The sequence below is a fragment of the Pinus tabuliformis genome, chromosome 3_2, assembly GCF_031772625.1.
Source record: "Pinus tabuliformis cultivar Carrire ecotype Pingquan chromosome 3_2, CPIR1, whole genome shotgun sequence".
Lineage (NCBI taxonomy): Eukaryota > Viridiplantae > Streptophyta > Pinopsida > Pinales > Pinaceae > Pinus > Pinus tabuliformis.
In genome coordinates, this window is record NC_142302.1 from 571,633,438 (window position 1) to 571,896,286 (window position 262,849).

Below are 262,849 nucleotides of genomic sequence, written 5' to 3' on the forward strand. Positions count from 1 at the left end.
CCCTTGTCATCATCATTTCATAAAACCCTAAGCATGCCTCTTTCATTCCCAAGAGTTTCTACATCATCTAAGCCAGTTTTAGGACCAACGCACCCTGGCCCCTTGCTAGACAGCATTCACCTAGAGGTTTCTCCACTATGTCCTGTGTTGATCACCCATAGGTTACCATCCTTTCCACCTGTGTTGGTTCTAGAAATTCAAGAAAAAGAGAGAATCTTGAAGCCTCCATTTCCATAAGATTCCAGGATTTTTTGTAACCATTTACCTCAAAAAAAACTTTCGAATCCTATCTTATATTACCTTGTATTTTCCATCCCTTATCCTTAGATCTCATCCTCCCATCAAGAGTGGATATCAATCCTAATATTGGTAAAATGATAAGAACTCCCGACTTAACTCACTCCTCTTTAGATTTACATCCTTTCATATGCAAGGGTTTGGTTTTTGGAGAATGATTCTACCCTTATTTTTTTTCTATGAGAGTTATCCTTTCATGCATTTGGGGTGATTGGAGGTGAAATTTATGACAAAGGAAGGACAATTCAACAACTTGGAGGAGCTCTTCTACAAGATCAACACCTATTTATGGTTGTACTTCGCTTCATTTATATCAATACAAAGAGTTATTTTGTTTTGCTATATGTGATGTTGTTATTTCATGTACTTCAATACCATGTTGATCTATTGAATAAAGTAGATAGATGATGCTACATAGATCTCGTAGTTTCTTGGCTTGTATTGTCTATTTGTGTGGGTTCTAATTTTGGTAGTTGGAGCTCAGATTGGAGCATTCAATCCAAAGGAGTGAAACATACGACAGATAACAAGTAGCTTTCATCCCTTCATCTACTTACTTTAAGTAAAACATTGGGTCCTTTGTCTTTTTGTTGTTCTAGGTCAATCCACCAAACCTAGGGGAGATATTTTTGTCCGCAGTCATAAATCCCGCATAACACCCTTTCTACTTCCTCTTGCTTCCTTTTAATTTGCATAGTATCCTTTTGCAGGCTAAACTTCTGATACATTTCACTCTTAAAATCATCCAACATACTTCCTATCTCATGTTTTATGATTGTTGTAGAGGGAGATGAATTGATCAGGCCTTGGCTAGACCTAACCTCTTTCCTAGAAGCCCTAAAGTGATTCTTGAACACAGTTTGATTTCATCATAAGGAAATTGGTGGATATCTCCTCTAGACAAAATGTTGAGGGTTTCCATTACATCATCCTGAATCCCTTAGAGAAGAGATAGTTTGAGTGATTCAAGGTCAAGGGTACAATTATTCCTCCTATAATTGAGTTGGAATATTTCCTCATAGTCCTTTAAGGATTCATCTGGTCCTAAGGTCATCCTAAAGGTTTATTCCTTTGTTTCTTTAGACCTATATTAATCCCTGTACTTGTCATTGAAATCTTGTTGCATTTGGGCCCATGTAGTTATGTTACCTCCAAGTAAACTCATCCATGGTTTGGGTAGGTGAGATAGGTTCTTCTTCCCCTATGGGTTCCTCAAAAATTTCAAGTTGCTTTAATTCCTAGAGGATCTTCTAACTCCCTTGTAGTCAGAGAGGGTAGTTCACAGTCATCAAAGAAGAATGGAGGTTGATTGCTTGAAGGGTGGGGAGTTTTTGGTAAGAATTTCCCTTAACTATCTATACTCCTATGAGGCATGAAAGAACTAGCTTTTTTTTTAATTATTTTTCTCTCTTTTTTTAAGCTTTCAAATCAATAAGACTGATGCAAAACAAAAACAAGTAACTCCTAAGTATAAACAACACCTACTTGAACACCTCCCTGGAAATGGTGCCAAAAAGTGACGATCCCTTGTATTGCACCAAGGATGTTGCAACACAAAAATCTTCTCAAATTAAATTATCTATAGAAAAACTTGTAGATTCATAATCTCATGCAGTGTACTAAAGCACAGGACAAGAATCTACTTCTACTTTCGACTAGCAGAAGCCAATAAATCGATGAAAACAATATGAAAAAGAAGAAGATAAATCAATGGCACATAAGACAAGATGTATCTGGGGAAATCCACTACTCAAAACCCTGCTATCTGTATTGCATAATTCAGAAATATCAGTGAAGATACAAAGCTTCTTCTCACTAGAATAGTCACAAGTATGCTCAACTCTCTTAGCTCACAAGCTCGCTCAAGCCAAATCCTTAGCCTATTCAGCAGCTCTCCAATCCCCTAATCTCTTGTGTAATTCCTAGGATGAATAGCATGTATTTAAAGGGAATTCATGCTTCCAAAAATGTGCAATCCAAACATAGGTCCTTCTTTGATTGCATTCATGATATTTACAACTCAGTAAGTTACACAACTGGTAGTACATTGTCCCTGCACTCTAGTCTCAACTGTGTCTTTCTCAAAATCGACATGCATGAGTTTCTGATGAGGGAATATTTAGTTGACTAGAGTGACACTTGTGGATGGACTAGTGGACCAAATAACTATTAACTCTCTATTAGTTCCACAATCAATTTGGAACTAATTTAACTAAGCATAACTCAATAAAATTAGTGATCTAATTAGAACTCACAATTAAACTCATCCTTGACCCCTAAAACTTAGGAAGAACATATACATGACTTCAGAAAGACTTCCAACTTGGAATTACTAATCTAATTAAGTTAATTAGACTTAATTAACTATTTACAAGTTTCTAAGAGAATAGAATTCGATTTTAATTCTCGGTTTAATTCAAAGACAAATTAAATTGGGATTTCTTGTTGCCATTTCTCAACACTCCCTCTCAACAAGAAATGGATTATCCGCTACGTCGATCCTATCTCTATGAAACTTGAATTTACATCTTAACAATGCCTTTGTCAAAATATCAGCATCTTGCTCCTCCGTGGGAATGTACTCTAACAACATGATCTGCCTCAATACACAATCTTTCAGAGAGTTTGATACAACTATGATTATCACAGTAAATCATAGTTGGATCCATCTGATGACCAAACAAACCAACCAGGATCTTCCTCATCTAGATGGCCTCACATGTTGCCTGACTTGCAACCATGTGCTCTGCCTCTGCTGCATTGAGTGCAACCGATATTTATTTCCTGTTGTACCAAGAAACTACCGCTGACCCAATATTGAAGATTCCTCCTTATGTGCTCTTCAAGTTGAATGGACTCCCTACCTAATCTGCATCGGTGAAGCCTTTAAGCTTCACTCCCTTTGTCCATATGTACCATAATCCATACTGAGAAGTGCCCTTGAGGTATCTCAACACATGCTTTGTTGCCTTCCAATACAGCTTGGTAGGCCTAACCATTGCTTGACTAAGATTGTTAATTGTGTATCACATATCTGGTCATGTGTTCACCAAGTACATGAGTGAACCCACAAGCTGCCTATAAACAATAGCTTCCACTACTTCCCCTAAAGTAGCATCCTCCTTCCTCCAATTACCTGCTAGAGGAGTCTCCATGGGTTTGTTGCTCTCCATGTGGAATCTCCTGAGTATCTCGTTGGCATACTTGCCCTGAGACACAAAAAAATCCCCATCTCCCTGCCATACCTCCATGCCAAGAAAGTAATGCATGAGCCCCATTTCCTTCATCTCAAACTCTCTTGCAAGGTCCTCCTTGTAAGATTTGATCAGTTGATCATCACCTGTCAATATGAGATCATCAACATAAAGTATAATGATCAACAGTTTACCTTCCACCACTATGTGGTACAGGTTCGTATCTGCTTCACTCTTCAAGAAGCCCAACCTGGTGAAGTAGCTATCTATCCTGGTGTACCAAGCACGGGGTGTTTGCTTCAACCCATACAATGCTCCTTTGAGCCGGTACACATGCAACTCACGGTAAAAGGTCTCAAAACCTTTAGGATTCTCTATGTACACCTCTTCCTCAATCATGTCATTAAGGAAGGTTGCCTTCACATCCATCTATGTATCTTCCAACCCATCTATGCTTATAGTTCCAATATAGATTTGATTGACATGTACCTTGCAATAGGAGCAAAGGTCTCATCATAGTCAATCCCCTCTACCTATGAAAAGCCATGGGCCACAAATTTAGCCTTATGCTTCTCCACACTACCATCTGCATCTTGATTTACCTGGTAAATCCAACAGGAGCTCACCACTAACTTGTCCTCTGGTCTCGAGACCACATCCCAAACACTATTATGAACTATGGAGGCATACTCCTCCATCATGGCATCAACCCAAACCAGTTGTGGAACTGCTTCCTTAAAGGAAGATGGCTTTGTCACAACACATTCGCCCATAAGAGTCATGTATCTAGTGTACCTCTCAAGTGACCTCCTCTACCTATGATGAGAAGTGGGTTCTCCCACATTCTCCCGTGCATCATCCAACAATCTGTCAGCCTCTCTGGTGCGCTTTATTCCCTCTATGGAATACTTTTCCTGAGTGGATGTCTCCACTCCCGGTTCCTCTGCATTTGGTTGCTCCACATCAATCTGAGGCTCCTCAACCTTAGGAGCTAAAACTCCTCATCCGCATGTAGCTTAATAACCCTCTCAAGGGAAACTCGCATGGCCTTCTCCTCGTCGAATCTAATCCCTACGAACCACTTTCATCCTGTTGGTCGGCAAGTACACCTGATAGTTGTGAGGTGTATCATTATACCCCACAAATATCCCACACTCTGATGTAAGCTTAATATTCTTCTGTACATATTTAGTCACATGGAAATTTACGGATGACCCAAAAATCCTGGAGTGACCAACATCTGGCCTCTTACTGGAATAATCCTCCTCTGGTGTCTTCATCTAAAGTATTTTATGTGGGCTACGGTTCTGAACATAAACCGTTGTGTTCCATGCCTCATCCCACAAGTGTATTGGTAGGCTCTGATAATGCAACATCGCCCTCACTGCCCCTACTATTCTTTTTTTCTTCCTCTCATCCACCCCATTTAGCTGAGGGTTATGGGGTGCCGTCAACTCCCGTTTAATCCCTTCTGTTGCACAGAAGTTCTTAAAATCATTTGATACATACTCACCACCGTTATCACTCCATAGATCTTTAACTCTCTTGCTCGACTCTTTCTCCACCAATGATTTAAACACACAAAACTTTGTGAAGGTTTGATCCTTTTTCTACATGAAAAATATCCAGCATTTTCGAGAAAAGCCATCAAAAAATATAACATAATACATTTGTTTGGTCATGGATGTTGTCAAGAATGGTCCACACACATCTGAATGGACTCACTCTAAAATAGCCTCTGCTCGACTATCTCTATTGTGAAAGGAAGACTTGGAGTATTTTCCCAACGTAAACCCCTTGCATGTATCAACTTGCTCAAGCGTACCTTTAGGAATATCAGTAAAGATCTATTGCAATATCTTCAAAGCCCCATGATGCAAGTGGCCCAATCGCCTGTGCCACAACTCGCCAATGTCTCGTCTTTGCACCAGGCTTTCTGCTTTTGTGCTCAAAGTAGCACACTCCTCTACCTCCATCTTACAAATATTCTTCACCTGAATCACTATATTCTTTACTTTACCGATGGCTATGTGTCAAAGGAACGCCTTTCCTTTCAAGAAGATCACATCATAGCCTCTATCCTCAAGTATGGAAACGGATACCAAGTTCTTCTTCAGCTTGGGAACATACATAACATTCTTCAAGGTGAGGGAAACCCCATGCTCCCTCTGAAAGGTAATCGTGCCCAATTCACTAACATTATACTTCTCGTCGTCACCCATCTCGATATGCATCTGGATATCTTTCTCCTCCGGGTCACCGAATAACTCTTTGTCGCCAATCATGTGGAATGAACCTCCATTATCTAAGTACCATACACTTCCCATCATTTACGACACCATGCATGCAATGAGGGAAAATTCCAATTCGAATTGAGAGGTCAAAGCCTCACTTGTCACTCCTCCTGAGGACTTCTTCTTGGACTTCTTAAGTGGACAATTTGTAGCAAAATGGCTCAGCTCATGACAATGAAACCACTTAACTTTCATCATGTCTTTCTTCTTACCTCCATGATAAGAATCCGATTTAGAATGGGAAGCTTTCCCTTTCCACTTCTTCGCCTTAATCACTAAGGCATAGTTCTCTTCATCATCAGTCTTTGATAAAGAGCCATCCCTGGTGTTTCTCCTGATCTCCTCCTTCATCAAATCCAACCACAATCATTCCCAATCTGGAAGCTTCTCCGAACCATTGGCAGAGTCCTGATAACTATGCCAACTCTTTGGGAGTCCTAGAAGAGAAAGACTCACCATATCATCCTTGATAACCGTGATTCCAACACTTCCAATTTCATCACAACACTGAGTGAACATGGTCATGTATTTTGGAATCATCTCGCCTTTCTCCTTTATTATTTTTCAAAGTTTTTCCTTTAGTGCTAATTTCCTTTCATCATTATTGTTCTGATAAAATTCCATCAATGTTTCGACATAGCATACGTAGTTTCCTTGTCATGGAGACTTGAGACAATGTGGTCTCGAACTCCCTCAAGGATTTTCTTCCTCGCCTCCGCCACACACTTCTTCCATTCGGCCAAATTTTGTGCATCTAATGTTGTTGCCTTAGGAATTTCTTGATCAAAGAATTCCTTCAAACCATTATCCTCTAACACATCCTTCATTTTGTCCTTCCAGACTATAAAACTTGAGTTGACTTCCAAGGCATACTCGAGCCACAAATCATAGAACGTCATCTGTCGATCCTGAAGTATGTATTGCAAATTCAAATTTCACCTATAACCCATAACTCAGAACTTCAAAATCTCCTCTATTATATTGTTCTCAACTCTAATACCATGTAGAAAAACTTGTAGATTCACAGGCTCATGCAATGTACTAAAGCACAGAACAAGAATCTACTTCTACTTGCAACTAGTGGAAGCCAATAGATCTATGAAAACAATATGAACAAGAAGAAGATAAATCAATGGCACATAACACAAGATGTACCTAGGGAAATCCACTACTCAAAACCTCACTATATGTATTGCATATATCATAAATATGAGTGAATATACAAAGATTGTTCTCACTAGAATAATTCCGCACAAGTATGCTCAACTCTCTTAGTTCACAATCTAGCTCAAGCCAAATCCTTATCCTATTCAGCAGCTCTCCAAGTCCCTAATCTCTTGTGCAATTTCTAGGATGAATAGCTCGTATTTAAAGGGAATTCATGCTTCCAAAACTGCACAATCCAAACATAGTCCTTCTCTGATTATATGCATGACATTGACAACTCAGTAAATCACACAACTGATAGTACATTGTCCCTGCACTCTAGTCTCAACTAAGTCTTTCTCAAAATCGACATGCATGAGTTTCTGATGAGGGAATCTTCAGTTAACTAGAGTGACACTTGTGGATGCACTAGTGCACCAACTAGTTGTTAACTCTCTATTATTTCCACAAACAGTTTGGAATCAATTTAGCAGAACATAACTCAATAAATTGAGTGATCTAATTACAACTCACAATTAAACTCATCTTGGACCCCTAAAACTTAGGGAGAAAATACACATGACTTCAGAAAGACTTCCAACTCGAAATCCCTAAGCTAATTAAGTTAATTAAACTTAATTAACTATTTACAAGTTTCTACGAGAATAGAATTCAGTTTTAATTCTCAGTTTAATTCAGGGACAAATTAAACTAAAATTTCTTGTTGCCATTTATCAACATTATCAACTCGGGTTTTCATGCAAAGTTAGAGGTGACAGTGCTATATGCATAGTAGGTTAGGTTCTACTCATGTCACATTGAGTCATTAGCTCATATCGAGGTATTCAGAGACCAATCCTTCAACTAACTAAAAAGAGAATTTCTTATGAAATCATATCATGATTGCAAGGAGATGAACATGATTCTAACTATAGAAATAAAAATTCCATTCTTTAAATGTAAATTCTAATTGAAATTGCATGAAGGGAAGAGGCTAGTCTAGTTGGAAAAGTAAACCATTCTAATATAGTTGCACACTTAATTAAAACAATAGCCTACTTTCATGAATCATTTATCTATTTTCAACTTGCTTAAAATTGAGGAATTCAATTTTCAACACAACTATGAAAAAAATGTTAAGATTAATTCTACTTGTTGTCTTGTGTTTGCAGTGAGGAAAGGATGGGGTTGGAGTGGTATAAGATCCTTTCTTAATCATGAAATAAAATCTTGTGGCGAGTTACTCAAATTCAAAGTGCAAGAGTTAAAGTCTGGACTGAATCTAGTTGAAGTAAGCAATGCTACAAGATAGCTACAAGAAGTGCTACAAGAGGCCCTATTTTTCTATAGGAGGGGGTCCGAGAGATTATTGAGGACAAGAATGGTGTCTTGAACGTTAAGGAATGTGGATGAAGGTGAATGGAGGTGATTGAAGGGTGTGGGAGCCCCTTAGCCAATCTTAGTACCTCTCAGAGGCCTATCTTGCACCAAAGTTTATGCACACGGTGTCCTTCATTTTCCCTGGAAGAGTGATCTTGGTGGTAGAATTTGGAAGCAATGTGAAGTATCGAAGAGAGAGATGGAATGGTCTAGGTGGATGTGGAAGAGTCTGACCACCTTTGCAAGTCAAAAATAATCCATGTATATCAATCAATCACATTTATTAGATGATCAATATTACAACAAAATAAATTAACATGGAAAGGATGACTTAAATTTTATTAAAATCTACTCCACCCTAAAATACAACTCTAATTGCCAAATCAATGCTACCAACTTCTAAGTTGCAGAAACCAAGCATGCAGAAGGATTACAATCCAACACTTAACAATTTCCAAGAATCATAAACACATGTTTTTGGGTTGTTGTTGTAGATCTCCCAACCACTCTTCCCACAAGAGAGGTGATAGGAAAACCTGGAACTACAAGTTTTGTGATGTAATTCATACTTAAACAAGAAAATAATTGCAATGACTTGAACAAAAGCATTGAAAAAATACAAGAGAGGGACTAAAGCTTCTAGGTTGGGCCCAAACCCAAGGGTTTCAACCCTCCAAAACTAACTCAGATGCAGGCCAATAGTGAACTTCTCATTGACAGAAAATAAGAGTCACATACACCATATTAAAGATGAAAATAATAGTATCAAGCAAGAGGCTCTCTGTATATACTCCTATCTTGAAAAAAAAAATGAATTCTAATGATCCTTTAGGCTTGTTTATTTATACAAAAAGTAGTTGAGGGTAGCTCCCTTGAAGAGAGGAGTGATTCCCTCCAAAATATTGAGATTGGTGGATCTAGTTCCCTTGTATCTTCACATGCACTTGAGTTCCTCAGCTGCTAGTGAATTCGAGTTGTTAGCTAGTAATCTTTGATCTCAAGCCAAGTTCAAGAGTTAATGCAGTGGGCAAGCACCCCCTATATTCTCTCTATATGTCTCCAATCAGCCTCTGCATAGTAAATATCTCCAAAATTCTTATTTTGCCTACATATTAATCACATTATGCCATGAAATATGACAAGCACCCTTTAGTCTTCCTACTAAGCATATTATGGTTAAAAAAATACAAATTAATGTGAGAAAAGGAGAGTTTTAAGGGTTGGAGGATAGTAAAATGGGCTTCAAAATATGCCTATTGATGGGACCCACGAGTAATCATGCAATATAAAGAACTTCTATATTCCCAAGAACCACACCTATGTATCTTCTGCTTTCTTTAATTCTCCATCAAAGGTAAGGTGTTTTTTTCATGAATTCTAGTGTGGGAATCCTCCTACTCTTCCTTTGATGATAATGTCTCCTATTGGCATAGTCTAATGATCTATCAAGGCTGCTTGATTCTCTTTTTGGTGTGTTAAGAAGAATTATTCCTCCCTCTACATATTTATTCCTCTTTCTTCATTGGATGCCTTATGCCTTCTTGTTATTAAACTCATGCTTTTGGATCTCCAGTGAGTTATCCTTAGGCTTATACCCATCCTGATAGATGGTATCAATCCCTTGTTGTCTTTGTCTTTGCAAGTCTGACAGACTCTGCAATAATATGGCATTCACTTATGCTTGCTCTCTAACAATATTTTTGTTATCTGCCTTACAACTTCTTATCTTAGCTCTTAGGCTTCTAAGAGTGTCCATCAATTCAATATTGTCCTCTTCTTTCATCTTCCAAACTGACTGAGTCTTCTTTAGGGCCTTATTGGGTTATGTTCACACCACACTGTTCAAATATGTTCCTCATTCTTTCTCTCTCTTACTATATCTTAATGCATGTCAATCTACTTTTACACACACATAGATGTTAGGTACCCAAAAAATAAAATCAAAAGAACATAGATTATCATCACCTTGGTCTATATTGATCTGAAACACCAAATTTCAGTTAGCACATAAATAATCTTCCATCAATATTTCCTTGAAATCGTGCATTTCAACAATTTTCACTTTCAACACCATCACACATCTTTCAACATTAAGGAAATCTAGTAGATCAAGCATATCAAGCATTCATCTAGAGTATGCATGTGAACCTTTTCAAGTCTAGTGCTTGAACCTAGAGCTCTGATACCACTTTGTAACATACCCCCATAGCCCCTAGTAAGGTAGGAAAGAGGGAAATTACTAAGTTGAGCCGACCTCCAAGGTTCTAGTTATGGAAATGGGGTCTAAATTTTCAAACTTTTCCAAACTCTTACAAATTTAAAATGGACAACACCTTCATGATCATATCATTAAGACCTTTCTTATAGTGTAAATTTTATCTCGATTCGGCCTTTAGATCAAAAGATAGAAGACTTCAAAGATTCTGTCAATAGCCATATGCCACATTGTCAAGACTGTCCATGTGGCTCCTACATGGTCCCCACATGGAGCTCGCATGGCCCTCCAATTCACAACATTATTCATTATGTTGAAAATAGCAACAAGAAATGATAAAAATAGAATCTAAAAATTCCAATTTTAATTTGTCCTTGAATTAAAATTGTGAGTTAAATTCGAATTTAGTCTCACCAGCTGCTTGGAATTAATTAATTAATTCATTATGGATTAATTAGTTGGAGAAATTCAAGTTAGAATTTTTTCTTAAGTCATGCAAGAGTTATCCCTTAAATTAAGGAGATTATCCCTTAATTAAGGAGATAAGATTGAGTTATATTTGAGTTGTAATTAGTTAGCTCAGTTTATTGAGTTAAGTCTAGTTAAATTAGTTCCAAACTATTTGAGGAACTAATTGTGAGTTATCAGTCAGTTGATGCATGCATGCACTCAACCAGTGTACTCCAGATAATTGAAGATTCCCTCATTAGAAACTCATGCATGTCTATTCTGAGAAAGACCCAGTTGAGCTAAATGTCAAGGACAGTGTACTATCAGTTTCATGTGTTTTCCTATAAAGGAAACTCATGCATGCAGTCAAGGGAAGGTTCCTTGAGGATTGCGCAGTTCTGACATGGTGTAGGATCAGTGTGAGTGATCAGCCTTCCACTTGGCAATAGGAGGATCACCTAGAGAAACTACACAAGGAAATAGGAGCTTGGAGGGTAGAGGAGAAGGCTTGTGAGAAGCTTTGATTGCCTATGAGCATCCAGGAGGATTGTACTGAGAGATGGCTAGTTGTGAGAGCTAAGGCTTTGTGTAATTTTGATGTATTTCCACCTTGTATGATAATACAGATAGTAGGGTTTTTAGTTGAGGCTTTCCCCTAAGTATTTTTTTTGTTTCATGTGCATTGATTATTCTTCTTATAGTTATACGTGTTCAGCTCCGATTCATCTTGATCTTTAAGCTTCCGCAAGTTTGATATTAGAAGTAGATTATAGTATTTTGCTTTGGTATATTGCATTATTGAGTTAATCTACACTCAGATTTTCTACATAGATCTCAGAGGTAGATTTGTAGAGGATTTGCAGGAAATTCTACACATTGTTGAATCATTCATGCCCTTTCCATACTCATGGGACCCCCTTTTTCCAAATTCTACACATTGTTGAATTATTCATGCCCTTTCCATACTCATGGGACCCCCTTTTTCCATGGTCCACTTCATATATATATATATATATATATATATATATATATATATATATATATATATATATATATATATATATATATATATATATATATAACCCCTTGGTCTAAACCTCATTAAATACTATGATAAGTTGAGCAGAGCCCTCAAGGCCACATCATCCAGGGGATAAAATATTCAGAGACTCCCATACAAAAGTCTTGGATTTCTTCTATTGAAATCATTGGGGTGATGGATATTGCCCTATCCACGTGTACCCGTGATACAGTGCCTCATGGATTTTCGCCATTTTTATCAGATTGCGCCCAAACATTTGGAGGGGTCATTCCTGCCACATGATCCCGTGGATAAAATCTCAGTGGGATTGCACTAACCACTACAGGAAATCGATGGGGTATGAGGCAATGGGGTGACATCATGGGTTTTGTAGATCATGGTGACATCACAATATCCAATCGTCAAGGTGACGTGGGGTTCCTATGCATCAAGTTCTTTATTTCATTGCAATGGGTTCATGAATGAACAAGCCCACATTCCATGTTATCACAAGAATTAAATCTTGGAAGTTTCAAGTGAAGTATCCCTTTGAAACCTTTGAGGTTCATCCAACAGCGAAGATTCCCCAATACATCCAATGGCTCAGATTCCCTTCGGGACATAGGTTTTAAACCCTTGGATGTTGTCAAAATTGAACTTATATATTTATGTATAAATAGTCCTTTCCCATGCCTCTAGAGCGATAACATATGTGGTTATGTGTGTGGCTCTTTCGAGCTATCCCTCCTGAGATTTTACTCTGCCTCACCTCATCTCGGCCTTCATTCGTTGTGAATAAAAGGGCTTGTGCCTCAGCATATGTGCAAATATATATATAAACAGGGCTATCCCTCTTGAGCTTGTAGACTATAAAATAAGGTATGATGGCCAAATTGTTTTCATATAGACTTTCAATGTCTTTTTATCAAAGATTGACTTTATTTTTCTTTACCACACACATGCATTTAGACAATATGTGGGCTCATAGTGAACACAAGAATGGAATTAGCCTCTCATTTCTACAAAAGAAAGAAGCATTCCATGTTATGATTGGGAGCCATTAAACCCAAAATGCACTCCATAATCAGTAAATAGAAAACTTCAGACGTTTAGCCCTTAGATATATGAAAGAAGTTGATAAAAAGAAACACAATCACGTGTACATTACATTCAAAAAGTTCATGCACTAGCATTACAAAACAATGCAACATCATTCAGAGCTATATATCAATTTCCACAAATAAATTATTTAATTTCACAGCTCTCAACTTAGAACATCCTATTTACAATATAGAAAAAGCACAAATTGAAGGTGGGACTTCAATTTTCCACCCAGCCACAGACCCGTTATAACCAAAATCACTTATAGTAGTCACCCTTGAGCTAGATCCATGATCTATGGGGAAATTATTTTCAGCAGATTTAGCAAGAAGCCATATTCAGTCCATAGAGAATAGGAAATACATATAGAATTGGGTGTGTTATCAGTTATTCAAGTGCAACATATAACACAACATTAGGTAGTTTATTAATTGTGTCAAGAACTCTGAGAGTGTTTTATCAGCCCACAACAAGCACCCTAGGTGGTTTATCATCTATCTCAGAAAACACCCATATGCATGCAGTTTATCATCCCTATCAAGCACCATGAATGGTTTCTCAGTAAGTCCTTGGAAAGCATTCATTTCCATTTCCTCTTGATCCTCTTACACTTTTGGTCACAATTTCCTCTTTCATGGGATTCCATTTTCTCTTGATCCTCTTGCACTTTTTGTCACAATTTCCTCTTTCAGGGAATCCCATTCCCTCAGCTCATAGTTCTTTTGAGAATTCCTCATGTTCTTCACAAACAAGAGGTCAAACCCCCACTTTGTTGTGAATTTGTCTTTTTATTATTTCCTTAGGGTGTCTTTTGAACATGGAAAGATGATCTTACTTACATGTTGCCCTTTTGGATGTGCTTATGAATTTGATGTTTTATTTCTTCATTCTCCAAATGGGAGCATTTTTATGTTGGTTTTAAGTCCATATAATAATAGTGTATCCCCCTTATTGTTATTTTTTTCCCATGTATCCCCCATATTGTTATTGTTGTGCCCCATAGAAGCCCACTATTGTTATTATTGTACCCTTACATTATTATTGTTACGCAAGCTCTGATTATATTGTGACCCATTAAACTCATATATATACAAAGGAGGTATTTTCATTTGTATCATGCAAGAATTGTTCATTTATGTAATGTGAAGGAGGTTTCCCCTCGAAGAGGATAATTTTTAAGTCATTCATCTATATTTTTTGTGAGTTGGTTTCATAACATTTGGTATCAAATCTTTGGATCTAGGGTTTCACTTCTTCAAAAAGGTCATCTTGATATTTTTTCTATAACTTTTTTCTAAGACGCTTCAGAAGCTAAAATTTCAACCACGTAGAGCCAAAATCATGGAACTTCGTGTAAAAAATTCAGAGCTTTGTTCACTATATTTTCGGAGATATGATCCGAGGGAGTTAGGGTTTTGGCAAGCTCCATAATTCAATCTCAAACAAGTGACCTAGGTGAAATCATCATAACTTTCATTTCAGGAAACAGATTTGAATTTTGTAAAAAGTGGTTGAAATTTCACAAACTTTAGTTTTTCATGTATCAATTTCAAGGTTGAAGGTTGAAACAGTAACACGTGGCATCCCGTACAACTTCAATTTACTGAACCAGTCCATAATCAAGATATCGTGGGAGATTTGGCATAACTCTTTCGTGAAGAATCCAATCTCGATCAAACTTATGGGGATATAAAGAAGACTCGGAAAGATACTAAGGAATAACTTTCATAACTTGGAGATTCGAAATTATAGATTTAAATTGTTCCAAGATCGAGCTCCTAAAAGCAAGAAGAAGGTGTGTATTTTTTTTTAATTGCATAACTTTTGTTTGTAAAATTAGTTTGAAGTGATTCCAAGGGAATATTGAAGCATAGATATCATTATTGGGTTATAAAATTCCTCCTAAGCAAAATAATTCTACACCCATTAATCACTCAGAAATCTCTACTATGACGCATAAAGAGGAAGAATTGCATCATGATATATCAAAATTGCGGGACCAAGTGTAATAAATTTCACTCTCACAAAGAGCAACCAATGATGAACTAAAAGGTTGCATGGATGGTTTAAAAGGTGACATGGATGGTTTAAAAGCATACATGGAAGTTTTGAAGGAATATTTGACAAAGTTGTTGCAAGAAAGGCTTACCGGTGGTGACAAGGTAATCCATGATGAGGACACAAGGAATATGAATTACAATTTTAGAGACTCCAATGTGGGGTTTAAGAACCACCACGTTCCAAATATATATATGAGGAAGTTTGATGGCAAGTGTCTGGGAACATGGATACTACAGATGGAGAAATATTTTGATCTACAAGATCTGCAACCCTCACAAAAGGTACGTATTGCATCTTTATATTTAAAACCCAATCAGTTTGTATGGTATATATGGATTTGTTCTCTTAAACCATAGCACATTATGAAGATACAAAGAGCAACACCTTATTTAGCCAATTGATAAATCTCAAACAAAAGGGTTCAATAGAGGAGCACATTGAAGACTTCCAAAAATTAAATATTAGGGTAACCGATATTCCATATGAGCATAGGATTGATGTCTTCATAGAGAATTTAATAGATAACATCTAACATGAAGTTATCCTTTAGGAACCTGATTCATTGGACATTCTTTAGAGTCTATTTCTTTTTCAGTATCTGCTATATTTATTCAACCTGAACCTATAACTACATTACCACCTCTACACACTCCATTTACTCCTCAGTCAGGTTCCACATCTACTGGTAATCAAGGCTCAATAAATTCAGGAGAAAATATGGCAGCACCTGCATTTTTTATAAATAGGTATGCACCTATTCAATTGCCACAACAGTGGAATCAAATACCACAAGAATACTTGAAGGTTCTTCCTTGTTTCACAGGGGAGGATGAACAAACAACAAAGAATCTTATATCAGTATTCTGTAATTTCGCAAAAAACCTAAATTTTGAACACCTGGATGTTGTTCTAAGACTTTTTGTCCAATCCTTGGATGGAGAAGCAAGAAAATGGTTTAAAGGGCTTCCTAATAACTCTATTACAACATGGGAATATATGGAGCACCTGTTTAATCAGAGATGGGGAGAGAAAAGAGACCATGGGTATTCACTCATAGAGTTTGATGCTATCAAGAAGAAGTATGATGAAAGTGTTGTTGAATTCATCAAAAGGTTTAATAAATTGTACAATAGTCTTCCAATAGAGATTAATACCCCTCCTACTGGTCCAAAAATAACTTTTGCATGGGCTTTTGAGTCAAATTTTGGAGTTACATTGAGGGAGAGAAGATCTGAAACCCTTAATGCATTAGAGATAGAAGAAAATCTGGTGGTTGCAGGTAAAACACCAGAGATGCAACCTAGCCAAGATAAGGGAAAGGATAAAGTAGAGTCCTCCCCAAGTCAAACATTAGAGGATATGAGTAATGTAATTAAAACTTTGTCAAATAAATTTATTAAATTAGAGTTGGAGCGTAAGAATTCTCAGAGGAAAGCACAACAGAACAGAAATTTTAATCCTCAATATAGAAGACAACCTCTGCAAATTTTGCAGAAGGAGAGAAAAGATCAAGATTAGATTCAAGTACCACTGTATATAGAAGCAGATCCTAATGAAATACCAGAGCATTCCAGGGACCATGATGATCATATTTCCACATTGTATGCAGTAGATGAAGATAAAATAGGTGTTGAGGGAGAAGAATATGAATATGCTGAAATAGATGCCATTTATGATGAGAATGAAATTGATGAGTATTGGAAGCAGTTTTATGATTTTATGAAGGCAGAACTCATAAGAAATATGACTTGAGATTAAGGAAAAGGTCTAGAAATCAAGAAGATGAAGGTCAGCAACAAGTTCCAGCTCCCTTACAGAAGGCAACTCCATAAGAACCACAACCTGCAAAACAATTGAATAAAGGAAAGCAGCAACAGAATACAAGTAGCAAGACTCAAATGCTTCAAGGTGAGTCTTCTCAAGGCAAAAGTAAAAGATTCCTTTAGAAAAACTTGTTTCCATTCCACAAGAGATTTCATCCATGAAGAGAGGTGAAGATGAAAATGAAAGGAATACTAAACAGGTTCATGTGTCTAGTCTAACTAAAGAATTAGAGAAAATCGGAATTCAAGTGCCCCTGACAAAGTTGGTCAAAACACCAATTTATCAGAGAGAGATTGTTGAGTTTATCAATCTAAGAGAGAATTTGAATGTAAATGACACTGTGAATCTACAAGAAGATAAACCAGTAGTGGTTTTGGTCCACATGTGGAGGATGTGGATTCTTCAACCCCTCCTTTCTACATTTCTCTATTGATTCATGATTTCCTCTTGCACAATTGTATGTTTGATTCAGGAGCTTCACATAACCTTATGTCGTTATCAGTGATGAAACAGCTAAACCTACAAGTTACTAAACCTTATAGAGACTTGTATTCTTTTGATTCAAATAAAGTCAAGTGTCTGGAGGTCATTAAATATATGGTGGTGTCACTAGCCCAAATCCCAGCTAGAAGCTTGGTAATGGATGTAGTGGTAGCAGATATCCCTGTTAGGTTTGGAATGTTGCTATCTAGGTCATGGGGAGCCAAATTGGGTGGTGTTTTGAAACTAGATTTTACATATGCTGTTATACCAATTTTTGGTGGAGAAGAAAGGAGGTTGTATAGAGAAACCAGATTTGTAAAAACAATCACAAAAAATGGGGCAAGTAATTCACCTGTATATAGTCAAGACAAAGACGATTTTTCTTGCTTCGTGGTGCATGATAATGCAAAATTGGTTGAAGATAACCAGAGGCAACTTGCTTCAGCCAGTGTAAATACAGAGCTGAAAACCGAAGGGGTGTGGAAGTCCTTCTTTGATGGAGCCTATTATAATGAAGGAATTGGTATTGGTTTCCTTCTAATTGCACCTGGAGGTAATATGTTCCCTTTTTATTTTAAATTGGAGTTCGAAGCATCAAACAATGTGGTAAAATATGAGTCCTTGATCATTGCTCTGCAAACAGTAAAACAAATGGGAGTCAATTCAATTTTTGTCTTTGGAGATTCAGAGCTAATTATAAATCAAATAAAGAACCATTGTCAGACAAAACACCCTAGGCTTAGGGCATACAGAAACGAAGTGTGGGATTTGGTTGAGAACTTCTTTGAAGCTTTCAACATTCAGTTCATTCCAAGAGATGGAAACAGATTAGCAGATTCTTTGGCTGTGGTTGCTAGTACTTTTAGGCCTCCTATTAATCCGAAGCTAAGATATGAGGTTGAAATGAGGCACAGGCCTTCTGTTCCTGATAATATAAAGCACTGGCAGATTTTTGAAGATGATCAGCAGATTAAGGAATTCTTGACTATGATTGAAGATTTTCAGGGCACAGAGATTGATCAAGATGAAGATGAAGCAACAGAAGGTGCAGAGGTAAGTGGTTTGAAAAATTCTATAGTTGATCAAAAGATTATTCAATTAAAAGATAATACTCTACCAAGGGGACTTGTCCCTCTTGAAAGACTTTTTAACTCCAATGATGTAGCTGTTAGTTCACAGAAAATTCCACAGGATGAGCAGATTCAAGATTACAATATTGGAACCCAAGAGGAGCCCAGGTTAGTCAAATTATTCAATGGAGTTCCACCTAATTATAAGGAGAGATATATTAAACTTTTCAAGGACTATGTTGATGTTTTTTCTTGGTCCTATGAGGATCTTAAAACATATGATGTAAGTATTATTCAGCACAAGATTCCCTTGAAAAATGGGATTAAACCATTTAAGAAGAAGCTGAGGCAGATAAACCCTCTACTTTTACCATTGATCTAGAAAGAAGTCAAAAATTTGTTTGATGCCAAGATTATAGTTCCACTCAGGGACTCTGACTAGGTGGCCAATTTAGTGCCTGTAAGGAAGAAGAATGGAGAGATAAGCCTATATGTAGACTTTAGAAATCTCAACAGGGCTTCCTTGAAAGATAACTATCCGTTACCTAAAATGGATCATGTGTTGCAGAAGGTAACAGGATCATTCAGGATATCAATGCTGGATGGGTTTTATGGGTATAACCAGGTGGTTGTGGATAAAGAATATCAGAAGAAGACTGCATTCACATCTCCTTGGGGAACCTTTATGTATGCTAGAATTCCTTTTGGGTTGGCAAATGCAAGTGCTACATTTTAGAGGGCTATGGACATTGCTTTTGTGGGAGATATATTTGTAGTGATATACTTGGATGACATCATTGTTTTCTCTAAGTCTGATGAGGAGCATCTGGACCATTTAAAAAGACTTTTGAGAAATGTAGAAGATTTGGGCTTTCCTTGAATCCTAAGAAGTCCATCTTTTCTCTGGAGGAGGGAAAACTGTTGGGGCACATTGTTTCTAGAGATGGAGTGAAGATAGATCCAACAAAGGTGCAAGATGTGTATAAAATACCTTTGCCCAAGAGTAAGAAGGACATTCATAAATTTCTGGGAAAAATAAACTTTTTAAGGATATTTGTGTCCAATTATGCAAGAATTGTAAAAGAAATTACTAATATGTTGAAGAAAGAGAATGAAGTGCATTGGACCAAGGAAGCCAGAGAGTCATTCTCCAGGATTAAAGAAGCATTGCAAGCTGCTCCAGTCCTAATAAGCCCTGATTATCAAAAACCTTTCCAAGTTTTTTCATTTGCATCACCTAATTCAATAGTTGTTGTCTTGTTGCAGAAAAATGATGAAGAAAAGGAGTAGCCAGTTGCTTTCTTTAGCAAGATTCTCAGAGATGTTGAACTAAAGTATAATATTCTTGAAAAACAGGTATATGCTTTGGTAAAATCCCTAAAGGCCTTCAAGACTTATGTATTGCAGTCACAGATCATTGCTTATGTGCCAAATGTTGTAGTAAAGGATGTCTTAGTTTAGAGTGATGTAGAAGGAAAAAGAGGAAAATGGATAGCCAAGATCCAAGAGTATGACTTGGACATAAAGCTCACAAAGCTGGTGAACGGGCAAGGATTGGTGAAGATGTTGATAGAGTCAAACTTTCAGGCATTGGGAATCAACTTGTTGTCACTTGTGAATGAAGAAATAATTGAAGAAGGTGAAGAAAAATCAGACTCAGGTATGAAGATCAGGTATAAGTTTTTATGTTCAAAATGGTACAAGCACATAGTTTGTTATTTGTGTTTCCTCTCTTGTCCTCAATCTTTGGATAGAAAAAAGTATAGAGCATTAAAGATCAAATCCCAGCCATATGTGATTGTTGAGGGCAGATTGTCTTGGAAGGATCTTGTAGGAATTTTGTTGTTATGTTTAACAGAGGATGAATTTATAGAGACCATTAAAGATTGTCATGAGAAGTTATGTAGAGGACATTATATTTGGAAGGCTACTGCACACAAAATCCTCCAGACAGGGTTTTATTGGCCTACTCTATTTGGTGATACATATAATTTTGTCAAAAGTTTTCAGAAGTGTCAGCTTTTTGCTGAGAAGAAGAGGTTAGCTCCCTTACCTCTGATCCCAGTCTTCATAGAAGAACCATTCAGACAATGGGGATTGGACTTTGTTGGAGAGATTAACCCACCTTCAAGTGAACAACACAAGTGGGTTCTCACAGCTACTGATTATTTCACCAAGTGGGTAGAAGCTATACCTACTAAAAGGGAAAATGACCAGGTGGTGATGAAGTTCTTAGAGGAGAATATTTTCAGTAGATTTGGATGCCTTGTCAAAATCATAATAGACAATGCTCAAGTCTTCAATCCAAGTAATTTTATTGCTTTTTGTCCAAAGCATAATGTTATTTTATCACATTCAACAGCTTATCATCCACAAGGAAATGGATTAGGTGAATCCACTAACAAGACTTTGATGAAGATCCTTAAGAAAACTACTGCAGAGAACCATAAAGACTAGGATTCTAAGTTAAATTTTTCTCTATGGGCTGCTAGAGTGACTACAAGAAGGTCCATAGGCAAATCACCTTTTGAGTTAGTGTATGGAACTCAAGCTCTATTCCAAAGTCAACTTGTGAAGCCTGTGATTGCAATGATTCAGGAGGCAAAAGAAGAGCCCAATGCTCTGATAAGAAGAATGAATAAGGTAGTGGAGTTGAGTGAAAGCAGGGATAAAGAGTATTTTTGACAGAAAAGCTAGAGAGATTGATTTTAAAGTTGGAGACCTGGTATTAAGGTGGGATACTAGAAGAGAAGATAAGGGTAAACATGGAAATTTCTATCCTCTCTAGTATGGTCCATTCAGAATTATAGAAGCAAGGACAAATAATACATTATTCCTGGATAATCTTGATGGTGAATCTTTGCAGTTGTCTATCAATGGGCAGTACGTCAAACATTACTTCCAGTTCTAAAGCATAAGCATCCTATCATTATAGATACCGGAGTAAATCCATTGTATAAATTCCATAGAATTTTAATTGGCTAAGAAATATGTGACTCCATGCCCGAGGTGAACGCACCGATCTACGGTTCTTAGTGCTTTTGTGGAAAAATCACTATCCCTAGGTGGAGCCAAATGTTGTAGTATCTATTGTCCTTTTAATGTTATTTTCAGTTTTATTACAAAAATTAAAAAAATTCAAATATTGTGGTATGGCGAAATAAGGGGAAAAGTGGAAATTTAAAACAAATAGCTTATTTTATTTTATTGACGTCTTTTGAATGTGAGAAACCCACGAGAAGATCTGAGTGATTCGCTTGCAAGGCAACAGATCCGACGGCAATCGCGTGGGTAACTAGAACGAAGTTTATTTCAGAAATTGAATGTGATGGTGTATGAAATGCAATTTAATCCATTGAAGTCTGGATCAATCGTAGTCATCCATCGAAAGGGACGACATCCAACGGATATCGCGTCAAAAAGTAATCGGGTTTTATTTTTAAAATCGAACCTGATAAATCTTTAACTAGCAGTTTTATTTCTTATCGGGTCCGTGTGCGAGTCAAAGGTTTGCTGAAAAATGGACGCGAAAAGGTTTTGTTCAAGAGGTTTAAAGTTTCATTGAATTCCAAAGGATCAGACCTTCCATTGACTAGGTGATCGAACGGTGATGACGCACAGCTCAGGTGGATGTGATAAGTTTATGAACTAGAGTCTAAATCCTTTTCAATTCCATGATTTTCCATATTTTGCGTAAATCAACCGATTTTGTTGTTTTAGCAAAATAACCAAAGTTAGAGACAAACAAATAAAATTCCAAAGGAAACGGTAATTGGTCAGGTTTCTTTGTGTTTCCACCAACCGGAACACTCCCGATACATATGTGGGCCCAAGTCCATGCACGAAGTTTTGTTAAAATGCAGTTTGTTGTGTTAAAACTGTTTAACTATTATCAAAACATCTACAGAGAAACTTCATCAGTAGCCAAGTCACTGATCTGAATAGCGAACAACCATTCTAAATTCTATTACTTCTTGTTATTTTATTTTCTTGAGAATGAGGTGTCTTTTACCCTCTAATGTAATATTCTGTAATGATTTTTACTTTAGAGGGTCAGTAGATAGTTAAGCAGTATGACAGTTTTGATGATTACCAACTGTCTCATAATGTATAAAAAGAGGAAAATTTGCAGAGAAAGGGTTCGAACTTTGGAGAACCTGGAGACTAGGCCACTGTATTCTTGATAAAATTGTTGATTAATGAAAGAATAAGAAGTTTTCCACACATTGTTGGGTATAATTTTGTGACTTCTCTGTTATGTGTCATCATATGTTTTCTTCCTTTAAGTATGGTAATGAAGCTACAGGTCTTTATTTTCTTATGTAAATGAAGTTAAGATCCCTTAAAAAAGCGCTCCTATACTTGAAGTTCCTACCTCTGCAATTCTTCTAAGTTACAGATGGTACTTTCTGTGTAAGACAGCATATTATCTTTAACTTCTCCAAGTGTCATAGATAGTAGATTCTATGTAAAACAGCATATTGTCTCTGACTTCTACAAGCTTTCTTCATTCATCATTTATATTCAGCAATCAAATGGCATTCTGAGATTTTCATGTCACCTAAGTATTAAGGGTTAAAACCAAGTCTTTCAGGTCCTTCATTTAAGAATACAACATACAATTAAATGACAAACAAGTGAAAATAATTATAAACATTAATGTCTTAAGCATAATTTCTACACATCCAAGAAATTAGTTTCTTAAGGGACAATAGTACCCATAATTTTATTCATTGTAAGATAGCCAAGGAATTGAATTCCTTCCTATATCCAACACCAGGGTGTCAACTGATGGTTGAAAACGAAGTAGCTATAAATTTCTCTAGAAAGTGCCATAATATCGAGCTAACCATGGGGAAATATGTATTTAATATTCCAAATATTTCCATTCCAATGGGTGGTGCTAATGTTGTAATAGGGGTCCAATGGTTACAATCTTTGGGGACGATAGCTTTTAAATTCAAGAACGTTTCTTGAATTTTTTTGTGAAGGAAAGGAAGTTGAATTAAGGGGTATCGTAGGGAAGCAATGAAAGATAATCAGCTCTAATGGAATGAAAATTCTTCTAAAGATATAATAATGGGGTGTAATTGCACAATTATGCTCAATAGGAGTTCAAACATCGAAATCATCTATTTCTTCAGATCTCCAAAAAGTATTGGACAATCATTCCAAGATGTTTGAGACTCCCAGAGGCCTCCCACCTGTTCATGACCGTGATAATGTGATTCACTTGATTCCAGGAAGTGTTCCTCTAAACATTGGGCCTTACAGATATCCTTATACTTAAAAGAGTGAAATTTAACATTTGGTTGCAGAAATGCTAGAGGCTAGTATAATTCAACCTAGTCAAAGTTCTTTCTCTGATCTAGTAGTATTGGTGCACAAGGATGGATCATGGCATATGTGTCCAGATTATAGGGATCTCAACAAGCTCACTATTAAAGATAAATTTATCATTCCTGTCATCGATGAATTGTTGGATGAATTACATGGAGAAATTTTCTTCACCAAGCAAGATCTTTGTTCAGGATATCATCAAATTAGAATGGAGACTAAAGACATTCTGAAAACAACATTCAGAACTCATGAGGGTCATTATGAATTTTTGGTCATGCCTCTTGGCCTTACTAAAGCACCTTCCATGTTTCAAGGTTTGATGAATTCCATTTTCAAACTTTTAGAAAATTTGTGTTAGTATTTTTTGATGATATACTAATCTACAGGAAGTCTTGGAAGGATCACGTTCAACATGTTGATAGGGTGCTCAAACTATTGGAGGAGAAACAATTATATGAAAAAACCTCCAAATTTTTCTTCGGAGTACAAGAGGTAGAATATTTGGATCATATTGTATCTCATGAGGGTGATACGGTAGACCATAACAAAATTAAATCCATTAAGGAATGGAAAATCCCCACAACCATAAAGCATCTTCGAGGATTTCTCAGGTTGACAGGGTACTGTTGTAAGTTTGTTAAGAAATATGGGATAATAGAAACACCTCTAGCATCATTATTGAAGAAAGATGCATTTTCTTAGACTACAGAAGCAATGAAGGCCTTTCAACATCTTAAAGAGCCAATGTTCCAATCACCACTCTTAGCTATTCCATACTTCACAAAAACTTTTATTGTGGATTGTGATGCTTCAAAAAATGGAATTGGTGTTGTTTTAATGCAATAAGGAAGACCCATTTCTTTTGAAAGCCGTCCAATCAAAGGAAAATATTTACACGAACCTATTTATGAGAAGAAATGTTGGAAATACTACATTCACTAAAAAAATGGTGACCTTACCTAATGGGAAGACACTTCAAGGTAAAAACATATCATGTGATCCGGATTTAAATAGGAATGCAACAAATTACAGAGATAACCATAAACACAGAGATGCGGCGGAAATAATACTTCACTTCATTAATGTAAAATACTGAAATATGCTTACAAACAATAATGGAAATAAGCCAGCTAGGGCGATGGTAGCTTATCTCTGAGAAGAGATGTGGTGGCTACATGCCTCTAAACTGTGTTACAATGAGGCTCGAAGGCATTTTTATTGTTGAGAAACAATAGAAAACCCTAAACATCCAAAAACCTAACCCGAGAAGATGAAACACCAAACTGTGGGCCCCGTTTGGGTAAATTGGTACATCAACTTCCCGAGGTCGTAACTTTGGCATATGATCTCTGTTTGACGCGCACAATATCTCGTTAGAAAGATCTATTTGAGAACTACAACTTTGGAAGAGCAACATTGGTCCATGGACCCATGTTGCTCCCAGTTTTCCCAAAAAACGTCGTTTAGGGCCTCAAAACGGCTCCAGAAGTTCAAGACCCAAAAAACTACTAAAAATAGTAAGTTATGATACAATTAAGGAAACTGAAAAAAGCTGAGAGAAACAATGATGGGGGTCCAAGTGGACTTGGCAGGTGGCCACCAATATCCACCTGGATCATTCCTCCCCCCTTAGGAAGCAATGGTCCCCATTGCGTTGAGTTCCTCCATGAGATGAGGAAACTTCTGCTGAACTTGGTCCCTGGTGAGCCACTTGCCCTAGTGAAGGAGTTGGCCTGCTTTGGCAACTCGATACAGTTTGATATTTTATTTGCGAGTGTGCTTGATCTGTGTGTCCATGATCCGATCAGTTGCAGCTTGTCCCATGCAATCTGGATTTAATTATGTGGGTGTGAGTTATTCTGCAATATTGGATGTGTCTAGTAATGGTGGAAAGTACGGCCGAAGGCAGTCTACATTGAACATTGGGTACAGGCCAAGGAAGGATCCACTACCTTTCATCAAAAGAGGATGAAAGGTATTACTTCTTGTTATTTTATTTCTTGAGAATGAGGTGTCTTTTACCCTCTAATGTAATATTATGTAGTGATTTTTACTTTAGACGGTTAGTAGATAGTTAAGCAGTTTGACAGTTTTGGTGATTACCAACTGTCTCATAATGTATAAAAAGAGGCAAATTTACAGAGAAAGGGTTCGAACTTTAGAAAACCTGGAGACTAGGCCACTGTATTCTTGATAAAACTATTGATTAATGAAAGAATCAGAAGTTTTCCACACATTGTTGTGTATGATTTTGTGACTTCTTTGTTATGTGGCACCATATGTTTTCTTCCTTTAAGTATGGTAATGAAGTTGCAGGTCTTTATTTGCTTATGTAAATGAAGTTAAAATCCCTTAAAAGAGTGCTCCTATACTTGAAGTTCCTACCTCTGCAATTTTAAGTAACAAATAGTATTTTCTATGTAAGACAACATATTATCTTTAACTTCTCCAAGTGTCATAGATAGTAGATTCTGTGTAAAACAGATTATTTATGACTTCTTCAAGCTTTCTTCATTCATCATTTATATTTAGCAATCAAATGGAATTCTAAGATTTTCATGTCACCTAAGTATTAAGGGTTAAAAACAAATTCTTTCAGGTCCTTCATTTGAGAATACAACATACAATTAAGTGACAAACAAGTGACAATAATTATAAACGTTAATGCCTTAAGAATAATTTCTACATAGCCAGGAAATTGGTTTCTTAAGGGACAACATTAATTGGCGTCATTTCCAGGGAGAGAAGACAAGAACACTTTTCCCTGGGTTTTCAATATTTTTCGCTGGTTGTTTAGTGAGGAGGAAATATTTGGCTGTATTGAACAAACAATAATAACTCTGGCTCCGAAGAGACCCCATACAAGGTTAGATACCTCATAGCAGAAATTTCAAGCCCTTTCAGATCCTGAGAGGCTAGTTTCCAAGAGGGTTGGAAGGCCTAAAACTCCACTTACACCAAGTCCTACACTGTCTGCACCAGGCAACAATTCATCACATCTTTCACATTCATCTTTTATTGACCGAGAGTCACCTTTTACATCCAATTCATTTCAAGAACACAACTGTCAAGAACATTCTTTAGAGTCTATTTCTTTTTCAGTATCTGCTATATTTATTCAACCTGAACCTATAACTACATTACCACCTCTACACACTCCATTTACTCCTCAGTCAAGTTCCACATCTACTGGTAATCAAGGCTCAATAAATTCAGAAGAAAATATGGCAGCACCTGCATTTTTTATAAATAGGTATGCACCTATTCAATTGCCACAACAGTGGAATCAAATACCACAAGAATACTTGAAGGTTCTTCCTTGTTTCACAGGGGAGGATGAACAAACAACAAAGAATCTTATATCAGTATTCTGTAATTTCGCAAAAAACCTAAATGTTGAACACCTGGATGTTGTTCTAAGACATTTTGTCCAATCCTTAGATGGAGAAGCAAGAAAATGGTTTAAAGGGCTTCCTAATAACTCTATTACAACATGGGAATATATGGAGCACCTGTTTGATCAGAGATGGGGAGAGAAAAGAGACCATGGGTATTCACTCATAGAGTTTGATGCTATCAAGAAGAAGTATGATGAAAGTGTTGTTGAATTCATCAAAAGGTTTAATAAATTGTACAATAGTCTTCCAATAGAGATTAACCCCTCCTACTGGTCCAAAAATAACTTTTGCATGGGCTTTTGAGTCAAATTTTGGAGTTACATTGAGGGAGAGAAGATCTGAAACCCTTAATGAATTAGAGATAGAAGAAAATCTGGTGGTTGCAGGTAAAACACCAGAGACGCAACCTAGCCAAGATAAGGGAAAGGCTAAAGTAGAGTCCTCCCCAAGTCAAACATTAGAGGATATGAGTAATGTAATTAAAACTTTGTCAAATAAATTTATTAAATTAGACTTGGAGCGTAAGAATTCTCAGAGGAAAGCACAACAGAACAGAAATTTTAATCCTCAATATAGAAGACAACCTCTGCAAATTTTGTAGAAGGAGAGAAAAGATCAAGATTAGATTCAAGTACCACTGTATATAGAAGCAGATCCTAATGAAATACCAGAGCATTCCAGGGACCATGATGATCATATTTCCACATTGTATGCAGTAGATGAAGATAAAATAGGTGTTGAGGGAGAAGAATATGAATATGCTGAAATAGATGCCATTTATGATGAGAATGAAATTGATGAGTATTGGAAGCAGTTTTATGATTTTATGCAGGCAGAACTCATAAGAAATATGACTTGAGATTAAGGAAAAGGTCTAGAAATCAAGAAGATGAAGGTCAGCAACAAGTTCCAGCTCCATTACAGAAGGCAACTCCATAAGAACCACAGCCTGCAAAACAATTGAATAAAGGAAAGCAGCAACAGAATACAAGTAGCAAGACTCAAATGCTTCAAGGTGAGTCTTCTCAAGGAAAAAGTAAAAGATTCCTTTAGAAAAACTTGTTTCCATTCCACAAGAGATTTCATCCATGAAGAGAGGTGAAGATGAAAATGAAAGGAATACTAAACAGGTTCATGTGTCTAGTCTAACTAAAGAATTAGAGAAAATCGGAATTCAAGTGCCCCTGACAAAGTTGGTCAAAACACCAATTTATCAGAGAGAGATTGTTGAGTTTATCAATCTAAGAGAGAATGTGAATGTAAATGACACTGTGAATCTACAAGAAGATAAACCAGTAGTGGTTTTGGTCCACATGTGGAGGATGTGGATTCTTCAACCCCTCCTTTCTACATTTCTCTATTGATTCATGATTTCCTCTTGCACAATTGTATGTTTGATTCAGGAGCTTCACATAACCTTATGATGTTATCAGTGATGAAACAGCTAAACCTACAAGTTACTAAACCTTATAGAGACTTGTATTCTTTTGATTCAAATAAAGTCAAGTGTCTGGAGGTCATTAAATATATGGTGGTGTCACTAGCCCAAATCCCAGCTAGAAGCTTGGTAATGGATGTAGTGGTAGCAGATATCCTTGTTAGGTTTGGAATGTTGCTATCTAGGTCATGGGGAGCCAAATTGGGTGGTGTTTTGAAACTAGATTTTACATATGCTGTTATACCAATTTTTGGTGGAGAAGAAAGGAGGTTGTATAGAGAAACCAGATTTGTAAAAACAATCACAAAAAATGGGGCAAGTAATTCACCTGTATATAGTCAAGAGAAAGATGATTTTTCTTGCTTCGTGCTGCATGATAATGCAGAATTGGTTGAAGATAACCAGAGGCAACTTGCTTCAGCCAGTGTAAATACAGAGCTGCAAACCGAAGGGGTGTGGAAGTCCTTCTTTGATGGAGCCTATTATAATGAAGGAATTGGTGTTGGTTTCCTTCTAATTGCACCTGGAGGTAATATGTTCCCTTTTTATTTTAAATTGGAGTTCGAAGCAACAAACAATGTGGTAAAATATGAGTCCTTGATCATTGCTTTGCAAACAGTAAAACAAATGGGAGTCAATTCAATTTTTGTCTTTGGAGATTCAGAGCTAATTATAAATCAAATAAAGAACCATTGTCAGACAAAACACCCTAGGCTTAGGGCATACAGAAACGAAGTGTGGGATTTGGTTGAGAACTTCTTTGAAGCTTTCAACATTCAATTCATTCCAAGAGATGGAAACAGATTAGCAGATTCTTTGGCTGTGGTTGTTAGTACTTTTAGGCCTCCAATTAATCCGAAGCTAAGATATGAGGTTGAAATGAGGCACGGGCCTTCTGTTCCTGATAATATAAAGCACTGGCAGATTTTTGAAGATGATCAGCAGATTAAGGAATTCTTGACTATGATTGAAGATTTTCAGGGCACAGAGATTGATCAAGATGAAGATGAAGCAACAGAAGGTGCAGAGGTAAGTGGTTTGAAAAATTATGTAGTTGATCAAAAGATTATTCAATTAAAAGAAAATACTCTACCAAGGGGACTTGTCCCTCTTGAAAGACTTTTAACTCCAATGATGTAGCTGTTAGCTCACAGAAAATTCCACAGGATGAGCAGATTCAAGATTACAATATCGGAACCCAGGAGGAGCCCAGGTTAGTCAAATTATTCAATGGAGTTCCACCTAATTATAAGGAGAGATATATTAAACTTTTCAAGGACTATGTTGATGTTTTTTCTTGTTCCTATGAGGATCTTAAAACATATTATGTAAGTATTATTCAGCACAAGATTCCCTTGAAAAATGGGATTAAACCATTTAAGCAGAAGCTGAGGCAGATAAACCCTCTACTTTTACCATTGATCTAGAAAGAAGTCAAAAAGTGTTTTGATGCCAAGATTATAGTTCCACTCAGGGACTCCGACTGGGTGGCCAATTTAGTGCCTGTAAGGAAGAAGAATGGAGAGATAAGGCTATATGTAGACTTTAGAAATCTCAATAGGGCTTCCTTGAAAGATAACTATCCGTTACCTAAAATGGATCATGTGTTGCAGAAGGTAACAGGATCATTCAGGATGTCAATGCTGGATGGGTTTTATGGGTATAACCAGGTGGTTGTGGATAAAGAATATCAGAAGAAGACTGCATTCACAACTCCTTGGGGAACCTTTATGTATGCTAGAATTCCTTTTGGGTTGACGAATGCAAGTGCTACATTTTAGAGGGCTATGGACATTGCTTTTGTGGGAGATATATTTGTAGTGATATACTTGGATGACATCATTGTTTTCTCTAAGTCTGATGAGGAGCATCTGGACCATTTAAAAATACTTTTGAGAAATGTAGAAGATTTGGGCTTTCCTTGAATCCTAAGAAGTCCATTTTTTCTCTGGAGGAGGGAAAACTATTGGGGCACATTGTTTCTAGAGATGGAGTGAAGATAGATCCAACAAAGGTGCAAGATGTGTATAAAATACCTTTTCCCAAGAATAAGAAGGACATTCAGAAATTTCTGGGAAAAATAAACTTTTTAAGGATATTTGTGTCCAATTATGCAGGAATTGTAAAAGAAATTACTAATATGTTGAAGAAAGAGAATGAAGCGCATTGGAACAAGGAAGCCAGAGAGTCATTCTCCAGGATTAAAGAAGCATTGCAAGCTGCTCCAGTCGTAATAAGCCCTGATTATCAAAAACCTTTACAAGTTTTTTCATTTGCATCACCTAATTCAATAGTTGTTGTCTTGTTGCAGAAAAATGATGAAGAAAAGGAGCAGCCAGTTGCTTTCTTTAGCAAGATTCTCAGAGATGTTGAACTAAATTATAATATTCTTGAAAAACAGGTATATGCTTTGGTAAAATCCCTAAAGGCCTTCAAGACTTATGTACTACAGTCACAGATCATTGCTTATGTGCCAAATGTTGCAGTAAAGGATGTCTTAGTTTAGAGTGATGTAGAAGGAAAAAGAGGAAAATGGATAGCCAAGATCCAAGAGTATGACTTGGACATAAATCTCACAAAGCTGGTGAACGGGCAAGGATTGGTGAAGATGTTGATAGAGTCAAACTTTCAGGCATTGGGAATCAACTTGTTGTCACTTGTGAATGAAGAAATAATTGAAGAAGGTGAAGGAAAATCAGACTCAGGTATGAAGATCAGGTATAAGTTTTTATGTTCAAAATGGTACAAGCACATAGTTCGTTATTTGTGTTTCCTCTCTTGTCCTCAATCTTTGGATAGAAAAAAGTATAGAGCATTAAAGATCAAATCCCAGCCATATGTGATTGTTGAGGGCAGATTGTATTTGAAGGATCTTGTAGGAATTTTGTTGTTATGTTTAACAGAGGATGAATTTATAGAGACCATTAAAGATTATCATGAGAAGTTATGTGGAGGAAATTATATTTGGAAGGCTACTGCACACAAAATCCTCCAGACAGGGTTTTATTGGCCTACTCTATTTGGTGATACATATAATTTTGTCAAAAGTTTTCAGAAGTGTCAGCTTTTTGCTGAGAAGAAGAGGTTAGCTCCCTTACCTCTGATCCCAGTCTTCATAGAAGAACCATTCAGACAATGGGGATTGGACTTTGTTGGAGAGATTAACCCACCTTCAAGTGAACAACACAAGTGGGTTCTCACAGCTACTGATTATTTCACCAAGTGGGTAGAAGCTATACCTACTAAAAGGGAAAATGACCAGGTGGTGATGAAGTTCTTAGAGGAGAATATTTTCAGTAGATTTGGATGCCTTGTCAAAATCATAATAGACAATGCTCAAGTCTTCAATCCAAGTAATTTTATTGCTTTTTTTCCAAAGCATAATGTTATTTTATCACATTCAACAGCTTATCATCCACAAGGAAATGGATTAGGTGAATCCACTAACAAGACTTTGATGAAGATCCTTAAGAAAACTACTGCAGAGAACCATAAAGAATAGGATTCTAAGTTAAATTTTTCTCTATGGGCTGCTAGAGTGACTACAAGAAGGTCCACGGGCAAATCACCTTTTGAGTTAGTGTATGGAACTCAAGCTCTATTTCAAAGTCAACTTGTGAAGCCTGTGATTGCAATGATTCAGGAGGCAAAAGAAGAGCCCAATCCTCTGATAAGAAGAATGAATAAGGTAGTGGAGTTGAGTGAAAGCAGGGATAAGGTAAGAGACAACTTGATTACGTATCAATAAAAAATGAAGAGTATTTTTGACAGAAAAACTAGAGAGATTGATTTTAAAGTTGGAGACCTGGTATTAAGGTGGGAGACTAGAAGAGAAGATAAGGGTAAACATGGAAATTTATACTCTCTCTAGTATGGTCCATTCAGAATTATAGAAGCAAGGACAAATAATACATTCTTCCTGGATAATCTTGATGGTGAATCTTTGCAGTTGCCTATCAATGGGCAGTACCTCAAACATTACTTTCAGTTCTAAAGCATAAGCATCCTATCATTATAGATATCGGAGTAAATCCATTGTATAAATTCCATAGAATTTTAATTGGCTAAGAAATATGTGACTCCATGCCCGAGGTGAACGCACTGATCTACGGTTCTTAGTGCTTTTGTGGAAAATTCACTATCCCCAGGTGGAGCCAAATGTTGTAGTATCCATTGTCCTTTTAATGTTATTTTCAGTTTTATTACAAAAATTAAAAAAATTCAAATATTGTGGTATGGCAAAATAAGGGGAAAAGTGGAAATTTAAAACAAATAGCTTATTTTATTTTATTGACGTCTTTTGAATGTGAGAAACCCACGAGAAGATCTGAGCGATTCGCTTGCAAGGCAACAGATCCGACGGCAATCGCGTGGGTAACTAGAACGAAGTTTATTTCAGAAATCGAATGTGATGGTGTATGAAATGCAGTTTAATCCATTGAAGTCTGGATCAATCGTAGTCGTCCATCGAAAGGGACGAGATCCAACGGATATCGCGTCAAAAAGTAATCGGGTTTTATTTTTAAAATCGAACCTGATAAATCTTTAACTAGCAGTTTTATTTCTTATCGGGTCCATGTGCGAGTCAAAGGTTTGCTGAAAAATGGACGCGATAAGGTTTTGTTCAAGAGGTTTAAAGTTTCATTGAATTCCAAAGGATCAGACCTTCCATTGACTAGGTGATCGAACGGTGATGACGCACAGCTCAGGTGGATGTGATAAGTTTATGAACTAGAGCCTAAATCCTTTTCAATTCCATGATTTTCCATATTTTGCGTAAATCAACCGATTTTGTTGTTTTAGCAAAATAACCAAAGTTAGAGACGAACAACTAAAATTCCAAAGGCAACGGTAATTGGTCGGGTTTCTTTGTGTTTCCACCAACCGGAACACTCCCGATACATATGTGGGCCCAAGTCCACGCACGAAGTTTTGTTAAAATGCAGTTTGTTGTGTTAAAACAGTTTAACTATTATCAAAACATCTACAGAGAAACTTCATCAGTAGCCAAGTCACTGATCTGAATAGCGAACAACCATTCTAAATTCTATTACTTCTTGTTATTTTATTTTCTTGAGAATGAGGTGTCTTTTACCCTCTAATGTAATATTCTATAATGATTTTTACTTTAGAGGGTCAGTAGATAGTTAAGCAGTATGATAGTTTTGATGATTACCAACTGTCTCATAATGTATAAAAAGAGGAAAATTTACAGAGAAAGGGTTCGAACTTTGGAGAACCTGGAGACTAGGCCACTGTATTCTTGATAAAATTGTTGATTAATGAAAGAATCAGAAGTTTTCCACACATTGTTGGGTATGATTTTGTGACTTCTCTGTTATGTGTCATCATATGTTTTCTTCCTTTAAGTATGGTAATGAAGCTACAGGTCTTTATTTTCTTATGTAAATGAAGTTAAAATCCCTTAAAAAAGCGCTCCTATACTTGAAGTTCCTACCTCTGCAATTCTTCTAAGTTACAGATAGTACTTTCTGTGTAAGACAGCATATTATCTTTAACTTCTCCAAGTGTCATAGATAGTAGATTCTATGTAAAACAGCATATTGTCTCTGACTTCTACAAGCTTTCTTCATTCATCATTTATATTCAGCAATCAAATGGCATTCTAAGATTTTCATGTCACCTAAGTATTAAGGGTTAAAACCAAGTCTTTCAGGTCCTTCATTTAAGAATACAACATATAATTAAATGACAAACAAGTGAAAATAATTATAAACATTAATGTCTTAAGAATAATTTCTACACATCCAAGAAATTGGTTTCTTAGGGGACAATAGTACCCATAATTTGATTCATTGTAAGATAGCCAAGGAATTGAATTCCTTCCTATATCCAACACCAGGGTGTCAACTGATGGTTGAAAACGAAGTAGCTATAAATTTCTCTAGAAAGTGCCATAATATCGAGCTAACCATGGGGAAATATGTATTTAATATTCCAAATATTTCCATTCCAATGGGTGGTGCTAATGTTGTAATAGGGGTCCAATGGTTACAATCTTTGGGGACGATAGCTTTTAAATTCAAGAATGTTTCTTGAATTTTTTTGTGAAGGAAAGGAAGTTGAATTAAGGGGTATCGTAGGGAAGCAATGAAAGATAATCAGCTCTAATGGAATGAAAATTCTTCTAAAGATATAATAATGGGGTGTAATTGCACAATTATGCTCACTAGGAGTTCAAACATCGAAATCATCTATTTCTTCAGATCTCCAAAAAGTATTGGACAATCATTCCAAGATGTTTGAGACTCCCAGAGGCCTCCCACCTGTTCATGACCGTGATAATGTGATTCACTTGATTCCAGGAAGTGTTCCTCTAAACATTGGGCCTTACAGATATCCTTATACTCAAAAGAGTGAAATTTAACATTTGGCTGCAGAAATGCTAGATGCTAGTATAATTCAACCTAGTCAAAGTTCTTTCTCTGATCTAGTAGTATTGGTGCACAAGGATGGATCATGGCATATGTGTCCAGATTATAGGGATCTCAACAAGCTCACTATTAAAGATAAATTTATCATTCCTGTCATCGATGAATTGTTTGATGAATTACATGGAGAAATTTACTTCACCAAGCAAGATCTTTGTTCAGGATATCATCAAATTAGAATGGAGACTAAAGACATTCTGAAAACAACATTCAAAACTCATGAGGGTCATTATGAATTTTTGGTCATGCCTCTTGGCCTTACTAATGCACCTTCCATGTTTCAAGGTTTGATGAATTCCATTTTCAAACTTTTAGAAAATTTGTGTTAGTATTTTTTGATGATATACTAATCTACAGAAAGTCTTGGAAGGATCATGTTCAACATGTTGATAGGGTGCTCAAACTATTGGAGGAGAAACAATTATATGAAAAAACCTCCAAATTTTTCTTCGGAGTACAAGAGGTAGAATATTTGGGTCATATTGTATCTCATGAGGGTGATACGGTAGACCATAACAAAATTAAATCCATTAAGGAATGGAAAATCCCCACAACCATAAAGCATCTTCGAGGATTTCTCAGGTTGACAGGGTATTGTCGTAAGTTTGTTAAGAAATATGGGATAATAGAAACACCTCTAGCATCATTATTGAAGAAAGATGCATTTTCTTAGACTACAGAAGCAATGAAGGCCTTTCAACATCTTAAAGAGCCAATGTTCCAATCACCACTCTTAGCTATTCCATACTTCACAAAAACTTTTATTGTGGATTGTGATGCTTCAAAAAATGGAATTGGTGTTGTTTTAATGCAATAAGGAAGACCCATTTCTTTTGAAAGTCGTCCAATCAAAGGAAAATATTTACACGAACCTATTTATGAGAAGAAATGTTGGAAATACTACATTCACTAAAAAAATGGTGACCTTACCTAATGGGAAGACACTTCAAGGTAAAAACATATCATGTGATCCGATTTAAATAGGAATGCAACAAATTACAGAGATAACCATAAACACAAAGATGCGGCGGAAATAATACTTCACTTCATTAATGTAAAATACTGAAATATGCTTACAAACAATAATGGAAATAAGCTAGCTAGGGCGATGGTAGCTTATCTCTGAGAAGAGATGTGGTGGCTACATGCCTCTAAACTGTGTTACAATGAGGCTCGAAGGCCTTTTTATTGTTGAGAAACAATATAAAACCCTAAACATCCAAAAACCTAACCCTAGAAGATGAAACACCAAACTATGGGCCCCGTTTGGGTAAATTGGTACATCAACTTCCCGGGGTCGTAACTTTGGCATATGATCTCTGTTTGACGCGCACAATATCTCGTTAGAAAGATCTATTTGAGAACTACAACTTTGGAAGAGAAACATCGGTCCATGGACCCATTTTGCTCCCAGGTTTCCCAAAAAACATCGTTTAGGGCCTCAAAACGGCTCCAGAAGTTCAAGACCCAAAAAACTACTAAAAATAGTAAGTTATGATACAATTAAGGAAACTGAAAAAAACTGAGAGAAACAATGATGGGGGTCCAAGTGGACTTGGCAGGTGGCCACCAATATCCACCTGGATCATTCCTCCCCCCTTAGGAAGCAATGGTCCCCATTGCGTTGAGTTCCTCCATGAGATGAGGAAACTTCTGCTGAACTTGGTCCCTGGTGAGCCACTTGCCCTGGTGAAGGAGTTGGCCTGCTTTGGCAACTCGATACAGTTTGATATTTTGTTTGCGAGTGTGCTTGATCTGTGTGTCCATGATCCGATCAGTTGCAGCTTGTTCCATGCAATCTGGATTTAATTATGTGGGTGTGAGTTATTCTGCAATATTGGATGTGTCTAGTAATGGTGGAAAGTACGGCCGAAGGCAGTCTACATTGAACATTGGGTACAGGCCAAGGAATGGGGGAATGCTGAGCTCAAATGCATTGTCTCCCATAGCCTTAGTAATGGTATAAGGACCATAGCGGAGTGGTCTCAGTTTCCAATAGCTCCAGTAAGGCGTTCCTTTTGCAAATGCAACCAGACTTTGTCGCCCACCTGAAACTTGTGTGGCACCCGATGTTGATCATGTCGTTGCTTGTACTTGGCATTTTATTTCTCCAGAATGTCATGGACCTGCTGGCGAATATGTTGGATGTGCTCAATGAAGCTGGTTGCCTTATCTGTTTCAGACTGGACATGAGCCGAATCTGTGTGAGTAGCTGCAAATGGCATGGCCACATCAATGGGACATAGTGGCTAGAATCCCAAGCCCACCTGAAAGGGGTTGTGTCCAGTCGAGCTATGTAGAGCTCAGTTGTAGCTATGCTAAACATAGGGGAGGATCTCGTCCCATGTGTGTGGATTCTTTGAGTTGTACATGCGCAGAATGTGTACAATCATCCTGTTGACAACCTCCGTCTGGCCATCAGTTTGATTATGGAAGGCTGTGGACTTAGTGAGTTTGGTGTCCAGCATGAACCAAAGACTGGACCAAAATGTATTGAGGAACCGATTATCCCGATCTGAGATGATAGACTGTGGGATCCCAAAGTGCACCCACACTCGTTCAAAGAAGAGTTTAGCAGTGGCTTCTGTTGTGATATTCTTCTTGCAGGCCGCCATAATGGCCATCTTCGAGAACCTGTCGACGACCACAAAAACACAGTCATTTCCATGCTTAGTGGAAGGAAGGCCTGACATGTAATCCATGGAGATGGATTCCCAAGGTTGACTAGGGGTAGGCAGCGGGGTATAGAGGCCTTGCTTCTTGATGGTCAGTTTGGCAATGGCGCAGGTAGTGCATGATTTGATGTACTTCCCGACATCCTGTTGAAGATTTGGCCAATAGAAATACTTTTGCAGTACTACCACCATTTTCTCGACCCCGAAATGCCCAGCAGCCCGACTGTAGTGTGCTTCCCAGATTATCTTGGAACGCTCGCTTGAAGGAACACAAAGGTGACCTAGGTGGCATAACAGGGCATCCTGGAGGTGAAAATCTGGAACATGCCGACCCTCCAAGAGTGTCTGGTATGTGCGGCTGAATTCTGAGTCGCTTTTGTAGAGAAGTGGCCAATTAGAAGTCTCATGCCCACAAGAGTTGAGCACGGTGGTTAACGCAATGATCGGTGGTCGATTGAGGCAATCTGCAACATTATTAGTGTTGTCCTTCTTATTCTTGATATCCAAATGGAATTGTTGCAGATATGTAGACCACTTTTGATGGCGATCATTCTGCAATTTCCCTTGGGTTTGTATGAACTGCAGGGGTCGGTGGTTTGTGTGGATGACCGTTTCCTTCCCCAAAATGTAATGCTTCCATTGTCGACAGGCTTGCACAATGGAATACATCTCTTTGTCATAAGTGGGATACTTTCAAACTGTGTCTGAAAGTGTCTCACTGTGATATGCCACTGGATGCCCATGTTGAGTAAGGATTGCCCCAATAGCATAGTCAGAGGCATCTGTCTCGACCTCAAATGGTTGTTGCAAATCTGGTAATGCGAGAACTGGTGCCGTGTAGAGGAAATCTTTCAACTCTGTGAATGCCTTCTGTTGAGATTCAGACCAAAAGAATTTTTCTTTCGCTCCTCCCTTGGTGACTTGACTCAAGGGCCAAGTGATATCAGAAAACCCCAACACGAACCTGCGGTAGAAGTTGGCAAGACCTAGAAAGTTGCGGAGCTCTGTCGGAGTGGTTGGAGATGGCCAATCCCGAATGACTTGGATCTTGGTTGGTTCCACATGCACCCCCTGTTCATCAATAATGTATCCCAGATACTGAACCTGGGTCATGCCAAAAGTGCATGTCTCCAAATTGGCACATAGCTTGAGTTGGCACAGTGTTTGGAGAACCTATCGGATGTGGTGGAGGTGCTCTCCCCAACTCTGGCTGAAGATCAAGATGTCATCCAAGTATACCACTACAAATGAGTTGGTGAATGGCTACAAGATGTCATCCATTAGCCTCATGAAGGTTTCAAGAGCATTCGTCAATTCAAAAGGCATAACCAATCATTCGAAAAGGCCCTCCTTGGCTTTGAAGGCAGTCTTCCACACATCGAAGGGTTCGATTGGTACCTGGTGATATCCTGACTTTAAAACGATCTTTCTAAAATATTTTTCCCCCTTCAGTTGGTCCAGGAGGTCATCAATCCGTGGATTGGGTACCTATTACGGACAATGATCTTGTTTAGTGCCCGATAGTCAATATAGAGCCTCCAACAACCATCCTTCTTCTGTACCAACACGATAAGGCTCCCACAAGGCAATGAACTCGGACGAATGTGACCTTTCTACAACAGCTCCTGAATCTGCCACTTGATTTCATCGTTCTCCAGAACATAGCGTTGATAGATTGGTCCATTGGGCAGCGACACACCTGGGGTTAGATCGATGGAGTGGTTGACCTGACAATGCAGAGGAACCCCTGCGGGGGAGGTGAAGATGTCCTCGTACTCCTCCACGACCTTGTCCATCTGTAGTTGTCATGCGGAGGGGCCCTGTCTAGAGGTCGTGGCCACCGTCTTCTTCTTTCCTTGAGGGCGTATCATCAGGAAAACAAATTTCTCGGTTTTGGAAATGAGCTTACTGCATTTTTTTGCAGTAACCAAAGAGATAGTGGTAGGTGATGCTACCTCCAGTATCCTGTACAACTTATTTCCCAAAGTAATAATAACAGCACGGGGCCTTGATTCATACACAGCATGTCGCTTCCACAAGTATGGTTGTCCCAATAATACATCACAAACTTCAAGGGGAGCAATGTCACACAATACCTCATCCGTGAAGGGCTTGATGTTGTATGGAAGGTGACACTACTGGCTCACGCGAAGATCTCGTCCTTGGTGAAGCCACCTGATGGTGTATGGTTGTGGATGTGTTGTGGTCGATAAGCCCAACCGCTTCACAAACTCTGCCGAAATGAGGTTGTTTTGGCTCCCGCTGTCAATAATGAATTATAGCGGGGATCCCTTTACCCACATCTGGGAGTGGAAGAGACACTCCTCCTCCTTTGGATCTTTAGGTTCCTCCTTCTGGATCTTCGTGGTGGCAATGGTGGCGTTGGGCTCCGCATTGATAATCTGCTTCCCTTTGTCATTCCCCTTATCAGGTTTTGACTCAGAGTCGGAACATGCATCTGATTCTGAAACCTTTAGCTCATCCACCAGTGACTGCTTCGCCCGACACTCACTTGTGTTGTGAGTGGAGCTCTTATGGAACTCACACTATTTTCCCGTGTCCTTTTTCGGCTTCGCGGCATTGTTCTTTGCTTGCAGCTTTGGTGGGTTGTCTTGGGCTGCCCCGCCTTGGATTTTTCCTTTGTTCTACGATTTGGGGCCACCTTTCCCTTGCTTCGGATTCGCAGATCCAAAGTCTCGCTTCTTTTGTTTAAACTTCTGCTCGACCTTGACAGCATATCGGTATGATGTGCCGAGCGAGGAGATGTTCAGGAATTCTATTTCTTCCTGGATGTACTTGTGCAGGCAGCCACGATATTTGAGTATCAAATACTTCTCTGAATCCTTGATACCCAACTTTGTGCGAAGGGTATGGAAAAGATTGGTGAACTCCAGCACATCTTGGTTCCTTCCCTGCCACAGTGTGGTCCACTTTATGTATAGATCCTCATAGCTTCTGACAGGGTAGTACTGCTCCTTGATGGCATCCTGAAATGAATTCTAAGTGGGTGCGACTGAAAATAGTGAGTTGGTACTTTCATCCTTCTGCTCGCAGTAGGTTTCCCACCAGTCCTTGACGTGGGGGTTGCTTTGAGAAGAGCGAAAACAATCTTTTCCCGACTCGAAAATTCATGAACAGAAAAATAACCCTCTAGCAGATTTAACCATTTATCTACAGCATCTGCGTCTATCTGACCCTCGAATATGGGGATCTCAAAATTAACTTGTACCTTGAAGGGCGTGGCGTTTCCAGAGTAGTTGCTGGAAGCCGATGCGTCGCCTTTGGGTAGCCGCTGAAGGATCCGGGCAAAGTTGTCCATCATCGCGTTCCTTTGTCACTCAAGGGCTTCTTCAAGCAATATTTTGATAGAATCACCTGCCCCCTCGTCTTTCTTCTCATCTGCTATGGGAGGTTGTCGGGATTTGTGAGGCTGGTCTTGCAAAGGTTCGACCAGTTCAATCCCTAACCCCTTATATCCCGACCTCGTTGGGGACATGCAATGAAAAACAGAGAAAAAGCAAACCGCTCTGAGAACACTGATCCGGATTTAAATAGGAACGCAACAAATTACAGAGATAACCATAAACACAGAGATGTAGTGGAAATAATACTTCACTTCATTAATGTAAAATACTGAAATATGCTTACAAATAGTAATGGAAATAAGCCAGCTAGGGCGATGGTAGCTTATCTATGAGAAGAGATGTGGCGGCTACATGCCTCTGAACTGTGTTACAATGAGGCTCGAAGGTTTTTTTATTGTTGAGAAACAATGGAAAACCCTAAACATCCAAAAACCTAACCCAGAAGATGAAACGCCAAACTGTGGGCCCCGTTTGGGTAAATTGGTACATCAACTTCCCGAGGTCGTAACTTTGGCATATGATCTTTGTTTGACGCGCACAATATCTAGTTAGAAAGATCTATCCGAGAACTACAACTTTGGGAAGAGAAACATTGGTCCACAAATCCATGTTGCTCCCAGTTTTGCCAAAAAACGTCGTTTAGGGCCTCAAAACAGCTCCGGAAGTTCAAGACCCGAAAAACTACTAAAAATAGTAATTTATGATACAATTAAGGAAACTGAAAAAAGCTGAGAGAAACAATGGTGGGGGTCCAAGTGGACTTGGCAGGCGGCCACCAATATCCACCTAGACCATCATGATAGCCTTAAATACTTTTTAGAACAAATATTATCTTTGGAAGAGTAGAAAAAATGGGTGACAAAGATGTTGGGTTATGACTTTGAAATCATCTACAAAAAAGGGCATAAAAATGTTGTTGAATATGCACACTCAAGAAAGGATGAGGATGTGGAACCATTTCTTTGTGCCATTTCTATTATCCAACCTGAGAGGATAATCAAAGCAAGGGATGAATGGAAGAATGATGAAGAGGTGTGGTCACTCATTCAAAAGTTGCAACAAAATTCCAGTACATCTGATACATTTAACTGGAAAATGATTCATTATAGTACAAAGATTGCTTATACCTTTATAAAAATTCCCAACTCAAACAAAATATTCTTTTGGAATTGCACACCTCTCCCTTAGGAAGAAACTCAGGATTTTTAAAAACTTACCATAGGGTCACAAAGGAATTTTTTTTGGGATGGCCTTAAATCTGATATTCAGAAGTTTGTGGCAAAATGTTTGGTTTTCCAACAAAATAAAGTTGAGACAATTTATACCCCAAGTCTGTTACAACCTTTATCCACTCCAAGTCAGCATTGGGACGAGGTCTCAATGGATTTTATCACAGGTTTACCCAAGTCTGAATGAAAGAGTGTCATCATGGTGATAGTTGATAGACTTACCAAGTATGCACACTTTTGTGCATTATCTAATCATATTAAAGCCAGTATAGTTTCTATTTCATTTATGGAAACAATTCAAAAGATTCATGGAAATTGATCTGTAAACTGTCGTGGATATTCCACTGGATAGTTTGTCACAACAAATCTGATTATATTATATTAAAAATCTGAGATTCTACACTATTACAGTTTAATTAAACTTTAATATCTGTAGATTTAACTGTAATTAGTGCATGCATGCGAATAAAATTTTTGTATAAAAGTAGAGAACGAAAAAACAAGCTCACACACACATAAGACACAAGATATGCTCTCTAGGAAACCCTTTCAGGAGAAAATCCAGCTGGAAGGTGAGGTCGCTTCACTCTCTTTCTATGTCTGGAAATATGGTTGCAAGTACAAAGACGTAATGTTTGTGGCCCATGGGATGCTATAGTGCACAAATCCTCTCTGTGTGCTCTACCTCCTATCTCTCCTAGCTATCTTTTCTCTACTATGGAACAAAAAATATCTTGAATGAATGGAATGCCTCTTCCTCCTAGTGGCCCGGTTATAACACAACCCAATAGCCTACGAGTGGTTAATTTTGACTACATAAACTCTTAACTAGAGTTACAAAATGGACTCTTCTAAAGTATTTTACATCACAAACACGTGGCTAGCCCCTTTTCCATGAATAATGGGGGCTGACACAGCATCCTCTCAGACTATAGGTGTGAAAACAATAGGTCAACTTCTGGGTGGCATAACTTTTGCATACGGACTTCGATTAACGTGATTCTTACATCGCTGGAAATCTCTCTATGTGTATAATAGCATGAAAAGTTGCTCAATTGGGGTGTAAACTTTTACCCCCAAAAAACATCATTTGAAATCTCAAAATGCTCCTGGAAGGTTTTGGACCCCGTTTTTCCAAACTGGGTCCCGCCAGTAAAAACGGTCCCATGAGATAATTCCTCCAATTTTTCTACTCCAAATGCATCTAGATGGATGGAAAATAATATAATTATCCAATCTAGATCACCCCTCCCTATTTTGGGAGGATTTTGGTTCCCAAACGCTTTTGCTGAATGAGGTGAGGAAATTTTTCCTACACCTTCTCTCTGGTGTACCATTTAGCTTTGCCTGGAATATGTCCCTTCAACCCAATCTTCCAAAGGTCCTGTTGCCCATGTCTTGTATTTCTCAACCTCTTCTACAAAACGGTATCTTTTGTCAACTCTTCTTGAGCATCTAGTGCTAAATCCTCCACAAATGGTAGGACTTGTTCCTCTTCCCTGATCTAGCATGGAAGGCTCATAGAGTTTCAAATTATCCACATTCACAACCAAGTAAATGCACATATATGGTGGTAAATTGAGTCGATAGCAATTATAACCCACCTTTTCCAGTATCTCAAAGGGACCATATCTGAGATCCTTGATTTAATTACTAGGCCCATGCAACCTCTCCTTGTTCAATTGTAGCCATACTTTTGTCTCCCACCTTGAATTTTTTCTCTATTCTGTGTTGATCATGCCTGGCCTTATACTTCTCCTGCAACTTCTGCAGTATTTCTTGTACCTGTAGACGGATTTTCTTGATCTTCTCTATAAATTTTTCAGCCCTCAAAATATCTCCTGTAATATCTTCCTTCATTCCTCCTTGCTTCGCATATGCAATATCCAAAGGTGAAGGTGGAAAATATCCAAAACAAGTTTCAAATGGGGACTTTCCTGTAGAAGTCTAGACTGCTTTTTTATATGAATGTTGTGTATATACCATATTTTCATCCGAGATCTTCAGATGCTTCTGGTTGTAACCCCTCAAAATTTGCACCAAATTCATTTTGACTACTTCTGTTTGTCCATCTATATGTGGATGGAATGTTGTAGATCTCTTCAACTTCATGTCCATATTCTCCCACAATGTAGTCCAGAATGCACTGAGAGATATTTTATCCCTGTCTAAAATGATGCTCCTTGGTATCCCAAAGTGCACCCAAACATGTCCAAAGAACAAGTGGGTTGCTTCTTGTCCACTGATGTTCTTTTTACAAGGCATCAAAACGCACATCTTGTTGAACCTGTCAACTACCATGAACAAGTAGTCATGTCCCTTCCTGGTTGTCGATAACCCTCCCACAAATTCCACGGAAATTCTTTCCCAAGGACGAGTAGGTACATGAAATGGATGATATAGACCCTATTTCCTATTTCTAGGCTTGTTGGTACAACAAATCATGCATCCTCTTATGAACCTAGCTACCTTCTCTTGCATCTTGGGCCAATATGCATACCTTTGCAAGTTAGCCATGGTCTTCCCTACACCAAAGTGCCCTGCAACCTCGGAGGTGTGAGCCTCTCTAATCAGCTGCAATTCCTCACCTCTAGGAACACATAACTTATCCAACCTTTAGAATAACCCATCCTGGAGATGGCAGTCAAAAATGTTGTCACCATCGTGCACATGACTCTAACTCTGCAACTATTGATACACCTCCCTGAAGTCCTCATCCTCTGAATATGCCTCTATGTATGCATCATGGGTGAATGGCTCCATGTGCATAAGAGTACCCAAAGTTGTAATCTTTGATGTGGGTGACCTTGACAACATGTCATCCAACTTGTTTATTATTCCCTTCTTATACTTGATCACCAAATGAAATTGTTGTAAAAACCCCATCCACTTGTAGCGCCTAGTCTGTTGTAGCATATTCTAGGCTTGCACGTACTGTAATGGTTGGTGATCTATGTGGATTAATGTCTCCATTCCCATCAAATAGTGCTTGCACTTCTTCACATATTTCACCATGGCATAGCGATTATTATCATAGGTAGGGTAGTTAAGAAATGCCCCATGAAATACTTTAGAATGGTAGCAAACGGGCCTTCCTCCTTGCATCAAGACAGGTCCCATAACATACCCACTCACATCTGTCTCCACCTCAAAGGGCCGCTGCAAGTCTGGTAATGTCAGAACTGGTGCTTCACTGATCTTCTTCTTTAACTCATCGAAAGTCGTCTGTTGACCTTTTTCCCACTGGAAACTCTTAACACTTGTTGTTATGGCGTGGAGTGGTGTTGCCACTACTGAAAACGAGGCTATGAATTTTCTCAGGTATTGTGTTGCCCCAATGAAACTCCTAACCTCAGTAACATTAGTAGACACTGGCCATTTCATGATGGCCTCCATCTTGGAAGGATCTATCTTCAATTCTCCTCCAACAATCGCATATCCCAAATACACCAAGAACTGTTGCAAAAACTCGCACTTCTTGATATTTGCTAGTAGTTGGTGCTTCTTCAATGTTTCTAGTACCTACGTCAAATGTGAAATATTTTCCTTCCAGGTAGCACTATGTACTAATATATCATCCAAGTATACAATAACAAATGAATCTATAAAAGGGCGCAGTACATCATTCATTAATCTCATAAATGTAGTTGGTGCCTTACATAGGCCAAATGGTGTAACTAACCACTCATACAAACCTTGCCTAATTTTAAAGGTGGTCTTCCATGTATCTTCTTCTTTGACTCAAACCTGGTGATATCCAGACTTCAAGTCTAGCTTGGTGAAATACTTTTCTTGTTGCAACTGATCTAGCATATCGTCTATCCTGGGTAGGGGGTATCTATTCCTGAGCGTGATTTTATTCAACACCCTGTAATCGATACACATCCACCAAGTCCCATCCTTATTTGGCACAATGATGATGGGTGACCCACATGGTGATGTACTTGGTCGAATGACACCCTGTTCCAGTAGTTGTTGGAACTGTTTCTTCAACTCACTTGCTTCGATGACAGACTGTCTGTACAGCCCAATATTTGGCAATGGGGATTCTGGTAATAGTTGGATCTCATGCTACATTTCGCTCTTAGGGGGTAACCCTTTATGCTCTTAGAAAACGTCCTTATATTCTTGTAAAAACTCCTCCATTTTTTTTTGTTTCTTATTACACTCCTCTAGGGATGTCTTACCTCTTATTGACTCCTCTACATAATGACTTTCTCTTAAAAACAATCAAACATACTTCTTGCTGGTACTGATCAATTTCCTGGCTTGGTTGGAACTTACCAGTTGAATTTTTGACTTGACTTTGTGTGCATTGATGATGAACGATTTTCCATCCTTGATGAGCTGGTGTTGATTAGCTCTCCTCATGAATATTGCATCACGCATGTACATGTATGGACTCCCAAACACGACTCCACATACATCAAGAGGAACCACATCCAAATCAACTTCATCAATAAAATCAACACTGATAGCAAATCTAATTTTACATTTTTTTGTTACCTTCAGCTCGGCGTCCTTATGTACCCATCCCATTGGATATGGGTTTGTATGATCACAAACTTATAGCCCCAACTTCTTGAATAGATATGTTGCAATGAGATTTGCATGTGATCCTAAGTTAAATAGAGCATCAATCTTTGTCTTCTTGACCTATATCTTTACATGGAAGAGTTTGCTCATTTCTTTCTCTTCCTGTTGTTGAAGGCTACTCAAATTCACCTCCTTCTGCACTGATATATAGACGATCTTCTCATCCACGTCTGAGTTGCTTTCAACTTGGTTGGTTGAATCAATGGCCATGAGATTCTTCTTCTTATTATCTTTCTTCTTGTTCTTCGGGTTTATCTCTGGATGCAACTTCTAGCACTTGTCCTCTATATGGCCATCAATGTTACAGTGGTTGCTAGGATCTTTGCACAGGTTTGTTGTGGCTTCTGTCTTCTTATCTTTCCCCCTTTTTGCTTCTTCTTCTCCTCCTTAGAAGCGTCTTGTTGCTCCTTTTACTTCGATCCACTTGATTGTGATCTTTTCAAGCCTATGTTCTCCAAGTATTGTGCCTGTACACAGGCCTTGTCCACCGTTTTGGGCTTGAACAACATCACTTTCTCATGTAGATGGTGGTGCAAACCCCCCAAATACTTGAGGAGTGCATCTGGGTTCTTTGGAGATATGCCCAGCATTATAGCCATCTTCTGAAATTTTGTGGTGTACTCTTGCACGCTTTGGCTCGACGTTTGCCTGAATTAATGCCATTGGATCCACTGGTCTTCCACGTACCCAATGGGATAAAACTGTGACTTAATGAGGGTTTTGAAATCCTCCCACTTAGTCACTGGAGGTTCTCCCTCCAACCTTAGGTTTTTCGTGTGGCTTTCCTACCAAGTTAGTGCATGGCCCTCCAATTTCAGTTGTGCAAATGAGATATTTTGCCCTTCCTCAATCTGATGGACACTAAAACAAAATTACAATTGCTACAACCAATGGTTCAGCATCATGGCATCGATCTCGCCATGGTACAGCTTGATATCAACGTTTTCTTCCACTTTAAATAGAGACTATGATTTATTCACAACACTCAAACTGGGTTGATCTTTTTCATGCTCTTTCTTCGCTTCGTTCTCCGTTTCTCCCCGATATTCTATTCCCTGTTCTAATTTTCCCTCTGCATTCAAACCCCCGTCTTCTCCAAATATCCCCAACTTATCACTTAGGGTCGCCATCAGGAGGTTTACATTGCAGTTTATACCCGCGACTTGTTGTTCGAGCCGTGAAAGCCTCACATTCGCAAGATCACGAGGTTTGTTTACAAATTTGTCGCCTATGATTAGGGTTTTATGATTTTTTACCCCACCGACCTAGCTCCCTGCAATCTCCACAAAATTCCCAAAGAAATTTGCTCTGATACCAAATGATCCGTAAACTACCATGGATATTCCGCTAGGCATTTCATCACAACATATCTGATAATATTATATTAAAAATTTGAGATTCTACACTATTACAGTTTACTTAAACTTTAAGATTTGTAGATTTAACTGTAATTAGTGCATGGATGTGAATATAAATTTCACAGAAAATTAGAGAATGAAAAAGCAAACTCACACGCCCATAAGACACAAGATATGCTCTCTGGGAAACCCTTTCAGGAGAAAATTTTGCTGGAAGGTGAGGTTGCTTCGCTCTCTTTCTCTATCTGGAAATATGGTTGTAAGTACATAATTAATGCATATGGCCCATGGGCTGTTATAGTGCACAAATCCTCTATGTGTTCTCTACCTCCTATCTCTCTTTTCTATCTTTTCTCTGCTATGGAAAAAAATTCTCTCAAAAGAATGGAGTGCCTCTTCCTCCTAGTGGCCCAATTATAACACAACTTGATAGCCTACTAGTGGTTCATTTTGACTACATCAACTCTTAACTAGAGTTACAAAATGGACTCTTCTAGAGTATTTTACATCAAAAATGTGTGGCTAGCCCCTTTTCCATGAATAATGGGGGTTGATGTGGCATGCTTCCGAACTATAGGTGTGAAAACAGGAAGGTCAACTTCTGAGTGGCGTAAATTTTGCATACGGACTCTGATTGACATGATTCTTACTTCGTTGGAAAGGTCTCTGTGTGTATAATAGCGTGAAAAGGTGCTCCACCATGGGGAAAACTTTTACCCCAAAAAACACCGTTTAAAGCCTCAAAACGCTCCCGAAAGGTTTCAGACCTCATTTTGCCAAATTGGGTCCTACTAGTAAAAATGGTCCCATGAGCTAATTCCTCCACTTTTTCTACTCCACATGCATCAAGATGGATGAAAAATAATATAATGATCCAATCTGGATCAGATCCAAAGATTATAGTAAGTGACAAAGATCTCATTTTCACTGGAAATTTTTGGACAGAATTATTTTCTTGTCTTGGTACTCAATTAGCTCATAGGTCATCTTATCATCCCTAATCTTATGGGAAAACTTAGATAGTGAAAAAATGTTTGGAGGTATATTTGTTTCTTTGTATATGATAAACAAACATAATGGCTCAAGTGGTTACCTCTAGCTGAATGGTGGTATAACACTTCCTTCCATACTATAGCAAAATTAACCCCATTTATGGCACTTTATGGATATCATCCACCATCCATCACATCATATTTATGAGAAAAAACTAAGGTTCAAGTATGGGAATATCACATTGAGCATCAACAAGAAGTTCTCCAACCCTTAAAGGATAACCTCACTTTGGCACAGAATCGAATGAAACAAAAGGAAGAGCAGCAACGCGGTGAAAGAAGTTTTGATGTAGGCGACTAGTTATTTTTACAACTACAACAATACAAACAAATGTCTCTCAAGCAAGATAAGAAGGATAATAAATTATCACCCAAGTACTATGGTCCTTACAAGGTGTTGCAAAAGATTGGTATTATGGCATACAAATTGGAGTTGCATGCATCTTCTCGAGTACACCCAATTTTCCATGTTTCATGCTTAAAGAAGGTTATCGGTGACAAACTTCTAGTTCAAATAGTGTTGCCAGAACTTGACAAAGAAGGAAAAATCATATTTGAGCCTGAATTAGTCATTGAAACAATAACCTGACAACTACGGAATCGATCAATTTCAGAGTATCTCATTAAGTGGAAGAACTTACCCGCTATTGTAGCCCCCATATTGTTATTGTTGTGCCCCATAGAAGCCCACTATTGTTATTGTTGTGCCCTTACATTATTATTGTTATGTAGACTCTGATTATATTGTGACCCCTTAGACTCCTATATATACAAACGAGGTCTTGCCATTTGTATCATCTAAGAATTGTTCATTTATGTGATGTAAAGGAGGTTTCCCCCTCGAAGAGGATAATTTTTAAGTCGTTGACCTATCTTTTATGTGAGTTGGTTACATAATAGTTGGTCCATTAGGTTTCTTTAAATCTTTTAGTTGGATGTTAGTGGTTGTAATAGTAGCATTGTGTTATGTATTAATAGTCTAGTTTCCAATCTAGGGTCTGATTATTTTCCTTTTAGCTTGTCCAACAATGATTATTTTGAGTAGCATGCAATAATGTTGTACTAGGGGCTTTTGATTTCCTATTATCGTTATTTCCATTTGGGTTGGATTCGTTGTCCTGAGGTTGGCTATACTTTATCTTTGTTAAGTTTATTAGGGCCACATTTACCATGATTTTGTTGCAATCGATTTGTAGACCTAAACTCCCACTTATTCCTTTGTTTAAATTTTGTTCAATTTTGACATCATATGGATAAGTGGTTCCTCGTGAGAAAATATCTATGCAAGCCATTATAATACTTCAAAACCAAGTGTCGCTCAAAGCCTTTGATACCTAACTTTGAGTAGAAAGTATGGAAGATGTTGTTATACTCCAGCACTATCTAGTCTCTCTCCTATGATAGAGTTGTCCATCTTGTGTATTCATCAAAATAGTTTCCAATAGGTTAGAATTCTTCCCTTAGGGAATTAACAAAATTCACCCAAGTCAGTTTCTCCCTAAATATCGTAGACTCTCTATTTGTGAAAATAAGTTCTTATGACTAGGGTTAAAAGTCATAATAAAGTGAAAAGATAAAGTACACTACAAACCTAGAATAGTCACAAACATGTTTATTATTATAGCTACTTATATGGTTATAAAGAGTTACCTGGAATTCCATTGGTTAAATAAGATCCCTTAGATGATCCTTCTCACTCCAAATCTCTGCTCCAACACTTTCCTTGAAGTCATGCACACCAAAGAAATAATAAATAAGTGGAAGTAGTGTAAATGTGAAACCCTGATTGTTATAATTACTTGGAACCAAACAAGTAAACACCACCAATTCTTAGCAATTGAGTAAATGAAAGAAAAGGTAATACATAAAACTTGGGGAGGAATGAAATGAGTTCTCTATAAATAAATTGAACAACAATGCAATGGTAAATACAACCTAGTTCTTTGCTACCAACACCATGTAGAAACACCCTCTGGATCTATCCACCCTAGACTACTAAAGCTCTGCTTCATCATGATATCAATGTATCAATACAAGGAGATGAAAGAGAAAGAGTCTCTTTGTAATGCAAGAATATTAAGGGATTGATTAATAAATAAGGGGTTTCTAATTGAAAGATAAAAATTAAAAACTCATGGAAATTTTAGACTTGTGGAATGGAAATCAATTTGCCAATCAATTTGCCAACATAAGGGAGCTTCCTCACCCTAACCCCCTGCCCTCCACCATAGGAGTAACTAAATATTTGCTCCAATTTAGTTATGTCATTGGGAATGGGGTTATAGGAAAATAACTCTCAGTAAAACCCATAAACCTTGCCTAGAAACATGTTATTATACACATTTTTTTTTGGTGCAAAATGGAGATATATGTGAGATGCTAAAGGGGAACAAGCATATGTATGCATTTTTCCTTTGTAAGAATAGTGTATATACATGTTATATCTTTCGAGGAGTCATATATATGAACTCAAAACTTGTTTTTTTGAACATCTCAAGGGACGAAGAATGTATGCCAAAGTAAGAGGATGATCAAGTTATGCCATAGCATGTATTAATGTTAAATTATTCTATAACATGATCTCCCTAATGTCTGATGTCAAAAGGGAATCTAAATGTTAGTAGACTCATTATGTTATTATGACATTATGAATATGTTATTATGACTCTTTATGGGCCAAATCTATTACTTTAGTATGTTTCTTATGTGTATGCTATAGATCTATTGGGAATTTAATATTAGTATAAGTTCGCCAAGCATATAATATGTGCTCGTTATTTCACAAGGGATCATTGACATCCCATAAATGTTATATTTTCTGCTACAAAAATTCCTCTACAAAAGGGGTGTTAGCCTCAACTAGCCTCAATTTGACTAACTTGGAGATCTTTTTTAAAATTCTAATGAATCTTTCTCAAGTAGACTCTACTCAAATTTTGCTTTGTTCTTTTATGTCTAAATACTTATTGTGTTGATTACTAGAATCATATTGACTAGATGTATGTTCGAACATCATATTTTCTAATATGGATTTGACTAGTGACATGCTTGAAAGTGTTAGTTAGCCTTTTGAATGTTATTAAATCTCTTCCTTGTCATCAAATGGATCACAGACAAATTTCAAGTAGGATTAATATGTTTGCAATAGACATCAATGGACCCTTTCTCAAGGATTAAATTAGTCAATGTTTGCAAATCATGTTGATGTTAATAAACACAATGAAATTCTATATAATAGAGATCTAAGTTGAGGAAATGGAATTCCATTTTGGCGAAGCATCATCTTAAATGGGACCTAGACTTCAACTAAAAATTCCCTTGTGTGTAGATTGGGATCTTAGTTGAAATGATATTGATCTATAGAGATAGCTTCTTGTATTTTTTTTGTGGGTGGGAAAGTGGGGTGTTGGGGGTGGTTGTGAACTTAATGCAATTGATCAATTTTGAAGCCAGGTTCGATAGGTATGAAAGCACATGATTGATTTTTTAAGGTCAACAAGAAAGATTGAATTTCATTAGTTGTGAAGGCTATGAAGATGATTTTTCTAAGGATGTGTGATTGCTCTTTTGAAATTCATGTGTGCCCTCTACATTTTATTTATGAACATATGAGGTAATATAAGGTTCAATTCTTTTTAGGCATATGGATTTGGAGTCATATGACACTTATATTACCTCATAGAGATTATATATTACCTCATTTGAATGTGTAGCATTTTATTTATCAACATATATTTTATACAACCTTTCAAAGAATTTTACTACAAAGGTGTTGCTCCTTATATTGAATATTATCCCATCATAGCTAAAATTTTGTTTATTAATTTCAACCCCACAACATGCATGTTAATTAAACCCCATTGCTATAAATGATAGCTAAAATAGTTGGACCCCGAAAGAAAATATGTAACATTAACAAGTAACGTCAAGATTATGTCAATTTTCGAGGTATTGCATCCACTTTAAGAACCAAACACTTTTATCAAATAACCCTAATTGAACCTAATGATATGGATTTTAATAATCCTCAAAGTTCTGAATGCATAAATGAAAAATAATATATATATATATATATATATATATATATATATATATATATATATATATATATATATATATTGATTGCACTATCTCTATTAAACCAACATATAGAGACATTCATATAGGAATATAAAATGATTTTTCAAAAGTTGTATATATTGAATGATCCATTTAGGTTGGCTCTACTGATTTTGCCAAAAAAATTATGATAGTATATCAATTACACAACTACAATTCTTTATATCAATTAAATAGTCAACAGAAAATGTTGGCTATTCTTTCTAATTGGCTCTTTTGACTATATTATATAAAATGAAAATACAAAATGTTTTTTTTATTAAGATAAATAAATGCCACGACGAACCAAAATCATTAGATGTTTATGTGAATTTGAAAATATATTTTTAATAATAATGTAAATTTTAATTGTTTAAATGTGTTTTGAATATAAAAATAAATTTTACTCTATAAAATTATCAAAATACTTAAATTTTGTAAAGTAAATAATTAGAATTTAAGATTTCTTAAATATTTTATTAAAATTTGAACAAAGTTAATTCTAAAAAATAACGAAAACATCTATTAAAATTTAATAATTAAACTGAACTAAAAGTAAATGAATAAAATATTTTATTGAAAAAAAAATTATTATAAGTAATTAGAATCAGGGGCCACGAGTGCAATTGCAATTAATTAAAACATATATGGGAAGCCAAACTTGAATCTACCTAAGCATGTGAAGATCTTATCATCTTCGAGTTTATGACCAGCTTGATCCTTCATTTAATGGTGTAAGGACAATACACAATTGTAAAACGTGTTACAATATAGGATCTAGTTGCACCAATTTTTTGGTGATAAACCATTGGGTAATGAGCACTAACATTTGTCAATATAAACAGAGACAAACAGTTGGGTCCCAATAGTCATGTAAGCATGTTGAAGGAATCTACAATCAGGATAACTATTGCCCTAAAAAACACCTTCAATGTTAAAAAATTATTCCATGTGATATTGGAAAGTCCTCAATATTTTAGGGAGTAGATGGGGCTCTAGTCAAATATGCCAACTCTAGATGTTGAACATATCAAAACAACATTCAAAGCCATTTAACTCCCGATAAAAGTGGCACCAATGTGCCTTATGTTTTGTTTCGTGTTGATTGGGTTGTATGCCTAGAGCTATAATTATTAGGAAATAATTAGATCATTTAATTTCTTATCTATAACAATCACCTTATTAATTAATTATGAATTCAAAAAATATCTTAATTAATTATGAATTCAATGTTTATTCCAATATAGGCTCATTAGTAGTTTCACTGAGGTGAATCATATGATTATTTTAAAGTGTGGAAGTAAAAGAAAAAATAGTAATATTTCTCAACCCTTATGGATTTTACATTGTGCACCTAAATCAACCACAATTTAATCGTTGTACGATGCACCAAAATCAACCTATTATGAATAAAAATATACGTAGAAATAATAATAAAAAATATATATTCTAGTTATAAATAATGATCAATTAATTAGTAATTAGTAATAAACAGGCATGTCTCATAAGACATGATCATTCATGAAAGGGCATCTACCTAGGTATATAAGCGGGCCCTCATTTTGTAACAACCATATTATTCATTCTATTATATTATATTAATACATATGTTACTTACAATACAATATTTGTGTACAAATACATTCTAATTACAAACAGCTACACAGCTTGTTGCTTCAGTGGTATCAAAGCCATTCAACTCTGGACGTTAACTGCTACACAATCTGTCCATTAAGCTTTGATTCTGAAATCATGTGAACATCTTCCAAAATAATATTGTATGACCGTAAAATTAATCAAGAATTGCTATTGGAAATGAGAAATACTTGTAAACTCGATATAAATTCTTGAAATACTTAACTCAAGACATACAATAGAAGTTAAAGGTGAGGCTGCTAGCAAGAAAATTGTTGAAAAAATGAGCCTGCTAATTGGGGAATTATTAAAGAAGACAATAGAATTGATGTTGCAAGCCAAGAAATTGTGGATTATAATTTAGTTAAATCTATATCCAATATAGTTGATTTGCAACAAATAAGGGAGGAAAATATAATGCATATCTTGTCTAACAATAGTTGTCAAGATGCATGTCACTTTAAATATTTTGAGAATATAGAGGGTCCTATGGATTATTCTTATCAGAATGACACAAGCACAGCCTCTGCTGCGGCGGCTATGCTCCCCAAGCTACAGCCACCACCACCATCAAATTTACTGCCAGAAGGCATGGTGTCTCCTCAAACAAACACACCCTTGATTGGGGCAAACACCATAATCCCCACGCCGTCCACCACTAACAATACTGCATGCAACAATTACAATAGTGTGCCAGTGGAAGCACCCAAGTGTGTCAAAGGCCTCAACAAACTCAAATATTTAGAATGTGGCAATGTCATTTGTTCCAAGTATCCATTCCAAGCATGCAAGAGTTGTTGTGTGAAAGTTAGAAATCCATGCCATATACATGTCCCGAAGCAAAGTGTTAGCCATATAGAAAAGGTGCCTTCTCATAGCTCTCCCATGTTTGATCATCGATGAATGAATGCCTTGTCAAAAAAGTTTGCACCTTTATCGAGGCCATATCCTAACCCAATTTTGCATCATACTCGTCCTTACATGTCACGATCACAGAAGAGTGAAGAGACTTTGGTGAAGGAAGGAAATTGTAGCAATAAAAAATTGGAGGTTTGTGAAGTCAAAAGAATACTCCGACGGTAAAATCAAAGTTGAAGATGCAGCATTTAGACGGTACATGCAAAATGTATCATTACTTGAGGATGTCTTTTCCTCGCCTTCGAGACCCTTAGAAGGGCTTTATGAAGATGGCAACGTTACATTGGAAAGCAAATTAACAAAATAGGCCAATAGTGTATCTGAAGATGATAGTGATGAAATGCTTGTGGAAGGATTGAAAGTACAATTGGAATCAAACACTGAAAGGTCAAAGAAAGAATTGGAGTATATTACTCCTCTACAGAGACAAGTTTTGGATTTCAACTACAAGAAATTCACATCTAAGCATGGCATATGATAGGAAAAGCACTCCTAAATTCAAGGGATCATTAGCTGCTCATAATGAGATCACATTTATGAGACAATCCTTGGCCGAGTTACATGAACGAGAAAAAACTGCAAAACAAAATATGCATATGATTAAAAAATGCTAGGAAGCAACAGAAAGGGAAAACCAAGCTTTAAATAAATCAATTGCAAAATTCAGTGGTTTGTTCAAAGGCCTAGAGAGGACTATGACAAATAGATTGTGGCATGCTAGGTTGCACGATGAGAGATTTATGAATATTGGATGAAATACAAAAAAAAAGTGATATTCCATAAAATAGCACCAGGGTTCCTCAAGAAAATCTATCATGGTTGAACAATGGTGCAAACCAACACTTCATGTGCAAAGATTTTGTTGGGAGACATAGATAGTGCGATGGAAATAGAAACACAAGGGGTGGATGAAAACACAGATGGTGAGACGGTCACATAAACAAAAATAGGAAAATTGGAGTCTATCAAAGCGTTGTACGAACACAATCATATGAATCTGTCATTAGTCATAAAGTATAAATAAACATAAATAAAGAAATTTAAAATTTTACCTATAAAAATTGTTTAGGTTAATTTATAAAATTATAACGTTATTTTATAAAGTTACCTGATAATATTTTTATAAAGTTACTTCTTTAAAATAATAATAATAATAATAAATAATTTATATATATATATATATATACAATAACTAATATTTTAAAGCAAAATCGATTTTAAGATGGTATTATTGGTGAATTACACATGTCAAGTGATGTGCGCAATAAGAGAGCATCTTGCTCAATAAGCTTTGAGGACAAAGTTTTTCGAATAGGGAAGCAATGTTATGAACGAAAATAAATATTATAGTTATAAATAATGATCAATTAATTAGTAATTAGTAATGAAAAGGCATGTCTCACGGGACATAACCATTCATGAAATGACACCTATCTTGCTCAATAAGCTTTGAGTTTTTCAAAGAGGCAAGCAATCTCATGAACAAAAATAAATATTATAGTTATAAATAATTATCAATTAATTAGTAATTAGTAATGAAGAGGTATGTCTAACTGGACATGACCATTCGTGAAAGGGCACCTACCTAGGTATATAAGTAGACCCTCATTTTGTAACAATTATACTATTCATTATATTCTATTCTATTAATACATGTACTGCTTATAATACAATATTTGTGTGAAAATACGTTCTGATTACAAATAGCTACAGAATTTGTTGCTTCACAACTACTTTTTGTTCTTTGTACAATAGACCCAAACCAGCCAAGTTTGAACTTTGAAATTAAGCTTAATATCTAGGGACATGACAATCATGCCTTAGTGGAAAATATTGTTCATTGAAGCCTAAAAGCCTGGGTAATACTTTGTAAGCATCAAAAGAGGCTTAGATTTAGTCCCTTGTGATGACAAATCCATCCCGTATATCTTGGGAACCCAAAATGCACCATCATGTAATCGTTGGACTTCGATTAGCCTATTATCCATAGAATCGGAGAAGAAACTAACCTTGTGCAATTGACTCTCAAAGGGACCATTAGACACTGCAGCAACAATCTCTACTTGTAAATTGATGAAGTCTTTCTTTGTGCTTTGGTTGAGCTAAAAGGGTTGTTTTGATTACGTGAACCATGGATTCATAGGTTTAATCTATTTCTTTAGGATAGTCGTATAATGTCCAACAGTTGTTTCAGGATTGGGTTGTGAAAGATGCCCACACCACATTATGTCCTTCAACATGGAGGTTTCTTTGCAAGATGCAAGCCTATCTATTGCTAGGAGAAGATTCGTTCGGAGGAAGTTGTGAGAAAATTTATTTAAAACATATTTCAATTGCAATTTATGTGAATGTTTTTATATGTACTATGGATATTTATCTTTAATCCTGTTCAAATTATGTAAAAGTTAATATCTGTTTATCTGGTTTACATATGCAACGATGATTTATTAGCTCTTATATTTATGATCTTGTTTATGAAGATGAGCTATGTATTCTATCTATGTATTCTAATCCTTCCATGTCTAGGTCTACAAACGCATGCCAGCTTTATGGACCTTAAAAAAATTCTACAATGTTTTTAATGTTGTTAGCTCAATTTCCTGGTGAATGAACTTGATTGTGTTTTTATGTTCTCTGCTTTTTAATGGATCAATGGATCATATCACACTGTTAAAATCTTGATAAGAGCCCATGAGGATTGAATATCAGAGATGAGCACTGTGGATTGAGGCCACTTGGAAACTATTATGTTCTCTGCTTTTTAATGGATCATATCACACTGTTAAAATCTTGATAAGAGCCTATGAGGATTGCATATCAGAGATGAGCACTGTGGATTGAGGCCACTTGGTACCATATCCTCAGGAGCTGGGTCTGAATACATAATAGAGTTGAATCAAATCATAGTAAAGCTTAATGTGCCGTGTTTCTTTGATGGTGCAAAAGAGACAGAAGTGCCTGGTTTACTTGGTGCAAAGGAGGGCACCCAGTATGTGACAATACTGTGCCATGAACTATAGTAAATCAACATTTTCACAACATAATTGCAGAAAAACCTGCACAGCTAAAAGGAAACTCCCCTTTCACTCATTAAAACCATTTCTTTCACATAGTGGTGGCTAACTAGACAATTTTCATCGTTAAAACTTAAGACATTGTATTCTAGATCTGGAAACTGTAAACATCTCAACATTCAATGCAAAAAATGACCTTTAACAGCTCAGTTGTTGCAATGAGATGAGCTCCCGCAAAATTTTGAGCACAAATCCATCAACTTAGAGTACAATGAAAGCTTGGCTTTCACCTTTGATTCAAGCATCAATTTTCTATAGAAGCCGGAGCATTCATTAATTGACTTATTAGCAAACAGAAGCACAAACTGATTTGTCGAACACCATCTCTGAACCACAATTGGATTGCACAAATGGCAACTAAAATGAAATGTCGCTCAACCACCCTAGCATGCCCTTCAAACATGGCCATATAGCATTGAGGGCTCAATTTATTTACCCTTCAAAAGGGCAAGGCCTAATCCACCAATGTAAGGCCCTCCAAGAACATGAGTGTAGTTCATGTCTTGATTTTTCAGACGTGGGTAGCAATTTTTTAGAGTTGAGACCCTATATTATTTATGCAATTGTTCAAACTCCAAAATCAAGTGAAAGGTGCCTATGGAACTCAATCAGCCATTGAGACAAAGTGTCTAGTATAGTCATTAGAGTTTCACCACATGATGGTACGGTAGAAACAATATTACAATCAAACCTGCTACAACAAATGTAGAAATATGGTCAACAACATGATAAGACATTCTCATTTCTGAGCGGGATCCATAAACAAGATCTACGCAACTAGCAAGACTAATACCCTTCTATTGACCTTCCCATCTTTGTTTTTGGTCAATTTAAATAAATGTTCAAGTTGGATAGCTGGAAACCCTCGACCAAGGCACCACTGAAGGATCTATGGAATCAGCATCACCACGCTTCGGAACCTGTCAACAAATAGTTGGGGAAAAGAGGAAAAATAATTGCAACATATTTTGAATTGAAGTATGAGAGTCAATTAAAAACATATTTTCACTTAAATTATAAGAGTCAATTTATCTACTTGCTTAAGGATTGAACTTGCGGTCAAATCTGAGTTCCTAATCAATGCTATCTTAATATCAAAATCAACATACAGACGGATGCTTCATGTGATCTTATCATGCATATGCTGTATATATTGCCTCAATATAAATATTAAAGCTTTTCTTTCTGAAAAAAAAAATCAAAATCAACATATTTTAAATTTAAAACTAAGAGTCAATTTATCTACTTGTTTTAATTGAACTTTAAGTGACATTTGAATTCCTAATCAATACAATCTCAAGATCAAGATCACTGGAAAATTACTCTATAGATATTTAATCTCCTTAATACATGCATCACGAATATATTAATGAATTCTTAATCATTCAAAATATTGATTTCTATATTTACATCTTACCGAAACTCCAGAATAAAGATCTTCAAAACTGGGTTCATATACTCATTAATTCCACACGGTTGCCTTTCCCGAGTTGCTTTTACTTCCGACTTTAGAAAGAGTTGCATATGGAAAGTAAAAACGATCTCCGTAGCGGCTCTGTTCCCATCAACATAGAGCGAAAAATTGTTTCGTTCAAATACAGTATTGTGTCCTTGACTCCAGATATCGTGCTACCATGTTAGTTGAGGTATGCCAACTATATAACTAAAGGGGGATATAACCATAATTATTTAAACTACAATGCCGCCGCAGCACTAGACAAATCAATTCAAGTTTATTTAGCGAACTCGACTCTTTAATGAATTTCGGTTACTGATGACAGCAGATCAGTATAAAAACTGCATATGCTGACATGTATGACCTCAGTTCACATTCAAATTAGTAATTATCTGCCCACCCTGCCCAAATTGCTGATAGTTAGCCTGCACCCTTAAAAATGAATCCCCAATGAGAACAGCTCATTGGTCTCTCCTGTGTTTCTGTAACTGGAAAAAGCATACTAATTAAAGCTGCTTAAAAAAACTATAATATTTTGTAATTTTTTCATCTTAATATGTGGACATCCTCATATTATTTCCAATATAATCAGCAATGCAAACACTATGTAAATGCCCAGCTGGTGATTTATTAGCTTCCAAAGAGGCTGCCTCGATACATCCAACATATGAAAAGCAAAACATATATGATCCATGGAGAACAAAGATTATATCGCCCCATAGTAGAAGGGAAGGAAAATCTTAGCTGCTCTTACTGTAGATTGATTAGCTTCATACAGAAGAAAACCACTGAGATATGTTGCCAACTTCTAAACAATTTGGCTTTTTAGCTGATGATCATATTAATTTCTCGAGGCATGATCAATGGAAACCAATGGACCAATTTTCGTTTTATGCTAGCATCTTGCACAGGCAATGCACTTGGAGTTAGTGACCTAGGTGTAAGAACCCCATGCCCATCCAGGTTCAAATCTCATTGAGACTACATACAACAGGATAGAGCACAGGAATTCCCTTCCATCAAGGCCATTAATTGTAAGTGCATATACCGAGGTTAGCAAGGCACCAGCAATCTCACTGTTGCTTAACAGTGGAGGATCGAACAAGAGTGTTTCCAGCATTCTTTTAATATCCCAGCGGGTTAGCTCAATCAATTTGAACAGACTGTTTAAAGCCAGCATTCCCCATGAGATCTCCAGTTCTAGTTCAGCTGAGACTCGAGTCTGATTTGCCAGCTGCTATTGTCGATGGTGGTTGAGTGTCCCTTAATCCAGATATTCCAGAGGAGGAGGGTCCCATGAGGTTTTCTTTGAAAATAAATATCTTGGGCAAGCAACACAATAGATTTTGAAATCCAATGATGTAAATAAATGAATTTGAATGATTATAAAGAGAAAAGTTGAAGCCTCTGAAATCAGATAATCTGCTATATCCTGACAATGCTGTTAATCTATTGCACATTCATGCACCAAATAAACACACGTCCTATGACCAATACAACACAGGAAATACAACTTTGTTCAAAATCAGTGATACTTAATTACTGGTCTAAGCCTGCCCCACTGGTAATAGAGATGGGTGTAAGCAAAGACAGTTAAAGACAACTTTATGGGTCGCATAGCTCTGTCATAAATACATTCTTAGTATGCTAGCAATGTTTGCCAGATGAATTGGTCAGACTAAATGCATATTAAGCATGGGTGATAATAAATCAACAATTTAAAATGGTGTTTTCTCCACTGCTGTCTTAGAGCACAAGAGACCAGTAAAATGCAGAGTTAACGAAATGTAGCACTGCGATTGCCTGAAGCTGGGAAAACTTGGCGTCTTTTGCCTGGTTGAAGATCTCCACCAGCTTCACTTGCTCCCAAGTTCATGGGATCATATCCTGAACCTTTCCCTTTTTTACCGAAAAGATTTTTGCTTCCACTGCGGTCTTTGACATCTCTTGCACGTTCTTCACTTATTCCAAAACTCATTGATCTTCTAGCTGCTGCATAATCAAAAGGCTTGAAGCTACCGTCAGTTTCCCGTGGTGTGAAAGACTTATTGGAATCACGGGTTGCTGGCAAATTCTTTTTCCTCTTCTTTCCATCATGATACTCATTAAAATGGGAAGGAGCTTCCGATCTAGTATTCTGTTGAAACTCAAAACTAGACTGTCGTTTACCTTGTTGCCAAGACCTGCGGCGTAACTCAGAAAGTGAAGGAGGTAACTCCCCATCATCTATTTGTCTTATTGAAGACTTCTTTCCATCTGCCTTGACTTGCAATGGAGGCCACCATGCCCTATATTTCCTTCCTTCCTCACTAACAATTCCAGCTGATATTTTGAGCGCCTGCATATTATTTTCAATCTCAGCATTTGAACATGCAACTTCAGTACCCACAAGCTTGCCAACCTCTACCTGTGATTCTTCATTACTGGGAACTTCTTTTGAATTAAGAGGATGCTGAATGGAAACCATTTCCCGAGTTCCCAAAAGTGAGTGAAATGGAAGAGCTACCGATGCCTTGATTTGCTCCACTTTGCTTCTTATGCTATCCTGTCAAGACAATAAGGATCAATGTGATGAAATCTACATCCATGTTTCTCTCTTTACAGCCGAGCTGTTGGATAATACCTGGTATAAAACAAATGTATGGGTGTTGTTTTGGCAGTGACAATTTTTTAAAAATAAACAAATGATACTGACAAAAACATTCAAGGAAAAACAAAAGTACATGGGAAAGCCTTAAAATCCCCAGAAAGATCCACCACTTTTAACTGGCATTCGCAAATGCCCCATTACCTTCAACATACATCAGCCCAGCACGAAATTACATTATATTGCTTAATACCCAGATGAACAAGTGCCATCAACTTGAAAATAAAGGAAATTTGCTACACTTTTCTTAACGCAATGTCAAAAACAAGACTTTGGTCGTAATTAGATTAAAGTAAAATTGTAGATGCAGTCAGCACATACCAGAAAACAAGCTGAGATTCTCTTGCTATATCTGGGCTTTTAATCCCATGTTCACTACAACTAACTGTAAAGCAATGAAGACTATTTACCACCACAACAGTACTCCTTTTTACACTTCAGTTAGAATTATCCAGAATTTGCCAGTTTCTCTAAGAAGAAAACAAATGACCTATCCTTCATACCTGCTCAGTATCATAAACTTTAGAACTCATTTCACTCTTTTGTTTCAATCTTGAAGGACCCAGCATAGCTGCCAATCCTCGAGTTGGCCTTTTCTGTGCCTGTACCAATGTCACTCCACTTTTTGCACTAACTTTATCTCTAATCTCTGGAGCTTCCTCCAAGGCCACACAGTTGGGCTGCAAGGAATTACAATCAGATGCGGTTGCACCATTCTGGACCAATTTCTCAGAATTAGAAAGTTCTGCAGGCTTAATCAATTGTGAATTATTTTCTTGTTTTGAAGATTCCATTTTATTCTCTAAGTTTACAACTGTAGGTCTCTCAGAAGAACAACCTTCCATTGACAAAGAGCGTTGGGATTGCTCTTCCAGTGATTGACAAACCGGATTACCTTTACTTTCATTTACGATTGCCTGACTTCCCTTTACAAACTCACATTTCTTATTGAAAAGCAATGAATTAGAGGCTCGACCAACTACAGTAGAAGCCAGACCAGCCTTCTTCAATGAAACTGTTCCAACGACACAGGTATCAGCAGCTGAACTTGAGGATTCTGTTTCTTTTCAATGAGACTCCCTGTTTGTTCACTAGAAATATTTTCTCGATTATCAGATTTGATAGAAACTGAATCTATTCCTTCATTCAGAACCTCTCTTGCACCCTGAGCTTTTATACTACTAGAAAGTGCACCTTCTGTCACTTCCAGCTGTGATGAATTCTCACATAGAGACCCAACTTTAGCATCCAATCCCTCAACATATGAAACATTCTTGGCATTCACTGCATCTGCAATATCAGCTGATACCAGCAAAGGTTGGTTGCAAGTGTCTGATATCTCTTTTAGCCCATCTGCTCCCTTCCTAGAAACTTGTTCCAGTGGGTTTGGAGAAATTTCAACTGCCTTATTTCTCATTTCCCTGGCTTGTTTTATAACATCAAGTACAGCAGCAAGGTTCCGCTCAACAAAAGGATGCCTGCCGTTGACAAATGCACGAAGGTCATTGGTGGTTCGAGGGATCCTCTTAGCTGTTGCAAGGAACAAGTTGAAACTTGAAAGTAAGCAATATGATGAGAAAAACTAATGAATTACATTGAAGATCATAGCATCAGAAAATCCACATCAAAATTTCTTGTTTAGATTGTTTTTTCTCTAAAAAGGATAAAATGTTAACAAAATATCAATCAAAATGGCCTATCAATATTTGCTTCATGGAGATGGAATTCAGGCATATATGTTACCAATTTGCAGTAGTACTTTGTTTGGCAATATATAGCCAGTACTTTCATCTTCCACACGAGCTATCTTATCCCTCCATTCATATAAGCCCTGCATGGCATAGAGGATACAGTGACTTTTCTTATATACTTGTATTTATCCCGAAACAACAAAAATTAACCTCGCTATCCAATTCCACCATATAGCTCCTGCTACGCTTAGAAGAAACAAACATAAATGATTATATGTAAGAAGTTAACAACAATAAAAGGAGACGCCATGTGCAACTTCTAATAAAAATATTTGCTGAGTGTTAAAGAATGGCACAGACAAGCATTGATGTTCAAAGAGCTTGAATGGAAATAGCCTTGAAAATAGAGAAGATTATAAACAAGATGCGAGAGACATGAGGGACCTTTAGCAGGCTTTCAAAGCATTTCCACAAGCTTGAACAGAAAACTTTAACATGTGTAGTTGAAATTTATCTCAGATATTATTAATAAAAAGTCACAGGTTTTTTGGGAGATTTATTTACAATTACAGCTTTGCACCACAAGGTGCATATATAACAGACTAACATAACAATCCACAAAAGCAATGTGATCAGTAGACAGCCCAGTAATGGCTGCCACTTCAGTTCTTGGCATTCAGATTAGCAGGTGGTGTGTAATGTCCCCAACCGCTTAGGAAGCATATGACAGAGTCGGATAGCCTAACATAATTTCCCTAGGCTAAGGCAGGGTAAATTTAATAAGGGGACTTAATTCGCCTAGAGAAACATATAAAAGTATGAGGGGTTAGAGAAACATATAAAAGTATCAGGGGTTAAAAGGGGGACATTTCCTAGGCAAGTGAAAAGTCACTTTAATTTTATAAAATGAAAATATTATAAAGTGACTTTATAAAAGCTAAGAGAAATGGCAGGAAAAGCGGCCACAAGTTTATAAAAAAATTAAAAAAAGGTAAAAAAAGAAAATGAGAAGACCCTCCTCATTCATTCACTTGCATTTTTTTAAAAAGCTCTTGGAGAGCTTTTGGAGAGATGTCTAGTGTTTGGAAAACCCCAGCCACCATATTTGGTTTCAGTGTTGAAACTATACACTCTAACTAGTTCAAGGAGTGAGATCACACAGATTTCACCATTGGGATTCAAATGAAAAAAAGATTTGCAAGAGATTTGACCTAGAAGAAGTGTAATCAGTTGAATATCTAATTTGTTTTCTTCATTTATCATATTTCAGGTTAGAGACGAAGCCAGATCTGAACTACGCTCTACCACGCATTACTGTGGGATGAAAATTTGTGTTAGCGGCTGAGTTTTTGCTGTCTAGAGGGTCGTACCTTCAATGGAGTCAGTGGCTCGAAGTCCTTTCCCAATGAAGACAAGTTGTATGCAGAAGTTAATGGGTCGAGTTCCTCTCTTATTCTGGCTTAACCCACTCCATTAAAGGTCAAGTTTATGATTACAAGAAAGTTGTAATCTCCCTAGGCAGTGTTGGGGATGAATGTTGAGAAATGTAACTAGTATCAGTCTTCATAATTTATTGGGTCATGATGTAATGTATTTGTTAAAAGAAAGAAAAAGAAAATTATTTACAAGCATGGGTTTCATGCTTTATTTATATTGTTTTTAGGTCAAAGCACTAATTGTGTGCTTCTAGGGTTTATGTCACATGTCATTGTCTTTGTCATTATGTAATAGACGCTTCTTGGGCTCACTGTATCAAAGAAGAAAAATATTTTTATGTAAAAAGTGTCATTTGACACTCTTCCACTGAGTCGGCCTCAAGAGAAGAGAAAACAAGTCAGCCTCATTAAGGGAATTTGAACACTCAAAAGGCTATATATAGAAGTGCAATTCGGCCTATTTGGATATCCAAACAAAAAAAGTTTGATCTGTAATTGCACAAGAGCAAAAAGGCAAGAAGAGAAGGTAGAAAAAGTCTAGAGAAGAAGGATAAACCCTAAAGCAAAGAAGGAGGAACCCTGGCAAAGGAAGAAGACCATCTTTCTCGTCTCAGACACACACATGTGAAGAATCTGAAGCTGCAGGAGGGCTGAAGTTGCAAGTCTGCAGTAGGGCCGAAAATCAGATGCAGGAGAGCAAAAATCTGAGTTTGATGCAGGATTGAAGCAGTTTGACTTTAGTTGACTTTTGGAGTTTGGCTAATCATCATGGGAGGGTCACTTAGTGGATTGGAGGAGGTCTTTGTCTTGGTCAAAAGGTCTTGGTTGTCTCATTTGATTTGGTTATAAAGAGAGGAGAATTTTTGGGTCTTGCCCTAAAAAAGGGGTTTTGCCCTGGCTGAGAGCCTACATCCTGTCTCCTTGTTCTTTTGATCTTCATGCATTTATGTTTTGGTAGTTGCTTGATGATAAGAAAATAAAGTAAGACATAAAATAAGTTAATAAGATTGTAAAGAGATCACAAGTAATTATCAAGATAAGAAAATAGTTCTGCCTTTCTGATTTTCTAACAGTGAATGCACAACAAGAAAGAGGTCGAGTTATGAGTCTATCTAGCTGATTCGAACCATAGACTGAGTTTTCCCTTTGTTGTGTGTATTATCAGTCCCTGAGGCATATATTCTTGGGCTGTGTGGAGCATAAAAGAGCTGAAATGATTGTTGAAGCAAGGAGTTATACGAAGGAGCCTTAACACTTGTAAATACAGAGGTTTTTTATCGTATTCAGTGGTCTGTCTAGCTTGTTCCTCCATTCTAGGTTCCACTGCGTAACTATTTCTGAGTTTTACTTCTGCTATTTACATTTATGATGTGCTGAATGTTGAAAAAATCATGCTCTGTTATTGTGGACTGATATTTAAAAAAAAAGGAAGGTTCATTCTATACTCTGATTCATGTTGTTCATCCTCATAAAATTATTTGTTATTATATGTTGAAGTTGAGGACCAATATTTAGAGACATTACTCCATTGAAAATCACTATTGGGAAATTAAAACTATTCAGAAACATGTATAGCAATGTGCATGTGACATGTTTGACAAAATGTCTAACTGAAAGAGTCACTGAAAAACTTAGAAATTTGTGGTCATTTGGGAGATTTCCTTAGTAGGAATTTTACAGTGGTATCAGAGCATGTTCTTGGGCAGCCATGTGGTCTAAGGTCAGCTTGTTAGTGATGTCATGATAGAAGAAAATCCTTTGAGGGATAACTTACAAGAGAACACACGCACATCGAGAACCCACTCCTATTAGAGAAGAAGATATTCCAGATAGTGAGAGTGGGGAAACACCAGATAAAGAAAAATGGGTAGAAGAAACACCTGAGATAGAAGAGCCAGACATGGGTGACAAGACCTTTAACAGCTTGCTTAGAGCAATAAATGATTTGGCTAAAGGCCCAAAGGAGATTGTAGATATCATGAAAGGGGTGACAAATAAAGGGACTTCCACCGGAAAAGAGCCAATAAATGTAGAAGGATCCAACAGTGTTGAGGGCAGCCATGCCCGTACTACTATACAGAGCCATTCACGCTCTGTTAACTGAACACCCAGACCCAACATGCCTCAGTGCAGTGATGAGGGGGAGCGCCCCCCCCCCCTTCGAACCCGCTCCCGAAGCGCGCTCCGGGCGGGAGCGGCTCGGGAGCGGGTCGGGAGCGCGCTCCCCAAATCGCTCCCGGACGGGAGCGATTTTCGGGAGCGCGCTCCCGTAAAAAAATTTGCGCTCCCTGGTCTGTGAGGGAGCGCTTCAGGGAGCGATCGCTCCCGCGCTCCCGGAGCGCTTTTTAATGCCCGGGAGCGATCGGGGAGCGATCGCTCCCTGATCGCTCCCGGGCATTAAAAAACGCTCCGGGAGCGAATTTTAAAAATTCGGGAGCGATTCGGCGGAAAAAAATTCCGCGGACCCGAAAAAAACAAAAAATTTAACTTATTTTTTTGGATTTATAAGCCCAATGGGCCAAAACAAAATCATTTCAATGAGATTGAGCTTGAGTTTGAGAGCAAAGGAACAAGGAGCAAGAGCTGAGGAGCAAGGAGCCAGAGCTGAGGAGCGAGGAGCAAGCTTGCAGAGGTAAGTAACTTAATCATTTAGTTAGTTTAGCTGGTTAGGTGGTTAGTTTGGTTAGTTTAATTTACCTGTTTGAGTTTAAAGATCATTAATTTAAATTAAATTAATAAATTAAATGAATTAATCCCAATAAACTAAATTAATTTGCAGATTCAAGACTCAAACCCTACAAACATCAAACACGATGGACCTGGGGATTTTTATTGGCATTTTCCTCTTCCTGGTCCCTTTTCTGGTTATTATGGTGGTGGAGAGTAGGAAACGGAGGGGGCCTGAAACTGAAGAGGTGGATGAAGAAGCCGGAGGAAGTCAAATAGGTGAAAACCCCAGTGAGGAGGATGTGGAGGAGGGTGAACATGAGGGTCAAAAAACTAAACAAGACCAAACTCCATTGTGGAAATATGTTCAGAGGCCTGAAGCAGGGAGAGGGGGTGGAACCACTAAATTTCATTGCCCCCATTGCAATTCTGATTTCACAGGCTCATACACCCGTTTGAGAAGACACCTTTGCGGGAAAAGGGCATGGGATGGAGAGAAACAAATAGGAATCAGAACTTGCGACAAGGTGTCAACAGAAGATAGAGCCAAATACATAAAGGAAGAGGAGGACGCCCAATACAAAGCAAAAAGATCAAGGGGTTTCTTTGAAAGCTCACAAAGAACTCCTTCAGCATCCTCCCAAGGCAGTGGATATGGACATGGAGGCTCAGGGTCATCATCTTTACGCCGTAGAACCATATCAGATTTCCTTGATGAGGGGTGTAGGAATGATGTGGATTCAAAAATTTACAGGTTCCTCTATGCAAATGGGATACCATTCAATGTTCTACGCTCACCTTATTGGCACGAAATGGTTTCTGCCATAAATGATGCCCCTAAAGGATACAAGAGCCCTGGGTATGACAAGGCAAGAACAGTTGGCCTTGATCATGAAAAAGCAAAAATATCACATTCTTTGAATAAAATGACAAGTTCTTGGACTGACAATGGGGTGTCCATTGTATCTGATGGATGGACAAATGTAAAAGGCAAGCCATTGATAAGTGTTCTCGCTGTGTCCCGAAGTGGTCCCATTTTTCTAGCTGCACATGATTACTCAGACAAGTTCAAGACCGCTATCAACATTGCAGAAGCATTGCTTGAAACAATTGAGCGTATTGGCCCATACAATGTCATCCAAGTCATCACTGATAATGCTCCTAATTGTAAGGCAGCGGGAGCAATTATTGAGGATAGATACCCGAACATATTTTGGTCTGGATGTTTGGTTCACACATTGAACCTTCTGTTGCATGATATTGTCAAAAACAAAAATGAACAATACCAATGGATTGGTGATTTGTACAAGAAAGGAAAAAAAATGATAAAATTTATTACAAATCATAGCAATACCCATGGCCTTTTCCGCAGTCACTCGAGATTGGAGTTGCTGAAGATTGCGAGGACTAGATTTGGTAGCTATTACCTCACCTTCAGGCGCCTTTTGAAGGTAAGAGAGGGTTTAGCTAGCATGGTATCAAGTCCAAATTGGCAGGTGTTAAAGGAAAGGGCTACAAATGTAGCTGACATTGCAGGTTTTGAAACGGTGGAGGAGGCCGCTCTTGATGGGCAGTTTTGGACAACTGTGAGACAGGTATTGGATTTCACCAAGCCAATTTATAACATGATTCGGTTTGCAGATACAGACAAACCAGTGATTGGTGAGGTGTATGAGCAAATGGATACCATGTTGGGGGAAATAAAAGACATTGTTAATAACAGAGATCCCGACTTGTACAATCTGATTCACGATTGTGTGTGTCAACGGTGGAAAAGGCTTAACCTTCCACTACATTGCTTGGCGTATATCCTTACGCCAAAATACTACTCAGATTCTTGGTTGGGCAAACCTGCAGCAGGGGGTGGTGTTAGGACCAAACCCCATTTAGATCGAGAGGTAACTAAAGGATATCTGGATGCATTAGAAAAGTTGGTGCCTGACAGGGAGGAATGTGCAGCTGTGCGCCTTGAAATAGGCAGATACTTCACTGGCAGTGGTTTGTATGGTAACTTCCATGCAATGGACGACAAAGATAAATTTGATTCTCTCACATGGTGGGAAACATATGGCGGCGACGGACTTTTGCGAAAATTGGCATTGAAAGTTCTTGCACAGGTTGTAAATTCTTCTTCTGCAGAGAGGTGTTGGAGCACCTACAGTTATATACATAATGTGAAAAGAAACAGGCTCAACGAAAACCGAGCAGAAAGCTTGGTTTATGTGCACTACAATTTGAGGTTGTTGAGCCATTACTGTGATCGGGCTAATGAAGATCCCACATATAAAATTTGGGACAATCACCCTGAGGACGACAATTTGGAAGATGGCATTGTACATATGGAAGAACTAGAAGATGAGCTTGTACGGGATGAAGCTGCAGCAGCCATGCCACCTCCACCTCCACCATCCAGTTCTCGGGGCCCGAGTCTTGTTCCATTGCTGTCGCCACCTCCATCGACACCCTCGCGTGGAGGCTCTAGTTCTGGTCGTCGGTCTGGGCGGGAGACTCCTAGAAGACCGCCAAGACCTACTTATACTCCTGGAGACTCTCGTGGCAAGGGCCACTTGTAGATTTACAGTTTACTTGTCTTTTTTAGTTTCTATTAGACTTGTGACTTGTCACTTTAGTTTTCATAACTGTTCAGTGTTGAGTTTTGAGTCCTTGACTCTTGACTCTTGACTCTTTCATATCATTATGACATTATGATATTTTTTGTAAACATTATATCACTGGTGACTGTGACAATGAAAATTTGAAGTTTGAAGTTGGGCCTTGGCAATTATAACTCATTGGTAATGATTGTGAATTATGAATATGATGCTTTGTGAAAGACTAAAGTTGTTTCATTTCATCTCATTATTCATGTTTCATTTTATAAATTTTTAACATTTCATATCATGTTAACAGTTAGAAGTTAGGACTTAGAAATATCTTCGATATTACTTCTTGTAATGGTTAAACTTGGCTTACAAGTACAACTTGTTACTTTGGTGATCAATGATGATAAATGTTATTGAATTGAATGTTATTTTAATTTATTATTTTACTAAGGTTGATGACGATTATAATTTCTAGATGATTGATGTGATATGGTTCAATGATCAATTTATGTTTTTTTATGTTTTTTATGTCTATTTCATCATTCTACATGTTTTTGTTGACATATATGTATCAAAAATTAAAAAATATAAAAAATATATATATTTTTAAAAAATCGCTCCCCGATTCGCTCCCAAACCGGGAGCTTCTGAAAATGGTCGCTCCCGCTCCCGCTTCCGCTCCCGCTCCCCGCTCCCGCTCCCGCTCCCCGCTCCCGCTCCCGCTCCCAAGTAACACTGCCTCAGTGATTACATGAGACAGCAGAGGACCTAACAGAGTAGTCTAGTCAGAGAATTCCTTATGCAAATTATATGGAAGAGTATAAAGCATTGGGACGGGAGTTCCAGACTGCCATGAGTTTCACTGATTTCTGCCACCTTCAGCTGAAGAGCAGACCTAAACCACTCTAGAGGGTTTTGAAGTAGAATCATGAGCTGCAAAAGACATTGGGGAAGGTGACCATCCCTTGCTTTGATGGGTCATCCAAATGCTCAGCTCAATCATGGGTACAAAAATTGGATACGTATTTCCAGTTGCATCAGATGACAGAGGAAGAGGCTATTAAGCTAGCCACATTACACTTGGATGGCGAGGCCCATGAGTGATGGTACCATGGGTTGGTGACTATGGGTCATAGCAACATCACCTCATATACTAAGTTCACTTAGAGACTCACTGATCGATTTGACAGGATGGACCTGGAGCTTCATTTTAGAGAGATGACACAACTCAAGAAAACAAGCAGTCCGGAGATTTACATTTCATATTAGAATAATGCTATTTTAGTGTTTTAATGCTCATTTATGTAGATAAGATCGTCTGTGATCTTATTAGCTGTTTCTATTTCCTAGTAGAAACTTCTTGTTTCTATAAATACTTTTGTATTATTTATTGAGCTTCATTGCTCATTGTAAATCAATTCAATTCATTCATTGATTATGGTATCAGAGCTCAGATATTTTTTTTCGAAATAATTTTTCATTGTTTGGAAAATTCCGTGCTTCATTTCGGAATTGCTCTCTGGGAGTCTAAATTTTTTCTTTACTGGGCGTCACAATTTCTGAGCCACAGTAGCACAATCTCGCCCGGGGACAGTCATTTCTTTGCCAGCTAAGTCAAGACCAGCAGCTAGTGGAAGACTGCCTCTCTCAGCTGCGTATCTCCAGTACGCGTCTCTCATCGTTTACAAAAGAGTCCGAAGACTGTGTGAAAACCACATCGTCAGATTCGAAACTGAGATTTGGGGGAAGAAGCGGGTTGTTGAAAGACCAAACACGGCCACCGGTGTGGGATCTCTTGCTCTGTGCCTTCATCGGAATCCGAGATTGAGAGCATCGTATTGCCAACGCTAATTCCAAAGAGGGAGACATAGTAGACAGTGTCGACATGGCTTTTATTCAGCATCGGCGCTACCACGGCTTTGTTGGGCACCGTGGCCCGTCCGAACTGTAGAGTGCTCGAGGATTCGGAGTCACAGTCTACGAGACAGGGAATCGACAGAAGCGACTGAGAGTGGGTACATGAAACTGTTGGCAGACACAAACGTTACACTATCTCCCTCGGCCAAATTCTCGTCGTTGTTCACCAAGCAGTGGTCGTACGCTAAGAGCCTGAATGTGCTAGGTTTTACTGGTACAGTCGACGCAAAAGAGCCGCACTTCACATGGATATTGCTTATTGTGCACTCATTGGCGCATTAGTTTACAATTTCTACGAAAAATTCGGGGATAACGTTTGGCAAGGTGGATTTTATAAACCTGTGCATGAGGTTGCATTCCATTTGGACATGATCCTCTATGACAGCGTCTTCACCTAAGGCTACAGACGGCATTTCCTGCCGCTGTGTAGGGTATTTGGCACTGTTTGGGCAGCGCAATTATTCTCTAAGCCAGCAGCCCTATTCTCAAGTACTTATACTTACTTGTGGCAGCAAAAGAAATTTGAGGCCTATTTGTGATAACAGTTCACCTTTGTAACACTGCCTGAGGCAGTTTTGTGGCACAAACTCTAGTAGCATTGGAGGCTCTGTTGGTGGTAGTGGACCCTTCTGGAGGTCACTTTGTGACAGTAGATCCTGGCTGAGGTGGTTCTTTAGTGCAGGTCTGTGGCATCAAAAAGACAGCACGTGTCAGATTGCACCAGCACCTTTCAGATTTTGTCCGGATCAACCGGCATCTGCAATTGAAATACATGCCGGATTCCTTTGTTGTTTTCTGTGTCTTGGGAAACGTGCAGATGGCCTCGCTAACAAATCTGATGTTGGAAGGTAGTCAGTGCTTTAATGGCACCAATTATAACATCTGGAAACAGAGAATGTTGACCATTTTTTAATATAGGCGTCTTGACCAGCTCATTTTGGGAAAAGAGCTCAGTCCTGGTACACCTGGTGCAGATCAAGATAAGTTTGATGATCGCAATCGAGAGCCTGTTATGCTTCTCAAACTCTCTGTGGCTGATGATCAATTACCACAGATTCCTTCCGGCAAGACAGCTACCGAAATCTGGCAACATTTGAAGGAATTGCACAAGACATCCGACAAGAGCAGAGCTTTCTTTCTAAATAATTAGGTGTTCTCCATCATGATGGACGAACGTATGTCTTTACAAGAACATCTTAACAAGATTAAAGACATTCGAGATCAGCTCGAAGCCATTGGTTGGACCATGGAGGAAGAAGATATGGTAGTCATCACTCTGAAAAGTCTACCAAAACCTTATGAGCACTTCATCGAAACACTCAACATTACCTCCACTAATGTTGATCTGATGTTTCCGGAGTTATGCACCAAACTCCTGCAGCAGGATCGTTGGAAACAACAGTTTGGTAGTAGTGCTTCATCAGCCTCCTCATAAAATGCTTTTGCTACCAAATATCAGTCCTTTCAGCAGAAAGGTTCTTCTCAGCCTTCTGATCCTGCTAAGAAGAAAAATGTGCAGTGTAATTACTGTCACAAATTCGGCCACATGAAGAAAGATTGCCGACAGAGAATTGCTTCTGAACAGAAGAAGCAGGGAGGGTCTCATCAGAAAGCAAATGTTGCAGAACATTCCGAGCAGAAGGAATCTGCCTTTTACGCCTTTATGGCTAAGAGGTCCTCAAATCATGCCCTGTCTTCTGCCTAGTACATTGACTCTAGTGCATCACATCATTTCTCTCACAAGCGTGACTGGTTTACTGACTTCTCATCTTTCAGTGATTATGTGGTATTCGGCAGAGGTGAGGAGTACACAGTGGTTGGCAAAGGTACAGTTCAGATCTAGTCTAATGGGCGCACACTCATCTTCCTGAATGTGTACTATGTTCCTGGTATGGAAATTAATCTGCTGTCTGTCAGCCAGATTATGAGGAACTCTCCTCAGCTTGATGTGGTGTTCAGTGCGCACAAGTGCTCCATTATTGACAGGGAAACTCGTCTTACGGCTGTCGTTGGCCTAGAGGATCATGGCCTATATCGGCTTCTTGACACTAGTGATTCTCTAGAAGTGGCTCTAGCAGCTCGTGTTTCTCCCATCAGCACTTTGTGGCATCAGAGATATGGGCATCTAAACATTCAGTATCACTCTCAGCTATCTCGGGAGGGACTTGTGTCAGGGTTCCTGATATTCAAACTCAGCAGTTGGGAGTGTGCAGCGCCTGTCAAGCTATCAAGCAACATCGGTCTTCATTCAAGGATGGAGAATCTTGGCGCGCATCTAAGGTACTCCAGTTAATTCATGATGATATTTGTGGTCCTATGAATACATCTTCAGTTATTGGTTGCAAATATTTTCTGCTTATTGTAGATGATTTCAGTAGAAAGATGTGGGTGTACTTTCTAAAACGTAAATCTGATGTATTTAGTATCTTTCAGAAGTTTAAGTCCTTAGTTGAAAAAGAGTCTGCCTGTAATATCATAACTCTTAGGACAGATAACGGGGGAGGGGGGAATTTTGTTCTTCTGCTTTCTCCAACTTCTGTGATACCCATGGCATCAAACACCAGTTAACTACACCCTACACTCCTCAGCAGAACAGTGTTGTCAAACGTCGCAACCATACGGTTGTTGAAATGGCTCATTCCATGTTACAACATAGGAGTGTTCCGAACAAATTTTGGGCTAAAGCAGTGTTTACTGTTGTCTATCTTCTTAACCGACCACCTACTCAGGCTGTTAAGGGGAAGACTTTAGAAGAGGTTTGGTCTGGCCGTAAGCCTAAGATCAATCACCTCAAAGTGTTTGGCTTGGTTGCATATGTTTTGATTCCAGCTGCTTAGCGCTCTAAGTTGGATTCCAAAAGCCAGAAACTCATGATGACAGGGTACAGTGATCACCACAAGGCCTATAGGCTGATAGATTTAGACAATGATCATCTTATCTTCAGTCGGGGCGTAGTATTTGATGAAGAAAGAGGGTTCTTTCAGTCCCCGTGTTCTAAGGGTCAGCCTCCCAGTGTTCTTCTTCCGTTAGGTCCACCTGATGGGAGGGATGATGCAGCATCAGTATTTGATGATGCACTACCTGAGTTCCCTCCGAAAAATAATCCTCCTCTTATTGCACCTGTTGTTCCTAAGCCTTCTCCACCTACTCCAGATATTGGTTCTTCCACTCTCCAGCCTAAATGGTGGGCTAAAACTATAGGTGATCTCCAGGATAATGAGCTCCTTGAAGGTAGAACTTCCAGAAATACGAGCAAACAGCAGCCTATAGTAAATTTTGATCTTATGGCTAACCTACACAGTATTTTGAGCCTCAAACCTATTCAGAGACTAAGGGTATACCTGAGTGGGAACAGGCTATGGAAGTTGAATTACAGAGTCTTTAGAAGAATCACACTTGGACCCTTTCTAATCTTCCTGCAAGGAAGAAGACCATTAGTTGCAAATGGGTGTATAAAGTGAAATATAAAGCTAACAAAACCGTAGACAAGTATAAGGCTCGCCTTGTTGCTCGAGGGTTCTCACAGAAGGAATGCATAGACTATGAGGAGACCTTTGCTCCTACAGCCAAGATGAGTACCATACGGCTCGTCCTTGCCTTAGCAGCTCAGTTCAGTTGGAAAGTCCATCAGATGGATGTAAAGAGTGCTTTTTTGAATGGTGACTTACAAGAAGTCTACATGATGCAGCCTCCAAGATTCAAGAGAAGTCTATAGATTAGTCAAAGCACTCTATGGTCTGAAACAAGCCCCTCGGGCTTGGTACATGAAAATTGATAAGTACCTAACAAATCATGGCTTTCAGCGGAGTCCATTTGATGCAAACCTGTATATCAAACATATTGGTGATGATATTCTGTTTGTGGTTGTGTATGTGGATGACCTTATCATTACTGGCAGTTCAGCACCTTTGATCCATGGGATCAAACAAGATTTGTGCAGCAATTTTGATATGACAGATTTGGGACTTCTTCATTACTGTTTGGGGGTTGAAGTATGGCATACTGAGAACAACATCTTTCTCTCTCAGTCCAAGTATGCCAGAAGTCTTATGGACAGGTTCAAAATGTAGGATTGCAAACCTGCCACGACTCCTATGGAACCAGGGCTCAAACTTTCAGCTTAGTCATCCTCACCACTTGTGGATGCAACTTTATTCAGGCAATTAGTGTGCAGCCTCATCTACTTTACTGCCACTAGACCTGATATCAGTTTTGCAATGAGCTACATTTCACGCTTCATGTCAGCTCCTAAGGCTTATCATTGGATAGCAGCGAAGCGTGTGCTGCGTTATATAAGTGGCACTCCTGATTATGGACTTTTGTACACTAGAAAGTTCAGATCCTACACTCAAAGGTTATATAGATTCCGACTGGACAGGTTCAGTTGATGACCGTAAATCTACAGCCGGGTATGTGTTTAGTCTAGGATTCTGTGTTGTCACATGGACTAGTAAGAAGCAGCAGGCAGTGGCTCTCTCCTCAACAAAAGCAGCGTATCGGGGAGCAGTTAAGGCATCTTGTGAGGCAGTTTGGCTTCGACGTATGCTTGCGGATATGCATGTTTCCCAGGCAGGTCCTACCCCCTTATTCTGTGATAATCAGGGAGTGCTCAAACTCGCCAAGAATTTAGTCTTCCATGAACAAACAAAGCATGTGGAAACCCATTGTCACTACATTCGACAGCTTGTTGAAGACGGATCCATTCAGTTGCTGTATGTTCCCACAACGGAGCAGCCAGCAAACATCTTCACCAAGCCCCTTGGTCCTGATAAGTTTGTCAAATTCAAAGGGTCTATAGGTGTTGTAAATAGATTGAGCATTAAGGGAGGGTATTAGAATAATGTTATTTTAGTGTTTTAATGCTCATTTATATAGATAAGATCGTCTGTGATCTTATTAGCAGTTTCTTATTAGAAACTTGTTTCTATTTCCTAGTAAAAACCTATTGTTTCTGTAAATACTTTTGTATTATCTATTGAGCTTCATTGCTCATTGTAAATCAATTCAATTCATTCATTGATTATTTCAGAGTTTCAGAAACTGGCAGTTATGGTCATAGATGTCTCAGAGGCCAGATTGGTGATGATATTTGTAGAGGGGTTGGTCAGAAACTCTACATGGATGGGTCAAAGGTTTTGAATCCACCACTCTTCGTGCGGCAATCAATAAGACCAGGGACATACATGATGACACTTCTAAAAACAAATTTGCTCCTAAACCCTCCTTCCCTCGAAAGAGTAAAGAAATCAAGTCCTTTCTGAAGGAATGGACCGGGAAACAAAAGGTGGATGAGGAAACCTAGAAGGAGTTATGAAAGAAGAAGCTATGTTTCAGCTGTCATGAGTCATAAGCACTAGGGCACAAGTGTGCAAGAAAGTACAAGGTGAGCAAGGCTCACTATATTGAGGTGTACTCTAAGAGCAACAATGATGATGGAGATGAGGAGCCAGTGCAGGAGGTTGGGACAGGTACAAGGACAGATACATCAGATGGTTGGAGGTGAGACTTCACATGCAAAGGGAAAAGCCCTTATCATTGCATCTATGTCAGGATTCCCTAGCTATCACACTTTCAGAGTCAAAATGGCCCTGGAAGGACACAAGGTGACGGTATTGATCGATAGTGGAGCTTCCCACAATTTCATAGATGCGGCCATGGTAGAACAAAGAGGGATTCCTACTGAGGAGTTTGATGGTTTTACAGTCGTCATACCTAGTAACCATCAGATGGACTGAAATAGTTACGTCCACAAACTGCAGCTAACAAACGTACATAGTGACTAAGGACTTCTTTGTGGTGGATGTGACAGACACCAATGTGGTGTTAGGTTGTCAATGGCTCTACTGCATCAGGAAATATACTATGAATCGGCAGAACATGGAAAAGGAATTCAAAGATCTAGTAGATGGAAGAAGGGTAGTTTTGAGGGCCATGCATCAGTACCCGCAGAGACTAGTATTATCCAACAGCGTGTAAGCAGTATTGAGGCGAGGCGATATTGAGTGGGTGATTGAGTTCCTTATTACAGATAACAGACAGCCAAAACAACCACGACAACACCAAAACAACATCCAAGTATTGCTTCGTAAACAAAAAAAGGTTTTTGTTGACATTCCTCCAAGTAGACCACCAGACCGGGGTTTTGAGCATGCTATATCATTGGAGAGTGTGCAAGTAGTGATAACCAATCCTTACCAACATCTCGAGGTCTACAAAGATGAGATAGACAATGTTATTAAGGAGTTGTTGAGGTTGGGCCACATTCGACCTAGCTCTAATATGTTCGCTTCTTCAATAGTGATGGCTAAGAAGGACAACACCCTGTGGATGTGCGTACACTGTCGAGCTCTCAATAAGAGGACAATCAAGAACCGTATCCTATCCCCAGGATAGATGAGTTGATGGATGAAAGGAGAGGGGCCAAATATTTTTCAAAGATTGATCTTTGTTTTGGCTATCATTAGATTCGGGTTCGAGAGCAAGACATCTCGAAGACAGCTTTCAGGTGCCACTATGGGCACTACTAGTTAACCAATGACCTCGTAACTTTTTAGTAATGCATGAACCATATGTTCAATAAACAGTTGCAGAAGTACTCGTTGGTTTTCTTTGATGACATATTGATCTACAGCAAGACATGGGGGGGCCATCCGAAGCACTTGGACGAGGTTTTGGAGATTCTGAAGGAACAAAAGTTATATACAACGAAGTCCAAGTGTGAGTTTGGCATGACAGAGATGCTCTACCTAGGGCATGTGATTGGGCATGATGGGGTTCAGGTACACCAAGAGAAAATTTAGGCAATCATTGAGTGGCCCACCCCAAAGAACGTAACAGAATTGAAGAGCTTCCTTGGTCTCTGCACTTACTACAGAAAGTTTGTTAAGGGGTTCTCTCACTTGATAGCGCCTCTTACAGAGCTCACCAAGAAGGGAGCCTTCAACTAGTCAAAGAAAGCACAGGAAACACTGGAGAAGATGAAGGAGGTGATGAGTATGTGCCCTGTGCTTGCACTACCAAATTTCACCCAACCATTTGTGCTAGAATGTGACGCTTCAGGGACAGAGACAAGAGAAATTCTTATCCAGGATCATCATGTTATAGCATTGGAGAGTTGCAAACTCAGAGATTATGAGCGGCACTATTTGATCTATGATAAAGAGATGTTGGCCATCATGCATGCATTGGTTCAATTAAAAAAATATATAGTGGGGAAAAGGTGCAAAGTAAAGACATATCATAACAGCCCGAGATTCATCATGGGACAAAAGTAGTTGAGTGAGAGGCAACAAAAGTGCATCAGTAAATTGCAAGCCTTTGACTTCGAGATAGAGTAAGTCAAAGGCAAAAAAAATATAATGGTTGATATCGTTTCGAGGATGCCACCCACTCTCTCACTCATAGATATGGTAGATGATTGGAAGTCATTGTTGTTGGTAGAGTATTTGAATTCTGGAGGGATTAATTAATGATGACAGGTACCAAGTTGTGGATGATGTCATTTATTGCAAAATTAGGAACTATTTGGTGCCAGAATCACAACTCAAAGAGAAAATTATGCAGGCGGCTAACATCTCACCCTTAGGGAGGCATTTGGGGTACACAAAGACCTACCGCAAAATTCAGGAGAGGTACACTTGGAAGGGCCTCAATATGGATGTGTTGAGGTTCATGAAGGAATGCAACACCTGCCAACAAAACAAGGAAAAACGCACTCATCCAATAGGTTTACTACAGCCACTCCCTATCCCGGAGCAGAAGTGGGAGAGCATTTCCATGGACTTTATCACTAGTCTACCTTCGGCGTAGGGCAAAGACTATATATATGTGGTAGTAGACCGACTCACAAAATTCACTCATTTCTTTTCCATACCATCAAAATACTCAGCAGCACAGGTGGTCGAGTTGTTCTTCAAGGAGGTCTTCAAATTACATGGGTTGTCGAAGACCATCGTCAGTGACAGGGACAGTAGGTTCATGCGCAACTTCTAGCAAGAGCTATTCAGACTTGTGGGGACCGAGTTGACATCGAATACCAACTATCACCCACAAACTGATGGATAGACAAAGTCAACAAATGGCTGGAGGGCTATCTCCGGAATTATGTAACTGGCCAGCAAAAGGCATGGGTAAAGTGGTTGCATTTGGGAGAGCATTGTTACAACACCACTTTCCACATGTCCATCAGCATGACACCCTTCAAAGCATTATATGGATATGACGCCCCAACATTCACCGATAAAGTACTTTTGGATAATCGGGCACCTCTGACCAAGGACTAGATTCAAGAAAGCCAAGATATTTTAAAGGTCCTCAAGGACAATTTGAGGATGGCTCAAAATCTACAGATGTTGTACGCAGACAGGGAATAGAGAGCATCTTTGAAGTGGGAGATATGGTATACTTCCATATTCAGCCCCACAAACAGTTGTCACTCAAAACAAAGGGGACGGAAAATTTGAAGCCTAGGTTCTACAGTGTTGATAAATCTAGGGCATCAATAGTTAGGTGATTTCTCTACTTATGATAAATGCCTGTGATAGACTTTTGCTTCTTGAATATGATCTTCTCTTTCTTGTAATTATTATTGTGTTCTTTTCAACAAGACAATTACCATATCATGAACAAATAAAGAGACAAGAGACACAATATATAGGCTTGTCAATGAGGGCCAAAACCTCACTCTTTGAGAGGAAAACCCAAACGAAATTCTTCTTATAGATCTTCAATTGACCAACACCGAGACCATGGAAAAGACCTTTGACACTAGAGTCTTCCCAAAACCAAGTCACTAGCCTCTTTTCCAACACTGCTCTTCCTCTTCCCCTTCTCGGCTTCCTTAAGAATCTCGGTCTCTTCTTGTAGGTCCGCAACCCTACCACAGAAACCCTATATTACTTTCGCTTCCTTGAATGGCCTCCTTATGAGACAGACTTATTGCACTTCTACTCGGCTCCTTCTAGCGAGGTCCTCTACACAAATAAGATCACTTCAATGTAACTGCAAACCTTCGACCTTCTCTTGACACCTTCGAATTTGCTACTTTCACACGTCGGAGAATATATTACCCCAAAAAAATCCACACGAACTTCAATTCCTTTCCATCTTGCTTCGCTGAGATAGAGGCTCTTTCTAGTATGTTTCTCGCACTTCTTTGTAGACTTTCTTGATCGAATTGCTTGCCTCCAAATGAGGTTGACCACTGCTATATATACTTGTTTTCCCATGTCTTTTAGGATGACATGATCACTTGAGGAAGGCCGGCATCATCTTTTGGAATAATCTCTTCGTTGTAGGCTGACTTGAAGAGGGCTAGTGACAAGGTCTTGGAGGATGACTTTACATATACAAGTGTGACTTTACAATGTGTAACATGTCTTCATTACATAACAATTACTCTTTAGACTTTTATGACAAGATGACAAAATTCCTAAGGGCTCTCAGTGGGAACATATACTAAAATAAAATCTCTTGATCATGAAACCCATGATGCAAACATTACAATAATTTTATTTTTCTTCTTTACATCTCTTATAAAAATCACAATTACATGTCATTATGAAGACCAAACCTAGTTAAACTTTTCAACATACGGGCCATACAGAATCGTGAGACAAGTAGGATAAGTGACCTATGAACTTCAACTTCCTTAAAGATATATGATTCACAACGTCTTTCGTGTCTCGTGCCTTGAAAAGCCCTGGGGCAACATGTTGTCACTTCTGCTGAGCTTCCACCGTTGGACGAGGAGGGAGAGTTAATCTTGGTCCCAAAAAATATCCTAGCAACAAGGGTGAAAGGAAGCTACGAACTAGGACAGTGAAGGAGTACCTGGTAAAATGGAAGGAGTTACCCATGGAGGAGTACCCAATGAAGGAGTACTGTGCTCTACCAGGCATTATTGTGGGACGAAAAGCTGTGGTAGAGTACAAGTTTTCACTTTCTAGAGGATCATACCTTCAGTGGAGTCAGTGGGTCAAAGTCCTTTCCCAATAAAGACGAGTTGAGGTACTTGCAGAAGTTAATGGGCTGAGTTCCTCTCTTATTCTGGCTGAACTCACTCCATTAGAGGCTGAGTTTATGACTACAAGAAGGCAGTAATCTCCCTGTGCAGTGCTGGGGTGAACGCACAACAAGAAAGAGGTCAAGTTATGAGTCTACCTAGCTGATTTGAACCAGAGACTAAGTTTTCCCTTTGCTGTGTGTATTATCAGCCTCTGAGGTATATATTCCTCGGCTGTGTGGAGCACAGAAGATAATGACTGTTGAAGCAAGGAGATATACGCTGGATCCTTAACACTGGTAAATGAAGAGGTTTTTGATTGTATTCAATGGACTGTCCAGCTTGTTCCTCCATTCTAGGTTCCACTGTGTAACTATAAATCATGCTCTATTATTCTGGACCGATATTTTAAAATAAAGGAAGGTGCTTTTTAGACTCTGATTTGTGTTGTTCATCCTCATAAAATTATTTGCTATTATATGTTGAAGTTGAGGACCAATATTTAGAGACATTAATCCATTGAAATCACTAATTGGAAATTAAAACTATTCAGAAACACCTACAGCAATGTGCATGTTACATGTTTGACAAAATGTTTAACTGAAAGAGTCACCAAAAACTCAGAAATTTGTGGCCATTTGGGAGATTTCCTTAGTAGGAATTTTGGCAAGTTTGCAAATGCATTAGCAAAGAGAAAATCAAAACCAAGATGAGCCACATTATGTTCAACCAATGCACCTGCTCCACAAAGACACTACAGTTGAAGAATACACTGAAAGTTCAAATTCTCAAATCTAAGGTCAAAGATGTTGATTTTTTGGTGCTAATTTAGACAAACACAATTTTCTGCCACTGATAATTACTTCCAATGATATACAGTCTTAATTTAGCATATTTCAGAACATCATTAAGCAATTACACTGAGAAAATTCAACAATAGATGCAACGGATGTCGAAAACAGTAAAGATCACAGTAGAAAAAACATGCATAGTAGACACCAAAATATTTCACCTGGGAAACCCAAACTCGGGAGAAAACCCATCAATTGTTTCTAGGAGAAATTATTCAATCCAAGATTGATGGTCCCATGCATGTACCACAACACATGCTTTGCAGAAGCCCAGTGTGCATGAGCAGGCTTAATCATGTATTGACTCAGACTATTGACTGCAAATCATATATCTGGAGACTGGTATAGTGTTCACTAAGAACATCAGTGCCCCAATCAGTTGACAGTATTCAGAAGGATTAGCCAAATCAGGTCCTACAGCCTTACCACAAAGCTTCTTAAAATTCATTTCCATTGGAGTATTCATGGACTTACACTTAGTCATGCCAAACCTTTCTATTAGTTTGACAACATATTTTCCTTGAGAAAGAAAAATCTCACCGAATTTCTGCCATACCTCTAGGCCCAGTAAGTAGTGCATCAAACCAAGATCTTTCATTTCAAATTCAGAAGCTAACTCCCTCTTACACTGGAGAATAAGAGGTTCACTACCTGTCATAAATAAATCATCAACATACAATACCAAAATCAAAGGCATACCTTGGACTATCTTAAAGTAAATATTTGGATCTGCATTGCTTTTGCTAAAACCAAGCTTCATCAAGAACCTATCTGTGCAAGCATACCAAGCTCTTGGAGCTTGCTTCAAACCATAGAGGGCTTTCTTCAGCCTACACACGAGTTTTTGGATCGTGTACTTCAAAGCCTTGTGGTTGCTCCACAAATACTTCTTTAGGGAAGCCATGCAGAAATGCAGTCTTCACATCCATTTGGTGAAGAGACCATCCCTGGCTAGCAACTAGAGCTACAATAGATAGGATGGTGGTGTAACAGGCAACAAGTGGGAAAATTTCGTCATAATCTATTCCCTCTTTCTGAGAAAAACCTCTATTCACAAATCTAGCTTTATATTTTTCAATACTGCCATCAGCGCCATGTTTAATTTTATACAACCATTTAGAAGATACAACAAATTTACCTTGGGGTCTTGGAACCACTTCCCATACATCATTATGAATGATGGATTCATATTCTTCAGCCATTGCATCTTTCCACACTTGGGCCTTCACAACTTCTTCAAAAGTGCATGGTTTAACTTGAATAATGTTGCTCATGGCTACAACATATCCTTGGAACTGGCAAGGTTTCTTGCTTTCTCTGAAAGTTCCTCTGGGGGTAGCATGTTTATCAGCATCTTGAAGAGTGTCACGAAGCCATAAAGGTCTCCTTTTAGAAGGAGGATCACATGGAGGAGGATCCAAAGGATCCATGGGCTCCATGGGTTCATCAACAAGATCAGTTTTAGCTTTAGGGTCTTCTTGTATTTCAAATACATCATCTTGACTATCAACATTAGCAATAGGAAGAGAAGTGTCTCTTCCCTTTCCAAGAGTTGCATCTTCATCAAATGTTACATCCCTGCTAAATTCTATATTTCTTTGACCGGGTATGTATATTCTGTAAGCTTTAGAATTCTCACAATAACCAACAAATGTATATTCTGTAAGCTTTAGAATTCTCACAATAACCAACAAATGTATATTCTGTAAGCTTTAGAATTCTTATCGGGTATCTATATTTTGTAATTTTTCATAGAATTGGTGGAAAATCAAACAAAGAATAAGATCAAGATATTGAGGACCGACAATGGAACTGAATATGAATCAAATGAATTCAATGAGTTTTGCAAATAAGTTGGCATTAAGTGGGAGACCACTGTCCCATACACTCCTAAGCAGAATGGTGTTGCTGAAAGAAAGAATCAAACAATCATGGAAACCACCCATGTGATGCTCCATGATCAAGGCCTACCAAAGTTCTTATGGGGAGACGTTGCCAACATTGTTGTATATGTTCAAAATAGGATCCCGCATCAAGCCTTGGATTTCAAGACACCTGAGGAAGTCTTCACTGGTAAGAAACCTGATGTTTCTCATTTTAGAATATTTGGTTGTCTCGTGTATTTTCATGTGCCTAAAGAGAAAAGGAATAAGTTGGAAGCTTCTAGGAAGAAAGGAATATTCATCGACTACAGTGAAAATTCAAAGGCATATAGAATCTATGTGCCTAGTCAAAGAGATGTGGAAGTAAGTCGTGATGTCACCTTTGATGAAGACACTGCCCTTGGGAAAGCCAGAGATCTCCCTATCCCAAGGAAGGACGATGATGATGTTGTTGAAAAACAGGATGAACCTCCGACAGATGAGCCTATGCCCGATGTTGATGGCTCGATGGATCATATTGATCCACCTCCCTGTGATTCCTCTACCTCAAGGAAACGTCCACTATACCTCAAAGCTACTCTCGAAGATGTTGAAAAACATATTGCTCCAAGAGGGACATTTCATGAAAGTAAGAAGCCAAACAGGAATCAAGGGTACTTGGCTGCTATAAGTGCTATCATTCAAGTTGAATTATGCATGTTCGAAGAAGTTGTAAAATACCAAGTATGTAAGGATGCGGTGAATGAGGAATATGGATCTATCATAAAGAATGAAGTATGGGACGTGGTGCCTAGACCCAAGGACAAGTTTGTGGTCACCTCAAAATGGCTTTACAAAATTAAACATGGCGCTAATGGAAGTGCTGAAAAATATAAGGCCAGGTTCGTTGCTTGTGACTTCTCTCAAAAGGAAGGAGTGGATTATAACAAGGTATTTGCACCAGTTGCCCGATATACCACTATCCAATCTATTATTGCTCTCGTTGCCAACCAAGGATGGAGCCTACATCAAATGGACGCCAAGACCGCTTTCTTACATGGCTCGCTTAAGGAGGAAGTCTACTTGGAACAACCCCAGGGATTCGAAGTACAAGATCGAAGGACACATGTATGCAGGTTGAAGAAATCCATATATGGGTTGAAGCAAGCCCTTAGGACTTGATATGAGAGAATTGACAATTATCCTATGAAGTTGGGATTTAAGAGGAGCTATGTTGATCCAAACCTATACTTCAAGGTTGAAAAGGACATGTCTCTCATTTCGGTCCTTTATGTTATGATCTCTTTCTGATTGGTGTACACCCTCTAATTTATCAATGCAAGAGGGAGTTGACTTCCGAGTTCCAGATGAAGGACCTAGGACTTATACACTACTTCTTAGGCCTAGAGGTCTGGCAAAATCCAGGCGAGATTTTCCATTCTCAAGGAAAATACATTGTGAAGCTTCTCGAGAGATGTGGGATTGTCGATTGCAAGTTTGTGTCTACTCCGATGGAACTCAACTTCAAGAAGCTATGTGGAAGTGTTGTTGGGCCCGAATTGGCAAGCTCTTCTGAGTATCGACAACTTATGGGGACCATGATGTTCTTGCTAAACTCCCAACGAGACATATGCTTCGCTATGAACACTTTGAGTCAGCTTATGGTTGAGCCTCATCACATTCATTGGATTGTTGCTAAGAATCTCTGAGATATCTCCATGGCGCAATCAACTATGGGTTGAAATACATTGTCAGCTAGTATGGCCTGTTGTGAAGCTATATAGCTGAGGAAGGTCTTCAATGAGTTGTTTGAGCATGGGCTGGATACCACCGTTATCTATTGCGACAACCAGAGTGGGATTCACCTTTCAGAGAATCTCGTGTTCCACAACCGCTCCAAGCACATTGATATCAAGTACCACTTTATCCAAGATATGTTAAAACGGGGAGCAATAAGGCTCCAACACATTAGGACTAATGAGCAGGTTGTAGACACCCTGACAAAGCCCTTGGGGAAGGTCAAATTTTTAGCCTTCCGAGAGAGACTCAAAGTCGTGGAAGGACCCTCCCATGAGGGTCCCGCTTGAGTTGGACATTGAGCTTTGGGAGCTCCTGGGGGTTTAGGGTACTTGGAGCTATGAGCAACCATAGGGTGAGTGGTTACCCTTCCCCTATAGGTGCGTTGTGTACAAGGTGAGTGGTTCACCTTCCCTAGTGATACCCCTTGATGGCTGACATGTGTGTAGCGTGAGTGGTTCACCTTCCCCTATGATTGATGATATATGCATAGGATGAGTGGTTCACCTCCTCCTATGGCATATGAGCAAGACGAGTGGTTTACTTTCTCCTGCAGATGCCCCAGCATACATCCTACCCATGTAGTCTGGGACTCATGGGAAGTACCTCTCATCTGGCCAATGAGTTGGGAAAAGAGGATAGGGACCAAATCACTACAGCTGGACGCATCATCTATTGTCATACTCCCTATGTCTAAGATGCATAGTGTTCAACAACTTGATCTGGGTTCAAGTCTGAATGGGGTTCTACCCCTGGACTGACTTCGGTTTGTGGAGAGTGGAAAGGTCTTGTGACTCACTCTCGATTGATTCTTCTTCATTATTACATCAATGTTAAACAAAGATGGGATGAGATGCAAAGACGGTTCATGATGACAGGATGGCATGGTGATGGATGGATTGGTAGGTGGAATTCTCCCTAGTTGAGAGGGAGTGTTAAAATTGGCAACTAGAGCCAAAATTCCACTTTGGACAACTCATTTGATGGAGATGATTATTGCATTGAATTCCTCTTTTCGAGGACCAAAATCGACCTAAAGATCATCAAATTTGGACAAGGAAAAATATGTTTTTGAGGTCAAGCCCACACATGTGCAAATTGTCAAGGTCGGCCACATCATCATGTAGGCTCATGAAGCCAAATAGACATGTCTTTTGACCCTCAATGACTTGTATAAATAAGAGAGACCTCCACCCTCATTTGGCACTTCATTAAATCAACATATTCTTCTCCCTCCTCATCTGATTAGTTCGTACAGCTTATTGGGCATCTATTTTCCTCACACGTGGCAATGAAGGATGAATTTCAAGAAAAATTACAAAATCGAATTTCAAGGTTTGTTGCAAGGTTTGAACAATGTTGACCAGGGCCATTTTAACCTCCTTTAACTACGTTTTTTGTGCCAAAATTTCAATTTTGGAAGGTTGCATTAACTAGCACAGGAACCGCGGTTTTCTAGGCATGTTGACTAGGCTAACCATAGGACATAAGTTCAGATTTTGACCAAGTTTGACCATTGTTTTCACGACTCTTTTAAGCTGACTTTGACCACCATAGAAGGCTGAGTTTGACTGGGTATCACTGAGTTGCATTGAGGACAGTTTGTTGTTTTTTTGACCAGCATTGACTTCTGGTTAGGGTTGTTCACTGCTGTAGGAAAATTTCATATTTGAGAGGGCTGCTTTGATCATCATTTGGCAAAATCAATTTTGACTTTATTGTACTCTCTAGCTCTACTGGACATTTGATATAATAATAAGAAGAATTGATCAAAGGGTTTTCCCCATCTTGGGGTTTTCCCCTGGCATACGCCAAATCTGGTGTTCTCTTGTCTTGGCGTGTCTTCTACTTTTTATTGTTCATGTTCTACCTATAGTTACTGTCAATGTGATTTATAGTTAATGTGATTGCTATTGGAAACTAAATTGGAAATTGTCATTGGGTTGCTAAAAGGTCATTGAAGTAATTGTGCTAAGCATAGAACATACCAATGTTAACTAAAATTAGCAATAAGTGAGTCAATTTGTATCCTTTGGCAATTTTGTCCAATGATATTTTGACTAAGGTAAGCTTTCAGACTTTTATTATTATTATTATTATTATAGTTTATATCTTCTAAAGATTTAATCCTTTATATCTTGCCTTTTTAATAATATCCTTTGGAAACAATACTACTTATTTGCAGTATAACCCCTTTTTTTTTCAACCATATAATTACTTAGTGAGTTCTTTCTTTCTTTTTTCTAACTTTCTTTAATTGGACCCTAAAGTTTTATATAAACTTTAAGCCTTCCAGTAGATGGACCTTCAAACTTCATATATATATATATATATGAAATATTTCAACAATTTTTACTATAATCTTCATGACAGGTATATGTAAGGATATAGATTGTATGGGTTGAGTCACAACCCAAATGAAAAGATAACGTTGATGACAGGCGTATGGAAAGCTATGACTGTAGAGATTGGTGTAATTAGCGTGATTTTGTTTTTGTGTTTGAAACAATCTAGTGCCCTGGGTTGGGTTTTGGTCATTGGAAGCTAGGAAAAATGCACGCGGAAAGAAAAACATTGCAAGTGCAGTGTTCAACTAAGAGTTTGTTCGGCAAATGGGAGAACAATCAGCTCTATGGCAGTGGAAGAAGCGGGTTGCGAGTGGGATAGAATTTGCAATGATTTGGATGGCACAAGCATGATCGCTAGCAGTGGCCCAGCTCCAAGAACATTGGCAGGTGCGCGTTCTTTGGGTGGTCAATACGGAGATAGCATTTAAAACGATCAATGACCAATAACATGAATGGTCGAGTTTGACGGAATTAAATTCTGGGAGTATCAATAGCATTGTCGAGTGTTTTGGCGACCGGGATAAAGCTACGAGCAACTATGTAATTGTTCTGGCCACTGTTCGACAATGTTGCGACTGTTGGTGTCGTGGATGCGGTTGTGAGTTGCTTTTAGAAGACGGAATTTTGATTTTTGTGCTTTTATTATTACTATTATTATATATAATTCTTTTTTATTTCAATTTTTTTTTTTTTTTTTTTTTTACTTTTTACTTTTTTTGTTTTTTATATATATATTTTTAATAATATTTTAAACCCTTTACTTATTTATTGATTTATTTGTTCTTTATATAACTCTATTTCTTTCTCTTTCTTTTTTTCTTTTTTCTCTTTTCTTTTTTTTTCCCAATATATTTTTGCAATCTTTTTTTACTTTGTTTTCTTTCTTTCTTCCTTTCTTTTTATTTTTATATCGCCAAAAGGCTTGACGGAAAAATGGAGAAGCTCCAAAATTGTGTACTGAAACACTTCGGTCAAAATGGACGAAGATTTGATGGCCAAAAGTCGGATCAGACTAGCTCTGTGCAACGGTTTAATGCCCAGAGCATCAAATAGCTATGATACCAATGTAACAAACAAAGTTCAATTACTCAGAGAAATGCTTTGATACCAATGTTACGAACAAAGTTCGTACTCTACAATAATTTTCAGAGCACTTCGAAGACAAAGACATCCATTGAGGAAAGAATGTATATTAAATAAAGTATATAAGAATTGATGTGAGATATGATGTTCAATGTCACAAATGGGGGCCCAGCTATATACCTAGGCAGGTGTCCCTTTATGAAAGGTCATGTCCTTAGAAACATGCCTCTTTAATACTAATCATTAATTAATTAATCATTATTACAATTATCATCATTATTTATATTTATATTGTTTTTATATAGATATACTCAAAAGAATGCTTTGATACCATTGTAACGAACAAAGTTCGTACTTATTCAATGATATTTAAAACACTTTGAAGACAAAGACATCCATTGTAGGACAAGTAATTGTATATAAGAATATTTGAATAGAAATGAGATGATTACAAATGAGGGTGAGGCCCTGCTTATATACCTAGGAAAGTACTTCTTCACAAACGGTCATGTCCTTAGAGACATGTCTCTTCAATACTAATTACTAGTTAATAAATCATTATTTATGATTATTACAATTTATATTATTTTTATATATATTTTATTCATAACATTGCCTTCCTCTTCAAAAGCTTTGTCCTCAAAGCTTATTGTTGATAAGGCATGCCATGTGTTCTTTGTATTTGTAATCTATTTGTATCTTTTGGAATTTTTCAATATGTCATTTTCATTGATACAAGATGATAAGATCCTCTGAGTGACCAATAAAATTGGCGACCATCCTAAATCAATATTTTGTGGAACTTTGCAATTACTTGATAGTTGGGATAAATTGTTATCATCAGACTGGATTGTGTTGATATCATTATTCTTCGGAACATAAATATGTTGTTTTTGTTCCAAGTGATACAAATACGCAAACTAAATGAGATGTCTATTCTTGTGATCTGGGTGTAGATAAAGAATTATTGTGATCTGATTTCCCCTTAATGTTGTTGTGTGGATTTCTTGATTTACTTGAAATATCTCATTTCCATTAGGTATGGAAGTCGTTTGGTTAATCGTTGGATCTTCACTTGAAATCTTCGTTTGAATTGCAAGATCTGAATATGTTTTTACTTCCATTGGTTTGTGATTATCTTGTGTTGTAGTATTTACTGGATCAATATTCATTCTTTTTTCTTCAATTTGAACTATTGCATCTGAAGACTTCAATGTTTCTTCATGATAAGTTCTTCTAGTTTGTTTCTGTTAAAATTTGCAACTAGTGCCAAACTCCATGTGTGTCACTTTATTTGAGGCGACTGATATTTTTCTTGGATTCCTCTCTCCGAGAGGTGTAGGATTGATCTAAAGATCATTCAATTCCTATATGTATATATGGAGATATGAATTTATTTATATTCTTGACAATTTGTCAAGTTCGGCGAGCAAGCCAATTAGTTATTTTTCACCCCCAACTTAACCTCAACGTTGCTATAAAAGGAGGAGACCTCATGGCTTCATTTCACCATCTCATCTCATCCTTCTCTCTCTTGTTTGGGTGCGCATTTTTGGAGCTGCTTCTCTCACACGTGTGGAAGGACGATTTTTTGTTAGGGCAACGTTGACTGAGGTTGACCGAAGTTGCAGAAGGGTTTTTGGACTGTGTTTTGGATAGTGTTATCTCTCCTTGAGTGCGGATTGGGTTAGGCTGCCTCTCCTTGGCAGGTCACAGTTGTGGACAACCTTCTGGACCCTTCCTTGACCCTGTGTTGACCAGCATTGACTGTGTTAGGGCTGACTGCCGCTGACCAAAATTTGACAATGATTTTCGGACTGTTTTAGGCTGTTCTCCTTGCTGTTGGAGGCCGAGTTGTTTGGGTTATTGACCGAGCTGATTGGAGGTCAAATCTGACCTGTTTGACCAGCTTTGACTTTGTTGGTTAGGGTTTGTTGTTGCTGTCATAAAATATCAATTATGTATATTTATACTATCTCTCTCTCTGCTGAACTATTGAAGATTATAAGAAGAATTGATCAAGGGTTTCCCCACATTGGGGTTTGTCCATGACTGGTGCCACATCTTGTGTCCTCTTGTTTTGGCTTGTCTTCTACTGTTTATGTTTATGTACTATCATCCTGATGTGATTGCTAATCTGGAAATTGATAACGGGCTAATAAGAAATTTGAAGTAAATTGCTCTTAAGCATAGAACATACCAAAATTAACATGGTATCAAAGCTGAGGTGAAGACAAAGCCCAAGCAATAGTGAAAGAGCAATCACCGAAGAAAGTTGGAAAGGAAAAAAGGCTCAATGGGTTCCTCATCCCACTTCCCGGCTAAAGACATGCTCCATGAAAAGTCTAACTATCGCGGATGGAAGATGTCTCTTGATCGAACATTGGAAGAACAAGAAGTGTTGGACTATGTGAAGGGTAAAATCCCTGAGCCTCCATCAAATGTACCGGCTACTACAAAGAACAAGTACATTAAGGGTGAAGTCAAAGTGAAGAAGATTATCAGAGATTTTGACAAGCGTCTAATGGCCTACATCTCCAACTTGAACACCTCCAAGGAGATCTACGATAGATTGGTAAGCATGTTTAAGGTTAGTGATGCAAATCAAGTTTTGTTCCTCAAAAATAAGTTGAAGCTTCTTAAGAAGGGCAAGGACGAGGATATTCAATCCTACTTTTTAAGGATCACTGAGATCAAGAATGATCTTCTATCGATTGGAGAAGTCATTCCTGACAGGGAACTTACTATCACTACCGTTGGAGGGATCCCATCCGAGTGGGTATATATTTAGGACCACTCTTCTCAATAATGATCGAATTCCTGGATTTGAAGAATTGATGTCAAGATGCATTCAAGAAGAGACAAGAATGGTGGAGGAAGAAATGCCTTCAAATAGAGGCAACCCCACTACTTTCTCCGCTCATGCCAAAAGGAGAAATAATTATGGGTCTAAAGGACATTTCAAAGGTAAGTCGGGATCTAAGGGTGGAAGAAAGGGCAAATGCTTTGTTTGCAATAAGTTTGGCCACTATGCGAGTGAGTGTCCAAATAGAAATGACACGACATGATGATGATCACAATCACTCCAGGGGCAACTTCAACAACAATAATCAAAGGAATGGCAGGTTCAATGGCAAAGGAAAAAGGAATGCGGGGAATCATGGAAATGGTCAACCCTCCAAGAAAGCAAGGAACTTCAGGTATGAAGATTCAAATGTTGTTGACAATAAGCAAAATGAGTATTATCTTATATCGACCCTCTCCACTACCTCTCCTCCAGACACTTTGGGAAATTGGCCTATTGATAGTGGTGCCTCAAGGCACTTCACTGGGTACATGGAAGCTCTCTCTAATTTGATAGAGGAGGAGACAAACTTGGAGATTATTCTTGGAGACAATGCCACCTATCTCGTAAAGGGTGTAGGGAATGTTACCCTTCAATTGAATCAGGGTAACATGATTCATTTACAAGAAGTTATATATGTACTTGATCTCAAGAAGAACCTGGTGTTCATTTCAGCAAGGAAGACAAAGGCTATAAGGTGGCATTCATCGATGGAAAGGTACATTTTTGGAAAAGGAATTTTAAAGATGCTTTTACTCTTAGGTTCCGGGTTGACTCTTTGTATCAAGTTGAAGTCCATTGGAGGCCATGTCTTGTGACACATCTCTACAATCTAAACTATGGTACCGAAGGTTTTCCCACCTTCATTATAAGGCCCTACCCGATATGAGACAGATGGTGACAGGGATGCTCGAGTTCAAAGTAGAGCATGAAGGTATATGTCCGAGATGTGCCGAGGGAAAACTTAAAAGGGGACCATTCCCCTCTAGTAATAGCAAGACCACTGATATATTGCAGTTGGTCCACTCTGACATATCTGGTATGATGCCCATAAACTCTTTGGGAAGATATTTATATTATCTCACTTGTATAGATGATTATTCTCACAAGACTTGGATCTACTTCTTGAAAAGGATGAAGTGTTCACCTGATTCCATAACTTCAAAGCCATGATTGAAAATCAGTCCGACAAGAGAATCAAGATATTGAGGACTGATAATGGGACCGAGCATGAATTCAATGAATTCCATGACTATTGCAGGGAAGCTGGCATTAAGAGGGAGACCACAATACCATACACTCCTGAGCAGAATGGTGTTGTTGAAAGGAAGAACCCTACTATTATGGAAATTGTTCGTGCCATGCTTCATGATCAAAGGCTTCCAAAGTTTCTATGGGCCGAAGCTGAGAATACCACCGTATATGTTCAAAACCAATGCCCTCATCAAGCATTGGACTCCAAGACTCCCAAAGAAATGTTCACTGGTAAGAAACCCGATGTCTCTCATTTTAGAATTTTTAGAAGTCCCATATACTTTCATGTGCCGAAAGAAAAAAGATGCAAATTGAGTGCATCTGGAAAGAAAGGAATCTTTGTGGGCTATAGTGAAAATTCTAAGGGCTAGTCAAAGGGAAGTTGAGATAACTCATGATGTCACCTTTGACAAAGATATGGCTCTTAGGAAGGTTGACAACCTTCCAATACCAAGGAAGGATAAATAAGTTGACACCAGAAAGCAGGGTGAATAAGAAGATGAAACGATGTCGGATGTTAATGAACCTATGGATCCTATTGATCCTCCTCCTCAAGAGCCCTCCTCCTCCAAGAAGAGGCCCTCATGGCTTTCGGGGGACTCTCGAAGATGTCGAGAGACATATTGCACCAAGGGGGATTTTTCGTGATAGCAAGAAGCCGACCAAGTATCAGGGATACCTGACCATTACGAGCACTATCATTCAAAACGAGCCTACATCATTTGAAGAAGCCGTAAAGCATCAAGTATGGAAGGATGCTATGAATGAAGAATACGAGTCCATTATGAAGAATGATGTCTCGGATGTGGTCCCTAGACCCCAGGAAAAATCAGTTGTCACCTCTAAATGGCTCTACAAATCAAGCATGGAGCTGATGGGAATGCAAAAAAGTACAACGCCCAGTTTGTTGCTCGAGGCTTCTCTCAAAAGGAAGGTGTAGATTACGATGAGATATTTGCACCTGTTGCCCGATACACCACCATCCGCTCGATCATAGCCCTTGCTGCCTCGCAAGGATGGAACCTACATCAGATGGATGTCAAGACCGCCTTCTTGCATGGTTCGATTAAAGAGGAAGTCTATGTGGAACAACCTGAGGGGTTTGAGATTCATGATCGGGAATCTCATGTATGCAGGTTGAAGAAAACTCTCTATGGGTTGAAACAAGCACCCCAAGCTCGGTATGAGAGGATCGATAGCTATTTGATGAAGTTGGGATTCACTAGGAGTGAAGCCAATCCAAACCTTTACTTTAAGGTTGAAGATGATAGACCTCTCATACTGGTGCTTTATGTGGATGACCTCTTTCTGACTAGTATAGACCCTCTCATTCACAAATGTACGAGAGAGTTGGCTTCCGAATTTGAGATGAAGGACCTAGTACTGATGCACTACTTCCTAGGGTTGGAGGTCTGGCAAAAGCCAAGAGAAATTTTCCTATCTCAAGGAAAATATGTTGTGAAGATATTGGAAAGATTTGGGATGGTGGACTGCAAGCCTGTTACTACCCCGATGGAGCTTAACTTTAAGAAGTTATGTTGTAGTGCTGCCAGACCTGAATTGGGAAATGCTTCTAAGTCTCATCAACTCATAGGAGCACTGATGTTCTTGGTTAACTCTCATCCGAATATATGTTTTGTTGTTAACACGTTGAGCCAATATATGGTTGAGCCTCATCACACACACTAGATTGGTGCCAAGAATCTTCTGAGATATCTTTGCGGCACAATCACTCATGGCCTAAGATACATTGCTGAAGATGTGAGGCTGCATGGTTATTCTGATGTTAATTCGGCTGGCAGTGTGGTGGATCGCAAGAGCACTTTTGGGTGTTGCTTCTCTTTGGATTCTGCTTCAATAACCTAGATGAGCAGGAAGCAGAAGTCGGTTGCTTTAAGCACCATTGAGGCCGAATACATAGTTGCGAGTATGGCCTCCTGTGAAACTGTCTGGTTGAAGAAGCTCTTCAGTGAGTTGTTTGGACATGTGTTGGATACCACTGTGATCCTCTGCGACAACCAGAGCGGGATTCGATTATCAGAGAATCCTATATTTCATGATCGTTCCAAGCACATCGATATCAAGTATCACTTTATCCGGGATATGGTATAACAAGGAGCAATAGGGCTCCATCACATTGGGACTGATGAATGGGTCGCCAACATTTTAACGAAGCCCCTGGGAAAGGTCAAATTCTTGACTTTCCAAGGACGACTAGGAGTCGTGGAGAGGGTCCTGTATGATATGGACATTGAGCTATGGGAGCTTCGGGGGGCTTGGGGTACTTCTTAGAGTGATGAGCAACCATAGGGTGAGTGGTTCAACCTTCCCCTAGTGGTTTGTTGTGTACAGGGTGAGTGGTTCAGTCTTCCCCTGTGATACCCCAAGGCGACATGTAGGCAAGATGAGTGGTTCATCCTTCTCCTGTTGAGACATCCTACCCATGCAGTCTGGGACTCATGGGAAGTAACTCTCATCTGACCAATAAGTAGGGAAATGAGGATAGGGACCATAGTACTACCGATGGACGCATCATGTACTACCGTACTCCCTATGCTAGGATGATATTGATCTGGGATCAATTGGAACTGACTTCGGGTCAGTAAGAGTGGTATGACACACTCTCTTTATTGGAATTGACTTCGGGTCAGTAAGAGTGGTATGAGACACTCTCTTTTATCTGGGACTGACTTCGGGTCAGTAGAGAATGGTATGATACATTCTCGATCACTTCTTCTTCTTCATAGTTCAACAATGCAGAGCAGCACATTAATGGCAAAGATAGTACTGACAGACAGATGGATTCGCAGATGGAGTTCTCTCTAGTTGAGAGGGAGTGTTAAAATTGGCAACCAAGGCCAAACTCCATGTGGATCACTTTATTTGAGGCAACTGATATTTTTCTTGGATTCCTCTCTCCAAGAGGTGCAGGATTGATATAATGAACATCTAATTCCGATATGTATATATGGGGATATGAATTTATTTATATTCTTGACAATTTGTCAAGGTCGACCGGCAAGCAAATTAGTTATTTTTCACCCCCAACTTAACCTCAACATTGCTATAAAAGGAGGAGACCTCATGGCTTCCTTTCACCATCTCATCTCATCCTTCTCTCTTTTGTTCGGGTACGCATTTCTGGAGTTGCTTCTCTCACACGTGTGGAAAGATGAATCTGATTTTCTGTTAGGGCAACATTGACTGAGGTTGACCAAAGTTGCAGAAGGGTTTTTGGACTGCGTTTTGCACGGCGTTATCTCTCCTTGAGTGTGGATTGGGTTAGGTTGCCTCTCCTTGGCAGGTCACAGTTCTGGACAGCCTTCTAGACCCCTTCTTGACCCTACGTTGACTGTGCTAGGGCTAACTGCAGTTGACCGAAATTTGACAGTGATTTTCGAACTGTTTTGGGTTGCTACTCCTTGCTGTTGGAGGCTGAGTTGTTTGGGTTATTGACCGAGCTGATTGGAGGTCAAATTTGACCTATTTGACTAGCTTTGATTTCGCCGGTTAGGGTTTGCTGTTGTTGTCATAAAATATCAGTTTTGTATATTGGTACTATCACTCTCTCTGCTGAACTATTGAAGATTATAGGAAGAATTGATCAAGGGTTTCCCCACATAGGGGTTTGTCCCTGGCCGGTGCCACATCTTATTTCCTCTTGTCTTGGCTTGTCTTCTATTGTTTATGTTTATGTACTATATGCATTTTACTATCATGCTGATGTGATGATTGCTAATCTGGAAATTGATATTGGGCTACTAAGAAATTTGAAGTAAATTGCTCGTAAGCATAGAACATACCAAAATTAACAGTTTTTCAATGATTTCTTATCATTCTTTAGTTTCTTAATTTGAGTTAGTGGACTTCGATTATAATTTCTGAGACGTAAGAGTTTTTCAGTTTTTGATTCATCAAATTTATTTCAAGTGTTTTGACATTAAACCTTTTCATCTTTTAAACCTTTGATTTTTTTTAATAACCTCTAATTAAGGTCTTTTAGGCACAAAATTTCATCTCCCTCCTCAGATAGACTCTCATTGAACTTCCTCTCGAGAGATTCCTTTTCTTGTTCTAATTTTTGTTTTGTAGCCTTGGCATTCTTAAACTTTGTAAGCAATTTTTTACTATGGTCGCTTAGACGCAAAATTCCTTCGTTAATTTCCATTGATGCTTCGTAACGCTAAGCTTTGAGATCTTTATATTTCTTTCTTGATGCCTCATTTTTTTGTTGAAGTTCTACAAGCTCTTCTTTTAATCTTTAATTTGTGTATGTGGAATCTTTTTCCAAAGTAAACAATTTCCTACATGTTGGACAAAATATTGTGCGATTTTAAAAATCAATGAATAATCATATTTTGTTCGACAAAGTGGACATCTGGACCAAAACGTAGAATTAAGTATGGACCATAGCTCCTTTATTCATCTTCGAATTAGACTCCATTTGTTTTTGTTCGTCGATGAGCTTAGGGTTTAATGATAATCGCTTTAATACTTAAGAAATTCTTTGTAACTTTCTTTTTATTTTCACCCTTTAATATATATATATATATATATATATATATAACTTTGTCTATCTTTTACACAGATATATTGTTGGATAGCTTTATAAACTATTTTAATGAACTTAGGAATATATTGTTATATTTCCTTTTTATCTTTTAATAATTCATGTATATATTTTGAATACCTAAAGTCAACCTTTAATTAAAGTTTTAATAAAATTTTAACCATACCCATGTGCCTTTTAAATTTTAGTAAGTTTTAAATCATGTATATATTAATACCTTTACCATGTAAAAGGTCACAAAGGGTCACGAAATTTCTTATTAGAACCTTAGGTTTTGTTTTGTATGAACCTATGCATAAATGTTCATTAATTGGTGTCAACCATACAATAAGATGTGACTTGTACAAACATCACAATTGTAGACAGTGAATTCAACTATGTCGATCGATGACAGAGTGGTTCCAATTTGCGGTTGTCTACAAACTATGGAAAAGCAGTTTGGATGTTGCAACTAGTACAATTGCCACAAGTGGTGACCACTAGTGATGGAGGTGGCTAGAAATCGAGAGAGAAACCTGGAAACACAGGGTCGCAGTGGAAGCATGAACAACAGTGAAAATGGCGTGTAATGGCAATGTATAGGCACCACGGTGGTGGAGGTTAGTCATGGGCCTGTTGCGGTGTATGTGGTGGTTGTCGAGCTTTGTTGTGGGTGTGGCGCAAGATTTTGGTTGGCGGCGGTGGGTGCTCCCGAGCTCGTCGACTGCCAAGGTGGCAATTTTATTCATAACATATAATGAGCAATTAGTGTGAAGGTCTCCTCATAGTCAACTCCCTCTACCTATGAGAACCCCCATGCCATAAAACGAGCTTTGAACATCTCCATGTTGTCATCTACAACATGTTTGATCTTGTAGAGCCACCTGGAATTCACCACTTACTTCCCCTCAGGTCTTGGCACTATCTCCCACACATCATTCTTCATGATGGAGGCATCATACTCCACCATGGCATCCCTCTAGATCTGTTGACTAGCATCCTCCTCATAGCTAGTTGGCTCAGTCTCCACAACGTTCGCAACATAGCCACCCAACCTCTCCAGCGGCCTGCTCTCCCTAGCTAACCACTTAGGTCTCCCCATTGTCTCTTGAGCTTCCTTCAAGGTCTCATGAAGCCATTTTGGCTTCCTCTTCCCTGAAGTAGCATCCTCAACTAGTATGGGAAAATCCTCCCCTGGAGCCTCTCCTCCTGATGAGTAAGCCCCTCCTATCGTTTGTGGTAAACCTGTACTCTGAGATAATGTGCCCAATGATCCTAGACTTTGTGAACCTGTCACCCCAAAAGTAGGTGATCCTCCTAACGCTAGTGTATCACTTGAAGATCCTGATACTCGTGGTGTGGCACACTGCTAAGGAGCTTGTTGCTCTACCCGACCAACCTCCTAAGACTTCCTCAAGGCCCTCTCCACAAATCTCACATCCCGCCTCAAGGCAACTTTCCTCTGCGCAGAAATGTATATGCGGTAGGCCTTGTTGGTCTCACTATAACCCACAAATATACCCTTCTCTAGAATGGGTTCCAGCTTTGTCCTCTTCTCCTCATGGACAGGTGAATATGTAGGGCACCCAAAAATCCTTTTGTGCCCAATCTTAGGCTTCTTCCCAAAAAAAGCCTCCTCAAAAGTCTTACTCCCCAAGACTCTATGTGGACTCTTGCTCTACAAGTACACTATAGAGTTACATGCCTCGTCCCATTAAAAGAAAGGCAACATATGATCATGCAACATAGCTCTCGCTGCAACCACTATGGCCATGTTCTTCCTCTCTGCCACCCCATTCTACTGGGGGTTATAAGGCACTATGTACTCCCTCTTGATGCTCGCACTCCTACAGAACTCCTTAATCTCCTTGGAGGTATATTCACCCCCATTGTATGTCCTCAAGACTTTGATCTTCTTCTTGTTCTGGTTCTCCACAAGAGCCTTAAACTCTTGGAACCTCTTGAAGACTTGATTCTTGGTCTTTAGAAAGAAAATCTAGGTATTCCTAGAGTAGTCATCAATGAAAGTCACACAGTACTTGAATCCACTCAACAATACGTGAGACATAGGACCACATACATAAGAGTGTATAATGTATCAAATCCAGCATACCTACTACCTTGTTGTCGTTGCTCAGGAAAGGTGTCTTAGTTTACTTTCCCAAAGCACACCTCTAGGTATTCCTAGAGTAGTCATCAATGAAAGTCACACAGTACTTGAATCCACTCAACGATACGTGAGACATAGGACCACACACATAAGAGTGTATGATGTATCAAATCCAACATACCTACTACCTTGTTGTCGCTGCTCAGGAAAGGTGTCTTAGTTTACTTTCCCAAAGCACACCCCTTGCACACATCATGATTCTTAGTGTTGACTCAAGTAAACATGTAACCATCTCCCTTGGCATCCTGAATGCTCCATGGTGCAAGTGGGCAATCCCCATGTGCCATATCTCGCACAACTCACTATCATTGGTCTGCGCCACTACGAATCTAGTAGGTTGCAACATAAACCTGTAAAGCCTCCCACTGCGGACTCCAATCACTCTAGCATAAGTGATACTAGATCCCCTGGGATATATAAGCACCTATCCTCCTTGAAACACCACTTTGTATCCCTGTCCTCAATATTGGAGACAAAATCAAGTTCTTCTTCAGCCTTGGAACATAAAGAACATCTATCACTTTCAAAGGAGGTGATATCTCCCTCTTAAAGGATATTGTCCCCACTCTTGTGCTATGACCTTGGAGTTATGTCCAAGCACAACCTCCAAGTCAATATCATCCTCTGTGAGACTCGTGAAATGCTCTCACTCCAGTCATATGGCAGGAAAATCCATTATCTACAAACCATACACCGGAAGACGTGACACTAGTGGCAAGACTAACCACTATATCAACCTCCATGTCAAACATGGAGGCCAGCTCATCCACCATTGTTGAAGTTGCTACGCCCTTCTTCTTTCCCTTCTTGTTGGGGCATTGAGAGGTATAGTGACCCATCTTCCAACAAGCAAAGCATTTCACTTTACTCATGTCCTTCTCTTGGCCTTCTTGCCCTCCGCTGCAAGGGCAACATTCTCCTCATCTACCCTACCATGTTGGTTGCCATTCTTGGCACTCCTCCTGGTCTTCTCCTGGATAAATCATCCCACATCCTCCTCCAATCAGGGAAATGCTCTCAGGCAACAATTCCATCTATGAATCCATCCCATTGCTTGGGAAAACCATCCAATGTCGTCCTAATTGATTGGTCGTCAGGCATAGCCTCTCCCACTACAGCCAACTCATCTCTCACCTGTGTGATCTTGGTGAGGTAGGAGGTCACCGTGTCAGTATTACTTCCTTGGATCTCTAGTGAATTGTAACTAGGGAATCCCACATCTCATGGTCAAACTTCTTCCCTGTCACATGGTCAAACTTCTTCCCTGTCTCATGGTCTCCTTGCCTTCACATTCTGCTTGTTGAAGTCTACTAATTGAGCCAAATCAGTGGGAGGTTGTACTGCATTCTCTACAATATCCAACACCTCAACTTCTTCAAGCAACAACATCATTCTCCCTTTCCAGGGACCAAAATATTTAGCCCCACTCTCCTTACCTTCCACCCTCAAACCATTAGCCATTTGACCTCCACAACCAACACAAATTCCTCAATCACTGAAGATTGTCAAACTCCTCCCTCTCAACCATTGTTCTCTGGTATATAAGGCAGGTTTTAGTTCACTGTTTACTATTTTAGCAGAAGGTTTGCTTGTTGGTTTCTCCTCTTATCAGTTGAAGGTATATTCACTGTAGGTCCATAGCTTTGATACCATGTAAAAAATAAAAGGTGTTCCTGTAACCCTCCCTTGTTTCAGTTTCTTAAATTTAGTTTAATGCCCACAGCCCCAAAAGTTAAATTGATATATAAACTTAATACAAATTCAAAATAACATTACAAGAGTATACTTCTTTTAACTTTTCAGCTGATCGGAAAAATAGACAAGAATTCACAAAAGTTTTGACACACTTATTTTGGGTCAAACAGTGACCCAAGAAAAACCCACAAGGGGAAAACCAGTGATAAGGTGATTTATTTGCTTTCTCACGAAATTTTATACACGGAAAATTAAATCACAAAGGGTACTTATCTCCCTTTTAGATTATGGACAACTGATAAAATGGGTTGCCTAAAAAATAGTGCCACATGTTGAACATATCCCCTCAATTTTCGTGCCTCAACAAGTTGACTCTGCCCTCTGAAATCGAGACACAATTCAGCAACGTTCCCTTGGTTTGTGCACTAAACAATCAGCTTTAGTCCCTTGAAAATCACACCCTTAGTACAAATTTCTCTACTAGAAAATTGTGCCCAAGTCTGCTTTGTCAATCTAGAAGTTCTTGTCACTTATTTCAATGAATTTCACTCCATGAAATTCACACAAGTTAGTGAAACTCTTGGCCTGTCAGTTTGCTACAGTCATACCCTCATAAATGTGGCTTGTTCTTCTTGAAATAAGTGTTGGAACTTCCCTTGAACTACGGGCTAGTGCTTTCCTAGGATTTTAGGCTTGCCTTGTGACACTCCTTGTAGATGTAGTCTTTTTCCTTCAACAAAAACGTTGCAATCTATGCCTTCTCTCCTCCTCTCTAGCTCTTCTCTTCCTCATCAACAATGCACATAAAGAATGAAATGAGCTCAGTTTGTTTCTCCCTTTTTAGTTTCATTAAGATAGGAGAACCCTAATGATCCAAGTGGATCTTTAGATACAATGGCATGGAAAGGCTCACAAATCAAAGTGCTCAGAATGAAGTCAACTCAGGACCAAAACGTAGATCTTGTCATCCTGATTCCAACAGCGCGAATGGTACTTCAATCCGAGTCCGGATGATGAAGTTATCGCAAAAGGAAGGTTGCTTTGTTCCTTAAGAAAATGAGGATTTTCCTTTAAAAATGGGTTTTAAGCTTTAAAGGCAAAATCACAATCGGAGGATTCATGGAGACGAACTTAAGAAAGGCACAGTGGAACCCTCGACCGCCGATCGCCGATTAAATCGGATCGGTGACCGGAGGGCAATTGAGTCGGACGAAGGTCTTATATATATGTATCGACGCAAGTAGAGCGATCGACGATAAAAAGATCGACGGGATTGTTATCGGGACACCGCGCCGATATGTAAGCGGGATGCCGATGCGATCGGCAATGGCAGTCGGCAATCCCCGAGTAACAGGACTATTACACCCCCGATATGCCGATTGCGCTCCCGGGCTCGGACCCGATAAGAACATAGGTCCGATTTAATGATTTTTGAAGTCCGGGGCTTGAAGATTTTGGTCGAATTTTAGTGTTTTTTGGGATTTTTGGGTATTGTTCGTTTCAACGATAAAGAGGCCATTTTAAGGGGCGGTTGTGCCTACCGATCCTTCCACGCCACCGACCTCTATTGTGAACCAGACAGCCCCGATTTAAATGGGATTCTGTCCAAAAACCCATTATAAAAACACGATAGATGGAAAGAGGATGGGAGGAGGCATTTTTACAGCAGGCTGTTTCGTTTGGCAGGAGGCCAAGAGTGCATTTTGTCTGTTTGGGACAAGTTTCAGATGTTTTCAGCCCCTTTCAGCGCCACGAACGCTTTGATGCTGCCCACTTCTCCATCTGAGGTCTCCATTTCGCAGCCATTAGTCAAAATAGAGGTATAAGCCTCTTGTATGAAATTGATGATTGTAATTCTTTTCTTTCATGCAATTTAATATAAAGGTCTCCCCATTGTTGAGTTGAGCCCGGAGACGTAGTCCGAATTGGACGAACTCTGTTATCAAGCTTTGGTGTCTTCTTTTTGTGCCTTTTATGTGTTTTCTTCTTCTTTTCTTGTGTGCACATTAAATTTCGGTGTTAAGCTGCAATTTTGCATGTGATTCTTTTCATACATCTGCAAGCAAAAGTATCCTGGATCACCTAACCTTTTTAATCAAGGGTTCAGATTAGCTCTTAGCCCTAAAAATCAATAGTGTAGGATCATTCCCTCACTTGACCCCCTTATCCATGTGGTCCCCCTCAATAATGAACTCCCTGGTCTCTTTAAGTTATGTACCTTGTACTTTTTCTTGACATAAAGTCAACTTTAAAAAATAAAGTGACTTTAATATTAAAAAATACATAGTACATAGTACCTCATAAAGTGACCTTATAACATGACTTTAATATCACTCATAAAGTCAATAGCTAAAAAGGTGTTATAAAGTGTTTTCCTAGGAAAAAAGACAGATGCACTAAGAAACACCTCCTTGGTACCCTTTTCTTCAACACTATTATACTTTAGTTTAGTTAATCAAGAAAAATACTCAAGCATCATATGAACACTCTACCCAAATGGGGAAGGGAGGATGCCTAGGGGAAGAATCCTCTAACTCCCAATTAAAAAGTAATTTTTTATTAAGTCTCTTATAAAATGAGGGATGAGTGAGTTGAAAGGAGTTTATAATGAGATCCTTTAAAGGGATAAAACACTCCTTCCAAATATTACAAGTGGGTCCCTTTTGGCAAGGATTGAAAGAAGTTTTGGAAGAAAGGATTACAACAAAATCCCTTAAGGGAGCAAAATGCCTTCTCCACGTACCTGTAAGTTCAAAGAAAAATTACAAAATGAATGTTAAAAATAATTACCACTTGAATAGGAATTGAAAGACTTAGAGGGCAAAAATTACAATGAATCTCTTTCCAAGAGAAGAGAAAAGTGTTATTCAAGATTAGAAGTGATTACAACAAAGTTATATTGGTCTTTCGGGCAAATCCAAAGGATAAACTCTTCTACAAAAGTTGCAATATCTTCTTGAAGAATATTTTGAGTAAGGAAGGCCTCGTGAAAGAGGTTTCAAAGAGGCGAAACCTCAATGAAGGAGATATGGTTGAGCCTCACTGAATTTGAATAAATTTCAACCCCCACTCCTTATCAGTTTTCCTTATCACTCCATGCATTTAGTTTTAAATCCAAACATGATAAAAATTCTAAAATCTGGAAATGATAATTTTTTCTAAAAACGCAAATTTAGAGATTTCACAACTACTGAAATTGCAGAAATAAAACACAACAAAATTATGACAGCCACGCACAGAAAATAACACAGTGATTTTTTGTCAATGTGACCCTAGAAAAACCCCTACAACTCTTGGGGAAAACCAGTTTGAAAGCTCTTCTTTATTTCTGAAAATGCTTTTACAGAGAAACTAAAATACACGATAAGAATTCCAACAACCACAAATTACAACTTATTAGATTTCCGTGCTTGAATTCCACCTCGAAAATCATGCCAATCAGCAAACAGCCAAAACAGAAATAGCAATAAAACAGCATTAAATGTTGTACGGCCAACCTCGAAAAATGTGCCCAGAACTTGTTGTCCCTCTTCCTCGATTTCTGTGCCTTTCTCCTGTTGTACAGTTTTTCCTTGGGATGTGTGCCAATAAACGTTGTTTCCCAGATTTGTTGAAATGTCTTTTTGCTGCTCTCCTTCACTGCTCAGAAATTTTCTCCTTGCTCTCTCTTCTTTTTCTCTCAAATGCTCATGAAAGAATGAATTGATCTTTTCCTCTTCTCTTCTCCTTTTATTCTCTAAATGACCTTTTGGGTTACCCTAAGATCTAATCGCTGAGATTCATTTAGATCTAGGGATGAAAATAAATGTGCATTTAATTCTCACTTTCTATTTTTTTTAACTCACCCACTTAAATAAAGACCCACTTAGCCTTTTATTTCCATAGTCACTTTTTCACTTTCTAATTCTTCATTCACTTTAATGAAGTCACCTTTAAATTAGAATGTAACTTTACCACTTATAAAGTCACTTTTAAATTAGAATGTAACTTTACCACTTATAAAGTCACTTTTAAATTAAATTGGCTTTACCACTTATAAAGTCACTTTAGGAGAAAAGTAAAAAATAAATTTGGACACTTTTCCCCAGGCCAAAGATCAAAGCTTTAGGGAACCACTAGTCCTCTGGTACCCAAAATTTAACACTCCCTCTTACCAAGGAAAGTGTTCCTCACCACTCCCATCTTGTCTCTGAAGTATACATGCTTGCCCCGTGGTAAGGCTTTGGTGAAAATGTCCGCTACCTGCTCACTTGTGGAAATGTACTCAAGATTGACAGCGCCCTTTTGGACATAGTCTCTAATGAAGTGATACTTTATCTCAATATGCTTTGACCAGTCATGAAAAACTGGATTCTCTGTGAGTTTTATGCAACTCTGATTATCACAGTAAATTACTGAAGGTCTCAATGCCTGACCAAATAGACCAAACAACATCTTGCGAAGCCATATGGCCTCACAAGTAGCCAAACTAGCAGCCATATACTCTGCCTCAGCTGAGCTCAATGCAACTGACTGTTGTTTCCGGCTGATTCACGACACAACTGCCAAACCCAACCCAAAACAACACCCAGAAGTACTCCTCCTATCTGAAGCACAACCTGCCCAATCTGAATCCGTGTACCTTGCCAGTCTCACTCCATCACCTTGTCTATAATCCAGACCAAAATCCATTGTCCCCTTCAAGTACCAAAGGATGTGTTTTGCAGCCACCTAGTGCACTCTCTTGGGCTCACACATGAACTGACTCATAGTGTTAACTGCAAAACATATCTCTGGTTGAGTGTTGACCAAATACATCAAACAACCAATCAACTGTCTGTATAAGGTAGGATCCACCAACTCGGAATCAGAAGCGTGAAGCTTCTTCCAGTTAGTGATCATAGGTGTAGACATGGGTTTGCAGTCCTCCATGTGAAATCTTCTAAGAATATCCACAATGTACTTCCCTTGTCCTCGGAAGAAATGCCCCTCCTCCTACGGTCTACCACACCTCCAATCCCAGAAAATAATGCATCAAGCCGATATCCTTCATCTCAATCTCTGAAGCAAGATCTCTCTTGCAGCCCTCAATGAGTCTCTCTGCACCAATGATAATCAAGTCATGAACATACAACACCAGAATGAGAGGCTCCTCACCCACCACAATGAAGTATAGGTTTGGATCAGCCTCACTCTTTGTGAAACCCAACTGCTGCAAGTATGTATCAATCCTCGAGTACCAAGCTCTAGGAACTTGCTTCAGGCCATAGAGTGCCTTTTCAATCTGCATACATGGGACTCCTTCCCATGCACCTCAAAGCCCTGCGGCTGCTCAATATAAACCTCCTCCTAACTGAACCCATTGAGAAATGCGGTCTTCACATCCATTTGGTGGATCTTCCAACCCATCTCTGTTGTAATCGATATAACGGAGCGAATAGATGTATACCGAGCTACAAGAGCGAAGGTCTCCTCATAGTCAACTCCCTCTACCTATGAGAACCCTCTCGCCACAAATCGAGCCTTGAACTTCTCGATGCTGCCATCTGCAGCATGCTTTATCTTGTAGAGCCATCTGGAAGTAACAACTGATTTACCTTCAGGCCTTGGTACTACCTCCCAAACATCGTTCTCCATAATAGAAGAATACTCCTCCATCATGGCCTCTCTCCAGACCTGCTGGCCGGCTGCCTCCTCATAACTAGAAGGTTCGGAGTCAACAATGCCATGTAACTACAAAACCGCTCAAGTGGTTTACTCTCTCTAACCTGTCTCTTTGGCTCAGCAACTGATGTGGCCTCGTGCAAGGTATCTTATCTTCCTCTTTCCTGAGCATGCTTCTCCCACCGGAGTGAAAGAATCCTCATCATCATCAGAAGCGTGAACTCCTTAAGGCCTGTCAACTGACCTCATGCCTAAATCTGTGCCTGTAGATGCTGAAATACCTTGTGAACTGTCCATTAGTGGACTACCCTGTGAACTGCTCTGTGGACTGCCCTGCATGCTACCCGAAGAACCACCCACCTAACAATGACAGCCATTGCTCACTGATGGACCTGACACTGTAATCAATGTACCTCTTGATCCCTGGCCATTAGATCCCTATGACTGACTCAGTTGTCCCTGAGGGTCTGGTGACTCTAGATACTCTAACTCTCGTGACCTCCTTAAAGCTCTCTCCTCCTTGAACTTCACATCTCCCCTGACAACCACTTTCCTCTGCACAGGAATATAAATCCGTTAAGCTTTCGAGCTCTCGCTATAACCCACAAAGATGCCCTTGTCTGCAGTGGGCTCTAGCTTGGTCATGTTCTCCTTGGGGATATGTAAGGCACCCAAAGATACGAAAGTGCCCAACATCAAGGTTCTTCCCAGAAAAAGCCTCCTCCAGAGTCACATTCCCCAAGGCACGATGTGGACTCCTGTTTTGCAAGTACACAGCAGTGTTGCAGGCCTCTGCCCACAAAAATAAAGGTAACTCCTGATCATGAAGCATGGCTTTGGCAGCCCCTGCAATGGATCTATTCTTCCTCTCTGCAACCCCATTCTGTTGGGGGTAGTAAGGAACTGTGAACTACCTCCTAATGCCTGCCTCAGCACAAAAATCAACAAACTCACCAAGGGTATACTCCCCTCCGTTGTCTGACCTAAGGACCTTGATCTTCCTACTTGTTTGGGTCTCCACAAGAGCTTTGAACTCTTGAAACCACTTGAAGACCTCACTCTTGGTCTTCAAGAAATAAATCCAGGTCTTCCTGAAGTGGTCATCAATGAATAGAACATAGTACACAGCCACTCAATGATACATGAGACATCCGACCACTCACTTCAGTATATATCAAGTCAAGGATCCCGGTCGCTTTGTTGTCACTGCTAGGAAAAGGGGATCTGGCAAACTTCCCCATAGCACATCCTCTGCAAACATCAAGGTGATCAGAAATGAAATTTGGCACACCAATGGATCGTGGTGATCTCCTGCAATGTACTCAAGGCCCCATGATACATATGCCCCATCCTGCAGTGCCAAATCTCACACAACTTTGAACTGCTAGATCTGTTGTCGATCATGTCTCGGGTGCTGCTACTCAATGCCATCAAGGGCTGGAATGAGAACTTGTACACCTTGGCATGGTGCACACCAATCTCTCTAGCTAAAGAAGCTAAATTTCCCCTAGGATATATAAGCACCTACCCTTGCCTGAACAACACATCATACCCTCTATCCTCAAGTGCTGAGACGGATATCAGGTTCTTCTTCATTCCAGACACATATAGAACATCTGACACTTTCAAGGGAGGTTTGGGTCCCCTATCAAATGTCAATGTCCCCACACTGACAGCTCTAACAATGCTGTCATCACCAAGTACTACCTCCAAATCAGTATCACCCTCTAAAAGCTCTGAGAAGTACTCTCTGACTCCTATCATGTGGCGGGAAGCGCCACTATCAACATACCAAATGCTAGAAGATGCTCTGCTAGTAGCGGGGAATGCACACTCCCTCTGAACCTGTATCGCAGGTGATCCTGCACTAGTGGCCTCACAAGCTATGAACCAGTGTAACAGGAATCGGCGAGTACTCGCGAGTACTCGCGATTCCCAATCTGATCGCCCGTGAAACGATCCGATCCGAAACTCTGCCGATTTTTTCCGATTTTCTCGATTTTGTCGAGTCCCGCCAGTTTTGGGTTTAGGGCTTTCGCTTGGGTTTATCGGTCCACCGCCGACGCCGCAGAGCTACTGCATACACCGCAGAGCCGACGCCGCAGAGCCATTCATGATTCCATACACCGGGTTTAGGGTTTTCGCTTGGGTCAGGTCATTTCATCAATGGCAATGCAGGCCAAAGTCGAGGTTCATCCCATGGCTGCGGAATTCATTGATTTCTTAAATGCTTCTCCCACCCCATTTCATGCCGTCGGTAAGTTTCAGTTTGTTCTCCCCGAAATCTGTAAATATTATCCCAAGGGTTTGTTGAAGGGGTCTGATAGGTGGTGAATGTAGGCGAGGCCAAGCGGCAGTTGAAGCAGGCCGGTTACGAGCATATATCTGAAATTCCTGTTTATTAATAATACGCGACCTTCGAACCAAAAAAAATGGACATGAATATTGCAGAGAATCGGTGATCTATTTTGGAACCGGTTATATTTGGATTTTTAATAGTTCGGGGGTAAATATATCTGTTTTAGGTGTGCGTGCACTTTTACACATATATATGTATGGTGTGAAAAAAGGACGATTAAAACCGGTATTGGCTGTATGGATTTTTTTATAATTCGGTGGTAGATATATCCGTTTTAGGTATGCACACAAAAAACGAAACAACCAGAATTGGGTATGTTTGGAGTTTTAATTATTATTTTTGGATATTTTGTATGTAATTATATTTTCAAATATGTGGTAAATTGCTCTTTTTTTGTGTATTATTATTGTATTGAATTCTCATGAAATATCACCCGCTTTCACTAAAAAAACATCATAATTAGAGTTCAGGAGGTTAAGATATCACTTATTAAAAATCAATTATTTCCAATGTATTTTTTATGACGGGTATGAGATACTTATTCATTCATGATATTTTGGACATCTATTGATATTATGCATTTTTTGGACATGCCTTTACTGAATATTAATGAAATTTATTTATTTATTTTTTTCATTTCAATATATGTGCATATTTTTATTTAATGAATTCAACGATTTTTTGCCGATTTTTTCCCGATCCGATTAAAACTCTTCACTCTTTTGCCTCGCCGATTTATTGCCGATTCCGAGTTTGGTAACATTGCTATGAACCCAAACTCCCAATCAAATCTCTCTGAGAAGCTCTCTATCTCTGCAGAAGCTGCCATGGGTTTGTCTTTCCCTTTCTTGTTCTTCTTCTCCGGACACACAACAGCATAGTGTCCCAACTTTTGACAATTCCAACATTTGACTTTGGAATAGTCCTTCTCCTTGTTCTATTGCTTGCCTTTACCTTTGCTTTTGCCTCCACTGTTGGAAGCTTGCTTCTTTGCTCTGCCCTTCTTGCCTCTTGCTAACAATGCCACATTGTCATCCTCCTCCACCTATTTGGCTGCCCCAAGATGGTTCTTTCTGATCTCATTCTGAATGCAATCATCCCACAACCTCTCCCAATCGAGAAGGTTTTCCCGTGCAACAATGCCATCCACAAAATTCTCCCAAGTCTTGGGAAGACCATTCAAAGCAATCCTCACCAACTCAGTGGGTGCAATGATCTCACCTACGGCTGCCAACTCATCTCTCACTGAAGTGATCTTTGTGAGATATGTTGTAGCATTGTCAGTCTTAGCCATTTTAGTGGCCTTCAATTTCTCCTTTAGGACTATTTTTCTGTTTTCATTTGAGCTCTGGTAAGGACTGGTCAAGGCTGTCTACACCTCATGTGCATAAGTCTTTCCTCTCACATGAGGAATGACATGGTCTTTGATTCCTTCCAGAATCAATCTTTTTGCCTTAGCATTCTTTTTGTTAAACTTTGCCAACTGTACAGGGTCAGCAGGTACTACTACTGGGTTCTGTGTGGTATTTACCATAATGCCCCAAACTTCTACTTCCTCAAAGATGCTCTGGATTCTCTCCTTCCATGCATTGTAGTTGTTCTGCCCATCCACCTTTCTTCAACTCTCAAACCCAAAGACATGTTTCACTGTCCTACCAAAATGAAATTTTCAAGTCTATGGTAAAGGTTTATGTTTTTTGTGTAAAAATCAGCTTCTTGTAATTTTCATTTTGTTGTCCCAAACTGCACTTTGCAACCAACCAAACTCTAATACCATGAAGAAATTTCAACCCCCACTCCGGTTATCAGTTTTCCTTATCACTCCATGCATTTAGTTTTAAATCCAAGCATGATAAAAATTCTAAAATCTGAAAATGATAATATTTTTCTGAAAACACAAATTTAGAGATTTCACAACTACTGAAATTGCAGAAATAAAACATAACAAAATTATGACAGCCACGCACAAAAAATAACACAGCGATTTTTGGTCAATGCGACCCTGAAAAAACCCCCTACAACTCTCGGGGAAAACCAAATTGAGAGCTCTTCTTTATTTCTGAAAATGCCTTTAAAGAGAAACTGAAATACATAGTAAAAATTCCAGCAACCACAAATTACAACTTATCTCGATTTTCATGCTTGAACTCCACCTCGAAAATCGTGCCAATCAGCGATAGCCAAAACAAAAACAAAAAATTACAGCAATAAAACAGCATTAAATGTTGTACGGCCAGCCTCGAAAAATGTGCCCAGAACTTGTTGTCCCTCTTCCTCAATTTTTGTGCCTTTCTCCTACTGTACAGTTTTTCCTTAAGATGCATGCCAATAAATGTTGTTGCCAAGATTTGTTGAAATGTCTTCTTGCTACTCTCCTTCACTACTCAGAAATTTTCTCCTTGCTCTCTCTTCTCTTTCTCTCAAATGCTCATGAAAGAATGAAATGATTTTTTTCTCTTCTCTTCTCCTTTTATTCTCTAAACGACCTTTTGGATTACCCTAATATCTAATGGTTGAGATTCATTTAGATCTAGGGATGAGAATAAATGTGCATTTAATTCTCACTTTCTATTTTTTTTTAACTCACCCACTTAAATAAAGACCCACTTAGCCTTTTATTTCCATAGTCACTTTTTCACTTTCTAATTCTTCATTCACTTTAATAAAGTCACCTTTAAATTAGAATGTAACTTTGCCACTTATAAAGTCACTTTTAAATTAGAATGTAACTTTACCACTTATAAAGTCTCTTTAGGAGAAAAGTAAAAAATAAATTTGGACACTTTTCCCTAGGCCAAAGGTCAAAGCTTTAGGGAACCACTTGTCCTCTGGTACCCAAATTTTAACAGAATTGGTGCCAAGAATCTTCTGAGAAGTCTTCAGGGCACAATCTCTCATGGATTGAGATACACTGCCACAAATATGAAGTTGCATGTTTGTTCGAATGTTGACTAGGCAGGCAGTGTGGAGGATCTCAAGAGCACTGCTAAGTACTAATTCTCTTTGGGTTCTGCTCAATATCTTGGATGAGCAGGAAGCAGAAAACAGTTGCTTTGAGCACCGTTGGGACTGAATACATAGCTTCGAGTATGACCTCGGGTGAAGTTGCCTGGTTGCGGCAGCTCTTCAGTGGGCTGTTTGTACACATGATGGATACCATTACCACCATGATCTTCTGTGTCAACCAGCAGGGATTCAATTGTTGAGGAATCTTGTATTCTATAATTGCTCCAGCATATAGACATCAGACACTACCTTATCTGGGATATGGTACGTCGATGAGCGAGGAGGCTCCATCGCATTGAGACTGATGTACAGGTCGCAGACATTATGTCTAAGCCCCAAGGAAAGGTCAAATTTGTGACTTTCCCGAACGACTTGGAGTCCTTAAGAGACCTTCTTATAAGGGTCCTGCATGTTGCATGCATTGAGCTCTGGGAGCTCCGGGGGGCTGGGAGTACTTATTGGAGCAACACGCGACCATAGGGCGACTCACCCTCCCCTAATGGTGCGTTGTGTACAGGGTGAATGGCTCAGCCTTCCCCTGTGATACCACGTGGCAACTTAGGGACAGGATGAATGGTTCTCCTATCGAGGCATCCTACCCATGTAGTCTGGAACTCATGGGAAGTACCTCTCATCTGGCCAATGAGCAAGGAAATGGTGTTAGGGACCATAATAGTACTATCGATGGACTCATTGTTGTATCTACCGTACTCCCTATGCTAGGATGACCTCCATTGATCTGGGATCAATGAAACTGATCTGGGTTCAGTATGAGTGGTTTGAGACACTCTCTTGTGATACTGATCTGGGATCAATAAACCTGACTTCGGGTCAGTAAGAGTGGTATGACACACTCTCTTCATATGGAACTAACTTCGGGTCAATAGAGAATGGTACGAGACGTTCTCGATCAATTCTTCTTCTTCATGGTTCAGCAGAGCAATGCAGGGCACTGATGGCAAAGATAGTACAATCGGACATATGGATCACTGGATGGAGTTCTCCCTAGTTGAGAGGGAGTGTTAAAATTGGAAACTAGGGCCAAACTCCATGTGGGTCATCTTATGTATGGCAACTGATATTTTTCTTGGATCCCTCTCATCGAGAGGTGTTGGCTTGATCTAAAAATCATCTGATTCCGATAAGTATTCATGGAGTTGTGAATTTATTTGTGTTATAAGACAATTCGTCAAGGTCGGCCAGCAACTAAATAACACCCACATGTGCTCAACGTTTTAGTATAAAAAGAGATGACTTGAGAGTCATTTCACACACACTTCTCTCTTGATTTCTCTCCACTTGTATTGGGTTTTAGTGGAAGAGAAATCTAAGAGTAGAAGCCCTAAACGCAATCCTGAGGAAGCCCTAAACACAGTTCTAAAGTGGATGCCCTAGCCGCAGTCCTAAGGTGATGATCTAGCTCTCAATGCAGCTATGGAGGAGAGATATAAACGTTGTCCTAAAGAGATCATGACACCTAACCGCAGTCAAGGAAGGATCTATCTATGCTAATCTAAAGAAGGCTCACACACGATGTCAAGGAGGGTTAGGTGCCCTAAGTAATAAGGGATGACACAGCCATGCGTTGTCCTAACTTGGTTGTTAGGAAGGCTGAGGTAGTTCTGGACAGTGTGATTTGGAGAAGACATAAGGAGAACTCGCATTTTGGAGAAGAGGTCTTATGTTCAGGCCACAGGTTAGTAGGCACCTCAACGAAGGAGAAAAGGCTAAGTGTGTAGCCTTTTCATGATTGTTTTGAAGGCTAGACAACCAAGCATGAGGGTTGAGTTGTGTAAGGAAGATCTAGGCTACTTTGTGACGAGTTTGAGGGTTGTCTTCCTGTGATCTAGGGCAGCGGCTGCTACAACAAGAGATCGAGGCATGTTCTGAAGTAATCAGAGGGCTAGTTGGAGAGTCTTGGGGCTATGAATTAGCCTTAAGGACAGCATGTTGGAGCAGCAAGATTAGAAGGGAAGATCGCAGTTGTAGGAAGCCTTAGGAGCTTATTGGAGGGGCCTAACAAGGACTGTTAGGAAGCCCTAACCAGTTTGCTGCAAACATATCAGACCTCAATATAGTGAGCTAAGGCATGGTGTCTATGACATCTCTTGTAGGTGTTGGGTCGTAGATGAGGATCAGTTTGAACCGGATTGTTGGGCAGTCTGTGGGAGCCAAATTGGTGGTTGTACATAGTGGTATGGTACATGGGTATTTAGTGCAGCAAATTCATGGTGTTGTTATGGTATGGCAAAGCACAATGGGACAGCAATGACATTGTGCAGCAGTGGCACAATGTGACAACCATGACATTGTGTAGCAATGGCACAATGGGACAGCCATGACATTGTGCAGCAGTGGCACAACAGGACAGCCATGACATTGTGCAGCAGTGGCACAATGGGACAGCAAGCATGTGCAGCATGGTGCAGCCCGATGAGGTGCAGCATGATGACGAGATGCAGCGCAATGATAGGTGAAGGAGTCACCTTGGAGAATCAGTTGAAGCAGCATGTCTTCAACGGATCTCATGTATCATGTTGTTAGAGATGATCTATGCTCTTATCTAGATAAGTCAAAGCGTTGACTTTTGATGTACATGTCTCTCTCTCTCTTTTGAACTATTGAAGAACATATAAGAAGAATCGATCAAGGGTTTCCCCACATTGGGGTTTGTCCCTAGCTAGCGCCACATTTTGTGTCCTCTTGTCTTGGCTTGTCTTGACTCTTCAGCGATTTATGTTTATGTTATATCTGCAGTTTACTTTAATTCTGATGTGATTGCTAATTTGGAAAAGATATTGAGCTAACTGTGAAAATTTAAATAAATTGCTCTAAGCATAGAACATACCTAAACTTAACATCCCTTGACCGTTTGTGTGTTCGTTAGCTATCTGCCAAGTGGAGAATGAGTGGAGGTGAAGGGGGAGCAAATCCCCACATAACTCAAGTTTGTTTCCTGTCAAACTGCCAGCATACAAGTTTGTCATCTAACCTTTGTGTATCATCAGCGAATCAGGGCTATGTGGAGCCTAATCTACTGTGTAGAAGCTAGTAGTTAACAAGTGTAAAGGGTGGAGCTAAGGTGTGTTGAGAAATCTAGGGCATGAATATTTAAAAGATTTCTTTGCTTGATAATTGTGATATACTTTTACTTCTTAACTTATAGTCTTTTCTTCGTTATGTTATTATTGTGTCCTTTTCATCAAGACAATTACCAATGTGTACAATAAAAGACAAGTGACACAGTATGTAGGCTTGTCAGCTAGGGCCAAAACCTCTCACCTCTTGAGAGGAAAACCTTATCAAAATTCTTCTTCTAGATCTTCAATTGATGAGTACCAAGACCACGACACAAACCCTTGCCTCTTCCCTTTCTCGAATTTCTTCTTTATCTTGAACTGCTCTCCTCGGCTCCTAGATCAACTCGTTCTCTATACTTCACAATACTCCTTCTCGGCTTCCTCTAGAGAATCTCGGTCTCTAGACTTTCACTAGTCTCCTCTAGAGAAACTCGGTCTCTAAATCTCTATCTCGGTCACCCAGAAGAATCCTTCTTTCGCTGCCCCAGAAAAAACCTCTCCTTCGCTAACCTAGAAGAAACTTCTCCTTCGCTTATGCAGAAGAAACCTTCTTCATTGCCCCAGAAGAAGCCTTCTTCGCTATGCCCAGAAGAATCCTTTTTCTCCCTTCTTCGCACTTCTGCTTGATCGAATGCAAGTCAAGTTGCTTGCCTCTAAGTGAGGTCGAGTGTGGCTATATATATACCTCCACACATGTCCTTTAGGCCGACAAGTTCACTAGTGTTTAGGCAAAATTCTTCTAGCATGTTCTTCCATCGTTGTAGGCCGACTTGAAGAGGATAGGTGACAAGGTCTTGGAGGATACTTTACATAGACAAGATTGACCTTTTACAAAGTGTAACACGACTTTTACATGACAATGACTATCATTTTATAGCTAGATGACAAATAATTCCTAAAGACTCTCAATGGGAGTCTTGACTCAAAAATAAAATCTCTTGCTCATGAAACCCATGACGCAAGCATTACAATATTTTATTTTTCTTCTTTACATCTCATTACATAAAATCATAATTACATGTCATTATGAAGACCGAACCTAGTTACACTTTTCAACAAGGTGGACACAAACTCCACTAAAAATTGAAGCAAATACAACTAACAAGTGATCTTCAAATCAGGGTAATCTCTACCTGTAATTCAGCCTGCCTAAGTGGCAAACTCGAGCCCCTTCAACTGCTTGTTGACTCGGCCTTACTGGCCCACTAATCCATCCTTCAATTGAGAGCAAATTCAGCTTGCTAAGGTCGCCTCTAACTCATCTTTTGACTTGAATTTCAATGCCATATCACTTGAGTTCTCCTTTGACTTGGAAAAACATATTTAATATGTTCCCCAATTATTAACTTTTTGCAATTTTTTGTCTTTTTATTCAAGGAACTGGATTTTCAAGGAGAAATATTTATTTTTTGAGCCCCAAAGTTGGTCTTCGGATATTGTTGGTGTTTTCAGCATGAATTATGAGCTCTCGTGAGCCAACAACATCTCCTAGAGCCACTTATTTACATTATTACATAGGGAATCAATTAAAAATCCCATCCTACGAGAAATTCGAATCAATTAAAAATATCCTGGAAAAACCTAGTCAAATTCAGCGAGACTGTGGACATGACCTAGCATGGTAATATACATTGACCCTAGACATTAGGACTAACACAAGGCTCGCTTGTTAAGCCATACTCTAGCTTGGAGTTATGTAAGTAAAAAAACTCAACTAGTTATTTATCACTGAAGATCGAAAATAATTGGTTGAGTGAAAAAAAACGCTCTTGAGTGGACACACTTAATAACCAAATCCCAAGTCACCTAAACTTGTTACATAAGTTCATCATGCTAGCGACATTTGTTACAATTCCACCGTAGGGGTGCGGAATTTGAGGGAAGTAGAAAGAAAGGGGCACCAATGCCCTGCTAGACTTCTGATCTTCTAAAAACTTTTCTTGGTATCCATGTCCATTGGGTAATGGGGTCATGTTTCCTGCCTTGTGCATATGAGTAGGTAACAGATACCAATGCCTCCAGTAAGTGGACTCCCCCAAAACCCAAACCTTGTGAAGGAATGTAATGAACCTAAATAAGGCCTCCAAGTGTAAAGGCAAGGCTTCAAATTACACCTAAGCTATAGAATGGGGACAATCTATTTGCATCAAATTATGCATCTAAAGAGGAGGTTTAGACTATCATTAGCCCTATCCCAATCAATATGCAACATATTTAGAGCCATTAAGGATATTAGGTCTAGTGATTGTCTCCTAAGGTGCATCTTGGACTAGATGTCCCTAAGGTGATTCTAAAAGCATTGCTACTCAAGAAGCACAAGAGAACCATACCTCTAATGAATAGAAGTTGGAAGAATTGTCACAAGTTGAATTGTTGCCCTGTGAATTAAATTATCAAATAGATGTATGTCCTAGTAATCTCAAACTCTTCCCACTAGAAGAAAAAATGATACTCGAACAATGCATGCTTTGATTTGTTGAAGATAACGAACTGGGTTCTACCCACATCCATTGTCAAGTATCAAATGTTGCGAACACAGAAAATGGCAATGATCTATCTCTGGTGTCCCTTGAGAAAAGAGACCAAAAGGACCAATTCATCAACAAAGTGAAGTAGTTAGATCAATGTTATCATAACCGAACCGGTGACCGAACTGAAAAACCTTGGGATCAAAATCCGGACCAGAACCAGTAAAAACATCATACCAAAAAAATGGTTGACCAAAAACACACAAAATATTTAAATTTTAAAGAAAAACATACGTATTCATGTGCATTCATATGAATCCAAAACATTTATACACAAATAAGCAAAAGTTCTCATTTATATGGCATATAAGGGTGCACATAACCAAAATACCATTGAGTGCAATCCATCTCTGAATCGAAAATACATCAACAACTAGGCTCTAGATGTCCTCTAGCATCCAAAAAAACCGTGCTACAACAAATACCTATATATTATCAAAATCATTGCCTATAGTGAGATCTTTGTCATTAATGGAACACTAAGCATTAAAATAAGGTAGAAAAAACATAATATGTGAAGTCAAGATTTTGTTTAGGTGATGGGTATATTTTTAGTAGAGTCATGATAGAGGAGTTCGACAAACAATGCCACTAACATCGAAGTAAATAAAGGGCTAGGTGCTCTTAATTAAATACTAGTTCCATACCCTCATACATGACAAAATCCAATGGAAACGTTGCAATCCCCCCAATCCAAAATCCTGAAAAATGTTAAGTCTGTTGGTCTTGAGTGAAATCTAAAATTCTAATTTCTCCATATGAAATCCAATGAGATGAGTATGGACCACACAAAATCAGTATTGAACCAACCTAGTCTGGTTCTGAATCCCAAACTAGACTGATTTTGGGCCCACATCGATTGGACCAGAAAGTTCCACTGGTTCTTGTCCAGTTCTGATAACATTGAGCTAGATCAATAAGGGTGTAAGACACACCCATCGCCTTCCTAAATATGATTATGGAGAGAAGACTCAAAGCTCGTCGATATAGATCCCAAAGAGGATGGGCAAATAGGGCATCCCTTCTCAACCCTAAAGGTGCTCCAAATAAACTTTGAAAGGCCATGAGTTGTGTGGAGATGACTTGGAACTGACCAACTCCGACTCAAGGTGGCCGTCAGGATGGTCAAGCAATGACTTATACACAATAGAAATAGACGAAAAAATTAGATTGGGAATGTCAAACAATGGCTTATGTGCACATTGAGGATTCAAGATTTCACACCACAACTCTAAACTAGTGAGTATTGCAACGTTTCATGAAATCCCCGTGCAAGTAGCTTCACTATAATTTAATCATAAAGCATATGTAAAATGAAGAATAAATCTAAAAGTATGTAATTTTTCCACAGAAAAGACATTAGAAAACTTTCATTAAAATTTAAACGCATATCACATCTGAAGAGTTGACAATCTTGTAGACATCAATAACCAAGAAAAAGAAGAGTGTATTTAAACAGAGGTACATACAGCGGCAACAGAAAGCTGTTCCGGACTGAGGTTTCCATCCTGTAATCTGTCATATACACAGCAATTATATCAGCAGAATCAACTATTTAGACAGGAAATTTGAGGTTGTCATTAAAAAAAATCTATAAAAACAATGCTAGCATATGACCAGACTTCTAGCATATGGCCAGACTTTTACATGCAGGGTAATTCATAATATAGATTGTCTAAAATCAACCAGAATTCTTATAAAATAGTGTCAATCAACTTTACCTACCCATAAACATGTAAATAAGACGTTTCTGTCAGAAGTTCTTTTTCATAAATCTGCAAGCATATATCACAGCTGCGTTTATAAACCTGCCAATGTAAAATCATTAACCCATCAGACCAGCATGCCTAAAATAACTTTTCATGATCGGTACCCATCACTCCTTGTCACAAGAAGGAGAAAGAAATAAAGTATGCATGCAAAAGCCTGAATTACTGCAGGAACACAGATGATTATCAAACGTACACACAAGCCTTTTATTGATCTTACAGTTTATATTATATCAGGGTTCAGCATACATTCACCTAGTCAAAATACTAGCCAAACTACAGACTCAAGAATCAGTATAGCATCATGACAAGACTTGCTGCTGACAATGATAATATGGAGAAACACTCGTTATAAGAAAACTTTATCCTTAATGTTTGGCTCAATTGACAAACAAAAACTTAAGACCTGTCTGAAACTGGATTTGATTGCTAGATATCCTTGTAAATTGGATAAATATCTGTGGCTAGCGCTGGCTGCCATCTAGCTCTAATTTTCTTGACAGTAGATTCAGAGCTCATGGTTCCAGACAGTTTTGTATTTTATCCACAGACTCTCAGCTGCAGTATCAATATTTCTTTCTCAAGGATTCAAAGCAAAGACAAAAATTTCATATAAGCCTTGATGATTTAATAATGAACATACAAGCACATAATAACTCAGGTTAAACTATCGAAAGACCAAGTATTTTCCATGCCATGGAGTAAAGCCTGATCCTGTCAAAAAAGTTCATGCCATAATCAGCATTGTCCATTTAGAAAGCCTCTAGGATAACACCTAGTTTTCTATAGTATGATGGAGTTCTTCCATCGTCGATCGAATTAGAATTGCAAACCCTCCTGAAAGCAGATCTAGTCTACTTCCCATCCTAACAAATTACACAAGGGTCAGCTTCTTGATCAAGTTGTGTCCACATTAATACTAGTTTCCACTATTGTCCAGCTTTCTTATACTAGTTTCCACTATGGGCCATACTGCTTGAAAAAGAATTTGCACTGGATTAAACTTGGAGCTTTTCCAACTCAAGCACAGAAAACTCATGTCACTTTTGGTTTTATTCTAAATAAGGACCCTTGCATATTAGCACCTAACAAGGCTAAAGTTACAAAGTTAATAACATGTACACTTCGTAAGTAAGAAAGATTTACTACCTCAAAAAGTGGAACCTCCCCGCTCTCAGAGGGCATGGACTTTAATCTCTGCTGCATTACGTCATGGATATATAAAAGATAATGAGTATCTTCTCTTGCATACCTGTTTCAGAAAAAATTGTCTCTGATTTAGACAAATCAAATATACCTGTAAATCTGAATGTACAAAGCACTCTAATTAAATGTATGAGGGAGCAGAACCTGCTTCTACTTTACATTTTAGAAGTATACACAATAGTAAATTTTAGAATAGCAATAAAGAAATTACTTCAACATTTCTGAAGGCAGTGGCCGCAGACGCCAATCAGCAGTCTGGTATCTGCAAAATAAAGAGCAGCATTTCAGTTTCATCTACATGAAATGATAAGACCACCAAAACTAAGTAAAATGCCCAAAAGACAAATTAACTGCTTATAAAAATTGGATTGACCATAAATGTTTTGATGACAAAGTTTAACATCCCCTGAAAGATAATATGGTCGGTAGAGTGCAACAAGCTCAACATCTCCTTGTAAATGCACAAGACTGCTTAGAGGAACCGAGCTCACAAGAACAGCTCAATTACACTAAAGAAATAACAAAAAACAAAAAATGGAGTACTGAAGATAGGGTGGCGTCCTCATACTGACCATGTCAACTTTTAAAATAAGCAAATAAATTGCTTCAACAGAACAAAACATAGTAAATGCCATATCACTCACCTTGAAATTATCCAAAATGCCAGGGAGATTAGAAAAAACCTTTGCTGGAAAGCAATAAGGCTTGTCCTTTGAAACAGTAAGATAGCTAGTTTCAGAACAATATAATAATAACCACCATATACTAATCACTATACATTTCTCTATGCATCAAACAGTTGACCACACATAATAGCAATTTAAATGTGATGTAGCAGGTCTTGTGAGGGGACTCACAAGACAAGAGCCAGACCAAGGGCCAACACTATGAGGTGGAGGCCCTTCGTCATCACAGCTCACCACACCCTGCTCTTTAGTGGACTTTCACCACAATGGAGGCTTCCCTATATTAGTCACCTACTAGATATTCAAAGTCTATGGCTTAGAGGTAACAAAGGATAGGCTCAGGAAAGGCACTCAGCTTAAGAACAAGGTTCAATCAAACAAAGGCAAGGCAAAGCGTCACTCCAAGAAGCCTATCTAGGGCGTTTATGACCTAGGGTTTAGTGAACAGGCAAGGACAAGGGCTTACCAAGGAGCATAAGGCCAAGAAAAAGCTTTCTAAAGACAGATATGATCAACAGTTGGAGCAACAAGCCTTCAAGAAGCACTAAGTTGAAGACTAGGGTTAGCTTAGAGCTGTGTTACTGGATCCATGGGGCCTTGATGCTGGATCTGTGGATCCACATTTCAGATACAGATACGAATATGGATCCACCCAAATCTGCGTAGAATCCGCCACATAAACGGATCCTTCAAACCTGGAAATGAAACCCATGCTACTGAAATGGATCCTGTGCCAACTAACCCTGACACGTCGGATCCCACGCAAATATGATTAGAGATTTTGGTTTATTTTTTGTTTTCTTAATGACATTTGCCACCCATTTGAAACCCTATAAAGCAAATAATCTATTTGGATTTTTAGTTAGATTACTTATTAGTAATTTCTAGGCTGTAGTTGTATAAGTTGTTAATTACCTATAGGTTGTATAGCACATGATAATTCTAACAAGAAATGTCTGATACATCAAAAATTTATTTTCCAATTTTTATAAAGCTACCAGGAAAGCTTTGAGACAAAACATAGATAGTAATATATAGTGTACAAAGGATGGTTTTGTCAATAATAATTTAATTAGATCAATCCCATCCAACTCTAGTTGAAGAGTCCTCTTAGAACAATATGATACATAGACTATAGCATGTTGCCAAAAGTGTACAATATTCATTTAGATTTGAAGGCAAATTTAAATGAAGATGGCAGGCTGATCATGATGTAGAGTTGAATTAATCAATTGAGGAGCATGTAGACCCATTTTTTCACATGTAGTTAGACCTACTCTACATCATCATATCAACAGAGTGATCACATTGATGAGACACTAAATTTTGTATTTACAATTATCCTTTTTGTATGAAGCATGATGCATCATGATTTCAATCTTCAGATTTATGAATTATGTAATCATTTCATTCCTAATGTTGTGATTCATGAATGGTTTTGATTTCTAACTATGACTATGTTCTTTAATATTTAACATAAAAAATATAGTATTGTATTTTTCATACATGGTGTTTCCCCACTGTATCCAGATCCTAGCTTTTCAGTAATCTCATGGATCCGTATCCAGATACATATCTGTTTGCATTTCTTGGTAACTTAGGGTTAGAGTTTACCCTAGGTCAGAATTACCTAGGGTTTGTGACGTCAGTCATAAGATGGCTGAATTTACCATGGAAATAGGTGGACTTTGCTGCAGTGAGACAAAAACCATGTGTAGAACTCTCCCAAAGGCCAACGCACTCCTCCTAGTTGAATTTGGCCCTAGTCATAGCCTAACATCTTTCCTAGAAGGGCCAAAAATATATGGGAGAGAGAAAAATTTGTTTTATAAGGTGTGATCACCTATGTGGATGGCCAGTGCTTCATCCTTTGGTCATGGAGTCCAAGGGAGACCTATTAATAGAAATATCATACCCTAGCGTGGAGTAAGGGCAAGAAAAACCCTAGTTTTGAAAACCCTTGCTATCAATTTATGAGGGGATAAAGTCATGAAAAGAGCTTAACATGAAGATTCATTCAAGGCATTCTCATATATTCTTTAAGTTAATACATACAATACTTTGCCAAGGTTTCATTGAAAGATATTCAATATGACTAGCACATAGAAACCCTAACACAACCATTCCATGCAATAATCATTCCAAAAGATAATCAACATATAGAATACTTACAAGAAATGCATCACTCAATCCTTTATTATCCCAAAATGATGTCTCCACAACAAGAGCAAGTCTCCAAAAGAAAAATCTCCACAATAAATCACTTCTCCACAAGTATACAAGACACTTTCAAATAGGCTGAAATCCTCTAAGGAGGTTGAATTCTCCACAAGTGATGATGAGAAATGAAAATGAGGTGACCTCTATTTATATGAGGTCTACCTCAAAGAATTCTAACTAATGAAGCCCCTAAAACAAGTTTGACATGAATTAAACGTTGAGTTGCAAGCCAACCCACTAGCTCAATGATAAACCATGTCATAAATGCCCACACGTGTGAGCCATAACCTCATAAATGCTGACATCATGCCCTTTTTGGGCTCCAAATGCCATGCAAATGTGCAATGGAGGCTGAAGAAGTGACTAAGTAAGTGCCAAGGCCCAAGCTCATCCAAAATTTGAGGAGAGTCCCTCAAATCATACTTTGCAATCCCAGATCCAAACGGGGTGTCTCCATGTCATCTCCATGGGTCTCCAATACTTGAAACAAGGCCTCCTCTCTCCAACGTTAGGGCTCCATTAAGTGCAAAAAGATTCCCGAGTCTCCAACGGAAGACTATCCTCATTTGGGCTCTGAATCAAGCCCTAACCATCAATTTGTTTCAAGTCCAACTTGGATGCATGTTGGGTCCAGTGGTGCCATCATCAAGAATCCTCTATGCTTGGTCAAAGTAAACCAATGCCCTAGGTCCTGAGGGTGCTCTAGGACATGTAGCATATGCACAAGTCATCATGAAGCCCAATGCTCCCAACGCTGCCTCTAGAAAGTTATTTATTGAAAATTTCCCTAAGCTCAATGCAAGAGTTAGTTCCCAACAAATTTGTATGCCCATAAATAAATTGCAGCAACAACTAAATTCAGATTTGTAAACTTAACCACAACTAAGCTTTTACAAATACAATACATAGTAGAAATAATAGGAACAACAATCACACAATTGACACAATTTTACCCTGGAAACCCACAACGGTAAAACCTAGCTTAAATTGTGCCCTACGCAGTGCTTATGTCACCCTACATGTGGCTTGCATCAACTAGCGCACATGCCTACGTCGTTACTCATGCGGCCCTACCTTTGCGTTGAACGATACAACCTTGTTTCACTTGGCTTGGTTATAACTTATTAGTGCTTTTCCCTTTAAATCCCTCCATCTTCCACTAACAAATTGCACTATCTCAACAAATCAATCTACCCAATCCATTGTCTCAATAATGCATCTTCACCTCATGGATATGACTTATATCAAACTCCCTTGAGCCCCCTAAACAAACCCTAGAGCTCGAAGGAGATGGAAGGTTGAGATCATACCTGATCTCACCTCGTCAAATCAATGGCACAAATTAGATCTTGGTTACTTAAATCCAGTGTTGTTAAAATCGCGATTTTTTCACCTTGCCGATCAAATCGCGATTTTTATACGAAAAAATCGCCTACTTTTTTTTGCCGATTTTTACTGAAAAAATCGCACTTTTTTCAAAAAATCGCGATTTTTTCAGTAAAAATCGCGCTTTTTTCAAAAAATCGCGATTTTTTCGAAAAAAACGCGATTTTTAACGAAAAAATCGTGGGGGCTCAGGACAGCATAGTTTTATAACTTTTTTTGGGTTTTTTCATGCAATGTTTTTTGAAAGAAACAAATAATTTTTGAGTGGGGTAGCTTAATGATCAAGTCTAGGCCCTAGTATGGATATGCTATTCATGGTAATGTTAAATTCTTAAAGTAAAAGTGACATTCTCCTTAATCTTCATTTTCATCCTTTTACTTAAATTTTTAACATTACCATGAAATGACTCAGGATGTTTGAGAGTGGTTCCAGCCTCATTGGATTTCATATGGAGAAAGTAGAATTTTAGATTTCATTTAAAATTCAGCAGACTTATCAGTTTTTCAGGATTTCAGGATTGGAAGATTGTAATGTTTCCAGGTGACACCACCTGCCCGGGCTACCCCTGCCACCAGTAGAGGACGTGGTCTACCTCCTATAGCTCCTACTTCTAGTTCTTCAACGTCTAGAGCACATCAGACTCCACTGCCATTTCCACCTGCACGGGCACCAGCATTTACATCTAGAGGGAAAGGGAAAGCTGTGGCATTTTCTCGCAAGAGGGGCAGAGGAAATCAATAGGATTAGACTTTCATTTTATTGTATATGACATTATGACATGATGAGATACATTATCATATTTTTTGTTGATATTTTGAGGCTAAGTTGGGACTCAGGAGTCAGGACTTACTATTCAGGACATGATTCAATGTTATGTGTGATTTTAGCGCTAGAAATGATATTAAACATCTTATATATTAGTTTTTTTATCATATTTATGTGTCAATGTATTTATTTTATGTTGTAGATGGTTTAGATATTAAAAAAATTGAAAAAAAATGAATATTTTTGTACCAAACGATTTTTTCCCGCTTTTTTCCGATTTTTTCCCGATTTTTCCGATTTTTTCCGATTCGTTCCCCGCGCCGATTTAATCCCAATCGCGATTTTAACAACACTGCTTAAATCATTTACCTCCATAACGTTAGACTTTGGCCCAATAAGCCAATGAATGAATATAACAAATCAAATGTACTTTTCCTATGTTGAAGCTTAGAAAGGAATTTAATCATCACTTGCTCCACTTATGTTCACAAATAGGTAAGAAACCATCAGACCATGTCTAAGCAAGAAACCCATACATGAAAAAATGCCACATCAATTGAAGTAAAGGTCATCATGCATGAGGTACCCTCTGTGAGTGCACACAACTTCCGAGGTGTAAGGCATAGGAACTGGTATACTAAGGCAAAGTCATCTAAAAGAAATCATGAATGATGTACAGCTAGATAATCATGTATCTAATGGAAGAACTAGAAGAACAAGAATGAATTGAAAGAAATGAGGACTGCTCATCAAAGCAACAACATTGCAGCCAAATGCGGGTGTCTCTAGAAGTTGTCACCCTGAGGGGGGGAACATCTAGCTCCTACTCAAGAACATGCACTCTCAGAATAAGAGTATATGAGAACTCTAGAATCTCACATCAAACATGTAATATGCACACATCTAAACATGGGTAAACGTGAGAAACAGGGCAATTCCACCATCAAACCAAAAACTTTACATAAATGAAAATATTTGATTCTAAGAATGAAATAATGTTAGAAACCAGGATTACACTGAGAAGGGAGGTGAACCAGTATTATGCAAATTTTACCAATCTTTCAGATTATTTACGTTATCACTAATCACTCATCAACAGCACCATAAATCAAACGGCATACACATATGAGTGACAGATATTTACATGGAACCCATAAAGGAAGAAAATCACAAAACTTATGTCTGAATATTGTTGTACGCTACTGATACATCAGCTTTTTTGGCACCAACCAAAATGAGACACTCATCCCCTGAATTTACAGGCACCAAGCACCAGCTCCCTAATCTTTACAGGGTCCAACCTAAAGGAAGCACCAACTCCTTAATCTTTTACAGGCACCACCTTGCTCGAGGCATCAACCCCCAATAGTTACATCATGGACCTCCCTTTGATAACATTTTCAAACTGTATCCATTCATTTAGTCATCAAAAAAATACTTAAACATTCTTATACAAATTGTCCCTCTTTTTCACTCTTGTTCACTCTTATGATCTTAGCAATCTGTAACCTTCACTCTGATCTCTACAATTTATCTCTGACCTGCAACACCTACAACTTCATGTATCCCTGCAATTACTAATAATGACCCTCAATAGGCAGGAGTATTTCTTTGTTCAACTATGTTCTCTGCAGTAATACCCTTATTCTGATTCATTTGGCATCAATAACATCTTAGTAGCAGACACTAACACAACATATTATGTCAGCAGAAATTGACATTGCAGACTTCACCAACAAACTCAACATTATATACATAGATAGTTATAATAGCAGCCATACATTATGCAAACTTCATTTTAGCAAACAAAATTGAACAAAAGTCCCAACTTAGGCTAAACATCCTCTTCGGCCTTCATCCCTTTTGTATTATGTCCTTCAAGGGTAACACAAATATAACCCAGTCACAAGAAAAATAGAAAAGAAATTCAGCCCTATAACTTTTAGTTCTTTGCGTAAGATATTTTTAATTCTGTTTAGGTGAGCACATAAGACACTCAGTGGCACCCACTTCATCACCTTTGGATGTGTATTTATAGTTTACGGTTTATGGCAGAATGGCTTGAACAGGACCGACAAGAGAATTTTAGTTACCGAAGTAATTTAATAACCATAGGTTGTCACCCCTGGTAAATTCGACGTTGAACCCGTGATTTAAACTTTGACTCTTAATGTATTTTTCTCATAGGATCAAGGCCACACGTCTGTTTCCAATCACTATTTCCCTTGACAGCCTATTGTCTTGACTCATAGGACCATGCCACACAACCATACCCTTAACCATTTGAGGGAAAACTTTTGTTGACATCAAGATATCATCACGGTGACATCATTGTGACATGTGGCACCCTCAAGTGGTGCCACATGTCACCTAAGATCAACCCACTTAGCCACCCAAAAACACCATATATGAGTGACACATGTCACCCTTATGTATGGCCATATGTTAGGTGCCACATCATCTTGCTAAGTCACCTACCATGTCAATGTTGACCATACTGTCACATGTCCCCTATCTAATCCTCATCCTCCTCTACGACTCAGTTTTAAAAATTCGTCAGTCTGAACCGAAAACCGGTCAAACTGGCCGATTTATTGGCCAAATTAATCGAATCCAGTCAATAGCCTCATCCGCCCTCTTTTTAGACAAATCAGGCATAAATTAACCGATTTATGACGAAGCCAACAAGTTTTCCCATAAACTGGTCGGTTCCATCATAAACCAGTCAGTTCATTGCCAAGCAGGCCACGGACCCACCAAAGGCATTCTTGGAGGCTCGTGAGGTGGTTTGGAAGGAAAATAAGGGTTGTTTCCCTCCAAAAACAACCCCTCCAAGCCAAAAAAAGGAGGTCTCCCCTCTCATTTGCCTCACACATCTCATTTAGAGTTTTTGTGAGCTTCATTGTGAGCTTGGAGAGTGTTGAGTTTTTGCTAGAGTAGTGGAACAACAAAGAGTTTGAACTAAGTAGTAGCCACCATTCCTCCAAAAGCCATGGATATTGCATGGGCTCATTGTCATATGATTGATGGCAAAATGATTTGCAAATATTGCCAAAAATCTATTGAAGGAGGGGGTATTAACAGGTTCAAGGAACACTTGGCTGGATAGGAGGCCATGTGAAGCCATGTGAAGCACAAATGAAGTAATCGAGCATATTAGGGAGCAATACCTTCAGTAGTTTGAGACTCAAGTCACTGAACAAGCAGAGAATTTTGTGACTCAAGCAGTTGCAAAGTTTGGGAGTCGAGACTCAACCAACTAAGTTTGATCATTATGAGAAGTTTGAACTTTCAAGTGATAATGTTGATCACTAATATCATATATGTAGACTTGTAGTAGGTTAGTGGCCCCATAGCTTGTAGGCTTTGTTTTTGGACTCTAGAGGCCATTTAGAGCCTCATTGATTATATATTTTGTTGTTGATATGTGTTGCAATGTGCCATTTTGATATATTCACATTTACATGGTATATATATGAGCAAACTTTGCATTTTTTTGTGTCTTTGTTTGGAATCATGGTTTTAAATCATAAAAATAGTTTTTTCATTAAAAATAAATAATTTCATGTGTTTTTTTAAACCGGTTCACTGATATCTAACCATTCCCAGTTTGACCAATTCCAATTTGAAACCTGGTTTATTAGGTGGACCAGCCCAATCACCAGTTTTGGTTTTTAAAAATATGTTGCCACTTATCTCATTTGTCATGTGTCCTTGCATCTTGCCATGTTGGCATCCACCTACGTCAAAACCACTTCATGAAACAACCTGTATTGCACCCCCCCTTTGGTAGTATTATACTTTTCTTGGGTGGGGGTCCGCAATCCACCATAATCGTTGATTAGCCTCTCAAAACCCTTTGGTTGTTTGGCACAAATCCCAAATGCGAGCCCCCCTCTTATTAACCCGTGACAAGGGGGGGTCAGGATCAACAGGTATTGTTCAATCATTGACCCCAACCTAATCAATGGTCATTGGTCATTGGAATATGCATGCCATTTAATCCAAGGCAAGGCTTAACTCCCACACATCTTCGAGCTCCACCAACCATTGATTCACCCAACTTGCATGTTTGATATTGAATGCAATACCACGTCATTTGATAGCTCCAACAACCACGAAAAATTGTGTTAGTTGTTGCCTCGTCATCGACACTAAGACCGCGGCTCATTCATGTATTCATGATTCGTCAATAAATAGCTCGATAAACAAGAAATTTCAAAGCAAACAACATTCAATTCCCTGGATCGAGATGTTAGGTATTACAAGGAGTTGGTAATTGAGATCACGACGAGGTTTGATACCTAGTGACCTTGGCACCTTAATCAAGCAACCTTTGTCACATAACTCAGAGCATTAAAACAAACACTTGGGGTTGTGACTGACGGACTTGATGCCCTACCATCTATCGCTCATCGAGTCATCGCTCGTTGTATTTGTTTGCATGTCGAATGGATAGAGCAGTCCAATAAGTGCCTAGGCATTTTAGCCCAGCTCCCTAGGAGATAGGTCCAACGGCTTGCTGCTCATTGACCTTTGTGCTTTCTCCTGAACTTTTCTGCCTTCCGCTACATATTTGTCGATCTAATAAGGTGAGTCCCTTTAAGAACCATGAGTGTTTCGAACCATGTTGACTTGCAACACATAAAACTTTGATTTCTCCTCATCCCTTGAGAGTTAGGCTAAATGCCATATACTATTGGAAAGCTCTTAGAGAGGACTATCCAATTAGGCACTTTTCAAGAGCTTCTAAGCAAATCACCTACAGACAAAATGCCTTGAAAGATAGGTTACACAACAATAACCAAGGCATCATAGGCTTAGCACATTGTTAATAGAAACAACTAAGACATCAATAACAGCATAAGTTTCACGCGTGAAAACCTCAAGAAGCTCCCCCTAAACTTGACATCATTGATTGGACTTGACATCAATGACAAATGCTGCCAACATGCTCAACAAATAAAGCATGCAAACTATTCTTAGATCATAAAATGAAAATATTCTAAGTAAAGCAATATGAATAATCAAAGCAATGAATGGAAAGAAAAGCACACAAACATCTAAAGCTCAAAACACCTTATTCTTTCCTAAACATAACCTAGCACTAGCTGCCATCAGAATTGTAGAGCTTTAGGACCTATCCATTCATAAGCAATGGTATCTTTTCCCCATCAAGGTTATTAAGATGGAAAGAGTTAGTCCCAACTACACTCTCTACATGGAAAGGTCCTCCCCAAAGTTAATCAAATTGACCATGCTTAACAAGGTTTCTCTTTTGTTTTAATACTATATCACCTGGTTTGAATCGTCTCAAATGTACCCTTCTTGTCAAACACCCCTTTGACTTTGCCTTGACATTCCCCCAAATGGTCAAAGGCACCTCTTCTACTTTCATCTAACTCAGCAAGTTGATATATTCTCAATTGCAATGCTTCATTTCCATCAATGGAGTGTTCAAGCAACTGCTACACCAGGAGTTTCAAACAGATAGGTAAGGTAATGTCCAACCCATATATTAACTCAAAAGGACTACGCCTAGTGGAATGATTCTTTGTTATTTTGTCCGCCCAAAGAGCATACTTGACTTTACTATCCCAACTCTTCTTGTTATCACCCACAATTTTCTTGGTGATAGGGATCAAATGCTTATTTCTTTGACTCAACAAGTGCCATTTTGTAGAGGATAATATTAGATGAATGAAATGGGGCAATGACATAATCAAACCATTATCATGTTTGCAAATCTAAAAAATCTAAAGATATATTTGATTGATAGGCTACTATCATAATACATGTGGCATAGTACTTAACGATTTCCTGAGTTGATCAAACTAAAGATGTAAATAGTTAAAATTTGGCATCGTTTCAATTTCGAGGGCTTATGTAGCATTATTTAAAGGTTGTTTCAAGTGTTTATTGATCTAATACATTCCTAAAGCCCAATCTATGACTTTGTACTAGAACAACAACCTCAGTATCTGTTGCATTGTTTCATTTTCCAAGTGTTGGAAATTTCCTTGTGAAAATTTGCTTGAAATGCAGCAACTAGAATTAATTATTCTAACTAATAAAAATATGCAATTTATTTTGTTACGATAAAATAAGGAATTAATCTCACTACAATTTCTTCACAACGTTGCGAGAAATAAATTGGAAACTGAGAAAATGCTAGCACACACACAATAAAAATATGATAGTTATTTTGAATAATTGTCCCTGAAAAACCCAATTTGGGAAAACTGGTGCAACAGCTGAGGGTTTTATTATCATGCAACAATGAAATTCTAAGTACAATAAAATGAATGCCAAACTAGCAATCCTCTCTGATAGCAAAATTCACTGAGGGAATTTACCCTCCTCCACAAGAAATCTCAACTCAATTTAACAACTCAAACTCAATTATCGAAGCCCCCTACGCAGGCTTTTGTGCTGCCTCTGCGCAGCCTGTAACTCGCAATTCAAGTTGTTCTGACTGTCTCTGACTCAGGAAGTGTCTCTCCTGCCCTCTGGGAAATTTTCCCAACCTCAAGAATCTAAAACGAACTCCACTTCAGCCAAACCGAACCGCCTTCTTGTGGTTACTACACAGCCCCTCAAAGCCTCCTGGAGAAATAACTCAACCTCCTCTCCCTGCCTCTCCGAAATTGGAAATATTCCTTCAAACTCACTGTCTCTCCGCTCACTGTTTTTGTGTCCCCTCTCTAGCTCGAACTTCTCTCTACTGAATCACTGCAGCTGGAAAACTCGATCTTTGCCAAGGAACTCGACCTCAAGTGTGTTGCTCCTCAACCCCATCGACCTCCTCTTATAATCTCCAATGGAATCACCAATGGCCACGATTAAATCTTTATCGATGGCTAAGATAATTTTTGAGTTAACCGTGTGAGTTTCTAGAGAAATCTCACATTTCTTAATTAATTGTTGTTAATTAATTATTTTCTCTAAGCTAGACTTAGGAAAATTTTAATTACCAATTAATTAACTTAATTGAGTTGCTTCTATGTGGATTCTCTAGAAACAATTTCTAGGTTTTGGATTCCTAGTGTTTCTTAGCCTCTCTGACCAAAGTCGAGACTACAAAAACTAACATTCTTGTTCACTGGTTTAACATACACATCTCTTAATTGTTGGCATAACTGTGATCTACACAAATTAAAGAACAAGATCTCTGCATCCAGAATTAGAAGGATTCATCTTTAGTTGCCAAGTTGGTAAGACTCTCTGTGGTATCATTCCTTATGAAATATAGAGGTAATTTTTTTTATTTGAATGTGTCAACAGGTGAACTAAATATTGGACATAATTTGATTTTGTTTCACCGTTTTGATTTCATCAATTCTAGCATCAGAATTTCAAATGCTTAAAGGTGTGAATACTCTTTGAAATGTTGGTTGTTTTATGGTGCAAACAAGGGAGAAACTGATCGTTTCTGAAATATTCACTCTTTGATCCTTCATTATTCTAATGGCAAATTGGTGTTGGCTTGAAGAATTCCATTGTTATAGTGATTTAATATTCTTTACACAACTCAGATTATCAATGCACATAATAAAGTCCACGCACTTGCAATAAATCTGTGTTTGATGCTAATTTGTGAGCTCAATTCTGTCGATGATTCCACCACACGTATGGAAGGATCTGTGCTTTTTTCCCTGTCTTTAGCTAACATAATTGCATACACAAGTTAATCATTGAACACAATCTTGGACAAACATTAAAGGTGGATACTATGTGATGATACTTCAATGGTGTTTTCAACATTTCAAATTTGGCCTTTGGCATTATATAAGTGTGGGATTGTAACTAAATTCATCACATTTGCAACACTTATATTCTAATGGTGTTTTGAGTGAAATCTGGACTCTTATTGTCACTTTCATTTACAGCATACTTGAAACAGCTTTTCGAACTTTGCATTATTGAGTCTTGTTGCAAATCAACAGAGTTGCAAGACATGAAATTTGCCACAATCATTTCACTTTCCAGCATTTACTTTGAATGACTTATTGTTATGGTATTTACCTCTCACATGGTTAACTGCTGGAGAAATATTTTTGGGCACACACACTTTAATTTTATCAAGCTAGCTATTTTGGAACTCTAACAAATCATTTTCTATTTGGTTCTGGGGTCAATAGTATCACGTCAAACTTAAGCTGTCTTTGCACTCCCACTTCATAGTGATCGCTTAAATTGGCCTTAGGGACACCCTCCTAGCCTAGGTATCCCCCTTATTTTAGTCCAAAAAGTTGGGTGAAACCACCAAAGCAACAGTCCAAAGAATTGGCCTCTAGGCTCTCGCAATTTGTGATTAGGACTTTCTTCACTTAATGAGAGTTTGAGCAGCATCAAGGTCTAGCCTGAGTGGTTGTGTGATAGCGTTACCCTCTCCACCCAGGTTCTATTCCTACACATAAGGAGTATATCATTGTAACAGCTGTTGACCTGGCCTTGTGCCCTGAAGAATCTAGGTTTTACCCTGGGTATTATTGTCAAAACGTGGGGAAGTGCTCATGGGCTTTCCCTGGGATATGTTACCTGGAAAAAAAAAATGAAGAATTTTATCACAAATTCTATTACTTTGTTTTTCACTGCAGAATTCTTTCGGAAACTTCATGGTTGTTGAACTCAAACAAAAACCAGGTGACTTAAGAATGTAGGCAACGATGTTGCAGTAATCGTTATCGGGATATTATCGGCGAGGGGAAAAAATCGGAAAAAAAATCGTAACATACAGAAATATTCTTTTTTTTCAATTTTTTTTAATATCTAAAGCATCTACAACATAACATAAATACATTGACACATAAATATGATAAAAGTACTAATATATAAGATGTGTAATATCATTTCTAGTGCTACATCACACATAACAGTGAATCATGTCCTGAATAGTAAGTCCTAACTCCTGAGTCCCAACTCAGCCTCAAAATATCAACAAACAATATAATAATGTATCTCATATCATAAGTCATAATGTCATATACAATGAAATGAACCAAATAACTAAAGTCTAATACTACTGATTTCCTCTACCCCTCTAGATGTAGATGCCGGTGGAGTTGGCAGTGGACTCGGTTGTGCTCTAGAAGCTGAAGAACTAGGAGCTACAGGAGGTAGACCATGTCCTCTACTGGTGACAGGGGTAGCCTAGGTAGGTTGTGTCACCTCCTCCTCCTCATCAAAAAATTGGAGGAGTTTTCCAAAGATTTTTTCCCAAAAAATCGCGATTTTTTCAGAAAAAAAGAATAAAGAGGAAGAGAAACCCAATATAAATAAAAATAAAAATAAATTAGCGTAAAAATCGGGCGATAATATCACCAAACTCAAAAAATTGCGATTTTCCAATTTTATCGTGATAATATCGCGATTTTCACAGCACTGGTAGGCAATGTTCATTATATTAAAGGGTGTTTTTTCATCACTTTCACACACTCTGTACCCATGTGGCCAATACGTCACAACTTCTTCACTCATTATGAGCCTATCATCATGTTATGTGCTCTGTGGGTAAGTGTTTCCTGTTTGTCAAACAGTATTAGTAATTACATATGCAATTTGAAAAGCTTGGAAACACATGAAACTTATCTGGTTCATCCTCATGTTGACTTTATCTCTTGTATTTGTAGGCCCATATGGCCCATACCTTCCAGCACTTTCACACACTCTGTACCCATGTGGCCAATACGTCACAACTTCTTCACTCATTATGAGGCTATCATCATGTTATGTGCTCTGTGGGTAAGTGTTTCCTGTTTGTCAAACAGTATTACATATGCAATTTGAAAAGCTTGGAAACACATGAAACTTATCTGGGTTACGGAAGAGCACAGCTAGATTCTAAATTCTATAATCTATCATCAATGAGATACAGGCAAGGTACTATTTATAAACAAGATGCTTCATTTTACACTTTTTCATCATATATTAATAACATCATGTTGTAAAGAGGCTTCCAATAGAATGCGATGAACTTCAACAATTAACCTCAAATCATAAGTTCATAACCCAAACCATCAATTGCTTTTACTTACCACAAAAACGCCACAGCAACACTGAAAATGCACTAAATAACATGCATCAGGAAAAGACAGACAAGGAAGAAACCAATTTTTATGATTATGCTACCAGCACATAAAGGAGAACATATGCCATAACCATGCTACAAACACAAGTAAGATACAAGATATATCAATGCCATGGCCCATAGGCAATGTCATGACTGAGAAATTCAAATAATACTGAAACCAGAATTATGTAAACTTGGAGATTTGAAACCTGCCTTTCCTGCATGTTACAATTATTCTCTTTCACATAAAAGAACATACAAGGAAATAACTTCTATTATATGACAGAAAAAAATTGGATATAGCACTTATTCAAGGATCAAAATTACAAAACCAATACACCAACATGAACAGTACAACAGCCAGGGAAATTTATCGAGGCATATATATATATATATATATTTCTCCATTGTCCGCTTGGTGTAACTCAATTGGAAATGGCTGTGGAAATGAAGTTTGACCGAACCAGAAATCCTGGGTTCAAATTGTGTGCTATCCCCCACCGAACCGGAAGTCTTGGGTTCAAATCTTGTGCTATCCCCCCGATCCCGGTGAGAAGTTGGACATGATGAAGATGTTGTCCTACCAAGCTTACAAAAAAATATATATGATTCTCCGTTGACATATAAAAGACTCACTCTTTATCAGCAGTGATATCACAGAAGTGCTGTAGTAGAAACTCCAGGCTATTTCGCTCCAATTGCAATACTCTTGAGGCCTGAAAAGTGAATTGTCTCATCACATTACACATTAACTCAAATAGAACTAAACAAGAAGAAAAAAAAAAGGATAATTAATCTTGAGCTAGAAGTGCCTCTGCCATGTCAAATCTTATCACCCTCTATCAACAATAAGGGGACTTGGTAAGTATTAACAGAAGCAATGAAACTATTAACCATCAATCATAAATATACAACTTTAGCAGGTGACATCAAATCAATGTTGGAAAAGGCCAAGAAACCATAATAATTCTGAAAATCAAACTTGCAAACCTAAACCTCCAATTCAGCTCCATGTGCAAAAGGGGACAGTAGTGTTATTAATGCCTATGACATTTTGTTCAGCTATTATATCAAATAAAATTTCTAGGTACCGTAATTTTGTTAAGTGTAGAAACCTTAAGGAATTTTTATAATCCTCAAAATGTTGAACTAAATTTTTGGCAAAGAGCTCATAAAATTTTCTAAATTCCCAAGGATATATTTTAAAGAAATTTATGACATTTTCAAGAAAAGTAATTTCATAATACAGAAATTTTGGCAAATATTCATTTGAATTAGCAAAATTGTTTTTGACAAAGATCAAAAATTTACCAAACGGTGCATATTAGCCCTTAACATTTTCTATCATTTGTATATCCTAGAGTGAATAAGTCTACCCTGCAAGTATCTCATGCTGAAGCATTGTTTCTTTGTGTCAATCTGTCATATATGTATGATTAACTATAAAAGAAAGGAACAAAAACAACATTAAGCTAAAAAAGAATCATCGGCCAAAAAATTGAAGGCATTTTTGTTTCACTAGATAAGGATTTGAATAGTCTGTCAGTTCCAATTTCTGACTGAAAACAGATCAAGATATCTGTCATTAAATACTAAGATAAGCAGCACTGAATCTTTCTACGACTTCTTAAAACAACCAAGATTCTACTCAAAGGGACAATAAACTACCTTAATATACTGCAAAGTGGCTCCCAAAACTGCTTTATATGCAAGGCACATTACACTCCGCTTGGGAGAGATGAGAACCATAGTGAAACAGTGGTATTGTGTTAATTTAAAATCAAACATAAGTCTCACTTTAAAATTAAGCCAAAAACAAACACTGTATGTGAAAATAATAGTCTTATTTTAGACTATTCATCTACATGGAAACATGAAATACCAGAGTACCCAATTGATAACAAGGCTATGGATAATGACCATTCTGTCCATAAAATAACTGGTAAGCTTTATGTATGTAAGCATGACATGTCTATGTATGTATGAACATATGTGTATCTGTATGTATATCAGCTTTAAGCTTAAAGGGTTAGCACGACTGGTCATTGTCAATGTTCCTGGGCATTTGGCTAGTTCTGTGCCAGTAGCTGCCCAGTTCAAAGCCCCCTCAGTTAGACACAGTAATCTACGCTGATGGGTTTAGCATCCCTTGGGTCTCCCAGTATAGTTTTCCAAAGAAAAAATAAAAATATATCAGCTTTAACAAATTTTCAGAGTTTAAAAAAATGTATGGCCAGATCTGAATCCAATGCCTTACTTAATTCCGGAGAAGTGTAACACCCCTGCTAAGCAATGCTTGGTATAATGACTTTCTAGGCATTTACTTCAATTTGAAGGCAATTGAGAATATATTTAAAACTCAAGATTATGAGAAGCTGTCTTAATGTTTCATGGCTCAATACCAAAATCAACACACTATGTAGATCAAAATATTGTTTTTCACATACATTTGCTTCAATTTGACAAGGAGGAACATGCTATGAAGATGCCAAAATATTTAAATAATGGTTTTCAACACACTCCCAATTAAAAATAAAAAATAGAAGGGGAGAACTGAAACCTGGCCAGTATCAAATAAGTTACATATGAAAATTCCAAAGTCACGCTGCAGCCACAGTATATCTCGATCTGCTCCATGCATCACCTGATGTCCCAACAGTAATCAGTACATGCAATTGAACTTATTTGAAGATTAGGGTACATGTAAAGTGAAAACTTACAGGAACAAAGTTAGATTTCAGATAACCAAAATTAAGGCCAAAATGGCATGAAATTGTCTCATGTAGGTAAAGATAATGGTTATTAAATAGGCTATGAACCAAATAAATATCTTCCTGAATATGAATTTGGTAACTTCAACTCAATTACCTTGCTCCTAAAATGGAAATTTGCAAAAATTAATAAAGGGCATTCAAGTTTGAAACTTGAAACAGATGTTAATGCTTCCTCCAGAAAAAAAATCAATTTATCTTTCCATTCTCTTTAATCAATAAATTATTAGGTTTCTAACTTACTGAAGATACAGCCAACTGAACATACTTCAGATGAATGCATTAAAGCAATTATCACACAATAAGATGGATAGGGTTATGTGGCAGCAACAATGTGGAGATCCATATCAGCAGCCTGGAAAATCTAATTATCTGTTTTCTGGATAACATAGTATGATCATTTGCAAGCAACTAGCAATTAAACCTACAAGGCCACGTAGCATGCAAAAGCGAGTCGCAAATGGCAGCATCATTGTCTTTGTGCTTGATAAATCCATCTATACCCTTTCCTTTATATTAGCATAAATAGATTGTTACATTGAATACAAAACTAAAGACACTATGTGTTCTCATGAATATTGTTGTTTTCCTGAGTTGCATGACACAGAAATAAAAACGCGCTGGAAACATGACCCTCAAAAATTAGAAAATGAGTAAATATGATGTGTGTGTGTGTCTAGAGCAATGTGGAAAAAGTCAAAGTCGGGATTAAATCAGCAAGGGTTCAAAAATTTAAAAACTCGTTAAAGTTGGGAGGCATTTGAAAAAGTCGGCAAAATTTAAATAAAAAATACAAAAAAATATTCATTTGTTTTTAAACCCCGAATATTTCAAAAAAAATTTAAAAATTCATTAAGGAAACTACCTCATTCAGGATTTTTTGGAAAAAGTCCCGATTTAATCCCGACTTTTTCAACTGGGAAAAAATTGACAAAAAATCAGACGATTTAATCTCCAGCCAAAAAAATCGCATTTTGGGGATTTAGAGAGAGAGACAGACAGAATGTGTTATTTCAAATAATTATATTGAAACTTCGAAAGAAAGTATTTAAGTTTCAACATTAGGATTAAAAATACAGATTCCTCAATATATGAGCAAGAACATTTAAATGAGAAATATAAGACACTGCACAAGTGATACATAATGCAAGCAGTAATATCGAAAACCTGCCTTTATTATTTATAAATGAGGCCATATATACAAAATTAGCTTCGATATATGGGCCCTGAAGTTACAATGCTCTACGTGTATGAACAATCAACAGTAAACATAGAAATAAAACATGAACCAAGCTAATAAAGCCCAATAGTCATCATCCTCATTTTCATATTCATCATGGAAAATAGAACAAGATGTGCATGTTTAATGGTAGAATGTGAATGGGTAAAAGTATTTACAATTCCACTTATAGGCTTGATCCAGATTGGATCATTATAATTTTTCATCCATTTTAATGCTTTCAGAGTGAAAAAATAGGAGGAATCAGTTCACGAGACTATTTTACCGTTGGGTCCCAGTTTGGCTATTTGAGGTTTGAAACCTTCTGGAAACAGTTTGAAACATCAAACAACGTTTTTTGGCGGTTAAACTTTGCCACTTAAGTGTTGCACCCCCTATCACTATTCTACATGCATATACCTTTCCAACCGCACATGAACCGCCTTAATTGGAGTCCATATGCAAAAGTTATGCCACCTGAAGTTGACCTTCCAGTTTGGACCACCATGATTCTATAGAATGCCACGTCATGATGAAGACTCTAGAAGACTCAATATTGTAGCTCTATTTAAGAGTTTCAGTCAAACTTAACCACTAGTAGGCTATCGAGTTCAGTGTTTTAAAAACCAGCCGGTCTGAACCGGTAACCAGTCAAACCAGCGGGTTAGCTAGCCCACCGGGTCAAACCGGCAGAAAAACCCGATTTGACACTCCATTTCGCCAAAAAAGTAGACAAACGGTCCTAACCGGCCGGTTTAGGATGGAACCGACCGGTTTGTGGTCAAACCGGCCAGTACAGTCCTAAACCGACCGGTTTATTGCCAGGAAAACTACAAACCCCACAAAATGTATTTTTGTGAGTTTTGAAGTTGTTTTGAGGAAAATTTGGGGTTGTTTTCCTCCACAAATAGTCCCTCCAAGAAAAACATGCCTACCCTCTCATTTTCTTTACACATGTCAACCCTAACAATGTTGGCAATTAATGATAATGTTAAATTCTTAAAGTAAAAGTGACATTTCCTTTAATTTTCATTTTCATCCTTTTGCTTAAACTTTTAACATTACCATGAAATGACTCAGGATGTTTGAGAGTGGTTTCGACCTCATTGGATTTCATATGGAGAAACTAGAATTTTAGATTTCACTAAAAATTCAGCAAACTTAATGGTTTTCAGGATTTCATGGTTTGGGGGTTCGCAATGTTTCCATTTGATTCTATCATGCATGAGGGTATGAGACCGGCATTTGATCAAGAGCATGAAGCCCTTTAAGAACCTTGACTGCGGTGGCATTGATTGTTGAACTTTGTTGATGTTGGTGGTATTGATTGTTGAACTCCTCTGCCATGGCCTTAACAAGAATGCACCCTTCACTCAAAGGAAAACAACTGGTTAGGCATGCTAATATTTTTCTACCACATTATAAGGTTGAGGAGATGAACCCTTCACTCAAACCAAAATCATTGGTTAGGCATGTTAAACCTTTTCAATTTCTATCATGTTATAAGGTTGAGCAATCCAAGTCTGAAGACTTTGAGCTAGATGATGTTTATGTATCTCTTGTTGATGATGTTTATGTATTTCCACTAGTGTTGAATCAATGATGAGTTTCATGAGTGACCATGTTGATCAATGATTTGTAGTTTTGATGTCCATTTTTGCTACTACTACTAAAGTTGTAGAGGAGTTTTAGGAGTCCTCAAACTCAGAGCCATATTATTTATGTGGCTCATGTTGATGATCTCTTGTCTAGTAGTGCAGATGAGTTTGATCATGATGAGGAGTGATCATGTTGTTGATCACTGATATGTAGACTTGTAGTAGTTTAGTGACCCCATAGCTTAGAGCATTTTTTTCGAACTCTAGAGGCCATTTAGAGCCTCATTGATTATGTATTTTTCTGCAAATCTGTATTGCACTCGATGCCATTTTGACATATTCACCTTTACATGGTATAAAGATGAGCAAACCTTGCATATTTTGTTTCTATTGGCTTGGAATCATGGTTTTAACTCTTAAAAATAGTTTTTTCATTAAAAATTAATTATTTAATGTATTTTTTTAAACCGGTTCGTTTAGACCTGACCAGTCGGTTCCATCGGTTCCGGTTCAAAAGCCGGTTCATTAGGTGGTCCGATCACCAATTCCGTTTTTTAAAACATTGATCGAGTTGTGTTATAACTGAGCCACTAGGAGAAAAAGGGGTTCCATTCTATTCAAGTGCATTGCGTTCCATAGATGAACAAAGTAGCTAAGAGAAGAAAAAAAGAGAATTAATAGAGAGGGTTTATGTATTGTCATAGCCCACGAGCCACAAGTCTTACTTCTTTGTACTCGCATCCATTTCCATTCAGAGAAAGAGAGAGTTGAGCAACCTCACCTTCCAGCTAAGTTTTCTCTCAAAAGAGTTTCTCAGGTCATATCTTGTGTTATTATGGTCGTGAGTGATTGTATTTTTGTTTATTCTCTATTTTTTGCATTTTCTATATTGCATGCATAAAACATAACTTAATAAATCTGGAATTCTAACAAAATAAAAACTCGTAGAATAGATTTAAATTTTTTAATATAAATTTATCAAATCTGTTGTGACGAACTATTCAATTGAATATCCACAGTAGTTTACAGATCATATTGGTATCACAACAGGTTTCTTGGGATATTTTGCGAGAGGTTGCATGGGATCAAGGTTGGTTAAGCCGAAAGTCATAAAACCCTAGCCATGGGCAATGAATTTGTTAATAACCCCCGAGATCTTGCAAGGGAGAGGTTTGCACAGCGGGAAGCACAAATCGCAAATATAAACCGTAATGTGCGCTTCCTCATGGCCATCCCTAAACAATAAGCCTAGGTTATTCAGAGAAAACGGAGGCTCTAACGCAGAGGCCAATTCGGAGAGGAAATTGAGGAATTGTGAAGTACTAGAGAGGAGTCCAAGAAAGAACCTAGAAAAGAACAACCCAGTTCGACTATCGTGAACTATTCACAGTCCCTATTCAAGATGGAAGCAAAGGTCAACATCAAGCCATATCAAGGTGAGATTGACACATTGAATTCAAATCACTAGTTGCAACAATTAGAAGTTTATTTCAATGTTCTTCATATAGAGGAAGAACAAAAGATTTCATTTGCTCGACTGAAATTAAAGGGTCATGCCCTCACTTGGGAGGGAAAGTTGAACAGAAACGTTGAGGTTGGAAGGAGATCCTCCAACGACTAAGTGGGAGAAATTAAAAACTCTCACAAAGTCACAATTTCACCCTATAGGGTATGTAGAGGACCAGTGAATCCAGTGGCGTTACTTTAGGCAGAGACAAGGACAGAGTGTACAGGAGTATACCACAGAATTTAGAAAGATGGCCATAATGCTAGGTATCTCCCCAAAGAACCTAGACATACTCCTCAAGTATCTGGGGATCTACAAAGCCATCTGCAAAAGCAAGTGTTTTTGTTCAAACCTAAAACGATGGACAAGGCTTATGTACAGGCACAATATCTGGAGAACATAGGTTAGAGGAAAGGATGATCGGTGGGTCAAAGCAAAAGGAGCACCAACAAGCTTCCAAGGAGGGGAAGAAGTGGAAAGGGCAAAAAGACAAAGATAGCAGCCACAGCACACCAATGCAAAGATCCCAAGAAATTAGTGTAACACTGATGGTCATACAAAGGAAAAGTGTTGGAAGTTTCATCCATATCTCAACCCGAAGAACTGAAAGATAGATGTTAAGAAGAAAATTATGATGGCCACATATTTGAATAATCAAGTGGAAAGTAGCTCGGACATGGATGACAAGATTGTTTGTACATTAGTACAGAAGAGGGTGAATCTTAGTAGTTGTCAAAGATAGGAAGAGAACGAAATAATCGAACTCTTCCATATAAAGATATAGGTCAAGAAGACGAAAATTGATGCTCTATTCTACTCAAGCTCACAAGCAAACCTCATAGTAGCAAATCTAGTCAAAAAATTGGGACTTGAGACTCATTACCATCATGTAGCTTCAAAAGGTCTTTTGCATAGGCTTGGTATCTTAGCATGTAGAAGATGATTTATTGCCTCTTTAGCCACTTGCTTGGTGGTGTAAGTGATTTATGCCTCTTTTTCTAAGTCTAACTTAGGAAAAGTACAACAATTGAAATCAATTAATTATTGTGGACTATGAAGTCAATTTCTAAGGATAAATAATGAAATTATTTAAGTGACTTAGAAATAATCACAATCATTGATCTCCTAGAAATTCTAGAAGGGAGATTAGGGTCAAGGATTCAAGATTGATGAAAATTATAAAATAAGCACAAGGGAGAGATGAAGACACAAAGCAAGAGGGAAAAGCAATTTTCTCTAGAACGAGAAGCTCAACTAGACTGTAGTGTAGTGGATGAAGAGTGCAAGTGGATTCGAGATCATTTCTGGGAGGCCGAATTGTTGGAGATTGCAAGGCCTGAAGTGAGAAGGATTGATTCGTTGGAGAGGCCAACTTTCCAGAGCCGAATTTCATGAGGCACAGAGGCTATGCGAGAGGAAGGCACAAGGTCAAGTTGCTAGTGAAGAGGTGGGCCAAATTCTCCAGGTCGAATTTCTCCAAAGTCTGATTTCTAGTGGGCAGAAATTCCCAGGGTTGAATTCATCAATTGGGACCAAGTTACATGTTCCAGTCAATGCATGTTTCGTTGTAATTTCTATGAGTCAAAACACTGATTTCCCTGAGATTAAATTAATGAAGGAGAATTGTCGTGGGTGTTTATCTGTTGCAATGGGTGATTGACCTCTCTTTGATTTTATTTCCGCTACATATTAATTTCTGGAAGTTAAAAAACCAGTCATTTTATTTTTCAACAATTCAGAATTTATTTGGTTAATAAAATAAATTGTTGGGAATAAATAATTATTGTGAGAAAAAAATATTGGGTTGATATTAGGAGATTTAACACATAGTAGCCCAAATCCATTGGGATGGGTCAATCGGGAGGCAAATATAACCAAATAGTGCAAAATCAAATTTATTGATTTAGGCAAAATCAGCGTTGACTTTATTGATGAAGGTGCCTTGGATGTAGTTCCAATATATATATGTGGTGTTGTGTTTAGGAGTCCTATTAATTTGGATTAACATGTTCTTTGCTTAGGACAGTTACTTCAGTGATCCATATGAGCCCATTTATTAATCCATCTTATTCCAATTAGCAATCACATTAATCATAATGACAGTAACTGAAGAAAGAACATAAATGCTAAATGCAGAAGACAAGCCAAGAACACAAGGATATGGCACCAGCCAGGGAAAAACCCCAAGAAGGGGAAAACCCTTGATCAATTCTTCTTATTATCAATATCAAATATTCAGAGAGAGAGAGAGTACAATAATTCAACATCCATATTTGAAGATCCAATATCACAGCCTTTAGACAAGAAGATGACCCAACCAATACTGCAGATCAACAGCAAACAAGTTTAGCCTCTTCCAATGGTCAATGATGGTTATGGCATCATCAAAGTGATCTTTATTGAGCTGGAACTTCGTCAGAAAGAGATTGAATCCTGATAAGGGTTTATTGGTTGATTGCTATAACTGGTTTACATACCTCCAAACCTCATTCAGGGTTGCATCTCTTCTACTAGTAATGTTGATCATATTCTCAGGTTGATCTGGGCTAGATTCAGCCCTCAATATTTCCACAAGGCTTTCCAGCTGTCAATGTAATGACTGCGGCCAACCCTAAGCAGTGTTATACTCCTGTTTGACCCTTGATTAAACACCTAAAGTCTGTGGCCTGCCTAAATTAATCTTACATTGTTGCGGCCTACCTGAATGAGTGAAACCCTATCTTCAATAGGTTTGAAACATTTCCCAAACAGTCCTGAGGCCTGCAGCTTCTTTCCTGAGGGATCTCGGCCTGTAGAGGATGATGATAGTTGCCCAAAACAGTTCTTCAATTAGCCCAGATTAGCCCTTAACATATTCGGTCTTGTTTGCCTAAGAAACTCAGCCCACTGTCCAGCAAGGTAAAATTTGTAGTTGCGGCCTTCTTGGAGGAGAGTTTACACATCATAGTACATACCCAAACACACCAGACATCACTTGTTCCTGCGGTCAGCCTCAGAGAAAAACCCAGGCCTGCAAATGCCAAGATTCTTCCACGCCTAGTCCCCAATCAACTTCACTGCCTCAGAGATATATTATCACAAGAATGAGAGCCCAAGAATGTGTAAATGAGATTGGAGACCACTCCTTTATATACAAATCGTTGAGGTCAAGAGTCATGTCGTTTGGGCTCTCATGAGCCTACATTAGGGTGAGGCCGACCTTGAACATTTGCACATGAGAGAGTTTTAATTCAAAAACACATTTTTCCCTAACCAAATTTGGCGATCTTTAGGTCGATTTTGATCCTCTCGAGAAGAGGAATTTAACGCAATGATTATATGCATCAAATGAGTTGTCCAAACTGGAATTTGGCCCTAGTTGCCAATTTTAACAAGTCCCTTTATGTACATGCGAGATGTGATCGTTAGGTGAAGAACCAACTAGTACCAACTCATCAAGGATGGAAAAATCCTTCATCATCTACGTGGGCAAGGGCAAGTTGATGATCTCGCTAGTAAGTGCCAACCAGGCCAAAAAGTTGATCAATTCTAGCAAGAAATATGTTTTGTTATTTTCAATAGAAAATCAATCTATAGAAGAGTCAATGACAGCTAACTCATCCTTAGAGGGTGTACTAAGGAATAGAAACAACTGGAAGAGAAGCTACGGATGTCCTGAGGTGTCTTCCAAGAGCCTAAAGAGATACCACCAAGAGGGAAGTGAAGCACGAGATCCAGTTGTGGTTGAAGTTTGAACAATCTATTGCAAAACATTAGGCTCTACAAGCAGTCAGTTATAGAGGAACGTGAGGTGAAGAAGAAGTGCAACAACTATTGGAACAGGGTATCATCAGACCAAGTAACTCACCATGTGGGTCACCCATCATCATAGTGTCAAATAAGGATAGGACTTGGCGGATGTGTATTGATTACAAGGCGTTAAACAAAAATACGTTTGAAAACAAGAACACCCTTTGATTTAAATTCCACTACATATTAATTTCTGGAAGCTAAAACACTAGTGATTTTATTTTTCAACAATTCAGAATTTATTTGGTTAATAAAATAAATTGTTGGGAATAAATAATTGTTCCGAGAAAAAAAAATATTGCGTTAATATTAGGAGATTTAACACATCCTAGCTGAAATCCATTGGGATGGGTCAATCTGGAGGCAAATATAACCAAATAGTGCAAAATCAAATTTATTGATTTAGGCAAAATCATCATTGACTTTATTGATAAAGGTGCATTGGATGTAGTTCCACTATATGTATGTGGTGTTGTGTTTAGGAGTCCCTTTATGTACATGCGAGATGTGATCGTTAGAAGAAGAACCAACAAGTACTGACTCATCAAGGATGGAAAAATCCTTCATCATCTTACATGGACAAGGGCAAGTCGGAGATCTCGCTAGTAAGTGCCAACCAGGGCAAAATGTTGATCAATTCTAGCAAGAAGTATGTTTTGTTATTTTCAAGAGAAAATCTATAGAAGTGTCAATGAGAGCTAACTCATCCCTGGAGGGTGTACTAAGGAGCAAAAATAACAACTGGAGGAGTTGCTACAGACGTCCAGAGGTGTCTTTCGTGAGCCTAAAGGGATACCACCGAGAGGGAAGTGAAGCACAAGATCTAGTTGTGGTTGAACACTCTATTGCAAAACATTGGGCTCTACAGGCAATCCATTATATAGGAACATGAGGTGAAGAAGAAGTGCAGCAACTATTGGAACAGTGTATCATTACACCAAGTACCTGATCATGTGGGCCAACCATCATCATAGTGCAAATAAGGATGGGACTTGGTGGATGTGTATTGATTACAGCTTTACAAGGCATTAAACAAAAATACATTCGAAAACATGAACTCCCTACCAAGGATAAATAATCTTCTAGATCAGTTGCAGCAAGCCAAATACTTTACCAAGTTGGACTTAAAGTCAAGGTATCACCAGGTTTGAGTCAGATAAGAGGAAACCTAGAAGACCGCCTTCAAAACCAAGCAAGGTTTGTATGAGTAGTTAGTCATGTCATTTGGCCTATGCAATGCACCAACTACGTTTATGAGGTTAATGAATAATATATTGCGCCTTTTTATATATTCATTTGTTATTATTTATTTGGATGATATATTGGTATACAGTGCTACCAAGGAGGAGCACATATCACATTTGATGCAAGTGCTAGAGACATTAAAGAAGCACAAGTTGCTAAGAAATCTCAAGAAGAGTGGGTCTGCACAACTATCTTTGGTGCATCTGGGATATGTGATAGGTGGAGGGCAATTGAAAATAGATCCTGCCAAGATGGAGGCCATCATGAAGTGGCCAATGCCTATTAATGTATTTGAGATCAAGAGTTTCACTAGAGCAGCACAATGCCTGAGGGAATTCATAGCCTCATTGTCAGCAATAGCAAAACCACTCCACAACATAACAATGAGTGGCAAGAGTTTCCAACAGAGAAAGGGTCAGTTGAGGCCTTTGATGAGTTAAAGAAGAAGATTAATCAAGCATCAGTTTTGGTGTTATGAAACATCCAACAACTCTTCAAAGTAGAGATGGATGCAAATGGGTATGTTATAGGAGCAGTCTTAATGCAGGGAGGAAGGCTTGCATGCTACCATTCTGAAGTATTTTATCGGGCAGTTCTCAACTACCATACCTACGACAAGGAGCTATACACCCTGGTGCATGTTGTGAAGTGGAAACACTATCTGATGGCAAAGAAGACAGTAGTCCACACAGATCATCGCCCACTAAAGTACATGCAAGCCCAAAATAAGCTACAACAAACCAAGCATTACAAGTGGATGGGGTTTTCACAACAATTTCATTTAGTGATCAAGTACAATAAGGGAAGCATAAACAAGTTGGTTGACATGCTTTCAAGCCCACCCACATCAACGATCACGGCTTTGGGAACACTTATGCACATAGAGCCTTTTGCCCAGGATGCATACAAAGAGGCATATACAAAGGATGACGACTTCATGGAGGTATTTCAGCAGTTGCAAAGCAAGAGATATGTGCACAATGGTGACAAGGCAGTTGACTACCATCTCTAAAATGGGTCACACTATGGATAAGTTATATGTTCCTAAAGGTAAGCGACTGCAGCTAATCAAAGAGGCTCACACCTCCAAGGTTGTAGATCACTTTGGTGTAGGGAAGATCATGGATAACTTGCAGAGGTATATATATTGGGCTAGACTACAAGAAAAGGTAGTTATGTTCTTAATAGGATGCATGCTTTGTTGTACCAGCAAGCCTAGTAACAAGAAGCAAGGTCTATATCATCCCTTGCCTATATCCACTCATCCTTGGGCAAACATTTACATGGACTTTGTGGGGGGTTTATCAACAACCAGGAAGGAACCTGACTATCGGTTCGTAGCAATTTACAAGTTCAACAAGATGTGTGTTCTAATGCCCTGTGAAAAGACCATCAGTGGACAAGAAGCGACAAACATGTTCTTTGGACAAGTTTGGGTGCACTTTAGGTTACTAAGGAGCATCATTTCAAATAGGGACACAAGATTTCTTAGTGCATTTTGGACTATATTGTGGGTGAAGATGGACACGAAGGTCAAGAGATCTACGACATTCCATCCACGGACAATGGGCAAACATAAGTAGTCAACAAAACTATGGTACAGCTTTTGAGGGGTTACAATCAAAAACATCTAAACACTTGGGATGAAAATCTGATATATATACAACACACTTAATATAAAACAGTCCACACTTCTACTAGTGAGTCCCCATTTGAAACTTGTTTTGGATATTTGCAGCCTTCGCTTATAAATACTACATATGGGCAGCAAGGAGAAGTGAGGGAGGGTCTTATAAGGGGTGCCTTAAGGGCAGACTAAATTGTTGAGATGATCATGCAAATCCATCTACATGTACAAGAGACCTTCTAGAAATCACATGAAATATACAAGCTAGGCATGATCAGCATAGAACAAAAACAGAGTACGGCTACAATTGAACAAGGAGATGTTATAGGCAATATTCCACCAAGACTCTGGGACGGGGAGACGTGGCTATGGGGAGACGCACAAGGGGGACCTGTGGGAGTACCCTCAAATTTTAGGGAAATTTAGAGGGTATGGGGGGACGTCGAGGTATATAATTTTTTCTTTTTTATATATATATATATATATATATATATATATATATATATATATATATATATATATATATATATACATATATATATATATATATATATGTATATATATATATATATATATTTCAAATTCATATTCGATAATGAAAGCATAAATACAATGATACATACATAATTGAATTAAATAATGAAATACACTGATCCATACTCATCATCGTTACTAATACATACATGATTCATCCATAGACCACGAGATTCAATAATGAAATACCCTGATCCATATTCATCATTCATTACTCACCATTCTAGAATCTACATTGATTTAAAAAGTAATTTCATCATTCATCATTCTAAATTCTAGATTCTAAATTGATTTAAAATTAAAATTCATCATTCTAGAATCTAATTAGCACTAAGCAAAATAGACTATAATAGATATTGAAATCTGAAGGTTGGAATAGTAAATTGATATAACTAAAACTCAAAAATAGTGGAGTGATGAGTCTAAAGGTCACTCTAAAGTACATAGAGGGCTTGGTGCTCTTGATTAAGTACTAATTCCATACCCTTGTACATGACAAAATGCAATGGAAACATTGCAATCCATTGAATCCTGAATTCCTGAAAATTTGTTAAGTCTGATGGATTTTGAGTGAGATCTAAAATTCTACTTTCTCCATATGAAATCCAATGAGGTCAAAACCACTCTCAAACATCCCGAGTCATTTCATGGTAATGTTAAAAATTTAAGTAAAAGTGACATTCTCCTTTATCTTTCATTGAAAATGAAAGATAAAGGAGAATGTCACTTTTACTTTAAGAATTGAACGTTACCATGAAATGCATAGCATTAGTAGGGCAATATGGTCAAATACTAGGCTTCCCCTGTCATAAATCATTGATTACAAGAAAATTTAAGGGGGGATGCATAGCCCATTTTAAGGGGGGATGCCATGGCGTCCCCCTTTTGGGGAGTCACGTCCCTCACACTGGGGAAACGCCCCCCTGCATCTCCCCATATCTCCCCAAAAGGGGGCGTGGGGAAACATTTCCCTAGACATCCCCTCGTCCCAGGTGCGAGGGGTGCGCGCACCCGACCCAGGGGGACACGTCCCCGTGGAACACTGGTTATAGGGGGTTGAAAATGTGGCAAACAATGGCTTTTTTGACTTGTGCCTTAGTCAAAAATTTCAATTTGAATTCAATCTCATAGTTGCTTGAGTTAGCTTTCAATTAACATGTGTGATGCAGCCTATCATTGAGTTTAGTCAATTAATTAGAGTTAGATGGCAACAGTGATTTGTGGACTAGTTGATGGCTAAAATTAGCTATCTAGTGGAGTTAACTCTAGTGTCTATCAGTTAATTGATCTCTAGTTCTAGAATAGAGATAGACATGAGTTTAGTTGAGTAGTTGACTTGTGTTAACTCAACTTACTCTCAGTTAACAACAACAGCTGCTAAATTTAGCCCTAGGTCATGCAATTCAAATCACCTATTGAGATTGGATGAAGGCACAAGTGTAATCATCGTTGTACAACAAGTTTTGGTGTACAGGCTTGAGAATCAAGTTGAGCTATTTCTCTTGGGAATTGCACAAGGAAATAGGAGAATTTCCTATTTTTTAGGGGCAACTCTACACTAGGAAATAGGAGGCCCCTAGAAGGTCTCATTTTCCTAAGTGTTGGGCAAGTCTTGTAGAGAGTTGATAAGTATTGCAAGGAGCTTTAGGCTTGAAGTAGTTTCTATATAATATATCAGATTGCTCAGTTGATTTAATACAAGCAAGAGGGGCTTTTCCCAGTAGGGATCCCTAAATATATTTTATGTTCTATGTGTGATCGTGTTTCTATTCATTGTTTTCATTCCACATATTTTTGGTAGAGAAATCTTGTGTCTTTTGTGATCAGTTTGCTCTCATTAGAAATTGCAAGGTTTCAAGGATTTTCTACATGGTATCAGAGCAAAAAACATTATAAAGACCGAGTTCCTTGATCAGATTCAAAGTGCGATAGAGAGAAGATCAGTTAGTGCAAGAATCATGCCATTCTATGGTTTGAGGACAGAGCATGCCCTAGAAGGGACTTCGAACTTTTGTGCATGGAAGGACAAAATGGAGGCTGTGTTAGATGATAATGGGGCTTTGGAATACATCAAGACTAATATTCCTCAACCTCCTGCAACTAATGCACAACAACTGGCTCAATGGAAGAAGGAAATTGCCACAGCTAGGAGGATGATCCTAGAAGGAGTCAGAGACCATATTGTTCCAAATTTGCATGGGACGAATACAGCATTCTAGATGTGGAAGACACTTACTGATCTGTTTGAAAGCAATAGTGATGTGAGGAAACTTGCTTTGAAGGACAAATTGAGGAACATTCAAATGGGCAAGAATGAGCCTATCGTTACATATCTATCAAGGTTGGTTCAAGTGAGAGACAAACTTGGAGGTGTTGGGGAGACAATTCCACCAACAGATCTTGTGAGCCTTGCTCTTCTTGGGCTTCCCAAATCTTGGCAAAGTTTCTAGGATGCAGTGAATGGCAGAGATAAGCTCCCTGATTGGGAGAGACTGTGGTCAGATCTTGTGCAGGAAGAGATAAGGAGGAACACAAGGGATGGAGTCTCAGCTAGGACAAAATATGAGGAGAAATTTGCTTTAGCTAGCAAAGGGGAGAAAGCCAATGGCAAGAAGGCCCAAGGCAAGACCGAGTCTAGTCAAAATGGAAGGCAAAAAATAGAAGGATCTTAGCAAGATAAGTGTTTTCATTGTCATGATTTTGGACATTATGCTACAAAATGTCCAAACAAGAAATCCAGCAAGCATATTGCAGCAACAACAGGCGAAGAAGCACTCTCTTCTCAGTTTGAATTGGAATTTTCTCTGATAGCTTGCATGGCAAGCTTAGTTCGAGGTAGTGTGTGGAACATTGATTCAAGGGCTTCATTCCATGTGACATGGAATAAAGATTTCTTCAGCAATTTGGAGGAGAAAGACATGCAATTCCATATCGAGCTTGGAGATAATGGTAGATACATGACCAAAGGAGTAGATACAGAGAGCTTTAAGAGGAAGTCTCGTTCCCTTCTCCATCTCAGGAATGTGATATATGTTCTAGGATTGAAGAAAAACCTTGTCTCGGTAGCATTCCTTGAAGACAAAGGGTGTGATGTAGTATTCAGCAAAGGGAAGGCCTACCTCGAGGATTTTGCTTCAAGTCAGGTTAAGCAGATTAGTGTCAGTATCAAGAACCTCTACAAATTGTAGGTTGATGCATGTGCATCCCTGAGCAGCAAGGCAAAGTTTGTTTAGGGCCGAGATGTTGGAGAGTTCTGGCACAAGCGCATGGGACATCTACATCATGGAGCATTTAAGATACTTCAACAGATTGCCACAGGGCTACCATAGTGCACCCTTGATCAGCAAGATCTGTGCAAGTGATGCACTCTTGGAAAGTATGCCAAATTTTCCTTTCAGGGCCAAGATAGCAGAGTTGGAGTTACTCTGGAGAGAGTTCATTTAGATGTTTATGGCCCCTTCTCCATAGTTCGCTTGCCAAACGCAAGTATTATGTGATCTTCATTGATGATTTTTCTCATAATTGTTGGATTTATTTCATGAAGAAGAAAGATGAGGTCTATTCCTAGTTTGTGGAATTCAAGGCCTTAGTGGAGAATGAGACAAAAAAGAAAATCAAGTCCCTGGGGAGTGATAATGGAGGAGAGTTTGTCTCCAATGCCTTCAGATATTTTTGTGCCAAGGAGGGCATCATAGAAAGTTGATTGCACCCCATAATCCTCAACGGAATGGGGTTGCAGAGAGGAAGAATAGGAGTATTGTTGGGGTTGCTAGAGCCATGTTGCATGACCAAGGGTTGCCCTTATCCTTGTGGGCAGAGGCTTGCAACACTATTGTGTACTTGCAGAATAGGAGTCCTCACAGAGTTCTTGGGATGATTACACCTAAGGAGGCTTTCACTGGTAGGAAGCCTGATGTCTCCCACTTTCGCATTTTTGGGTCCATGGTGTATTGTCATGTGTCCAAAGATGGCAGGAAGAAGTTGGAGCCCACTACAGAGAGGGGGATCTTTGTGGGCTATACTGAGATAGCTCATGTTTACAGGGTGTACATTCCCTCTCTCAAAAAAATTGCTTTGAGAAGGGAAGTGAGAATTGATGAGGAGAAAGCCATGACAAGTTCTCTAGAGCAAGAGCTAAGCATGTCACCAAAAGAGGAGCTTCTAGCTCCCAAGGAGGAGCCTCAGTCAGATTCACAGATTCAGTCCTTGCCTAAGGGCAAGAGGACATTCCATGAGGATGATGTGAAACCACCACATGATGAGGAGCATAGAGCAGATTGAGTGGAGGATCCACTCACACACAGTGACTCCGAGTGAAGGGATGAGGAGGACCAAGTTGGATGACAGGTTGGTGCAGGAAGCTCAGGAGCAGGTTGGAACTCCTAGTTCCTTGCACAGACAACGCAAACCACTAGATAAATACACAAGATACATGGCACTAATGATAAAGTTAATAGATTATGAGCCATCTTCTTTTGAAGAGGCAACTTCCCAACAGGTTTGGTTGGATGCCATGGTGGAGGAGTAGAACTCCTTCATGAAGAATGATGTTTGGGAGGTTGTCCTAGACCTAAGGGCAAATTAGTGGTTCGCTTTAGGTGGTTGTATAAGGTGAAGCATGCAGCAAATGGTAGTATGGAGAAGTACAAGACTAGGTTTGTGGGCAAGGGCTTCTCACAGATTGAGGGGATTGATTATGAGGAGACTTTTGCCCTAATGGAAAGGTGCTCGTCTATCAAGACCATACTTGCATTGGCAGCACAGTTGGGGTGGAGGATCCACAAGACGAATGTCAAGACAACTTTCCTCAATGAAGTGGTTTAGGAAGAGATCTACATTGAGCAGCCAGAGGGGTCCTAGCATGACTCAATCCTCTAATAGATCCCAGCTTAACGGAGCAGGGCATCGCCTTCCAAATAAGACTTAGACGAGAGCTGCCTAAATTGAAATGTGATAATTGTTGTTGTATACAAATTCCACTAAGGGAAGATATTTCTTCCATCAATTTTATTGGTCCATGACATACATTCTCAATGTGTCATCTAATATTTGGTTTACTCTCTCTACTTTAGAATCCGTCTCTAGATGATATGCATTATTGAAGATGGTTATGTTACCATAGAATGTAGTAGGCATTGCCAAAATCTAGAAGCAAATTGTGAATCTCTATATAATATAATTATCCATGGTACTCCATGAAGGAAAATTATTTCTTTTAGGAAAACCTGAGCAATGGTTGTTGCCTCAAAGGTGCTTTTAACTGGAATGAAGTGAGCACTCTTAGTTAATTTATCCACAATGACCATAATGCAATCATATCTCTAGGAGGTCATAAGTAAACCTCCCACAAAATCCATTGAAACAACTTCCCCCTTGCTCTCTGGTATATCATGTGGATGTAGAAGGCTTGCAAGGTGACGATGTTCAACCTTAACATATTGAAATTCCAAACATTGAGACACAAACTCTTATATCCTTTTTCATTCTTGTCCAAAAAATAGCCTTTTCAAGTCCGCATACATTTTCTTTACGCCTGGATGAGAAGCACAAGGGGATTGGTGGGTTTCCTTCATTATAAAAATCCTAAGTTCGTCATCATTTGACAAATACATCTTACCTCTATGTCATGACAATCCATCATTCTCTAAGGTGCATCCTTCCGCTTGGATGTCACTAGTACTCCTTGTAAGATAAATTTTATTCATTGGTATTGTTGGTCTCCTATAAACTAGTTTAAAATCCGATCTCTTAGGTCTAGTTTCAATGATAATATTGAATAAACTTCGAGTCTTCCACTTAAAGCATTTGCAACCTTATTTTCCTTTCCATTGACGAAAGATACCTTGAAATCATATTCACTAACTCACTCCAATGTAGTTTTTGAGCATTAAGATCCTTTTGGGTGAAGATATGTTCAAGGCTTTCATGATCTGTTTTTAGTTCGAACTGGTGTCCCACTAGATAATGTCTCCATAGTTTCAGGGCCATTACAACTACAGCTAATTCTAGATCATGAGTGGCGTAATTGATTTTAGGGGTCTTGAGTTTGCACAAAGCGTAAGCAATAGCCCCTCCTCCTTGCATCAGGGCTGCACCTAACCCTTCCCCTGATGCATCTGTGCATACACAAGTCCTTGTCCATGTCAGGCACTTTTAAGATTGGAGCGGATGTCAATCAATGTTTTAGCTCATTAAATGCTCCCTCGCACTCACCTCTCCATTCAAACTTAACACCTTTCCTTTGGAGGGTTGTGATTAGATTGGAAATCCGTGAGAATCCTTCCACAAATCTTCCATAATATGCATACTTTTTTAATATTCTTAAAAGTAGGCCAATAAATTATAGTTTCAATCTTGCTACAATCCACTGCAATGCCTTTCCCACTGATGGTATGGCCTAGATATTAAATCTCTATCTTAAATAAAAAGAACATTTAGTAAGTTCTTCATACAATTTATGTTCTCTAAGGCATTGAAGTACCAATCCCAAGTGCTCTTGATGCTCTTATTCATTGTGGTAGCAAATGAGGATGGCATCTAGGAAAACTTGGACAAAACGGTCCAAATATTTGTAGAAAACATTGTTCATCGAGTCCATTAATGTTTTTGGAGCATCAGTCAACCCAAATAGTACTATAATAAACTCATAGTGTCCATATCTTGTTCTAAATGTCATCATGTTCCCCTCTTTAATTCTTAGTCGGTAGTATCTAACTATAAGTCTATCTTGGAAAATAGTGAAGCTCCTTGTAGTTGGTTATCAATGCAAGGCATGGGATACATGTTTCTAATGGTGGCTTTGTTTAGATCGTGATAATCAATACATAACCAAAGGGTTCCATCCTTTTTCTTCACTCATCGGTGCACCCCAGGGTGATACACTAGGATGAATCAATCCTTGATCAAGAAGTTCCTCAAGTTACATATTCAACTCATTAAGTTCGAGAGCAGTGATTCGATAAGGTGTTTTTGATATGGGTTATGTTCTAGGTTTCAGGAAATGGAGAAATCAATTTCTCGGACAAGAGGAAAGCCCAGTAGCTCTAGAGGAAATACATCTGCAAATTCCAAAAGTATCGGGTGCAACTTATCAGAGGATTTTCCTTTGACATCAACCATCTATATTGCATAAATTTTGCACCCTTTCCTTATAGACTTATTAACCTTCTTGGTTAAAATAAGGTGTAAGGTAACATCATGTTTAATTCCCTTGATTACTGTGGATTCTCCCTGGTCATTTTGGAAGAGAACCATCTTTATATAACAATCCACTAAAGCTCGATGAGGTTCAAGCCAATCTATTCCTACAATTAAGCCATAAGTTCCCAAATTCATGCTATACAGGTTCATCTTGGTGTCACAGCCCCCATTGTTAACAACGCAATCCTTTCCCAGTGAGCTTATAGATTGATGAGAGCCAGATGCCATTTCTACCATCCTAAATTCACTTTGATCATGAGTTGTCAATCCCCATCTAACCAGAGCCGAAGGGGAAATAAAACTATTAGTGGCACCTAAATCAAATAACATTAAGAAAGGAATGTTCTTTATCATACTTGTAAACTTCAAAACTATGGCTTCGTGCTCAGCCTGGCAATGGCTTATGGTGGCATGAATTCAATTTTGGGTTTGTGGTTTTTCTCCTTTTGCTTTGCGTCCATATTGTCTAAGCCCAACTTAAAACTTCAAACGATCATTTCTATAATTTGAACCTCTACAATTCCAACATTCCAATTGACCTCAATTATGGATTTGTCCCTATCATTGGTCACCAACCCCTCTGCCTCTACCATTAGTTCCTTTCAAGTAGGGTTGACCCTACGTCCTTTTGAAGGCATCCCAAAAGTTGCACTAGCAATCCTAGCAACATTGTTTTGTTTTCCCTAAAATCCATATCAGTGTCCCCCTACCTTTCTAATGTTGAAATACATAACTAGGTTGGATCTTCATAAAGACATATAATCATAATTTTATGTATTTAATGAAAAGAGAAAAAAAAAGTTTATTACTGTTATTCTTGAGGCATGGGTTTCATGCTCAAGGGAAATTTATTTTTAGGTCAAGCTCCCATTGAGTGCTTCTAGGGCTTGTCATTGAGTCTACAAGTCAAACGAGTCATTGTCATATATGAAGACCCTTTTAGGCATGTTACATATTGTAAAGAAATTTTATTTGGGTCAAAATAGAGTCAAATGACCCTCCAACAGCTCGTCAAGTGCTAACAAGCAAGTCGGCCTTCAAAGAAGCAAGTCGGCCTATCTAGAAGGTCATGTCGACCTATCACAACTCTCATAAAGGTCTATATATAGGATCTTTCGGCCTCATTCAGAAGGATCTTAATCAAGCATCAAGAAGCAAGAACGAAGTGTGAAAAAGTAAGGACAAGAAGCCTATTGGATAGCGAAGAGAAGAAGAAAGAAGACTGAATTGTTTCTGGGCCTCCTACACTTCACATGTGTGAACAAATTAGGGCTACAATTTGTTTCAGGGAAGCTGAGTTGCAATACCATCAAAGAGTTAAGTTTTGATGCCTATTAGGACAGTTTTGAGGACCAAACTCACTAGGAAGAAGAAAGAGACCAAGCGAAGGGAAAAGACGGCAGATTTCTCCTTACACATGTGGTCTAGGGTTTCTGTAGTAGGGGCTGAAAATTGCAGAAGTTGCAGGTAGGCCGAAATTGCAGAAAGATAAGTCAAAATTGCAGCTAGGGGTCAAATTGCGGCGGTTGCTAAGGTTGAAGTCGCTGCAAAGAGAATCTCATCAAAAAGAGGCATTGACTTGGTCTTGGAGGGGTTTTTGGTCAAGGCTCTAGGTCTTGGAATTCATCAATTGAAGTTCTATAAGAAAAGAAGAATTCTTGTGGGTTTTCCTTTCAAGTGGAAAGTTTTTGGCCTTGGCTGATCACCTATATCTTGTGTCCTCTTGTCTCATTGTCATCTACTATTTGGTAGTTGTTTGATGATAAAAACATTAACTATAGTCAAGACAAAGAAGAAGATAATCGAGTTAAGTAAAAATACATCACAATCAGTTATCAAAGTAAGACAAATCACCTAATATTGTTGCCCCTAGATTTCTCAACATCTAACGCACCCTTTGGAGTTCCTTCAATGTAATTTCATAAGCCTTCATTTGAGCTTTCATATTTATCATCCTCTAGACCTGTCTAGCCAAACTAGTGGGTTTCCACATGGCAACTTCCACTCGAACCAACGAATCAAGCCCATGTAAGAATCTTTCAGCTTGACATTTATCATCTGCAACATCGTCCACATGCTAGACCAATACATAGAATTCAGCTCCATACTCTTTGATTGATCTACCATTCTTTCATGTTGCGTGGAAAACTCCTATTTGTTGGTGTTTGTATTCCTCTGACAAGTATCTGATTCTAAGGCTTCCTTAAACATCTCCCAAGAAACTTGCAATGGGTTGACTTGCATCTCACTCTCTTTGTTTACCCACCATAATAAAGCTTCACCTCTTAGTAGACACATTGTTATTTGGGCCTTTTCCAATGAAGAAAATGCCTTGAAACTAAGCGCTAACTTCAAACAGGTCACCCAAGCTTTTGCTACTGGACCCCCATCTCGACCTATGAACTCTTGGTCATTTGGATTTTCGCACAATTTAGCAAGAAATGTGGACAAAATTGTTGTCTGGACCCTCTAATATCGATTTCGCATTCTGGGTAAATCCTCTGATAAGATAAATTGGGAACAAGCGAGTCATATTGATTGCATTTCAAAAAATATCAGTGCAGCAATCCAATAGCATATGGTATATTTGGGCATCCACAAGGATTTCCCCACAGAAGTCCATCGAGTGGAGAATATAGAGAGCTTCATCAAGCAAGCCTTCTCTGCACAAAATCTTAAGGTTGTTGAAAATTGGCAGCTAAGGAATGAATTTCCTTGCATAAAATCTCATTTCTAACTATTCTAGAGTGACTTTCTAAAAATAGAAAGTCATGTTTATCCTCTCAAGCATGACTTTCCTAAAATAGTAAATCACCTTGCTTCAATTGGTAATCAAGTACAGATGATGGAAAATCACTTAACTTATTCTTAATCAATCTTAATTGTTCAATTTTTACTTAATCATCATTATTATTGTTATTATTATTATTATTATTAAAAAGAAATTCAAGTCACCCAATCATGGGACTCAATCATGTCATATGTAACTCCCCTCAATTAATGCATATGTTACTATTATTATTATTAAAAGGATTTCAAGACACTCAATCATGGCTTTCAATAATGTTCTCTTAAACTCTCATTATTGACATGGCATATTCCTATTACACTCTCATTATTGGCATGGCATATTCCTCTTACACTCATTAATGTTCTTACACTCTCTTACACTCATTAAAGCACGTCATAAAAGATTCTCTTACACTCAATAAAAGCATGTCATAAAATATTCTTCTTACGCACTCTTTAATGCATATGTTACACTCTCTCTCTCTCTCTTAAAAACATAAGTTACAAAGGTGTGCGTACCTCCTTAATGGCATGGGTTACATTTCCTAAATAGGCATGAGTTACACTCCCCTTGGCATGCGAGTTACCCCTCCTTTATGGCATGGACTCGTTGCTCCTCCTATATATATGTGTCTCGTTCTTTCTCCCCTCACTACTTGTGCATTGTGAAAGAAGAATTCGAACTTGAGAGAGAGTTAAAGAAGATTGTGAGTGAGAGACTTAAAGAGTAAGAGCAAATCTTGGTGAACCAAGGTTGATTCAGCGCTTCATTGTCTCAGTGTTAATTCAGTTGAGGGGAAGGTTGGTTCAGTGTCTGCATCTGTTGCTACTACTAGTGATCTTCATGCTACAACTTGTTCAGATTTGGGTGAACTTACGCATTCTCTTAATCTCTCATTATACTCTGTATCTCTGTTGAACAATTGATTTCTAATAGAAGAAGAATCTGGTTGGGTTTTCCCCTTGTGGGTTTTTCCCTAGTCATTGGACCTAAATCCTCTGTCTCATTTTGTTCTTGGCTGTCTTCTATTATGTATTTGATTTATGATCTATCTACAATTGCTCATCTAATATCACAACATAAAGAAGTTTTGTAATAAGTGATTCTTACAGCATAGAACATCAGATTCAACAATTTAAAATCATATTTGCAATCTAATCAATTTAGTTACATTTCACAGATAAGATCTGATTTCTAGAATTTAAATAATAATTTGGGAAGATTTTATTTATTCATTATTCAAAGCTAAATTGCAATTTACCTTACATATGTAAATCCAAGCACATATTTTTTTTACTCATCATTGTAAAACTGGAATTTAGCAGTTAATTGATAAATCATATTCTGCAAATTTGAACAAGTATTTGACATAATCCCAGTCACACTTTAGACTTGTCTATTCATAATCATGATTTAAATTTATTTTCAAGGTTTACATACTAAAGACTTGTCTATTCATAATCATGATTTGAATTTATTTTCAAGGTTTACATACTAAAGATCAAATTGTGATTTACCATAAGCTTCATATTCACTAGGGTTATCTTTCACTTAAGGTTGTGTTGTGTGTCAATTTAAGATTATCTGGAATATACCATCGCATATTATAAACCAGATTTTCCATTTGATTTAGTCTAGTGTTTGGACATAGTTACAAACATATCTTGGACTTGTCATTTAATCAAAAATTTGGAATTCTTTCAATTTTTATATATCATTAACCAAAGAGTGGCTTAACCTAAGAGTTATTGAGGAATTTATCTTTCTTCTTGGGTATAATTCCTTTTCAGAAATCTGGAAATTTGCCTTCATTAAGTATCATAAAACCCGATTCAATTTTGATCTACATATTTCATAGTTGCTTTATCATCTAAGTGGATTCATGTGACATATGTTTAGTTCCCATTAAAAATAATTTAATAAATCAACATATATGAAGCACTACATCACTAAGTATTGAATCTATCATTCTTTTAAAGTTGTATCATTGGATCCATTGATTCTATGAGTAAAGGAAATCTCAGCACTTTGGTTGATCATATAAAGATTTACTTAGGCTCTCATATAATTACAGTGTTCCACGGGGACGCGTCCCCCAGGGTCGGGTGCACGCACCCCTCGCACCCCACGCACCCGGGACGGGGAGTCTCTTGGGGGTGCGTTTCCCCACGCACCCTTTTTGGGGAGTCTTGGGGAGACGCAAGGGGGTGCGTTTCCCCAGTGTGGGAGTCTCGACTCCCCACGACTCCCCGAAAAGGGTGCTTCTGGGCGTCCCCCTCAGTGTGGGAGTCTAGACTCCCCAAAAAGGGTGCGCCTGGGCGTCCCCCCTTCAGATTTGTCTAATATGACTTAAAAATTTAAAATTTAAAATAAAAAATGAAAACCATTAATTTTTTTTTTTAAATTAAAATTAAAACTAAAAGCTAAACCTAAAACTCATGTCATGAAAGGGAAACCGCTCATTTGATTAGTGGCCTTGCATTGCTCCAGCGCCGACTTTGACTGAACATTGAACTGAGGGACAGAGCATGGTGCACAGAGTCATTGCTGTTCAGTGTTGAGAAACTCAGAAAGCGTGCTGCGTCCCTCCGAGCTCCAGTTTGCAAGTTTGTTGTTTGCAGTTGCTTCAGCGGCTTTAAAAGTTCGATTCGACCACAGCTTTCAGGTTTGAGCCGCAGCGCAGCCGTCAACCCTCTGTCCCGACACCCTACGACTGTGCGGCTCCACCTCCAGGTAAACGTCAAGGATAAATATTAAAAAGTTTTAATTTCCGTTTTGCTGTTTTGCTATCAGTCGACGATCCATCTACGAGTGCCAAGTGGTAGCTATCGGGCTATCGGGTTTCAGTTCTTTTAAATTGGACTGTCTTCAAAACCGAAATATCACCAATAAACGACAACCAATAAATGAATTCCTGTGTAAGTCTGAACATAATCATGGAGTGGGAAAACCTGAGTGTAATAGGAACTCTGTGGTACCTTTTCGTATCCTTGTGCCGTCTAGTTGGTCTAAAAATAATGTGAATCCTGTAGAATATTTCTATTTCTAAATGTGACATTCTGTGAAATAATCTCTGTGGCATGGTTTGCGATTTCCTGCGGTTTTATTATGCGAGCTTCAGTATCAAATTTCAATTGCTACCTGGGACATTTCTTCTCTGCAGAACAATAGAATAACCGTTAATGTGAAGCTTCTGTTCCAGCTGTAAAGAAGTAATCCGAAGACTTGTTCTCTGAATCCAAATTGTAGGGTTGAAGCCTTTGTGGTAGAAGTTCAAATAAGGTGGAGGCTTGCTTAATAGCACTACTAAATCAAAGTAGATTACTAGATTGTAGAATGATGAACCATTGAATCAATGAATGATGAATGATATCGATCAATGTATTTCAAATTTTCAGTATTTAAATATTTTATTACTGATTTTCTTTTTCAAATCTCAATGCTTGATGTATCATGTATGTATCAAAATGAATGATGAGGATAGATCAATGATTCAAATTTCAATTGTCTATTTAATATTTTTATGCTTTCATTATTGAACAGTGAACAATGAATATGAACTTGAATATATATATATATATATATATATATATATATATATACCTCGACGACTCCCCGCACCCCCGAAATTTCCCTAAAATTTGAGGGTACTCCCACACGTCCCCCCTGTGCGTCTCCCCGCACCCGCGTCTCCCCGCACCGGAGTCTTGGTGGAACATTGTATAATTAAGGGTTAAAACCCTTGACCTCTAAAGAGTCAGCTAAAACTAAAAGTGAAGAGGAAGTGGTATTGACAAGACAGTGATACAATTCCTATTAGTTACCCGAAGGTTGAATCTGTGGATTGAGCTTTTTCCACTAAGATGCTAATTTATGTGGTAGCAAGGCCTTTAAAAGTATAGACTTGTTGATGGCTACTTTTGTTTGTGCCTGGATGTGTGGTGGCAAGATTGGAACTAGAATTACTTTACAGACTTTAAAAAAATATAAGATTGCTGATAACTACTTTTGGTTCTGCCATCAGCAAATTCTTGATATCAAGCTCAACAAGCTCTAGAGGCTATCTCCAGGTAGATGAATTGGTTTTCCTACATTAAAGCCATCTAGAAACCCCTCATCAAGCCCAATGAAGCAATTTTCCCAGGTCTCTAATGTTGGGTGGATTGGCCTTGGGCTATAGACTCCAACATATGAGAGTTTCTCAGCCTGTGTCAGCCTGTGTGCCCAATCTGTAGAAGGAATCAAACCATCCAACGTGTTTGTGAGTTCTCTGATTTTGTTCAACCAACTTTGAAATGGATCTATAAACTCTGTAATCAATTCCTCCCCTCCCATGTTTCCTGGAAGGTTGCCCTCATGGGCAACAAACTTCCTTGGTCCATTGTGTTTCAATTAGCTTGGCAGGTCATTAGAAAGAAATCTTACTCCCTTTTTAGAACAGGATCAAATGGTTGTACAAAAATGCTAAGCTTGATAGAAGATTTCCCTGGTTTAAAGGATCACTGCTTTCAAATTTAAGCTAATTCACACTCTAAATCTCTATCGAACAAAGAAAATTGAAAGGGAAAAAGAACACTTGCATCAGCTGACTATGTACTGAGGGATGGAACCATGCACAATGAGCAGAGAACCCCCTAACAACCCCTGCACTCAATCTGCTGAGTCTCACAGGCCTGGTTTAGAGCTGTCCAAGAGGGTTGAGAGAATCACAGCAGCTTTGCCTCCCCCAGCCCACCCTCCAAATGAAAAGTTCCTGACCTTGGCCCTCATCATTTCTGAGATTGAAAAGCCTCGCAAGCCCAAGCAAGGAAATGATAGGTGCCCTTTTTATGTTATGACAGTTGCTACTTGCTGTATAGCAGATTTTCATTGTAGCCTATATGGCACTTTTGTTTTCAAACAACTACCTTTCTAGGTTATTGGGGAATTTTGGCATTGAGAGAAGCACCGCAGCTGACCTCCTCCAGCCCACCCTCCGAACAAAAATTTGCTGACCTTGGTCCTCAGCATTATTGAGAAAGAAAATCCTTGCAAGCCCAAAAAAGGGAATTGATAAGTGGGCCCTTTTTATGTAATGACCGTTACTAGCAGATTTTCATTGTAGTCTATATGGAACTTTTGTTTTCAAACTAGATATTGGGGGATTTTGGACACTATACTCATGGTGGTTGCTGAATGGAAAACGCCTTGTACATATTCAATCATATTAATAGCTAAAGTAATCATTTTATTCAACAGATTCACACACACTTATAGGCCATTGGCAGATTTTGGACACTATGCTCATGGTGGTTGCTGAATACAAAATGCTTTGTACATATTCAATCATATCAATAGCCAAAGCATTTTATTGAACAAAGCCCCACACACACACACACAAAGTCCAGTTAAAAAAAGTGCATAGTCAATATAATATAGACAATAACCCATATGTTGCTACAGTGTGTGTATATGTGTGATTTTTCAAAAGACAACTCAAGGGAATTGGATGTTGAAATGTATCAGAAACAGGAAATGTGCACACAATGCAGATATTACCTTTTTAATAGCAGGATTTGCAAATATGTGTTTCAAACAAGGACCAATGTACTTGCGCAATATCAAGGTATCAACGACAAAGTCCTCTGCTCTTGTAGAAATTTGCATCAAACATGTTAAACCCTGGAAAGATCTGTACTGATTGTGCTCAAGATCAACCTGACACCATGTAAGACAAAATAAATGACAGATTACTACATGAAAACATATAAAACAAAACTTTGACAAAAGACAAGTCAGGAAAGGCCACTAAAATTAACTAAATGAAAACGTTATAAAAATAAAACTTGGACAAAAGACAGGTCTGGAAAGGCCACTAAACTTATCTCAGATGGTAATGATTAATTTCTTAATTCTAATTTTTCCCCATGATTTTAAAACTCTGATGGAACATTTGCATGTCTTTATACCAGATAGAAGGACAAAAAGAGGAAGACGTGATGATATCAATAAAAGGCTCAGGGAGGAAATTCTGAATAATAGAAATATAATGAAATTAACTTTGCTCTTGGGAACCTCATCCTTTAAACACATGCTGAACAATTGGAATGCACAGGAATTTATTTGGTTATTTTTAGTGAGTTTTAAACCAAAATCACTATAGTAATTATACTTCTCAATACCTCAATACCTCATGTCATATGATATGAATATTAATCACACCACTATGCATCATTTCCATTAAACCCTGATAATATGGCTATTGTTAATAGCTAACTAACAAATAACAAAAATGCTGTCAACTAATGTTTTCCTGTAAATATAGCAGCATTTTATTGTCCCCGCAGTGTATCAGTTGCCAACTGCATATATGTAATGCTCCGAAAGGATTAAATGACCCAAGTGGCAAGGGACGAAGTAGCCTATTGATGCAGGAGCATCTAGGCCTAGCCAGCAATGTGATGGTGTGGTCACATGTTGTGGCTAACGAGAGTTTGGAAGAAGAATTGGTTACTTAATTTCTATAAATTGCAAAGTATGTAAGCAGTTATATTGTTGCCAAATATTAAGAAAAAGAGAGAATAGGTGGCAAGTTGATCCTCCCTGCGTGGAGATCAAGCCAAGTAGTTTAGTTTGTTCAGCTTAGGATAGGATTTGATTTCTAAATGTATAGTCTATCCCTTCAATTGTGGAGGAGATGGTTAGCTCAGATATATTGTATTTCCTTTCTTTTCAAAAAGGGCAGAGCGAGAGGATTCACGATGCATTTGTAAGCCTACGGGCAGATTAGAGGAAACAGAGGCTCTAATTAGAAGAATCAAGCCAAAGAGGGCCGGAGAGTTAATTCTAAGTGTGGACGGTGTGATTCAATATGAAATGATAAATTATGGTTACATTAGTGATTCTATGTAACATGTGTATCCAGGCGGAATTCGGCGAACATAGAGAGACAGAGGAACTGTGTATTTATGCATTTCCCAGTTGTGTTGTGTATATGTGTTAATCATTTAAAATTCCATTTGCAGGCATGTTGATCGACAATCGATCACTATGGGGATCGATAACGATCCATTGAGTAAACGAATTATTGTTATATATGGAGTCATGGTGTGAAAATAGAGGATGGCAGAGGAAACCTGAGAAAGGCATAAATCCATAAAAAGCTAGCAAAATCAATTCAAGGAGGAAACAGGCGAAGAGTGCATGAGATCCGTTGGATCTCATAGTTCGACGATCATCGCATGGCATAGATGCGAGGGCGTTAAGTAGCAAAAGCGGTCTTCATAAGGTGGTAAACGGATTATCGGGTGGCCCCAAACCCATAAGTGGTATTTCCAAAGACGGACCCGATTCCATACACACAATGACACGTAGCAGCCGAGGAGAGAGAAAAACAGCGTTTTCGAGCGGGTAACCATCGTGCAAGTGGTCCACCCGAAATCTCTAACAGTCGTCAGATCCATTGAGTACAGATCAACGATGGAGGATTGTCGTGCAAGTTGTTGATCCACGACCGGAGGTAACGAAGGACAGCGAAGCGCAACGGAAAGGCGATGAACCGGACCCGACGATTTATGAACGCGGATGTATAATATTTGAAGTCTAGCTTATATGTTTCGGTTGGGTTTTCCATGGTTTCCCTGTATTTTCGACCAAGTTGTGTGGCCCTAGTTTTTAATGAAAAAGCATATATATAACGCTTATGATAGAAGGTGTGGGCCCATAACCCACAGGCTTGAGTAAGGTGACTAGGAAAAATAGGGAAAATTGCCTTTAGGTGGTTTTTTTCCTGCATCATTTGGTATCAGAGCAAGGATGCCTTGCTTGTGAAGATTGTGACTAAAAAGGTACAAAAGCTCGCAGCATGTTAAATGAATGCAAAGTTTGGCACCGGACTACAGCAGTAAGACTGTAGGAAGAACTTTGGAAAGTTCTTAGAGATTGTAGCAGAACCTCATTCCAGCTGAGGCTTGGAATAGATATGGACAGAGGAGTCCTTAAGAGTAGTGAGTGTAGCAACCAGAGAGAGAGCAAGATTGCTCAGTGCAAGTTCTAAGGAAAGAGGACTTGGAGACCAGGCAGAGGAGAAGCTTGGTGAGAAGATCAACTTAGAAGGAAGTTGATTGGTTGCAGGTGTAGAGCTCACACAGAAGAGAAGATGGCTATGGAAAGTCATATGGAAGGTTCAGAAGAAGGCTACAAGATGAAGGAGAAGGGTGCTCAAACAATCTGTAGGAAACGGATAAGTCAAGCAGAGCTTGACAAGGAAATAGCTGAGATAAGAGAAGAACTCGATGCGTTAGTAATGTTGCTAAAGGAGAACCAAAGACTAGGTTGGGTCCTGAAGAAGAAGCCAGTGAAGTGGCCTAAGTTGCAAAAAAGGCTACAACAAAGACAGGTAAAGTGGTTGATGGAAAACCTCATAGAAGCAGAAGCAGAAATGAAAGTTTCCATTTGTAGACCAAAACAGGGAGAAATTCTAGGTGAAGAGGATAATGAGAGGTCATCTGAAGATCTCATGAACTATTGAAATAGTTCAAAACAATTAGAAGATATGTTGACAAGGGACTTGTCAAGCAAATGAGGCAATGAAGGCTTGTGATTTCAATTCTCATAGTTTGTGTATGTTTGCAGGATATGCAGAGGATGACGGACAATCTGGTGAAATTGTCACAAACAGGAATGAAGCTCTTGAGGTGAAGTATGATGGAGAATGTCTTTTAGAGGAAGAAGGTGTTGATTTATTGCAACAAAAAGAGTTCATAAATGAAATTATGTTTGTTGTAAGACAGTCAGATGAAGTTGATATGGACGAGAAGTCTAATGAAATTGCCATAGTGGTATTCCAAGAAGGTAAGCAAATGAATTTGTTTGATGAAATTGATGAAAGAACTTTGCAATATGATAGTGCTGAAAACAAGATAACTCAAGAGGATTGCCAGGAAAAGAATGAAGCTGAGAATGAACGCTGTGATGAACTGTTGGAAAGATTTCACATGGAAATAGAGTTCTTAGAAAGATTGATCAAGGAACCTAAAGGAGAAACGAAGCTTTCAGAACCTAATAAAGAAGAGATTATGGTTACCATGCATAATAAGGATGAAATGTCTCAAACATTTATAGAGTTAAGTAAATGTTTAGACTCTTCAATTAATGATGTGACTGTAGGTACGGAAGACAACATTAATAAATATGATGTTGAAATCAGAGAAATTGAACAGAGATTATTTGAAGGTGAAATGGAAGATCAAGAGCAACAAGAAAGTTATAACCTTAGAGACATGAAGGAAATAAGAGTATTAACCCAGCAGGATAAAAATGGAAGAAACCAGCAATTTAAAAGAGATGATCAGCAACATGAGAGTGAGTTTGAGGAAGACATTAGATTGCAGGAGTATAGCAACTGGCAGCAGAATGAAGAACAAGAGTTTAGTCTGGCAGTAATAAGAGCAGAAGTAAATATAATAACAAAGGGCCTACAAAGAAATACAAGTGAAGACCGAAGATACAAATGGAGAACGAAGAAACGGGTCAAGTGGAAGCTATTGCAACAAAGGTGGAGTGGCAAGCTGATAAACGAGTTCAGGGAACTTGAACAAATTCATATTGATTTGTTAGAGAAGGAGAGACTCAAAGAAATGGAGTCACAGCAAAGAGGATCTGCTGAAATCCAAAAGATCTATGATGGAAGATTGGTGCTTGAAGCATCAAAAGAGGATGAAAGGTATTGTATTTTTAAAACTGATGATTGTTGTGTGCTTGCAGGTCATGTAAGCTTAGGGAAAAACAAGCAGTTATTGGAAACTGTCATATCAACAGGTGAAAAGATGACTACCCACAGTCATATGAAGAATAAAGAGAAAAGTTACAGTCAAGTGAAGGAAGATGTCCAGTTAGATGACATCCAAAGGATAAGCCAAAAGGAGGATGGCAAAGGAATTATTGAGATCAAAGAAGTGTTTGGAAAGGAAGAGATCCATTCATATGAATATGGAACAAAGAGTTTTCTCAAGAAAACTGATGAAGCTAATACAAACCAAATGGAGAATCTTATGGTGTATTCAGGAAGTGGGAGTCAACTGGAAGAATTGATGATGAAATTATTTGAGGAGACCTTGGTGTTTCATAGTTTTGAACCTAATATTTTGAGTGTAAATGCAAGATACATTGAGGTAAGGCAACTATTTAATGTTGTCATAAGGTTAAGGAAAAGTAAAGATATGATTTTTCAGAAGTTAGAAGAAGGAAATTCACATAATATTGTGATGCAAAGGAAAGAGCAGCTGTTAAACATAGCTGTAGCGAATTATGCAAATATTGGACAACTATTGAGGATTGAAGCCAAAGGAAAGCAGCGACTGAAGATTGATACAGAATACTTGGTAGATGTTAAACAATTATTGAAGATTATTGACCTTGAATAAAGCCAGAGTAGAGAAGGACTAAAGACAGATGTTGCAGACAATGAAGTTAGTAAGGATCGTACAGAGCTCTTGGGAGAAATTCCAAATAAGATGGCAGATTTGTGGCATGAGTCAAGTCTTTTGGAGAAGGGGCAAGAAAACCAAAGAATAGGGGATCAAACTGTACAACCAGAACTGAATGAGAATGAAGAAGTTGTCATGGACGACAAATATGGAAAAGAAGTTGTCAGAAATGTTGGCATAAGGAAGGGTGAGATCAAAATGTCTCAGAAAGATGGAATGATGTTGAAATTACAGTATGGAATTGTTGAACTGGATATGAGTTCAAGGGGTGATAATAACAAGAATACTATTGTGCAATAGGGAGTTATTGATGAAGAAGAGGTTGAATATGGCATTTCAGAAGCATACAAATACGATGCCATAATCATTAAGGGTGCAGAAATTAAGTTACTAGAAGAAGAGGTATTCCAAGTACCTAAGCAAGCAGGAATAATTCTTAGTTTTCAAGAAATTTGTGGAATTGCAGGTATACTGGAAATTGAAGTAAGAAGTGATGAAGCCATGAATGAGAAACCAGAAGAAGGAACTGGAATTGTTGCAGGGGATAAATGGAGAAAGAATTTGTACATTTTAGAAATATATATGGGAAAATATTGGCACATGGATTATGATGTTCGTATGCAAGAACACATCCAGTTGCAGGAGAATAGTATTCATCATCTGAGAAGCGAAGTGGACAAAGAAATTGATGAGTTGTGGAGACTCATACAACAACATTCCAATAGAATAAATAGAGGACAAAAGGAGAAAGGAAGATTGGTTGGAAAGAATGGTACAAGTGAAGGTAATGGTAAATTGCAAATTAAGGTGTGGAAGCCTGGCATAAATTGTGATGATGAGCAAAAAGCAGTAAGTTATATGAAAAAGACAGCAGCAGATAATGAGAGCATAGCTAATGGGACAATACAGCATAAAGTATGGAGACCTGGAGAATGACAACCAACAACAGCAGTAACCAAGAACAAGACTACCGAACAAAGTATGGGATCCAGGAGGACACAGATCAGAAGCACATGATCAGGAGATCATGATTATTTTTAATCTTGGAAGTCCGATGCAGGAGCATCTAGGCCTAGCCAGCAATGTGATGGTGTGATCACATGTTGTGGCTAACAAGAGTTTGGAAGAAGAATTGGTTACTTAATTTCTATAAATTGCAAAGTATGTAAGTAGTTATATTGTTGCCAAATATTAAGGAAAAGAGAGAATAGGTGGCAAGTTGATCCTCCCTACGTGGAGATCAAGCCAAGTAGTTTAGTTTGTTCAGATTAGGATAGGATTTGATTTCTAAATGTATAGTCTATCCCTTCAATTGTGGAGGAGATGGTTAGCTTAGATATATTGTATTTCCTTTCTTTTCAAAAAGGACAGAGCGAGAGGATTCGAGAGGATTCACGATGGAATTGTAAGCCTACGGGCAGATTAGAGGAAATAGAGGCTCTAATTAGAAGAATCAGTCTAGAGAGGGACAAAGAGCCTCAAATATGTAATTATGTGTTTATATGTTATATACAAAGAGTTAATTGTGAGTGTGAATGGTGTGATTCAATATGAAATGATAAATTTTGGTTACATTAGTGATTTTGTCTAATATGTGTATCCAATCAGAATTCAGCGAACATGGAGAGACAGAGGAACTGTATATTTATGCATTTTCCAGTTGTGTTGTGTATATGTGTTAATCATTTAAAATTCCATTTGCAGGCATGTTGATTGGCAATCGATCACTATATGGAGCCGTGGTGTGAAAATACAGTATGGCAAAGGAAACCTGAGAAAGGTGTAAATCCATCAAAAGCCAGCGAAATCAAGTCAAGGAGGAAACAGACGAAGAGTGCATGAGATCCATTGGATCTCATAGATCGACGGTCATCGCATGGCATAGATGCGAGGGCGTTAAGTAGCGAAAGCGGTTTTCATAAGGTGGTAAATGGATTATCGGGCGGCCCCAAACCCATAAGTGGTATTCCCAAAGACGGACCCGATTCCATACACACAGTGACACGTAGCAGCCGAGGAGAGAGAAAAACAGTTTTTTCGAGCGAGTAACCACCGTGCAAGTGGTCCACCCAAAATCTCTGACAGTCGTCGGATCCATTGAGTACAGATCAACGGTGGAGGATTGTCGTGCAAGTTGTTGATCGGCGATAACAAAGGACGGCGGAGCGCAACAGAAAGGCGATGAACCGGACCCAACGATTTATGAACGCGGATGTATAATATTTGAAGTCCGGTTTATATGTTCCGGTCGGGTTTTCCATGGTTTCCGTGTATTTTCGACCAAGTTGTGTGGCCCTAGTTTTTAATGAAAAAGCATAGATATAACGCTTATGATAGAAGGTTTGGGCCCATAACCCACAGGGTTGCGTAAGGTGACTGGGAAAAGCAGGGAAAATTTCCTTTAGTTGGTTTTTTCTTGCATCACCTATTCATCCCTGTAGGGTATCGTCTTTGATAAAGGGGGAAACCCCAAATTACCCAATGTTTAGGCAGAGGAGGGCAATTTTTGGGGCAGCTGGGGCAAAATGCCCAAAGATGGGGTTTGTTGTGAACCCCACTCAATTAATTAAGGCGATAAATCCCCTCAAGGAAATCTATAAATACAAGAGGGTTAGATTCATTGAGGCATCATTGGATTGGATTATTTGTCTCTGATTTCTTTGAGCCTGGGGCTCTGAGGGTTTTAAGACCCCATTTTTCCTTGGACTAGTTTCGGTGGAGGTGATCCCACCCTGCCTATTCACTTCTCTTTTTTATCTTTCTCTAAATTGTTCTAGCAACAGGGAAAATTTATCTACCTGAAGGACAGTAAATCATGTTAGGAACACTGAGGCAAGATATCCGATTTTTCTCCTGAGGCTATTCGGATCTGTTCTGAGGCAGAACGAAACTGTTCTGAGGCAGAAGATCAAACCATCCTAAGGCAAAGGTGATGAGTTCTGAAGTAAACGGCAACCTGAGACCAAGGTAAATCTATGGCAGAAGAAAAGACCTTCTGAAGCAAGCCGCAAGTCCCCTAAGCCTAGTAGAACAAACCTGAGGCAGCAACGAATTATTCTGAGACAGTCGCATTCCTAGCTCACTAAGGCAGGTCCCCATCCCTCTGAGGCATCTGCACTTCCTTTGAAGACAGACAAAATTGTTTGAGACACACATCCCAAAGTAGATTGGAATCCTGAAGTTGAATATATACAGATTCTCCATGTGATAAATTGATCTGTTCAATTCTGTTGTAGGCCGAGGTAACTCTAAGGCTGGACATCACTTCATGGTTTATCCTGAGGCTTTTCAGAAGGCCGGCCACGTCCTGTAACAGACCCACAGTCACCCAGTACACATTGAAATAGGTGTGGAAGGGTTCCTATGGCCACTTCGGCCCTGGTAGACTCAAAATCTGTGACAAGTATCCATGCCCCTGTAGTGAAACTCAGAGGGATCATCTGAAGCAAACAGGAAGTTTTATTTAGGACTGTACAGACCAAGATTTCCCTGGACTGAGATGAAGATTGGGTCGAGTATCTGAAGCAAATCGCAGGCAGAACCGTTCTCTCAGGACAGATTTCGGAAAGGTTTCTTGCAAGTCTGTGAAGCAGTTCTGAGATAACTATTATTGTTCATTTTCTCAAATACTGTTGGATTCGGACTCTGTAGAATTATATTGGACTGTGAATTTGGATTATATTGGCATTGTTAAATTGGTATTATGCTAAATGGTCTATTGTGCTATTGAGTAAACAGTGCTGCTTACTAAGATTGCATTACTGTGCTGCATAAATCTTTGTGTTGTGTTTTGAACCAAAAAAAGGGAAATTTGTTGAAAACCTTAGTCACCTAAGAAACCCCAGGGCAGAAATTACCCTAGATCATTACAGTGGTATCAGAGCTGGCTCACCCGGCCAGACAGTGAGTGATTGGGTTGATGTCATGGACCCAAGGTCTTCAGGTAAGACTCAATGGAGAACGAACAGTTTTGGGAAAAGTTGTGGCAGCAGCACCAGCAAGTGATGTCTCAGCTACTTGCCCCACTTGAAATTAATGCAAGAAGGAATGACCATGTTCTTCTTTAATTTAATGCCTTCGGACAAACTAGCGCCAGGATCAGTTTGCAAGGGTCAAACACACGAAAACCCCAACACTGATCAAGCACCTGAATTGAAGGATAAGGGCACACAACAGAAACATTCAGTGATTTTTGGGCTAGCTACAGGAAAGACAGATCAAGTGGTACTGACGGTAACCCAAGCCAGAAAAACAAAGTACAAGAGAAACTGAAGCAGAGGCAAAGGCATGCCCAAATGATTGGTCATGGATGTATCCTCCTACAAAGAAGGAAAAACCTCAATCCCTAGAATCTATGGGCAACTCCATGCCCTCACCTTACAGTTTTTACTGGCTATATCATCAAAAGGGGGATACAAGAGATCAATCTCTTAAATCTAATGGTTCTGGTAGTGTATCAATGCCAGTTGTTGGGCAGAACATGGTGGCCAATACACCGGAACCAGTAGAGAATCAGTCCATGGAGGAGCCCCCACTTTACAAATTCACTTGGCCGATTGAGCATGTCTCAAGATTGAATGTAAAGAAGTGTTACTCGGATGTTTTCATAGTAGGGGGTTATAAATGGCGTGTGTTGATATTCCCCAAAGAGAATGGGCAGAACATGGTGGCCAATACACCGGAACCATCACTAAGCGAGTCAGTGAATACAGTAGAGAATCAGCCAACAGAGGAGCCCCCACTTTACAAATTCACTTGGCCGATTGAGCATGTCTCAAGTTTGAATATAAAGATGTGTTACTCGGATATTTTCATACTAGGGGTTTATAAATGGCGTGTGTTGATATTCACCAAAGGGAACAACTTGGATCACATGTCCATTTACCTAGATGTGGTAGATTCTGCCACATTACCTTATGGTTGGAACAGATATGCCTTCGTCAGTCTGGTTATTGTCACTCAGATTCATCACAAGTTCACTGTCAAGAAAGAAACACAACACCAGTTCAATGCGCCAGAGAGAGATTGGGGATTCACATCTTTCATGCCTCTACTTGAAGTTTACGACCCCACAAAAGGATATTTGGAAGACGATACTTTGATTGTGGAAGCACAAGTCAGTGCATGAAGGGTACCTGATCATTGGGCATATGATTCTAAAAAGCAAAAGGGCTTTGTTGGGCTGAAGAATCAAGGGGCAATATGCTACATGAATTCTTTGCTCCAGACATTATATCATATTCCTTATTTCAGAAAGGCTGTCTATCATATGCCCACAACTGAAAATGATATACCCTCAAAAAGCATTCCATTGGCTCTACAGAGCTTGTTTTATAAAGTCCAATACAGTGACACCAAGGTTTCAACGAAAGACTTGACAAAACCATCTGGATGGGATATATATGATTCTTTCATGCAACATGATGTGAAGGAGCTAAACCGAGTGCTTTGCAAGAAGTTAGAAGATATGATGAAGGGCACAGGTGTAGAGGATAGAATAAAGCATCTATTTGAAGGACATCATATGAACTACAAGGAAGGAACCGTTCTATGATCTACAGCTTGATGTTAAAGGCTATCAGGATGTCTATGCTTCATTTGACAAGTATGTTGAATTTGAACAACTTGATGGTGATAACAAATATCATGCAGAGCAGTATGGACTACAAGATGCAAGAAAAGGTGTTCTTTTCCTTGATTTTCCTCCTGTAATATAACTTCAGTTGAAGCAATTTGAATATGATTTCATGCGAGATACAGTGGTCAGGATAAATGATCGATATGAATTTCCAATTCAACTTGACTTGGATAGAGACAATGGCAAAGATCTTTCTCCAGATGCAGATAAAAGTGTGCACAATTTATATACTCTTCATAGTGTTTTGGTTCACAGTGGAGGTGTGCATGGTGGTCATTATTACGCTTCCATTAGACCAACTCTCTCAGACCAGTGGTACAAGTTTGATGATGAAAGAGTCACAAAGAAAGAAGTAAAGAGAGTTTTATGATGATCCTCCTATACCTAAACATGGAAAATTTAGGTAGTGTGAAATTTGAAGATACCTAATGTGCTCTACCTAATGGCTTTTACATTGGACATGACTTACTTTTCATGTTGCATTGACTGTTGTACATATGTCAGATGGTCACACTTGGTTGCTTGGAGCCCCTCCCCTTGGAGGACGTTGATGATGTCTTCTTCCACACTTCACTGAGGAACTCCATACCTATTTGAGAACATTGAACATTATGGCGACATGGCACCTTTGTTGAGATATCCTAGCCCATATTGGAAGTGATGTGGCACCTTTATGATGAGATGTTGCACCTTTTGATGATGGACATTGCACCTTGATAATGGACATGGCAATTTTCCATAAGAGTTGGACAGTTTTGATGATGACATCAGAACTTGGAGGGATGATATGACCTTCTGATCATGAAACACTGCAACTTTTTGTTGATGAAATGTTGCATCCCTTAGAAGCAATGTTCCACTTTTGGGGACCTGACATGCTAGTTGGAGTGAGACATCTACTTTTGGAGAGCATTTACACCACACATGTGGCCTCTAGCAAACAATTATGGATGAATGGATGTTTTATCCCTTTTAGCCTAGTGAGCACATTAATTACTTTTGACTCAATGACATTTATGAGTTATATTAATGTCATGGCTGGAAAAAGTACTTAAAAGTGTTGTACCATGTATCTTTTCTAATATTAAAGTCACTTGTACTTTATAAAGTGATTTTATGTATAAAGTACTAAGTGTACTTTTATAATATTAAAATGAGGTGAAAAAACATTTTATGAGAAAAAAATTAGAAAAAAGTACACAGCTTGAAAAAGGTACTAGGAGACTTTTAAATGATGGGGCCAATGTATAAGGGGTCATTTGGGAGAATTGATCTCAACCACACATCTTGATATTTGAGGATTAAATCTCAGCCATTGGATCCTAGGTTTAAGGATTCAATCTTTTCCAAGGAGACAAAAGAGGATAAGGGGGGCTCATTCTTCAGTTCACACTTGTGATAGAGCATGAAAAGAAGAGAGGAGAAGAGAAACTTCATGAAGGAGGAGAGAAATTGCAGCTCGAGAAAAGGAGCTCGAATCCCAAGGAGGAGGACGTACAACAGACACGAAAAACGAAGAGACAGTGGCACAATTTTTGAGGAGCTGAGGCACAGTTTTCAAGGGAACTGCAGCACGAAAATCGATGGAACAGCAGCACGAAAATCAAGGGAATGGCAGCAAATACTCGGCACAAATTTTGAGGCAGGAGGCACAAATTTCAAGGGAGGAAATAGCTGCTGTCAGGCCTGAAATTCAAGGCATGAATTTTGGGAAAGCAGCTACAGGCAATGCAGAAATCAAGGAGGGTTTCTGCCACTGTTAGGCACAAATTTGGAGGAGGTACAGTCATCCTTCAGCACAGAATTGGGGGCACCTTCCAGCACAGATTTTGAGGCAGATTCTGGGCACTAATTCCAAGGAGCGGGGCAGAGATATTTTGCTAAATTTCTGGGCATGTAAATTTGTGGAAACCTGAAAAATTCAGTGGGCACAAATTTCCAGAATAAGTGCAATTAATGCTTCAAAATACTCCCAATTAATGCTTAATGGGTATTGTGTTTTAAGTACTTATTTAAATTTCTAAAACGATATAATCCTCCTCTGAAGACCGGTTTTCCCTAATAGGATGTGGGGTTTTTCTAGGGTCAGGTCGACCAAAAATAAGTGTCTCGAATGTGTTGAATGCTTCCATAATTTTGCATTAATTATCAGCTGAGAGGAAAGTGAAAAATTAGTAGAAGCACTCTTTAATGTTTGCAATAAATGCATTCTGAAATTTATATCAGCATGACAAAACATGTGGGTTGGGCCTAAACAAACACATGCAAACTTGTAAATTGGGTTAAGAGTGCAGATCATTAAATTTCTACATGGTATCAGAGCGAAGTTGAGACTCATATCTCAATTCTCACTCAGCTGATAAAAGGGGCAGAAAACATCTAAAGTCTTCAAACATTGAACCAATACCTTTGAAACATTGCCAGAAACCCAAAGACTTCTGCAGTTCAGAGGGTGGAAGGTTTCAGCTTTTATATTTGCTCCATTTTGTTGGTTGTGGGATCATGGCTACTGGGTTTAGAGTAGAGGACAGATTGGCAGGGGCTGAAAACTTTGGCCCATGGAAGGAGAAGATTATACTTTTACTACAGGAAGTTGAAGTGTGAGATGTTGTTGAAGCAGCTATACCAGCACCCACTAATCCAGCTCAATTGTTGGAGTTCAACAGAAAGAATGTGAAGGCAAAGAGGATCCTTCTAGATGCCATCAAGGACCATTTATTCCCTCATGTTTCAAGGATTTGATATGCATATCAGATGTGGAAGTCCTTGGTCTCTTTGCACCAGAGTTCTAATGAGAACAGAAAGATGGTGTTGAGATAAAAGTTATACAACACCAAGATGACCAAGAGTGTCATCTCTTTCCTCACCAGAGTCTCACAGGTGAAAGATGAGTTAGCTACTATTGGAGAGGTTGTTCCAGAGGAGCAGTTGGTTAGGAGTGTCTTAGATGGGTCCACCAAGAAGTGGGATGGCTTTATCCAAGGTTTGGTGGCTAGAGAGCACTTTCCTAGTTGGAAGAGGATGTGGGACGATTACATCCAAGAGGAGTGCAAGGGGCAACAGCAAGAGTGGTGGGGGAGGTGAAGAGGAGAATGTTGCTCTTGTGGCAAAGGGCAAGAAGGGTAAGAAGGTCAAGAAGGGGTCTTCTAGTGGAGCAAAGCAGGAGCGCGGAAGTAAAAGACTAAGGAGAAGGATATGAGCAAAGTGAAATGCTTTCCTTGTGGGAAGATGGATCACTATGTTGTTCAATGTCTCAACAAGAAGGGTAAGATGAAACAGGGAGTCGCAGCTTCAAAAGGAGTGGGTGATTTTGCGGCTATGTTTGATTCAGAGTGTGCTTTGGTGGTGAGTTTAGCCACTCATGTCACATCTTCCTATGCATGGTTCATAGACAGCAAAGCATCCTGCCATATGACCAGAGTTAGAGAGCACTTCACAAGCCCTTTAGAGGATGATATTGACTTGGAGGTTGTGCTTGGCGACAACTCCAAAGTCAAAGTAACAGGTATGGGGACAATTTTATTTCAAAGGGAGTCATCACCTCCATTGAAGGTGACAGATGTTCTTTATGTTCCAGGGTTGAAGAAGAGTTTCATATCAGTCTCTATCTTGGGGGACAGGGGGTATGAGGTACTACTCCAAAAGGGACAAGTGTTGATATATCCCAGAGGATCCAATGTCAAGTCTGCTAGTGTGATTGGAGCTCGTAGTGAGAGACTATACAAACTTATGTTTCAGCCTCTTAGAGCTATGGTAACAATGTTTTAAAACTCCAACTCGATCAGCTCGATTTCAATGACTCTGTCATTGTAAAAAATACATTAAATATTTATTTTTTTATAAAAAAACATAATTTTAAAGATTTTCATTCATGTTTCCAAACACGCAGCATTAGAATATAGATAGAAGACAACATATGATCAAAGTAGGCTCATGAATATATCCATTATATCAAAATGGCACCCAGTGCACTGTCCAATACATACATGATGATTATATAGAGATCAAAACAAAAACACATAACCAAGGAGGCTAGAAATAGCGTTATCCTCCAAAATAGATTGTAAGTCATCAAGGAACTAATACAAGGATCCAAGAGTGTTCCTCACTCCAAGAAAGTCCCAAAGTGCATGTGTACATCTTCAAAAGGTGCATCCTCCACCATGATGTCATCTAGGAGAGACCCTATGTCACCCTTTTCAAGCATGTGAGTGACATGGCACCCCTAAGGGTAAGCATTGGCATCAAAGAGGGATGTGCTAGCCCTCCTAAGTCATCTCAATGATAACCATCTTCATCTATGCTTTGGAAGAAGGCACCATCCACCAAAACAAGGTCAAGGCCAGCCAGGGGGCATCTTCAGTCCATTTGGGCATATCATCAAATAGTCCAATGTCCAAGCTTTTAAGTTTAATGTTTTAGCATTTGGAGGCTCATCAAGGGGTGTAGCATCACGTGGAATCAACTCAAGGCTCGATGCTCATCTTTGGAGGGCCAAGGTTGGGGCCACAAAGTTAGGTTTGCTTTAAGAAAGGGACAAAGAACCTATTGAAAGGTTTTAAAGAAGAATGAAGTTATCCCTTAAGGAATCTCTACTACATATGTGATACCCACCTAAACAAACCTCTCAAGATCAAGCGAGATAAACTTATTTAGGGACAAAAAACCATTAAAGTATCATAGTTTAAACTTTGGAGTCACCCAAAATCGAAAGTAAATAAAAATAAAAAATCAAAATAAAATAAACAAAAAATCAAAAAATCGTTGTTTTCTAGTTCACGAGCCACTGTCATCCAACCCAGCGGAGTAGGCTCGGACTCGGTCGTGCCAGTAATAACCCGGTCGGCTGAATCGGTTCACTGGCCGAGTCGACCCAGTGAGGCCTTGACTCGAACCAACTCAGCCGAGTCGGTTCTGAGAAGGCCGAATCTTAAAACACTGGGCACAGGAGGATGGCCCACTAGCACCATGGAGCTTTCAAGATGTTGAGGGAGATGGTTTCTGACTTCAGCACAGAGCATCATGATGTGTGCAGGGGGTGTGCTTTGGGAAAGTACACCAAGAAACCTTTCCCAAGTAGTGACAACAGAACTGCAGGGATCCTTGACTTGATATATTCTGAAGTATGTGGTCCTATGTCCCATGTTTCATTGAGTGGATATGAGTACTATGTGACATTCATTGATGACCACTCTAGGAGGACCTAGATTTACTTCCTGAAGAACAAGGATGAGGTCTTCCGAAAATTCCAAGAGTTTAAGGCTCTTGTGGAGAACCAAACAGGGAGGAAAATCAGGGTGTTGAGATCAGAGAATGGGGGCAAGTATACTTCCACGGAGATGAAGGATTTTTGTGGGAGTGTTAGCATCAAGAGGAAGCTCATTGTGCCTTATAACCCTAAGAAAAGGGTCACAAAGGGGAAGAACAGGACCATTGTGGGTGCAGCTAGAGCAATGTTGCATGATCAGAATTTACCTTCCTTATTGTGGGCCGAGGTGTGTAACACTGTTGTTAATTTGTAGAACAGAAGCCCACACAAAGTTTTGGGGAGCAAGACTCCTGAGGAGAAGAAGACAATGTTGGAACGCACTGCGGAGAGGGGTATTCTAGTGGGTTACAATGAGACCAGCAGAGCCTACCATATCTATCTTCCTGAACAAAAGGAAGATTGTCCTAAGGCCGGATGTGACATTTGAGAAGGGGAGGGCTTTGAGGAGGTCTCGAGAGGTTGATCAGGTAGAGTAGCAGCTCCTCAACAGGGGGCCACACTAAAGGTTTCAGGTGCATCAGGTGGTACATCATGATCAGGAGGTTCACTTTCTTCAGGGGTGACAGTTTCACAGTGTACAGCGTCGCCTATTACATGATCACCTAGTGCAGGTTCAACAGTGACAATATCTCAAAATTCGAGATCTCCATTGGTTATTTCAGAGCCTTCCTCGCTGGAAGGCACCAGTTGAGGATTTTCCCATACCATCGGTCCATCACAAGAGTCTACTGCAGCGAGGAGGAAGCCAAGATGGCTTTGGGAGACCCTGGAGGAGGCTCAGAAGGCAGTGGGGAGACCCAAGTGGTCAATGAGGGAGAGAATACCACCAAAGAGGTTGGGTGGCTTTGTCGCCGATGTTATAGAGACAAAGCCAGCTAATTTTGAGAAGGTCGTCGGTCGGCAAATTTGGAGGGATACCATGGTGGAGGAATATGCCTCTATCATAAAAATGATGTCTAGGAGGTAGTGCCACATCCTGATGGGAAGTCAGTGGTGACTTACAAGTGGCTCTACAAGATCAAACATGCTACAGATGGCAACGTGGAGAAGTTCAAATCTCGGTTTGTGGCGCGGGGGTTTTCACAGGTAGAGGGAATTGACTATGAGGAGACCTTTGCATCGGTTGCTCGTTATACTTCCATTAGAGTAGTGATATCTATAGCAACTGAGAATCGAGATGGGATGGAGGATTCACCAAATGGATGTGAAGACCACTTTTCTCAATGGTGTTATATAGGATGTGGGCCAGGGCAGTTATGCAAGTGATATCTTGAGGAGATTCTGTATGGACGGTCGCAGGCCTATGGCTACTCCTATGATCACCAACTGGAAAAAGTTGCCAGCTTCTGATTCTGAGTTGGTGAACCTCACTTTGTACCGTCAGCTAATCAGTTCATTGATTTATCTGGTCAACACTTGACTGGATATTTGTTTTGCAGTCAACACATTGAGTCAACTTATGATGGAACCCAGGAGTGTACACTAGGTGGCTGCAAAACATGTGTTGAGGTACTTACAGCATAGTGGATTATGGTTTGGACTATGTCAAATGTGATGAACCTAGATTGATTGGTTGCACAAACTCAGATTGGGTTGGTAGTGTCAGTGGCCAAAAGAATACTTCTGAAAGTTGTTTCTCGTTGGGCTTGGCAGTTGTGTCATGGTTTAGAAGGAAACAAAGATCAGTGGCATTGAGAAACGCAGAGGCAAAGTATATGGCAACTATTCAGGCAAGGTGCGAGACATTGTGGCTTCGCAAGATGCTTCATGGTTTATTTAGTCAAATGTTGAGACCAACTATGATTTACTGTGACAACTAAAGTTGTATTAAACTCTCTGAGAATCCAGTATTTTATGACCAGTCAAAGTATATAGAGATCAAATACCACTTCATCAGAGACTGGGTTCAACAAGGGGCAATGAAGTTTGAGTATAAATCCACTGATGAACAGATAGCAGACATTCTCACCAAGTCTTTGCAAAGAGTCAAGCATATTTTCTTCGGAGACAAGGTGGGAGTGGTGAGCAACACCTTCCTCGATAAGAGGGAGTGTGGAAAATAGTACCAAGGAGAGGTGCTACTATGCTTTTATCCCTTTTAGCCTAGCGAGCACATTAATTACTTTTGTCTCAATGACATTATGAGTTATATTAATGTCATGGGTGGAAAAGGTACTTATAAGTGTTGTACCATGTACTTTTTTTAGTATTAAAGTCACTTGTAATTTATAAAGTGACTTTATGTGTAAAATACCAAGTGTACTTTTCTAATATTAAAGTGAGGTGAAAAAACACTTTATGAGAAAAAATAGAAAGGTACACAACTTGAAAAAGGTACTAAGAGACTAGGAGACTTTTAAGTCATGGGGCCAATGTATGGGGGGGTTATTTGGAAGAACCCATCTCAACCACACATCTTGAGATTTGAGGATTAAATCTCAGCCATTGAATCCTAAGTTTAGGGATTCAATCTTTTCTAAGAAAACAAAAGAGGAAAAGGGAGGCTCATTCTTCACTTCACACTTGAGAGAGAGCACGAAGAGAAGAGAGGAAAAGAGAAACTTCATGGAGGAGAGAAATTGCAGCTAGAGAAAAGGAGCTCGAATCCCAAGGAGGAGGAGAGAGCAACACAAATTTCAAGGAGCTGAGGCACAGTTTTCAAGGGAACAGCAGCACAAATTTCGAGGCAGGAGACACAAAATTCATGGGAGGAAACAGCTTCTGTCAAGCCCTAAATTTGAGGCATGGGAAGCGCGAAAATCGAGGATGGTTTCTGTAGTTGTCAGGCACAATTTTCAAGAGGCACAGTCATCTTTCAGCACAGATTTCAAGGCAGATTCTGGGCACTAATTCCAAGGAGCTGAGCAAAGATATTTTGCTAAATTTCTGGACATGTAAATTTGTTTAAGTCTGAAAATTTCAGTGGGCACAAATTTACAGAATAAGTGCAATTAATGCTTCAGCAAAAAGGGCGATAAGTATTGTGTTTTATGTACTTTTTTAGATTTCTCAAGCAACATAATCCTCCTTTGAAGACTGGTTTTCCCCAAAAGGTTGTGGGGTTTTTCCGGGGCCAGATTGACCAGAAATTAGTGTCTCAAATGTGTTGAATGTTTCCATAATTTTTTGCATTAATTATCAGCTGATAGGAAAGTGAAAAGTTAGTAGAAGCACTCTTTAATGTTTGCAAAAAATGCATTCTGAAATTTATATCAGCATGACAAAACATGTGGGTTGGGCCTATACAAACAGATGCAAACTTGTAAACTGGGTTAAGGGTGCAAATCATTAAATTTCTGCAGAGAATTATTCTTTCATTTATGAGGCATCGATGGGGGCCTTGAGACCTATCCACTCTTGTATCATGTATAATTTTTGTGTTTCACCTTGTCTCTAGGGTTTGTAAGAGATAAAGGAATTATTTTATGTTTATAGGAGTTTCACTAGATGAGAAAAGTGGTTAATCTCTCATATATATAAGAGAAGCACTTTTCACTTGTAAATCATTGCTACTTGTTAAAATCTATCACTATTTGTCTACTTTTCTTCTCTTTTATTTTAAAACTTATGAAGGATGACTAGAGTGACTTCTTTTGCAAATAGCAGTATGGATGATCTTGCAACTTCTAAGATTTTCATGGTTAGGGTTTATGGATGCAAGTGATTTCTTGGGCAAGTGGTCTCTCTAAATATTGTTGGATTTGTTCATTAATGACTATTCAGTGTCATTGTACTTTTCTAGTGGAGGGACTTCCCTTCAATTTCTTGGATTTTGTAAAGATACTAGGTGGATCTTGGACACTTTGTAGTGAACAGCCCTAGATATCACCCTAGATCTACTTACTTTCTCCCAAGGTAATCCTTAGTTGACCCCATATCCCCCAAAAAAATAAGTAGGCACTGTCTTCTCCCAATATCAGTCATAAAAGCCAAATTTTAACTCCTAATTTATTGTTTTGAGGGTAAAAATAGGGTTTATAACAGCAATAACTTCATTTTCAGCCATAAAAGACCAATACATCTTGGTATTTATGCATATATTTGACTTGGAAATCATATTAAAACCCTAAATTGCATTCGCTGATTTTGCTTTTAACCCAATTAGGATTGGAAGTTTAGGGTTTCTTGGCTGGTATATGCACTTAAAATTTCTGCACTACTTGTATATTCAAAAGGGTTTCTTGGCTGTTATATGCATTTAAAATTTCTGCATTTGTTGTATATTCAAAACCCTAATTTTACCCATCATCTAAGCTGTATTTTAACTAGCTTATTATTTGTCTAAAAGGGTGAATTATTGCTGTTATAACTTGTTTTTCTGCAGTAATTTATCCTTTATTTCGAGTTTTGCAACAGCTAGTAGTATATTCTTTGTTTGTAGTGTTTGGGGATCATCTTGCATTATATATTGACATGATATGGCTTTTAAACGGCCCTAGTTCCTCATCCACTCAAATCTTACCTTCAACAACCACCTAATCCTTAATTTGCTAAATATACCTAATGGTGGTAATATTGGGTAGCAGCAGTGGAAGCCCTAAACTTGATTATTTCTTGCCTAGGGATTCTTTGAAACTGCTAGGGAAGCCTTCCTTGTGCAGGATCCATCCTTCACTAAAAAGAAGGAAGTTGTTGCCTAGGTGATCATGGTAACACTCGTTGAAGAATCAAGGGCAGTTATGTATAGTAGGATTCTTCTAGATTTGATAACAATTTGTGAAGCACTTTTCCAATTTATCTTTGTTAGCTTGATATTCTTCTTCTTATTATTAGTATGTGTGTTTACTTCATCAAACTGCTACCAAAACACAAGAAACAAGAACATAAGATGTTGGCTCTTTGCCAGGGCAAAACCTCTCTCTCTTAGAGAGGAAAACCCTTTCGTGATTTCTCTTATTGAAGCTTCTATTGATCAAAGTCAAACCTAGACCCTTGACAAGAAGATCCTCCAAGCACAAGTCAAGCCCTTTCAAGATCACTTCCTCTTGCAACACTTCGTCCTCCCCCTTCCGGCACTTCGTCTTCCTCCTTCTGGCACTTTGTCCTTCTTCTTCCAGCAATTGTAGAAACCCTAGATGGTATGCCCTAGAGTGATCCGTGTCCTTTTTTCTTCCTTCACTTGAGATGGAGCCTTTCTAACTTAAGAAGATGAACTTGCCACCTCCCAACCGGGCTTCTTTTCTTCATGAAGATTGCAGACTTAGAGCAGCAATAATACAGCCCTAATTCTTCGCACGTGTGAGGGGATACCTTCACAAAAACTATGTTAGATTCCTTCTTCCTTCGCTTGTGTAGCCTTCTTTCTCGCTTGAATGAGAGGCCTTATAGGCACTCTTTTCTAGCCCAAACACTTCTCCTTTATGACTACAATAAGAGAGCTTGATATGACAGCAGAATAGCCTTCTTGCCTTCACACGTGTGACTGCAATTAGCCCTAGAACAGTTCCTAAAAACTCGCTTTACTTCCTTCTTCGCTGCACTTGGAGACCTCTTTCCTTGACTTCTTCATACCCTTTACTCGTCCTCTTTCTCGCTGATTTCAGAGATGATATGATAATACTTTGAGGAGGTCAAATGGCTCCTTATATAGGAGTTTGTCTCCTTCTTTTAGGCCGACTTGAGGCCGACATGAAGACTTGAAGCCAACTTGCTCTATATAATTCGGATTGCTTCTTTTGATGGTGCCAACACTTGGAGGAGGCTTATGACTTTGCTTGGAGGTCTTCTTATGACTCTAATACATATTATTACATAGTGTAACAAGCCCATAAGGGTCTTTAATAAATACATTGACTCTTTGACTTCCTAGAAGCACTTAAATATGTGCTTGACCTAATCAATGAGCAAGAAACTCATTGTTATAAATAACAAAAATAATATTTCTTTTTCTTTACAAGTACAAAGATCAAAATTACATTTATGAAGATCGAACCTAGTTACACTTTCTCCAACACTCCCTCTTAACTATGGAGGTATTCATAAATCGTTACAAGGTGTTTGGCTATTTTTCGATCTTGAAGAATTCACATAAGAGAAACCGAATTGGCAATCCATCTGTTGTAGCAATCATAGTAACCAACATTGTTCACAGCAAGGCCTTGACTAACAGCTCTATCTCTCATAAGATCAAGCTGGATAATGTATCTATCATGGATAATGTCCTGTAATAGTTATGCTCCTTATACATGAATATTTTGAGCTATAAATACACCATGCTCCTACATTCTAGAAGATATTTCTAACCATGCATTTTGTTCTCTTTTTACATGTTCCTATACTATTCAAAACTTTGAAAGAAGATTTTAAATAAAGAAGTAGGCTTAGCTATATGAGCTTCTTCCCTTTTTCTTTTGTTGTTGTTGTCCCTCTTAAGTTTAGGACAATTCCTTTTGTAGTGTCCATATTCTTGGCATCCAAAGCATTGGACTTTGGACATATCTCTATTGTTTGTTCTTCGTGGACCAAATTTGCCAAATTTTCCCTTTCTCTTGGCCATGGTTGCAAATGCTTGCTCCTTTGATCCCACATCATCTTTTGCTTTGAGTCTAGTTTCCTCTATCTTGCATAGAGACCATAATTCACTTAGTGGGGTAGCTTCCTTCTTGGCATATATGCTTGATGTGAAGTTGCCCCAATCCTCAAGTAGGGCATTGAGTACTACAGTTGTCATTTCTCTGTCAGACATGACTTCTCCCAGCTCTTGAAGTTGATCCCTCATCTCAGAGATCTTCATGAAGTATGGAGTTATTCCTTCCTTTGATATCTTCATCTTGTACAAATCATTTCATAGAGATATCACTTCTCCAGTTGTGCTTACTGAGAATAGCTTTATTATCTTGTCATAGATTTCTTTTGATGTTTCAAATTTTGAGACATGAGGAATGAGAGATTCTTTCATGGATTCTATTAGAATCCTTTAAGCTCTTGTCTCATCCTTATTGTACTTGGATAAGGCTTGAGTTTGTTCCGTAGCAGGGATAGTGATATTCCCTTTGATGTGATCTAGAAGTTCATTCTCTTTGAGAAGTAAATCAATCATCTTCTTCCATGCAAGGAAGTTAGTGGTCCCAACCGATTTGTTGCTTTCTTTGCAAAAAGACATTGAGGTCTATTCAGAAGGGGACATATACTTGATAGAGTTTGAGATGTAGTGTACTTGCTTTCTTCTTGGAGACTTGATGGCTTGCCTTCCTTAGATGAGTCACCTTATGAGTGTTCTTGAGATGCACTTTCCTTGATGTGTCACCTTAGCTCTGAGACCATGTTGAAGAATCAAGGGCAATTATGTATAGTAGGATTCTTCTAGACTTGATAACAATTTGTGAAGCACTTTTCCAATTTATCTTTGTTAGCTTGATCTTATTCTTCTTATTATTATTAGTGTGTGTGTTTACTTCATCAAACTGCTACCAAAACACAAGAAAAAAGAACACAAGATGTTGGCTCTCTGCCAAGGCAAAACCTCTCTCTCTTAGAGAGGAAAACCCTTTCGTAAATTTCTCTTATTGAAGCTTCTATTGATCAATGCCAAATCCTAGACCCTTGACAAGAAGATCCTCCAAGCACAAGTCAAGCCCTTTCAAGATCACTTCCTCTTGCAACACTTCGTCCCCCTCTTCTGGCACTTCGTCTTCCTCCTTCCAGCGCTTTGTTCTTCTTCTTCCGACAATTGTAGAAACCCTAAATGGTATGCCCTAGAGTGATCCTTGTCCTTTTTCTTCCTTCGCTTGAGATGGAGCCTTTCTAACTTAAGAAGATGAACTTGTCACCTCCCAACTGAGCCTTCTTTTCTTCACAAAGATTGCAGACTTAGAGCAGCAGTAATACAACCCTAATTCTTCGCACGTGTGAGGGGATACCTTCACAAAAACTATGTTAGATTCCTTCGCTTGTGTAGCCTTCTTTCTCGCTTGAATGAGAGGCCTTATAGGCACTCTTTTCTAGCCCAAACACTTCTTTTTTATGACTGCAATAGGAGAGCTTGATATGACAACAGAATAGCCTTCTTGCCTTCGCACGTGTGACTGCAATTAGCCCTAGAACAGTTCCCAAAAACTCACTTTACTTCCTTTTGCGCTACACTTGGAGACCTCTTTCCTTGACTTCTTCGTACCCTTTACTCGTCTTCTTTCTTGCTGATTTCAGAGATGATATGATAATACTTTGAGGAGGTCGAATGGCTCCTTATATAGGAGTTTGTCTCCTTCTTTTAGGCCAGCAAGAAGACTTGAAGCCGACTTGCTCTATATAATTTGGATTGCTTCTTTTAATGGTGCCAACGCTTGGAGGAGGCTTGTGACTTTGCTTGGAGGTCTTCTTATGACTAATACATATTATTAATTATTACATAGTGTAACAAGCCCATAAGGGTTTTTAATAAATACATTGACTCTTTTACTTCCTAGAAGCACTTAAATATGTGCTTGACCTAATCAATGAGCAAGAAACTCATTGTTATAAATAACAAAAATAATATTGTTATAAATAACAAAAATAATATTTCTTTTTCTTTACAAGTACAAAGATCAAAATTACATTTATGAAGACCGAACCTAGTTACACTTTCTTCAACAACACTCACATGTTCCACTAGTCTTAGCACCTTGTGAAAGCTTTGCGCTAAGGTGCTAGATTTTGTTATAACACTTTTTACTAACAAGACAACCTTAATTTCTTCAACTTCAATACAACTTTAGTAGAGGCAACATATACTATAACAGGAGATTAAGTAGTCACAGGTAGCCAACGCTATTATGAGGTGTCTGAAGCATCTTACTAAGACAACTTGAGAATCAATGTAGAAGAGAAGGAAGATGACTGAAAAGACACAAACTTGAGAAAGGGCTATTTCACACATTATACATATGGAGATATCACTAGCACTTCTTTACTGTTAACAAACACTATGCTTCCTAACAACCACTTTGCTACTTCAGTTGGTAACTAGTGTTAGTGTGGGTGCTTGCCCTTCAAGTAGGGAATTGGAAGCGGTAGTCTTAATTTATGCTATGTAGAGCCATATTTTAGAAAGGCAACTCTTGATAGAATCCTGTACATGTATAATTTATTAAGCCATTTTCTCAGTAAGGCAGACATATTATTCGCAGAAGTAAATTAGGAGTAAGGTGCACTAAGAAAAGTACACTTCCTCAATGATCTGTATATTGATTATAAGACTCAGCAGCCTGTCTAATCACACCAGGAAGAAAATGACTTGCAAAATTGTATTGTAATCCAAAAAAACCAAAGTAATAAAGCAGGAGGAAAATTGAAGATAACTTAAGGGGTAATCAAAACACTTCATCAATACAAAGCTATTAAACCTTACAGCAATTTCACTTGCTGATTCCAATTTCATGGCCACTTCTTTCAGATCCTGAACTCTCTCTACAAATTTGAATGGCGTACTCTCCCATGGGGCAGGCTGAAGAGGCTCAGGCAACTCAGATTGATTGTAAGCAAATTCAATTTTATCAAGCTCTCCCTGCACAAAAAAGGAAACAAATCAGAATAAATAGGAATCACAGGAAGTGTTACAGGAAGTGACATAACAAATCTCTCATCCAATGAGCCATCCAATGTATTGTTAACTATATAATGATTTCCCATTACTTTCATGCTACCTCGAGACCATTTCCTCGCTCCATAAGGCATCAATTACTCTATACTCTATGATGTCATTTACTTTATATGAATGGAAACAAAGCATGGCATGTAAGATTGTGCAATGATTATTTGAAACTAAGGGTCTAATAATGTGCCTCTTCTCATCAAATAAGCTTGAAAAATGTCCCATTATAAAGATAGTTATTGATTGATATTTATATGCAAAAATGGTAAATATCATTTCTATTAACCACGGAATTCTACGTACCATCATCCCATATAGGCATAACCTGTAAAACATTATAATGATAATCTCACAAAGCTATATCCACACAGACCTTACCATCTCACTCACTCATTCCTTTTTAGCAGGCCATTTTTATTTTGTATCATGCTGCAGACTATTGAGTATTTTGTATTATATCAGGCTCTCTTATATACGTGTTGCAGCAGCACCACCACTGGTTGCTTTCTCTCTATATGTTATTTTTAGCATTTTTTTAGGAGATGCGCTTGCAGTCCCACATTGTAGTCATTGTTATGAATATAATATATAAAAATAATACAAATAATACTAATCATAATATGATTAATTAAATAATAATTAGTTATTGAATAGACATGTCCCAAAGGACATGACTACTTGTGAAATGGAACCTTGCATAGAGGCTAGTATATAAGCAGGGTCTCAATTGTAACCAGCCATATTCTTCATTCATACATTTATACAATATATTCCAGTGTTGATAATATTGCCGATATATCGGCGATATTTTCCATTTTAAAAATATCGCCAAAAAATCGAGCGACGACCCAAAATATCACCAGGCAAGCTGGGCCACTGCTACAAAAGCAATTTTTTAACTCCTATTTGCTCATTTTGCTTTGTTGGTCTTGGAGAAGGAAGGGGAAAAGCTTTGTGGTGGTTTTCAAGGAGGGACTGAGGATCAAACAGCCATTATCATCGCCAACCAAAAAAGAATTGTGGATCAAAGATTCAAGAACAGTGAAACAAACTTCATTTCTTCCATTAACAGGTATGTTCTTAAAAACCCCTATGTTAAAGACGTTGTTCATAGATTTAGGGTTATGCTTGCTTGCCTCTTTGCCTACCAGCATTTTGCTTCTTTGTTTTTTTTTCCATTTGCTATGATTTTCATGCCCATGAGCCAATGCAAGGGTTCTCTCCATATTTGGACAGCAAGCTACAATTTTCTTTTCAACTCTTATGCACCCTCTTATTGCCATTTTTCATTGCAAGTAATGTAATAAAAAAATATTTTTTTAAATGAGGTGGCTGTTATTTTTTGTGTATGGGGGGGGTGGTGGGGGTTTAATGCCATTTTTTTGGTTTTTTGGTGCCCTAGGTTTGAATTATTCCACTACAAATATGCCAAAGCCCTTGGACCCATTTTGGGAGTATGGGGAACCTAATGGTGCGTCAAATCTAACATGCAAATTGTGCGAGGACAAGATGACAGGGGGTGTTATGCGATTGAAATACCATTTGGCTAGACTCCCCAGACATGAAGTTGGGCTTTGTAAGGAATCTAGTGCGAAGCTTATACAAAAAGTTCTTCAAGCAATTGAGGAAAAATAAGGAAAGAAGAATGAAGATGCGGAAAGAAACCAGGTTGAACATGCTAGAAAATCTTTTGGGATATCTTCTTCTGAATTTGAGGCTGAGGGTAGTGGGAGGGGCTCCACAGCATCAACTGCGAGTGCTAATGTTACTAGGAGTGGGAGGTCATCCTTTTTTGTTCCACGAACCGAACATGGAGCACAACCTTCCATAAAATCAATTGCTAAAAAAAGAGGAGAAGCAAGCAGTAGATAGAGTTATGGGGAGGTGTCTTTTCTGGAGCGACTTACCTCTGAACATCACCAAAACCAATCTATTTTGGCAACCAATGTGTGATGCTATTGCTATTGTGGGCCCAGGGTACAAAAGTGCTACATATGAGGAATTGTGGGGGCCAATCCTTCAAGCAGAAAAGCAGGACATCAACTCTAGATTAGCTGAGTTGAAACAAACATGGGATGTGTATAATGCACAGTGATGGTTGATGGTTGGACAGAGAGGAAGGATAGGACCCTTCTAAATTGCTTGGTACATTATCCTAAAGGTACCATGTTTATTAAATCAGTGAATGCATCAGCACATATAAAAGATGCCGCATTGATATGTGAGTTGTTAGATGGGTTCACCCGGTAGATTGGTGTGCAGAATGTGGTGCAAGTCATAACATATAATGTAGCTAATTATGTGTCTACCGGCAATATGCTTATGGAGAGGCACCGCACATTGTTCTGGACTCCATGTGCAGCACATTGTATCGATTTGTTGCTTTAGGAAATGGGGAAACTCTCCTTCATCAAGGAGGTGATTGATATGGCTAAGAGCATCCCCAAGTTTACATATAGCCATGCTTTTGTTCTTAGCCTCATGAGGAGATACACTAGAAACAAGGAGTTGTTGCTTCCTATAATTACACGTTTTGCCACCAACTTTATTACTCTTCAATCTTTGCTTCGATGCCAGTTTCAGTTGAAGCAAATGTTTGTTTCTGATGAGCGGTGTGATTGTAGATACAGCAGGAGACAGGATGCAAGAGCCATTGCAAAAATGGTGTACACTAACACATTGTGGCAGGGAGTAGAATAAGTGTGCTCATTTAGTGAACCTATAGTAAAGGTTCTGAGATTGATAGATGAGGAGAAGCATGCAATCGATTATTTGTATGAGGCCATGGATAGGGCCAAGGAGGCCATTCATGCTTATTATGCAGACAAGGGTTTTGTTGGGCTTAATAGACAAATAATGTTATGGGATGTCATTGATAGTCAATGGACATGGATGCTTCATCGACCCATTCATGCAGTAGCACTCTTCCTCAACCCCGCATTTTCATACAAATGCGGCTTTGATTTTGATGGAAATGTGTTAAAATTGGAAACTAGGGCCAAATTCCATTTTGGAAAGCTCATTTGATGGAGATGATTATTGCATTGAATTCCTCTTTTTCAGAGGACCAAAATCGACCTAAAGATCATCAAATTTGGATAAATAGAAATGTGTTTTTGAATTTATGCCCACACATGTGCAAATTGTCAAGGTCGACCACATCATCATGTAGGCTCATGAAGCTCAGGGGACATGTCACTTCAACCTCAACAATTTGTATAAATAAGAGAGACCTCCAACCTCCTTTGGCATCATCTCATCTCACACATTCTTCTCTCTCCTTATTTGATTGATTCATACAGCTTATTGGGCATCTCTTTCCTCACGCATGTGGCAGCAGAAGGACAAATTGCAGGATGAATTATAGGGCCGAAATTTCAAAGACTGTTGCAAGTTTGATCAGCGTTGACCAGGGGTGGTTTGACCTCCTTTGACTACGGTTTTTGTGCCTGAATTTCATTTTTGGCAGGCCACATCTATTGGCACAGGAACTAAGGCATTTTCTTGACTTTGACCGCAGACATATCACAGGGTTGACTGCAGGCTTGATCACAGAGTTGACCGCAAAGTTTGGCCAGGTTTGACCATTGTTTTCAAGACTGTTTTGGGCTGACTTTGACCACCTTACATGCTGAGTTTGACTGGGTATGACCGAGCTGCTTTGAAGACATTTTGTTGTTGCCTTAACTAGCATTGACTTTCTGGTTAGGGCTATTGACTGCTGCAGAAAGTTTCAAATTTGACAACGTTGCGTTAATCATCATTTGGCAAGTCAATTTTGACTTCATTGTACTCTCTCTCTGCTAAACATTTGATATAATAATAAGAAAAATTGATCAAAGTGTTTTCCCCATCTTGGGGTTTTTCCCTGGCATCTGCCAAATCTGGTGTCCTCTTGTCTTCGCATGTCTTCTGCTTTTATTATTCATGTACTATCTACAATTATTGTCAATTTGATTGCCATTGGAAAAATAGATTGGAATTTGTCATTGGGTTGCTAAAGGAACATTGAAGTAATGGGCTAAAGCCCAAGCAAGAGAGAGAAAAGCAATCACTAAGAGAGACCGATTGGACAAATATCAATGGCTTCTACATTTTACTTCAAGACTGATGACAAGCTCAATGATAAATCTAACTATCATGCATGGAAGATAACTTTGGACTTGACTTTGGAGGAATATGAAGTATTGGAATCTGTACAGGGAAAAGTGGTGGGGCCTCCTTCAAATGCATTGGTTGTTGCTAAGACGAAGTAGAGAAAAGGTGAGGTCAAAGCAAAAAAAAAAATGGTTGACTCTTATAATTCTGAATTGGGATCTTCTAAGGAGATATATGATAAGTTGGTTGGGATGTTCAAAGTAAACAATGCAAATTAAATCCTCTTTCTCAAAAACAATTTGAAGGATATCAAGATGGATAAAGGGGAGTCTATTCAATCCTACTTCATGAGAACAACTCAAATCAAGAATGATTGGCTTTCTATTAGAGAAGTTATTTATGACAGGGAGCTCTCTCTCATTGCTCTTGGAGGTCTTCCAAGACCATGGGATGTATTTGTCACCACCATTCTCAATAATGACAGGATAACTGGTTTCGAGGACTTAGTGGCTAGAAGCACTCAAGAGGAGACTAGTATGATGGAGAGAGACAAGCCTTCAAATGGAAATGAACCTACAGCTTTCTCCACTCATGCAAAAAGGAAGAATAATGTTGGTTTGAGGAGACAAGGTCAAGGATCCAAGAAAGGATTCAAAGAAAGAAGGAAGGTGCTACAATTGCAACAGGTTCGGCCACTATGTTAGAGAGTGTCCTCACAAGAAGAACTCTCCAAGGGATGACGACAATAACAACAACAATTTCAAAGGCAATGGCAATCAAAGGAACAATAGGTTCAACAACAAAGGAAAGAGGAGTGCTCCCACTACTCGAAATGGAAATGGTCGACCTCCCAAAACAACGCGAAATACCAGGTATGATGAAAGTAATGTTGTGGAAAACAAGATGAATTATATCTTATTTCAGCGCTATCTATTGCCTCTCCTTCGAATACTTTGGATCATTGGTTGCTTGATAGTGGAGCTTCAAGCCACTTCAATGGGTACAAGGAGGCCCTCTCAAATTTGGTTGAAAAGAAGACTAATTTGAATATCATACTTGGAGATAATGCCACCTACCCTGTGAAAGGGATAGGTATTGTCACTCTTCCATATCAAGGTCAAACCATTCATCCACAAGAAGTATTGTATGTGCCCGATTTGAAGAAGAACCTGGTGTCTATTTTTGTGATGGAAGATAAAGGCTTCAAGGTAGCATTCGTTGATGGAAAGCTACATATTTGGCAAAGAAACCCTAAATATGCATTTACTCTTGGATTTAGGGTTGACATTCTCTATTAAGTTGGTGGAAGTCCTTTGGGAGCTTAGGCAGGCAATACTTCACTTCAATCTGAGCTATGGCACCGAAGATTTTCCCACTTGCATTACAAAGCCTTATCTGGGGTAAGGAAGATGATCACAGGAACGCCCGAGTTTAACATGAACCATGAAGGTGTTTGTCAGGGTTGTGTAGTTGGGAAACATACAAAGGGACTATTCCCTTCTAGTGAGAACAACACAACCAATATTCTTCAATTGGTCCACTCTGACCTATCTGGTATGTTGCCCGTAACATCATTGGAAAGATACTTATATTATGTGATTTCTATGGATGACTACTCTTGCAAAACATGGATCTATTTCTTGAAGAAGGATGAAGTGTTCAAATGGTTCTATTCTTTCAAAGCATTGGTGGAAAATAAAACAGGGAAGAAGATCAAGAGATTAAGGACAAACAATGGAATAGAGTATGAATTCAATGACTTTTGCAGAGAGGCTAGCATTAATAGAGAGACAATTGCTCGATACACTCTTGAGCAAAATGGTGTTGTTGAAAGGATGAATCAAACAATCATGGAAGCCACCTATGCCATGCTCCATGATCAAGGCCTACCAAAGTTCTTATGGGGAGAAGCTACCAACACTATTGTATATGTTCAAAATAGGAGCCCACACCAAGCATTGGATTTGAAGACACTCGAGGAAATTTTCACTAGTAAGAAACCTAATGTTTCTCATTTTAGAACATTGGGTTGTCCCGTGTACCTTCATGTGCCTAAAGAGAAAAGAAACAACTTGGAAGCATCTAAGAAGAAGGGTATATTTGTTGGCTACAGTGAAAATTCAAAGGCATATGAGATCTATGTACCTGGTCAAAGAGATGTGGAAATAAGTCGTGATGTCACCTTTGATGAAGACACTGCCCTTGGGAAAGCAAGAGATCTCCCTATTCCAAGAAAGGATGATGATGTTGTTAAAAAACAAGATGAACCTCCGAAGAATGAGCCTATGCTCGATATTAATGGTCTAATGGACCGTATCGATCCACCTCCTCGTGAACCCTCTAGCTCAAGGAAAAGACCTCTATGGCTCAAAGATACTCTCGAAGATGTTGAAAGACATACTGCTCCAAGAAGGACATTCCGCGAAAGTAAGAAACCAAACAGGTATCAAGGGTACCTGGCTGCTATGAGTATTATCGTTCAAGTTGAACCATGCATGTTCGAAGAAGTTGTAAAACATCAAGTATGGAAGGATGCGATGAATGAGGAATATGAATCAATCATGAAAAATGATGTCTAGGATGTGGTGCCTTAGACCTAAGGACAAGTATGTGGTCACTTCTAAATGGCTTTATGAATTAAACATGGAGCTAATGGGAGTGTTGAAAATATAAGGCCAAGTTCATAGCTTTTGGCTTCTCTCAAAAGGAAGGAGTGTACTATGACAAGATATTTGCACCTGTTGCACGATATACCACTATCCGATCTATTATTGCTCTCGCTGCCACTCAAGGATGGAGCCTACATCTAATGGACATCAAAACCGCTTTCTTGCATGGCTCGCTTAAGGAGGAAGTGTACTTGGAGCAACCTCAAGGGTTTGAAGTACAAGATTGAATGACACATGTATGCATGTTGAAGAAATCTCTCTAAAGGTTGAAGCAAGCCCCTAAGGCTTGGTATGAGAGGATTGACAGTTATCTCGTGAAGCTGGGATTTACAAGGAGTTATACTGATCCAAACCTGTACTTCAAGGTTGAAAAGGACATGCCTCTTATTTCGGTCCTTTATGTTGACGATCTCTTTCTAACTGGCGCAGACCCTCTCATTTATCAATGCAAGAGGGAGTTGAATTTTGAGTTTGAGATTAAGGACCTTGGATTGATGCACTATAGGCCTAGAGGTTTGGCAAAACCCAGGTGAGATTTTTCTTTCCCAAGGAAAATACAATGTGAAGATGTTAGAGAGATGTGGGATGGTGGATTCCAAGTCTTTGTCTACTCTGACAGAATTCAACTTCAAGAAGCTATGTGGAAGTGTTGTTGGGCCCGAATTGGCAAACCCTTCCAACCGTCGACAACTTGTGGGGGCCCTAATGTTCTTGGTAAACTCCTAACCAAACATATGTTTCGTTGTGAATACGTTGATTCAATTTATGGTTGAGCCTCACCACATACATTGGATTGCTGCTAAGAATCTCTTAAGACATCTTCGTGGCACAACCAACTACGGGCTGAGATACATTGTCGGGAATTTGAGGCTACATGGATACACTGATGTTGATTGGGTTGGAAGTATGGTGGATAGAAATAGCATGTCAAGATGTTGTTTCTCATTAGAATCTGCTTCGATTTCTTGGATGACCAGGAAGCAGAAATCAGTTGCTTTAAGCACCACCGAGGTCGAATATATTGTTACTAGTATGGTTAGTTGAGGAAGCTCTTTAGTGAGTTATTTGAGCACATGTTGGACACCACTATGATCTATTACGACAACCAAAGTGGGCTTCGCCTTTCAGAGAACCCTGTGTTCCACGACCGTTCCAAGCACATTGATATCAGGTACCACTTTATCTGGGATATGGTACAACGGGGAGCAATAAGGCTCCAACACATCAGGACTAGTGAGCAGGTTGCAGACATCCTCACAAAGCCCTTAGCGAAGGTCAAATTCTTAGCCTTCCGAGAGAGACTTGGAGTCGTGGAAGAACCCTCTCATGAGGGTCCCGCTTGAGTTGGACACTGAGCTCTGGGAGCTCCTGCGGGCTTGGGGTACTTCTTAGAGCTATGAGCAACCATAGGGTGAATGGTTCACCTTCCCCTGTAGGCGCGTTGGGTACAGGGTGAATGGTTCACCTTCCCACACCTTCCCCTGCAATTAATGACACGTGTATATGCATAGGATGAGTGGTTCACCTTCCCCTATGGCATATGAGCAGGACGAGTGGTTCACCTTCTCCTATGGCATATGAACAGGATGCGTGGTTCACCTTCTCCTACAGATGCCCCAGCATACATCCTACCCATGTAGTATGGGACTCATGGGAAGTAACTCTCATCTAGCCAATGAGTTCGGAAAAGAGGATAGGGACCATAGCACTACATATGGACGCATCGTGTACTGTCGTACTCCCTATGTCTAGGATCCATGGTGTTCAACAACTTGATCTAGGATCAAGTCTGATTGGGGTTCTACCCCTGGACTGACTTTTGTCAATGGAGAGTGGCAAGGTCTTGTGACTCACTCTCGATCAATTCTTCTTAATTATTACATCATTGTTTAGCAGAGTAGAGACGAGATTCATGATGACAGAATGGCATGATGGATTGGCAGGTAGAATTCTTCCTAGTTTAGACGGAGTGTTAAAATTGGCAACTAGGGTAAAATTCCACTTTGGACAGTTCATTTGATGGAGATGATTATTGCATTGAATTCCTCTTTTTGAGAGGACCAAAATCGACCTAAAGATCATCAAATTTGGATAAGCAGAAATGTGTTTTTGAACTTATGCCCACACATGTGCAAATCGTCAAGGTCGGCCACAATATCATGTAGGCTCACGAAACCCAAGAGACATGTCACTTCGCCCTCAGCAATTTGTATAAATAAGAGAGACCTCCAACCTCATTTGGCATCATCTCATCTCACACATTCTTCTCTCTCCTTATCTGATTGATTCGTACAATTTATTGGGCATCTCTTTTCCTCACACATGTGCCAACAAAAGGACAAATGGCATGACAAATTATAGGATCGAAATTTCAAAGGCTATTGGAGGTTTGACCAGCGTTGACTAGGGGTGGTTTGACCTCCTTTGACTACGTTTTTTGTGCTTGAATTTCATTTTTGGCAAGCCAAACCTATTGGCACAAGAACCAAGCCATTTTTTTGACTTTGACTATAGACTTTTCATAGGGTTGACCGCAAGACTGACAGCAAAGTTGACTGCAGAGTTTGACCATTGTTTTAAGCACTGTTTTGCGCTAACTTTGACCACCTTATCAGGCAGAGTTTGACTGGGTATGACCGAGTTGCTTTGAGGACATTTTGTTGTTGCTTTGACTAGCATTGACTTTCTGGTTAGGGTTGTTGGCTGCTGCAAAAAATTTCAATAAGAAAAATTGATCAAAGTGGTTTCCCAATCTTAGGGTTTTTCCCTGGCATCTACCAAATCTGGTGTCCTCTTGTCTTGGCTTGTCTTCTGGTTTTATTATTCATGTTCTATCTACAGTCACTGTCAATCTGATTTATGGTTAATGTGATTGCTATTAGAAAACTAAATTGGAAATTGTCATTGGGTTGCTAAAGGAACATTTAAGTAATTGTGCTAAGCATAGAACATACTATTGTTAATTAAAATTAACACGAGGTGATGGAAGTGCTTTGTTCCTGTATTCATAGGATGGTACCTGATCCTAAGCTTCATAACAAAATCATTCACGAGATACATTTTTATCGGGATTGTGTTGGCCTATTTGCCTTTGATGATGTTGTTAGGGAAAGGACCCTCTTCATGCCACGTAAGTGACAAGTCATGACTCATTAGAATTTTCAATTTAGAATTTACTTATTAATAATTCTAGATTTTTAATATTCAATTATGTTTTAATTTGAAAGTTTAATTATGTTTTATGTTTTTAACCTTTTTATTTCTTTATTTTGTTGTGCATATTTGGTGGCGAAGCTATTGGTGCAAGGGCACTAAATTTACAGAAATTGGTCGTAAGAATCTTGAATCAAACATGTATCTCTTCAGGGTGTGAGCTCAATTGGAGTGTATTTGAGAAAATACACTCAAAAAGGCACAACAAGTATAACTTTGAGCTTCAGCCTTCAAATGAGCAATTACATTTATTCGAATTTTAATTTATGACCCTCAAGTGTCAAGAGTCAAGACTCATTAATTGTTTGACACTCTTACAAGTTGGAGTTCTCACACCTCAATGATTTAGTGTATGTGCATTACAAACTCCGACTTCGAATGAAACAAATAGAAACACAAAAGGATCCAGATGCCATTTCCTTGGACAATTATTAATGTATTATCTCAATGGAGGGTGGAGTCTGAGATGCCCATTCTGGAGAGTCACCTACATGGTTAGAGGAACCATTAGAACAGGGGCAACAAGAGGAGGACTCCTCGAGGGAGGAGTTGCACGAGGAGGAGGAGCAGGAGGAAGAGGAGGATCAGTGTCAGCACCATCTACTCTGTATATAGGAGAGCACAACGCCATACCCAACAGTCATTATTTGACATTAGGTGCAAAGTCAGGGCCTTATATTGCTAGGGGCAAGTGTGACAAACAACCCATCATGTTTTCCCGTAAAAGGGGGAGAGGGCATTGATCTCAGATAGCTAGTTGCTAGTTTTATTTGTTTTGCTACATATAACTCATGATGATGAGATACTTTTATATATGTGATGTTATTTTGTATTGGTTCTCGACATTTGAGTCACTGATTGGACAATTATCAGGGATCAGTAGCATTTGGTATTGCCTTTGATGTATCATTTTTATTTTACATCCATTACATCATATATATCAGCGCTCTTTCTTCATATTTATGTGCCAATGTGTTTATTTCATGTTGTTATTGCTTTATATGTTTAAAAATATAAAGAAAAGAAATGAATATATTATGCATTTTTTATGTTTGCCAATATTTTTCCGATATTGCCAATGAAATGTTTTCAGGACCCTCGCCAATATTTTGTTGATACCAATATTTTCAACACTGATATATTCTTAATTCCAAAAATGGATTATTTTGTTGTATTTCAAATATCTTGGATTATTTGACATGTTTAAACAAACCTTATTCGTTACATTGGTACCAAAGTCAGTATGATCCAGCGATTGGCCATATAGGCTTTTTAGCCATTCGATAATTTTTTTTGTAGAGCTTATCAAAGTGGAAGCTTCAAATTCTTTATATGTAACAATACAAGTTGAGGAGAAAAGGATTAATATAAACCCACTTAATGTCAAAACTCCATAAAATGCCGAAAATGTTGAAGCACAAATAGTGGAAATTCTAAGTGTACTTACTATTAAAAAAAAGGAAAAAATAGATATATATATAAAAGAAAAGGGTCAAAAATATTATATATATATATATATATATATATAATTTAAAAGAAAAAAAAAATATTTAATAAATTTTAATAAATAAATAAAATGTTTAAAAATAAATAAAAGTTAATTAATTAAATGTTTAAAAAATTAAAAAGTTGCACCCATCCGCATAGCAATTTTTCCACACAAACGCCACCCTATTGCTGCCATGGAGTCGTCGCTCTCCCACCCATACAACCACGGCCACCACTCTGTGTTGTCCAAACAATCTCCTTGTTTCTACCATAAAGTCGTCGCTCTAGCACTGTCTAAGTGAGGATCCATCTGAAGTGCAAAAGAGGTTCCTACGTTGAACATCAAGAGTTTGTTTTGAAGAACTGGAACTTGTCATACACATTTCTAAAACAATAGTTACAAACGCAAGTTCTAGTGGTGTAACTACAATTTTGTGGTGGCATTGCCATTGCCATTTTACTGCTTAACATCGAAGTCATAGGATACCTAAGAATGAAGCCATAATAACTTTAGTATTAAGTGAAGTATTGATTCCCTTTTCAAATGGAATATCGTTCGTGAAGTGGTTCTTAATGAAGAAATTAATTCCATTGTAGAATGACGACTCCGTTGCTATAGCCCTTTTGGGTATATTATTATTTACCACCTTAACTTTTAGAACTTGGTTAACTAAGGTTAAATAGTTATTGACCATTAAAAGGCTATAATAATTCGATAAAGATCAAGGAGCGTGCATAGTTGGTAATAGAAATCAATAGTTATAAAGGGTAAGAATTTAATATTTTGGAATTAAAGGTTTAGACAAAAACACACAAAAAGACAAGAAATTTTTTTAAAAGGTTATTATAGTGAAGGTGCAAAACAAGTGATTAAATTATTTAATTATAAGCATATCATGCCTAATATATATATATATATAGAGAGAGAGAGAGAGAGAGAGAGAGAGATTCCGACTAGAGGAAAAAGTTATAAAAAGTATATCTCTTGATTGTTAAAAAGAAAAGAGAGACTTATAAAAAGAAAAGATAAAATTCAAAGTTCAATCAAAAGTAGTTATATGCGTAAGTAATAGAAATATAAAAAGGGGTATTAATAGTGATACCACTAATAAAAGAGGTGAGTTGGAGAATAACTGGAACCGTGAACTATGGATTTGTTGAGAAATCTAGGGCATTAGGGTTAAGTGATTTCTCTTGTAATGATAATTGTTTGTGAGTGTTTTTCACTTCTTTAGATTAGGTTCTTCTTTTACTTAGATTATTATAGTGTTTTGCTTCATCAAACAACCACTAAACCATAATCAATAATGAGCTAAGAGACACAGAATGTAGGCATCCGCCAGGGCCAAAACCTCTCCAACTTGAGAGGAAAACCCAAACAAATTCTAAGTGACAAATACCAAGACCAAGACCCTTAACAAAACGACCTCTCTAAGACCAAGTCGCAAGACCCTTTCTCAATGCTTCTCCTTCTTTTCAAAGTCAACACTGATCAAACTGGCTTCTAGCACTGCTAACTTTGGCTATTCTAGTGTTTCAGACTTCCTCCACAGATCTGCAACTTTTGGCTGCCTAAAATCTCTTCAAAATCACATGTGTGGGCTAGATTATGGACCTTTATGATGTGTTCCTCCTTCGCTTGGCTTGAGAGCTTCTCCTTGCAACATCGGCTAGCAAGATTGAAGGCTTGGTGACCTTTTACTTGGCTTCTATAAGGGCTGGTGTAACCCTACTGGGGAAACCCTAGTTAAGAGAAGAGAAGAATGTACCCAAGCTCCCTCTTAATCAGGGACTTGTCCAAGCTCCCTCTTGACTAGGGACTTGCTTCCAACAGCTCCTTTAGGTGGAGATCATGGGACAAACAGTTGCTTGTCGAAATCCTTCCTTTGATGTCATGAATTTCTTCTTTGTCATAGCATCTACATCTTTCGAGACTTCTTCGTAGGGCATAGACCATCCATCACTTTTATCCACGAGTCAATCATGTCGTTATTCCTTTCATTGGAAAGTGATCCATTAGTCCATATCTGGCCTTCCTTCATGCCATGTTGCCTTCTTCATGCCATGTTTCCTTAAGGATCTTTCATCCTGCTACATGGGCATCAGTGGTAGAAGACATCCATAGCTCTTCCCTTGGCAACCATGCATAAGCCCATCCAAATATTATTTGAAAGTAAGAAATGAACATTAAATCAAAATTACCTTTGTGATGGTCTTTCATAATGACATCTTCTTGCTTGCATCAGCATCCTGCATGTATATTGACACATCTCCAAAAGATATATACTCTCAAGGGTCTCTTTCTTTTCTAGACTTCATCAGGGTCTTCATATCTTTCATGGAGATATCATAGTCAAATCTTTCAGTGCTTGGATGTTGATTGCCTTCTCCATAGTTGCACATTTCATAATTTCTTCCTTCCTTTCTTCACACATTTTTTTCAGGAACTTCCAATCAGAGTTTCTCTAATTATTGTCAACCACCTCATATTTCATATGAGGGCATATTATGTTGATTTCATTTGGTTAATGTGTGACCCATGTTGTCATGCATCCTTTCAAAGGAGGAGATCCTTTCTTTTGATCATGCTCTCAAGATAGGGCCTACAACCATATGACATGACTCTACATTATCAAATACAAGCATACATACCTCATTTTCCTTTAAGTCATCTAGACTTTCTTCAATAGCTTCCTTGATTAGAAGAAATCTAATCCCTTGACCTACTTTACTTCATTTGACATCATACCATCCTCTCTTGAATTCCTACAAGTTGGATTTCTTGATGAAACACTTGCTTCCTATTAATCAGTGAACCTTCCAATGAAGATTCCAGAGGACCTTGAGTATCCTTATTCAGCAAATGTTTCCTTTTGACTGATGTATGATGAGCTTTGTACTAGATGAATTTTTCCTTTTCTCATAAGTACCACTTATGCTTCTAATGAGGTTACCAAGGGTCATCTCCTTCTGTAGGTGACTGCCATAGACTTCTTATTTCAGATTCTTTCAGGCTTCTCTATGATGATGTAATGAACTCTTGCTTTCAATGCTTCTATGATGCCATGATGCATCCTATCATGCTCCTTAGTGAATCATGAAAGCCATATCTTACAACAGAAAAACTCAAAAACAGAAGCTTGAAAATAACTAGGTGAGGAAGACTATCTCAGTCATAGTAGAGATCTTTTACTTCCTCTTTCTTGGACTTCTTCTTTTCAGCTTCCTCCACTTCTTTTGTGATATGGGCTTCTTATCTTACCCTTTTGTTATTGTCCTTTTTGAGTTTAGGACAATCTCTCTTATAATGCCCATATTCTTGACATCCATAGCATTGAACCTCAGTCATGTTCTTCTTTTTCTAAGGATCAAATTTTCCAAACTTTCCTTTTCTTTTCGTCATTGTAGAAAATGCTTGATTTTGCTCACTTGATCCTACCTCAGTTTTTGCCTTCAGCGTGGTTTCTTCAATCTTGCATAGTGACCATAGGTCTTTGAATGGAGTAGCTTCCTTCTTCCCATAAATGCTTGAAGTGAAGTTACCCCATTCCTCTGGCAGTGCATTTAGTACTATGGTGGTCATCTCTTGGTCAAACATTATTTCTCCCAGGTCTTGAAGTTGATTCCTTATTTCATAAAGTGTGAGGCTATTCCTTCTTTTGTTATCCTTAGCTTGTAGAGTTCTTGCCTTAATGAGATAACTTCGCATGTTGTGCTTACGGAAAACAACTCTACCAGTTTGTCATATATTTCTTTTGAAGTTTCGAGTTTAGATACATATGGGATGAGGGGATCGTTGATGGATTCTATGAGAATCCTTTAAGCCCTTACTTCCCCTTTTATAAACCTTGCAAGTGCTTGAGCATCTTCTTTTGGAGGTTTGGTGATTGAGCCCTCAATATGTTCCATGACCTCATTCTCAATGAGATTCAGATTTGTTCTCTTCTTCCATCCAAGAAAGTTTGAAACCCCAACCAATTTGTTGCTTTCCTTGCAAAAAGACATTTTGACAGATTCAGATGTAGACATAAGTATACTTACTTGTGAAGATGCTTCTTCCACTTGTTGCTTCCTTGAATTTGATGAAGATATAGATAATAGAAAACTTCTTCTTGGTGAAGATAGTTCTCTTCAAGAGTTATCCTTGGCTCCATAGAGGGGGAGATCGCCTTAGATCTTTTGATGATGATGTCCTTGTTGATGATGATCAATGATGACTTCTTGATGATGTCTTGATGCTTCTTGGATGATCTTCTTCAAGGGTAAGGACCTTGCTTCAACGAGAGGGAGATTGCCTTCGAACTTTTTGAAAATGATGACAACGTCCTTGATCTTGCTTCTCTTGGATGAATAGACTTCTAGTTACTTTGATTTGTAGATCTCTTCAACTTGAGTAGGGTTTTTGTCGTCTTTTTGATGATGACTTGAGGATCCCAAAACTTCTTATGGTGCAGACTTCTTCTTTGATCTAGGATTTTGACACTTCTTTAACTTCGAGTGATGCCCTTCGAGAGTTTCAGTTCTTGAATGCTTATGTGTCCCTTGTTGAACTGCCCACCCTTGATTTTGTCACCTTAGCTCCGATACCATGTTGAGAAATCTAGGGCATTAGGATTAAGTGATTTCTCTTGTAATGATAACTGCTTGTGAATGCTTTTTACTTCTTTAGAGTATGTTCTTCTTTTACTTAGATAGTTATAGTGTTCTACTTCATCAAACAACTACCAAACCATAATCAATAATGAGCCAAGATACACAGAAAGTAGGCGATCAGCTAGGGCCAAAACCTCTCCAACTTGAGAGGAAAACCCAAACGAATTCTTCTTCTTATAGAAACTTCAAGTGATGAATACCAAGACCAAGACCCTTGACACAACGACCTCTCTATGATTCTCCTTCTTGTCAATGTCAACACTGGTCAAACTAACTTCTAACACTAGTAACTTTGGCTTTTCTGGTGTTTCGGCCTTCCTCCACAGGTCTGCAACTTTCGACTCCTTGAAATCTCTTCAAAATTACATGTGTGGGTTGGATTATGGACCTTTATGATGTGTTCCTCCTTCACTTGGCTTGAGAGCTTCTCCTTGCAACTTCGGCAAGCAAGATTGAAGGTTTGGTGATCTTTTATTTGGCTTCTATAAGGGCTGGTGTAACCCTACTGCGGAAACACTAGTTTTTGTCACACGTGTGAGGAAGATGACCCAAAAACAGTCTCAAATTACTTCGCTCTCCTTCCCTTCCTTCTCACTGGATATGTGGTTGCTCTCCTTATGATTCTCGTGCCTTTTCTCTTATTTCAGATGCTTGACCGAATTCTTCCCTAAGGGAGGCCGAGTTGCCCTACATATAGTGGTTTGTCCATCAAAATAAGCTAACTTCTAATTCTGACAAGGCCGACATGCCTTTCCAGAATCATCCATAGGCCGACTTCAAGGAAAGCTTGTGACATGGTCTTGGAGGGTTAACAAATTTTCTCTTACAATGAATTACATGCCCAAATGGGTCTTCAATTTTTGACAATGACTAAATAGACTTTATGACATGATGATTAACCCCTAAAACCTCTCAAGGGGAGCTTTAACTATAAAAATAAAATTCCTTGATCATGAAACCCATGATTCAAGCATTACAAAAATAGTTTTATTTTCTTCTTTACATCAATTACATAAAATCATAATTACACATGTCAGTATGAAGACCGAACCTAGTTACACTTTTCAACGGGATTCCATAAATAATTCAACATTTTGGACTAAATGTCCATTTTGTGAAATGAAATTTGATTATTGGTCGATTTTTAAAAATTGCAAAACATGTGGAAAATTATTATTATGGAAGAATGTCTAAGTAATACTCAAACACAAACAAATAGATTAGAGAAAGAACTCACAGAACTTTAACATAAAAACAAAGCATTGGAAAAAAATATAAAGACCTTGAAGATCTATTTTACAAAGAGTCAACAAAAAAGATAAGAGAAATTTTTCGTTTAAGGGACCATAGTCAAAACCTACTCGCGAAGATCAAAAAATCCAAAGCTACAAAGCAAAAATTAGAACAAGAAAACGAATGTCTCGAGAAACAATTCAACAAGAATCTATCAAAGAATAAAGAAGAAAACTCACACTTAAAAACCTTAATCAAAAGTTATTAGAACAAATCAAATGCCTAAAAGATGAGAAGTTTGAATGTCAAAATAAAGTTGACTTTGCAAATAAAGAACTCTTACACCTCAAAAATCACAATCAAAATCTACTTACTCAAATTAAGAAACTTAAAAATGATAAGTAATCATAACAAATTAGAAGAGCTCGTGACAAAATCGAAGTCTTTAGATGTGACAGTCCAAGTTGAAGAAAATGGAACAAACATTAATCTAGATAATATCACGATTAACAACAATTCCAATCAAGTTGAAGTGAAGATATACTTAGATACTGCACTTCAAACGACAGAAATTTCAAGTGAAGATCCAGTGCTCAACCAAGCGATTTTTGTATATGAAGGAAATCAGATACCTCAAGTAAACCAAGAAATCGCCACAAGCAAGTTAAGGGGAAATCATATCACAAAAACTCCTTATCAATACCCAAATCATAAAAGCAAACATCTTAACCAATCTACATATCCATCAGACTAGAAACCACTGACTTATGTTCCAAAGAATATCAATGTCAACATAATCCAATCTTATGATAACAATTTATCCCAAGTTTCCAGTGATCAAAAGATTCCACAAAAGATTGATTTAGGATGTTCAAATCCATTCTTAGTTCGACAATTATGTTTATCACTCGATACTATCATCTTGTATCATCAAAGATGACAACTCAAAGAATTTTGAAAGATGTGACTAGATTAGAAGACAAAGAAACAAGTGATATGCCTTGTCAACAATAAGCTTTGAGGACAAAGCTTTTCTAAAGAGGAAGCCAATGTTATGAATATAACATATAAAAATAATATAAGTTATAATAATCATAATAATGATTAATTAAACAATAATTAGTTATTGAAAAGACATGTCCCAAAGGATATAACTATTTGTGACGGGGCATCTTGCCTAGTATATAAGCAAGGCCCTCATTTGTAACCGGTAATATTCTTCATTCATACATTTATACAATATATATTCTTTATTACTAAAATGGATTATTTTATTGTATTCCAAATATCTTGGACTATTTGACGTGCATAAACAAACCTTATTCGCTAAATTCATACTGAGGGTACTTTTCTTTGTTAAAAACGTTAGCTCGAACAAGTGTCTTCCACATTAGCTTAGTGTCTAGGATGTGGAAGAGTGTCCAAAGTGGTCCTTAGAGACATTTAACATTATGAGATATAAAGTTAAAGTAGCTTTATAACATTTAAAGCTAAAGTGACTTTTTTATAAAATTAATGATAAAGTAACTTGAGGTGCCCTAAGTTGTGTTAATAAGTAATTTTTGACTATGGTCCCTTGAACGAAAAATTTCTCTGATATTTTTTGTTGACTCTTTGTAAAACAGATCTTCAAGGTCTTTATATTTTTTTCCAATGCTTTGTTTTTATGTTGAAGTTCTGTGAGTTCTTTCTCTAATCTCTTTATTTGTGTTTGAGTATTACTTAGACATTCTTCCATAATAAATAATCTTCCACATGTTTTGCAATTTTTTAAAAATCGACCAATAATCAACTTTCATTTCACAAAATGGACATTTAGTCCAAAATGTTGAATTATTTATGGACATTCTTCCATAATAAATAATTTTCCACATGTTTTGAAAATAACTAGGTGAGGAAGACTATCTTAGTCATAGTAGAGATCTTTTACTTCCTCTTTCTTGGACTTTTTCTTTTCAGGTTCCTCCACTTCTTTCGTGATATGGGCTTCTTCTCTTCCCACTTAAAAAACCTTAATCAAAGGTTATTAGAACAAATCAAATGCCTAAAAGATGAGAAGTTTGAATGTCAAAATAAAGTTGACTTTGCAAATAAAGAACTCTTACGCCTCAAAATCACAATCAAAATCTACTTACTCAAATTAAGAAACTTAAAAATGATAAGAAATCATAACAAATTGGAAGAGCTCGTGACAAAATCAAAGTCTTTAGATGTGACAATCCAAGTTGAAGAAAATGGAACAAACACTAATCTAGATAACATCACGATTAACAACAATTCCAATCAAGTTGAAGTGAAGACATACTTAGATATTGCACTTCAAACAACAGAAATTTCAAGTGAAGGTCCCATGCTCAACCAAACGATTTTTGTATACGAAGGAAATCAGATACCTCAAGTAACCCAAGAAATCGTCACAAGCAAGTTAAGGGGAAATCAGATCACAAAAACTCCTTATCAATACCCAAATCATAAAAGCAGACATCTTAACCAATCTACATATCCATCAGACTAGAAACCACTGACTTATGTTCCAAAGAATATCGATGTCAACATAATCCAATCTTTTGATAACAATTTATCCCAAGTTTCCAGTAATCAGAAGATTCCACAAAAGATTGATTTAGGATGTTCAAATCCATTCTTAGTTCGACAATTACGTTTATCACTCGATACTATCATCTTGTATCATCAAAAATGACAACTCGAAGAATTTTGAAAGATGTGAATAGATTAGAAGACAAAGAAACAAGTGATAAGCGTTGTCAACAATAAGCTTTGAGGACAAAGCTTTTCTAAAGAGGAAGCCAATGTTATGAATATAACATATAAAAATAATATAAGTTATAATAATCATAATAATGATTAATTAAACAATAATTAGTTATTGAAAAGACATGTCCCAAAGGATATAACTATTTGTAACGGGGCATCTTGCCTAGTATGTAAGCAAGGCCCTCATTTGTAACCGGTAATATTCTTCATTCATACATTTATACAATATATATTCTTTATTACTAAAATGGATTATTTTATTGTATTCCAAATATCTTGGACTATTTGACGTGCGTAAACAAACCTTGTTTGCTAAATTCATACTGAGGGTACTTTTCTTTGTTAAAAACGTTAGCTCAAGCTAACGTTTGTCTTCCACATTAGCTTAGTGTCTAGGATGTGGAAGAGTGTCCAAAGTGATCCTTAGAGACATTTAACATTATGAGATATAAAGTTAAAGTAGCTATATAACATTTAAAGCTAAAGTGACTTTTTTATAAAATTAATGATAAAGTAACTTGAGGTGCCCTAAGTTGTGTTAATGATCATCTTTAGCTAAGATGCATTCTCTGCGAATGGATCTTAGGGTTAGGTCTATCATTATGAAAATTAAAAAAAACAAAAACAAAAACAAATTTCCAAGGAAAGATGTTCATTATGAGCATTTAATGAGGAGATAGAGCAATATAGAGAGTTGAGGAAAAAGAGAAGAAAACAAGCATTAGCATATTTTCCAAAAAGGACACGCAAATCGAGGAAGATGTTTCAACAATAATACAATTTGTACAAGCCATACAATGCACATAAATCGAGGCAAATTTCTATCATTTATTGCAGGTCATACAACACATTAAATGAAATATGTACAACATAGGTTTTGAGGCAATTGTACAACAGAAATTTCGAGGAAATCTAGCACAAGAAATGAGGAGCATTTTGGCACTATTTTTGAAGGTTTTATCTACACAGGGGTCGAGATAAGTTGGTGAATTTCTTGTTGAAAATAGTTTGCTATAAAATTCATTTTCCTATGGGCTCAAGAAATAATACTCTTTATTGGTTTTCCCTTCGAGGTTTTTCCAAGGGCATTGCCCAAAAATATTATGTCATTTTAAGGTGTGTTTATCTATTTCCACTTCAGTGTCCTAAAAAGATTCAAGTATTTTTCCAAAAGGAATTGGAAAATGAGGATGAAACAGTAGAACTACAAGCCAAAGAAAAGGATCTATACTAGAAATTATACAAAATCAACAAGAAAGAAGAGGATTGGAGAATTAAATCCAAAAGTTTATGGATACAAGCAGGTGACATTCTTCCAGAATCAAGCAAAGGCCAGAAGGAACAAAAACAGGGTTGATTCAGTATATGGATAAGGTAGCGTCCTCTTTGAATGGCCAAAAGCGGTCAAAGAAGAAACATGTTATCACTTCAGTAGACTATTAATAGCTAACCCCGAACCTGCCAAATTTGAGGAAATCCTTAGGCTGATCCCAAAAAGGTATTAATAGAGCCAGCGGATGAAGAAGAATTGCAATGGAAAGTATGGAGCCTGCACCCTGACAAAGCGCCAGGCCCAAATGGACTTACCATTGCCTTCTATAGTTGTCACTAGGAACTTATCAAAAAATATCTCCTCAAGATGATCCATTAGGCTCAGCGGAAGCGCAAAATAGGTGATAATACCAACTCAACTTTCCTAGCACTAATTCCCAAAGAAACTTGGCCAACTACCTTCAACTGATTCAGACCCATATCCTTGTACAATTCCTCTTATAAAATACAAACCAAAATACTAGTGAATCAACTCAAGAATCTTCTCCCTCAGCTAATCTCTGAAAATCAAGGTGGCCTCATCCAAAAAAGACAGATCGTGGATAACATCCTCTTATTTCAGGAAGCAATCTATTCAAGCCTCTCATGAGAAGAACAAGACTTCATTCTTAAGCTCGACATCGCAAACACTTTCGACAAAGTAAGCCATTCATTCCTCTTTACTGTCTTAAAAAAATTGGTTTTGCTAATGATTTTGTTGATCTCATCAAAGCTTGTATCCACACGCCTTGGATAGTTGCCATAGTAAATGGAAGCCCAAGGCAATTCTTTCAGAGTACATGGGGAATAAGGCAAGGGTGTCCCTTTTTACCATTCCTTTACATCATTATGGCAAAAGCTCTAAGCAAAAATCTTGCGCAAGACAAACAAAGAGGATTGATCAATGGAATACATTACAACAAAGGAGTAAAAATGCTTAAATCATTCCCAATTAGTTGATGATACATTATTAATAGGAGCATTTCCCATTGTGGCTAGAAGACTCAACAACACTCTAGGCCAGTTCCTAGAAGAGTCCGAAGGACTTCTCAACAAGCTAAAGAACAATATATATGGCCGGAATAACCCCCTTAGAATCCCTAGGTTCATCTCACAAATCTTTGAAGTCCCTTATAAACCAAAGTGGACTCATTTCAAATACTTAGGAATGCCATTTTTTAAACAAAATGCAGAGGCTGAGATCTGGTTAGAGACCATAGACGAAATGAAGAAAAAGTTACAATATTGGGGAACGTAGTGGTTAAACTTGGCAGGTCGGGTCATTCTAATTAATTCCATATTATCAGCCCTCCCTGTATATTAGTATGCAGTCTTGCCAGCATCCATAAACAAATAAAACTCATCCTCAAAAAAAAAAATTGTCGCGGGGAGGCAAGATCACTAAAAAATTCAACCTCCTTAGTTGGAAGAAGGTAATAGCCCCTTATGAAAGAGGGGGGATAGGTATGAAACAACCTGAACTTATAAATTTAGCTTTGGGAACGAAAATTCTATGGATATTAGTCACTAAAGGATCTAAATGGTAGAAAATCATCATTGAAGGAAAAATGTTTGAACACATATCATCAGTCTTCTTCAAACCCGGATTCCAATCAGATCTTGTTCTCCAATCTAGAAATTGTGCAAAAAGGCCCTCCCCCTCGTCAAATCCCATACATCCAGAATTCTTAGGGGTGGACAATATTGAGCTCTGAGAAGATAGTATATTAAGCAGATCAAGATTATCCTCTATCCCAGAAATCCATCAACTCAAGCATGGTGAAAAGAAATAGGCATAACAAAGTTGGCACAGATCTCGACCTCTGATCAAAATGAATCAGACTGGAGAGCCTGGAAAACTCCTATTCCAGCTACAACGACTACAAATGGAATTTAACAAGAACAGAATACACAATTAAGAGTAGTTACAATGCACTTTAGGAGGACCAAGAACAGCAGTCCACCTAGCCATACCAGAAGGTTTTTTGGAAAGCAAAATGTTTGCCCAAGCTCAAGCTATTTACTTGGACTCTACTTTGGGGGAGATCTTGACAATCGACAACCTCAGGAAGCACAACATACAGGGACCTTCAAGATGCCCTTTCTACATGAAATCTGAGGAAACAATCCACCATTTGTTCCTCTCCTGCCCCTTCTCCCAAATGTGTTGGAAGGCAATGATCTACCCCCTCCTTGTTCATCTAAACTTTGATTTGAACATCACAGACTTCTTTGCACATTGGAATTAAAGCTACCCCTATACCTTCAAAAAGAAAAATACGCTAAAATGTTTCTGGCTCAGCCTTCCAACATTCCTTTGTTGGGAACTATGGCTAGCAAGAAACAGAAGCATCTTTGACAGCAAAAAGCTAGAGAAAAGAAAGATTTTGGCTAAAGTGTGGGGCCTAGCAACCGAAGCTATATTCTCAAAAGGCAACAACAAATTTGATCATCAAAGCTTGCAAGGGGCAATGATCCAAACTTAAACAAAATGAAACAAATTACAGATATAACCATAAATACAGAGATGCAAAAAAAATAACACTTCATTTCATTAATCTCAAATACAGAAATATGCTTACAAACAAAATGGAAATAAGACTAGCTCGCGCGATGGTAGCTTATCTCTAAGAGATGTGGCGGCTACATGCCTCTCAACTATGTTACAATGAGGCTCGAAGGCCTATTTGTTATTGAGAAACAATGGAAAACCCTAAACATCCAAAAACCTAACCCTAGGAGAATAAGCGCCAAAACTATGGGCCCCGTTTGGGTAAATTGGTACATCAACTTCCTGGGGTCGTAACTTTGGCATATGATCTATGTTTAACACACACAATACCTCTTTAGAAAGATCTATCCGAGGGCACCCTGAAGAGCTACATGTTTGACTCAAGATTCTTACAGCCAATTTCTGTAAATTTAGTGCCCTCGCACCATAGCTTCGCCACCAAATGTGATGGAGCCCTTGCACCATAGCTAGCGCAATTGATATCAAGTACCACTTTATCCGGGATATGGTACAATGGGAGCAATAAGGCTCCATCACATTAGGACTGATGAATAGGTCGCAAATATTCTTACGAAGCCCCTGGGGAAGGTCAAATTCTTAACCTTCCATGAACAACTTGGAGTCGTGGAGTGACCCTCTAATGAGGGTCCCATTTGAGTTGGATATTGAGTTCTAGGAGCTTCAGGGGGCTTGGGATACTTTTTGGAGCTATGAGCGACCATAGGGTGAGTGGTTCACCTTCCCCTATGATACCTCATGATGGTTGATATATGCATAGGATGAGTGGTGTTAAAATTTGGGTACCAGAGAACAAGTTGTTCCCTAAGGCTTTGATCTTTGGCCTAGGGAAAAGTGTCCAAATTTATTTTTTACTTTTCTTCTAAAGTGACTTTATAAGTTACATTCTAATTTAAAAGTGACTTTATAAGTGGTAAAGTTACATTCTAATTTAAAGGTGACTTTATTAAAGTCAATGAAGAATTAGAAAGTGAAAAAGTGACTACAGAAATAAAAGGCTAAGTGGGTCTTTATTTAAGTGGGTGAGTTAAAAAATAGAAAGTGAGAATTAAATGTACATTTATTCTCATCCCTAGATCTAAATGAATCTCAGCCATTAAATCTTAGGGTAACCCAAAAGGTCATTTAAAGAATAAAAGGAGAAGAGAAGAGGAAAAGATTATTCATTCTTTCATGAGCATTTGAGAGAAAGAGAAGAGAGAGCAAGGAGAAAATTTTTTAGCAGTGAGGAAGTGAAGGAGAGCAGCAAGAAGACATTTCAACAAATCTGGGCAGCAGCATTTATTGGCACGCATCCCAAGTCAAATTGTACAAGAGAAAGGCACAGATATAGAGGAAGAGGGTCAACACAGAAATCGAGAAAGAAAGACAGCAGCAAGGGCACGAATTTCAAGGCATATTTGGGCACAATTTTCAAGGCATTCATACCGCTGAAATCTGTACGGTCCATACAGCAAGTTCTGGGCATGTTTTTCGAGGCAGGTAGTACAACATTTAATGTTGTTTTATTGCTGGAAAAAATTCTGTTTTGCTTATTTGCTGATTGGCACGATTTTTGAGGTGGAGTTCAAGCACGGAAATCAAGATAAGTTGTAATTTGTGGTTGCTGGAATTTTTACTGTGTATTTCAGTTTCTCTGTAAAAGCATTTTTAGAAATAAAGAAGAGCTCTCAAACTGGTTTTCCCCAAGAGTTGTAGGGGGTTTTTCCAAATTCACATTGACCAAAAATCACTGTGTTATTTTCTGTGTGTAGCTGTCATAATTTTGCTATGTTTTATTTCTGCAATTTCAGCAGTTGAGATATCTCTAAATTTGTGTTTTCAGAAAAATATTGTCATTTCCAGATTTTAGAATTTTTAGCATGCTTGGATTTAAAACTAAATGCATGGAGTGATAAGGAAAACTGATAACAGGAGTGGGGGTTGAAATTTCTTTAAGTGGTTCACCTTCTCCTATGGCATATGAACAGGATGAGTGGTTCACCTTCTCCTGCTGATACATCCTACCCATGTAGTCAAGGACTCATGGGAAGTACCTCTCATATGGCCAATGAGTAGGGCAATGAGGATATGGACCATAGTACTACCGATGGACGCATCGTGTACTACCTTACTCCCTATGCTAGGATGTTTGATATTGATTTGAGATCAATGGAGACGGACTTCGGGTCAGTGGAGAGTGGTATGATACACTCTCAATCATTTATTCTTCATTATGTCTTCATGGTTCAGTAGAGCAGAGCAGGGATGACAGAGATGGTAAAGATTGTCAGATGGTATGGCAAGTGGAGTTCCCCCTAATTGAGAGGGAGTGTTAAAATTGGTAACTAAGGCCAAACTTCACCTGGGACAGCTCATATGATGGAGATGATATTTTTATTGGGTTCCTCTTTCCGATAGGTGTAGGATTGATCTAAAGATCATCTTATTCTAACAAGTACAAATGGAATTATGAATTTATTTCTTCTATGGATAAATTGTTAAAGTCGGCCAGAAGTCAAATGTAGGCTCATAAAGCCCAACAGACATGTCTCTTCACCCGCAACGTTCAGTATAAATAGAAGAGATATTTCCTCATTTGGACACACATCAACACTCATCTTTCTCTCTCGTCTCCTCATTGGTTCATAGAACAAACAAAAGCATCTTTTTCTTCATGTGTTGACTTGGGTTGACTGGAAATTATAGGTTGAAAATCACAGATCTTTTTTTGGGCTATTACAGGGACATTGACCAGCGTTTACCAAGGGTCAAACTTCATCTTTTGACTATATTTTTTACGCATGAAATTCATTTTTCTTAGGCCACAACTCCTGGCACAAAAATCAAGGTGTTTGTAGTTGTTTGACCAGCATTGACTGTAGAGTTGTTTGACCGCGGAGTTGATTGTGCATTGACCAAGTTTGACCAAAAATTTCAGGACTGTTTTGGGCAGATTTGGACTATCTTTGAAGGCCAAGTTGATTGGGTTTGATCGAGCTGAATTGGAAGAGAATTTCTGCTGGTTTGATCAGCGTTGACTTTCTGGTTAGGGCATCATGTTGACTGCAATTTGACAGGACAGTTTTGACAGTGTTTGGGCAAGTAAATGTTGTATATTGTACTCTCTCTGCTGAACTTTTGAAGAATAATAAGATTTGATCAAAGGGTTTTCCCCACATTGGGGTTTTTCCCTAGCATCCACCAAATATTGTGTCCTCTTGTCTTGGCTTATCTTCTGCTTATTGTTTATGTCATTTACTATCAATGTTAATGTGATTGCTAATCTGGAAATTGATATTAGGCTAATAAGAAAAGTTGAAGTAAAGTGCTCTAAAGCATAGAACATACCATTGTTATCTAAAATTAACAAAAAGAGAGGTTCTTAAGGATTACGATGATTTCTCTTCTTTTTCCAAATGAATATAAAAATTAAGTAGGTATGTTTCTGTTGATTTTAGGCAACAATGGTATCTTCTATGCTTTAGAGCAATTTTACTTCAATTTCTTAATTAGCCCAGTATCAATATACAAATTAGCAATCACATCAACATGATAGTAAAATGCAAATAGAACACAAACATAAACAGTAGAAGACAAGCCAAGACAAGAGGACATAAGATGTAGCACCAGTCAAGGACAAACCCCAATGTGGTTAAACCCTTGATCAAATCTTCTTTTAGTCTTCACTAGTTCAACATAGACAAATAATACAATTTACAAATCTGATAATTTATAACAGTAGCGAAAGAGCCCTAACCAGAAAAGTCAACAGTGGTCAACAGGGCAGATTTGATCCTCAGCAAATCGGTCAAATTCCGCCTCCAAACAGCACGATAAAACAGCCCTCAAAACAGACAAATTTAGCCCAGTCAAAGTCTGGTCAAACATCCCTAGCTGCAGTCAACGTTTAGCCTCAATTTTTGTGCCTAGAAATGCGCCTACCCAAACAGAGATAGCCCTCACAAAAAACATAGTCAAAGGAGGTCAACGCATGTTGGTCAATGCTTGGTCAAACTGTCCAAAAATTCAGTGTCTTGAAATTTCAACCTCCTGAAATTTTGCTCTCCTGAAATTTCAGACGTGTGGAGAGAGAGAGGCCCAGAAATCCGTACCTAATCAATGAGGAGAGAGAGAAAGAAGTATGAAGATGAGTGTGTCCAAATAAGGCTAAGTCACCTTCTATTTATATGCAATGTTGAGGATGAATAGATGTGACTGTTGGGCTTCTGAGCCTACATAAGTCTGCTGGCCGACCTTGACAATTTGACCATAATCAAAATAAATTCATAACTTCATTTGTACATGTCAGAATCGGATGATCTTTAGATCAATCCTACACCTCTCGGAAAGAGGAATCCAGAAAATATCAGTTGTCATAAATAAGATGACCCATGTGGAGTGTGGCCCTAGTTGCCAATTTTAACACTCCCTCTCAACTAAGGAGAACTCCATCTACTAAACCATCTACCAATCTGTACTATCTCGGCCATCAAAGCATTGCTCTGCTCTGTTGAACTATGAAGAAGAAGAAGTGATCGAGAATGCACCATACCATTCTCTACTGACCCGAAGTCAGTCCCAATCAAAGGAGAGTGTGTCATACCACTCTTACTGTCTCGAAGCGAGTCCCAATCAAAAGAGAGTGTCTCATACCACTCTTACTGACCCGAAGTCAGTTCCAATCAAAAGAAAGTGTCTCATACCACTCTTACTAACCCGAAGTCAGTTCCAATTGATCCCAGATCAATATCGATCATCCTAGCATAGGGAGCAATGCGTCCATCGGTAGTACTATGGTCCCTATCCTCATTTCCCTACTCATTGGCCAGATGAGAGGTACTTCCCATGAGTCCCAGAGTGCATGGGTAGGATGTCTCAGCAAGAGAAGGATGAACCACTCATCCTGCCTACATGTCGCCAAGGTGCATCGCAGGGGTAGGCTAAACCAGTCACCATGTACACAGCAAACCACTAGGGGAAGGTTGAACCACTCAACCTCTGGTTGCTCATCGCTCCAAGAAGTACCCCAAGCCCCCCCGGAGCTCCCAAAGCTCAATGTCCATCTCATACAAGACCCTCATAAGAGGGTCTCTCCACGACTCCAAGTCGTTCTCGGAAGGCCAAGAACTTGACCTTCCCCAAGGGCTTTGTCAAAATAACAGCGACCTACTCATCAATCCCAATGTGATGGAGCCTTATTGCTCCTTGCTGTACCATATCCCAGATAAAGTGGTACATGATATCTATATGCTTGGAGCAATCACGAAACACCGGATTCTTTGATAATCGGATCCCACTTTGGTTGTTGCAGAGGATCATGGTGGTATCCAGCACATGTCTAAACAGCTCACTGAAGAGCTTCCTCAACCAGACAGCTTCACAGGAGGCCATACTAGCAGCTATGTATTCAGCCTCGGCGGTGCTCAAGACAACCAATTTCTACTTCCTGCTCGTCCAGGATATCGAAGCACAAACCAAAGAAAAATAGCATCCAGAAGTGCTCTTGCGATCCACCACACTGCCAGCCCAATCAACATCAGAATAACCATTGAGCCTCACATCACCGGCAGTGTATCTCAGTCCATGAGTGATTGTGCCCGAAGATATCTCAGAATATTCTTGCCACCAATCCAATGTATATGATGAGGCTCAACCATATATTGGCTCAATGTGTTAACTGCAAAACATATATCTGAACAGGAGTTCACCAAGAACATCAATGCTCCTATGAGTTGACAATACTCAGAAGCATTTCCCAATTCAGGTCCAGCAGCACCACCACATAACTTTTTAAAGTTAAGTTCCATTGAAGTAGTCACATGCTTGTAGTCTACCATTCCAAATCTTTCCAATATCTTCACAACATATTTTCCTTGAGAGAGGAAAATTTCACCTAGCTTTTGCCAGAACTCCAACCCTAGGAAATAGTGCATCGATCCTAGGTCCTTCATCAAAAATTCAGAAGCCAACTCCCTCTTACATTTGTGAATGAGAGGGTCTGCATTTCCATCAACTCCATGCTTGATTTTGTAGAGCCACTTAGAGGTGACAATCGATTTGTCCTGGGTTCTAGGGACCACATCCCAGACATCATTCTTCATAATTGACTCGTATTCTTCATTCATCGCATCCTTCCATACTTGATGCTTCACGGCTTCTTTGAATGATGAAGGTTCATTTTGAATGATAGTGCTCATGGCGGTCAAATATCCTTGATACCTGTTAGGCTTCTTGCTTTCACGGGAAGACGCCTTCGTGCACAATGTGTCTCTCGGCATCTTCGAGAGTCTTCCTAAGCCATGAGGGTCTCCTTTTGGAGGAGGAGGGCTCATGAGGAGGAGAATCAATAAGATCCATAGGTTTATCAACATCAGGCATCGTTTCGTCTTCTTTTGCACACTGATTTCTGTTGTCAGCTTCTTTGTCCTTCCTTAGGATAGGAAGGTTGTTGATCTTCTTGAGGGCCATATCTTTGTCGAAGGTGACATCATGGCTTATCTCAACATCCTTTCGAGCAATCACATAAATTCTATATCCCTTAGAATTTTCACTATAACCCACAAAGATTCCTTTCCCCAATTTGCTTCTTTTCTCTTTTGGCACATGAAAATATACGGAACATCCAAAAATTCTAAAATGAGAGACATCGGGTTTCTTACCAGTGAACATTTCTTTGAGAGTCTTGGAGTCCAATGCTTGATGAGGGCATCGGTTTTGAACATACACAACGGTATTTGCAACTTCAGCCCATAAGAACTTCAAAAGGCCTTGATCATGAAGCATGGCACAAACTGCTTCTACAATATAGCAATTATTCCTTTCAGCCATACCATTCTGCTCAGGAGTGTATGGCATTGTAGTCTCCCTCTTAATGCCAACTTCTCTGCAATAATCTTAGAATTCATTGAGTTCGTACTCAGTCCCATTATCAGTCCTCAATATCTTGAAGTGAACACTTCATCCTTCTTCTTCAAGAAGTAGATCCAGGTCTTGCGAGAATAATCATCCGTAAAGGTGAGATAATATAAGTACCTCCCAAAGAGTTTACGGGCATCATACCAGATATGTCGGAGTGGATCAATTGCAATATATTTGTGGTCTTGCTATTACTTGAGGGAAATGGTCCCCTTATTAAGTTTTCCTTTGACACATCCCGGACATACACCTTCATGCTCTACTTTGAACTCGGCCATACCTGTCACCATCTGTCTCACATCGTGTAGGGCCTTATAATGAATATGGGCAAACCTCCGGTGCCATAGTTCACATTGTAGAGATGTGTCGCAAGACATGGCTCCCAATGGACTTCCTCTAACTTGATATAAAGTGTCAACACTGAACCCAAGAGTAAAAGCATCTTTAAAATTTATTTTCCAAAGACATACCTTTCCATCAAAGAATGCCACCTTGAATCCTTTGTCCTCCATGGCTGAAATGGACACCAGGTTCTTCTTGAGATCAGGTACATATAGTACTTCTTGCAAATGAATAATGTTACCTTGATTCAATTGAAGGGTAACATTCCCTACTCCCTTCACGGGATAGGTGGCATCATCTCCAAGGATGATCTCCAAGTTTGTCTCCTTTTTTATCCGATTAGAGCAGGCTTCCTTGTATCCAGTGAAGTGCCTTGAGGCACCACTATCAATCATCCAATTTCCCAAAGTGTCTGAAGGAGAGGCAGTGGAGAGGGTCGATATAAGATAGTACTCTTTTTGCTTATTGTTAACAACATTTGATTCTTCATACCTGGAGTTCCTTGATTTCTTGGAGGGTCGACCATTTCCTTGATGTCCCGCATTCCTTTTTCCTTTGCCATTGGACCTGCCATTCCTTTGATCGTTGTTGTTGAAGTTGCCCCTGGAATGATTGTGATCATCATCATGCAATGTGTCCCTTCTATTTGGACACTCCCATATAGTGGCCAAACTTATTGCAAACAAAGCACCTTCCCTTCCTTTCTCCCTTAGATCCAGGGTTTCCATGGAAATGACCTTTAGACCCTGCACTATTTCTCCTTTTGGCATGAGCGAAGAATGCAGTGGGGTTGCTTCTATTAGAAGGCATTTCTTGCTCCACCATTCTTGTTTTTTCTTGAATGCATCTCAACATCAATTCTTCAAACCCTGGAATGCGCTCATTGTTAAGGACGATGGTTCTAATTACATACTACTCAGGTGGGAGTCCTCCAAGGGTGGTGAGAGTAAGTTCCCTATCAGGAATCACTTCTTCAATCGAGTGTAGATCATTCTTGATCCCAGTAATCCTCAAGAAATTGGATTGAATATCCTCATCCTTGCCCTTCTTATTATCCTTCAACTTATTCTTGAGAAATAGAATTTGATTAGCATTACTAACCTTGAACATGCTGACCAACCTGTCATAGATCTCCTTGGAGGTCTTCAATTTAGAGATGTAGGCCACCAGATGCTTGTCAATGGAATCCCTAATAATCTTCTTTGCTTTGACTTCAGCCCTATTGTACTTGGTCTTCGCAACAATCGGCACATTTGAAGGAGGTTCAGGGATTTTACCCTACACATAGTCCATCAGTTCTTTTTCTTCCAAGGTCAAATCAAGAGGCATCTTCCATCCATGAGAGTCAGATTTATCATGGAGCTTATCTTCAGCCGGGAAGTAGGATGAGGAACCCATTGAACCTTTTGTCCTTGTCCAACTGTCTTTGGTGATTGCTCTTTCACTCTTACTTGGGCTTTGTCTTCACCTCAGCTTTGATACCATGTTGATTTTAGGCAAAAATGGTATGTTCTATTCTAATTTTACTTCAATTTCTTTATTAGCCCAGTATCAATATTCAGATTAGCAATCACATCAACATGATAGTAAAATGCATATAGAACATAAACATCAACAGTAGAAGACTGTTAAACTCACATGGATAGCAAGACAATGTGAAAGATAAATCAGTGAATTCATTTTTTTATTAACATAAGATACACATTTATAGTACAATACGTGACTCTTGGGATTCAGATCCCAAGGTCTCTTGGACTGCTTTTGTCCATTCGAATTCCACACTAACCCTTTAGGATTAGGTGTCCAACATTCCCCCCCTTAATCCGAAGGGTTATGTATGAGTCCAAGAAAAGAGCTGTAATACAAAATGTGCAAAAAATACATGGCAGCATTAGGCTGAATATGCTCTATGAAATGTTGGTAAAAAGGGCGGTGGTTTAAGGATGACCACCAACACTGGAACGCTTAGTGCAGTTCCCGGAACTCTTCCAAAACTGGCAAGAAACTGAAATTTTCTGCTAGAGGAAGTGATCCTATTGTTTCAAAGAGGGAAACCTTCAACCATAAAAGGGAGGTCTCACCCCACATAAAAGGTAAAACTTCAACCTGAAAAGGGAAGTCTCAACCTGTGATGGTTTAAGGATAACCAACAACTCTGGAATGCTTAATGCAATTCCTGGAACTCTTCCAAAACTGGCAAGAAGCTGGTGTCTTCTGCTAGAGGAAGTGTTCTCAATCTGTTCACGGGCATCTTTGTCTCTGGCTACAACTCTGAAACTGGTGTGGCAGGTTGTGGCTCAGGCTCGCTTAATGTGACTTTGAAGCTTGTAGATGACCATCATTTCCCCCCCTGTCAGGTACAAGGTGAGAAGATGGAGAAAACTCAACTGCAAGACTGTTCAATACTTTGGAACAAATTCTGATATGTGTTTGGAATATCTTCTTGGCTGTTGATGCCCATTGCCAAGAAGCGATCCATCCAAGATGAATCTTTGTTCTTGCAGGACGTTTGTTTCTGAAGCATCTGTGTGAAGAATGGCTGGTTTTATGACAGTGCTTACATGGATGAAGATCAAAACAGTGATCTTTCAAATGGCCAACTCGGTCACAGTGTTGGCATTTCACGATCTGTTGTTTTTGTTGTTGTTGTTGCTGTGGAAGAGGGGCAGAATCTGGAACAGCTGAAGCTGAACTGTCATGAGGAGCAGGTGGACTGTCATGAATAAATCCAGCACTCTGAAACTGAATGGGCTTGGCATAGTCTGGAATATGAAAGGACAAGTCCTTGTTATATCCAAGACCGGTTCTGTGCTTGTTGTGGACAAGCTATTCCCAAGGTCTGATGATGGGCTTGGGAAGTGCAGACTGAACCTCTGCATCTGCATGTAACTTTGCTGCTTTATCTGAATGAACTATAACATTATTGACTTGCTGTTTATGGGAGTCTGCTTCATTGTTCTGAACAGAAACAGGTTCAGAATGATGACTCCACTGGTGTAATTCTTCCTGCTGTAGCTTTGTTTCAAGCTGCAAAAACTCAATATTCTCATGTGCAGTTTGCAGAGAGGTTTGGATGTCAAAGAGAGTTTCTTTGCTAACTTTGACCATCTCATCAACAGTGGAATGAATTAGGATATTCAATAACTTTAATGCATCTTCAAGTCTGGCCATTTTTCTTCAATGTCACTTAAAAAACACAACTGAGGCAACAGCAACAGAAAAATAATATTGTACTCTTACTACAAGATATTGTAAGGGCTTATCAAGTGGCAACAATGTCGCGAAAAAGGTTGATGGAGCAGGACCTGAGTAAGCTGGATGTTACCAAGTTAAGCTACAATAAACATTTCTCGTCAAGCTACAATAAACATTGGTACAATTGGGCACATGGTAAATCAACAGTCCACAGTTCGTTTTAAGAATGAACTGGAGCATAACATCACCAATGCAAAAATATATAAATGTGAAGATGAGCGCTGTCCTCAACTTCAAACTTCAGAGCATCTAGCTGCTATGGAAATCATGCAAAATCTCTACAAGAAACTGCTCCAAAATCTCTACAAGAAACTGCAAAAAAAAATGTCTTCAAAAATGCTTCAAATTCACTTCACAATGCTGATCACTTCTCCACAGTATCAAATTAAACAGACATGCATGTAGATAGCCGAATTGAATTCTGCGATAGAATTTCATCCAAAAAACTCAAATTCAGAGAAATGACAACGATAATGCTTCCTTGCTCAGAGGAATAATTATCTCCGGATACCATGAACTGGTTTTGATGTGACTCTCTTCAACTGCCAGACTACCTGATAGCGATAACCTGTGCTTTGCAACACACTCCAAACTCTAATACAATGCCAATGGCAATAGTTTTCCTTTGATCGATGCTTTACTGACAACTCTGTGGATTCTTCTACGTTTCTCTGTTGGAGGCTTCGAATGTAAAACTTTTCATCTGCAGGCCGAAAACTACCCAAAAAAGAAGAGGCAAAACAAAACCTAATGTCACCTATTAAAATAGGCGGCTTCCTGAATTGATCCTAGCAAAAGTTCAGAGTTTCGACCAAGGATTTTATCTTTTCATGGTCGTTGGACTTGGACGCAGTGGATTCTGTGCAAAGATGAAGGGGTCACTGGTCTCGCACGAGCAAGGTTCGCGTGCTGGACATGATCTTCTTGATCCCTTCCTCTTAATGGCGCTGACGGTGGACTTTACTGATCTTTACTATTAAAATACACGACCCTGCTTTTTAATGGTGGTAGACAACATGGATGCATGGAGAATGGTGCTCTTGAAAAATAGAGCTATAAAATTAGGAGTTCAGTATTTGCCTTGTCTATTGTCCTCATAAAACAGCACTATAACTACATCCCATTTAGTTCCTTTCTGCCGTCTGCAACTTCTTGGTAATAACCCTTGTATAAATGAAATGCCAGATGCACTAATTCTCTAATGCTGAAACTCATGATGAAAACAGGATTTACACTACACATGTGTAATGACACCTCAGATGCACGGGACGTGAGCATAATGAGAAATATACGACAGCATTTACTTCTGTGACTGAATGATGCTTTGTGGCTTTCTCCATCCTCGGGCAAAATTGGACTCCGCTCTTCTGACTGGAGTCTCCAACTTTACGAACTGTGATATAATCACCACAACGCGGTCGACAAATCCACGGTCACAGCACTACTTTGTCAAAAACGCAGTCACTATTTCAATCTATAAAAAACGCAGTCTTCGCCTCAATAGTTCTTACAATAAAACGATACCGTGCTCAAAGACCGTGCTTAAAAATCGTGCTCAGAGACCGTGCTCAAAAGACTGAATTTTTTTTTTATAGAAGGTCTCCGCCCGGTTACCAATACTATCAAGGAAGAGAACGCGAACTTGATTCCTATGGACCTCCTCACATGGAAGGACGTGATTTTCTATCTGCAGGTAGAGACCATCAACTTGATCCTTATGGACATGCTCAAACAGACAGACGTGATTTACTATCCTCAGGCAGAGAACATGATCTTGACTCCTATAGAACTCGAATGGAGGGACGGGATTTATTATGTCAGGCCGAGAACAAGACTGCTCTTCATATCAGAAATCAAAAGAATCAGAAGACCGATTTTGATCACACGCTCACCGATTTTCTGGTGCGAAGGATCACACGCCCACCGTCTGGTATGGACACAACGGAGAGCGCCTTGGGACCTATCGAGGACACAACGGTGTTGTCTGGTGCTGTGATGTCTTAGGGGACTCTGCGTGATTGCAGCAGATACTCGAATGTCCACTGGCTACAGCATTCAATTCTTCATGAATAATGCAGAAGGGAATGAGAGCGAGTGCAGGCCGTAGGGCAATCAGTGATAGAAACGCTCAGGTGTTCAATATCAACAAAAAACCGCTCACATTCAGCAGCCCATTCCACGCTCACCGCACAGAGGCGCTCAGGTATGTCAAAGCAGGTATGTCAGAGGCAGCGCAGGAGGTGCAGCAGAATAGAGCAGCGTTAGAATATTTCTTTAAATAGGGAAAAGACAGACAAATTTTGAAAAGAATGCAGCTGACATGGTATAGCCTTCCTCCGACTAAAACATTCAACCAACGCTCAAAAAGACCAAGAGACTAGGGTAATTTGTAGACTGTTAAATCTGCAAATTCGCCAGAGAAACGCTCTATTCACCATAAAGAACCTGCCCTTTTTTTTCTTCCTTTTTTTGAATAGAAGGTAAATGGTCGCAGAACAGTGTGCACAAAAATGACAGGTGCTTTTCTGCAAGACAATGTAATTGTGCAGGTAACGTTTCTTAGCACTGCTACAGAACTGGGCAGAGATTGCAGCTACAATTTAGCTGACAACATATTCATGAAATGTAAGACAGAGGCAGCGCTCAGGTATGAGCAGCTCAGACACAGAATTATGGGCAGAGGTGCAGGACAGAGATGCACATAATAGGCCACAGAAAAACAAGCGGCTCCGATACCATGTTAAACTCACATGGATAGCAAGACAATGTGAAAGATAAATCAGTGAATTCATTTTTTTATTAACATAAGATACACATTTATAGTACAATACGTGACTCTTGGGATTCAGATCCCAAGGTCTCTTGGACTGCTTTTGTCCATTCGAATTCCACACTAACCCTTTAGGAGAGAACACAAGATGTGGCACCAGCCAAGGGCAAACCCCAATGTAGGGAAACCCTTGATCAAATCTTCTTTTAGTCTTCAATAGTTCAACAGAGAGAGTAAAATTTATAAATTTAATAATTTATAACAGCAATGAAAGAGCCCTAACCAGAAAAGTCAACGCTGGTCAACAGGGCAGATTTGACCCTCCGCAAATCGGTCAACTTCAGTCAACTCTGGCCTCCAAACAGCAAGATAAAACAACCTTCAAAACAGACAAATTCAGCCCAGCCAAAGTCTCGTCAAACAGCCCATTAGCCCTAGCCACAGTCAACGTTGGTCAACAGTCAACATTTAGCCTGCCCAAACAGAGATAGCCCTCACAAAAAACGCAGTCAAAGGAGGTCAACGCATGCTGGTCAACACTTGGTCAAACTGTCCAAAAAATCGATCTCCTGAAATTTCAGCCTCCTGAAATTTCGGACATGTGGAGAGAGAGGCCTACATAAGTCTACTGGCCGACCTTGACAATTTGACCATAATCAAAATAAATTCATAACTTCATTTGTACATGTCAGAATCGGATGATCTTTAGATCAATCCTACACCTCTCGGAGAGAGGAATCCATGAAAAATATTAGTTGTCATAAATACGATGACCCATGTGGAGTTTGGGCCTAATTGCCAATTTTAACAGTTTCGAAACAAATAAGATGCTAAGTCATCTTCATGTTCATATAATTGGGAATTTCAAACTTGTTATGGGTCTCATGCCCCAAATGGGCACTTGGGTGAGCAAGAGCACTTGATCAATGTGTTGTAACATAGGGGTTTCACACTAAAATGTCCTGAAAACACCCTCATCTATACCATATAGTGTTGCCAAATCAAGAAATGTAGTACACTACAAGTCAGTGCATTTTTCAGGTCATTTTGTACCTGTTTCAACATTTCAACAAATTTTGGGCATTGGTACATGGGCTGGTGGGCAATCCAAGTGACTTGTATGTATCGCCTATATATGCCTTCTCTAGTAATCGTGTTCAACTCCTGCTTAGTCATCAATGTGGACGTTTGTAGAATCAGACAGGAACTCGGTCACAAGTCTAGTGTTGAACATGTGGAAGTCATGCAAGAAGGGCCTTTCTATTTTGTAATTCACTTTAATTAAAGTTAATTATTAACATGAAGATTCTTTTATTAGCAAGTTGATTAATGTCATAAAATTACAAAGTGAGAGAAACACAAAGAGTGTGATTCACAGAGAACAAGACACGAAGAGACTGAAGAGAGAAGAAACAGGTAGCAATAAAAGGAGATAAACCCAAAAGATCAGCTGTACAGGAGCAGGGCTAGACAGAGGCAAAGTTGAAGGGCCATACAACAACAGCAACAGGTCATACAAGGCCATACAGCAACAGCTACAGGCCGTACAAGGCCATACAGCAACATTCATGAGCTGTACAACAAAGTCACATGTCGTACACCAGTTGCAAGATGTACAGCAGCAAATTTGTGGCCATACCAAGGCTCAAGCTGTACAGGGCAGCTACAGGTGAGGGTTTTCTTCAACAAGTTTTGGCAGGGGCGTACAAGCCATATGGTGCACCAAAATAGTCTCAGGTTTTACTGTAATTTTCTTGTTTACTCAATGGGTTATCTTCCAGTTTGGGAACCCTTGTAAGTTTCAAGTGATCTTATTAAAAGTTTATATTTGAAATGCAAAACTTTATGTGTATGTTTGAAATTGGTTTCCTGTGCTTCCACCAAATTTTTATTGCCAGTTAAATTTCCAACAAGTGTATTTTATTCTATGAGCTAATAATTCAATATAGAATAATTTTTCAGTACAAAAATCGTAGGGAAGTAATTTAGCTAGGTTGCTAGAATGGAGAACTTAATAAACAAGTGCTGCCCATGGGCCAATGGACAAGGGAAGGCATCATGTCAAGGTACCAAGTGACTCTAGTAAGCAAGTGACCTCTAAAAAACTAGGAGGGGTGGTCAAGGAAATGACATCTAAGGAGCACTAGGGTTTTATTTCTTATCCTCCATTATGATTCATTGGAATCCAACAGCAGTGAAGTGGACTCAAAAACCAGAGTTCAAGAGCATCAGTTTTGGGTTGAAGATCCTTTCAAACCAAAAGAATGATTAATCTTTTCCAAACTAGGCTCTCAAATTCCCAACAAGAATCAAGCCATAGTGGATATGGCTACAAATTCATGAAGAGGCTCAACATAGAGATTAACGGAATCCACATACAAAAGGGAAATTTGAAGAAACAACAATTTCCTTACTAAAGAACCTGGTGGCACTTGCCAGAGATGCAAACCAAGATAAACAAGAGAATGATTCCCTCAAGCAAAGCTTTCAAACCAAGATAAACAAGAGAATGATTCCCTCAAGCAAAGCTTTCACATATGCCTAGGTTGACTGTATTTCACGATTCCATCTTCATGGAGGAACCATCTTCATGGTGGAAGAGCTAACCCCAACTAGAAATAAGAAGAAATGCCATCTAGGTGTTCTAGAAGTGGAGGACAACTTTTATGTTCTCAATTTCAGAATTGTTTTTGAACTATGACAAGAGACCATATTCATGCTCGAGTCATACTTCTTGAGGCAGGTGACTTAGTACTTGATATTGAAAGTGCCAAACACAGAAAACAGAAAAAGGGAAAAATGTCGTATAAATATAGAAATCCACACAAAAACCTACAGGAATAACGAATGTTGTACTATTGACAGATAAGACATGCTTGACAAGTACTTGCCAATACATATGAGTATGACGAGCATTGCCTGGCCAATACCTGGATAATGTAAGTTCACCGAGTATTGAGCCCTACTCACCATACTCATGGTGTATGGAAACTATGATCTTGAAATAAGAGACATTATTTGACAATAATCAAATGCCAACCATTGCAAATTATGTTTCCGTGTTCATCCAAGCATTTTTTGTATTATTACAGTTTAGGCTAGTTGTTTACAATATTCTATTCTAAGGATTTTGATTAAATCTTACGCCAAATTTGATTAACCTATCTTATCCATGACGAAGGATGTTCTTTCGTTCACCTCTACATCCACATCTATATGCTCTCCCTTTCGCCTCTAAGTCTCCTTTCTTTGGCATAATACATTTCTGTCTGTTAGGCTTAACCCCTCTCACTTGATAATCATATCTTGATTTCATTTGTATTTGTCTTTTCGGCACCACTCCACAATGCTATTATGACTCGCTGTGCTCTCAAATTCCCGTTGCCCTAATTTTGGTCACTCATGGTCCTTAACGAGATCATCATATATAAAGGAACACATAAGCAAATGTGACTTGTAAAAAAATTTAATTCGCATACCTGTAGAGGATGTATGTATTTGCTCCCGTCTTCAGTCTTCTGCAATCCTGGATGCTTGAAAGGCACGTTACTATTATCCACAAATATATTGTATCTGTCCTGTGGCCGAGGTATGCTGGGAATGTGAAACGGCACCCGGCTACGCCCACCACTGGTTTTCTTATCCCGTGAAAGCACTTTCACGCCTCCAGAAATATCCCCCTCCGCCGCCGTGGCCTTCGCACCCAGAGCCAACTTCCGCTCTCTGCATTTTCTTCTGCTTCCATAAACCAACTGAAAACCACTCTCTATGTCGTCCACACTACCCGGTTTACCGCTATGATGCTCCTGCCGAACTCTCTTGAATTCGTCCATGGAAACGTCGACGCGTTCGAATATATCGTCGTGGATATTAACTAACCAGTCGTATGCTTCGTCCGGATCCGCAGGAAAACGGGAAGGCCGCTTCCAGAGAGATTGAGAAGCGCCAATTTCTCTCAGTAGGGATTCCGAGCGGTTTTTGATGATTGTAATGGGCTGTCTGAAGGCCGGAAAATTGTTGAAGAAGTGAAAATCTGTTCCTGGGGGAATGTTTCTGGAAGAATCGCTGAGATGTTGAATGGATGAGGCCAGAGGACCTCTGACGAGGTTTTGCAAGTTCTGAGCCCGTTCTTTGAGGGTCTCTTCTGGTTCGGAGTCCATGTTGGAGAGATTTGAAGACGGAATTGAGATCGACAACGGAATTAAAGTTGGACAGATGGAATTCAACCTGAGGATCGATCCGAGAACCTGCCCTTGTCCTCTTCAACGTCAATACATCGCCATTCGTTCGTTTTCCTTTCTGAGAACTCTGCTGTTAGGTTTTCTTCATTTTTCGTATTATGCCAAACCCTGGTATGAAAAAGTTCGCGGCAGTTGTCAAAGTGTTAGAAGTATATTCGTTTCTTCATTGTTATAATACATATGTGATCATATGGTTCCATGTCTCCTTATGAAAAAGAGCATGCAATAAGAACTTAAAAATTTAAATTCCATTTCATCTTTCTTCTTTTCCCTTTATTTTTTATTTTTTAACTAAAATGGGTAAAATTTTCACAATTTATTTGCCAATTCGTTGTGGGGATATGCATTTCTAGCTTGTGAATGTGAGCTAAATGATCAAACTATGTCTCCTAAAATAAATTATTAGTGGTTTGAAGTGAGTAAATTTTAGTTGTGAGTGGTCTATATTTTTTTATAAAAAAATACGAGTTTTTAGATTTAACTCAAACTATGTTTCCTAAAATAAATTATTAGTGGTTTGAAGTAAGTAAATTTTAGCGGTGAGTGGTTTTTTTTTTTATAAAAAAATATGAGTTTTTAGCTAATTAAAAGTGATTTTAAGTCTTATTCAAAACCAAAAAGATAGCCTAGATAGTATATGCAAGAATATTAATATTAGTATTAGATAGGATACGCAAAAATATATAGTTTGAGTGGGCTTAATGGTTAAGAGCATATGTTTCCTATTAATATTAGTATTAGATAGGATACGCAAAAATATATCGTTTGAGTGGGCTTAATGGTTAAGAGCATATGTTTCCTCCTAAGAGGTCATAGGTTCAAAATCAGAGGGCGATAGAGTATGTATGCTTATGTAGACTTAGCAGTCAAATCGATTGGTGGAGGTGGGTCCCTTGTCCCACAAATAAGGGGGTCTCATACACCAATTTGGTGTTCGGCTTGGTCGTGACCTTAAAATTGGATAATAATAATATCCCTTGTGGTCATTCTTGAGGTTACGTCTAATGGGGTCATGTGTATTCTAGTAGCATCTAACCTTAGTCTCATACATGAAACCATATACTAACTCCAATCACAATTTAACTTGTTGCCTAAGAAGACATTTAAATCTTATTAAATATAGTTCTAGAAAATAAAATATAATTTGAGATGTTATTTGCATATATCAATGAGTGTTGGTCCAAGAATGAGACCTAACACTATTTTTGATTAGCTAAGAACTTGTGCTCCTCAAACATAGGGAAATAGGTTAATCACCCAAAACCCACAAGCAACTGATGGGAGTGGAAGTATACCCCTACATGGACCACCAACAAGTTATTTCAGATTGTGTAGTTTTCCTGGAATAACAATGATAAGTTAGGTTACATTCATGGATAGTAGTCTGTGGTCGATATCCTTGTTGCAAGTTGACAACTAAGTTATGATAGGGTTTGCTACACTATGTGTGTACATACACCAATAAGTTTCTTACTCGTTTACTAGAGCTTTAGCTATGACTACAATGGGATATCGACTTTCTTCTATATACACATAAGGGTTAAAACCACTTATTTGATCCCAGAGTATGACATAAAACTACTTATAATTAGCTAAGAGCTCGTCTTCCTCAAATATAAGGAAATGCATTAACAACCGAAGACCCATAGACATTTAGGACGAGTGTAAATTTGCCCTCTTTCGGACCACCAATGGATTTATTTCAGGTAACCAAGTTGTGTTCATACATGACAATGTTGTTGCACATCGGAGCCTTGAGATTCTATCAATAAAGTCTAGGCGTGTAACCCTGGGTATTATACACTTTTTCCTAATTTGGTGTGTATGTGTGTGTGTTCCTTTAAAAAATACATAAATAAAATCATAATTTTATTGTAGGATATAAAATTAGTTTCTTTGGATGCAATTACAATATTCATACATTTTAGTGGAAACTAAGACAAACATTTTTGCTCGATTATTCAAATAGTCTTCAAGGTCTATCACATGTCCTATCGAGTAAAAGAAAACTATTTTATTTCTACAAATATATCCAAATCACTAAACCATATGTTGACATATCATCTAATATTTATCCCATCCTCTTTGCATGTTTCTTTCGTTTTCCAAAATTGATCTATGAAATTCATTAAAAAAACATCCAAAACATAGCATATTCCCTACACAATATGCTTCAAAGTTCCATTTTTAAGAAAATGATTGAAGTTCATCATTTAGTTAAATGGTCTTGGTTCATATTTGTTAGACACCTCATCTTTAGGGATTTGGTGAATTATATAAATACTAGAAATTTGAATCATTAGAATAGGGAGAGACATCAGACCTTGGAACTTGAAACCAATTATCACAACATATTTGTATTTATATGTATGTTTGATTAATAGCAACATAATAAAGTGAGGAAATACCTTTGGCATGTTATCAGATCTTGGTTCAACTCCTCTCTCACTCAATGTCTGCTCTATCCCTCTTCCTACCAATTCTGCCCAGTCTACTTGTTAGAATTGGTACACTTGACCATTTCCTTATTGTAAATATCAATCCAAGAGAAAAGGCTCTATGTTTCCTCACTATGCATTTGCTTGTTAGAACGGTTACCTCTAACATCATAGGAACCCTGACGCTCCCCTAGTTTGGCACTTGTCTAGAACCATAACGTTGACCTAACCTCTGTCTCTCTGAATAGTTTCATTATCTTAGCACCCAAGTTGTTTATGATTCTTCTTTCTGAGGTTTATCGTAATGTTGCCTACGAGAAATATCCTAGCTTTTGTGCCTCAGTCCCAATTGTGCAATTCCTTCTGAGAATACTTTGAAACAACCATAAGAAGTGTTGATTCGTAAATTGTCGTGGATATTCCACTAGATAGTTCATCACACTAGATTTGATACCATTATATTTAAAAAACTAAATTCTACACTATTACAATTTTATTTTCCTTTAGAATTCTAGATCTATAGATTATTGTTAATAGTGTATGCATGTGAATTAAAATTATGCAGAAAATAGAGAACAACGAAATAAAATCTCACAAACACATTTGACACAAGATATGACCTAGGAAACCCTTTCAGGAGAAAAACCCAACTAGAAAGTGAGGTCACTCTACTCTCTTTCTCTAATTATAAAATGGTTGTGAGTACAAAGAAGTATGGTATGTGACTCGTGGGCTACTACAATGCACAAATTCTCTCTGTGTGCTCTATCTCTTATCCCTCTCAGTTATTTTTTTCTCAACTATGGAACAAATGCACTTGAAAGAATGGAACCCCTTTTCCTCCTAGTGGCCCGGTTATAACACAACCCGATAGCCTACTAATGGTTAAGTTTGACTACCTCAACTCTTAATTAGAGTTACAATATAGACTCTTCTAGAGTCTTCTTCATCATAATCACATGGCTAGCCCTTTTTTCATGAATAATGGGGGTTGACGTGGCATCCTCTCGAATTATGGTGATGAAAACAAGAAGGTCAACTTCTTAGTGGTATAACCTTTGAATAAGGACTTTGATTAACATGATTCTTGTGTCATTAAAATGGTTTTTGTGTGTAAAATAGGAAAAAAAATGTGTGGCACTAAAGCAACAAAGTTTTACCCCCAAAAAATGTCGTATGGTACCTCAAAACACTCCCGAAAGGTTTTCAGACTCCAATTTTCCAAACTATGTTTCGCCGATAAAAACGACCTTGAGAGTTGATTCCTCCACTTTTGACACTCTAAAAGCATTAAGATGGATGAAAAAAATATAATGATCCAATTTGGATCAAGTGTGGTAAAGTGTTATGAGCTTATTATATCCTCGACTTTCACTAAGTTAGGAAAATCATGTAGTGTTATGCTACCACTTTACTTTTTGTTTGTCACATTGAGTCAGCTCTTAACATTACTCTACTTAACCACTCATACCTTGAGCACATATTCAAGCTTCCCTACACCAACATGTATGCAATCCACAAATTTTCAAAGAGGTGACATGGTTGGGTACTTGGCTTCACCCCGAGTAAACCTGGTAATGTGAGAACCCATGGGAACACCTTTAACTATCACCACACTCAATTAACCACCACGGGCCTTCTCTAATTCCTCAATATGTCAATAAATATTCTAGTTCATTGTTTCCACGAAGTAATTTTCCTTGTTTAGATCGTCGTTGAGAGCTAGTAGGGAATCCAACATTTCCACACAAAGGTCTACTATATTGAATCTATAGGTGGAAGTATCAAATGAATTTTTGAAGATGTCATCCTAGAGGAAGTGCCATGTTGAGGATGTCAAATTCTGAATAGGAAGCGATACCAAACAATACATGCTGGTGGCAACCATCATCAGCTGACTAAATTATTCTAACTTTCACATGACATAAAGGAAAACTTGCAAAATTCTGAAGCTCTTTTAATTTTTTTCATGTGCCTGAACATTGTTTACCTCTAAATCTTTTATCAACGACATAATGCTTATTAATATTGTTTTTCTACAACTAAATTTGTGTTTGGGAATAAAATCCTATCTTTCTTTGGGTCAATTTTGTCTACTTTGACTTCAGGGACCTTATTTAGCTTAATTGCTCCCAACTGGGCCTTAACAATAGTAACACTTTTGCTCAAATTGCTTCTTGTAACACTTACACATCTAGGGTTGGAAACACACACTTTTGGGCTTCATTTCCATGTTTTACAAGGGATACCTTCATAGACCTTATCTAGACCTCTAGTTCCATAGATTGATTCCCTCAACTCCATTATTGTCGCAATGCTCACTAGCAAGGAGAACTATCGAGAATGCTCCAGAAAGATTAGACATACCCCCATTTTTAATGACTTATGGAAATGCATCTGTGAAGGAGAGGAGGACGACGCACCTACCAAGCCCATGTGAGATAAAGAGCTAGCCATTTGGGAAGATAAAGACAACAAATCCTATGCCCTAATTGTTGCTTTTGTAAGTGAAGAGGTGAGTTGTCATGTAGTTTCCATTAAAAATTCGTATGGTGCATTGAAGAAGTTGAAAGATCCATATGACTCACACTTGGAATTGGAGGTTGTTTATTTGATGGTCAAATTATTCAACCTTGAGTTGAAAGACGATGACCCCCCTGGCCCTGGCCTCTAAAATTAGAGCATCATGCATGATGTAGATTCCATTGGAGTTAAGATGGGAATTCCTCTCACAACCTTCGTCAAGGCCCTCTATGCTATATACTCTCATCATCTCGAATCCCTACAAACTGGTGAGAAACTCAAATCCATTGCTTTTAACACCCCGGTGGACAAGTTTGCAAAATAAGATAAAGTTTTGGAAATAGGAAGACAAGAACTCATTCCCTTAAAGAAGCAATGTGCCTTGTTCTGAAAGTAAAGAATTAATCATTTGATTCTCCTAAAGCAAGTGCCAGTAGAAGAGGACATGGAAGAAATAATTTTATAAGTAGGGGGGTAAACACCATCAAGGATAAAGACATGATCTTCATTGCATTCGTTGCAATAGAGATGGACATGATGCAATAATGTGCAAAATCCCCTGGGAGAGAATCAAATAGAGTCAAAACCATAAAGAATACAAAGGAAAAAACACAATTTTAGCTAAAGGTAAAGCACTTGAATATGTTCATTATCTCATTTCCCATTACAATATTGGAGTAATTTATGATATGTTTCACACTTCCTCTACTTCATGGAGAGATGCATGGCTACTTGATAAATGTGCAACCTGCCATATGATATTTAAAGAATATTTTTTTTGAGGATTTCAGTGACGACTTAGATGGCACAATGTATTTTGTAGACATATCAAGTTTCAAGCCCTTAAGACCTAACACCATCAGGGTTAAACTGCCCAGGCTCTCTAATTTTCTTTTACATGATGTATTCTATCTTCCAAAGTTGTAGAGAAATATATTGTCCCTTGTTCACATTTCTAACAAGGCCACTTTATTCATGTGCTTGATGGAAAAGTAAAAATAAGGAAAGCATATGAGAACATGGTTGTTGTGATTGTAATAGAGGAGGAAATACTGCTACATCTGGATGGAACATCTGCTCACGCACATAACTTTGCATACCTTTTTCAACACAATGAAGGTACATTTCCATCCACTCTTTTATGGCATGTAATATTTGGACATGTTAATTATGACAATATTCATTCACTGAAAAACAATGATGTTTCTGGTTTGCCAATTATTCCTAAGAAACTAAAGCAATGTGGTGCATGTGGCCTAGGAAAGCATAGAAAACAACCATTTTATGATTATACTTCTATAACACATAAAAGACTTACATTGATTCATCTTGACCTATGTGGCCCTATGCATGTTCCTTCTGCAAATGGAAATAGATATATGATGACCTGCATTAATGATTACATTGGGATGTGCTGGGTATACTAGTTGAAAAGAAAATCACAAACTTTTGAAACTTTCAAAATGTTCATGTATGGATTGAAAAGTATGTGCAATCATATATTGGCTCCCTCCATACTGATAATGGAAAAGAATACACTTCTAATGAATTTGAAATTATCCTCTCCAACATGGGATTCAACATCAAACCATTGTTCCATACAATCCTCGACAAAATGGTGTAGTTGAAAGAATGAACAAAACTATCTTGAATATGGTTCACTTAATGATGTTTTTCAGAAGTGTAAAGTTGATTATTTCGACTGATGTGGTTCTATGTGCAATATATGTGAGAAATAGATGTCCATATCATGCTCTTAGAAATAAGATCCTTATGAAATGTGGGATGGCCACATTCCTTCCATAAGGCATCTCGGGGTCTTTTGTTCTACTTGATATGCCTCGATTCCCAAGGAACAAAGAAGTAAGCTTGATGCAAGGAATTGGAAGTGCATCTCCTTGGGGTATTCAAATATCACCAAGGCATATCATCTTTAAGATGAGGTAAACAATAAGTTTATTCTTTCTAGAGATGTGATTTTTATTGAATCTCCTAGGATTAATAACATTGTTGAGCGAAAACATGATCATTTAGATAGATTCAATCATGCAAAAAATTATCATGAATTTGATAATGAGATTCCACATCTTGAAGGGGGGATCCCTCTCTTGGTCGATTTATGGAATCTCCTTCTAAATCATTATCTCCCCCTCATGAAGTCTTGGCCACTTCTTCATATTGAGAATACCCTTTGAGTGATGTGATTGAGAGGATTGGGAGGCTAAATCTTAATGCAACTTTATCTCAATCAATGGAGCAAACTGGACCATCTCAAAAGGTTCCTCCAAAATGGTTCACCAAAATACTTGAAAGTGTTGAACTTAATGAGGTCAAAAAGACAGGATGTAATATTCCTAATTAGCCATGGCTAATTGGAATATTAGATTTTGTTCAATTTTTGCCTTCTATAGTTATTTGTAAATAAAAAAAAAAGCGAGGACGGGGGACATAACTCACTTTTAGAATAAAAAGTCACTTCCTAGTAGCACAACGTTGTGATTTAAAGGGGAGCCAAGGGGGCCAAAGGGGGAAGCAGAAACGGAGCCCACGCAGACACATGGAGGGACTACGCAGGAGGGAAGAAACACGTGGCAAGAGAGGAATCACACAGGAGGAGGTGAGCTTTGGGATTGAGAGAGGCAAAGGCTATAAAGGAAAGAGGAGCCCCCTCATTTTGATCATTCTGGTTATGAGCATTTGTGATAGTCATTTCGACTTAGAGTACGCTGGCTGTTTAGCTAGTCTGCAGCACTGTTTAGTGCATTGAGTGTCTCCGTTTGGAGATCTCACCCTTAGCCTCAGGGGACTTCGAGTGCCTAATCGGGAAAGGTATTTCCATTGGCATTCCAACAGTAGTTTCATCAGCATTTCAGCAGCAGTTTCATCAGCGTCTTTGAGGAACTGCGCAGAACCGCAAGGGGGTGATTTTCGCGGGTCGGCCATTTCAGAAAAGCTTTCTGGGTTTTGCTGGGTTTTTTGAGTAGAGTCCGATTCCAGAGTTTCAGCCTTTTCTGAGGAGGGGAGCAGCGCCAAATCCTCATTCGATTTCCAGCAGCACGATAATTTTCCAGCAGGTGCAACGCAGATCAATGTGAGGCCATTCTAGGAAAGCTTTCTGGGTTTTTCTGGGCTTCTTGAGTAGAGCCCGAATTCAGAGTTTCAGCTTTTTCTAAGGAGGGGAGTAGCCCCAAATCATCATTTGTTTTCTAGCAGCAGCATCCACACAAAGAGGCCATTCTTGTCATTCTGAGAGTATTTCTTCACTTGCCTTGTGCAAGTCGAGGTGCCATCTGTCTAATCACCTCTTGTACTCATTTATTGCTCAGTATAATAAAATGGCTTAGCATTTCTCGCTGCATTTCTTGTGTATCTGCTTATATTTCCAGTTTACATTATTATTTGTTGCTCCACTGTTATTTTATCACTTCTGGGTTATTATATCATTTGCACATATTTGGTTGGAGTTTTTGCTGGGGTTTGAGGAATATTCTGGGTTAGGAATATTACAGTGGTATCAGAGCATAGATCTGGCTCAGCCTGTGGAGCTAGCAATCTATGACACCGGGGGAAAAACCCTATATCTGTTACAGAGGTCAGAGGTACAGAGACACTGAGTGTAGGTTGGAGAATACCTACGGAGAGGGAGACTGTGTTCCGGTGGTGGACGCAGAACAAGAGGAGCCTGTGGTGGACGCAGGACAGAGGGAGCCTGTGGTGGACGCAGGACAGAGGGAGCCTGTGGTGGATGCAGAGCAGGAGGATCCGATGGCAGATGATGACGGGAAGAGATTTGCAGATATGCTCCTCAAATCAGTGCAAGATCTATCGAGGTAGATTGAGGTGATGGGGCAGAGATTCACGGCAGTAGAGGCCAGACATCGAGAGAGCCCACGAGTTTTTCAGATCGATGAGGGATCAGGTGCATCTCATCACTTGCTAGAGCAACGTGATACTGCGCAGCAGGGGGCCTCACATGCCCCTACACGCTCTACCATGCCCACCTTCTTAGGAGCAGACACAGGGGCCGCAGCCCAGCAAGAGGCAGAGCCCGGGCATATGGGCGATTATTTTGCAGAGTACCAGGCCTATGGGCAGGAGTTCAGGGAAGCCCTCTCATTCAGAGATTTTGTTCAGCTCCAGCGGGATAGCAGACCCTGCGATCATCACAGAGGGTACCGGCATTACCATGATGGCGACACCCACCGTGCAGCGAGCAGATTCCACTTGCCTACGTTTGATGGCTCATCAAATAGTTCGGCAAAGTCTTGGGTGGAGAAGCTGGACATTTATTTCCAGCTTAACCAAATGTCAGAGGCAGAGGCCATCAAGGTGGCAACGTTGCATTTGGATGGCGAGGCCCAGGATTGGTGGTTTCATGGGATGGTTACATTGGGGCACTCCACAGTGACGTCATATGCCGAGTTTACCAGGAGACTGATGGAGCGATTTGATCGGAGGGATCCAGAGCAGCATTTTGTTGAGTTGACGAAGCTCAAATAGACAGGGAGCCCAAAGACCTACATTGCAGATTTCTTGAGGGTCTCCGTGATGGTGCCAGACCTCTCCACGGCACGGAGGGTCTATATGTATGTTGAGGGGTTAGCAGAGCCACTTCGGGGTCTAATCCGATCCACTAGACCAGCTATGCTCCAGGATGTTATCAGCAGGACCCGGGACTCATAGGATGTCTTACCTAGGACCCGGACACTTTACCCTTAGAGACAGACTTTCCAGTCTAAGTGGAAGGATGTGAGGATTCCACCTCCAAAGGGGAATCTAGGACGAGTACAGCTTGACGATGATGCCATGAGGGAGCTGAAGAAGAAGTGGTTGTGCTTCACTTGTGAGGAGCCATGGGCACTAGGACATAGATGTGCTGCTAATAAAGCACATTTTATTAAGGTCTTCTCCGAGAGCAGTGGAGAAGAGGATGACGAGGAGGATGTGGAGGTAAGAGATAGCCATGCCATACAGGGACCTTTGCCACCTCCACCACCAGCAGCAGGTGGTGCATCTTTTGCACCCATCGGAGGGGCCCTTGCAGCATTGCGGGGAGTTCCTAAGTATCTGACGTCACGCGTACGAGGGACAGTATGTGGCCAGCGCATATCAGTTTTAGTTGACAGCGGGGCAACCCACAACTTCATCGATGCCCAGATGGTTGAGCGGAGAGGTATACAGACAGAGAGCTTTGATGGGTTTTCAGTTATGGTCCCAGGAGATCAGACTATGTTGTGTACTCGTTATGTTCCAGAGCTATCAATGACAATGGGCACCTGCACATTGACTGATCACTTTTTCGTGGTCGATATTCCGAACACCAACATGATATTGGGTGTTCAGTGGCTCATCACTCTAGGGAAGGTCACGATAGATTGGAAAACCCTGGAGATGGAGTGGGATGATGAGAAGACAGGGAAGGATGAGAAGATACGGGGACAACACACATATCCGCCTTAGACTGTTTCAGCTCATCGGATGGAGGCAGTCTTCCGAAAGGAAGACATAGAGTGGGTAGTAGAGCTACGTGCATCAGAAGCAGGGACTACAGGGCGGACGGTACATCTGGAGATACAGTCCATCCTTGACCGGTATGCCATAGTGTTTGGGGAGATTCTGCCAAGAAAGCCACTGGACCGGGGATTTGAGCACATTATTGAGCTTGAGTAGAGCATCCAGGCAGTGATCACCACCCCCTATAGGCACCCCAAGGCCTATCGAGATGAGATTGAGTGAGCTATCCAGGAGTTGCTGGCTTTTGGGCACATTCGACAAAGCACGAGTCCTTTTGCTTCTTTTGTGGTGTTGGTGAAGAAGAAGGACGGTACATTGAGGATGTGCATCGACTACAGGGTGAGGACTGATCACAACAGCCTCAAGTTATTTTTGGAGCAGAAGCAGCTACAAGAGAGGCAGAAGAAGTGGATCAGTAATATCCAAGCATATGACTTTGACATTGAGTATGTCAGGGGTAAGAACAACGTGGTAGCAGATGCCCTTTCACGTAGACCAGCCATGTTGTCTCTTATGAGCTTGGATACATATTGGAGGGCTCGACTCTTTGTAGAGTACTCCAAGGACATGTTTGCATGTGAGGTTCTGGATGGGCAGGTGGCAGATGATAGGTACAGGGTGGTCGATGAGATCATCTATTACAAGGACCGGATCTTCTTGACTGAGGGGTCTCAGCCCAAGAAGAAGATACTCCAGGCATCACATGATTCACCTTTGGCAGGACATCATGGGTTTACCAAAACCTACAGGGCCATTAGAGAGAGGTTCTCATGGAAGGGCCTCAAGGAGGACATACTCCAGCACATCCGGGAGTGCGATGTTTGCCAGAGGAACAAGGGAGAGATGAGCCATCCCACAGGTTTATTGCAACCTCTTCCCATTCCGGAGGGGAAATGGGAGAGTATTTTGATGGACTTCATCACAGGGTTGCCCATGGTACAGGGCAAGGATTGTATCTTTGTCGTCGTTGATCGACTGACAAAGTACACACATTTTTTTGCCATATCCGCACACTATACAACAGCACAGGTGGCCGAGCTATTCTTCAAAGAGATTTTCAGGCTACATGGTCTTCCTAAGACCATCGTTAGTGATAGGGACAGCCGTTTCATGGGCAGGTTTTGGCAGGAGCTTTTCCGGTTGGTGGGGACGGAGTTGACACCGAATACCAGTTATCACCCACAGACGGATGGGCAGACAGAGATAGTTAACAAGTGGTTGGAGGGCTACTTGCATAACTATGCCAGTGGGCAGCAGTGAGCATGGTTGAAGTGGCTCCATCTGGGGGAGTACTGCTACAATACTTCACATCACATGTCCATTGGTGTGTCACCATTCTATGCCTTATATGGGTATCATCCTTTATCTTTTGCTGACGTGATATTTGGTGATAGCAAGGCTCCTAGAGCCAAGATTTGGATCCAAGAGAGTCAGGATATCCTTCGAGATCTCAAGGATAACATGGTTACAGCGCAGAACCAGCAGAAGCTGTATGCCGACAGGGGTCGGGTGGAGAGATAGTTCGAGGTAGGGGACATGGTCTACCTACGGTTACAGCCATACCGACAGTCGTCACTAAAGCAGAAGGGGGTTGAGAAGCTTAAGCCCCGCTTTTATGGGCCATACAGGGTGATACACAGGATTGGACAGGTTGCATATGAGTTGGAGCTACCCCAAGGTAGCAAGATTCATAACATTTTTCATGTATCATGCCTGAAGAAGGCATTGGGGCAACAGGTGACAGTGACAGATGAGCTACCACCCATGGATGATGAGGGGCATTTGGTATTGCAGCCGGAGGCTATCATTGATACCAAGGAGAGGCAGCTGCGGAGCAGGACGGTCCGGGAATTCTTGGTGAGGTGGAAGAATTTGCCGGATGAGGATGCCACTTGGGAGAGTGAGCAAATCTTACAACATCCATCACTTCAGTTGCTTAAGGACAAGCAACATTTTGCCGGGGGAGACTATAATATTCCTAATTAGCCTTGACTAATTGGAATATTAGATTTTGTTCAATTTTTGCCTTCTATAGTTATTTGTAAATATAAAAAAAGTGAGGACGGGGAACATAACTCACTTTTAGAATAAAAAGTCACTTCCTAGTAGCACAACGTTGTGACTTAGAGGGGAGCCAAGGGGGCCAAAGGGGAAGCAGAAATGGAGCCCACACAGACACATGGAGGGATTGTGTAGGAGGGAAGAAACACGTGGCAAGAGAGGAATCACACAAGAGGAGGTGAGCCTTGGGATTGAGAGAGGCAAAGGCTATAAAGGAGAGAGGAGCCCCCTCATTTTGATCATTCTGGTTATGAGCATTTATGATAGTCATTTCGACTTAGAGCACGCTGGCTGTTTAGCTAGTCTGCAGCACTGTTTAGTGCATTGAGTGTCTCCGTTCGGAGATCTCACCCTTAGCCTCAGGGGATTTCGAGTGCCTGCTCGGGCAAGGTATTTCCATTGGCATTCCAGCAGTAGTTTCATCAGCATCTTTGAGGAACTATGCAGAACCCCAAGGGGGTGATTTTGGGGGGTCGGCCATTTCAGAAAAGCTTTCTGGTTTTTCTGGGTTTTTTTAGTAGAGTCTGATTCCAGAGTTTCAGCCTTTTCTGAGGAGGGGAGTAGCCCCAAATCCTCATTCGATTTCCAGTAGCAACAATAGCACGACAATTTTCCAGCAGCTGGGACGCAGATCAGTGTGAGGCCATTCCAGGAAAGCTTTCTGGGTTTTTCTGGGTTTCTTGAGTAGAGCCCGAATCCAGAGTTTCAACTTTTTCCAAGGAGGGGAGCAGCCCCAAATCATCATTTGTTTTCTAGCAGCAACATCCACACAAAGAGGCCATTCTTGTCATTCTAAGAGTATTTCTTCACTTGCCTTGTGCAAGTCGAGGTGCCATCTGTCTAATCACCTCTTGTACTCATTTATTGCTCAGTATAATAAAATGGCTTAGCATTTCTTGCTGCATTTCTTGTGTATCTGCTTATATTTCCGGTTTACATTATTATATGTTGTTCCACTGTTATTTTATCACTTCTGGGTTATTATATCATTTGCACATATTTGGTTGAAGTTTTTGCTGGGGTTTGAGGAATATTCTGGGTTATGAATATTACATAGGAGCTAAAGGTTCCACTATACAAGATGGAGGCGATGAAGATAATTCTAATTCAGTTGGTGTAAATAATTTTAATTAGATCGATTTATGATGATACAGATGTTTCACATGATTTGAATTGAATTTGTCTACTAACTTTGAACCAACATCCTCTAAAGAAGTTGCTTCTCATGATGAATAGAAAGAAGCAGTGTAGAAGGAGTATTATGTTTTCATGAATAATGCTACATCGAAGTTGGTGGACCCTCCATTTGGAAACAAATCAATTGGCTGCAAGTGGGTCTACAAGATGAGTACAAATTAGATGGCTCACTTGACAAGCACAAAGCAAGGTTCATGGCAAAATGATTTGGACAAAAAGAACATGTAGATTATGAAGATACTTTTGTCCCCACATCAAAATGGGCCACCATCCAGTCTCTTTTTATCTTGGCAGCTCAAAATTGATAGAAAGTTCATCAAATGGATGTGAAGACCGCTTTCTTGAATGGAAACTTGAAAGAAAATATCTTCATGGCTCAACTTAAAGGTTTTGTTGTAAAGGGAAAAGAACAAAAAGTATGTAAACTTATCAAATCCTTATATGCCATAAAACAAGAACTACAAGCATGGTATGGAAAGTTAGCTAAGCATCCTCTAAAATTGAATTTCAAACACATCAATCTTGATGATGCAACTCTATTTGTTAAGAAAGTTGGAAAATTTGTTATATGTCTTGTGGTTTATGTAGATGATATATTAATAATAGGGAATAATGAAAAGTATATTGCATCCATAAAGAAAGAGTTGAATAAGAGCTTTAAGATGACAGATTTGGGACACCTTCACTACTAATTGGGCAACATCCAAAGTATATATTCCTCTCTCAAAAGAAGTACATTGGAGAATTGTTGAACAAGTTTAGCATGGTCAATTATAATAATTTATCTACTCCAATGGAATAGAATATAAAGCTTGCATCAAAAGAACGGAGTGATTTGTGGATGCAACCAAGCATAGACAACTCGTAGCTTCTTCACCACTACCAGACTAGATATTTCATTTGTTGTCTGAATTCTTTCTAGATTTATGAAAAAACATTGTGAAGGACATTGGTCTATTGCAAAAAAAATAAAAATCTAAAGTATTTGAAAGGAACTTGAGACTCTGGACTCAAATATTTACATGTGGGTGATTTTAGCTTGATTATTCAAACTTTGACAGAAAAAGAAAATGGAGTATCTATTTCAGGCTATATTATGAGTCTTGGATAAAGAGTTGTCTCCAACAGGTCAAACAAATAGTCAATTTTAGTAGATTCCATGATAGAGGCGAAATATGTGGTAGCTGCAAAAGTAATAGAGGAGATTGTGTGGCTTAGGAAAATTCTTGAAGACTTGTGAGAGAAACAAGTGAATTATATTCCTCTTCCGATTGATAATATTTCTACAATCAATTTGGCCAAGGATCCAAAATTCCATAATTGAACGAAACACGTTAACACAAAGTATCATTTGATTTGATATCATATAGAGAACAAGACTATGCATCTAAGATATTGTTCCACAAGCGTGTAAATTGTAGACGTCTTCACCAAAGCAATTGGAAGAGAAAAGTTTGAAAATTTTATAATGATGCTTGGACTCACCTAATGCCCCTTCAAATTAAAAGTCAAGGAGGATGTTAGACACCTGATCCTTAGAGATTTGGTGAATTATGTAAAACTAGAAATTTGAATGTTTAGAATAGGAAGGTACATCACACATTGGAAGTTGAAACGAAAGGTCATGACATCTTTGAATTTATATGTATGCTTGATTAATGGCAAATAAACAAAGTGAGTAATTACCTCTAAAAATGTTCAATAATGACTCATTCCTCTAGATGCCAAGAATATCATGTTCTTGGGCCCATCAGTAGACCTACTTTTGACAAGGTATCAACCAAATCACTCATTTCTTTATATGCATGCAAGAAGGAACTTCATTAATATATGTTTTTAAATAGAGAATCTCCTCATAAATAAATCTTAGGTTCAAATTATCCATTGCATTTGTCCCCTTTGGCTAATCGATAACCACCACTAAGTATCCTGTAATTTGAATTTTTTGTATACCATTCTCCACATCCAACTTAAAAAGTAGCTTTAGTGCCATTAATTTTACTTTATTATTAGTGGTCCTACAAGGTACTGCATTAAACTTTATATGATGAGATTATGTAATATTCAAAATTCCCCTAGACCCTCCCATTATGAGGTTCCTTTGAGCATCATCAAAATATACTATGATCCTACTTTATCAATTTCTTCGACTACCACTACTCTAAGAGGTTAAATGTCTTCATTGTTAGTTGACAACTAAGTTATGATAAGTTTTGTTGCATTACACACATACACCAATAAGTTCATAACCCCTTAGCTAGAGTTTTAATGATGACTAGCATGGGATACCAATATACAGACAAGGTTTGAAACCACTTCTTTGGTCTTAGATGATGACCTAAAACTCCATATAATTAGCTAAGAGTTTGTCTTCCCCAAACATAAGAAAATGGGTTAACAACCCAGGACCAAGAGGCATCTAGGAAGAGTGGAAGTATGCCACCTTATGAACCGTCAATGGGTTATTTCAGGGGTTTGGTTTTTGTTTGCACATGATGTTGTTGTTGCATATTAGCATCTTGGGATTGTATCAACAAAGGGTAGGTCTATAACCCCGAGTATTATAATTGTCTTCCTACTTTGGTGTGTGTGTGTGTGTGGGCATGTGTGTGTGCATGTGCATGTGTGAATTCCTTGGAAAAAAATAATAAATAAAATCATAAATTTATCATGAGAGAAATAAATACATCCTTTAGATGCCATTATAGTATTCGTGCATTTAAGTTAAAACTGAGACATGCATATTTTGATCTATTATTCAGATAGTCTTCCAGATATGTCACATGTCCTATAAAGTCAAAAATATGTATCTTCTTCCTACCAATATAGCCAAAAAATTAAAACATACATTGATCTATCCTCTAATATATATACAATCCTCATTACATATTTCCTTTATGTTCCAAAATTGATCTATGAAGTTCATGAAAGAAACATCCAACTTACAATATATTCCCCACACAATAATCTTTAGAGTTACATCCTCAAGACGATGGTTGAAGTTCATCATTTAGTTAAATGGCCTTAGATCATGTTCAATCATGACCCCTTCTTCAAGACGCCATAGAAACCAAGTTCTCGAGTCCATCAATAAACTTGTTTTTGACAAGGTATCAATGAAACAATTCCTTTATATATACACATGCAAGAAGATATCTTCATTAATTTATGATTTTAAATAAAGAATCTCCTCATATATAGATCTCAAGTTCAAATTACCATTGCATTTGTCCACTTCAACCAATTGATAACCACCATTGAGTCACCCATAATTGAAATTTTTGTATACCATTATCCACAGCCAATTGAAAAAACAATTTTAGTGTCATTAATTCTCCTTTATTATTAGTGCCCTTGCCAAGCCTTGCCTTAAATTTACATGACGAGATTACGTAATATTTAGAATTCCCCTAGCCCCTCTCATTATGAGGTCCCCTTGAGAATCACCATCAAAATATGCCCATGATATGATTTATCAATTTCTTCAACCACCACTAACTTGGGAGGTTTAAGTTCCTTTAACAAATTAAATTTATGAGAATAGATGATCTGATAATCACCCTGTGAGTGACCTCAGTTAAGATTTATTAAATGAAGGTATTACAGACTCATATGTTGGTGTGTGTCTATGTTATTTAAGCAATGGATTGATCAGATTGCAAATACACAGACACTTGAAATGGAAAACAACAGAGAAATACAATAAGCAAATACAAGAACACAAGAAATTAATAAGGAGTTCACCCTATTCTCTAGGGCTACGTCTCCGATCCAGCTCTCAGGGGTGGCCTTATTTTATTGTGTCTTGAAGCAGAGAATTACAATGAAGGAACTCAATGTGAGTCTCCTAAAACGAAATTTGCTTGGCAGGGTGGTTCTTGGATTCCCCGAGCCACTGGAGTTCACAGACTCTTTTCCTTACCAGCTCTGTGACCTTCTGGTCTACAATGGAGAGAGCCCAATGTGGTGCTCAATCCGTGTTAGTGTCAGTCTTTTCAGCCTTCCTCCAGTGATCAAACATGCTCTTACAAAGTGATTTTAAGGTGTCAAGGTCAAATTTTGTCATTTCAGAGCATCTTCAAGTAAAATTTGGTCACTAGCTATTAGGTCTAGGGTTTGTTTTCACTCCTTTCAAAGTTGTCCAAATGTCAGTCCATGTCACCATTCAGCTGAGTGTACCATCATTCAAAGGGTTGTCATCATCATGTCAGGTTCCAATGGGTCATTTTACACCTTGTTCATGCTTCAATTGTGCCTAGGTAAGGTTCATTTCCCTCTCCTAGGGTTTTGAAGGCAATTTCTCTTGGACGGTCAAATCATTAGCAAAACTTGTATCCTGATGTTCATACACCTTCCCCTATCCTTAATGTACCTTATTAAACACTTCCCATCACTGAGATTCCCCAAATTCCTCATTTTCACACAAACCCTAGTTTCTTGCTACAAACCCTATTTTCTAGGCTAGGCCTGTGTTTTTCCCTTTTGGACCCCTTCCCCTCACTCAATTTCTGAGATTCCACTTTCCCCTGTTTCCTAACATCCCTCCCCACCTAGAAAAATTTCCTCAAGAATTTAGAAGCCCCCTATCCCCTTCATTTCGCTTCATTTCGACAAATCCCTTATTCCACACATCAGGATAGGTTTTACTCAAATGATGTTTCTGAGCAAGAAAAGATGAATTTGGAAAAACTGAGAGAGGTTTTTGTCCACAACAGGCCAAGGAAGAAAACCTTCCTTCACTTTTTACACAGGTGTCATGGTTTTAGAGAAATGTCAAAAATACAATTGCCTCGGGAGAATTGATGCACCTCTGAAGTGACCTTGGGAAAATCAAGTTTTCTCCTAGCTTGGTTGGCCAAATGACTTTCTTGATGAGTCAAATGATAACTAGACACAAATATATTTCCAATGAGCTATCATGAACTCAATTTTGAGTTGAGGAAGATATTCAAAAGTTGACTGTAACAGCACTCTGCCTTTAGGCAGCCTCATTTGGCACATTTTGACCAGTCTTGGGAGATTTGATTTTTGACAGGGAAAATGAACTCCAAATTGAAAAATTCTAGTTGGGTTGGAAAGTAGACTCAAATAAATTTCCAACGAGCTATCCTACACCCAATTTGGACATCGGGAAGGCCTCCAAAAGTCGTCTGGAAAAAGGCGCGGTGCATTGGGCAAGTAATTTCCAGTGTAAATTTACACTGGCGCGGCGCACTGGGAAGGCGTGGCGCACTGGGCTAAAAAGCTTGATTTCTCTCAAAAACTCCCTCAAATTTCCAAAATCACTCAACTCTTCTAGTGTGCAAGTAATTTAAGCCCTCTTCCTTGCTAGTGAAGGAGTTTTTCATGCAATTTATGGTGGTTGTGTAAAAGAAAATTCAAACCCTAATACCTTGCAATTTGTGCTCACAAACAAGTGCTTAGGGTTTGTAGTTGGTGTTTTGTTGCCAAATTCCATTCCCTCACTTCCACACTCTTTGTTTCCCACATTCATTTTCTAGTTTGATCCTCATATTCCTAAACTCCCACTATCCCAAACCCTAGCTGTTATCCCTAAAGCTCCCTCATTCACTCCTTAGCCCCTTTTTCATATCCCTAAGTCACATCATTCCCTATCACTCCTATTTCCCCATCTCATTTGTAAAATACCAAGTTACTCCAACATTCATTGGTTGTCCCCTCCTCCAAAGTTTGTCAAATCGTCAAAGGGAAAACTACCACTTGGCAAGACTTCATTGTTCCCACTGTCCCATTTTTGCCAAAGTCCCTCATTTCCCTTTGGCACACATTTGGCATTGAAACAAGACACCAAGTTATCATTTCTCATTCTCAACAAACCAAACCTACACTTGGCATAGACTTTCAACACCATGGAGGCAGGCACCAATACGTTATATGACCAAGACAGTGACTTTACAACTGAAATTGCATGCACCAAGAGGGCACTAAAACGCCATAAATGGGAGGATAGACTCCGAATCTTGGCCGAAGCCTCTTTAGCTGAGCATGATGCTTGATGAGGCACCTTCAGTCCAAATTTCAAGAAATTTGGAGCAATTTTTGCATTTTGGAAATTTTTTGGTACAAAAAACAGGGTTTTTCTCCCTGTGCGCCGCGCCACGTGGCGCGCGCTTTTGCTAGGGAGCTCCAAACTGAAAAAATTTCATATTTTTGGATTTGGCATGAAAAATCATGACTGCTGGTGCATGGCCAAGAAGTTTGGGCAAGTTTTGAATTCTCAGGAGGTCAAAAACACTCAAAAAATGACCTCACTGCCCCTATTTTGACACACATGAAGCAGTCTTGGGAGATTGAAGTTTTTGAGGGGAAAATGATATCAAAATTCCGAAATTCTACTTGGGTTGGAAAGTAGACAGGCAAGGCTTTCCAACAAGCACACTTGGGCTCAATTTGGACTTCAGGAAGTGCCTCAAAATCAGCTCCAAAGTGGCGCGACGCATACAGATTTTGGCGCGACGCATAGAGAATTTTGGCTTGTTTTTCATTGTTCAGCTCAGCAATTCGCCCAGTTTTGACTAGTTTTGCTTCTTGAAGTTATTCTTGACTTTTCATGATGTAATTTGACAACCATGATGTAATATTGGCACATTTTTACTTGTTCTAGAAGATTCATTCACCAAAAGGTGAAATGTGAGTGAATGAATCAGTTTCCTAGCATATAGGGGTAAGTTGTTTGACTACCTAGTTTTCAGTTCCTTATTTAGAATTAGTTCAAACAGCTCCTAGAATGATGAGCTCGACCCCTAGAGGCAAGGGAATAGGTTTGGCTTGTCTATATTATGTAATTTCTAAGTCATTTTCAGGGTTGGACACTTGGGATTGCTTAGCACTCTATTGTACATTTCATTTCTGCAATTTTGGCAAAGGAAAGACCAGGGTTTTGCAGCACTGTTTGAGATCCATGTGGCTTTATGTTTTTGATGGTGTGCTTCTCTAAGTAATTGTAAGTTCATTAGTGTTATGTGTATCATTTTCCTGTCTTTTCTTCTGAATTTGAACAAATGAGTGATTAAGGTGGAATCTATTAACTGTTATGCTCTGCCTTTGAATTTGTTTAAATTTCCATATTTTCATCTGTTTAAGGAGAATTCTTGAGACTCTCTTGCTCTCCTTAGCTCCTCATCAGTCTGATCTATTCATTCACTCAATTTAAAGCATCAAAACGATTGCCTTCCTTGCCCCAATCAGAACTCTCCAGAAACTGTGCGTCATCCCCGAGTCCAATTTGCCTTTCCCCGTTTCCAACACAAAACCCCCAAAAAACTCAAATAAAACCCTTGTACTTCATACCTAGCCTAAAATTAGCTTTTATTTCAGTCATCTCGAGTCCCATCACTTATCTTTTGCCGAGATCGACCCGGAGAGAGCCCTCTCTTGTCCTCGTAGGGCTAGCTACGAGGTTGAGCGTGGTTTGATGTGGACCTAGAACCTTGTCTTTTCAGCCTGAGGCAAATCTAGGCTCTAACAGTCCGGACACATCCTCTCTGGGATGGCTTGAATCCCTCAAGCTCTCTAGTGCTTGATGCTGCCTTCGGTCAGCTCAGCCCTCTGTCTTTTGTTCTGCTGTTGCTTCACTGTCTTTCTTCTCTCTGTTCTTCCTTTCTGTGTTCCATCCTCCTCTCTGGGTTCTGCTTGTTCCCTTTCTCTCTCTGCGTGTGTTTTGTTCTTTGTTCATGGCTTAAAACCATTCGTACCCATGGCTCTTCGATTCCTCTTCCACTTCCCGTCGGATCGCCTGCTACAGCTTCGCTTGGAGTTCCCTGTTCGGTGTCATCATCAGGCTCACAAGGAGTGGCCACATGTCCTCCTGCAGCTGCGCCAATTCGCTTCGTCGGTTCAGTTTTTCCGTTACGTCATGGAATGAGTCTTCTGCCACCTTGGCAGTCAAATTGGACGTCAAATCTTTACAAACTGTGGCTTAATCCCCTGTCGATTCCGCTTTCCCATCGGGCGCGATCTCAGCCATTAGATCTGGGGCCTCCAGATCCAACGCCATATGCACATTTCGCGCGGTTGACTTGCTCGACCATTAACATGCGATCAACAGCAGTTTTCTCTCTCCTCCGCTTGCCACACGTCGACTGCTGAGTGGGATCGCTCCATTTTCGCCAATTCCGCTTACTGTCTAAGGGTGCCCTCGATCAATATTGCCGGTTTTCAGAGTGGGTCTCGCGTTTAGCGCTTTAGCCTTTTGTCCACGGTTTTCCCGGCCCCACGTGACCAAGTGCCCAGGGCTTCTCCAATTTGGGGTTTTTCGCCCAGCGATGCGCGATTAACGCATAAAAAACTGCCTCTGTTTCCTGATCTGGGCCTCCCAGGGGCTAAATTCACCTCCCGCGCAGTCTCCATGGGCCTCGGTTAGCGCGCTTTGACTGAGGTCCTCGTTGTTCCACGCTGGCTGCCATTGCCACTGGTTTAGAGGTGTTTTTGATCGTTGTTGTAAATTCTTTGAAGTCTGTCCCGACCTGGTACAGCCATGGCTCTGTTTAACATTCTTTATGGATCCAATTTAGATCACGGCCTTCCCACTGAAAAGCTTTTGGACCACCAAAAGTTGGTTTTCTTTCAAGCATCGACTAAGTGAGGGTATTGTTGTCTCACTTGCCTAATCTCAATCCACTTTGCACTGCTTGGCTTCGAACCTTTGAGTCCAATTCTGAGGTACTCAACATCTCCTCTGCGCGTTGTCCTCACCTTCCTGTCCAAGACTGTGTCTTCCTGCAATTCATTCAGATATTCAGGTAGCAGGTCATCAATAGAAGGCAATTGACTTTGCTCTTTAGGATCCTCAATCATTGAAGGTTCAAACAATCTCAAGAAATATGCATTTACGACTGAGTATATGTGCATGTAAGCTGGTAGGTCAAGGCGAAAAGCATTTTCACTAAGCTTCTCAAGTATTTTGAAGGGTCCATACCTGATAGGCTTTAGCTTTTTACCTTCACCCTGCATCATGTTCTTGCTGATATACAGCCAGACCTGGTCTCCAACTTGAAAACTATGCTCCATCCGATGCTTGTCATGCTTAGCCTTGTATCTGGCTTGGCTCTTTTCCAGCTGTTCCTGTATAGCCTAGTGGATCTCCTGGATCTGTTCGATGAACCTAGTTGCCTTGTCCACATCACTGTGTCCATCAATTGTGGTATCTTTACCAAAGACAAAATCCAAAGGAGACCTTGGTATGAAACCAAAATAGGTCTCAAGAGGAGATCTCTGTGTAGAAGAGTGTTTTGCTCTGTTGTAAGCATGTTGCACATAACACAAATGTTCATCCCAAATCTTAGGATGTTTGCTGCAATATCCTCTGAGTAACTGGATCACTGTCCTGTTAACTACTTCTGTCTGGCCATCGATTTGCAGATGAAAAGCTGTGCTTTTCTTCAGTTTGGTGTCCATAAGCTCCCACAGACTTGACCAAAATTTCCCACAAATCGGGTGTCTCGATCAAATACAATAGAAGTGGGTAATCCAAAATGAACCCATACATGTTCAAAGAATAGTTTTGCAGTTTGTTCAACTGTAATCTGTTTATTACAAGGTATCAAAATACACATTTTGCTGAACCTATCCACAACCACATATAGATAATCATGACCTTTCCTAGATTTAGGCAGTCCTCCAACAAAATCCATGGAAATACTTTCCCAAGGGTGAGAAGGAACTGGTAAAGGAGTGTACAAGCCTAGTTTTCTATTACTGGGCTTGGTTTTAACACACATAGTACACCCTCTTACATATCTAGAAACTGTCTCATTCATTTTTGGCCAATAACAAAATCTTTGCAGTTGTGCAACTATTTTACTTACCCCAAAGTGACCTGATATCAGAGAAGTGTGTGCCTCTCTAATTATCTTTACTCTCTTAGTTTGTGGAATGCAGAGTTTCCCATAATGATATAAGAGTCGGTCCTTTACATGATAATCCAATTCTTCTACCTTTTTTCCTTGACTCAAAGTTGCATATACATCTTTAAAGTCTATATCTTGAGCATATTGTTCAATGTAGCTTTCATGTAGTACAGAATTATGCTTAAGTATAGTAGATGCATTTATAATGGGTCTAGATAACATGTCTGCAACTTTGTTATGTATGCCCTTTTTATCTGATGACTAGATGAAATTGTTGTAGAAAACCCATCCATCTGTAATATCTCGATTGCTGCAACTTAGTCTGGGAGTGTAGATATTGAAGTGGTTTATGATCAGTATGTATTACTGTCTCTTTGCTCATTAAGTAATGTTTCCACTTTTTCACACTCTGAACTAATGCATACAATTCTTTATCATATGTAGGATAGTTAGCTACTGCAGGATTAAAAGTCTCAGAATGATAACATATGGGTTTACCGTGCTGTGTCAACACTGCTCCCATGGCATAGTCACTGGCATCTGTTTGGATTTCAAACGGTCTTTGTAGATCAGGCAGTGCTAGTACAGGTGCTGTACTGATCTTTTCTTTCAAGGTGTCGAAGGCTTTCTGATGTTTTCCTCCCCACTGAAACACCTTGTTCAATCCTGTCAAAGCATGTAAGGGAGTTGCAATTGAGGAAAAGTTAGAAATGAACTTCCTCCAATATTGTGCTGCTCCTAAGAAGCTTCTCACTTCTGTAGCAGACTTGGGTTTAGGCCAATTTACAATGACTGCCACTTTAGAGGGATCTATTTTCAATTCACCACCCCTTACTATATGACCCAAATAATTTAGAGATGTTTTGCCAAACTCACATTTTGAGAGCTTAACATAAATTTTTTCTCTTTTCAAAACATCTAATGTCTGCTTAACATGCTTTAAGTGTTCTTCCCACGTTTGACTAAAAACACAATGTCATCTAGATACACAATAACAAAATCATCAAGAAAAGGCCTGAGTACATCATTCATTAATCTCATGAAAGTAGTAGGGGCATTGGTCAAGCCAAAAGGCATAACCAACCACTCATACAATCCCTGCTTTGTTTTGAAAGAAGTCTTCCATGCATCTTGCTTTGCAACTCTGACCTGATGGTATCCACTGTGCAAATCCAGCTTGGTGAAATAAACAGCTTCCTTCAATTGATCTAAAAGATCATCTATGCGAGGAAGGGGATAATGATTTTTGATTGTTATCTTATTTAGTGCTTGGTAGTCAATGCACATTCTCCACGAGCCATCTTTCTTTCTCACCAAAACGATTGGTGACCCACATGGTGATGTGCTAGGCCTGATGAACCCCTTCTTGAGCAACTCCTGCACCTACTTCTTGATTTCAACATTCTCTAAAGCAGACAACCTGTACATTCCAATGTTAGGCAATGGAACATCTTGCTGCAAAATAATATCATGTACTATTTCCTTTTTGGGTGGCAGACCTTTAGGTTCCTGAAACAGAACATCATACTCTGAAACAATCTTTTCTATATTAGCTTGCTGCTGAGCATTACAACCCTCAAATACATTGGTTTTATCAGGTTTCTTTTCCTTTACAACCATTAGTAAGAATTGTTTGCATGAATTTATCATTCTTTTCATCTGCCCAAAATTTATGAGAGTATAATTATTCTTGAGCTTGTGAGCTCTTACAAAGTATTCGATTCCATATTTAACAAGTAGATACTTGTTCTCAACTCTATAGAAAATAGATTTTCTATCATACAAGTAAGGACTTCCTAAAAAACATTCCACATATATCCAAAGGAATTATGTCTAACTCAACCTCATCTACAAATGCTGACCCAAAAGAAAACTTGAGTTTGCATTGTCTAGTCACTTGTAGTTGTGCTTTATCATTCAACCATCCTAATGGGTATGGTTTCTTGTGAGGTGTAGTTGCTAATCCCAATTTCTTTACAATTGCTTCAGAAATCAAATTTACTTGTGAGCCACTATCAAACAAAGTATCAATCTTTTGATGTTTGGAAATAACTCGAATATGGAAAAGCTCATGTCTTTTTCTCTCATGTTCTTCATCAATAATAGTTTGAGCAGAATTACTAGTAGATGCTTTAGAATTCTTACCTTTTATACCTATGGCTGCAATGATTGTTTCATCTCCCGAGTTTGACCCCAAATCTTTCTGAATAGCTGCAGCAGTCTTCTTCTTCTTGCCCTCAGACTTCTTAGGTCTCAGCTCTGGATGCAGAATCCAACAATGCTCATCATCATGCCCCTCCTTTTTACAGTGAGTGCATGAAGCTTTCAGTGTTAGCCTTCCTTGCTTTCCACTTCTATTTTATTTTCTCCTGCTCTTGCTTGCAGTAGGTTGGGATGGTCCCCCAACTTTTGGATTTCCATTCTTTCTCTAGCTTCTATGAGTAGCTTGTACAGATACCTCATCTATACTAGTGGGATTAAACATGAGGATGGTATGCCTCATGTAGTTGTGTAGACCACGATGTACTTCAAAGAGTCTCTGGTGAGTCTAATGAGATCCCTAGAATTAATGCTTTCTTTCTAAATTCTTGAGTGTTCCCTTGCACACTTTGCCCTTTAACTGCCAAAGAGTTTGCCAACTTCAGGGCTTGTTGCATGTAGGCCAATGGATAGAACTGCTTCCTGATTGCAGAAACAAAGTCACTCCAGACAAAGATAGTTTCCCATGTCTTTTCATGTCAGATTGGGTTCTGCCTTCCCGCCAAACCAAGGCAGTGCTTCCTAGGCGTAGGCTTGCCAGCTGAATTTTGCTCTTGTATGAGTCGATGTTTTGCACTCTGAATACACATCCATTTGTCTAATTCAATTGTCCAAACTTTTCAACATTTAGCTCTCCTCATATATAGGCAAATCAAATTTAACATCTAGCTTAATCAAAGATGCTTTCTTATTATGCACAGGGCTATTAGGAAGTGTGAGGAAAGCTTTCCTTTCCCTTTTCCTTTTGAGTGGTCATGGGAATGAGACTCATCTTCTTCTTTGTCTTGTTTAGAACTGATGAATCTTCATCCTTATGCTTTCTAAAGTCCTATACATTTCTTCTACATAGACTTTTTAGCTGGGAACTCTCTATGAATTGAGGGTCTGGCCCCATAGAACTTTCCTATGACATTGTCTTCCAAGGATAGACTCTCCAATTTCAGGATTAGTTTCAACCAACTCTCCTTCTCCTAATTTGAGCTTTGATCTAGTGAGCATTCAACAGCTAAACCAACACAAGCTTGTCTAACCTTACAGCCTAGAGCTTTGATACCACTTGATCTGATAATCACCCTGTGAGTGACCTCAGTTAAGATTTATTAAATGAAGGTATTACAGACTCATATGTTGGTGTGTGTCTATGTTATTTAAGCAACGGATCGATCAGATTGCAAATACACAGACACTTGAAATGGAAAACAACAGAGAAATACAGTAAGCAAATACAAGAACACAAGAATTTAATAAGGAGTTCACCCTATTCTCCAGGGCTACGTCTCCAGTCCAGCTCTCAGTGGTGGCTTATTTTATTGTTTTTGAAGCAGAGAATTACAATGAAGGAGCTCAATGTGAGTCTCCTGAAATGGAATTTGCTTGGCAGGGTGGTTCTTGGATTCCCCAAGCCATGGAGTTCACAGACTCTTTTCCTTACAGCTCTGTGACCTTTTGGTCTACAATGGAGAGATCCAATGTGGTTCTCAGTCCGGACAGATCTCTCTGGGATGGCTTGAATCCCCCAAGCTCTCTGG

At 38.8% G+C, this 262,849-nt stretch overlaps 1 protein-coding gene and 2 pseudogenes across 1 annotated transcript; 1 reads left to right on the top strand and 2 right to left on the bottom strand.

Moving 5' to 3' along the window:
* Positions 1-62,134: 62,134 nt before the first annotated feature.
* On the bottom strand, positions 62,135-235,619 carry LOC149181804 (protein RRP6-like 2). The gene is given in 13 exon segments (XM_089416701.1): positions 62,135-63,165; positions 63,771-64,323; positions 64,326-64,797; positions 65,011-65,098; positions 122,124-122,169; positions 122,380-122,462; positions 123,573-123,675; positions 123,841-123,891; positions 139,396-139,475; positions 141,320-141,403; positions 168,579-168,737; positions 193,742-193,897; positions 234,698-235,619. Coding segments are annotated over 13 exon segments (3,324 nt in total). The 5' UTR covers positions 235,379-235,619; the 3' UTR covers positions 62,135-62,397.
* On the top strand, positions 177,861-179,514 carry LOC149181805 (ubiquitin C-terminal hydrolase 12 pseudogene; annotated as a pseudogene).
* A 2,617-nt stretch (positions 235,620-238,236) lies between the features above and the next one.
* On the bottom strand, positions 238,237-239,788 carry LOC149181806 (V-type proton ATPase subunit C pseudogene; annotated as a pseudogene).
* Positions 239,789-262,849: the final 23,061 nt, after the last annotated feature.